The sequence below is a fragment of the Pseudophryne corroboree genome, chromosome 3, assembly GCF_028390025.1.
Source record: "Pseudophryne corroboree isolate aPseCor3 chromosome 3, aPseCor3.hap2, whole genome shotgun sequence".
NCBI lineage: Eukaryota > Metazoa > Chordata > Amphibia > Anura > Myobatrachidae > Pseudophryne > Pseudophryne corroboree.
Genome location: NC_086446.1, coordinates 166,963,668 through 167,252,025, shown reverse-complemented (window position 1 = coordinate 167,252,025; position 288,358 = coordinate 166,963,668). Strand labels below are relative to the sequence as shown.

The window sequence follows — 288,358 nt, the reverse complement described above, 5'->3', positions numbered from 1 at the left end:
AAAATTCAAGTTCAAGATGGAATCGCTCGGGGCGGTTATTGCAAGCCTGGACGAGGGGGATTACATGGTATCCCTGGACATCAAGGATGCTTACCTACATTTCCCCATTTACTATCCTCACCAGGAGTACCTCAGATTTGTGGTACAGGATTGCCATTACCAATTCCAGACGCTGCCGTTCGGACTCTCCACGGCACCGAGGGTGTTTACCAAAGTAATGGCGGAAATGATGATACTCCTTCGAAGAAAGGGAGTTTTAATTATCCCGTACTTGGACGATCTCCTAATAAAGGCGAGGTCCAAGGAGTAGTTGTTGGTGGGAGTAGCACTATCTCAGGAGGTGCTGCACCAGCACGGTTGGATTCTGAATATTCCAAAATCACAGCTGGTTCCGACGACACGTCTACTGTTCCTGGGTATGATCCTGGACACAGTCCAGAAAAAAGTGTTTCTCTCGGAGGAGAAAGCCAAGGAGCTGTCATCTCTAGTCAGAGACTTCCTGAAACCGAAACAGGTATCGGTGCATCACTGCACGCGGGTCCTGGGAAAGATGGTGGCTTCTTACGAAGCAATTCCTTTCGGCAGGTTCCATGCCAGAATCTTTCAGTGGGACCTGTTGGACCAGTGGTCCGGATCGCATCTTCAGATGCATCGCCTGATAACCCTGTCTCCAAGAACCAGGGTGTCTCTGCTGTGGTGGCTGCAGAGGGCCCATCTTCTAGAGGGTCGCAGATTCGGCATACAGGACTGGGTCCTGGTGACCACGGATGCCAGCCTTCGGGGCTGGATGGCAGTCACACAGGGAAGAAACTTCCAAGGACTATGGTCGAGTCAGGAGACTTCCCTACACATAAATATTCTGGAACTAAGGGCCATTTACAACGCCCTAAGTCAGGCAAGGCCTCTGCTTCAAAACCAGCCGGTACTGATCCAGTCAGACAACATCACGGCAGTCGCCCATGTAAATCGACAGGGCGGCACGAGAAGCAGGATGGCAATGGCAGAAGCCACAAGGATTCTCCGATGGGCGGAAAATCACGTACTAGCACTGTCAGCAGTGTTCATTCCGGGAGTGGACAACTGGGAAGCAGACTTTCTCAGCAGGCACGACCTCCACCCGGGAGAGTGGGGACTTCATCCAGAAGTCTTCACGCTAATTGTAAATCGATGGGAACGTCCACAAGTGGACATGATGGCGTCCCGCCTAAACAAAAAACTAGAGAGATATTGCGCCAGGTCAAGGGACCCTCAGGCGATAGCTGTGGACGCTCTGGTGACACCGTGGGTGTACCAGTCAGTTTATGTGTTCCCTCCTCTGCCTCTCATACCAAAGGTACTGAGAATAATAAGAAAACGAGTAAGAACAATACTCGTGGTTCCGGACTGGCCAAGGCGAGCGTGGTACCCAGAACTTCAAGAGATGATCTCAGAGGACCCATGGCCTCTGCCGCTCAGACAGGACCTGCTGCAGCAGGGGCCCTGTCTGTTCCAAGACTTACCGCGGCTGCGTTTGACGGCATGGCGGTTGAACGCCGGATCCTGAAGGAAAAGAGCATTCCGGAGGAAGTCATTCCTACGCTGATTAAAGCCAGGAAAGATATAACTGCAAAGCATTATCACCGCATATGGCGGAAATATGTTGCTTGGTGTGAGGCCGAAAAGGCCCCAACAGAGGAATTTCAACTAGGTCGATTTCTGCATTTCCTACAAACAGGAGTGACTATGGGCCTGAAATTAGGCTCCATTAAGGTACAGATCTCGGCTCTGTTGATTTTCTTCCAGAAAGAACTGGCTTCATTGCCTGAAGTTCAGACGTTTGTGAAGGGAGTGCTGCATATTCAGCCCCCGTTTGTGCCTCCAGTGGCACCTTGGGATCTCAACGTGGTGTTGAGTTTCTTAAAATCACAGTGGTTTGAGCCACTTAAGACCGTGGATCTAAAATATCTCACGTGGAAAGTGGTCATGTTATTGGCCTTGGCTTCGGCCAGGCGTGTGTCAGAATTGGCGGCTTTGTCATGTAAAAGCCCTTATCTGATTTTCCATATGGATAGGGCAGAATTGAGGACTCGTCCCCAGTTTCTTCCTAAGGTGGTATCAGCTTTTCACTTGAACCAACCTATCGTGGTGCCCAGTGCCAGATTAAGGTCTACATAGGCCTGGAGCTGAGATTTAGAAAGGGCCTATTATGTGCTGTCGCAGGTAGTGTGATCAGCGCCGTAGAGAAGTTTTCCCACGTGGATATGGGAGTGTGATGATATACTGTATCACTGCAATACCTCCCCACATTACATTACTGTGCTACTTCCCTACACTACATCCCCGCACTGCACTACATCCCCACACTATAGGGGTCATTCCGAGTTGTTCGCTCGCTAGCTGCATTTAGCAGCCGTGCAAATGCTAAGCCGCCGCCCACTGGGAGTGTATCTTAGCTTAGCAGAAGTGCGAACGAAAGGATCGCAGAGCGGCTACAAAATAATTTTGTGCAGTTTCAGAGTAGCTCCAGACCTACTCAGCGCTTGCGATCACTTCAGACTATTCAGTTCCTGTTTTGACGTCACAAACACGCCCTGCGTTCGCCCAGCCACGCCTCCGTTTCCCCAGCCACACCTGCGTTTTTCCTGGCACGCCTGCGTTTTTCCGCACACTCCCTGAAAACGGTCAGTTGACACCCAGAAACGCCCCCTTCCTGTCAATCACTCTGCGGCCAGCAGTGCGACTGAAAAGCTTCGCTAGTCCTTGTGTGATACTACATCGTTCGTTGTAATAGTGCGACGCGCGTGCGCATTGCGCCGCATACGCATGCGCAGATGTGCTGATTTTTTGCCTGATCGCTGTGCTGCGACCGAAATCTGCTAGCGATCAACTCGGAATGACCCCCTATTTCACTATGATGGGTTGGAATTGGGAGACCTCTCCTTTACCTTCTAACACCACATTACTGCGCAACCTTCCCACCATTACTGTGCTACCTTCCCTCACCAGATTACTGCACTACTTTCCCACACCACATTACTGCGCAACCTTCCCACCATTACTGTGCTACCTTCCCTCACCAGATTACTGCACTACTTTCCCACACCACATTACTGCGCTACCTTCCCACCATTACTGTGCTACCTTCCCTCAGCAGTTACTGCACTACTTTCCCACACCACATTACTGCGCTACCTTCCCTCACCAGATTACTGCACCACTTTCCCACACCACATTACTGCGCAACCTTCCCACCATTACTGTGCTACCTTCCCTCACCAGATTACTGCACTACTTTCCCACACCACATTACTGCGCTACCTTCCCACCATTACTGTGCTACCTTCCCTCAGCAGTTACTGCACTACTTTCCCATACCACATTACTGCGCTACCTTCCCACCATTACTGTGCTACCTTCCCTCAGCAGTTACCGCACTACTTTCCCACACCACATTACTGCGCTACATTCCCACCATTACTGTGCTACCTTCCCTCACCAGATTACTGCACTACTTTCCCACACCACATTACTGCGCTACCTTCCCACCATTACTGTGCTACCTTCCCTCAGCAGTTACTGCACTACTTTCCCACACCACATTACTGCGCTACATTCCCACCATTACTGTGCTACCTTCCCTCACCAGATTACTGCACTACTTTCCCACACCACCATACTGCGCTACCTTCCTAAACCACCGTACTGCGCTACAATTGTAAAGCGCAACGGAATTTGCTGCACTATTTAAGAATCTTCCCAAACCACCGTATTGCACTACCTCCCCACTCCAGATTACTGCGCAACCTTACCATCCCACCGTACTGCGCTATCTTCCTACACCACCGTACTACTCTACCTTACCACCAAACCTGCGCTACCTTCCCACACCACCGTACTGCTCTACCTTCCCACACCACATTACTGCACTACCTTCCCACACCACCACACTGCGCTACCTTCCCACACCACCACACTGCGCTACCTTCCCACACCACCACACTGCATTACCTTCCCACACCACCACACTGCATTACCTTCCCACACCACCACACTGCACTACCTTCCCACACCACCACACTGCATTACCTTCCCACACCACCACACTGCACTACCTTCCCACACCACATTACTGCGCTACATTCCCACCATTACTGTGCTACCTTCCCTCATCAGATTACTGCACTACTTTCCCACACCACCATACTGCGCTACCTTCCTAAACCACCGTACTGCGCTACAATTGTAAAGCGCAACGGAATTTGCTGCACTATTTAAGAATCTTCCCACACCACCGTATTGCACTACCTCCCCACTCCAGATTACTGCGCAACCTTACCATCCCACCGTACTGCGCTATCTTCCTACACCACCGTACTACTCTACCTTACCACCAAACCTGCGCTACCTTCCCACACCACCGTACTGCTCTACCTTCCCACACCACATTACTGCACTACCTTCCCACACCACCACACTGCGCTACCTTCCCTCACCACCACACTGTGCTACCTTCCCACACCACCACACTGTATTACCTTCCCACACCACCACACTGCATTACCTTCCCTCACCACCACACTGCACTACCTTCCCACACCACCACACTGCGTTATCTTCCCACACCACCACACTGCATTACCTTCCCACACCACCACACTGCACTACCTTCCCACACCACCACACTGCGTTATCTTCCCACATCACATTACTGCGCTACCTTCCCACACCACATTACTGCGCTACATTCCCACACCACCACACTGCGTTATCTTCCCACATCACATTACTGCGCTACCTTCCCACACCACCACTTTGCGCTACCTTCCCACACCACCACACTGCGCTACCTTCCCACACCACCACACTGCGCTACCTTCCCACACCACCACACTGCGTTATCTTCCCACACCACATTACTGCGCTACCTTCCCACACCATATTACTGCGCTACCTTCCCACACCACCACACTGCGTTATCTTCCCACATCACATTACTGCACTACCTTCCCACACCACCACACTGCACTACCTTTCCACACCACATTACTGCACTACCTTCCCATACAACATTACTGCGCTACCTTCCCACATCACATTACTGCGCTACCTTCCCACACCACCACACTGCGCTACCTTCCCACACCACCACACTGCGCTACCTTCCTGCACCACCGTGCTGCTCTACCTTCCTGCACCACCGTACTGCACTACCTTCCTGCACCACCGTACTGCGCTACCTTCCTGCACCACCGTACTGCGCTACCTTCCTGCACTACCGTACTGCGCTACCTTCCTGCACCACCGTACTGCGCTACCTTCCTGCACCACGTACTGCGCTACCTTCCTGCACCAAAGTACTGCGCTACCTTCCTGCACCAAAGTACTGCGCTACCTTCCTGCACCAAAGTACTGCGCTACCTTCCTGCACCACCGTGCTGCTCTATCTTCCTGCACCAAAGTACTGCGCTACCTTCCTGCACCACCGTACTGCGCTACCTTCCTGCACCACCGTACTGCCCTACCTTCCTGCACCACCGTACTGCGCTACCTTCCTGCACCACCGTACTGCGCTACCTTCCTGCACCAAAGTACTGCGCTACCTTCCTGCACCACCGTGCTGCTCTACCTTCCTGCACCAAAGTACTGCGCTACCTTCCTGCACCACCGTGCTGCTCTACCTTCCTGCACCAAAGTACTGCGCTACCTTCCTGCACCACCGTACTGCGCGGGTGGTCTTCAGGTTGCCGACTGTTGGGATCCCGGCGCACAGTATACCGGCGCCGGAATCCCGACAGCTGGCATACTGACACTTTTTCTCCCTCGTGGGGGTCCACGAGCCCCCTGGAGGGAGAATAGATAGCCACCGTGCTCGCAGCGTGGCGAGCGCAGCGAGCCCGCAAGGGGCTCATTTGCGCTTGCCACGCTGTCGGTATGCCGGCGGTCGGGCTTCCGGCGCCGGTATGCTGGTCGCCGGGAGCCCGGCCGCTGGCACTGCACTACCTTCCTGCACGACCGTACTGCGCTACCTTCCTGCACCACTGTACTGTGCAAGTATGGAGCGTATGTCAAGCCACTACCCATTAAGCCCCAATCTGGCACCAGCCCACGTCCACTATGCAGACACTAGTATGCAACTTCCCTGGTGTCTGAGTGCCCACCCAATACGCTGTCTCCGAAGTTCCGCTACTTGAATTCAGCCCCACCTGGCTTCTACTGGCCGGGAGGGGGCTACATCCTGCCTCCTTATGGAAAGCCCTACTCCCATTAGTTCAGTGGCATCTATCCATACCCCACAGGCAACCCCGGATGCTCGTGAGCACTGGGTGGCGGAGTACACACAGTAATACATTATGTAAACAAACAGCCTGCAGCATTCCACTCCGCCATATATACACTGCTCTGGCCGGCGGTGCTGCCCTCCCTCTGCTGAGTCTGTCACGGGCCCTGCTCGCCCTGCCCTTGTTATGCCTCTGCCTCTAACCATGCCTCTATAGTGCCCAGTACTAAATATTGTAATTAGGTACCTCGCTCTGTAGCCAGTGACAGATAACAGCTGCAGAATACTTCTCCAAGTCCACACAACTGTATGCAGCAACAGAGAAGTAGAAGGACCAGGACTGACAAAAGCTGAAGGAGCAGCACTAAGTTGTAGTTCTAATATACTCAAGGGGACACATTGCTAACTTCCAGGGGGCGGAGCTAATCAGGCAATGGGCGGGGCTTCTGGCTTCCCAGGGGAAGGCAGGGGTGGCTCCAGCCTCAATGTAAAAGGAGTGGAGCAGCCGAGGGCAGAGTGTTTAGATAGCATGGGGGCAGAGCTTCAGGCAATGTGAGAAAACACAGCTGCAGGCTACCCAGGAGGCGGAGCTTATTGCGGTTGTGGGCGGAGCTTATCACGTCGCGGGGTCTGACTCTGATCTGCCTTGCTTTCAGTGCAGGGCTTCAGGCAAGTTTGTTAGGCAACCCAGGGGAGGGGACTGGCTGTGCACAGCTGCGGGGCGTGGGAGGTTCGGAGGTGATAGGGGGAGCTTTGGCCGGGATGAAGGCATTTTCCTGTTGCTGAGTGATCAGTGATGACAGGAGAAAAGTATTTTCTCCTGTCAGCACTGGCTGGCTGCATTGAAGAGACCCTGTGGGCCTATTTTCAATGGGGGGCCTGGAGCTGCAGCTCCATCCGCCCCATTGTTAATCCGGCCCTGGTGGTGCCTGCGGCTACTAGGGACTTGGAGGACTCCAAGTTACTGGACGTAGTCAGGGCCTTGAAAATTTATGTTTCCAGGACGGCTGGAGTCAGGAAAACTGACTCGCTATTTATCCTGTATGCACCCAACAAGCTGGGTGCTCCTGCTTCTAAGCAGACTATTGCTCGCTGGATTTGTAGCACAATTCAGCAGGCGCATTCTGCGGCTGGACTGCCGCATCCTAAATCAGTAAAAGCCCATTCCACAAGGAAGGTGGGCTCATCTTGGGCGGCTGCCCGAGGGGTCTCGGCTTTACAACTTTGCCGAGCTGCTACTTGGTCAGGGGCAAACACGTTTGCAAAATTCTACAAATTTGATACCCTGGCTGAGGAGGACCTGGAGTTCTCTCATTCGGTGCTGCAGAGTCATCCGCACTCTCCCGCCCGTTTGGGAGCTTTGGTATAATCCCCATGGTCCTTACGGAGTTCCCAGCATCCACTAGGACGTCAGAGAAAATAAGATTTTACTCACCGGTAAATCTAATTCTCGTAGTCCGTAGTGGATGCTGGGCGCCCGTCCCAAGTGCGGATTGTCTGCAATACTTGTACATAGTTACTGTTAACTAAAGGGTTATTGTTGAGCCATCTGTTGAGAGGCTCAGTTGTTTTCATACTGTTAAACTGGGTATTGTATCACGAGTTGTACAGTGTGATTGGTGTGGCTGGTAAGAGTCTTACCCGGGATTCAAAATCCTTCCTTATTATGTCAGCTCGTCCGGGCACAGTGTCCTAACTGAGGCTTGGAGGAGGGTCATAGTGGGAGGAGCCAGTGCACACCAGGTGACCTAAAGCTTTCTTTAATTGTGCCCAGTCTCCTGCGGAGCCGCTATTCCCCATGGTCCTTACGGAGTTCCCAGCATCCACTACGGACTACGAGAAATAGATTTACCGGTGAGAAAAATCTTATTTTCTCATACGTCCTAGAGGATGCTGGGGACAACATCAAGACCATGGGGTATAGACGGGATCCGCAGGAGACATGGGCACTCTAAAGACTTTTCATTGGGTGTGAACTGGCTCCTCCCTCTATGCCCCTCCTCCAGGCCTCAGTTTTAGAAATGTGCCCAGGCAGACTGGATGCACTCTGAGGAGCTCTACTGAGTTTCTCTGAAAAGACTTATGTTAGGTTTTTTATTTTCAGGGAGATCTGCTGGCATCAAACTCACTGCTTCGTGGGACTGAGGGGGCAGAAGCAGAACCAACTTCCTAAAGAGTTTCATGGCTCTATTTCTGGCTGCTGAAGGGACACCATTAGCTCCTGAAGGGAACTGAACGCTAGCCGTGTATAGATGCTCACTCCCACAGCATGCTGTCATCCCCCTCGAAGAACCAGAAGACAGGTGAGTATGAGAAGAATGATCTTCAATCAAGTAAGTGATGGCTGAGGTGAGGCGCGGCTGGTGGGAGCGCAGCGCGCCATTGCTGCCCACACACACAGGCACTGCAGGGTGCAGGGCGTGGGGGGGGGGGGGGGGCGCCCTGGGCAGCAAGAAAACTACCTCAAACTGGCTAAAAGGGAGCATAAGATGCCGCTGGCACAGCCCTACCCCCGCCAGTATAAATATTAATTAGTATACTGAGTGTAAGGACGCGCCATTGGGGGGGCGGAGCTTCTTCCTCAGGCAGCCAGCACACTGCTCAGCGCCATTTTCTCTCTCTCCTCAGGCTGCAGAGAACATGCTGGTCCTCTCCTCCACTTCTGACAAGTACAGGGTGCTTTTAAGGGGGGGCACAAAGCGATGGTGGTGCATTTAATAGTGTGTATTACTATTTAAAAGCGCTGTTGGGCTGTGGGCATACTGTGTTCACAGGCAATACTGGCGCTGGGTTTGTGAACTGGCTGCTCCTATCCTCTGTCCCTGTGACAGATTTTACTGTGGATCTGTCCCCAAAATAAGTCCCAGTGTGTCTGTGAGTGTGCTGTACACGTGTGAGGCATGTCTGAGGCAGGGAGTTACTCCCCGGAGGAAGCCATTTTAGGGACACAGAGTTGTAATTTGGTGGCGCTACCGGCACACCAAGAGCCTGCATGGGTGAAAGAGATACGTGACAGTATGCATCTGATTAACTGAAGATTAGATAAGTCTGAATCTAAGGCTGCATGCTGGAGAAAATCTGTGGAAGATGTGATTTTTCAGGATGCTGTTATTCCTTATGCGGGCGTCCCCTCTGGGTCACATAAGAGACAATTTGCAAATGTTGTAAACACTGAAACCGACACGGACTCTGATTCTTGTGTCGACGATAGTGAATCCAGAGAGATAGATCATAAATTGGCAAAAAGTATACAATATATGATTGTGGCTATAAGGGACGTGTTGAAGGTTACAGAAACCACTCCTGTACCTCAGGAGAAGGGTTATTTATGTAAGGAAAAGAAATCCAAAGTCACGTTCCCTCCTTCACACGAACTAAATGCTCTGTTTGAAGGGATGTGGGTGAATCCTGATAAAAAATATCGTATTCCCAAAAGGATTCACATAGCTTACCCTTTCCTGGCTGAGGACAGGAAAAAATGGGAGTCACCCCCTATGTTAGACAGTGCACTTTCCAGGTTGACAAAGAAGGTGATTCTCCCTGCTACTGGCACGGCTTCTCTTAAAGAGCCGGCAGACCGCAAAATGGAAACAACATTGAAATCCATTTATGTTACCAATGGTACACCTCTCAGGCCCACTATTGCCTGCGCATGGGTGAGTCGCGCTATTGAAAAATGGTCAGAAAGCGTGTCATCAGAAATTGACACGATTGATAAAGATGAGATACTCCTTAAGTTAGGAAATATCAACTATGCTGCCGCCTACATGCTGGAAGCAATGAAGGATATTGGACTCTTGAGTTCACAAGCCGCTACCATGGCAGTATCGGCTAGGCGGGCATTGTGGATTCGCCAGTGGAACGCGGATGCAGATTCCAAAAGAAACATGGAGGCGCTCCCATATAAAGGTGAGGCCTTATTTGGCGATGGCCTGGATGCGTTAGTCTCGGCGGCTACCGCAGGTAAGTCGACATTTTTCCTCTCTGCGCCTGCAACGGGCAAAAAAAGACCTATCACCCGCAAATGCAATCCTTTCGGCCCAATAAATACAAAAAGACGAGAGGTTCCCCCTTCTTTGCAGGTAGGGAAAGGGGAAAAAAGCCCACAGCGGCTCCAGGTTCCCAAGAGCAGAAGTCTACCCCTACTTCTGCCAAATCCTCAGCATGACGCTGGAACTCCCTTGCGGGAGGCCGCTCGGGTGGGGGCACGTCTCAAACTCTTCAGCCAGGGTTGGATTCTGTCTGGCCTGGATCCCTGGGTGTTGCAAATACTTATCCCAGGGATACAAACTGGAGTTTCAAGACGTTCCCCCATACCGATTTTTCAAATTGACCTTGCCAGTTTCTCCGCCAGAAAGAGAAACAGTAACAGCAGTAATCCAAAAATTATGTCAAGACCAGATCATAGTCCTGGTACCGTTGTCACAGCAAGGGCGGGGTTTTTATTCAAGCCACTTTGTTGTTCCAAAGCCGGACGGCTCGGTCAGACCGATCCTAAATCTAAAAGATCTGAATTGCTACCTGAGAAGGTTCAAGTTCAAGATTGAATCACTTCGGGCGGTGATTGCCAGTCTGGAGGAGGGGGACTACTTGGTGTCAGTGGACATAAAGGATGCTTACCTGCATGTTCCCATTTTTCCTCCTCACCAGGCTTATCTGAGATTCGCGGTTCAGGATTGCCATTACCAATTCCAGACGTTAGCTTTCGGTCTCTCCACGGCGCCGAGGGTATTCACCAAGGTGATGGCGGAGATGATGGTCCTCCTTCGTCAGAAAGGAGTCAATATAATTCCTTATGTGGACGATCTCCTGATAAAGGCGAGATCCAGGGAGCAGTTGTTACAAAACATATCACTCTCTCTGTCAATACTCTAACAACACGGTTGGATCATGAATTACCCAAAGTCACAATTGGAACCAACGACAATGTTGTCTTTCCTCGGGATGATTCTGGACACAGAAGTTCAGAGAGTATTTCTTCCGCTGGAAAACCGAGTGTGTCGATCCATCAGTGCATTCGGTTGTTGGGGAAGATGGTGGCGGACTACGAGGCCATACAGTTTGGCAGGTTCCATGCCAGAGTATTCCAGTGGGACCTGTTGGACAAGTGGTCGGGGTCACACCTACACATGCACAGAAAGATAATCCTGTCGTCAAAAACCAGGATTTCGCTCCTGTGGTGGTTGCACAGCTCTTACCTGCTAGAGGGACGCAGGTTCGGGATTCAGGACTGGGTCCTGGTAACCACAGATGCAAGTCTCCGAGGCTGGGGAGCAGTATTGCAGGGAGAAAACTTCCAGGGACGTTGGTCACGTCAGGAAGCCTGCCTTCACATAAATGTGCTGGAGCTAAGAGCCATTTACAACGGTCTTCAACAAGCGGTACATCTTCTTCAAGACCGTCCCGTGCAGATCCAGGCGGACAATGTAACAGCAGTCGCATACATAAACAGGCAGGGCGGAACGAAAAGCAGAGTGGCAATGGCAGAGGAGACAAAAATCCTCCGCTGGGCAGAAAAACATCTACAAGCTCTGTCGGCAATATTCATTCTGGGAGTAGACAACTGGGAAGCAGACTTCCTCAGCAGACACGATCTCCATCCAGGAGAGTGGGGCCTCCACCAAGAAGTCTTCGCAGAGGTGACAAGTCTTTGGGGAGTTCCTCAAATATACATGATGGCGTCTCGTCTCAACAAGAAGCTTTAGAGATACTGTTCCAGGTCGAGAGACCCTCAAGCAGTAGCAGTGGATGCACTGGTGACCCAGTGGGTTTTTCCATCAGTGTATGTCTTCCCTCCACTTCCGCTGATCCCAAAAGTACTCAGGATCATAAGGAAAACAAAGGTTCGAGCAATCTTCATTGCCCCAGACTGGCCAAGGAGGGCTTGGTACCCAGATCTTCAGGAGTTGCTCATAGAAGATCCTCGGCCTCTTCCTCCTCGAGAGGACCTGCTGCAGCAGGGGCCGTGTGTGTACCAAGACTTACCGCGGCTACGTTTGATGGCATGGCTATTGAGCGCCGTATCCTAGCCAGGAAGGGTATTCCCAAGGAAGTCATCCCCGCCCTTATTCAGGCCAGAAAGGGAGTTACGTCGAAACATTACCACCGTATTTGGAGAAAATATGTGTCTTGGTGTGAATCCAAGAAAGCTCCTATGGAAGAGTTTCACTTAGGGCGTTTTCTCCATTTTTTGCAGGATGGTGTGGAGGTGGGCCTCTGATTGGGATCAATCAAGGTCCAGATTTCGGCCTTGTCCGTGTTCTTCCAAAAACAATTGGCCTCTCTTCCAGAGGTTCAGACCTTCGTGAAAGGGGTTGTGCACATCCAGCCTCCATTTGTGCCTCCAGTGGCACCATGGGACCTTAACGTGGTATTGCAGTTCCTTCAATCGGATTGGTTTGAGCCTCTACAAAAGATAGAGTTGAAGTTTCTCACTTGGAAAGTGATGATGGTTTTAGCTTTGGCATCTGCTCTTGTGAGAGTTGGGGGCCTTGTCTCACAAGAGCCTTACCTGATCTTCCATGAAGATAGGGCAGAATTGAGGACTCGACAACATTTTCTTCCGAAGGTGGTTTCATCCTTCCACATAAACCAACCTATTGTTGTGTCAGTAGTTACTGACACATTCCCTGATTCAAAATCTCTAGATGTGGTTAGAGCTTTGAAAATCTATGATGCTAGAACGGCTCATATACGGAAAACAGAGGCTCTGTTTGTCCTGTATGCTCACAACAAGATTGGATGTCCTGCTTCCAAGCAGACTATTGTACGTTGGATCAGAAATACGATTCAGCAAGCTCATACTACGGCTGGATTGCCGTTACCAACGTCGGTAAAGGCCCACTCCACTAGGAAGGTGGGCTCATCCTGGGCGGCTGCCCGGGGGGTCTCGGCTTTACAACTCTGCCGAGCAGCTACTTGGTCAGGGTCAAACACATTTGCTAAGTTCTACAAGTTTGACACCTTGGCCGAGGAGGACCTAAAGTTTGGTCAATCGGTGCTGCAGGGTCATACGCACTCTCCCGCCCGTACTGGAGCTTTGGTATAAACCCCATGGTCTTGATGTCCTCCCCAGCATCCTCTAGAACGTATGAGAAAATAGGATTTTGATACCTACCAGTAAATCCTTTTCTCCTAGTCCGTAGAGGATGCTGGGCACCTGTCCCAGTGCGTACTTTACCTGCAGTTTAGTTATTACAGTTACACAAGTTGTGTTATCTTAGTTTTCAGCATGTTGCTGCTATTGGTTCATGCCTGTTGGCGTGTGTTATGTTGAATGCCATGTGTGAGGCATGGTTGAGGGTGTGAGTTGGTAGATATCTCACCACTAGTTTAAAGTAAATCCTTTCCTCGAAATGTCAGTCTCCCTGGGCACAGTTCCTACAACTGAGGTCTGGAGGAGAGGCATAGAGGGAGGAGCCAGTTCACACCCAATGAAAAGTCTTTAGAGTGCCCATGTCTCCTGCGGATCCCGTCTATGCCCCATGGTCTTGATGTCATCCCCAGCATCCTCTACGGGTAGGAGAAAAGTATCTACCGGTAGGTTATCAAAATCCTATTTTTGATGTAAAGTGCTGAAAACGTGCTATTATTATATGTTGATACATATTGCACATACCGGAATTTGAGTAATAACTAGTGATGTGCACCGGACATTTTTCGGGTTTTGTGTTTTGGTTTTGGATTCGGTTCCGCGGCCGTGTTTTGGATTCGGACGCGTATTTGGCAAAACCACACCGAAATTTTTTTGGCGGATTCGGGTGTGTTTTGGATTTGGGTGTTTTTTCAAAAAAACCCTAAAAAATAGCTTAAATCATAGAATTTGGGGGTCATTTTGATCCCATAGTATTATTAACCTCAATTACCATAATTTCCACTCATTTCCAGTCTATTCTGAACACCTCACACCTCACAATATTATTTTTAGTCCTACAATTTGCACCGAGGCCGCTGGATGGCTAAGCTAAGCGACACAAGTGGCCGACACAAACACCTGGCCCATCTAGGAGTGGCACTGCAGTGTCAGGCAGGATGGCACTTCAAAAAAATTGTCCCCAAACAGCACATGATGCAAAGAAAAAAAGAGGCGCACCAAGGTCGCTGTGTGACTAAGCTAAGCGACACAAGTGGCCGACACAAACACCTGGCCCATCTAGGAGTGGCACTGCAGTGTCAGGCAGGATGGCACTTCAAAAAAATTGTCCCCAAACAGCACATGATGCAAAGAAAAAAAGAGGCGCACCAAGGTCGCTGTATGGCTAAGCTAAGCAACACAAGTGGCCGACACAAACACCTGGCCCATCTAGGAGTGGCACTGCAGTGTCAGGCAGGATGGCACTTCAAAAAAATTGTCCCCAAACAGCACATGATGCAAAGAAAAAAAGAGGCGCACCAAGGTCGCTGTGTGACTAAGCTAAGCGACACAAGTGGCCGACACAAACACCTGGCCCATCTAGGAGTGGCACTGCAGTGTCAGGCAGGATGGCACTTCAAAAAAATTGTCCCCAAACAGCACATGATGCAAAGAAAAATGAAAGAAAAAAGAGGTGCAAGATGGAATTGTCCTTGAGCCCTCCCACCCATCCTTATGTTGTATAAACAGGACATGCACACTTTAACGAACCCATCATTTCAGCGACAGGGTCTGCCACACGACTGTGACTGAAATGACTGGTTGGTTTGGGCCCCCACCAAAAAAGAAGCAATCAATCTCTCCTTGCACAAACTGGCTCTACAGAGGCAAGATGTCCACCTCATCATCATCCTCCGATTCCTCACCCCTTTCACTGTGTACATCCCCCTCCTCACAGATTATTAATTCGTCCCCACTGGAATCCACCATCTCAGGTCCCCGTGTACTTTCTGGAGGCAATTGCTGCTGGTGAATGTCTCCACGGAGGAATTGATTATAATTCATTTTGATGAACATCATCTTCTCCACATTTTCTGGAAGTAACCTCGTACGCCGATTGCTGACAAGGTGAGCGGCTGCACTAAACACACTTTCGGAGTACACACTGGAGGGAGGGCAACTTAGGTAGAATAAAGCCAGTTTGTGCAAGGTCCTCCAAATTGCCTCTTTTTCCTGCCAGTATACGTACGGACTGTCTGACGTGCCTACTTGGATGCGGTCACTCATATAATCCTCCACCATTCTTTCAATGGTGAGAGAATCATATGCAGTGACAGTAGACGACATGTCAGTAATCGTTGGCAGGTCCTTCAGTCCGGACCAGATGTCAGCACTCGCTCCAGACTGCCCTGCATCACCGCCAGCGGGTGGGCTCGGAATTCTTAGCCTTTTCCTCGCACCCCCAGTTGCGGGAGAATGTGAAGGAGGAGCTGTTGACGGGTCACGTTCCGCTTGACTTGACAATTTTCTCACCAGCAGGTCTTTGAACCTCTGCAGACTTATGTCTGCCGGAAAGAGAGATACAACGTAGGTTTTAAATCTAGGATCGAGCACGGTGGCCAAAATGTAGTGCTCTGATTTCAACAGATTGACAACCCGTGAATCCTGGTTAAGCGAATTAAGGGCTCCATCCACAAGTCCCACATGCCTAGCGGAATCGCTCTGTTTTAGCTCCTCCTTCAATGTCTCCAGCTTCTTCTGCAAAAGCCTGATGAGGGGAATGACCTGACTCAGGCTGGCAGTGTCTGAACTGACTTCACGTGTGGCAAGTTCAAAGGGTTGCAGAACCTTGCACAACGTTGAAATCATTCTCCACTGCGCTTGAGTCAGGTGCATTCCCCCTCCTTTGCCTATATCGTGGGCAGATGTATAGGCTTGAATGGCCTTTTGCTGCTCCTCCATCCTCTGAAGCATATAGAGGGTTGAATTCCACCTCGTTACCACCTCTTGCTTCAGATGATGGCAGGGCAGGTTCAGGAATGTTTGGTGGTGCTCCAGTCTTCTGTACGCGGTGCCTGAATGCCGAAAGTGGCCCGCAATTCTTCGGGCCACCGACAGCATCTCATGCACGCCCCTGTCGTTTTTTAAATAATTCTGCACCACCAAATTCAATGTATGTGCAAAACATGGGACGTGCTGGAATTTGCCCAGATGTAATGCACGCACAATATTGCTGGCGTTGTCCGATGTCACAAATCCCCAGGAGAGTCCAATTGGGGTAAGCCATTCTGCGATGATCTTCCTCAGTTCCCGTAAGAGGTTGTCAGCTGTGTGCCTCTTATGGAAAGCGGTGATACAAAGCGTAGCCTGCCTAGGAACGAGTTGGCGTTTGCGAGATGCTGCTACTGGTGCCGCCGCTGCTGTTCTTGCTGCGGGAGGCAATACATCTACCCAGTGGGCTGTCACAGTCATATAGTCCCGAGTCTGCCCTGCTCCACTTGTCCACATGTCCGTGGTTAAGTGGACATTGGGTACAACTGCATTTTTTAGGACACTGGTGAGTCTTTTTCTGAGGTCTGTGTACATTTTCGGTATCGCCTGCCTAGAGAAATGGAACCTAGATGGTATTTGGTACCGGGGACACAGTACCTCAATCAAGTCTATAGTTGCCTCTGAATTAACGATGGATACCGGAACCCTGTTTCTCACCGCCCAGGCTGCCAAGGCCTGAGTTATCTGCTTTGCAGCAGGATGACTGCTGTGATATTTCATCTTCCTCGCAAAGGACTGTTGGACAGTCAATTGCTTACTGGAAGTAGTACAAGTGGTCTTCCGACTTCCCCTCTGGGATGACGATCGACTCCCAGCAGCAACAACAGCGGCGCCAGCAGCAGTAGGCGTTACACTCAAGGATGCATCGGAGGAATCCCAGGCAGGAGAGGACTCATCAGACTTGACAGTGACATGGCCTGCAGGACTATTGGCTTTCCTGGGTAAGGAGGAAATTGACACTGAGGGAGTTGGTGGTGTGGTTTGCAGGAGCTTGGTTACAAGAGGAAGGGATTTAGTGGTCAGTGGACTGCTTCCGCTGTCACCCAAAGTTTTTGAACTTGTCACTGACTTATGATGAATGGGCTGCAGGTGACGTATAAGGGAGGATGTGCCGAGGTGGTTAACGTCCTTACCCCTACTTATTACAGCTTGACAAAGGCAACACACGGCTTGACACCTGTTGTCCGCACTTGTGTTGAAATAATTCCACACTGAAGAGGTGATTTTTTTTTGTATTTTGACCAGGCATGTCAATGGCCATATTCGTCCCACGGACAACAGGTGTCTCCCCGGGTGCCTGACTTAAACAAACCACCTCACCATCAGAATCCTCCTTGTCAATTTCCTCCCCAGCGCCAGCAACACCCATATCCTCATCCTGGTGTACTTCAACAGTGACATCTTCAATTTGACTATCAGGAACTGGACTGCGGGTGCTCCTTCCAGCACTTGCAGGGGGCGTGCAAATGGTGGAAGACGCAAGCTCTTCCCGTCCAGTGTTGGGAAGGTCAGGCATCGCAACCGACACAATTGGACTCTCCTTGGGTATTTGTGATTTAGAAGAACGCACAGTTCTTTGCTGTGCTTTTGCCAGCTTAAGTCTTTTCATTTTTCTAGCGAGAGGATGAGTACTTCCATCCTCATGTGAAGCTGAACCACTAGCGATGAACATAGGCCAGGGCCTCAGCCGTTCCTTGCCACTCCGTGTCGTAAATGGCATATTGTCAAGTTTACGCTTCTCCTCAGACGATTTTAATTTTGATTTTTGGGTCATTTTACTGAACTTTTGTTTTTTGGATTTTACATGCTGTCTACTATGACATTGGGCATCGGCCTTGGCAGACGACGTTGATGGCATTTCATCGTCTCGGCCATGACTAGTGGCAGCAGCTTCAGCACGAGGTGGAAGTGGATCTTGATCTTTCCCTATTTTAACCTCCACATTTTTGTTCTCCATTTTTTAATGTGTGGAATTATATGCCAGTATCAATAGCAATGGCCTACTACTATATTTACTGCGCACAACTGAAATGCACCACAGGTATGGATGGATAGTATACTTGACGACACAGAGGTAGGTACAGCAGTGGCCTTCCGTACTGCTATATATAGTATACTGGTGGTCACTGTGTCAGCAAACTGCAAAACTAAAATGCACCACAGGTATAGAATGTAGATGGATAGTATACTTAATGAATGACGACACAGAGGTAGGTACAGCAGTGGCCTACCGTACTGCTATATATAGTATACTGGTGGTCACTGTGTCAGCAAACTGCAAAACTAAAATGCACCACAGGTATAGAATGTAGATGGATAGTATACTTAATGAATGACGACACAGAGGTAGGTACAGCAGTGGCCTACCGTACTGCTATATATAGTATACTGGTGGTCACTGTGTCAGCAAACTGCAAAACTAAAATGCACCACAGGTATAGAATGTAGATGGATAGTATACTTAATGAATGACGACACAGAGGTAGGTACAGCAGTGGCCTACCGTACTGCTATATATAGTATACTGGTGGTCACTGTGTCAGCAAACTGCAAAACTAAAATGCACCACAGGTATAGAATGTAGATGGATAGTATACTTAATGAATGACGACACAGAGGTAGGTACAGCAGTGGCCTACCGTACTGCTATATATAGTATACTGGTGGTCACTGTGTCAGCAAACTGCAAAACTAAAATGCACCACAGGTATAGAATGTAGATGGATAGTATACTTAATGAATGACGACACAGAGGTAGGTACAGCAGTGGCCTACCGTACTGCTATATATAGTATACTGGTGGTCACTGTGTCAGCAAACTGCAAAACTAAAATTCACCACAGGTATAGAATGTAGATGGATAGTATACTTAATGAATGACGACACAGAGGTAGGTACAGCAGTGGCCTACCGTACTGCTATATATAGTATACTGGCGGTCACTGTGTCAACAAACTGCAAAACTAAAATGCACCACAGGTATAGAATGTAGATGGATAGTATACTTAATGAAATACGACACAGATGTAGGTACAGCAGTGGCCTACCGTACTGCTATATATAGTATACTGGTGGTCACTGTGTCAGCAAACTGCAAAACTAAAATGCACCACAGGTATAGAATGTAGATGGATAGTATACTTAATGAATGACGACACAGAGGTAGGTACAGCAGTGGCCTACCGTACTGCTATATATAGTATACTGGTGGTCACTGTGTCAGCAAACTGCAAAACTAAAATGCACCACAGGTATAGAATGTAGATGGATAGTATACTTAATGAATGACGACACAGAGGTAGGTACAGCAGTGGCCTACCGTACTGCTATATATAGTATACTGGTGGTCACTGTGTCAGCAAACTGCAAAACTAAAATGCACCACAGGTATAGAATGTAGATGGATAGTATACTTAATGAATGACGACACAGAGGTAGGTACAGCAGTGGCCTACCGTACTGCTATATATAGTATACTGGTGGTCACTGTGTCAGCAAACTGCAAAACTAAAATGCACCACAGGTATAGAATGTAGATGGATAGTATACTTAATGAATGACGACACAGAGGTAGGTACAGCAGTGGCCTACCGTACTGCTATATATAGTATACTGGTGGTCACTGTGTCAGCAAACTGCAAAACTAAAATGCACCACAGGTATAGAATGTAGATGGATAGTATACTTAATGAATGACGACACAGAGGTAGGTACAGCAGTGGCCTACCGTACTGCTATATATAGTATACTGGTGGTCACTGTGTCAGCAAACTGCAAAACTAAAATGCACCACAGGTATAGAATGTAGATGGATAGTATACTTAATGAATGACGACACAGAGGTAGGTACAGCAGTGGCCTACCGTACTGCTATATATAGTATACTGGTGGTCACTGTGTCAGCAAACTGCAAAACTAAAATGCACCACAGGTATAGAATGTAGATGGATAGTATACTTAATGAATGACGACACAGAGGTAGGTACAGCAGCAGCCTACCGTACTGCTATATATAGTATACTGGTGGTCACTGTGTCAGCAAACTGCAAAACTAAAATGCACCACAGGTATAGAATGTAGATGGATAGTATACTTAATGAATGACGACACAGAGGTAGGTACAGCAGTGGCCTACCGTACTGCTATATATAGTATACTGGTGGTCACTGTGTCAGCAAACTGCAAAACTAAAATGCACCACAGGTATAGAATGTAGATGGATAGTATACTTAATGAATGACGACACAGAGGTAGGTACAGCAGTGGCCTACCGTACTGCTATATATAGTATACTGGTGGTCACTGTGTCAGCAAACTGCAAAACTAAAATGCACCACAGGTATAGAATGTAGATGGATAGTATACTTAATGAATGACGACACAGAGGTAGGTACAGCAGTGGCCTACCGTACTGCTATATATAGTATACTGGTGGTCACTGTGTCAGCAAACTGCAAAACTAAAATGCACCACAGGTATAGAATGTAGATGGATAGTATACTTAATGAATGACGACACAGAGGTAGGTACAGCAGTGGCCTACCGTACTGCTATATATAGTATACTGGTGGTCACTGTGTCAGCAAACTGCAAAACTAAAATGCACCACAGGTATAGAATGTAGATGGATAGTATACTTAATGAATGACGACACAGAGGTAGGTACAGCAGTGGCCTACCGTACTGCTATATATAGTATACTGGTGGTCACTGTGTCAGCAAACTGCAAAACTAAAATGTACCACAGGTATAGAATGTAGATGGATAGTATACTTAATGAATGACGACACAGAGGTAGGTACAGCAGTGGCCTACCGTACTGCTATATATAGTATACTGGTGGTCACTTGGTCAGCAAACTGCAAAACTAAAATGCACCACAGGTATAGAATGTAGATGGATAGTATACTTAATGAATGACGACACAGAGGTAGGTACAGCAGTGGCCTACCGTACTGCTATATATAGTATACTGGTGGTCACTGTGTCAGCAAACTGCAAAACTAAAATGCACCACAGGTATAGAATGTAGATGGATAGTATACTTAATGAATGACGACACAGAGGTAGGTACAGCAGTGGCCTACCGTACTGCTATATATAGTATACTGGTGGTCAGTGTGTCAGCAAACTGCAAAACTAAAATGCACCACAGGTATAGAATGTAGATGGATAGTATACTTAATGAATGACGACACAGAGGTAGGTACAGCAGCGGCCTACCGTACTGCTATATATAGTATACTGGTGGTCACTGTGTCAGCAAACTGCAAAACTAAAATGCACCACAGGTATAGAATGTAGATGGATAGTATACTTAATGAATGACGACACAGAGGTAGGTACAGCAGTGGCCTACCGTACTGCTATATATAGTATACTGGTGGTCACTGTGTCAGCAAACTGCAAAACTAAAATGTACCACAGGTATAGAATGTAGATGGATAGTATACTTAATGAATGACGACACAGAGGTAGGTACAGCAGTGGCCTACCGTACTGCTATATATAGTATACTGGTGGTCACTGTGTCAGCAAACTGCAAAACTAAAATGCACCACAGGTATAGAATGTAGATGGATAGTATACTTAATGAATGACGACACAGAGGTAGGTACAGCAGTGGCCTACCGTACTGCTATATATAGTATACTGGTGGTCACTGTGTCAGCAAACTGCAAAACTAAAATGCACCACAGGTATAGAATGTAGATGGATAGTATACTTAATGAATGACGACACAGAGGTAGGTACAGCAGTGGCCTACCGTACTGCTATATATAGTATACTGGTGGTCACTGTGTCAGCAAACTGCAAAACTAAAATGCACCACAGGTATAGAATGTAGATGGATAGTATACTTAATGAATGACGACACAGCAGTGGCCTACCGTACTGCTATATATAGTATATTGGTGGTCACTGTGTCAGCAAACTGCAAAACTAAAATGCACCACAGTTATAGAATGTAGATGGATAGTATACTTAATGAATGACGACACAGAGGTAGGTACAGCAGTGGCCTACCGTACTGCTATATATAGTATACTGGTGGTCACTGTGTCAGCAAACTGCAAAACTAAAATGCACCACAGGTATAGAATGTAGATGGATAGTATACTTAATGAATGACGACACAGAGGTAGGTACAGCAGTGGCCTTCCGTACTGCTATATATAGTATACTGGTGGTCACTGTGTCAGCAAACTGCAAAACTAAAATGCACCACAGGTATAGAATGTAGATGGATAGTAATCTTAATGAATGACGACACAGAGGTAGGTACAGCAGTGGCCTTCCGTACCGTACTGCTATATATAGTATACTGGTGGTCACTGGTCAGCAAAACTCTGCACTGTACTCCTCCTATATAATATTAATTATACTGGTGGTCCCCAGTCCCCACAATAAAGCAGCACACTGAGCACAGATATGGAGTGTTTTTCAGGCAGACAACGTATACTGGTGGTCACTGTCAGCAAAACTCTGCACTGTACTCCTGCTATATAATACAGCTGCTCCCCAGTCCCCACAATTAAGCAGTGTGAGCACAGATATATGCAGCACACTGAGCACAGATATGGTATGGAGCGTTTTTTTCAGGCAGAGAACGGATAAAACTGGTGGTCACTTATCAGCAAAACTCTGCACTGTACTCCTCCTAACAGCTGCTCCCCAGTCCTCCCCACAATTAAGCAATAAAGCAATCAAGTTCAACAATAAACGGAGAGGACGCCAGCCACGTCCTCTCCCTATCATCTCCAATGCACAAGTGAAAATGGCGGCGACGCGCGGCTGCTTATATAGAATCCGAATCTCGCGAGAATCCGACAGCGGGATGATGACGTTCGGGCGCGCTCGGGTTAGTCGAGCAAGGCGGGAAGGTTCGAACATGCCTCGTACACGTGTAAAATGGGTGAAGTTCGGGGGGGTTCGGTTTCCAAGAAACAGAACCCGCTCATCACTAGTAATAAGTGTATGTTAAGTGTTTCAGAATGTATACATTGTTGATTTTATTGTTTCCCTTACACCTTTGTTCTTTATTACCATGGAATCACCCTACAGGTAGTGTCTCTTCCCTTTGCTTCCTCATTTAAATAAAACAACCCTCCGTTGAGGCCTTAACTCTCATTATCGTCGCCTGGGCTTGTACTACTGTTACACTTCTCCGAAAGCAGCGAATGAACCTGTTGTGGAGACCGTAGTCTGACTACCTGGCGGAAGAAGAGATACAACCGGACCAGGTTAGTACGCTACATCCACACTCATCTAACCGTACCTAGCAGGGTATCACACATTCTTCTAGTAACTGGAGTTTTTTTCAAGGAAAGTTGCAAATTATATATTAGATTAAGGCCTCATTCTTTGCAGTCAAAATCTCAGAGAGTGGGTATTATTATTTCCTTATTACAGGGGGTCACTAAGACGTGGGCTTTTGGATTAAAACCCAGAACATGATGCTGCTTTGTAGTCGAAGGTCTTCACTGAGGCATTGGGTCTCCTTTATGATGATCCCGACTTGTTCACCTCTGCAGAGGCTAATTTCTGTAAACTTAAGTAAGGCCGCAGCGCTGCCGAAGATTACTGCACAGAATTAAGATGTTGGTCCATCGACAGGATAGAATGACCTGGATTTGCGCAGTCAATTTCGAATAGGCCTGAATGAGCAAATGAAGGATTCCTTGACTCGCTATCCTGTACCAGATTCCTTGGAGATGCACATGCAGTTATAGTGCATACACACTGAGCTATTTTTCCAAAGAGCAAGAGATTTTCAGGAGGGGAAAGACTTTGCTGAAAATCTTTCATTAGAAAGGCAATTTATATAATGGCCTGGGCCAGCAATGTATACGTTACCAGCTTATTCATATACATTGGTGGGCAGTGGCGCTGGTAACGTATACATTGCTGGCCTGTGCCAGCAATGTATATATTACTGGCTTTTAAATAAATAAGCATTGGTGGACAGTAGTATATACATTGCTGGTCTGTGCCAGCAATGTATATAACCCAGGGACACAACATTGGTTGCAGCGACTCACTTCACAGAGAAAGCTGCCGCAGATGATTTTGCCGATGCCGCTACTTGCTGCTCCTCAGCGTGCATCTCCGTGTGGTCACAAGTGAGCTGGAGGGAGCAGGATGGGACCGCTTCGCCAGTGGGGCTTGCGGAGGGAGCAGGGGGGGTTCGCCGGGCTAAAAGTCGTTAATCTTTCAGTCATCATCGCTCACGGCCGTACACACTGAGCGATGATGGCTGAAAAATGAACCATCATAGCCAAACATGCTGGTAAAACCAGCTGACGGACCACCTCGCTGGCAATATACAGGAGCGCACATCATCGCCTGTCGTCCGTCGCTGGGCCATACACACTAAGCGACTTTGACCTCAGTACCGCTGAAAACGGCCAAAATGAGCGATTTTGAGGCCAAAGTCAACTAGTGTGTATGGGCCTTTAGCCATTAAGATTGATAGGCATCTTAAGGAAAGGAAGTTGAAGAAGGGATCACCCTTGTATACTCCTCATGACTCATACTCATCATTGATGGGGGATACTGCTAAAATAATGCAGCTTGGGGTGTTTAGACTACCCTCTGAAGAAATATCCTTAGGACTCTGTCGTTACTGCGCATGTAAGGGATATGTGGCTCACAACTGTCCTACTAGGTCGGGAAAAGTCAAAATCCTAGTGGGCGAGGAGGAGGTCCATCTAGTTTCCTCCAGCAATTCTATTTTGATTCTGGACCATATTTCCTTCAAGCAGCAGGTTACTAACGTGTCTGCTTTCTTGTATAGTGGTGCTGCCAGCAACCCCCTGGATAATAGATTTTGCTAAATCTCTTTATATTCCCAGTGTTGAGATGGTTACAACAGTTACAGTTTGCAGTCTCTATGGAAATCCTTTATTGGATGGCAAAATCTAGTATCAGACTCCTCCAGTTCAGTTGACAGCTGGTTCTGTGCACTCAGAAAGTCTGGTCTTCTACTTAGTTCATTGTCCCATGATGTTACTCATTCTCAGCCATCCCTGGCTGAAACACCATAACCACCCGATTGATTGGGACAGTGGAGAGAGAGTTTGCTGGGGTCAAACTGTGCTGCCAGCTGTTTGACTCTGCCAGTTCAGGTTTTTCAACAGGTTTCCGAAGGTCATCATGGATACTTTGCCTCCTCATCGTGAATATGATTGTGCTATTGAATAAATTCCTGGATCCAGACTGGCAACAGGACGACTATATGCCTTATTTATTCCAGAATCTAAAGCTATGTGGGCACATGGTTTTTCCTACATGACTTTAGAAGCCTGAATAAAATCAAGGTTAAAAACACCTATCCATTACCTCACATCTATGCTGTTCGATCACCTAAGAGAGTCCACCATAATTTCTAAAATTGATTTGCGTGCGGCTTACAATTAAATCTGCATCAAAGAGAGGGATGAATGGAAGACAGCAGTTAATACTTTAGTTCTCCTCCATCCATTCCATGTGCTTATTGTAAGTCCAGCCTACAGGATACCCATGTCATTGGAGCCATCGCTACACCATTAATGAGGGTTACCAGGACCAGAGAGACACCTTTGAAAGAGCTGCAAATAGACAGCGAAATGCATTTGGTGACCACCCTCTGGTCAGTAGGCCATGCTATACGGAATTCTGGCACTTTATATGTACACCATATGCTAATTGGGACCTCCAGTAAATTGACTGTGGAATAAGTTACTCCATAAATTGTGCATTGGACCCCATTTCTATGATTTGGACCATTGCTAATTGGAAACCCTTAGCATCACCACAGGACCAGTAACTATTTACTTAAAGCTGGACATTTAACCCCAAAGGGCACCCCTTAATTTGAATGTACATCACTCTCCCAGGCCTGTCATCGACATGCATTTGCCCAGAGACTGAGCCTGTATGAATTGACTAAGAGACCACCATTTACAAGGCCTTATTGTATATATTGTATAATAAATATATATATATATATATATATATATATATATATATAATTTCCCCGATCTGTCACTCTGTGACTGTGTGGCTAACGCTGGGCGTGGCTAGGAGCTCTCATTGGGTTAGCAGCAGGTCTATCACACCCAGCCCAGGGCCGTCTGAACAGCAGTGTGGGCGCCTGGGCACAGCAATACACTGGGGCCCCTACCCATCCTCCATGGGTGGGGGTGCTATCAACGGAAGCTTTGATGTCCTGCGGGCGGTAGGGGGTATTCTATCTTTCGCTCAGCATGTAGGACCTGGAGCAGTAATTTCTGCTAATTACTTCTTTACTGCACAGATGGGGTGGGAGGGAGAACACTAAACTGTAAAAGAGGGCATTGGGCTGAATGAAGGGGCCCTGGTACATGACTACCAGTGGGGTATAAGGTGTTTACTACGTAAGGGAGGGGTCAATAGTGGAGTGGGCTTAATTTTCATCATTTTTTTTGGGTGAGAGAGCAGCTTGCTTGACTGCAGATATCTCAAGTTCCTGGAAAAAGATTTCTTAGTTTTGCATGGGATAAAAAATTAGAGTGTCTCACCTGTCAGGAGGTACTGGGGACTTGGGGATCAGAGTTCAGGAGCCAGAGCAATCCATCAACAAACATATAAAGAGGCGTGGCTTGGCTGGCAACTGGAGAAGAAGTGCAGCATCTCAGCTCTCCCCAAACGACACACATAAAGCCTCCTAACTCCCTATTCCCACATCCCTAACTAGCTAAAAGACACTCCAGAGGCCTGCCTGACCCTGCTGCCGGCACCTGGGGATCCCGCGGAGTTGGGGAGCGCTTTTAAGCGCTCCTGCGGACTGCGGCCTACCTCCCCAAACGGAAGCCGGGGCCTGGAGTAGAGCAGAAACTGGTCGGAACCCGCCCGGCGCACACGGGCATCCTGCTGACACCGGGCTTCCCTCCCCGCATCCATCGGGACCTGCTCACGGGATCAGGAGACAGACCTTCTCGCAGCGGTGAGTTTGCTCCATAGCCGGAGCCCGCCCCGCGATCGTCACGCCGGCTGCCTACACTGAGTCGCTGGGACTCCCGCGTGCTGGCTGCCTCCCGCTTGCAGCACCGAGACGTGACGGCTTCACCCACCCGGACCGCCTGACTGCCTGATTGCCTCGGAGGGGAGACGCGCCGTCCTCTCATACCACACGCCGCGCAGACCTCGGGGCCCGCTGCGCTCCTGGACACCTGTCCTTGGGGGGTCCTGGCCGGGGATCACTGACCCGTCGGGCATATGAGAGCACGCTCTCTCCCTAACACCATACTCCCACATAGCTGTTAAAGGGGTCTAATTATCCCTCTGCTTCTGGGGCCGGAATCTCAGAGCTGGAGGAGATCCCCACCACCTTCTTGCAGGCTACGGCCTAGTCCCCATCCAGAATCCGGGGACTCCCTTTTAACGCAATACCCGGCAGACATCAGGGCTCATCAAACCACAGGCTCCACAGTATAGCCTAAGCCAAGGGCTCCCCCTAGTGGCTAACCTGGGGTAAATTACTGGTGAAATATATCTCTGCTTATCCAAAAGATATTAAATGATCTTACCTCAATATCTCAGAGCCTATGACGCTATAAGATATGCACCTGAACTGGCTACCGTGGCCATTGATGCCGTAATGTGCTGCTGAAGCCAACCCACGGGGAGCCATACCGCTGAAGGCACTCTCATGCTAAACATGTAATCATATCTCACCTCGTCAACTTGATACAGGGAAATTAAGCTACTTGAGTGATGCCCAAGAATAAGAAATCTTCTCAGAAGACAGGCAAACCGACTCTTCGGGGGAACATGTCGCAATCTGCAATGAGGCCCTTCTTACAACCTACTTCTCCCGCACCAACTGACAACCCTCCTGCAGCAACCTCCCCCACTCTCTCACCAGCCCCTCACCCATCTCCCCCAAGCGCGAATACACCGCAAGCTCTCTCATCGGGTGGCAAGGATCTGCAAGACATATTGGCTTATATGAAGACCCTACCCACTAAACAAGATCTACAAGATACAGTGAGACGTGAGCTGGCTGCCATGAGACAGGACATTTCACACATATCTGACCGAGTATCGAGCCTAGAAGATCACCAAACCTCCTCTGATACAATTCTAAAATCATTGACGACTGTCATCGAAACCTAATCATCGGAGATCCGCTCCCTACAGCTGCGGCTGACAGATTTGGACAACAGAGGGAGACGAAACAATATCCGCGTGCGAGGCCTACCGGAAGAAGTCCCTCCAACAGGGCTGATCGACGCCCTTACGAAGATCTTCAACGAGATCCTGGGTAACGACCCCAATGATATCATCACCTTCGACAGGGCCCACCGCGCCCTGAAACCAAGAGGCCTCTCCGCGGATAGACCACGTGATGTCATATGCAGGTTGCATTATTTCTCCCAAAAAGAGGATATCATGCGCAAAGTTCGCCAACTTGATGGAGTAGACTTCAACGGTTCCGTGATACAAATCTACCAAGACTTGTCCTGGCACACATTACAACAACGAAAAGCCCTCAAACCCCTGACGGAAGAATTCCGCAAACGTCAGTTGAAATATCGGTGGGGCTTCCCCTTCAGCCTCCAGGTCTCCTCATCTGGAAAAACCCACACCCTCAACTCCTACTTGGACCTCCCAGAGTTCTGCACGGGACTTGGCATACCAAAACCTGACTTACGCGATTGGGACTTCCCTATTCCAGAGCTACCATCTTTCCAGCCCCTGAACCTAGGACCACCTTGGCAGGTGGTGCGGAAGGGTGGAGGGAAAGGCACTAAAAGTCCTCCCCCCAACAAGGAATCACTTGTCACCTGACCGATCATTCTGGACACTTTGCCTGTCCAAGTTCTACTTTAGATGTCTCTACAGGTTACAAAGTGTCACTGTTCTTAGATTACAGCGCAATATCATTACACGCTACTGAAGAACTACCATGTGAACTCCCGCTGTAACAGAGGCTCCGGCCTCACCTCCCCCACACGTTTTGGGTCGCTGATTATTATTACTATTCCTTGTTCAATTAATACGAGATTTCTTACATTTTTCACTATTCGAAGATTTCGTCTTGTTGATGAGGTATAAGGTTTACAGTTTATTATGTACACTCAGTTCAGCTTATATAAGTATATTGCTTAATATGATGTCCTCTCTCATTTTCATTATGCCTTTGGCGGTGGCTCCCTTACCCGCCCCACACCCGCCCCTGGCTGTTTAGCCTCTTGGATACCCAACCCTTAGACGGAATGGTTATCCCAACGCGGGTTTTTTTTTTATGTTTTTTGAATGTTCTTACTGATCTTTTTTTCTCCATGCCCTGTCCCTCTTTGTTTCCTTCCTGTCCGCCTTTCTTCCCTTTCACTGACCATTCTGGACTCAACGCATTCCACCATAACACTTATCCCCCATGACGTCCGCGGGCACAATTAAAGTCGCTTCGATCAACGCAAAGGGTCTCAATGTACCGGAGAAAAGATCATCCCTTTTGAGGTCCCTATGGGCTGATAGAGTGGATGTTGCAATGGTCCAGGAGACGCATTTTAAAATCTCAGCTAAGAACCCTCCTTTGACCAACTACCGCTACCCCCAGGCTTTTTACAATAACAACCCAGACTCTAAATCGAAGGGCGTGGCGATAGTGTTCTCCAGGACCCTCCAGCTGTCAGATATGTCAGTCCATAAATTGGTCCCGGGCCGTCTTCTGATGGTGCGTTGTAAAATGGGTTCCTGTCCATACACATTTATTGCACTTTACGCCCCAAACAAGGATCAGGTCCCATTCTTCCGCACCGCACTCTCCCAAATAGAACCACTCCTTTCAGGTGTGACTGTTCTTGGAGGTGACCTGAACTGGATAATGGATCCATCATTGGATTCGTCTTCCAACGCCCCCCGGACCTCTCAACGTCAGTACCGACAGGTTAGACGATTGTTTCATGACCTCCAACTGGCTGACTCCTGGCGGGTTCTTCACCCCTCAACTAGAGACTACTCCTTCTACTCCCCTCCACACAAAGCATATTCCCGCCTCGATTATTTATTTCTGAGTCACAGGCATCTCCCCTTATTGATAGATTCCTCCATCGGTCCGATAACCTGGTCCGACCATGCTCCTGTACACATGACACTCTCGACTCCGCAGACTACCCCAGGTCAATGGACCTGGCGTCTCAATGAGTCATTGTTGCAAGACCAGTACTGCAGGGGCGAAATATAAAAAGCTCTGACTGAATTCTTCTCCATAAATGACACTGAAGACGTCTCAAAAATCACCCTATGGGAAGCGCATAAATGCACCATACGAGGTAAACTCATACAGTTGGGGACATTTGTGAAGAAACAGAAGTCAGCACTAATCACTAAATTATTAGACCAACTACACCGCCTCGAGTCCCTACACAAATCGACCCTTTCGGAGACTGACTACCTTGCTCTACTAGATACACGGGCCCAACTAAAGAAAACCCTTACTGATAGTATCCAACTATCTGTCCGAAAATGTAATTCTAAATACTACCAGTGGGGTAATAAACCTGGTCGCCTTCTGGCCCAGGCCCTCAAAGCCCAACGTTCCTCCCTGTATATTAACAATATAAAAGATCTTGGGAATATCCCCCGATTCAAAACCCCAGAAATTGCGGCAAGCTTCAAACAGTACTACTCCCTTTTATATAATCTAGAAAATCGACCGGATAATACCGCTTCTCCATGCGACTTATCACGGGCGAAGGCGTACCTAGAAAAAGTGTACTACCCCGTCCTGTCACCTTTGGACAGGGAGGCTTTGGAACTACCCTTCACCCAACAAGAACTGGAGAATGCCGTGGCCATGACCCCGTCTGGTAAGAGCCCAGGACCAGATGGCTTCACCCTCACCTATTATAAACAATTCAAGGACCTCACATCCCCTTATCTCCTCCAGGCCTTTAATTCAATATCCGCAAACACCCATTTCTCCAACCAATCCTTAGAGGCGCATATCTCCGTGTTGCCTAAGCCCGGCAAGGACCCCTCGGTGTGCTCCAGCTATAGACCCATATCTCTCCTAAACGTCGATGTCAAGCTCTTTGCAAAATTAATGGCAAGCAGACTGAACGCATTCCTGCCTTCCCTGATCCACAGCGATCAGGTGGGGTTTGTCCCGGGCCGCGAGGCCAAAGATAATACCACTAAGGTACTGAGCTTGATTCATATCGCGTCCCGGGGCGGCCCACCCACAGTGTTATTATCCACTGATGCCGAAAAGGCTTTTGACCGGGTCGGTTGGGGCTTTATGAGGTCCGTGCTGGAGCATATTGGATTGGGTCCTCGGATGCTTAACAGGATAATGGGCCTTTATAGATCTCCCACAGCACGGGTCCGAGTAAACGGATCCTTATCCGATTCCTTCCCCATAGGCAATGGGACACGACAAGGCTGCCCACTATCCCCTCTACTATTTGTCCTCTGTATCGAAGCTTTCGCTAGAGCCATTAGGGCCAATGACGGCATTACGGGCTTGACGATTGGCGATACGGAACACAAACTTTCCCTGTTCGCGGATGACCTGCTAGCCACAATAACGCACCCGATCTCCTCCCTCCACCACTTTATGCGAGAGCTATCCCACTTCGGTTCACTCTCCAACTTTAAAATCAACATGTCCAAATCATGCGCCTTGAACATCTCCTCTCCCCCCGACACCGTAGCTAAACTTAAACGATCCTTCCCCTTTAATTGGAACACTTCTCATCTGTCTTACCTAGGAATACAGTTGCCAAATGACCTATCTCATCTATACACTTTAAACTTTACCCCCCTCCTTCGAACACTCAGGGCTGACTATAGCAGATGGTACCTTAAACCACTCTCTTGGCTGGGAAGGGTGAACGTCGTAAAGATGAATACCCTCCCCAAACTACTCTACAAACTACAGACCCTCCCCATACAGATTCCGGACTCCTGGTTCAGATCCATCCAACTGTTAATACAACAATTTATCTGGTCTCGGAGACGGCCAAGAATAAGCCGATCCATTATGATCCGCTCTACCCGAAATGGTGGTTTCCAATTGCCTGACATCAGAGGCTACTATTGGGCAATAATGCTCAATAGGGTTCTGGATTGGACGAGGAGTCGGGAAACAAAGCAATGGGTGGATATAGAGGGGCTATATATGCAACAATTCCCAGAGATCTTTCCCTGGCTCCCCTCCCTACCTAAACCCCCATCCCCCCACCCAACTATTACGGCGACCCTATCGTTTTGGAAAAAGGCGCGCCGCTGGCCCTTTCTCTCTTCCGATTTTGGCCCATTGACCTCTTTTTTAGCAAACCCCGACTTCCAGCCCGGTTTGACCCCCTCCCACTTTCGTGACTGGGCCCTCGAAGGCCTCTTTAGAGTAGGCCAGATGACAACCTACACAGGAGTTAAACAATTCTCAGAAATACGGTTAAAATGGGAAGTTCCGCAACGTGACTTTTGGAAGTACCTACAGCTTAGACACTTTTTGCACTCAGAGCGTAGGTATCTCCGAGCCTCACGCGAGTTAACACAGTTTGAGAGGATGTGTGTCGCCACATGCCCCCCCCCAGCACACTATCTCCTCACTTTATAAACTACTACAGACCCCAAACACCCAGACGCCCATACCCTTTAAGCTGGCCTGGGAAAGAGATCTCGGGATCTCCCTGACAGACAAAGACTGGCAGACGATATTTCTCAAATCCCACAAAAGCTCAGTCTGCATACAAGTTAGGGAAACCCAATATAAGCTCTTAATGAGATGGTACAGGCATCCCTCTCTCCTCCACCTCATGTATCCTGGAGTGACTGACAGATGCTGGAGATGTCTCAGCGCTACAGGCTCCCTGATGCATATCTGGTGGGATTGTCCCCTACTAAAACCATTCTGGAAGGATGTTATATCCACTTCTCAAGACATACTTCACACACCCGTCCCCACAGACCCAGCATTCTGGTTACTTTCCCACTCCTCAATCTCACTGGCTCAACATAACACGTCGTTACTTCGACACCTGTCTAATGCAGCGAGGGCGATCATCCCCACACTATGGAGATCACAACTCCCACCCACTAGGAAACTATGGTTTAACAGAATTAATCATTATATGAATATGGAAAACATTCTCCTGGTCTCCAGAGATAAACTCTCGGAGCTCATGACCATGTGGATGCCCTGGATGGAGTATATGTCCTCTAAAGATTACAAGGACTATGTCTATGCTGCCAAATGATCTCAACGCACAATCGATCGAATAGATAGATTGTACCACATTCCCTCCCCAATTCAACAATTCCCCCCTAGTTTGGTTACACTATGTTTTCTCTCTACTATTCCTCTCATTCCTTTCCTCTCTTCTCTCTACAGCTTCTATACAATGCCATTTAAGATTGCAATTACATTATAGTATGGATAGATGGCGAAAGGATACCAGAAGAATGTTATAGAAACACCTACTTACGCTAATGCCTATATTAACCCCCCAGCAATGGGGATGATGCGCCACCCTACTCTTTAAGGCTATGATGTATTAGACCTTCATTTGTGTCCTGACGATTTTCTTCCTCATCTGTTAAAATGTGATGCAATCTTTATACTGCTATACTGTCCTAAATAAAAACAGATTATACAAAAAAAAAAAAAAAACCATATAAAACTGCATATTAGGCGTGTGGAGCTTGAGCAGGGACCAGCTGCTTGAAGGCTGATATTTCTGGTTCTGGGCATAGTCAGCTGCCAGTGTCCACCGGAAGTGGAGAGTCCCAGCTTTTGAAATGTACCCTCAGAAAAACTCTAAGTCATACAGAGCCCGAGATATCTGGCTGGGAAGAGTAATTAACAGGCTTGGATGGGGACCACTGCTTTCAAGTCAGATATCTCTGGATCCCTAGGGCCGATTTTCAAAAATCTGGTACCTTTGGAAAGAGGGGATCCTCAGCTATCAGCCTAGGGCCCTTATACTCTTGGGGCCCTTGGGCAAGAGCCCATTGAGCACACACGAAAAGACGGCCCTGACCCAGCCCACAGCTGATTGGGCGAGAAAGGCCCTCCCACACAGGTTACATCCAATGGGAGGTTCTGCCCTTTGGCTGATGTGTGTTCACAGAGCAGGATTAACAATGGGGCTGATGGAGCTGCAGTTTCAGGTCCACACCCCGAAATATGCCCACTGCATCTGCAGCAACATACCCTCCAACAATTTACACATAAAAATTGCGACAAATGTGAAAAGGGGCGTGGCCACGGGTACAGTGGTGTGGCCTCGCCCTTTGTCCTATACTTTCAATGGAAGTTTGGAGAGCCAAAAATCGGTACTGACCATGAAAAAAAGGTTCTGTACCTGCCAAAAAGGTACAGCTGGAGGGTATGCCACTGCATCTGCAGCAAGTCTCTGCACTGTAGATAGGGGAAACAAAAAATCCTTTTACTGCAGCGTCCTATGGGGGTCATTCTGACCTGATCGCACGTAGCAACTTTTTGCTGCCAGTGCGATCAACTAGACGCCGCCTATGGGGGAGGGTTTTATTGCATAGCAAGGCTGCGAACCCTTGTGCAGCCGAGCTATGCAAAAACATTTTCTGCAGTTTCTGAGAAGCTCTGGCTTACTTACCCACTGCGATGTCTTCAGCCTGTCAGGTCCCAGAATTTACGTCAGACACCCTCCCTGTAAACGCCTGGACACGCCTGCGTTCGCTGCACCACTCCCAGAAAACGGTCAGTTGACACCCCGGAACACCTACCTCCTGTCAATCTTCTTGCAATCGCTTCCTTCGCTCTTCTTTTCATTGTCCAGCAACGGGCGTCGCTGGGCAACGACGTGTCTGCGCATTGCGTACGCTGCGCATGCGCAGAACCGACCCATTCACACTGATACGAAAAACAGCGTGCGAACGGGTTGGAATGACCCCCTATGTCCTGCTACCAGTCCGCCTGCGCCCTTCGGCATCAACAATCCCCACTCTTTAGCCGTGGCACAGGTGGAACAAAAGCTGCTGCGGCCAAGGGCATAGATGTGTATGAAAGCGGCGCAGCGGAAGGCTTTCATAGCCCTCCCTGCGCCGCATACTCTCTAAGCCCCGGAGCCTCCTCTGCGCGTGATGTCACAGAAGTGCCTTCCCGTCACAGCCGCGCCAAGATCCCCAGAGGCCCTGACTCCGCAACACAGCACCTGGGCTGCCGGCCTGGAAGCCCCGAGATGGCTAATGTAATGGATAGAGTGGATGATATCGCAGAGGGTAATGTCTGGACGTTGAATCAATGTAAAAGGTGACAGCGCTGTGCAGTGCAGTGGGTGTGCAGTGTCACTGACACTGCACAGCACTCTCACCTTTCACATTGATACAGCCAGTCAGTTCTGCCAGCCAGTCACTATTGTTAGCGCCGGTGTCCCAAAGCGTCGCATTACAGGGAAGTAAACGCACTAAATAAACTACACCTCCCAACAGCCCTTAACGCCAAAGCATTCCGGCGCTAAGGCCTGCTGGGAGCTGTAGTTTATTGAGTGCATCTTCTTCCATGTAATGCGGCATGTTGGGACAACGGCACTAACAATAGTGACTGGCTGCTGTGCGAGTCTCCAGGAGAGCCACTGCCAAAGGGAGGACTGCAGCTTAGCTGCTTACAGGAGGAGAAGCATTACCCGCCCCTCCCCTACTCGCAGTACCTCCGGGCCCCATCCCCGGCACCCCCACCACCTCTGGTGGCTCCAGACCCCCACCCACAGCACCCCCGCACCTGCCCCTCCCCCACCCGCGGCGGCTCCGGACCCCAACCCACGGCACCTACACCTCCCCCAGCAACAGCACCACTGCACCAGCCCCTCCCCCGCCCATGGCAACCCCGCAACCACCCCTCCCCCACCCGCGGCACCCCCGGACCCCCTCCCCCATCCACGTCTCCCACGCACCCGCCACTCCCCCAACCGCAACACCTACTAGGTGATTCATCAGGCCCTGCGTGCGCTGTTCACGCCGTTGCAAGGGGCTACGACCCCTTAACCATCGCAGGCCCTTTGTCCGTGCAATATTTAACCACTCACACAATTATGATTGGAGGTAATACTCAATATAATACAAATATTGCACGCCACATGGGCATGCAAAGGTTAAGGGGGTGTAAAGAGCGGCCGTAGGGCGCGGTGAATCACCTAGTGTGTGTGTGTGTGTGTGTATATACGTATATATGTGTGTATATATATATATATATATATTTCTCTGACGTCCTAAGTGGATGCTGGGGACTCCGTCAGGACCATGGGGATTAGCGGCTCCGCAGGAGACAGGGCACAAAAATAAAAGCTTTAGGACTAGGTGGTGTGCACTGGCTCCTCCCCCTATGACCCTCCTCCAAGCCTCAGTTAGGTTTTTGTGCCCGGCCGAGAAGGGTGCAATCTAGGTGGCTCTCCTAAAGAGCTGCTTAGAATAAAAGTTTGTTAGGTTTTTTATTTTCAGTGAGACCTGCTGGCAACAGGCTCACTGCATCGAGGGACTAAGGGGAGAAGAAGTGAACTCACCTGCGTGCAGGATGGATTGGCTTCTTAGGCTACTGGACACTAGCTCCAGAGGGACGATCACAGGTACAGCCTGGATGGGTCACCGGAGCCGCGCCGCCGGCCCCCTTACAGATGCTGAAGAGAGAAGAGGTCCAGAAATCGGCGGCTGAAGACTTCCCAGTCTTCTTAAGGTAGCGCACAGCACTGCAGCTGTGCGCCATTGCTCTCAGCACACTTCACACCGCGGTCACTGAGGGTGCAGGGCGCTGGGGGGGGGCGCCCTGGGCAGCAATGTAATTACCTTTACTGGCTAAAAATACATCACATATAGTCCCTGGGCTATATGGATGTATTTAACCCCTGCCAGGATTACAGAAAAAACCGGGAGAAGAGCCCGCCGTGAAGGGGGCGGGGCCTATCTCCTCAGCACACAGCGCCATTTTTCCCACACAGATCCGCTGGTGGGAAGGCTCCCAGGCTCTCCCCTGCACTGCACTACAGAAACAGGGTTAAAACAGAGAGGGGGGGCATATTAAGCTGCTATAAGGGAAAACACTTACTATAAGGTTGTCCCTGTATAATTATAGCGCCTTGGTGTGTGCTGGCAAACTCTCCCTCTGTCTCCCCAAAGGGCTAGTGGGGTCCTGTCCTCTATCAGAGCATTCCCTGTGTGTGTGCTGTGTGTCGGTACGTGTGTGTCGACAGGTATGAGGACGATGTTAGTGGAGGCGGAGCAATTGCCTGTAATGGGATGTCACCCCCTAGGGAGTCGACACCGGAATGGATGGCTTTATTTATGGAATTACGTGATAGTGTCAACACGCTACAAGGTCGGTTGACGATATGAGACGGCCGGCAAACCAATTAGTACCTGTCCAGGCGTCTCAAACACCATCAGGGGCTTTAAAACGCCCATTACCTCAGTCGGTCGACATAGACACAGACACGGACACTGACTCCAGTGTCGACGGTGAAGAAACAAACGTATTTTCCAGTAGGGCCACACGTTACATAATCACGGCAATGAAGGAGGCGTTACATATTCTGATACTACAAGTACCAAAAAAATGGGTATTATGTGGGGTGTGAAAGAAACTACCTGTAGTTTTTCCTGAATCAGATAAATTGATTGAAGTGTGTGATGAAGCGTGGGTTACCCCCGATAGGAAGTGCTAATTTCAAAGAAGTTATTGGCATTATACCCTTTCCCGCCAGAGGTTAGGGCGCGCTGGGAAACACCCCCTAGGGTAGATAAGGCGCTCACACGCTTATCAAAACAAGTGGCGTTACCGTCTCCTGATACGGCCGCCCTCAAAGATCCAGCTGATAGGAGGCTGGAAAATACTCTAAAAAGTATATACACACATACTGATGTTATACTGCGACCAGCATCGCCCCAGCATGGATGTGCAGTGCTGGGGGGGTTTGGTCGGAATCTCTGACTGAAAATATTGATACCCTTGACAGGGACAGTATTTTATTGACTATAGAGCATTTAAAGGATGCATTTCTATATATGCGTGATGCACAGAGGGATATTTGCACTCTGGCATCAAGAGTAAGTGCGATGTCCATTTCTTCCAGAAGATGTTTATGGACACGACAGTGGTCAGGTGATGCGGATTCCAAACGGCACATGGAAGTATTGCCGTATAAAGGGGAGGAGTTATTTGGGGTCGGTCTATCGGACCTGGTGGCCACGGCAACAGCTGGAAAATCCACCTTTTTTATCCCAAGTCACCTCGCAGCAGAAAAAGACACCGTCTTTTCAGCCTCAGTCCTTTCGTCCCCATAAGGGCAAGCGGGCAAAAGGCCAGTCATATCTGCCCCGGGGTAGAGGAAAGGGAAAAAGACTGCAGCAGGCAGCCCCTTCCCAGGAACAGAAGCCCTCCACCGCTTCTGCCAAGGCCTCAGCATGACGCTGGGGCCTTACAAGCGGACTCAGGTACGGTGGGGGGTCGTCTCAAGAGTTTCAGCGCGCAGTGGGCTCACTCGCAAGTGGACCCCTGGATCCTACAGGTAGTATCCCAGGGGTACAGATTGGAATTCGAGACGTCTCCCCCTCGCAGGTTCCTGAAGTCTGCTTTACCAACGTCTCCCTCCGACAGGGAGGCAGTATTGGAAGCAATTCACAAGCTGTATTCCCAGCAGGTGATAATAAGAGTACCCCTCCTACGACAGGGAAAGGGGTATTATTCCACACTATTTGTGGTACCGAAGCCAGACGGCTCGGTGAGACCTATTTTAAATCTGAAATCTTTGAACACTTACATACAAAGGTTCAAATTCAAGATGGAGTCACTCAGAGCAGTGATAGCGAACCTGGAAGAAGGGGACTATATGGTGTCCCTGGACATTAAGGATGCTTTCCTCCATGTCCAAATTTGCCCTTCTCACCAAGGGTACCTCAGGTTCGTAGTACAGAACTGTCACTATCAGTTTCAGACGCTGCCGTTTGGATTGTCCACGGCACCCCGGGTCTTTACCAAGGTAATGGCCGAAATGATGATTCTTCTTCGAAGAAAAGGCGTCTTAATTATCCCTTACTTGGACGATCTCCTGATAAGGGCAAAGTCCAGGGAACAGTTGGAGGTCGGAGTAGCACTATCTTGGATACTGCTACAACAGCACGGGTGGATTCTAAATATTCCAAAATCGCAGCTGATCCCGACGACACGTCTGCTGTTCCTAGGGATGATTCTGGACACAGTCCAGAAAAAGGTGTTTCTCCCGGAGGAGAAAGCCAGGGAGTTATCCGAGCTAGTCAGGAACCTCCTGAAACCAGGAAAAGTGTCAGTGCATTATTGCACAAGGGTCCTGGGAAAAATGGTGGCTTCCTACGAAGCGATTCCATTCGGCAGATTTCACGCAAGAACTTTTCAGTGGGATCTGCTGGACAAATGGTCCGGATCGCATCTTCAGATGCATCAGCGGATAACCCTGTCTCCAAGGACAAGGGTGTCTCTTCTGTGGTGGCTGCAGAGTGCTCATCTACTAGAGGGCCGCAGATTCGGCATTCAGGACTGGGTCCTGGTGACCACGGATGCCAGCCTGAGGGGCTGGGGAGCAGTCACACAGGGAAAAAAAAAAAAAAATTTCCAGGGAGTGTGGTCAAGTCTGGAGACTTCACTTCACATAAACATACTGGAGTTAAGGGCAATTTACAATGCTCTAAGCCTAGCAAGACCTCTGCTTCAAGGTCAACCGATGCTGATCCAGTCGGACAACATCACGGCAGTCGCCCACGTAAACAGACAGGGCGGCACAAGAAGCAAGAGGGCAATGGCAGAAGCTGCAAGGATTTTCCGCTGGGCGGAAAATCATGTGATAGCACTGTCAGCAGTGTTCACGATCTCCACCCGGGAGAGTGGGCCTTCATCCGGAAGTCTTCCACATGATTGTGAACCGTTGGGAAAGACCAAAAGGTGGATATGATGGCGTCCCGCCTCAACAAAAAACTGGACAGGTATTGCGCCAGGTCAAGGGACCCTCAGGCAATAGCTGTGGACGCTCTGGTAACACCGTGGGTGTACCAGTCAGTGTATGTGTTCCCTCCTCTGCCTCTCATACCCAAGGTACTGAGAATTATAAGACGGAGAGGAGTAAGAACTATACTTGTGGCTCCGGATTGGCCAAGAAGGACTTGGTTCCCGGAACTTCAAGAGATGCTCACAGAGGACCCATGGCCTCTGCCGCTAAGAAGGGACTTGCTTCAGCAAGGACCCTGTCTGTTCCAAGACTTACCGCGGCTGCGTTTGACGGCATGGCGGTTGAACACCGGATTCTAAGGGAAAAAGGCATTCCGGAAGAAGTCATACCTACCCTGGTCAAAGCCAGGAAGGAGGTGACCGCACAACATTATCACCGCATTTGGCGAAAATATGTTGTGTGGTGTGAGGCCAGGAAGGCCCCCACGGAGGAATTTCAACTCGGTCGATTCCTGCATTTCCTGCAAACAGGAGTGTCTATGGGCCTCAAATTGGGGTCCATTAAGGTTCAAATTTCGGCCCTGTCGATTTTCTTCCAGAAAGAATTGGTTTCAGTTCCTGAAGTCCAGACATTCGTCAAGGGAGTACTGCATATATAACCCCCTTTTGTGCCTCCAGTGGCACCGTGGGATCTCAACGTAGTTCTGGGATTCCTCAAATCACATTGGTTTGAACCGCTCAAATCTGTGGATTTGAAATATCTCACATGGAAAGTGACCATGCTGTTGGCCCTGGCCTCGGCCAGGCGAGTGTCAGAATTGGCGGCTTTGTCTCACAAAAGCCCATATCTGATTTTCCATTCGGACAGGGCAGAACTGCGGACTCGTCCCCAGTTTCTCCCTAAGGTGGTGTCAGCGTTTCACCTGAACCAACCTATTGTGGTGCCTGCGGCTACTAGGGACTTGGAGGACTCCAAGTTGCTAGACGTTGTCAGGGCCCTGAAAACATATGTTTCCAGGACGGCTGGAGTCAGGAAAACTGACTCGCTGTTTATCCTGTATGCACCCAACAAGCTGGGTGCTCCTGCTTCTAAGCAGACGATTGCTCGTTGGATTTGTAGTACAATTCAGCTTGCACATTCTGTGGCAGGCCTGCCACAGCCAAAATCTGTAAATGCCCATTCCACAAGGAAGGTGGGCTCATCTTGGGCGGCTGCCCGAGGGGTCTCGGCTTTACAACTTTGCCGAGCTGCTACTTGGTCAGGGGCAAACACGTTTGCAAAATTCTACAAATTTGATACCCTGGCTGAGGAGGACCTGGAGTTCTCTCATTCGGTGCTGCAGAGTCATCCGCACTCTCCCGCCCGTTTGGGAGCTTTGGTATAATCCCCATGGTCCTGACGGAGTCCCCAGCATCCACTTAGGACGTCAGAGAAAATAAGAATTTACTTACCGATAATTCTATTTCTCGTAGTCCGTAGTGGATGCTGGGCGCCCATCCCAAGTGCGGATTGTCTGCAATACTTGTACATAGTTATTGTTACAAAAATCGGGTTATTATTGTTGTGAGCCATCTTTTCAGAGGCTCCTCTGTTATCATGCTGTTAACTGGGTTCAGATCACAAGTTGTACAGTGTGATTGGTGTGGCAGGTATGAGTCTTACCCGGGATTCAAAATCCTTCCTTATTGTGTACGCTCGTCCGGGCACAGTATCCTAACTGAGGCTTGGAGGAGGGTCATAGGGGGAGGAGCCAGTGCACACCACCTAGTCCTAAAGCTTTTATTTTTGTGCCCTGTCTCCTGCGGAGCCGCTAATCCCCATGGTCCTGACGGAGTCCCCAGCATCCACTACGGACTACGAGAAATAGAATTATCGGTAAGTAAATTCTTATTATATATATATTATTTAATAGTACATATGAATTGTTTTGAACTGATTATTACATTGCTATTTTTAACAGCACCTTCAGTATATGTTTTTTACTTATCTGTTTCTAAAGACTTTTCCATGGATCCGAGTCAAGCCATTCGTGATTGGGTTCAGCCCACCAATTTGAAAGTCATACAGAGATTCTTAAGCTCTGCAAATTATTATAGGTGCTTCATTCATTCCTTCTCTGTCTTCGCTTCGTCAGTTACTGCCTTGACTAAAAAGGGAGTAGATATTGCCAACTGCAAGTTTTTGTCTCTGCTCCATTCCTTCTCCATCCTTACCCTGATCTGTCCTTCATTGTTGAGGGTGTTGCCTCTGAAGTGGGGGTTGGAGCTGTTCACCAGGGCAGCCATCAAGGGGGGACGGACGGGACTTCAGTCCCCGCCTCGGACTGAGAAGGGGCCTGGGTGGCAGCAGCTTTGATCGGGACTACCAGCATACAACTGTGGACAGAGACACAGAGATGGCGGCGGCAGTAGATTTGAATTCAGTGCCGGCCGCTAGGCAATTGGAGCTGCTGCTTGACAACTCCTGATTGGCTGCCAGTCCACAAGCTTTGATTGGCTAGCGATCGGCACTGACTGCATTCAAAATACCTCCGCCACTGTGTCTCTGTCCATAATTGTCTGCCGGTGGTCCTGATCAATGCTGCTGCCACTCGGATCCCCTCACAATGTAAGGACTGCTGCAATCCAATGCCCAGAATGGTAAACTGTCAGGGTTGGAGTGCATGGGGTGGTGCTCGTGTTCGTGTGTGTGTGGCTATGGGGCAGTGTATGTGTGTGGCTATGGGGTAGTATGTGTGGCTATGGGGTAGTGTGTGTGTGGCTATGGGGCAGCCTGTGGGTGGTGCCTATTTTGTAGTTTTGTAGTTAATTTGCAGACTAACATCTCTAAAACACTGTGAGTTGTTTTTCTCTATTTCTACAATGCAATTAAGAAGCAAGATTTAAAGACTAAGATTATACGCTACACCTCTCGTGCCGGGCGTCTCACTACATATGGCTTATAGACACTAAGGGTGGGATGTAATAGAGTACAAGTTTGTCGGACGTGCGGGATGCCGGCTAAACTCAGACTTTTTTTTAAGGGGGCAATCATTAACAAGGCATGGTTTTGCCTTGTAAATGACTGACCCTTTACAAAAACGTCTGATTTTGTCTGGCATCCTGCACGTCCGACAAACTTGGACTCTATTACATCCTGCCCTAGGTGTAGGAGGACACATCTATACTAATACCATCTTCAGATGATGTTATCCCTCTGAGCCCTTACTCTTTCCTATGGGATAGAAGGCTAGATTGCACCTCTTCTGGCCCTCGCTGTGTGCACACAAACACTACTCAGCAGTGTAAATGTTCTCCTCTGCTACTTAGCTGTAAAAATATGTCTTTTAGGGATCATGGGGAAGCAGATTTGCAGAGCAATACTGAACTGATCCTGCAGACACAAGTCACGGCTAGTCAGATTCTTGGGTTGCATGGGCCCACTGCATACTACAATGAATAGGCCCTTTAGTATTTCAGTTGTAAATTAAAATGTTCTCCTAAAGATGTATGTCCAAGCACCATAAAGACTTCTCTCATTATTGACATCTACATCAATTTTGTCTAGATTCTGCCGAAAATAGACTCCAAAGGACGGATTGGAACCATAAGAACCATAACAGCAGGAGACTGTAATCAATGAGCACCTCACCTGCACTAAATATATAATTTAAAAAAACAGGGTGCATGCTGGTCTAATCAGGCACTTTGGGTGTCAAATGAGTTTATCCATAAATTAATTCAACAGCCCCAAAAGGATCACAGGAATTTTGACTAAATATATAAAATAATAAAGAATAAGGGCTTTGGGTATTACTAATCTTGAAATTTGTATCGCTGACCTTACTACCAAATGTCAGCACTTCCCCAAAGATAAATATTTCTGTCAATTGTGCTTGTACAGAGGACAGTTTACCCAGCTCCTATCCTCTAAGGCTTCCTGCACCCTTAAATGGTTATAACAATGGTTCTACAAACGTGGCCATAAAGCAGAGACCATTCTGTCATGTAAACTGTGAGCTAAACATACCAAAAATGGCAACTTAGCTATTAAGGACCCCTCGGGGCATGCGCATTTCGGTTCTCAGTCCATATTGAATAGCTTCTGTGACTTTTACTCCTCACTCTACAACCTGAAAAATCGTGGTCTTTCACCTCACTCTCCGTCTGCAGCTACTTGCGACTATCATTTGTCATGTTTTTTGGCACAATTAACAGAATCCTCATCACTGAGAAACTGTAGTTTGCAATCAAATCTCTGAAATCATTCACTGCTCCTGGTCCCGTCGGCTTTTCTGCCACCTTTTACAAACCGATCCTTCCCCCTTGCTCTTGGACCTTTAGAACACCATTCTCACTGGCCAACACCAAGTTAGAGATAGTGGTCATTCATAAGGAGGGGCATGAGTCCATTTTGTGCACAAGCTATAGGCCGATATGCCTTTTAAACGTGGACCTAAAAATCTTTGCTAAGATTTTAGCGATTCATCTCACTCTCATTGTCCCCTCCCTAGTTCATCTAAATCCGGTCGGCTTCATCCCCGGCCACCAAGCTTCTGACAACATGCGCAAACTCATTGTTCTTATTCACATAGCTAACATGGAATCGCTCCCTGCTCTGGTGATGGCCTTGGATGCAGAAAAGACCTTTGACAGAGTGGACTGGTCTTCCATGCGTTTTAATCTACAGGCCTTCAGTTTCCGAGGGTACTTTATGCCTCTCTATATTATAACCGCTCAGCTCTTGTCTTAGTGAATGGCTTTGTCTCCTCCGGGTTCAACATTTCAAATAGCTCTGGACAGGGGGGCCCCCTCTCCTCTTTTCCTTAATTATGAAACCCATTGTGGCTAGACTGCATTGTAATTCTAATGTCTTTGGCAGTCAGTTTGGCCCGACAAACCATAGCCCTATACGCAGACGGTGTTATGCTCACTATAACCCAGCCTATTTCTTCTCTTCCTGTGATCTTCAATTAAATTTGTGTCAACTGTGTCATTTTAAGATTTAACTCAGGTAAAACTGAAGATCTACCTCTGCATATTGAACCCAACACACTCCTACAGTTGCAAAATACCTTTGGCTTCCACTGGTATACTCACTCCTTTAAATTTTTGGGAGTGCAGCTCACTAGCTCCTACAAGTTGTTGAATGCAAACTTTCCCCCCTCTTGGTGAAAGTTTGTTGTGACCTAGGCTCTTGGGAAATTCATTTTATATAGTGGATTGACTGCATCAACGTCATTATAATGAATGTCCTTCTGAAATGTCCATATCTTTTTCAAACACTCTCGGTTAGAGTCCCTTCCCTCTTCATGACTACCCTCCGCCATTTAGTGTCGAGATTTATATGGTCAAGCAGGAGACCTAGAGTAAGGTACAGAGTATTATGCCACCATACTAGAGACGGTGGTCTAGTCTTCCCAAATTTTCATAAATATTACTTAGCAGCCCACCTTACCCAATTGGTTATTGTGCGTGCTAATTTCCAAACCAAAGACTGGTTCGACCTTGAGGCTCAACTTGTCTATTTTCTCTCCCCTTACTCGCTTTACTCGATGCTGCCCAGACACCGCCCCCCCTCATCTAGCCTCTCTTCTACCCTCCACTTCTTCCTGTCGATTAGCGATTATTGTAGCAGAGCTTTTTCATTGGTCCAAAACCATCTTCCCATGACTCCTCTATAGAACAACAAAGAATTCTTATCTGACCTCAAGCCCAAACCTTTTGCTTACTGGACTTATAACAATATAACATTTCTCCAAGATATTGGTTCTCTACAGGTTTTCTAAGTTTTCCACTCTTTAAGATAGACTCAGCCTCCCTGCCAACTGCTTCTACCAATATCTCCAAATCCATCACATCTATACCTTGACTTTGGGCACCCAATCTTGTCTATTAGAAACATTTAGTCTTCACTACTGTGACTCAAAAGGTCTCATTGCTGCTCACTACAGTCTCCTGATTGCCCATAACCAACCTTCCAAAGAACCCCATGAGTTGGAATGGGAGGGGGCTCCTTGGGGAGACTCTGGAGCCTAGGGAGTGGGCTAAAATTTGAGAATGCACTTCTAAATCATCTGTGTCATGATTCAAGAACCCACCTTCAAGCTATAGGGCAGGGGTGGGGAACCTAAGGCCCGAGGGCCGTATAAGGCCCACAGAGCCACTTGATCCGGCCGGGCGCCCGCTGAGATTTTATTACTAGTGGGCGCCTGGCTTCTTACCCTCAGTAACAGCCGGAGGCAGGAGCTCACTCATGAGCTCCGGCTCTGGCAGTGTGTGTGTGCTGCTTTGCGGTGTTATGGGAGAAATGTCATGACTTCTCTCCCATAGTTCTGAGGAGCGAGCGGATAGGCGCAGGGCAACAGTCCGGAAGCAGAAGCGGGGCTGGTGAGTATTGTGTTTTTTTTTCTTTTAATGTGTGTGTGTGTGTAAGCATCGCTACTAGGGGGCATATCTAATGGGGCATAACAACTGACTGGTGGCATATCTAATGGGGCATAACAAGTGATGGGGCATATCTATTGGGGCATAACAAGTGACTGGGGGCATAACTACTGGGGGCATATCTACTGGGGGCAGGCTCATTTGTAAGTTGATAATTTTTGTATGGCCCCTGAAGGATTTTATAAATATCCAAATGGCCCTCAGTAGAAAAAAGGTTCCCCACCCCTGCTATAGGGCCTAATTCAGAGTTGATCGCAGCAGCAAATGTGTTAGCAATTGGGCAAAACCATGTGCACTGCAGGGGGGGGGGGACAGATATAACATGTGCAGAGAGAGTTAGATTTGGGTGGGGTGTGTTCAAACTGAAATCTAAATTGCAGTGTAAAAAAAAAAAGCAGCCAGTATTTACCCTGAACAGAAACAAAATATCCCACCCAAATCTATCTCTCTCTGCAAATGTTATATCTGCCCCACCTGCAGTGCACATGGTTTTGAACAACTGCTAACAAATTTGCTGCTGCGATCAACTCAGAATTACCCCCATAGTTCCCTAGTCGTCAGATAGGGGCTGTGGAGAAGAGGGTACCTTTGCGCACATCTGGTTACACTGCCTTAAAATATGGTGCTTTTGGGCAATGGTACTTCATTTAATCCTCTCCCTCACGGGCATCACACTTCCACCCTGCCTCTCATACTCCCTCCCACTGCGGCATATTTCCAGTTGTGACAGAAATACTTTAGCTTTCATTCGACACATCCTCAATGAGGCTAATTGCTCCTTTGCGGCATGCTGGAAGAAGGTAGACCCACCATCTTCCTCTGCTCTACATGCCTCAATCTGGCACACCTATCACCTCGAACATATCACTAGCTATTTGCACTCTTCCCACACAAATTTATGGGAATCTGGTCTCCATATATTTCCTACCATGAGTCTACTACTTGCGATCTTTAGTGCTTCGTCATGCACAGTATCCACCAACAGTCCCCCCCCCTTTCTCTTACTAACATGACTAACCCCCACTTTTCTTTCTTCCTTTCTGCCTTCCTCTCCATTCCTTGCTTTTCCCTTCAATTCAAATGTATGCTGTTTTCTACATTGTATGCTTATCTGAGAATACTGTTTTTGCATTGCTGTGCATGTCATTGCCTTTCTTTGTATAACCTCAATAAAATTACTTAAGGGCTTTATTTTCTCCCAGAGCAAGAAACATTAAAATTAGCACACAGAAGTATTTTGTTATGTCACCTCCATTTAGTATTGAACAAAATACAGATTGTTCCACATTTGGGCAGTACGGATGGTGTAATGGTTAACATTACTGGCTCACAGCACTGAGGTCATGGGTTCGATTCCCACCATGGCCCTAACTGTGTGGAGTTTGTATATTGTCCCTGTACTTGCGTAGGTTTCCTCCCACAATCCAAAAATATACTGGTAGGTTAATTGGCTCCCAACAAAAATAAATCCTAGCATGAATGTGTGTGCATGTACATGTGATAGGGAATATTGGGGGTAATTCCAAGTTGATCGCAGCAGGATTTTTGATAGCAATTGGGCAAAACCATGTGCACTGCAGGGGAGGCAGATATAACATGTGCAGAGAGAGTTAGATTTGGGTGGGGTGTGTTCAATCTGCAATCTAAATTGCAGTGTAAAAATAAAGCAGCCAGTATTTACCCTGCACAGAAACAAAATAACCCACCCAAATCTAACTCTTTCTGCACATTATATCTGCCTCCCCTGCAGTGCACATGGTTTTGCCCAATTGCTATCAAAAATCCTGCTGCGATCAACTTGGAATTACCCTCATAGGGCCTAATTCTGAGTTGATCGCAACAGCAAGTTTGTTAGCACTTGGGCAAAACCATGTGCACTGCAGGGGGGACTTATATAATGGGGGTAATTCCAAGTTGATCGCAGCAGGAATTTTGTTAGCAGTTGGGCAAAACCATGTGCACTGCAGGGGAGGCAGATATAACATGTGCAGAAAGGGTTAGATTTTGGTGGGGTGTGTTCAATCTGCAATCTAATTTGCAGTGTAAAAATAAAGCAGCCAGTATTTACCCTGCACAGAAACAAAATAAACCACCCAAATCTAACTCTCTCTGCACATGTTATATCTGCCACACCTGCAGTGCACATGGTTTTGCCCAATTGCTAACAAACTTGCTGCTGCGGTCAACTCAGAATTACCCCCATAGATTGTAAGCTCCACCGGCGCAGGGACTGATGTGAATGGCCAAATATTCTCTCTGTAAAGCGCTGTGGAATATGTGTGCGCTATATAAATAACTGGTAATAAATACATTTGCTCTACAATAATCCTAAAATGAAACTAAAAGAAGTGAAATTTAATTTGTGACTAGGGAGGCACTGCTCAGTAGTCAAGTCAATTTACAGGAATTTGGGAGAATATTTAACTCTTTATCTCTATATCGCAGCCAATGAAATTCCATAAATTTAAGCGTGTGTCACTGATTTGGAATGAGATGTATGCTGTTTTTCAGAGAACACAGAACAGATACACAACTATCTTTAAAGGCCAGCGGATGATCACAACACTCGCTTCAGCCTACAATAGCAGAGGTAAAGCTCATGGATACTGTACATTAATATTACATTCAATCTAATGAGTACTGTGCCTCAATGAATATATCTTCTGTTTTCAGATATTTGTTTTTGTAACTTCTAAAAATGAATCTTTTCATCTGTGTGACTGTTCTTCTTGCAACTGCAACCAATGCGCTCAATTCAGCCCGAGCAGAGTCTGAGTTCAGCACAGCACAGACACCAAAGGTCAGAACTATACAATATCTTATACAAATTACATTTTAACTTTAATGTCAGGATCCTAAAGTCTTAATGCTAAAATGTGTATACAAAATAGTGAAATATAGAATTGGTTGTATAGTCTGCTTGCCTCCCTCTTTTTTAACCCCTTTTTATGACTGTTGTCAGAAAAGCAGCTTATGTATCCTAGGCATGTTCAATTACTTTTCTAGCTACATCTGCTTAATGTTTCCTTACGTGTGTGTGTGTGTGTGTGTGTGTGTGTGTGTGTGTGTGTGTGTGTGTATATATATATATATATATGCCTCATATGCATTGTAAAATTATAAACATGGCATAATTTCTGAGGCAGTAGGTGTTGAGGTTTTTTCCATTGTTTTTTACTTTAGTCACTTCCATACTATAGATTGTAAGCTTGCGAGCAGGGCCTTCCTACCTCTATGTCTGTCTGTTTTTACCCAGTTTTGTTCTATTACTGTTGTTCTAATTGTAAAGCACAACGGAATATGCTGCGCTATATAAGAAACTGTTAATAAAATAATAAATAAATAAGAGTCTGTCGTATGCAGGTGGACAGACTAGATGAGACTTTGTCATCTGTCAAACCATCAGCCTCAATGTTTCTTAAAGTTCAGACTTCTGTCCTTGAAACCCCTTACATCAGGGCTGGCTAAACCGGTCCTCGAGATCTACCAACAGTTCATGTTTTCCAGGCCTCCTGGAGATCTGTAGAATTGTCAGTTAGGAATGAATGCAGCACAGCTTAATTAGTAATGACTACACCTGTGCTCTTGCACAGTGGGCTGGAAAATGTGAACCGTTGGTAGATCTCGAGGACTGGTTTGGCCAGCCCTGCCTTACATCATAACTCAATACTTGCAATCAGTTTCCTGGTTCAACATAATACTTATAATCCTGTGAAGAATGATTATCTCCTGTACATTGTTAAAACTAGAGATGTGCGGTGGACACTTTTCGGGTTTTGTGTTTTGGTTTTGGATCTAGATCTCCGTTTGTGTTTTGGATTTGAATTGGTTTTGCCAAAACCACCCTTTCGGGTTTTGGTTTTGAATCTGGATTTCTTAAAAAAAACATAAAAACAGCAAAGACAAAAGCGGCACAAACATGTGGCCCATCTAGGAGTGGCACTGCAGTGGCAGACAGGATGGCAGTTTTAAAAACTAGGCCCCAAAGAGCACATAATGCAAAGAAAAAAAAGAGGTGCAAGATGAAATTGTCCTTGGTCCCAACCACCCTTATGTTGCATGAACAGGACATGCACACTTTAACAAACCAATCATTTCAGCGACAGGGTCTGCCACACGACTGTGGCTGAAATGATTGGTTTGTTTGGGCCCCCACAAAAAAGAAGCAATTAATCCCCCCACCAAAAAAGAAGCAATTAATCTCTCCTTGCAGAAACTGGCTCTACAGAGGCAAGATGTCGTTCTCATCCTCCGATTCTTCACCCCTTTCAGTGTGTACATCCTAATCCTCACAGAGTATTCATTCGTTCCCACTGGAATTCACCATCACAGGTCCCTGTGTACTTTCTGGAGGCAATTGCTGGTAAATGTCTTCCTGGAGGAATGTATAATTCAGTTTGATGAGCATCATCTTCTCCACATTTTGTGTAAGTAACCTCCTACACCGATCACTGACAAGGTTACTGGCTGCACTAATCACTCTTTCGGAGTACACACGGGAGGGGGGGGTAACTTAGGTAAAATAAAGCCCAGTGACGTGCGGTGGGGTGAGGCAGAGCCTTTCCTGTCATGGTAACGTTTGCACCAGAGTTTTGACTGTATCAAGTATATGAAAAATACAAAGAATATGTTTGAAATATCTTCTTTGCATTATTCTAATCATTTTTATAGCCAAAACTCTGGAGTAAAAAGTCTATGGCAGGTGAGGCAGTGCCTCACCTGCCTATCTTTTCCGCACATCTCTGATCAAAACCAAATTTCCAGGCATTTATACTGCTGTACCTGTGTATAATGTGCAGATGTACCCTATGGCTCATATATTGTGTGTAAATCTGGCTCTGGTGCTAGCCATTGCCTCCTGAGCTATTTAGCTCACTGCACGTCCCTGATAAAGCCAGTTTGTGCAAGGGCCTCCAAATTGCCTCTTTTTCCTGCCAGTATACATACGGTCTGTCTGACATGCTTACTTGGATGCTGTCACTGATATGATCCACCACCATTCTTTCAATGGTGACAGCATTATATGCAGTGACAGTAGACATGTCCATAATTGTTGGCGGCTCCTTCGGTCTGGACCAGATGTCAACACTTCCTCCTGACTGCCCTGCATCACCGTCCCAGTAGCGGGAGAAAATTAAGGAAGAGCTGTTGACGGGTCACATTCCACTTGAGTTGACAATTTTCTCACCAGCAGGTCTTTGCACCTCTTTAGACTTGTGTCCACCGGAAAGAGAGATATAACGTAGGCTTTAAACCTAGAATCAAGCATTGTGGCCTAAATGTAGTGCTCTGATTTCAACAGATTGACCACCCTTGAATCCTGGCAAAGCGAATGAAGGGCTCCTTCCACAAGTCCCACATACTTAGCAGAATCGCTCCGTCTTAGCTTCTCCTTCAAATTCTGCAGCTACTTCTGCAAAAGCCTGATGAGGGAAATTACCTGACTCAAGCTGGCAGTGTCTGAACTGACTTCAAGTGTGACAAGTTCGAAGGGTTGGAGAACCTTGCACAACACGGAAATCATTCTCCACTGCACTTGAGTGAGGTGCATTTTCCCTCCTTTGCCTATATAATAGGTGGATGTATAGGCTTGAATGCTTTTTGCTGCTTCTCCATTCTCTAACGCATATAGAGTGTTGAATTCCACCTCGTTATCACCTCTTACTTCAGGTGATGGCAGGGCAGATTCAGAAGTGTTTGCTGGTGCTCCAGTCTTCGGCACACAGTCGCTGAATGTCGAAAGTGGCCCACTAAATTCATTGTATGTGCAAATCATGGGACATGCTGGAATTTGCCCAGATGTAATGCACGCACAATATTGGTGGCATTGTCACATATCACAAATCCCCAGGAGAGTCTAAGTGGAGTAAGCCGTTGTGCAATGATGTCCCTCAGTCTCCGTAAGAGGTCGTCAGCGGTGTGCCCCTTATGGAAACCGGTGATACACAGCGTAGCCTGCCTAGGAACGAGTTGGCGTTTGTGATATGCTGCTGGTGCCGCTGCTGTTGTTGCTGGGCAATACATCTACCCAGTGAGCTGTCACAGTCATGTAGTCCTTCGTTTGCCCTGCTACACTTGTACACATGTCCGTGGTTAAGTGGACAGTGGGTGCAACCGCATTTTTCAGGACACCGAGGACACTTTTCTTAATGTCCCTGTACAGTCCGGGATTCGCTTGCCTAGTGAAGTGGAATCTAGACGGAATTTGGTACCGGGGACACAGTACGTCCATCAGCTGTCTAAATCCCACTGCACTAATTGCGGATACCGAACGCATGTGTAATACCAGCATAGTTGTTATGGCCTCAGTAATCTGCTTTGCAACAGGGCGGCTGCTGTCATATTTCATCTTCCTCGCAAAGGACTGTTGGACAGTCAATTGCCTAGTTGAAGTAGTACAAGTGGTCTTCCGACTTCCTCTCTGGGATGACTCCCAGCAGCAGCAGTAGGCATACCACTCAAGGATCCTCTGGAGGAATTCCGGATAGGAGAGGACTCGTCAGTCATGCCAGTGACATGGCCTGCAGGACTACTGACGTTCCTGACTGAGGAAGAAATTGACATTGAGGGAGTTGGTGGTGTGGATTGCAGGAGCTTGGGTACAGGAGGAAGAATGGATTTAGGTGTCAGTGGACTGCTTACGCTATTACCCAAAGTTTCTGAACTTGAAAATGACATGATGAATGCACTGCAGGTGATGTATAAGGGAGGATATTCCTTGGTGGTTAACGTCCTTACCCCTACTTATTACGTATTGACAAAGGCAACAGATGGCTTGACACCTGTTGTCCAGATTTGTGGAGAAATAATTCCACACTGAAGAGGTGGCTTTTTTGGTATTTTGCCCAGGCATGACAATGGGCTTTTTCATCCCATGGATAAAAACTGTCTCCACTGGTGTGTCAACTTCCTCCTCAGCGCCAGCTACACCAATATCCTCCTCATCCTGGTGTATTTCTACAGTGACATCTTCAATCTCAATATCAGCAAATCGACTGGCGGTGCTCCTCCCAGCACTTGCAGGGGGCGTGCAAATGGTGGTAGGAACCTCCTCTTTCCATACAGTCTTGGGAAGGTCAGGACTAGACATCGCAACTGCGGACACACTTGTACTCTCCTTGGTGATTTGTGATGTCTCTGAACACGCAGTTGTTTTTTTCCTGTGCTTTAACAAGCTTAATTTTAAAAAAAAATTGAGAGGGAGGAGGGCTTCCATCCTCATGTGAAGCTGAACCACCAGTCAAAAACATATATTAGCCTTTTCTTGCCACTTGGTGAATGGCATATTGCCAATTTTACATTTCTCGTCAGATAATTTCTTTTTGTCTGATTTATTAATTTTTGCTGCTTGGATTTTACATGCCCTCTATGACATTGGACAATGGCCTTAGCAGACGACATTGATGGAATTGCATCATCAATGTCATGACTGGTGGCAGCAGCAGCTTCAGCACTCGTACTAGGAACTGGAAGTGGTTCCTGATCTTCCACTATTATTTCCTCCAAATTGTTGTTCTCTTTTTCACAGAACAGCATCCCTTTATTATTACAGCACACAGAACAGTGCCCCTTTATTTTCATAGCACCCCTGTAATTTTACAGCACCCAATACAGGGCCAGTGTACTTTTATTTTTAACAACAGCACCCCTGAATATTTACAGCATACAAGACAGGGCCAGTGTACTTTTATTTTGACAACAGCACCCCTGTATTTTTACAGCATACAAGACAGGGCCAGTGTACTTTTATTTTAACAACAGCACCCCTGTATTTTTAAAGCATACAAGACATGGCCAGTGTACTTTTATTTTAACAACAGCACCCCTGTATTTGGGCCAGTGTACTTTTATTTTAACAACAGCACCCCTGTATTTTTATAGCATATAGGACAGGGCCAGTATACTTTTATTTTAACAACACCACCCCTGAATGTTTACAGCATATAAGACAAGGCCAGTGTACATTTATTTTCACTGCACTCCTGAATTTTTACAGCATAGAAGACAGGGCCAGCACCCCTGTATTATCACAGCATACAGGAGGACAGTGTCTCTGTACAGCACAGTGACAGCCAGGACAGTAACACCCATGTACAGCTGCAGCACCCTTAACAGCACATGAAACACCAGTGACAGTCAGGGCAGCATCCCTAACATCACAGGGACACCACCGTGACAGGACAGCACCCCTAGAGAGCACACACTGACCCCACCCAACGCCACCACCCACAAAAAGAGACAGAGGTATGTCTCCCTCACTCTCCAAGTCCAGAGTAAAATGGCGGCGACGTGCGGCTCCCCTTATATGGAATCCAAAACCCACAAGAATCTAACAGCGGGATGATGATGTTTTGCCTCGTTCTGGGATCCGAGTCTGGTGGGAAATCCCACTTTCAGTTACAGCTGACAGAGAGAGAGAGCACCCCTTTTAAATACTGCAGACAGAGCACCCCTTTTTCAGATACAGCATTCACGGAACCCCGCCCATGCCACACAGTACTGAGACGGACATGTCCACTACACTCTCCAATGCCGGAGTGAAGATGGCGCCTTTGCACGGGGACTTAATATAGAATCCAAAACCTGCGAGAATCTGACAGTGGGATGATGACATTTTGTCTCAGTGACATAATCCAGCCGAGCTCGGATCCCAGATCAGATCGCAAAGTTTGGGGAGGTTCGGTTTTGACAATAACCTGTAGTTGCCACATTCTTGCCCATTCCTCTAGTATACCTAGATCCTCAATAATTTGTTTTACCCCTCCTGGTGTGTCTACCCTGTTACATACTGTGGTGTTGCCGTGGGTTATGGTGGATCCTCAGTCTCTTTACATAAGATTTTGGATGTGACTTTTAAATGCAGAAAGATTTATCAGAAATTGTATTTCATGTACCGTGTATGGAACCACATGGCTACTAAGCTGTGTCCGTTATTTGACTTACATTCTCCTTCCATTTTACTGGATAAGTTTTATGTTCAGGGAACAGATAAAGATCTCCTATATCGTATCAGCATAAAAGTTTGGGGGTGGAAAACTACATCCTTTACTTTCAGAAACCAGGGGCCTAATACAGACCTGATTGCTCACTAGCATTTTTCGTACGTCTGCGATCATATCCGAACTGCACATGCGTATGCACCGCAATGCATCACACGGGTACAAAGCGGATCGCCGCTTAGCGATGGGTTTGCGCAAAGAATCCATTCGCACTGCCTTTCGCAAGGAGATTGACAGGGAGAAGGCGTTTGTGGGTGGCAACTGACCGTTTCCAGGGAGTGGTTGGAAAAACGCAGGCGTTTCCAAGCGTTTGCAGGGCGGGTGTCTGACGTCAATTCCAGGCCTGGACAAGCTGAAGTGATCGCAGCGGCTGAGTAAGTCCTGGCTACTCAGAAACTGCACAAATTCTTTTTGTACCATTCAGCTGCACATGCGGTCGCACACTTGCAAAGCGAAAGTACACTCCCCTGTGGGCGGCGACTATGCGAACGCTGGACTGCAAAAAAACCCTAGTGAGCGATCAGGTCTGAATTAGGCCCCAGGTCCCCTACATGAGAGATATATGAGTAGCGGTCCCAGAGACCAACCTAATTTACATCTAAGCAAGCCTTGTGTGAACAAAGAACAAAGAATTACTTGCCCAGTCTGGAGGGTGGGGGCTTCTGGAGGAGTGTGTTGTAGGACCAGCGTCGGACTGGGGCATGTGGGGCCCACTGGGGGGAATGCAGTGGTTGGGGCCCATGTTTAGGGGTGTGGCTATTCTGCAGCGGGGGGGTGACCTGCCACATCATTAGTTTGACTAACCATTAGAGAGTGCAATGTCTCGGCCCCTTCATAAATATACACCTGCATGGATGATAATGTAACAGATTAATAACAGCAATGCACTGTAGAAAATACACCATAGTCCAGTATAAGGCAGTGCCGTATCTAGGTGTGCGCAGATGGTGCTTTGCCCACAGCGCATTTAAGCTGTGGGCGCATCTTCCACACACACCCAGATTGGCCGCCCCGCCACTTATTGCCCCCGTGTGCACCGCTCAGAGCCGATCATCTTCTGAAATGTGTCACCGGCCGCAAGCCAATTGGAGCTTGCGGACCGGCAGCCAGTCAGAAGCAACCGCAGTGGCTACTCCTGATTGGCTCCCGTACCGCAAGTTCAGTCGCCAAATTTGAAATGCCGTCAGCGCTGTCAGGCTGACTTGCACGGCGGGTTTCAGCAGTTGAATGACTGTACCCTGAGACCTCTGAGACACGATCAGTGATACACGGTGTGGCCCGGAAGGATGCCACATGACCTCTGCAGATTATGAGGCTGGGCTGAATTACAGATGTAGCCACCTTTATCTTGACTGGCTGAGGCGTTTGTCCCGACCGAGCACACGCAGCATACCAGGGCGTAGGGAGGCGCGCCTTGTCACAGAGAGGCGTACCTAATCGCACGGAGGCAGACAGAGCGTTTGGCGTTACCTTTACGTGTAATACCTGCGATCATCCACCAGATGTCACTTTTTACAATCACCACTGCGCATGTGTGTGGTCTCCCGTAAAATACAATACTGAAATATATAATTAGGACTACTTTACGAAGCATCTCATTACGCTGCATACAGTAAATACTCATTACGCTGCATTATTTAATACAGTAAATACTCATTATGCTGCATTATTTAATACAGTATATACGGTACAGATGCAAATAGTACAGCATACAGTATATGATCCATCTACAGTACTTTATGAATATGTGAGCGTCCAAGTCCCGCAGACAAAACAACATAAAACCAGTAGTGTACACTGTCGCAAGTGGACGTGTTAGAAGTTCACTATTGCATGTTGAGATTAGGAATTTTGTACAGTATGTTAGCGTCCTAATCCCATAGCCATTACAGCATAATCAAAACCAATGGATTTATTCATCTGTCTGCGGCAAAGTGGTGAAGTGTTCCGCTTCCTATACTCAGAGTCCCGAGTTCGATTTCTAAAGTACGAATGCATGTTAGTATTTTTTTATTCACATAAACCAGGGCAAAGCTGCAGGAGCGGTTCTACTGTTAAGGTTCTATACACCGTACAGTACACATACAATTCTGTAGCAGGGCAGACTCAATAGAAATGATTACCACCTATGACTCCTTGCCCCACGGAGGCCCTAGGCTACGGAGCAAGTAACAGTCCAGATTTTGCAGGCTATGGGGCAATGCTGAAGGAGCATCACAATCCCCTAGCTAAAATACACAGGGGCGATAGGAATAAGCGAGGTCTATGCACATTACGGAACACCGGACTCAATCGCACAGCACACTGGCAAAATGTCCGCCGCCTCTGAACCCCCACCACGTGGCAGGCAGCGCTCGGATATGGAGTGATGGCATAAGTTTTGCAGGCTACGGGGCAATGCTGAAGGAGCGTCACAATCCCCTAGCCAAAATACACAGGGGCGATAGGGATAAGCAAGGTCTATGCATATTACGGTACATCGGACTCGATCGCATAGCAAACTGACAAAACACAAGTTTTACATAAAGCAGGGCAAAGCTGCAGGAGAGTTTCTACTGTCAAGGTTCTATGCACCGTACGGTACACATACAATTCTATAGCAGGGCAGACTCAATTGAAATGGCTACCGCCTGTGACTCCTAGCTACATGGAGGCACTTGGCTATGGAGCAAGTAACAGCACAGATTTTGCAGGCTACGGGGCAATGCTGAAGATGCGTCAGAATCCCCTAGCTAAAATACACAGGGGCGATAGGGATAAGCGAGGTATATGCACATAACGATACACCGGACCCCATTGCATCGCAAAGTGACAAAATGTCCGAGGCACGTGAACCCCTGCCTTATGTACTAGTGTACTAATTAGCACGAACAGCTTGTAACGTACAGTGGCAAGTTTAATCTTTCTATGTATAATGGAGAGATAAAAGCTCCTCCCTAAGTTCCTAGATGCCAATTCCCCATCCTTAGTATCTCTGTACAGTATGTTCTACTAGTGTACTAATTAGCACGAACAGCTTTTAACTGGATGCCAAGCACCGTACTTAGTATCTCTGTACAGTATGTTCTATTAGGGTACTAATTAGCATGAACAGCTTGTAACATACAGCGGCAAGTTTAATCTTTCTAAGTATAATGGAGAGAGATAAAAGCTCCTCAGTAAGTTCCTGGATGCCAAATCACCGTACTTAGTATCTCTGTACAGTATGTTCTATTAGGGTACTAATTAGCTGTTCGTGCTAATTAGTACCCTAATAGAAAATACTATACAGAGATACTAAGGATGGTGATTTGGCAACCAGGAACTTAGGGAGGAGCTTTTATCTCTCTACATTATACATAGAAAGATCAAACCTGCCACTGTACATTACAAGCTGCTCGTGCTAATTAGTACACTAGTAGAACATACTGTACAGAGATACTACGGACAGTGATTTGGCATCCAGGAACTTAGGAAGGAGCTTTTATCTCTCTCCATTATACTTAGAAAGATTACAATGGAGAGAGATAAAAGCTCCTTCCTAAGTTCCTGGATGCCAAATCACTGTACTTAGTATCTCTGTAAGAGACACTGCTGGGTGTTCACTCTTGAAGAGAGTAGCTTTGTGCTAAGAGTGGGACCAATTCTGCTTCATGGGGTCATCCCACAGATCCCCAAAGCCTCAGAGTAAGTTAACTTAGAGTTCTGATTTTATTATTTTTATTTATTGGCAAGTCAACCTGTATGCATATCATAATTGTGTGTCTTGCTTATTAACCGTTTTATTTCTGCAGCAGGGTACACAGGTTTCCACAGGGAAACATCATGTTGTAGAGTGGATCTGGATCCAGAGGCACCAACAGGCAAAGCTTTAGCTGTCCCAGAATGCATAGGGGCCTCCTCTATAACCCCGCCTCCAGGCACTGTGAGCTCAGTTTTGAAGTTGGTGCCTGCAGGTCACTAAACAGGAAGGCTGCGCTGGCAGACCTGAAAGCTTTAACTTTTTGACAGAAATCTGGCTTTTTTTTCTCTGAGATGCCAGCACTGTAAAGGCCTATATAGACGGGCCGATGCGGGAGAGATGTGTGCTGAGCGAACCGCTCAGCACACATCTCTCCCGCCGCTCAGCACAGCGCGATCTGTGAAGTGAGCGACCCGCTAGATTGGCCTGCATGCAGGCCAATCTAGCACCAGCGATAGCGATGCGCGGGGTTGCGCATCGCTATCGCTGAGGGGGCTACACACAGAGCGATAATGAGCGATAATGCTCAAATTCTAAGCAATCTAGTCAGATTGCTTAGAATATCGCTCCGTGAGTACCCTCCTTAAGTCAGATTGACTTCTGTGCTGCAGCTCCATCACCTCCCCAGCAGCGACGCATACTCCGGCTGGCCTGGTTCCCGGGTACTTGTGGCGGAGAAGCCCACAGATGTAGACACAGTCCCAGACCGTTCTCCAGGATCGTGTGGCTGCTACCAGGAGGCAGGTAAGAGGGTCTCCTAGCGGGACCCGCGATTAAATTGCATTCCGTCCGTGGACTAGGGAGACGAGTCGCGGTGCTGGCGTGGACATTGTCATTAGGCAGGTACCCCACTAGACCACCAGGGCAATAGGAACACAGGTCAGGTGTACACCTCATTTAATAAGGCTCCATAGTACCTGGGGGTATGGGTCATAGGGTCGACAGTCATTAGGTCGACCACTATTGGTCTACAGTGACTAGGTCAACACAGTCATTAGGTCAACATGGAAAAAGGTCGACATGAGTTTTTTTTACTTTTTTTGGTGGAGTTTTCAGCGGAAAGTGACGTCGAACCCCAATTAGTGCACCGTGTCCCCGCGCATGGCTCTCTTCGCTCGCCATGCTTCAGGTTACTATTCTCAATCGTAGTCCGTGTGGATCATAAAGTATGAAAAAGTTGAAAAATTAAAAAAAAATGTTGATAAATGCATGTGGACCATTTTCCATATCGACTGAGTACATGTCGACCTAATGCATGTCAACCAATAGTGGTCGACCTAATGACTGTCGACCTAAGTGTGGTCGACCGTATCCCGTACCTGGGGTGGAAGACCAGCATAGTGGAGGTGTGACGCTTGACCTGTAGTCGTCCCCCAGCCCAGGGCGCCGCTTTCCCTCATTCCGTCACAGAGACACTGAGCGCCATCTTGCAAGCACAGCAGCAGCAGCAGGTCTCCGGGATTGCTGTGCAAGGTCTCCCATGTAAAGGCGCCTGTATACAGCGCTGTGCCTTTATATTACACTTAAGTATCCTACCTGTCTCTGAGACAGTGTCAGTTGAGAAATCGTGTACATATTGCAGATTATATTGTACGAGTAGTCTGCTACATCCTCCAGTCTTTGGACCGTGCTGTGATATACTAGTCCAGTGCAGCTTTATTATGATATAAATTCTGCATTGCGTGTGACTGTGTGTGCCTGTACTGCTGTGTGGTTTCACTTTCAGTGTTTCCCAGCTATAACTATCACTATATTCTATACCCTTGGCTAGGTGGGCCTGGGTCAAGTAACATAGTTGTATACCGTGTTTATCCATATATAAGTATACAGGTTGAGTATCCCATATCCAAATATTCCGAAATACGGAATATTCCGAAATACGGACTTTTTTTGAGTGAGACTGAGATGGTGAAACCTTTGTTTTTTGATGGCTCAATGTACACAAACTTTGTTTAATACTCAAAGTTATTAAAAATATTGTATTAAATGACCTTCAGGCTGTGTGCAAAAGGTGTATATGAAACATAAATGAATTGTGTTTATTTACACACACTTTGTTTAATGCACAAAGTTATAAAAAATATTGGCTAAAATTACCTTCAGGCTGGGTATATAAGGTGTATCTGTAACATAAATGCATTCTGTGCTTAGATTTAGGTCCCATCACCATAATATCTCATTATGGTATGCAATTATTCCAAAATACGGAAAAATCCGTTATCCAAAATTCCTCTGGTCCCAAGCATTTTGGATAAGGGATACTCAACCTGTATTACATCTGTGTCACAGTCACGCTATACCTTATCTGTTTATTCCACAGATTATTGTTATTTGTCTGGCAATATATCGTACTGTGTAAGTCCAATTGTTTACATTGTGCAATGTCTAACAAAAAGGGCAGCAAATCAGGGGAAGCTCCTGCAACATGCAAAGCATGCTCTGCGGATTTATCAGAGGAGGAATTATTACATGATGGTCTCTGTACTGCGTGTCATGCGTCTCCCAGTAAGTCCGCGGCTCCTGCACCTAGTCAGAAGCCACCATGGGTAGCATTTACTGCCCTGCTGGGCACTCTGGTGGAATGCCTTGCGCCCCCTATGGGGCCACCTGTAGCATTACCCCCACAAATTGTCCCCATGGTAAACCCGCCTTGGGCGGAAAATGTATCTAAACAGATGCAACAACTAATTCAGTCTCTGGTTAGACAGAAAACTGTCTCGGGTCACACACATGTCCCTGGTTCATCTAAGCAGGCTGCTTCCTCCTCTCAATCTACAAACCTCTCTGAGGTCTCCTTTGACAAGGAGGGGGAGCATATGGTCCTGTCTGACACAGACTCCTGTGTTGCAGACGAGGATGCTCCCTTAATGGTAGATGTCCCTGCTCTGATAATTGCTATTAAGCATGTTCTCCAAATCACTGATAAGGAGGATTCCACTACAGTGGCAAAGAAAACTGACACGTTTAAAGAGCAGAAAGTGGTTAAAACTGTTTTCTCATACGTCCTAGAGGATGCTGGGGACTCCAAAAGGTCCATGGGATATAGACGGATCCGCAGGAGCTTGGGCACACTATAAAGACTTAAACTGGGTGTGAACTGGCTCCTCCCTCTATGCCCCTCCTCCAGACCTCAGTTAGACTTTGTGCCCAGGAGTGATGGGACACACACTAGGGGAGCTCTCCTGAGTTTCTCTAAAAGACTATGTTAGGTTTTTTATTTTCAGGTAGACCTGCTGGCTACAGGCTCCCTGCATCGTGGGAGTGAGGGGAGAGAAGCAGGACTTACTTCTTCTTAGTTTAAAGGCTCTGCTTCTCGGCTACTGGACACCATTAGCTCCAGAGGGTTCGATCACTTGGTGCCCCTAGCTGCTTGTTCCCGGTGCCACGCCATCAATCCCCTCACAGCAGCCTTAAGAAAGCCGGGTGAGTATGTGAAGAACAGAAGACATCAGTGACGGCAGAAGACTTCTGTAATGGAGGTAACAGATCGTGCTACGCTCCATGCTCCCACACACCAACGGCACTCACAGGGTGCAGGGCGCTGGGGGGGGGGAAGCGCCCTGGGCAGCAGGTTACTGTTTTCTTCTTAAGGCTGGCATGAAAGCATATCGGTGCCTGGGCACTTGTTTCATACCCCCGCCAGCATATAACAGCGCTGCGCGCCATTCCTCCCCGCAGCCAGCTCCCACGGGTGCAGGGCGCTGGGGGGAGAGGGGGCGCCCTGGGCAGCATATTAGAGTTTTATAGTAAGATGGATCAGTCTGGTGGTGCCGGGGCTCTGTGTCCCGGACCCCCATCAGCAAATTGTAGCGCAATACGCACCATTCCTCCCCGCAGCCAGCTCCCACGGGTGCAGGGCGCTGGGGGGGGGGAGCGCCCAGGGCAGCATATTACACGCAGTAAGAGGTTTAAACTGGCGGTGCCGGGGCTCCGTACCCCAGACCCCGCCAGCATGTTCCAGCGCGCTACGCGCCATTTCTCTCCCGACGCCAGCTCCATGGGTGCAGGGCGCCGGGAGGGAGGGGGGGCGCCCTGGGCTGCATAGATTGTTCCCCAGCACCGCACGCGATACTGCAGGCATAAAGGCGGTCGCGCGCCGCGCCGGTGCTCCCACACACCAATGTGCTTTGTGTATATGTATATAGTGGATTTACACTATATAGGTGTCCAGACTGTATATTTCGCTTAAGGAGCAACAAATTTCTCAGCACGTAATCAATGCTAATGGCAACAAGCGAGTAGATATGCAAAATACACAAATAAAATACAGGTGTGTGCGTGTGTTACGTGTGTTGTTACGTGTGTTGCGTGCGCAGTTGGCACCAAACAGAAATTTAACAGATTTAAAAAAACAATAGCTTTACGTTCTTACCTTTCGGATCCCACCAGCATCCCTACAAACCATGCGGAGCAGACGCTTATCTAATCAGCACCAGTGTATCCACCTGACCATGAGAAGGCTAACAGGGGATACCTTTATACCTTCCCGCCCTTTGCTGATAGATAAAGTCTGCCTTGTCCTGCTAGGCTGCGGATATGAGGAGGACCGGACGAGCTCCCCAATTGATAATGTCAAATATTACCTTAAAACATAAAGCTATACACTATTACCGTGGAGCCGCTATGGCCGCTAGACTTATTACACACGCTACGGACTAAGTACACTATTTGCGTACTGAGTACTGTATGGATACGCACTTAGTGTATCAGACGCCGTGCCGTGGGTACAACGTACACGCGGCGCGGACGCACACAGAGTGATATACAGTAAACCTTAAGTAATGAAACAGTGCAAGGATGTGCTTATACTTTAAACCTTAGCAGCCTAGTACTGCAGCAATGTAATACCTTAAAACCTTAACAATGCTTATACACCTTGTAGCGATTGAGACGCTAAGAAAGCCCTTTGCAGGAAAGTGAAAACACAACACCGGTTTGTGGTAAACCACTGGGCTCTAACACCGCAGTGGATTATTCAGAGAAAAGGGGTAAACAGATACAAGTTATACACTACAGGCTAACAAGGAAATCTAAACAGAATAACAGAGAATAATGGCTACAGAGAATATACATACGTGGGGAATCGTTCGCAAGCGCGTCCTGGACCATTCCTCAGCTATCAGGTAGAAAGCCTTCAGAGTCTTTGATAGTGACCTGGCCTGCTGCTCGCTCTTTATTCAGTAGCTCAAGACATAATACAATAGACACTGTGTGCTCTTCTTCCATTGGTTAGGGGGTGGGACATGTCCTGCACCGGGGACCATTGGTTAGTTCAAGAAGTGGGCGATGGCTAGGACTTGGGATGTGGAGTTCCCGCCCCCTAATCAGTTTAAATCCATCACATTAAACATAAATCCGGTATTATTAATATTTTAATGAGGTAAGTTTTAACAATGTTCTTATTCCCACCAGATTAATGTTCACGTGACTCTGAACAATATGAACCCACACATGATATTACTATCTATCTTAATCTTCAAGATATTCATATATCCACATATTCATATATATATATATATATATATATATCCTTGCAGCAACAGTCGGCACTCACAAGCTCTCCACAACAACGTGCTCCGTGCCAGTTCCAAAAGTAACATGCAGCTCCAAAGGATGAACGGCACTGGAGACAGATATTTGCAATAAAAATTGTATTCAGTGGCTACCACAGTTTCTGGGCAACAGCCCTTTCCTCAGGCCAAATATGTATGTTTGTATTTGGCCTGAGGAAAGGGCTGTTGCCCAGAAACAGCTGTAGCCACTGAATACAATTTTTATTGCAAATATCTGTCTACAGTGCCGTTCATTCTTTGGAGATATATATATATATATATATATATATATATACACATATATATATATATATATATATATATATATACACACACACACACACACACTCCTGCTATTACAATTTGTTAGGAATTATATATTTATTCACACACACATATATATATATATATATATATATATAATAAGAATTTACTTACCGATAATTCTATTTCTCGGAGTCCGTAGTGGATGCTGGGGTTCCTGAAAGGACCATGGGGAATAGCGGCTCCGCAGGAGACAGGGCACAAAAAGTAAAGCTTTAGGATCAGGTGGTGTGCACTGGCTCCTCCCCCTATGACCCTCCTCCAAGCCTCAGTTAGGTACTGTGCCCGGACGAGCGTACACAATAAGGAAGGATTTATGAATCCCGGGTAAGACTCATACCAGCCACACCAATCACACTGTACAACCTGTGATCTGAACCCAGTTAACAGTATGATAACAGCGGAGCCTCTGAAAAGATGGCTCACAACAATAATAACCCGATTTTTGTAACTATGTACAAGTAATGCAGATAATCCGCACTTGGGATGGGCGCCCAGCATCCACTACGGACTCCGAGAAATAGAATTATCGGTAAGTAAATTCTTATTTTCTCTATCGTCCTAGTGGATGCTGGGGTTCCTGAAAGGACCATGGGGATTATACCAAAGCTCCCAAACGGGCGGGAGAGTGCGGATGACTCTGCAGCACCGAATGAGAGAACTCCAGGTCCTCCTTAGCCAGGGTATCAAATTTGTAGGATTTTACAAACGTGTTTGCCCCTGACTAAATAGCCGCTCGGCAAAGTTGTAAAGCCGAGACCCCTCGGGCAGCCGCCCAAGATGAGCCCACCTTCCTTGTGGAATGGGCATTTACATATTTTGGCTGTGGCAGGCCTGCCACAGAATGTGCAAGCTGAATTGTATTACACATCCAACTAGCAAAAGTCTGCTTAAAAGCAAGAGCACCCAGTTTGTTGGGTGCATACAGGATAACAGCAAGTCAGTTTTCCTGACTCCAGCCGTCCTGGAACCTATATTTTCAGGGCCCTGACCACATCTAGCAACTTGGAGTCCTCCAAGTCCCTAGTAGGCGCAAGACACCACAATAAGCTGGTTCAGGTGAAACACTGACACCACCTTAGGGAGAGAACTGGGGACGAGTCCGCAGCTCTGCCCTGTCCGAATGGACAAACGGATATGGGCTTTTTTGAGAAAAAAACCACCAATTTGACACTCGCCTGGTCCAGGCCAGGTCCAAGAGCATGTTCACTTTTCATGTGAGATGCTTCAAATCCACAGATTTGACTGGTTTTAAACCAATGTGTTTTGAGGAATCCCAGAACTACGTTGAGATCCCACAGTGCCACTGGAGGCACAAAAGGGGGTTGTATATGCAATATTCCCTTGACAAACTTCTGGACTTCAGGAACTGAAGCCAATTCTTTCTGGAAGAAAAATCGACAGGGCCGAAATTTGAACCTTAATGGACCCCAATTTGAGGCCCATAGACACTCCTGTTTGCAAGAAATGCAGGAATCGACCGAGTTGAAATTTCTTCGTGGGGCCTTCCTGGCCTCACACCCCGCAACATATTTTCGCCACATGTGGTGATAATGTCGTGCGGTCACCTCCTTTCTGGCTTTGACCAGGGTAGGAATGACCTCTTCCTGAATGCCTTTTCCCTTAGGATCCGGCGTTCCACCGCCATGCCGTCAAACGCAGCTGCGGTAAGTCTTGGAACAGACATGGTACTTGCTGAAACAAGTCCCTTCTTAGCGGCAGAGGCCATAAGTCCTCTGTGAGCATCTCTTGAAGTTCCGGGTACCAAGTCCTTCTTGGCCAATCCGGAGCCATGAGTATAGTTCTTACTCCTCTACGTCTTATAATTCTCAGTACCTTAGGTATGAAAAGCAGAGGATGGAACACATACACCGACTGGTACACCCACAGTGTTACCAGAACGTCCACAGCTATTGCCTGAGGGTCTCTTAACCTGGCGCAATACCTGTCCCGTTTTTTGTTCAGACGGGACGCCATCATGTCCACCTTTGGTAATTCCCAACGGTTTACAATTATGTGGAAAACTTCCCCATGAAGTTCCCACTCTGCCGGGTGGAGGTCGTGCCTACTGAGGAAGTCTGCTTCCCAGTTTCCATTCCCGGAATGAAACACTGCTGACAGTGCTATCACATGATTTTCCGCCCAGCGAAAAGTCCTTGCAGTTTTTGCCACTGCCCTCCTGCTTCTTGTGCCGCCCTGTCTATTTACGTGGGCGACTGCCGTGATGTTTTATCCCACTGGATCAATACCGGCTGACCTTGAAGCAGAGGTCTTGCTAAGCTTAGAGCATTATAAATTTACCCTTAGCTATATTTATGTGGAGAAAAATCTCCAGACTTGATCACACTCCCTGGAAATTTTTTCCTTGTGTGACTGCTCCCCAGCCTCTCGGGCTGGCCTCCGTGGTCACCAACATCCAAAACTGAATGCCGAATCTGCGGCCCTCTAGAAGATGAGCACTCTGTAACCACCACAGGAGAGACACCCTTGTCCTTGGATATAGGGTTATCCGCTGATGCATCTGAAGATGCGATCCGGACCATTTGTCCAGCAGATCCCACTGAAAAGTTCTTGCATGAAATCTGCCGACTGGAATTGCTTCGAAGGAAGTCACCATTTTTTTTACCATGGCCCTTGTGCAATGATGCACTGATTTTAGGAGGTTCCTGACTAGCTCGGATAACTCCCTGGCTTTCTCTTCCGGGAGAAACACCTTTTTCTGGACTGTGTCCAGAATCATCCCTAAGCACAGGAGACTTGTTGTCGGGATCAGCTGCGATTTTGGAATCTTTAGAATCCACCCCTGCTGTTGTAACAGTATCCGAGATAGTGCTACTCCGACCTCCAACTGTTCCCTGGACTTTGCCCTTATCAGGAGATCGTCCAAGTAAGGGATAATTAAGACACTTTTCTTCGAAGAAGAACCATCATTTCGGCCATTACCTTGGTAAAGACCCGGGGTGCCGTAGACAATCCAAACGGCAGCGTCTGAAACTGATAGTGACAGTTCTGTACCACGAACCTGAGGTACCCTTAGTGATAAGGGCAAATTTGGGACATGGAGGTAAGCATCCCTGATGTCTCGGGACACCAGATAGTCCCCTTCTTCCCGGTTCGTTATCACTGCTCTGAGTGACTCCATCTTGATTTGAACCTTTGTAAGTGTTCAAATTTTTTTTTAGATTTAGAATAGGTCTCACCTAGCCTTCTGGCTTCAGTACCACAATATAGTGTGGAATAATACCCCTTTTCTTGTTGTAGGAGGGGTAATTTAATTATCACCTGCTGGGAATACAGCTCGTGAGTTTTTTCCCATACTGCCTCCTTGTCGGAGGGAGACCTTGGTAAAGCAGCCTACAGGAGCCTGCGCAGGGGAAACGTCTCGACATTCCAAACTGTACCCCTGGGATACTACTTGTAGGATCCAGGGGTCCTGTACGGTCTCAGCGTCATGCTGAGAGCTTGTCAGAAGCGGTGGAACGCTTCTGTTCCTGGGAATGGGCTGCCTGCTGCAGTCTTCTTCCCCTTCCTCTATCCCTGGGCAGATATGACTCTTATAGGGACGAAAGGACTGAAGCTGAAAAGACGGTGTCTTTTTCTGCAGAGATGTGACTTAGGGTAAAAACGGTGGATTTTCCAGCAGTTGCCGTGGCCACCAGGTCCGATGGACCGACCCCAAATAACTCCTCTTCCTTTATACGGCAATACACCTTTGTGCCGTTTGGAATCTGCATCACCTGACCACTGTCGTGTCCATAAACATCTTCTGGCAGATATGGACATCGCACTTACTCTTGATGCCAGAGTGGAAATATCCCTCTGTGCATCTCGCATATATAGAAATACATCCTTTAAATGCTCTATAGTCAATAAAATACTGTCCCTGTCAAGGGTATCAATATTTTTAGTCAGGGAATCCGACCAAGCCACCCCAGCTCTGCACATCCAGGCTGAGGCGATCGCTGGTCGCAGTATAACACCAGTATGTGTGTATATACTTTTTATGATATTTTTCCAGCCTCCTGTCAGCTGGCTCCTTGAGGACGGCCCTATCTATAGACGGTACCGCCACTTGTTCTGATAAGCGTGTGAGCGCCTTATCCACCCTAAGGGGTGTTTCCCAACGCGCCCTAACTTCTGGCGGGAAAGGGTATACCGCCCATATTTTCTATCGGGGGGAACCCACGCATCATCACACACTTCATTTAATTTATCTGATTCAGGAAAAACTACGGTAGTTTTTTCACATCCCACATAATACCCTCTTTTGTGGTACTTGTAGTATCAGAAATATGTAACACCTCCTTCATTGCCCTTAACGTGTGGCCCTAATAAGGAATACGTTTGTTTATTCACCGTCGACACTGGATTCAGTGTCCCTGTCTGTGTCTGTGTCGACCGACTAAAGTAAACGGGCGTTTTAAAACCCCTGACGGTGTTTTTGAGACGTCTGGACCGGTACTAATTGTTTGTCGGCCGTCTCATGTCGTCAACCGACCTTGGCGCGTGTTGACATTATCACGTAATTCCCTAAATAAGCCATCCATTCCGGTGTCGACTCCCTAGAGAGTGACCTCACCATTACAGGCAATTGCTCCGCCTCCTCACCAACATCGTCCTCATACATGTCGACACACACGTACCGACACACAGCACACACACAGGGAATGCTCTGATAGAGGACAGGACCCACTAGCCCTTTGGAGAGACAGAGGGAGAGTTTGCCAGCACACACCAAAAACGCTATAATTATATAGGGACAACCTTATATAAGTGTTTTCCCTTATAGCATCTTTTTTATATATTTCTAACGCCAAATTAGTGCCCCCCCTCTCTGTTTTAACCCTGTTTCTGTAGTGCAGTGCAGGGGAGAGCCTGGGGGCCTTCCCTCCAGCCTTTCTGTGAGGGAAAATGGCGCTGTGTGCTGAGGAGATAGGCCCCGCCCCTTTTTCGGCGGCCTCGTCTCCCGCTCTTAACGGATTCTGGCAGGGGTTAAATATCTCCATATAGCCCCCGGAGGCTATATGTGAGGTATTTTTAGCCAAAAAAGGTTTTCATTTGCCTCCCAGGGCGCCCCCCTCCCAGCGCCCTGCACCCTCAGTGACTGCCGTGTAAAGTGTGCTGAGAGGAAAATGGCGCACAGCTGCAGTGCTGTGCGCTACCTTAAGAAGACTGAGGAGTCTTCTGCCGCCGATTCTGGACCTCTTCTCGTTTCAGCATCTGCAAGGGGGCCGGCGGCGAGGCTCCGGTGACCATCCAGGCTGTACCTGTGATCGTCCCTCTGGAGCTAATGTCCAGTAGCCAAGAAGCCAATCCATCCTGCACGCAGGTGAGTTCACTTCTTCTCCCCTAAGTCCCTCGTTGCAGTGATCCTGTTGCCAGCAGGACTCACTGTAAAATAAAAAACCTAAGCTAAACTTTTCTAAGCAGCTCTTTAGGAGAGCCACCTAGATTGCACCCTTCTCGGCCGGGCACAAAAATCTAACTGAGGCTTGGAGGAGGGTCATAGGGGGAGGAGCCAGTGCACACCACCTGATCCTAAAGCTTTACTTTTTGTGCCCTGTCTCCTGCGGAGCCGCTATTCCCCATGGTCCTTTCAGGAACCCCAGCATCCACTAGGACGATAGAGAAATATAGATTAAAATTACCGGCACTCCTCTTTGTAGCTGGAATAATTGCTTTGCTGGTTGCCCTCCCAGGATAAGATAGATGCATTCGTAAGGTGCGGCACTCCAGTCAGGAAGAATTTCACATACAAACAGGTGGTTTTGCAACGTTTCAATGCCTTTATTGTGGCATTTTCATCAGGCTTAATACATACAGAAAACACAAACTCTTACCTTATATCCCCACCCATCAGTGAATGGCGCCACTCCGTTAACGGGACCACGCACCCGACCCGGCGGCTCCCAATGATGACGTCATCACGTCGTGCGCACACCACGGCGCACCCGTTGACTCACCACTCTGTTGGCATAGCAACTAAAAAACAAATACATTCAAACGGTATAGTGTAGTAACGAGATAATATACAAAGCTAAAACACCCTTTGAGGTAATAAAATCTGACCTATGCAACAATTAATGATCAATTAACGACTCAGGGCCACACATCCCCACTATATATATCTCGACATACGGATGATCAAGTGATATAGTGGCTGCTCATCGCATCTATATTATACATTAAATGCTGCATTAGGATGTATCTTGTCAATTGCTGCAAGATAGACTAAATAGGTGACTGCCTATAGTATAGATAATGGCGTCAGGCCTTATACTATTGCACACTCACAATATAATCAATGGGGAGTAAAACTTCTCTTCACCAGTAAACATACTTAAATAAATATAAACTCCCTAATCTAAAGCATTGATCCCGCACAAAACAGCATTATGCCTGCCATTACATGAAATTATTCAGGCCTAAGTGTTCGTTAAGACCCCTAGGGGTAATTGTGCCCAATCGATGGATCCATCGGGATTCCATTTGCAATAGTTTTAAACCTCTGTTACCCCCCCGTATATTAGGGGGTACATGGTCTATCATCCTATAGCGGATGGATGTCAAATTGTGTCTAGCTGCTATAAAGTGTCTTGCCACAGGTTGTTCGCTATTGCCTGTAGCGAGTGCTTTTCTAATGGCAGACCTGTGCGCAGTCATCCTTTCTTTGAAGCTGCGCTCCGTTTTCCCGATATAGGACTTCCCACATGGGCAAATAATTTGGTAAACCGTAAATTTCGTGTTACACGTAAATTGGTAACGAATGTGGTACTTTTTACCAGATAGCGGGTGGTTAAATATCTCACCTACCAACATAAATTGGCAGGTGGTGCAAGTGCAGCGAATGCAACCTAGTTTCTGTCGTACCCCACTGGGCCCATCTGGTCCCTGTATCCTTGTGATATCAGCTTTAACTAATATATCACGGATATAATCAAGCCAGCCCTATCATTACCAAAAAAGTAAAAAAACTATGGCCAATTGAACAGACTGACCCTGAATTGCCATTGGCAAACACTAGAATTATGCCTTGCCATACTAGGGGTAGAAACCTCCGTGATACGTGCCGTACATGTTCTAGATAAGTTTCGAGGTATTGCGAAGTATACATTAAATCCTTCTTATCCCGTATTAAGGGTCTGTAAGTGGGCCAACAAACACTACCGAGCTCTTTTCGGCTTCTTGTTCCAACAAATGGGGTGCACATTTTAGTTGATGATACATGGAAGGGGAAAACATGTGAATGCTAATATATGTACCTATGTCACCTGTCATTATGACAACTCCCAGGATACAAAGGAGAAACTTTCCTACATTCACGATAACATTTTGAGCCCATTCTCCTAAACCTGAGAACCAATTGCGTGGGTTCAACCATGAAACCCAGCCGGTCTGTTTATTACTCACAGCAGTCAGGGTAAGGTTGTGTCTCCTTCGGAACTCCCACTTCAACTGCAAGATATCGTCCATCTTTTGATCTATGACCTCGGTGGGGTCATCAGTGTTGTTTGTAATATACGTACAGGATTTCACACCATACTGAGTTGCTAGGGTGACACAATACCCGCCTGTCACCGCTGTGATGTAATTGAGAACCATCCTGTGCTGGATCAGTTCCGTTTTGTAAGCTTGCAACTCCCTCCCAGTATACCTGAAGGTGTCATCATACATCTCGGTGATATTATCTATCAGGTTCGCTAGCGCATGAATATACCTAAAATTTATAATTCCTCTGGCGGTATGGGTGATATCTAACGCGAGTAGGAATTGAATCCCGGTGGATTCGTGGATCAAATCAGAGGCTGCGTGCTCTGTCCTATCTATAAGGTGTCTCTTAACAATGTGTTCGTAGTGAGTATGAGTGTAAGGAGCTTGAGCATTGCAGTGAACGTCTTTCATCTTATTATGGGTAATGGTCATTACTTCTGGCAACACTCTTCCAATGTAACACAATCCCTCTAAGTTTGGGGCAAGCCACTTATAAGCCTTCCTCCCACATATGAAATAAGCATCATCGGGGAGAACATATGGGACAGAATATGACATTACCATATTGCAAACCTTCCAGGTGAAAAATCCTATCCCTAACTCTCTCATCTGTTCAGTACACGTATCAGGCTGTATAATATGCGCACAGTACCCTGGAGATACTTCTCCAACCCGCATGGTCCTACTTCCTAGAGTATACCTGTGCCGAAAATACCTCCCACCGTCGGCTATTTGGCGTATAAGTTCTGGGTCTACGGGCATTCTATCGGCTCTGTGTGAAAATGCCATGGTTTGGTTGTTCCATGTCACTTCCCAATTTCCCGGCTTTCGGGGATTGGAAATGTTGAAACATATTAAGGACCTATCCACATGATATTGGTGGAGCTTCAAACTAGGAGGCCTAGAAATATTAAATTTCTTGTCCACCGGTCTCCCACCCCTTAATTCAAGTACCTCATATAGTGTTAAAGGGTACAGTACTAATCCTGACTTGCTCTGACCTTGAGGTACTTGTGAGCACACCCAGCATTCCGTTTGGTTTAAAACCTTACCCACTAATGAGTGATAGTCACTCAATGGATGACGGTCCATGTTGATATTAAAGCTGGACTGACATCTCTGGATGCACCCGTCCTCAACTATGTTTTCACAATTCCTACAGATACAATTCTCCTCAGCTAACAATCCTTCACAGTGTCTCCTAGTGTCATGACTACTAGATCGTTTTCTGATACTCGCCTTTGCTCGGTGACTGTGTTGCTCTTGGAATTCTACTAATCCGTCCTTGTCATCAGAACCCATTCCAGATCCTTTCTCGACCTCTCTGGTACTCTCACCGAAATAGACTGTTCTGGTCAACAACAGTGTCAACAGGAAAACCCGGAACGCAGTCTCTTGGGCAAAGTCCATCTTGCAGGAGGAGAAAGAAAGAGTGGTAATGGGAGGTAAAGAAAATAATAGAAGGGAAAGAAAACTGGTGCGACAACCGCCTCTGGTCTTGTAGTTCTCTGTGCTCAGGTGCCGTGACAACAGTCCTGCCTCTCAACCTTCCCGGAACAGGCACTCCAGTGATACGATTTCCTCTACACTCTGCTCTTTGTCACGGGCTTTCTCTGGGTCAGCGACCTTCTTACAGTGGGACGAGTGGACCCAAGTCTCTCTTTCGGCAACCTTCAATGCTGTCGTGCTGGTCAGTAAGACTTGGTACGGTCCTTCCCACCGGTCAATCAGGCAACCTGAGCGTAGAAAATTTAGAATCATTACATAATCCCCAGGTTCAATGTCATGACAATTACTGTCTGGCAGATCAGGAATCACCAGCTTTAGATTGCTGTTTTGATTCCTCAACTGCTTGCTCATCTTAACCAAATACTTTACAGTCACTTCATTATTGCATTTCAAATCATCCTGGGGGTCAATCATTACATGGGGTTGTCGACCAAAAAGAATCTCGAAGGGTGATAGGTTAAGAGGGGACCTGGGAGGGGTTCTGATGCTGTACAATACAAGTGGCAAAGCTTCTGGCCACAACAATCCAGTTTCAGCCATCACTTTGCTCAGCTTGTTCTTAATAGTGCTGTTTACTCTTTCCACTTTCGCACTCGCCTGTGGGCGGTACGGAGTATGCAGCTTACTATTAATTCCCATTAATTTGCACATTATCTGAAAGACTTCACCTATAAAATGGGTACCCCTATCACTTTCAATTATCCTAGGGATACCATATCTGCACACAAATTCCTGCACAATTTTCTTTGCAGTAAACACAGCAGTATTTGTGGCAGCGGGGAACACTTCTACCCAATTTGAAAACACATCAATACAAACCAACACATACTTCAAATTTCTACAGGGTGGCAATTGTATGAAATCAATCTGTATTACCTGAAAAGGGCCGTCTGTTGGCGGGATATGGGATGGTTCTGTTGGTATTGACTTTCCAATATTCTTCCTCAAGCAGGTAAGGCATGTCATTGCTCTTTTACCCGCATGAGAAGAGAATCCTGGCGCGCACCAGTAGGCTCTTACCAACTTGCACATACCCTCTTTGCCCAGATGAGTCAGACCATGTGCCGCCTCAGCTAAACTTGGAAGGTATGCTCTGGGAGCCACTGGCTTACCCTGTCCATCTGTCCAGAGTCCTGAGGACTCCTGGCCATATCCTTTTGACCTCCAGACTGCCTTTTCCTGTGGGGAACACAAATTTTGCATTTCACTCAATTTTTGTGTGTTGACGGTATTGAATACCATCAGTTGTGTGATGTCTGTCTGTATGGGGGTGCTGGCTGCTGATTTAGCAGCTTCGTCTGCCTGGCTGTTACCAAGTGACACTGGGTCTTGGCTGTACGTGTGGGCTTTACACTTGATAACAGCCACTCTGTCAGGTTCCTGTATCGCTGCTAGAAGTCTTTTGATGTGGGTCGCATGCGCCACGGGCGTGCCAGCTGCCGTCATGAAATTTATGAGGCGCCATAGGGCCCCGAAATCATGCACTACTCCAAAGGCATACCTAGAATCCGTGTAGATATTGGCTGACTTACCCTTAGCCAATTCACACGCTCTGGTTAGGGCGACCAGCTCAGCAACTTGTGCTGAGTGTGGTGGGCCCAGGGGTTCCGCTTCTATGGTACCTTTGTCATCTACGACTGCGTATCCAGTGCACAAGTCTCCCGAGTCCGTCTGTCTGTGGCAACTACCGTCAGTGTAAAAAGTAAAATCTACGCCTTCCAGTGGGTTGTCACTAATGTCGGGCCTTGCAGTGAAAGTTTGGTTCAAATATTCCATACAATCACGTGTGTCAGTGTCTGTACTAAATCCTCCTTCACCATCAGTCTCATCCCCCACCCTTTGTGCCTGTCCAGGCACACCTGGGAGATACGTTGCAGGATTTAGTGCGCTGCATCTCCTTATGGTGATGTTTACAGGGCCATTAGTGCTAATTCCCATCTTGTAAACCGTGCTGATGAGACGTGTCTGGTTTGGGCAGAATTCAGTAAGGCTGACACTGCATGAGGTGTATGGATAGTCAGGTTGTGTCCTAACACTACATCTTCGCTTTTACTCACTAGCAATGCTATCGCTGCAACACTTCGCAAGCATGTGGGGAGAGACCGTGCTACGGTGTCCAATTGTGCACTGTAGTAAGCTACCGGCCTGCTGGCATCACCATGTCTCTGGGTTAAAACACCTGCCGCACACCCAGCACTCTCCGTACCGTATAATTCAAAGGGTTTCCCATAATCTGGCATACCTAATGCTGGTGCCTGTGATAGGCACTGTTTGAGTCTCTCAAATGCCAGTTCGGACTCATCTGTGTGCAAAATCCGATCTGGTTTGTTTGACGAGACCATCTCTTGCAAAAGGTAAGGCTAGTATTGAAAACCCTGGAATCCAGTTTCGGCAGTACCCACAGATTCCAAGGAAAGTGCGGATCTGTTGCTGGGTTTGTGGCAGGGTCATGTCGCGAATCGCCTGTATTCTATCAGCGGTGAGGTGTCTCAGTCCTTGTGTCGAGCAATGTCCCAAATATTTTACCTTGGTCTGGCATAACTGCAACTTGTCCTTTGAAACCTTGTGTCCCGTATCAGAAAGATGAAACAACAGCTGTTTCGTGTCTCTCAAGGACGATTCCAGTGAATCAGAACACAGCAGTAAGTCATCTACATACTGTATTAATACTGATCCGCTCTCAGGTTGAAAGGATTGTAAACAGTCATGCAAAGCCTGTGAGAAAATACTTCGGCTGTCAATGAAACCTTGTGGTAAGCGAGTCCAGGTATACTGTACTCCTCTGTATGTGAATGCAAACAAGTATTGGCTGTCAGGGTGCAGAGGGACCGAGAAGAAGGCGGAGCAGAGATCAATAACAGTGAAAAATTTCGCAGTGGGAGGGATTTGCATAAGGATGACAGCTGGATTTGGCACTACGGGTAATTGGCTCTCAACTATTTTGTTTATCCCCCTTAGATCCTGCACTAGCCTGTAACCCCTCCCCCACTCTTTTTCACAGGGAAGATGGGAGTATTGGCAGTGCTGGACGTCCTAACTAGGATGCCCTGTTGCAGCAAGCGCTCTATGATTGGGTACACTCCTAACTCCACCTCTGGCTTCAGAGGATACTGTGGGATTTTTGGAGCTATCCTACCATCTTTTACTTGAACTACTACAGGAGCTACTTTTGCCATCAATCCAGTGTCTTGTCCATCTTTGGTCCAGAGGGACTCCGGTATCTGGGAGATCATTTCCTCTACCTTGGATGGACACCTGTATGTAACAGCAGTGTGTGACATTAACATTTGTGGGGAGTCTAACATATCCTGCACTTCCTGAGCGTGATTCTCGGGTATATCTAAGAAAACACCTTCAGGAGTACAATATATGACACACCCCATCTTACACAGTAAATCTCTCCCAAGTAGATTAGTCAGAGCCGATGCAGCTAGCAAAAAGGAGTGCTTGGTCTGCAAAGGCCCTATCGTAATCTCTGCTGGTTTACTTAAAGGGTAGTGTTGTACTACTCCTGTTACTCCCATTGCTGGAATTGTTTTTCCCGTGATTTTCATACCCACCGTTGAATTTAACACTGACTTGGCCGCCCCCGTATCTACAAGGAAAGGTAGTGATCTACCAGCTACATCAATTGTGACCTCAGGTTCACTTCCAAGGCTCGCAATTAATTTCACTGGCTGCAGACTACAGGTGTGGCCCCACCCCTATGGTGCGTGGTGACCCCCCGCAGTGCGCTGGCAGCTACAATATGTGAGGGGGGTAACTGAGAATTTTCAGAGACCTGCCAGTCTCTCCTTGGTGGGTACCTCTTTGTTTCCCCTGCATGCGGTTCATAACTTCTCCTCTGCGGTCCCTGATCCCAATTACGTGCGTCATACTGAGTGTCGTGTTCTGGTCTAGGGGGTCGATATACCTTATGTGGGTCTTTAAAATTACAGTTTCGTGCGTAATGTCCTTCTCTCTGATAGTTAAAACATTTTACCATATACGACTTACCAACAGGGGTCTGGGGTTTAGGCTGATGTGGCTTCGTTGTCAGGGCTTTGATACTTACTGTCATCAGCTTATCCCCCTGTGACTCCCTGTGCCTAATGATGTTCGATCATGCTCAATAGCGGTCTCTCTTAACGCAGCCACCGAGATACCTCTCCAACTTGGTTGAGTGGTTTGTACCCTGGTTCTCAACACTTCCTTTAATCCGTCCATTAATACGGACACCGCTACCTCCCTATGGTGCACATTATCCTTAATGTCTTCGATCCCAGTAAATCTAGCCATTTCCTGCAGTGCTCGATGGAAATAGTCAGAGGCAGTTTCACCTTCCTTTTGTCTAATGGAGAAAATTTTATTCCACTTGACAACAGTTGGGAAATATACTCCTAACTGCAGATTGATCTGTTTTACGTTCTCCTGATTGTACTCATCAGTGAGAGGTACTTCTGCATCTAATTTACAGTCCGCAATGAATTTCACGGGGTCAATATTGGAGGGCAAACATGCCCGTAGCACTGTCCGCCAATCTTTGTTATTGGGTTCGGTGGCGTTACCTAGTTCTCTAATAAACCTCTGACATGCGGCTAGATCTTTCCTGGGATCGGGAAATTCAGACATAATTGTCCTCAATTCTGTCGGGGACCAGGGGCAATGCATAGCAATGTTCCTGACAGGAGTGATTCCCAAAGCGTCAGTCTTCCCATTGGGGACTGCGATCACCCTGACAGGATTCAGTTCAATTACATCACTCTGTGTTGACTCTACAATGTGAGGTGCAATGGTTTCTGCATAATGTACAGTACCGTACTTACCTGTGGACACGACCTCACCTGTCCCTCCACTAGGGGCCTTTGCTACTGCTCTTACTGGTTGGGCCGTGCCCACTTGAGTATCTTGTATGGTGGCTGCTAGAGAGAGTGCCGATATCGTGCTGGGCTCATCCTCTTGGTCGCAGTCCTGAGGGAAGTTTAAGATGGGATACAACTTGCACGGGTTAGCATTAGCATTAATACATTTATCTACTTTACTCTTATCGTCATTAATACATTTATTAAGTGCACTCTTATCATAAACCAGTATGCCATTCTCTGTAGCCATTTTCTCCCCTGTAATGTACGGTGGGGGTGGTGCAGTTGCTATCAGTTTCCTGCTAGGGTTGGGACCAGCTGCTTGAGCTAATCCCCGTTGTATCTCACCCTCCTGTTGCCATAACTGTAAACAATCATAATGTCTAATCCTTTGTTTTCCGTATTTTATCAGACATATCCTTCTCCTTAAATTTTGCAACACCTCAGGATTAAAACTGCCTACCTTAGGGAACGGTTCCCTATCTTCCACAGTCATACGTTCCCATTCATTGCATAAAACCTCTGTGTGTGATCCATATTTCTCACACATTACGTACCTCGCCGACCCTTTGGGCCGCGGATTATCAACCTGAACCCTGGTTGATCGTCCCTTACTTGAGCAACTGGCCCCCATTCTTTTGCAGGTATTGCCTTCTCAGCTAATTCCTACAAAAACCAAATTACTCAGTGGTAAGGCGACGGTGAAAGTTCTCCGAGCGCTCTCACTCACTCACGCCCACGTTGGCCAATAGACCCACACACTGTTCCTAGTGCTGGTCGTACCCAACCTAGGGCCCTGCGTAACCGTTATTTACTGAGAGCGTGTGGGAGTATGCTACCCCTCCCAGTAAATATCAGTTGTTGGAGATTTCCTGAGTGAACAGCGAAACTTTCTTTAAAAAAAAAACAACCTGTTACACAAATCACGTCTGCGTGTACAATTAGCGTCTATGATCCCGCGATTTTACGCAAATGGCGTAATGGGTATCAAGTTGAACCAACTATTGCACACACTAACGCGCGGTACAGTCGCACTGCGTATAAGTAACTATTACTTATCCGCCGGACGACCAACGGAAACGATTGTTTAGGCTGCGAAACCTCAGCCGGAGCGTATTCTCTAAACGGGTCTATATGGGTACTACGCAACCCCCCGGGGCTGCGCTCTCACCGCTGACCTTTCTCAGGCCACGGTTTTCAGAGCTTCGCTTGACTTAGTCAGCGGATTTCTGACTTCGCTGACCTCTTGGTCTGCTGTTATACTTGCTACCTTGCTCCTTTATACCTTATACAATGTTAACGTGAGAAAGCCAATCTCACGCCACCAAGTGTTCACTCCACTGGTGTACTCCTGACTTCTGGGTGCACAAAACCTTTATTTGCACACTCACGCCAGTTCACTCATATACACTTTGATTTTTCTGTACAGAAAATTAACTTTCATTCAGGTGAAACAGCCTAATCCCAGAGGTGATGCAATAAGAGAAGGTTCTTTTAAACTAACTTTTGGAAACTGAACAAATTTGTGCTATTATCGCGTGGCTACCGTATCGCCTAAACTAAAACAATGCTATCGTGTGATTTGTTTTAAGTGGGCGTATCTGTACGCACGTTGCGTAAAATACGCCACGTGTGTAGGCCTTTGCGTTGCGTACGCAGTCTCGCACGCTGTCCAAGACATGTGTACAATGGCCGTATACGTCCGCAGTAATACAAATAACACACTTCTATAAATGTAAACGATATTTAACTATAATCGCTTACCAACACCACACAGTATCTCCTGTATAAACCTTTATAACTAGGTCAGACTGTGTGTGTGTTTTACACGTACTCCCTTAAATATTACTCTATATTTTTAACTAAATAGCAACAAATTTCCCAGCACGTAATCAATGCTAATGGCAACAAGCGAGTAGATATGCAAAATACACAAATAAAATACAGGTGTGTGCGTGTGTTACATGTGTTGCGTGCGCAGTTGGCACCAAACAGAAATTTAACAGATTTAAAAAAACAATAGCTTTACGTTCTTACCTTTCGGATCCCACCAGCATCCCTACAAACCATGCGGAGCAGACGCTTATCTAATCAGCAGCAGTGTATCCACCTGACCGTGAGAAGGCTAACAGGGGATACCTTTATACCTTCCCGCCCTTTGCTGATAGATAAAGTCTGCCTTGTCCTGCTAGGCTGCGGATTCGAGGAGGACCGGACGAGCTCTCCAATTGATAATGTCAAATATTACCTTAAAACATAAAGCTATACACTATTACCGTGGAGCCGCTATGGCCGCTAGACTTATTACACACGCTACGGACTAAGTACGCTATTTGCGTACTGAGTACCGTATGGATACGCACTTAGCGTATTAGACGCCGTGCCGTGGGTACAACGTACACGCGGCGTGGACGCACACAGAGTGATATACAGTAAACTTTAAGTAATGAAACAGGGTAAGGATGTGCTTATACTTTAAACCTTAGCAGCCTAGTACTGCAACAATGTAATACCTTAAAACCTTAACAATGCTTATACACCTTGTAGCAAATGAGACGCTAAGAAAGCCCTTTGCAGGAAAGTGAAAACACAACACCGGTTTGTGGTAAACCACTGGGCTCTAACACCGCAGTGGATTATTCAGAGAAAAGGGGTAAACAGATACAAGTTATACACTACAGGCTAACAAGGAAAATAAGAATTTACTTACCGATAATTCTATTTCTCGTAGTCCGTAGTGGATGCTGGGGACTCCGTCAGGACCATGGGGAATAGCGGCTCCGCAGGAGACAGGGCACAAAAATAAAGCTTTAGGATTAGGTGGTGTGTACTGGCTCCTCCCCCTATGACCCTCCTCCAAGCCTCAGTTAGGATACTGTGCCCGGACGAGCGTACACAATAAGGAAGGATATTGAATCCCGGGTAAGACTCATACCAGCCACACCAATCACACCGTATAACTTGTGATCTGAACCCAGTTAACAGTATGACAAACGTAGGAGCCTCTGAACAGACGGCTCACAACAATAACAACCCGAATAACAATAACTATTTACAAGTATTGCAGACAATCCGCACTTGGGATGGGCGCCCAGCATCCACTACGGACTACGAGAAATAGAATTATCGGTAAGTAAATTCTTATTTTCTCTAACGTCCTAAGTGGATGCTGGGGACTCCGTCAGGACCATGGGGATTATACCAAAGCTCCCAAACGGGCGGGAGAGTGCGGATGACTCTGCAGCACCGAATGAGAGAACTCAAGGTCCTCCTCAGCCAGGGTATCAAATTTGTAGAATTTTGCAAACGTGTTTGCCCCTGACCAAGTAGCAGCTCGGCAGAGTTGTAATGCCGAGACCCCCCGGGCAGCCGCCCAGGATGAGCCCACTTTCCTTGTGGAATGGGCCTTGACAGATTTAGGTTGTGGCAAGCCTGCCACAGAATGTGCGAGTTGAATTGTGCTACAAATCCAACGAGCAATCGTCTGCTTAGAAGCAGGAGCACCCATCTTGTTGGGTGCATACAATATAAACAGTGAGTCAGACTTTCTGACTCCCGCCGTTCTTGAAATATATATTTTCAATGCCCGGACCACGTCCAACAACTTGGAATCCTCCAAATCGTTAGTAGCCGCAGGCACCACAATAGGCTGGTTCAGGTGAAATGCTGACACCACCTTAGGCAGAAAATGAGGACGCGTCCGCAGTTCTGCCCTGTCCGTATGGAAAATCAGATATGGGCTCTTATATGATAAAGCCGCCAATTCTGATACTCTCCTGGCTGAAGCCAGGGCCAGTAGCATGGTTACTTTCCATGTAAGATACTTCAACTCCACTGATTTGAGCGGCTCAAACCAATGGGATTTGAGAAAATCCAAGACTACATTAAGATCCCACGGTGCCACTGGGGGCACAACCGGGGGCTGTATATGTAGTACTCCTTTTACAAAAGTCTGGACTTCAGGAACTGAAGCCAATTCTTTCTGGAAGAAAATCGACAGGGCCGAAATTTGAACCTTAATGGACCCCAATTTGAGGCCCATAGACAATCCTGTTTGCAGGAAATGTAGGAATCGACCCAGTTGAAATTCCTCCGTGGGGGCCTTCCTGGCCTCACACCACGCAACATATTTTCTCCAAATGCGGTGATAATGTTGTGCAGTCACCTCCTTCCTGGCTTTTACCAGTGTAGGAATGACCTCTTCCGGAATGCCTTTTTCCCTTAGAATTCGGCGTTCAACCGCCATGCCGTCAAACGCAGCCGCGGTAAGTCTTGGAATAGACACGGTCCCTGCTGAAGCAGGTCCGGTCTTAGAGGTAGAGGCCACGGATCCTCCGTGAGCATCTCTTGAAGTTCCGGGTACCAAGTTCTTCTTGGCCAATCCGGAGCCACTAGTATCGTTCTTACTCCCTTTTGCCGTATAATTCTCAGTACTTTTGGTATGAGAGGCAGAGGAGGAAACACATACACTGACTGGAACACCCACGGTGTTACCAGAGCGTCCACAGCTATTGCCTGAGGGTCTCTTGACCTGGCGCAATACCTGTCCAGTTTTTTGTTGAGGCGGGACGCCATCATATCCACCATTGGTTTTTCCCAACGGTTCACAATCATGTGGAAGACTTCTGGATGAAGTCCCCACTCTCCCGGGTGTAGATCGTGTCTGCTGAGGAAGTCTGCTTCCCAGTTGTCCACTCCCGGAATGAATACTGCTGACAGTGCTATCACATGATCTTCCGCCCAGCGAAGAATCCTTGCAGCTTCTGCCATTGCTGTCCTGCTTCTTGTGCCGCCCTGTCTGTTTACGTGGGCGACTGCCGTGATGTTGTCCGACTGGATCAACACCGGCTGACCCTGAAGCAGGGGTTTTGCCAGACTTAGAGCATTGTAAATCGCTCTTAGCTCCAGTATATTTATGTGAAGAAACATCTCCAGGCTTGACCATACTCCCTGGAAGTTTCTTCCCTGTGTGACCGCTCCCCAGCCTCTCAGACTGGCATCCGTGGTCACCAGGACCCAGTCCTGTATGCCGAATCTGCGGCCCTCTAACAGATGAGCACTCTGCAACCACCACAGAAGAGACACCCTTGTCCGTGGCGATAAGGTTATCCGCTGATGCATCTGCAGATGTGATCCGGACCATTTGTCCAGCAGATCCCACTGAAAAGTTCGTGCGTGGAATCTGCCGAATGGAATCGCTTCGTAAGAAGCCACCATCTTTCCCAGGACTCTTGTGCATTGATGCACAGACACTTTCCCTGGTTTTAGGAGGTTCCTGACAAGTTCAGATAACTCCCTGGCTTTCTCCTCCGGAAGAAACACCTTTTTCTGAACCGTGTCCAGAATCATTCCCAGGAACAGCAGACGTGTCGTCGGGGTCAACTGAGATTTTGGAAAATTCAGAATCCACCCGTGTTGTTGCAGCACTACTTGGGTTAGTGCTACTCCGTCCTCCAGCTGTTCTCTGGACCTTGCCCTTATCAGGAGATCGTCCAAGTAAGGGATAATTAATACGCCTCTTCTTCGCAGAAGAATCATCATTTCGGCCATTACCTTGGTAAAGACCCGAGGTGCCGTGGACAATCCAAACGGCAGCGTCTGAAACTGATAATGACAGTTTTGCACCACGAACCTGAGGTACCCTTGATGTGAAGGGCAAATTGGGACATGCAGGTAAGCATCCTTTATGTCCAGGGACACCATAAAGTCCCCTTCTTCCAGATTCGCTATCACTGCTCTGAGTGACTCCATCTTGAACTTGAATTTTTGTATGTACAGGTTCAAAGATTTCAGATTTAGAATAGGTCTTACCGAGCCGTCCGGCTTCGGTACCACAAATAGCGTGGAGTAATACCCCTTTCCCTGTTGTAGGAGGGGTACCTTGACTATCACCTGCTGAGAAAACAGCTTGTGAATGGCTTCCAATACCGTCGCCCTGTCTGAGGGAGACGTTGGCAAAGCAGACTTTAGGAACCGGCGAGGGGGAGACTTCTCGAATTCCAACCTGTAACCCTGAGATACTACCTGCAGAATCCAGGGGTCCACCTGTGAGCAAGCCCACTGTGCGCTGAAATTCTTGAGTCGACCCCCCACCGCTCCTGAGTCCGCTTGTAAGGCCCCAGCGTCATGCTGAGGGCTTTGCAGAACCCTGGGAGGGCTTCTGTTCCTGGGCAGGGGCTGCTTGCTGCCCTCTCTTACCCCTTCCTCTGCCCCGAGGCAGATATGACTGTCCTTTTGTCCGCTTGTTCTTATAGGACCGAAAGGACTGCGGCTGAAAAGACGGTGTCTTTTTCTGTTGAAAGGGGGTCTGAGGTAAAAAGGTGGATTTTCCGGCAGTTGCCGTGGCCACCAGATCCGATAGACCGACGCCAAATAATTCCTCCCCTTTATACGGCAATACTTCCATATGTCGTTTGGAATCCGCATCACCTGACCACTGTCGCGTCCATAAACTCCTTCTGGCAGATATGGACATCGCATTTACTCTCGATGCCAGAGTGCAAATATCTCTCTGAGCATCTCGCATATAAAGGAAGGCATCCTTTAATTGCTCTATAGTCAATAAAATACTGTCCCTATCCAGGGTATCAATATTTTCAGTCAGGGAATCCAACCAGACGACCCCAGCACTGCACATCCAGGCTGAGGCGATGGCTGGTCGCAGTATAACACCAGTATGTGTGTATATACTTTTTAGGGTAGTTTCCAGTCTCCTATCAGCTGGATCCCTGAGGGCGGCCGTATCAGGAGACGGTAACGCCACTTGTTTTGATAAGCGTGTGAGCGCCTTATCCACCCTAGGGGGTGTTTCCCAGCGCGCCCTAACCTCTAGCGGGAAAGGGTATAATGCTAATAACTTTTTTGAAATTAGCATTTTTCTATCTGGGTTAACCCACGCTTCATCACATACATCATTTAATTCCTCTGATTCAGGAAAAACTACAGGTAGTTTTTTCACCCCCCACATAATACCCCTTTTTGTGGTACTTGCAGTATCAGAGATATGCAAAGCCTCCTTCATTGCCGTGATCATATAACGTGTGGCCCTACTTGAAAATACGTTTGTTTCATCACCGTCGACACTAGATTCAGTGTCTGTGTCTGGGTCTGTGTCGACCGACTGAGGTAAAGGGCGCTTTACAGCCCCTGACGGTGTCTGAGACGCCTGGGCAGGTACTAACTGGTTTGCCGGCCGTCTCATGTCGTCAACTGATTTTTGTAATGTGCTGACATTATCACGTAATTCCATAAACAAAGCCATCCATTCCGGTGTCGACTCCCTGGGGGGTGACTTCACTATTATCGGCAATTGCTCTGCCTCCACACCAACATCGTCCTCATACATGTCGACACACACGTACCGACACACAGCAGACACACAGGGAATGCTCTTATCGAAGACAGGACCCCACTAGCCCTTTGGGGAGACAGAGGGAGAGTTTGCCAGCACACACCCAAGCGCTATAATATATATGGGAACAACCTTATATAAGTGTTGTTCCTTATAGCAGCTTAAATATATCAAAATATCGCCAAAAAATGCCCCCCCTCTCTGTTTTACCCTGTTTCTGTAGTGCAGTGCAGGGGAGAGTCCTGGGAGCCTTCCTCACAGCGGAGCTGAGCAGGAAAATGGCGCTGTGTGCTGAGGAGAATAAGCCCCGCCCCCTATTTCGGCGGGCTTTCCTCCCGTAGTTTTAGATATCTGGCATGGGTTAAATACATACATATAGCCTCAATGGCTATATGTGATGTATTCTTTTGCCAGAAAGGTATTAAATATTGCTGCCCAGGGCGCCCCCAGCAGCGCCCTGCACCCTCCGTGACCGCTTGGTGTGAAGTGTGTGACAACAATGGCGCACAGCTGCAGTGCTGTGCGCTACCTTCATGAAGACTGAAGAGCCTTCTGCCGCCTGTTTCCGGACCTTCAATCTTCAGCATCTGTAAGGGGGGTCGGCGGCGCGGCTCCGGGACGAACCCCAGGGTGAGACCTGTGTTCCGACTCCCTCTGGAGCTAATGGTGTCCAGTAGCCTAAGAATCCAATCCATCCTGCATGCAGGTGAGTTGAAATTCTCTCCCCTAAGTCCCTCGATGCAGTGAGCCTGTTGCCAGCAGGACTCACTGAAAATAAAAAACCTAAAAACTTTTTCTAAGCAGCTCTTTAGGAGAGCCACCTAGATTGCACCCTGCTCGGACGGGCACAAAAACCTAACTGAGGCTTGGAGGAGGGTCATAGGGGGAGGAGCCAGTACACACCACCTAATCCTAAAGCTTTATTTTTGTGCCCTGTCTCCTGCGGAGCCGCTATTCCCCATGGTCCTGACGGAGTCCCCAGCATCCACTTAGGACGTTAGAGAAATCTAAACAGAATAACAGAGAATAATGGCTACAGAGAATATACATACATGGGGAATCGTTCGCAAGCGCGTCCTGGACCAGTCCTCAGCTATCAGGTAGAAAGCCTTCAGAGTCTTTGATAGTGACCTGGCCTACTGCTCGCTCTTTATTCAGTAGCTCAAGACATAATACAATAGACACTGTGTGCTCTTCTTCCATTGGTTAGGGGGTGGGACATGTCCTGCACCGGGGACCATTGGTTAGTTCAAGAAGTGGGCGATGGCTAGGACTTGGGATGTGGAGTTCCCGCCCCCTAATCAGTTTAAACCCATCACATTAAACATAAATCCGGTATTATTAATATCTTAATGAGGTAAATTTTAACAATGTTCTTATTCCCTCCAGATTAATGTTCACGTGACTCTGAACAATATGAACCCACACATGATATTACTATCTATCTCAATCTTCAAGATATTCATATATCCACATATTCATATATATATATATATATATACACACACACACACACACACACACACACACACACACACACATATATATATATATATATATATATATATATACACACACACTCCTGCTATTACAATTTGTTAGGAATTATATATTTATTCACTTACTTGCAGTTGCACTTGGGAGAGCACATAGGAACTACTGCTGTATCTGTGGCCTATTTCTCTCACACATCATTATTTTGAGGCTCACCCAAAGTGGGATATTTACCCATATACCATATGGACCAGCGTGTTTTTTGGAAAGAGGTCCATTGCTAATTTAGTCTAAAGTGTTCAACACTATTGAGCATTAGAGTGTTTCAACCCATTGAATTCATATATGGATGCTTCATGGACTGACCATTTGCTGTGTTGACATCCCTCTGAAGAAGTCCACGAAGGACGAAACGCGTCAGGGTTGAAGACAGAGAGAAAAGAAACCCTACACTATTGTACATTTGACATATATTGTGATCTGTAATTGTGAAAAAGGGTTACCTCTGTCTAGATTGGGCAATACTTTGCTTTTAATAAATTGTGCAAAGCCATAATCATTTGGTCAATTTTTTGTTGGTAACCAGTTTAAGTGATTGAGAGCGCCCTCTGATTCAATTTGCTGGAGGTGTTGTTTTGTATGGTCCTCACTAACAGGAGGATCGAATTAGAGGGCTGCCGCACCAGCGCAGTAATTAGGTATAATTGCGTTTTGATATATATATATATATATATACAATATATATAAATGAATACCTCTATCTCCATGGATTTTGGACTAGGAAAGTTAGTATTCTAAATTCCTATCTGTCTGGTTTTGTTGTGGTTAGCTATTGTTTCTGATCTTCCAAACATACTCTGCTCCTGGGCATTGTTCACCCTTGTTTGTCCCTTTCTTTCAGTTGAGACAATGGCAACTCAGCACTCATTATTCTGGAGAGAAACCTGGCCCTATTCATAAACAAAGGTGTATGCCCTCTTCATAGAATCTCAAAGCTTAGTGTAAACAAGGCCATTGTATCTCAGTCTGTGGGAAATTTATGTGTGACTGGGTTCCATTCTCGTCCCCTCCCCATTCGTAATATATTTTAAATACAATTTTATATCTATATTCTACTTCTGCACATAACTATACACAGGAGCAAGCGATCTTTTCCTAACACCGAAATGTTACCCTAAAAATACCCTACAGCTGGATACCAGACCAGACATCACCTACCAACCTTTGTCTGACCCTTCCTATCATGCAAAGACAAATCCCTCTCTCCAGGAACTGTTTAAACTAACATTACTCGCTGACATTATCTAAGGGAACTATATCTACAAAATGCACTATTTGGGTTAAATATGCTACGTTCGAGTCGCACGCTACACGCTCACAAACTCCGCCGTAAATACACATATCATGTGCACGAGTCGCCGGAGCGTCTCTTACGCAACTTGCGGGTATGTGTACGCACGGGGGACCGGGTGCACGAGCAGCGTGCATGTGCATGAGGGGTTAGTACAATGGATATGTATAACAATATTTTTCGACTTTGACAATATATATATATATATATATATATATATATACATACATATATACATATATATAGGTCCATAGAAACGGCACTGGAGACTTTCATCTGACAAAAAGACTTGTATTAAAGGTAGACGTTTCGGAGCTCACGCCCCGTCCTCAGTACCAAACACAAACATATTACAAAACACAAACAGACATTTAAATACCTGCACATGTATTTAAATGTCTGTTTGTGTTTTGTAATATGTTTGTGTTTGGTACTGAGGTCGGGGCGTGTGCTTCAAAACGTCTACCTTTAATACAAGTCTTTTTGTCACATGAAAGTCTCCAGTGCCGTTTCTGTGGACCCTTATGTTTGAAAATGTACTCAGGCACGGAGCGGAGCTGTTTATTTTCATAGGAGTGCCGGCTGCTATGGATTATATACAGCTGTGCTCATAAGTTTACATACCCTAGCAGAATTTGTGATTTTCTGGCCATTTGTCAGAGAATATGAATGATAACTCACAAACTTTTCTTTCACTCATGGTTAGTGGTTGGGTGAAGCCATTTATTGTCAAACAACTGTGTTTACTCTTTTTAAATCATAATGACAACAGAAACTACCCAAATGACCCTGATCAAAAGTTTACATACCCCAGTTCTTAATACAGTGTATTGCCCCCTTTAACATCAATGACAGCTTGAAGTCTTTTGTGGTAGTTGTGGAAGAGCACTTTATTTACTCAGATGGTAAAGCTGCCCATTCTTCTTGGCAAAAAGCCTCCAGTTCCTGTAAATTCTTGGGCTGTCTTGCATGAACTGCACGTTTGAGATCTCCCCAGAGTGGCTCAACGTTATTGAGGTCAGGAGACTGAGATGGCCACTCCAGAGCCTTCACTTTATTCTGCTGTAGCCAATGACAGGTCAACTTGGCCTTGTGTTTTGGATCATTGTCATGTTGGAACGTCCAAGTACGTCCCATGTGCAGCTTCCGGGCTGATGAGTGCAAATTTTCCTCCAGTATTTTCTGATAACATGCTGCATTCATCTTGCCATCAATTTGGACCAAGTTTCCAGTGCCTTTTTAGCTCAAACATCCCCACATCCCCATTGGAGTCAATGTCTGGCCACGCAGGCTGCAGAGACAGGCTGCTTCATTCATACATTATTGGACAGCTGAGCCGTACCCCACGCCGCCCCCCCCCCCCTTAATCCAGCTCTGATCCAAGCCCATGGTGAAACAGTACTGGGCAGCCCGTCAGCCTGCTGCAAAACATGACAAGCCTGCTGCATGATGGGGTGGGCCTCCTCCTGGGGGACCTCAGAGTGGGAGGCCGACTTTTACAGTTCACCCAGGTCTGGCTCACGACCACTTCAGATGCCTGGGTACTGGAAGTTGTCTCTCATGGGTACGCTTCTCATTTAAGAGACATCCTCCTCACCAGTTCTGCTCAATGACGCTCCTGTCGGACCCATTGAAGGTGCAATCTCTACAAATGGTTGTATGCTCCCTCCTGAGTACTGGAGTGGTTGTGCCGGTTCCTCAGCTCCAGAGGGTTAGATGTTATTACTCTGGTCCCGAAACCCAATGGGTCCTACAGGCCTATACTCAATCTCAAATCTTTGAACAAGTTTGTGAAAGTATTCAAGTTTTGTATGGAAACATTGTGCTCAATAGTTCTGGCTATGGAACCTGGAGACTATATGGTATCCCTGGATATACAGGATTCATAGCTGTATTTCCTATTGCCACCTCGCATCAGCAGTTCCTGCTGTTTGCTATTGGCGACCTTCACTACCAATTCCAGGCTCTACCATTTTGACTAGCTACGGCTCCTTGGATCTCCATCAAGGTCATAACTGTTATGACGGCGCACCTCCTTCACCAAGGAATCAGAATCCTACCATACCTGAATGATCTCCTGATACTGGCAAGTTTAAGGGAAGTTCTCCTCAGTCATCTCTGGCTGACGGTGACTTTCTTTCAAGCCCACGGGTGGCTTATAAATTTGAAAAAGTACTCCCTGGTCCCAGCTCAGAGCATGGTGCACCTCTGGGCACACATAGTCAAAGACTGTTCCTGTCTCAAGACAAGGTCCTGAAACTTCAGGACAGAATAAGACACTTCATTCGTTGCCCCAGAGTGTTGATACACTAGACGATGCAAGTCTTCGGCCTGATGGTGTCGTCCTTCAACATGATAGAGTACGCTCAATTTAATTCCCGCCCTCTACAACGGTTGATCCTTTGCAAGTGTGGCGGCTTACCACATCGGATCAGATCGCAAATGATCTCTTTGACTCCGGAGGTTCGTCTGTCGCTGACCTGGTGGCTCCAGGACCAGCAATTGAGCAGGTGCCGCCCCTTCTGGATCCCAGACTGGATCCTACTGACAACAGCCGCCAGTCTTCGGGGTTAGGGAGCGGTGTTGGAGCAACACTTGTTTCAGGGTCGTTGGAGCAAGTAAGAATCTCTTTTTCTGATCAATATTCTGGAGTTGAGGACTGTATTCAATGCACTGACTCTCGCCCTGCCTCTGGTAGGGAACAGGCCTGTTAAAGTACAATCAGACAATGCCACAACAGTGGCTTACATTAACCATCAAGGTGGCACTCGAAACTGCAGGGCAGTGTTGGCAGTGTCCAAGATCCTATGTTGGGCAGAACACCATCTACCAGCCATATCGGCTGTGTTCATTCCAGGCATCCTAAACTGGAAAGCAGAATTCCTCGGTCACCATGACATTCATCCTGAAGTCTTCCAACTACTGGTGGACAGATGGGGTTTGCCGGACTTGGACCTCATGGCGTCTCGACACAACCACAAGGTTCCAGTCTTTGGATCACGAGCCAGGGATTCTCAGGCAGCATTCGTGGATGCATTGGAACTTTCAGCTGCCTTACATATTCCCTCCGGTGTCACTCCTGCCCAGGGTACGTTGAACGTTCAACCAAGAATGAGGAATACTGATTCTCATCGCTCCAGCGTAGCTCAAACGGCACTGGTTCTCCGACCTGCAGAGTCTCTCGGACAAGCGTCCCCTTCTACTTCCTCAGCGTCAAGACCTCCTCCAGCAGGGCACTTGTCTCAACCCGGACCTGGCCAGACTGGCTGTGATAGCGTAACTCTTGAAGCATCACTCCTGAGGTCCAAAGGGTTCTCTGAGGCCATTATTCAGACTATGCTGAAGGCATTCTTACTTCACCTGGTGTGCTAATATGAACATCACGCCTACTTACAACTACTTGTACCGCCTGGCAGTTATCTCGCTCCAATATGGGACTTTCCTCATATAATACTTTTTTTCTGCCGCTTTGCCATGATATTACTACAAGCAGCTCATTAACACATTACTCCCCATTGTCCATAGCCTGGACCAGGGATGGGCTTCGTTTACTTTTTCATGTTTTAGACAAAACTGGTCGGAACATATTATCTTTCCAACAATTACAAGAAAAATACCCAAACTCACTCATACCTTATTTGTGTATTATCAAGTAAGAAGCCATGTTTCTAGTATTCTTACCACATTTTCTGACAAAGACACCTTGAATGAATTAGACACATTGATTAGTCAAACTGATGGCAGGATATACAATACTTCATTATTATATACATATATCAAAAGACAAATTACTCTGGATGGTTTACAGGGAGGGATGGCGAAATGGGCCACAGATTACCCAATAACCCCCTTGAGACCATACTTTCTGCATGCTTACGATTAAATAAAACTTTAATTTCAGCTTCTTATATAGAAATGCAATTTAAATTGCTGCATTATGCATATTATACCCCGAAACGACGCCTACTAATGGGTGCCTCCACAGACTCGAAGTACTTTAAATGTGCAGTTCCAGATGCGGACTTGATTCACTGCATGTGGAGCCATTGGCGGATTCAGGGAGGGGGCACCAAGGCACGTGCCCCCCCCCCCCCCCTGTCATTTTCAGGCTTTTTTTTTTATTGTACTTGCTGCCGGCATCAATAGTATCTGCAGCAGCAGCTTGGTCAAAGGCTCAGCAGCAGCTCCGCGGCTTCCGCCTCCTTGAGTTCTGCTCTTGCAAGTTTCCCGGACCCAGCTGCCTGTCAGTCATCAGCAAAATTCCCCTGCCAGGATGGCATACCCTGTGAGGTCACATCAGTATGGGTGCCTCTTTAACGGGTGCGAGTGCAAGCACGCACTCACCCTGCCACCCAATCTCACAAAACGCAGTCGTGGATCCAGGGAGCTGCATGGGCGCACACACTGACTGCAAGCACACCAGCAAGCAAAAGTACTAGCATTACTAATGTGGGGCATATGTGTCAGGTGCATCACTGTGTGGAATTATGTGTATTATGGGCATTACTAATGTGGGGCATATGTGTAAGGTGCATTACTGTGTGGAATTATGTGTATTATGGGCATTACTAATGTGCGGCATATGTGTAAGGTGCATTACTGTGTGGCATTATGTGTATTATGGACATTACTAATGTGGGGCATATGTGTAAGGTGCATTACTGTGTGGAATTATGTGTATTATGGGCATTACTAATGTTGGGCATATGTGTAAGGTGCATTACTGTGTGGAATTATGTGTATTATGGGCATTACTAATGTGGGGTTATATGTGTCAGGTGCATCACTGTGTGGAATTATGTGTATTATGGGCATTACTAATGTGGGGTTATATGTGTCAGGTGCATCACTGTGTGGAATTATGTGTATTATGGGCATCACTGTGTGCCATTATGCAGGGTTGAACTGGCCAACAGGGTACCCCCCCCCCCCCCCCCACCCCCACACTCAGTGGTCCCCGCTGCCTAAGTGTTTCAGGGTCAGATGCAGAACTAGCGGCAGTGCTAGGGGGCACCAGACAAAATTTTGCCTAGGGCATCAAATTGGCTAGGGCCGGCTCTGGTCAAAAGAATGCTCCAATTTACGGCAGAGGGAGACAAGGAGATTCCAACATATGCTTTTCAGCCTCCTCTCCCCTCTGCTCCACACAGTCACACACAGACGGGATCCCACCAGCCAATATGTAGGGCGGGCTGCTGCAGAAACTGCCAGTAATACATAAACATGCATTGACTTATTGCCCACACACGGCAGCTACAGTAAGTTCAACTATAAGTGTGTCTGCTGCTCTGAGTATATGCATTTACTAGTCTGCTTCAATGAGTTTTGTAGGTGCAGGCTAAAATCCTAAACTATGCCGCATTCCTGACCTGACCCAGACAATAAAGTGCAACAGGTCAACATAAAACAAACTGGAGACAGCCAGGAATACAGAAGGACAGCATAAAAATAATTAATCTTATTGTTTTCTGATATAGTAGGTACATAAAAGCCTGGTAGCCATATATTAAAATATTGTAAATATATAACATCACACATTTTAAAAAACTTCCAGGGACCCATTTTATATTCTAAAGAATGTGCTTTATTATTTGGCTTACTTTTCAGTTATTAGCTTTACATCATCACCGTTAATGACAGATCTTTGTGAATTTTAAATACAGGTAAATGTTTATTAAATAAATCCATGTGCTCTGCATTTATATTTAGAATTGAGAATACTTGTGGTGATATACAGTACTGTAGCATGTGGAAAATGTATGTGTTTTAAAATAAAATATAGATTTACTTTACTGCTAGTAGTGGTTTCATACAGCACTTACTCGCACTCTATGGGGCCTATGTATCAAGCTTTTTACCATAAAATTATGTAGAAACTGAATTTTCTGCATAATTTTATGGCTTGTGGCTATAAACTAATAGCATAATGCAGGAGATTTCACAAAATCTCTTGCTGAATGCTAATTAGCACTACAGATCGCAGTCCTCATTATTATCAGCAAAGCTTTTCAGAGTTTGTTCACGTTAGTTTACCCCATCTTCTGATGGTTTAAACTCCTTTTAGCCTAAAGAGGCATAGTAGCAGGTGAGAGATCTTTCGCTCGCCCTACTGCAGCCTCCGTCCAGCAGAAACGTGCGTTGAGGCAACTGGCCGAGGACGCACTGGCTACTACCAGAGCCTGATTTACACACAATATATGAGCCAAAGGGTTCACGTGGGCATTATACACAGGTGCAGCAGTATATACATGTGGGCATTATACACAGGTGCAGCAGTATATACATGTGGGCATTATACGCAGGTGCAGCAGTATATACATGTGGGCATTATATACAGGTGCAGCAGTATATACATGTGGGCATTATACGCAGGTGCAGCAGTATATACATGTGGGCATTATACACAGGTGCAGCAGTATATACATGTGGGCATTATACACAGGTGATACTGCTGGAAATTTGGTGAGCTTTGATCAGAGATGTGCGGAAAAGGTAGGCAGGGGTAGGGATGGACATTGCATCACGATGGTTTGCAACCATTGATGTTTTGTTGCGATGGTAGTGGTTTTTCCCTCCAATGTTTGCCGCCATCTAATGGTAAACATTTGATGGTGTAGTGATGTGCCCAGGGCCGGTGCAAGGGTGTTCGGCGCCCTCCTGCAAACTATAAATTTGCGCCCTCTCTCCCATACTTAATAAAGAGACAATGCAGTATGAAGTCTCACGCCGCAAAAAAACAGGTGGGGCGTGGTCACACAATAGTACCAATTCAAATTACTCCATACAGTAGTACAATCTTGTTCACATTTACACCGCGCAAAGTGCACAGAGGGAACTCGATTCACCGCTGTCGGTACTCTGACTGTCATTTTACACTTTACGGCAGGTAAGAGTCCCCATTTTACACATTACGGCATGCAAGAGTCCCCACTTTACACATTACGGCAGGCGAGAGTCCCCATTTTACACATTACGGCAGGCAAGAGTCCCCATTTTACACATTACGGCAGGCAAGAGTCCCCACTTTACATATTACGGCATGCAGGAGTCCCCACTTTACACATTACGGCAGGCAAGAGTCCCCACTTTACACATTACGGCAGGCAAGTGTCCCCATTTTACACATTACGGCAGGCACGAGTCCCCATTTTACACATTACGGCAGGCACGAGTCCCCATTTTACACATTACGGCAGGCACGTGTCCCCATTTTATACATTACGGCAGGCAAGAGTCCCCATTTTACACATTATAGCAGGCAGGTGTCCCCATTTTATACATTACGGCAGGCAGGTGTCCCCATTTTACGCATTACGGCAGTCAGAGTCCCCATTTTACACATTACGGCAGGCAGGTGTCCCCATATTACGCATTACGGCAGGCAGGTGTCCCCATTTTACACATTACGGCAGACAGGTGTCCCCATTTTACACATAACGACAAGCAGGTGTCCCCATTTTACACATAACGACAGGCAGGTGTCCCCATATTACGCATTACGGCAGGCAGGTGTCCCCATATTACGCATTACGGCAGGCAGGTGTCCCCATATTACGCATTACGGCAGGCAGGTGTCCACATATTACGCATTACGGCAGGCAGGTGTCCCCATTTTACACATTACGGTAGGCAAGAGTCCCCATTTTACACATTATAGCAGGCAGGTGTCCCCATTTTACACATTATAGCAGGCAGAGACCCCTTCAACAAAGAGAGACAGAGTGAAAAAATCCAGACAGACACATAGATAGATAGATAGATAGATAGATAGATAGATAGATAGATAGACAGACAGACAGACAGACAGACAGACAGACAGACAGATAGATAGATAGACAGACAGATAGATCAAACATACAAAATACTCACTTAGTTCCTCTGATAGACACAACCTCCCGGGCAGTCTCTCTATGGTAGATGCTAGAATCAAGTGGGCTAAGGGACCTTTTCCGTAAGGGGGAGGAGTTACGACGCAAGGGGGAGGAGCTAGGCCAGCGGGATAGTTCCTCTACTATCCACGCCACCAACTATTACCTTTAGTAATTAGGTGGTGAACGAAGCGGAGCGGAGCGAGCCACCGTGCCCGAAGCGTGGCGAGCGAAGCGAGCCCGCGAGGGTACTTTTCGGGTACCCTGTTCGCCCGTAGCTCCTTCCCCTGGTGACATAGCTCCTCCCCTCAAAACGTCACAAGGTCCCTTCAGCCCCTCCGATATAGAACCAACCGTCTCTCTATTGTTCCTCAGTCCTGGTAGGTGATGAGATGGCTCCATGGATATGGGGGCATCTAGTGGCTCCTGGCAGTACTGCAGTCAAGTACAGTAGTCACTGCAGCTCTCTGCTCCCCAAGTCGTCCTTTGTCATCAGTCCCGCCCACACACCTCCCACTGCTAGCGCCAAGGCAGGAGGAGATTACATCAGCGCCGTGGGAGGAGATTACATCAGCGCCGTGGGAAGAGATTACATCAGGACGGGAGGAGATTATATCAGTGCCGTGGGAGGAGATTATATCAGCGCCGTGGGAGGAGATTACATCAGAGGCGTGGGAGTGGGAACTTGAAGAGCCGGCAGCAACTGCACACATCAAAGGAATGCAGAGCAGTGAGAGCGCCTCTCCAGGCATGCGCCTCCCTGCACTGCATCCCTTTGCTGAGCGGGTTCCGCCGGCTCTGGATGTGCCCGCCCCAAGTCCGATCCCCGGCCACCATACTGCAGAGGGTTGCACATGCGCAAACAGGACTTTTTTTGCGCATGCGCTAATCGTATGATTTTTTTTCTTCTATCTAATTATTTTTTCGCATCCAAAGATCATTTGATGGTGGGCTTGCGATGTCTATCCATAGGCACCTGCCATAGACTTTTTACTCCAAAGATTTGACTATATAAATGATTAGTTACAAAGAAAGAAGATATTTATAATATATTCTTTGTATTTTCCATATACATTAGTATGACAGGAAAGGCTCTGACTCACCTGCCTCACCTCACCGCACGTCACTGCCACACCCCACAACTATGCTTTCCCAATCACAGTGCCCCCCCTGTCATTTTTTTCTGGATCCGCCCCTGTGTGGAGCTGCCCTGAGGTCCACAAATTTTGGATGATGATAAGTCGATACATAAAGGTTACCTACTGTACAATATCTCCATTACCCCCACTCCTGAATGGGATTTATGGGATAGATACCTGGGTCCCCTTGGGAATAGGCCATCACCGGGGCTAAGATTACTCTTAGCTAAACTAGCTGCAGCGGGACGGAAGACTATTTTATCACAATGAATTATGTCAGATACATTAATGTTATCATTGTTTATACCTAGGGTTTCATACTTATTTTCGATGGATTGGCTTGACATGTCACTTAATAAAGAGATACGAGCCAATAAGTTTTTTAGTATATGGCTGCCTCATGTGAAATCTCTTCCCATTCACTAAAAACCACATTACGTACAGCAATATAGTTAACTTCATGGTACAATCTTGAGGTGGTCAAGACTGGCGCCCAGCCTTTCTAACTAAGCTTAGTTTGGAGGATTTGTACCTGTTAAAATTTCTACTACTAATACCGATACCTTGTATATTGTATTTTTTCCTTTGATCCATACTATATTACCCAAACTCACCAATTTTATTGTTCATACTAGTGTGTTCATGTTACATGCTGTAATTTACATGGATTTACGTGTAAAAATTGTGTTAATAACTGTATTTTGTATACATGTGCAGTTCTTCAATAAAATATTGTTTTTAAAAAAAAAAGAAATATCACGCATATAAATTCAGAACTTCTCAAATTTTGGCTTTTCTGCAAAGAGGCTTAGACTTAGGTCTGCAGTTGGCCTCCCTCAAGGTTCCCATATCTGCCTTGTCGGTGTGGTTTCAGTGCAAGATTGCCTCTATACAGGGGCGTCTCTAGAGAGGAGGGGACCCGTGTGCAGACTCCGTGTGTGGGCCCCCTCCTCTCCCGTAGCCGTTGCGCCGCTGTAGCGCTCTGAGCGCTGTAGACTCTGGCACATGCACAGGACTCAATAGCTGCCGCGCCATTTTTCCGGAGTCCTGCGCATGCGCTGTAGACTCTGGCACTGTGCCAGAGTCTCCAGTGGTCAGTGCGCTAGCAGCGGGGCGACGGCTACAGGACAGGAGGGGGCCCACACACAGTCACCGATGGACGCTGGAAAGGTAAGTATAGGAGAAATGGGTGGAGTGTGTGCGGTGTGGTCCCCCCCGGGACTCAGGGGCCCATGTGCACTGCACACACTGCACCCATTATAGAAACGCCAATGCCTCTATACCAGATGTTCATTCAGGGTGTTCTATGTATTCAGCCTCCCTATGCCCCCCTGTGGCTCCATGGGACCTGTCTCTTGTATTGAAAGCACTTCAAGAGTCTCCATTTGAACTTCTTGAATCTGTGGACCTTAAATGGCTTATGGCCAAGGTCCTCTTCTTGCTGGCTATTGCATCTGCAAGACGGGTTTCGGACTTAATAGCTTTCCCGTCTCCCTAGGCCGCAGACGGAATGCAATTTAATCACGGGTCCCGCTAGGCCCTCTTACCTACCTCCTGGTAGCAGCCACGCAATCCTGGAGAACGGTCCGGGACTGTGTCTACATCTGTGGGCTTCTCCACCACAAGTACCCGGGAACCAGGCCAGCCGGAGTATGCGGCGCAGCTGGGGAGGTGATGGAGCTGCAGCACAGAAGTCAATCTGACAATGCTGGTAGCTCAGAGAAAAAAGTCAGATTTCTGTCAAAAACTTAAAGCTTTCAGGTCTGCCAGCGCAGCCCTCCTGTTTAGTGACCTGCTACTGCAGGCACCAACTTCAAAACTGAGCTCACAGTGCCTGGAGGCAGGGTTATAGAGGAGGCCCCTATGCATCCTGGGACAGCTAAAGCTTTGCCTGTTGGTGCCTCTGGATCCAGATCCACTCTACACCCCGATGTTTCCCTGTGTACCCTGTGTACTTCGCAGTGTTAACAATGGTAAGTCTACAATAACACAACTTTTTTGAATATTTTGACCCTGGAGATATTTCTCAATATATCCTAAAAATTTATCAGAGTACCTCTGTGTTCTTAAGAATTCATGTGCCTGATAAAGGGCCCATGCTACATGCAAGTAATAACTGTGTGTGATTTACAGATCTGACAATAGCCGTAGTGCCATTCAGTACTAGGCGTGGTGGCAGTTGCAAGTAAAACTCATGTCACGACCGCCCATCTGTGTAAGGTTGACGTAGCTGAGTGCATGCTTGGGCAGGGTGCTGTGACATATACCTTTGTGTGCCATTTGTAATATTACCAACAATGATATTAAAAAGCACTGGCCCCAGTACAGATCCCTCAGGTACTCCACCTTTCCCTCCTGTAAATGCACTCCATTTACTACAACCCTCTGTTTCCCATCCTGCAACCAAAATCTTATCCATTCAACCATCTTAGAATCCAATCCCAAGCTTTCCAGTCAATCTAGCGGTCTGTGATGCGGGACTGTCTCGAAAGCCTTACTAAAGTCTATGTAGCATCTGTGGCCTCTTGATCTACTAATTTAGTCACCAAGTCAAAAAAGTTAATAAGATTTGTTTGGCTTTATTCCCACCAGTAAATACATGCTGTTTGGGATCCTGAAAAAAAGTTTTGCCCCCTTTACCTACCAACTGGGCCATTTTCTGTTCAGATTGTGCCTTTGCATGTCTGATTACCTGCTTAGCCTCCTTCCTTCTGGTAAGATACACCACTTTATCCTCATTATTTATTTTGTGTATGCTTTTCCTAAGCCCCATCTTTTTTGCTTTTACGCTACTTGCTACCTTTTCTTTTGTAAATCATACTGGCTTCCTTTTTCAAACCCTTCGGTATTGCTCTTTTATTTTAATCAGATTTTTATTAAGGATTTTCAATGTATAAACAGAAAAATGGAAAACACCCATATATATACAGGTAGAAAAACATCAATATCAACAGTGTGCAGTAATAAATACAAGTCTAGTTATACAGATGTCTAAGGGAGAATGTACAACTCCATAGAGACAAATGGGTGCAATAGGGGTAGAATATACCAAGTGATGTAGAAAATGGAGTTGTTCTGCATTAGGTAAAAGTGTCTTCACATGTAATGCTTATCGGTATTGCTCTTTTAATGTTCTCCCACATCTTCTGCATTCCTACCAAGTTCCTCCATTCTGTCAATGACTCATTAAAATATCTCCCCATCTCTGCAAATTCAGCCTTCCCAAAACCTTTGTTTATGTATGACATGACCCTGTCTTTATACTAAACCATGCAGCTTGATGGTCACTGAAACCTAGGTTCTCACCAGAGGCAGAACTCTGGGAGGCAACGGAGTCATCTGCCGCCGGGCTCCTGCTCTGAAGGGGGCACCTCTTCTCACATTCTGTGACACCATTGAATTAAGTTAATTGACAGCTGCCGCTGTCTTTTCAGTGTCCGACTTCCTCACTGGTCCCTGCACCTTACAAATTACACCCTCTTTATTATACTGAATATACACATTTTACAAGTGTCACACCCAGGATTAGAAACCACAACCTATTACACTGGAAGCAGACACCTTACTGATGAAGCTGTTTGCTCCTGTATAGGAAATATGAGAATTTTAACTATATGAAGTTACTTCTCTGAAAATTACACGTAACTTCTACTTCATATAGTTAGAATTCTCATAACTCCATCAGTAAAGTGTCTGCTGTTAGTGTAACAGGTCATGGGTTCTAATCCTGGGTATGACTGCTAAGAAATGTGTGATTTAAAATAAAAGACAATTAAATGTATAAATACAGTGTATACATTTTTTTCAGAACATGCGCACACATACATACATATATTTATCTTAATATAGGAAATAGGGGGGCACCAATATTTATCTTGCCTCCGGGCAACTGGGACAAACTTACGCCACTGGTTCTCACCCACATTTACTTCTGATATTCTGTCACAATTTGTGAGTATCAAGTCTAAAATAGTGTATCTCTCCAATTGCTTGAGGGATGTTCCCTGCAAGGAATTTAGAAAGTCGCCACTTTTAGTAGAATTTGCAACAGACACCTCCTAGTTTACATTGGGTAAATTAAAGTCTCCCATGATTATGGCCTTTCCTTTTAAAGCTATTTTAGTGATGTTCTAGGTACCTGGCCATTTCCGCTCTCTGGCCTGGTGGCACCCCAGTGCGAATTATGTCCTTGTCCCCCATTTCTCTGGTCACCCAAAGACTCCAGTTTTTCATCAATGTTTTGTTTTAAAGTAGTTTTTATGCTGTTTTTCACATACATTGCAATTTTCCCACGATTTTTCCCATTCTGTCCTTTCTAAACTAAGTATAGCCTGAAATAGCTATGTCCCAGTCATAATTCTCACTGCGGAGACCAGAGCAGGCGACCGATCTCTGCTCCTGACAGCCCAGAACACTATCAGCGTGGCGGCGGTGCAGGATGCGGAGGCATCCAGCACTGTCCACTGCGGCTGCAGGATGTGGTGCTGGTGGCGGAGGGCATGGTCGAGATGGCAAGATGCAGCGTGGTCACGGCGGGAGGCAGCTTGGGCATGGCAGCGGCCGGCGTGGGCATGGCTGCGGGCTTTACCTTCAAAGCAGAGTTTGGCAGCGGGCGAGGCTTCACATTTAAAAATGGCGCCATAGCGCCGTTTTTGAAATTCAAGATGCCTGCGGCTAGCCAATCATGGATCGCTGCATCATCGCCCCGCCCTCTTGTGCCAGGTGTCAGTCTGACAGCAGAGGAGGAGGGAGGAAGAGCTCAAGAAGATAGAAGACGTCGGGGAAATCCTGGAAGGGCGGCGGCCATGCAAAAGAGCATAAAGGCCACCGCCCTCCAGGTGAAGTCGCTGGGGAAGTTCTGGATTGGCGGTGGCCAAGCAATATTTATTTTACAGGGGGCCTATAGGTGCCAGCGGGCGCTTAATGCCCCGCATGCTGGTACCTGTGGTTCTTCAAGTACCAGTGTGCAAAGGAGGCTGGCTGGGACCTGTAGTCCTTCTGTAAAAGACAATATTGTATTTTTAACAAATGGACTATCAACTCGGCACCCACAGCCCAGAGGTGCCGGGAATAACCCTAGGCTTCAGCCCTCCCCTTGGTTGCTCAGGGGAGGTGGTACCCCTTTATTGGGGCGGTCCCCACTTCCCCAGGAATCCCTGGCCTGGGCTGACTAGTTAGGGGTGATGGATGCTTTGGCCATGGGACCCCATCAAGTGTGTTTCCTGACTGTGACATTACTCCCCTGCTAGTGGAGCCCGGTGCTGGTTCTGAAAATATGGGGGACCCCTACTCATTTTGTTCCCCATATTTTTAGAACCAGGGCCAGCTCCAAGAACCCAGTGCTGGTTCATTAAATACGGGGGTCCCCTACATGTTTTGTTCCCCATATTTTTTGGACCAGTGCTGGGTCAAAGAGCCCGGGCTGGTTATGCCTTTTTTTTTTTTTTTTTTTTTTGGGGGGGGGGGGGGGGGGGGGAGTAATATTATTTTCTTAAAGGAACATTAAAATGCACTCCCCACCCCAGTTGACCAGTAGAATTAATGACTTTCCTCAATAATATACCCTCCTTCTCCCACAGCTGAATTCATTTTTTAGCGGAATTGATCACAGATTGGTCTGCTGAAGAATTGGACAAGTGTGTAGCAAGAATTTGATGTAGAATCTATAAGCAGTTCTGCAGAAGGATTGTATAAACAGTCTGATCTGCTGTCTGATCTCCCAGGGATCGGACAAGTGTGTACCCAGCTTAAGAGTTACAGTAATTTTTTATTTTTCAAAAAAGGTTCCTTCAAGTCTAAGGGGCTGCATAAGTATCAAATAATATTTGCAGCATACCCCCAAATGTATGCAGGGAGAACTGTAGCAGATATCTCCATATCTGACAACAGCCCCTATAGGTTTTTATGGTCGCTTCGAAGCTGTCAGATTTACCAAGTTTGGCATTAACCATCGTAGCCTATGAGCTACATTCTACAAACATTACTGGGAGAGGGTTCCTGTGGCAATTGCCGCCATAAATGCATAAATGTTATATCTTCTGTGCAGGCTAAATACTGCCTGCTTTTGCATGTAGTCCACAAATACTGGATAGCTTTATTTTTACACTGCAATTTAGATTTCAGTTTTAACTAGAGATGAGCGGTACGGATTGCTTGGAATCCAATCCGCTTCAAACATTGGTAATCCGAGTCCACCTGAGCTGCAGTAATCCGAGTCTACCCGACTTGTTCCCGCCAGACTCGGATTCCCATTTGAGACCGAAGGTCACCTTCCCGGCGTTGGAATCTCGTAGGACTTGGATTCTATATAAGACACCGCGGACAAGACTCCACCATTTCACTGGAATGCACGCTGCCGTTTGCTGCTTTATACTCTGCTGTAGTGTCTGTACTGTATAGTGGGCCATCAGAGCCGGCCATAGGCAAACTAGGCAATTGCCTACGGCATTTGATATGCCTAGGGGCATCAGTAGCTTCTGCTGATTAAAATGATATGCGGCATGCCTATATTCTGTGTGTAGCATTTCATATGCAGATACATCCACAGTCTCACATAGTATATAGGCATGCTGCATATCATTTTAATCAGTAAAAGCTGCTTGTGCATCCTAGCCACATAGCAATGCAAATAAGATGCATTTTCATAAAAGAAGGTGCCCGACGTTAGCATTGAGGCAAGATTTATGAGGACACATCTGTATCCAAGCAGAAGCAGAGGTCGCAGTGTTAGTGGCAGTGTGAGTGCTGTGTACATGTGAGTGAGTTGGTTGTGCAGTAGTGTTCGGAATATGTGTAAGGAGCATTATATGTGTCATGTAAAAATGCATTAATAATGTGCAACATATGTGTAAGGGGCACTATGCGTGTCATTATGTGTATAAGGGCATTAATGTGCGGCATATGTGTAAAAGGGTACTACTGTATGTGTGTCATTATGTGTATAGGGGCACTAGCACTAATGTGCAGCAAATCTGTAGGGGGCACTATGTGTGTCATTATGTGTATAAGGGCATTAATAATGTGTGGCTTATGTGTAAGGGACATTATGTGTAAAAGGGCATTAATAAAGGTTGTCATAATGTGTAAGGCGCATTATGTTTATAAGGACATTAATAATGTGTCTCATATGTGTAAGGGGCATTACTGTGTGGAATTATGTGTATAAATGCATTACTTATGTGTGGCATTATGTGTATAAGGTGCTCTACTATGTGGCGTTGCATATAGAAATGGCACTACTGTGTCATCTAATGTGAATAAAGAGCAATATGGTGTGGTGTGATGTAATATGAATAAGGGGCTCTACTGTGAGGAGTAACGTTTATAAGGTAAAGTGATACTTCTGTGGGATGTAATATGAATTATGGACACTATCGCATGATGAGATGTGAATAAAGTTGCAGTACTGTGTGGCGTAATTGGAATTGGGGTTACTATTGTGTGGCCATGCCCCTTGCCAGCAAAAACACACCCCTTTTTGGGCTGTGCGCCAAATGTGCAAACTGTCCCTATTTAAAATATAGGGAGTACAAACACCAAAATAAGAACTGCTATGGGTGAGGGGTGATGGTGCTGGGAAAGAGGTGCAAGGTCAGAGGCGGAACCAGCGGTGGTGCTAGGGGGCACCAGCCAAAATCTTGCCTAGGGCATCATATTGGTTAGGGCCGGCTCTGTGGGCCATGGCTGTGGTGGATAGTGACTGTATATAGGAGGCACACTGCAAGCTGATGCATGCTGCCTTATACTCTGCTATACTGGATGTACTGTGTCCCGACTCACAAGTGGCTGTGCTGTAAAGTGAGTGACTGTATAAGTTGCATGCTGTACACAGTCAGTATAGATGCACTATACTCTGCTATACTGGCTGTGCTGTGTCCAGACTCCAGAGTCTCACAAGTGGCTGTGCTTGTTTAATGACTGTGTTTAGGTTACATGCTTTAAGCTTGTATACTCTGCTAAACTGGCTGTGCTGTGTCCAGACTCACATGTGGCTGTGCTGTATAGTGACTGTGTATAGGGGGTATGCTGCAATCTGCTGTGTGCTGTGTTCTACTCTGCTATACTGACTGTGCTGTATAGTAACTGTGTATAGGTGGCATGCTGCTGCGCAAAACTCTGCTATACTCGCGGTGCTGTATCCAGACTCACAAGTGGCTGTGCTGTATAGTGACTGTGTATAAAAGGCACACTGCTGTGTGCTGCGCTATACTCTTCTGTAAATGTTACTGTTTGATGCTCTTTGTTCACATGCATCTATAAGCCCTGTGATCCATGCCGTTTGAACCAAGCTGCAAGTTAAAAAACAGAAAAATAAAATATATATTTGGATTATTGGTACGGTTTGCTGTGCTTTGTTTACGTGCATCTATAAGCCCTGTGATCCATGCAGCTGGAACCGAGCTGCAAGTGTAAAAACCGAAAAATACAATATACATCTTTTGTTTTTGTACTGGTTGGTTGGTGCGCTTTACTCAAGTGCATTTTGTTCATGTGCATCTATAAGCCCTGGGGGGGCACACAGGTGGACAGTTGAAACCGTGCTGTAGGTTGAAAAATAGAAATTTAGTGACACCTCTATCGTAACTCCATCTGATACAGTCACCATCCAAAGAATTGTGGAGGATTATTTTCATGACACCGTACAACTAGGCATGTCACAGAGTCCCTTAGAGTACTGGAAGGAAAAACTCCATCTTGCACCACCTTTAATTTCTGCCAGTGCTGTGTGGCAAAGTTTCATAGATGTGCTATAAATTGCCGTGTGTTTGTGCCGCTTCTCTGTCGCTTAGTAACCAGCCTGCTCACTGCAGCCTTTGGTCAATAATGGTGAAAACAATATTGCGAGCTGTGAGGTGGTCAAACTTGACTGGAAATTATTGTTATTGAGATTAATAATATTCTAGGAACAAAATAAAACCAAATTACGTGATTTTAGCTTTTTTGGTCATCCAAAGCCGGATGATGGCCCTCATTCCGAGTTGTTCGCTCGCTAGCTACTTTTAGCAGAAATGCAAACACAAAGCCGCCGCCCTCTGGGAGTGTATTTTAGCATAGCAGAATTGCTAACAAAAGATTAGCAATTGCTAACGAAAGATTAGCAATTCTGCTATTATTAGCAGAATTGCTAACGAAAGCAATTTCCTTGCAGTTTCTGAGTAGCTCCAGACCTACTCCTAGATTGCGATCACCTCAGTCCGTTTAGTTCCTGGTTTGACGTCACAAGCACGCACTGCGTTCGGCCAGCCACTCCTCCGTTTCTCCAGCCACTCCTGCGTTTTTACCAGGCACGCCTGCATTTTTAAGCACACTCCCTGAATACGGCCAGTTTCCGCCCAGGAACACCCGCTTCCTGTCAATCACACTGCGATCAGCAGAACGATTGAAAAGCTTTGTTCGCCCGTGAGTAAAATAGCACGGTTTTGTTTAAAATTGCTTAGCGCGTGTGCCCTGCTCTGCATACGCATGCGCAGAACTGCCGGATTTTACCCTTTTAGCAATTCTGCTAAAATTAGCAGCGAGCGAACAACTGGGAATGAGGGCCGATGAATAAGAGCCAAATCCAAATCCAAATCCAGCAAAAATGGTCCGGTGTACAAAATCTTGGAGCCCGCTACTCAGACGTCTGTGCATCCCCCTCCCACACGCACACACACATACACACACACACACACACACACACACACACCCTCAACCTGCACACCGATAGATGCCTCCTGAGTGTGCATATAAATGTAGCACCTCAATTAATAATAATTAATAATAATTTTATTTATATAGCGCTCTTTCTCCAAATAGGACTCAAGGCGCTTAACAGATACATAGCATAATATAGTACAGAAAATAATGAAGTACATTTTCATAAAATACAGAAACATGAAGATACTAAAGGGACATTATGGAAATGCTTGAGTAAACAGGAAAGTCTTGAGTCTACTTTTGAAGGATTCTATAGTTGGGGCCTCTCGCACTGTGCAGGGAAGTGAGTTCCATAGAGTCGGAGCCGCATGACTAAAAGCTCGACCCCCAGATGAATTACGGGAGATTCTAGGTACTGCTAAAAGTCCTTCATCTACAGATCGCAGTAATCGAGTGGGGCAGTATGGGGTCAGAAGCTGCTTCAGGTACCTTGGGCCCTGGTCATGTAATGCTTTGAAACTCAGTAAGCCAATCTTGAAGATGATTCGCCATCTTACAGGCAGCCAGTGAAGGGAGTAGAGGAAGCATGTTATGTGGCTAGAACGGTGCTGGTTGGTTAACAGCCTGGCAGCTGTGTTTTGCACCAGCTGTAAGCGGTGCAATTCTTTTGCTGGGAGACCAAGGTAGAGGGCATTACAGTAGTCTAATCGAGATGATACAAATGCATGTATGACTTTTGGCAGATCATCTGAGGGAAGTAAGTGCTTGATTCTGGCTATGTTCCTCAAGTGAAAGAATGAGGATTTGACTGTGGCTGATATCTGATGTTTAAGTGTCAAGCCACTATCCAGGACAACACCAAGATTCCGCACACGATCACTGGTCTGTAATTCTGAATCCCCGAGTGTAAGTCCAGTTGGTTGGCTATGCTGCGGTCTTGTCCTTTGATGTTGCGGTCGTAACATAAGGACCTCTGTATTATCCGGGTTCAGTCACAGCCAACTGGCACTCATCCACTCCTGTAGCTCAGATAGACAGCCATTTAGGGTTGCTATTGGGTTATCAGTGCCCGGAGCAAAGGACAAGTACAGTTGTGTATCATCTGCATAGCAGTGGTAGACCAGACCATGGCGCCTGATTATTTCGCCCAATGGGAGCATGTATACTGCAAAAAGCATGGGGGATAGTATAGAACCTTGTGGGACACCACATCGCAAAGGCACTGGGGGTGATGAGTATAATCCAGACGATACTCTGTGACCTGCCTGTGAGAAATGATTTGAACCAGCTTAGGACTGTGCCATCCAGACCACAGAAATGTATCAGTCGCTCAATCAGAAGCCCATGGTCCACGATATCAAATGCTGCCGAGAGATCCAGAAGGATTAATATTGAACAGTCACCTCTGTCTCTTGCCATCAGAAGATCATTTAACACACACACCAGGGCTGTTTCAGTGCTATGTCTTCTCCTGAATCCAGATTGGAATGGATCATAAATATCATGGGTTGTCAGGCGGGTTTCCAGTTGTTTTGCAACCACTTTCTCAATAACCTTTCCTAGGAAAGGAAGGTTTGATACCGTTCTGTAGTTGGTCATGCAGTCGGGATCTAAATTAGGTTTTTTAAGAAGCGGTCTAACAATTGCTTCCTTTAGGGGTCCAGGAAAGATGCCTGTCTGCAAAGAGCAGTGAACAATTTTTGCAAAGACAGGACCAATTATATCCAAACAACCTATTAGAAGCTTGGTTGAGGCCGGGTCCAGATCACAGGTGGTGGGACGCAAAATCCGAGCAATTTCAGCTATGTCCTTTACATCCACTGGGTCAAAGCTGGTCCATGAAGGCAGGTAGCTTATATTGGCAGGCTTTGTAGTTTGGCACTCCTTTGATGGCACTGTGGAGATTCCAGCCCGGATGGTGGATATTTTATCTGCAAAGAAGTTTGCAAACTCATTGCATCTTGTCTGGGAGAGGGTTTCATCAGTCTGCAGGCATGCTGGCTTGCAAAGCATCTCCACTGTGCGGAAAAGTTGAGCTGGCCTATTGTTTGCTGCTGTGATCTCATTTGACAGGAACTGTGATTTCTTACGAGTGATTGTCGATTGATATTCTTCGTTATGCTTTACTAGTTTTATTTTGTCATCCACTAGGTTAGTCTTCCTCCATCGTCTTTCCAGTCTACGCCCCCTTTTCTTGAGCTCACTAACACTGTTGTCGAACCATGGAGCTTGTGGTTTACGAGGTCTTATACGCACAGGGGCGATGATATCAATTGCAGCCATAACATCCCTATTATAACAACGGACTAGGGAACAGGGATCTTCACAGGCACCCAGTATAGCAGAGAGATCCAGATTTGCTGCAAGAGCCTGGGGAGTCATACCCCTCCTTGGACGATAACTGGTCAACTCCACGGGCAGAGATTTTATTTGAGGGGTTGCAACTGAGAACCAAATGGAGTAGTGGTCTGACCAGATGACTGGGTTTATTTTTAGGTCAGTGACTTCTAATCCAATCTGAAAGACAAGATCGAGAGTGTGACCACTTTTATGTGTGGCAGAGGGAATGACCTGTGTGAAGCCCAGACCATTCATTGTGCACAGGAGGTCTTGGCCAAGGCGTGAGAGCTCATCATCCACCCATGCATTGAAATCCCCAAGGATGAGCCATCTTTGATGTTCCAGAACCAGGCCAGCAACAATGTCTGCAATTTCTTGTAGAAATATCTTTCCATCTCCAAGGGGCCGGTAAATGAGAAGTACTCTGAAACCTAATCCTGTCGAACTCCGGCCAGCAATGCACTCGAATGAGCGAGTAATTTCAATAGGGTGGACCCCAAGTCTAAGTTCTTTTTTGAAGCAGATAGCCACCCCGCCACCCCTGCGGTCCAGTCTTGGGTTGTGGATGACAGAGTAGTTTGTTGGGATCACAGCCTCCAATATAGGTGCTGCATTTTCATCTAGCCAGGTCTCTGTAATACAGGCTAGATCTGCAGATTCAATAAGGTCAGCAATTGTTGCAGTCTTGTTTCTTATAGATCTGGCATTACAAAGGACTAACCTGATTGGGCATACCAGAGGGCCTTCAGTTTTCTTTATGTTAAGTGCAGGAGCTCTGGGTATGGGGGTCACAAAGCGAGAGTTGACAGCTCTGTTCTTCCAAACACAGGGCCGTCTTTTGGGTATCACTTCTATTTGATTGTCCTTTGAATAGGGGGTGAGCAGATGGGCAAAGGACTTAGGTGGTTACCGGGGGAAATAGATTTCCGTCCTGCTCGCTTCCCACGAATGCGCCTGTGTTTTCTTTTTAAAATGCCAAGGGATTGGAGAACAGAAGCCTGTGATGGTGTGATAGGAACTGCGGAACGTGGTGGGCGGAGTGAAAGAATGCAGCTGGAGGAATACGTATACAATGACAGATTACTATAAGTATGAGCTGCATATGATGAGAGAGGGAGAGAAAGCAGTGGTATTTTTTTTTTTTTTTGGTGTTTTGCTTTCCCCCAATTCTGTATGTGATCCAAAATTATAATGGGTTTATGAACAAAGTTATTGCTATAACCTATTGGGTATATTTGAAGCAAGTGATAAATAACATAACTGCTGATTTAGTCAATTATCCTAGGATAGGCAGTCTTGCCTGGGAGAGGGTTTCATCAGTCTGCAGGCATGCTGGCTTGCTCAGACACTAATACTTAAAATAAAAAAACAGGCTTCTAATGGAAATAAAAATTGATTCAATTAAATAAGCTAAACATAAAAGTACAGTACACTGTGTCACTGATGCTGTTGCTGTGCTGCCTCAAGGGTGAGGAGGTGCCTGCAGCAGTGCTGTGCAGGTTACACAGAGCAGGGAAGTGTTGCTTGAAGCTTTGACTGTTTAGTTATGTCACATGCTTGCTCCCATCATGAGGGTCATTCCGAGTTGTTCGCTCTGTATTTTTCTTCGCATCGCTGCGATTTTCCGCTAACTGCGCATGCGCAATGTTCGCACTGCGACTGCGCTAAATAAATTTGCTATGCAGTTAGGTATTTTACTCACGGCATTACGAGGTTTTTTCTTCGTTCTGGTGATCGTAGTGTGATTGACAGGAAGTGGGTGTTTTTGGGCGGAAACAGGCCGTTTTATGGGAGTGTGTGAAAAAACGCTACCGTTTCTGGGAAAAACGCGGGAGTGGCTGGAGAAACGGAGGAGTGTCTGGGCGAACGCTGGGTGTGTTTATGACGTCAAACCAGGAACGACAAGCACTGAACTGATCGCAGATGCCGAGTAAGTTTGAAGCTACTCAGAAACTGCTAAGAAGTGTCTTTTCACAATTTTGCTAATCTTTCGTTCGCAATTTTGATAAGCTAAGATTCACTCCCAGTAGGCGGCGGCTTAGCGTGTGCAAAGCTGCTAAAAGCAGCTTGCGAGCGAACAACTTGGAATGACCACCCATGTTCCTGTGTCTTCTAGGTGGCTGCAGGAATGGAATAGGGCCAGTGTGGCAACATTAATTACTATGGCACATGTGCAGCAACACAGTACACCATACTTGCCTACTTTTGAAAACTAGTTTCAGGGAGATTCCAAGTGGGAGCAGATTGTGACATTGAGGGGTGTGTCATTCTCCGCCCAAAAGGTGTGTCTAGCTCTACCTATGGGCATATTTATTGCCACTCAGGGGAGTGTCCTGCAATAGCAAATGAAAATTATACAGTAGTACTAAAAGCAGCAAAAAAAAAGAAAAAAAGAGCACTAACATAGGTACACTATATACCGTGTACATTTGTGAGAAGAGACGAGAAATAGAAAATCTATATACACTGGTACAGGATTGTAGTGCCGTAACTAGGCATTTTAGCGCTGTGTGCCAGAAATGGCATTGGCGCCCCCCCTTCCACATGCAAGATAGGGGCAGTGTGCGCCGTAGGCGCGCCGAAAATATATAGGGGTGTGGCTTCATGGGGAAGGGGCATGGCCACAAAATAATACCAATTCAAATTACGCTGCACAGTAGTGCCACTACACCAGGTAGAGCCCCTTTTACACATTACAGCAGACAGTCCCCCTTTTTACACATTACGGCAGATAGCGTCCCCTTTTTACACATTACAGCAGACAGCGTCCCCTTTTTTACACATTACGGCAGATAGCGTCCCCTTTTTACACATTACAGCAGACAGCGTTCCCTTTTTTACACATTACGGCAGACAGCATCCCCTTTTTACACATTACGGCAGATAGCGTCCCCTTTTTACACATTACAGCAGACAGCGTCCCCTTTTTTACACATTACGGCAGACAGCGTCCCTTTTTTTACACATTACGGCAACCAGCGTCCCCTTTTTTACACATTACGGCAGACAGCGTCCCCCTTTTTACACATTACGGCAAATAGCGTCCCCTTTTTTACACATTACGGCAAACAGCATCCCCTTTTGTACACATTATGGCAAACAGCGTCTCCCTTTTTACACATTACGGCAAATAGCGTCCCCTTTTTTTTTTACACATTGCGGCAAACAGCATCCCCTTTTTTACACATTGCGGCAAACAGCGTCCCCTTTTTTACACATTGCGGCAAACAGCGTCCCCCTTTTTACACATTACGGCAAACAGCGTCCACTTTTTACACATTACGGCAAACAGCGTCCACTTTTTTACACAATACGGCAGACAGGATAGATAGATAGATAGATAGATAGATAGATAGATAGATAGATAGAATTACTGTTACTGCTGGCTCAGGATCCTCGTGCAGCTTCTGGCAGGGGGGAAGGAGGAGGGAGGGGGACTCAGGAGCCGCAGCAGCGCTATGTAATTGGTAATTGGTGGAGGTGCTGCTGCTGCGTTCCCTCTGCTTTACCATAGGCTGCCCTCCGCCGCAGTGAATGTTGGGAAGCGCATCCCAGCACTCACAACGGCGGAAGACAGCCTATGGTAAAGGAGCGGGAACGCAGCAGCAGCACCTCCACCAATTACCAATTACATAGCGCTGCTGCGGCTCCCTCCTCCTCCACTGGCATACAGTACGCAGCCCCCCACCCCCATATTACACCCAGTACATTACATTAAACACAGCAGACACGGATACCCTCCCCCATATCACATTATTTATAGTATACAGCACATAGACACCCCCCCCCCCCCCCCCCTCATATTACAGCCAGTACCACACTAATGTGAATTACACACAGGTCTCCCTCCTCTCCTCCCCCCAATTGGACCCATTACTAGATTACGGAGTACATCAGATAATATTACACACAGCCTACATTCCCCCAGGATAACCCCAGCACCCACCTGGTTACCTTGATTCTTCCTGTAAAGGCTGAGTCTGACCCGGGACAGTGTGGGAGGCAGCACAGTGCAGAGCCCCCCAGTGAGAGACGAGGAGCAGGAAGAGGAAGCTACTGCTGCTGCTGGGCTGATCCTCATACGGTAGACATCCTCATACAGACGCTGCAGCCCTGAGAGTGGTGGGAGGGGCAGGCCACAGAGAAGCAGAGGCCTGCTGCAGTGTTCATGACGGCCGCTGCTACACACAACCCTGCGGTGGCCAACTAGGTATGAAGTCTCCTGTGCTGGCCCCGCCCCCCGACTGCTCCGGACTCGCGCATGCGCAATCCACATCTTTATTCAGAGCCTTTAAAAACCGGGAGGGCTGTCCAAGGATTCCGGGGGAACAGCGGGAGGCTCACCTAAAAATCGTGAGCCTCCTGCTGAATGCGGGAGGGTAGGCAAGCCTGCAGTACACTACATGATTTTCCTGGCCCAAGGGAGATGGGGTTAACCAAGGGAATGGGGGTTTCTGCGATTTTATTCTTTTGCCTTATTTCAGATTGATTGTGATCTAGCGTTAGCTCGCTGAGATCCCACCGATATATCATGTCCAATTTAAACAAGCACACTGTAATAATGAGGTGTCCTCAGTGTTCCCAGTTGTGCAGTGAGTTGTGACATCATGATGTTACCCGCAATATAAGTAACCTGTAATGCCTGCTGGGTCCAGTTTGATCCAGTCAGCGGTGGCAGGAAGCAGGCAGTGAGATCCCTGACACCATGACAACGGGAGCCCTGAAGGTGCCCGCAGACCAAATCATCTCTGTAAGATTTATACTGCAGACTGTCTCATTTGTGTTTGTGTGATTTATAAATTTGCTCCTGTTTATACATTTACTCCTGTGGAGGCATTGGGGTATATTTACTAAGATTCGTAATTTCCGAAAATAGGTCAAAGTTCAATCACGAATGACATCGACAGTGTAAAACTGCAACTTTTTGAATTGATTACGATGGATTTACTAAGCTGTCGTATTCGTATTTTTCTTGGCTTCCGATGTCGATGTCATTCGTTTTTTTTTTACCTATTTTTACGGCAGTGATTAGCAAAACACTGCCGTTTTTTTTTACAATCAATCTCGGCCGGATCTGTGTGATCCGTGCTGGGGTTCTTATTTTTTTTTTTTTTAATTAAACAATGTAAAATCCCCAAAAAAAATGCGTGGGGTCCCCCCTCCTAAGCATAACCAGCCTCGGGCTCTTTGAGCCGTTCCTGGTTGCAGAAATATGGGGAAAAAATTGACAGGGGTTCCCCCATATTTAAGCAACCAGCATCGGGCTCTGCGCCTGGTCCTGGTTCCAAAAATACGGGGGACAAAAAGAGTAGGGGTCCCCCGTATTTCTAAAACCAGCACCGGGCTCCACTAGCTGGACAGATAATGCCACAGCCGGGGGTCACTTTTATACAGTGCCCTGCGGCCGTGGCATCAAAAATCCAACTAGTCACCCCTGGCCGGGGTACCCTGGGGGAGTGGGGACCCCTTCAATCAAGGGGTCCCCCCCCCCAGCTACCCAAGGGCCAGGGGTGAAGCCCGAGGCTGCCCCCCCCCCATCCAATGGGCTGCGGATGGGGAGGCTGATAGCCATTTGTGATAATGAAAAGATATTGTTTTTAGTAGCAGTACTACAAGTCCCAGCAAGCCTCCCCCGCATGCTGGTACTTGGAGAACCACAAGTACCAGCATGCGGCGGAAAAACGGGCCCGCTGGTACCTGTAGTACTACCACTAAAAAAATACCCCAAAAAACACAAGACACACACACCGTGAAAGTATAATTTTATTACATACATACACACATACATACATACTTACCTTATGTTCTCACGCAGGTCGGTCCTCTTCTCCAGTAGAATCCAAGGGCTACCTGTTGAAGAAATTCTACTCACCAGATCCATGGGTCCAGGCTCCTCGGCAAATCCAGGGTTAATCCACGTACTTGAATAAATAAAACAAAACGGTGTCCCGACCACGAACTGAAAGGGGACCCATGTTTGCACATGGGTCACCTTCCCACGAATGCCAGAAACCCACTTTGACTTCTGTCTAAGTGGGTTTCTTCAGCCAATCAGGGAGTGCCACGTTGTAGCACTCTCCTGATCAGCTGTGTGCTGCTGTCCTTACTGACAGGCAGCACGCGGCAGTGTTACAATGTAGCGCCTATGCGCTACATTGTAACCAATGATGGGAACTTTCTGCCCTGCGGTTGACCTAAAGTGACGTCACCGCTGAGCTGAAAGTTCCCATCATTGGTTACAATGTAGCGCATAGGCGCTACATTGTAACACTGCCGTGTGCTGCCTGTCAGTGAGGACAGGAGCACACAGCTGATCAGGAGAGTGCTACAACGTGGCACTCCCTGATTGGCTGAAGAAACCCACTTAGACAGAAGTCAAAGTGGGTTTCTGGCATTCGTGGGAAGGTGACCCATGTGCAAACATGGGTCCCCTTTCAGTTCGTGGTCGGGACACCGTTTTTTTTTTTTATTCAAGTACGTGGATTAACCCTGGATTTGCCGAGGAGCCTGGACCCATGGATCTGGTGAGTAGAATTTCTTCAACAGGTAGCCCTTGGATTCTACTGGAGAAGAGGACCGACCTGCGTGAGAACATAAGGTAAGTATGTATGTATGTGTGTATGTATGTAATAAAATTATACTTTCACGGTGTGTGTGTCTTGTGTTTTTTTTGGGTATTTTTTTAGTGGTAGTACTACAGGTACCAGCGGGCCCGTTTTTCCGCCGCATGCTGGTACTTGTGGTTCTCCAAGTACCAGCATGCGGGGGAGGCTTGCTGGGACTTGTAGTACTGCTACTAAAAACAATATCTTTTATTTTACAACAAAGGCTATCAGCCCTCCCATCCGCAGCCCATTGGATGGGGGGGGACAGCCTCGGGCTTCACCCCTGGCCCTTGGGTGGCTGGGGGGGGGGGGGACCCCTTGATTGAAGGGGTTCCCACTCCCCCAGGGTACCCCGGCCAGGGGTGACTAGTTGGATTTTTGATGCCACGGCCGCAGGGCGCTGTATAAAAGTGACCCCGGCTGTGGCATTATCTGTCCAGCTAGTGGAGCCCGGTGCTGGTTTTAAAAATACGGGGGACCCCTACTCTTTTTGTCCCCCGTATTTTTGGGACCAGGACCAGGCGCAGAGCCCGATGCTGGTTGCTTAAATATGGGGGAACCCCTGTCATTTTTTTCCCCATATTTCTGCAACCAGGATCGGCTCAAAGAGCCCGAGGCTGGTTATGCTTAGGAGGGGGGACCCCACGCAATTTTTTTGGCAAAAATAAGCACTTTCCCACCCCTTCCCACTGATATACATGCACGGATCTCATGGATCCCTGCATGCATCTCAAATCACGGAAAAAAAAAGCAGGTCTGTTTTTTTTTAGGACTTTTTTACGAGTTGTAATTTTTCACGGCAGTGTTTTGTGTTTTTTTGCTTTGCACTTCTTAGTAAATGACCGAGATTCATATCTAAACAGGCGTAATTTGACCGATGGTGTATTCATTCGTAATTTTTTACCTGAACTAGCAAAAAATTACGAATGCCCTCATCACTGCCGTGATTAGTGTTTAGTAAATGACCGAGATTAACCGAGATGACACTTTGAAGAAAAAACGGCATCTCGGTCAAAATCGGGAGCTTAGTAAATATACCCCATTGTGTTCTACTCCTGTGTGGGGGCAATGTGTTTTATCTCCTGTATGGGGGCAATGTGTTTTACTCCTGTGTGGAAGCAATGTGTTTTTCTCATACATCCTAGAGGATGCTGGGGTCACCATAATAGCCATGGGGTATAGACAGGATCCACAGGAGACATGGGCACTTTAAGACTTTGAAAGGGGTGTGAACTGGCTCCTCCCTCTATGCCCCTCCTCCAGACTCCAGTTTAGAATTGTGCCCGGTGAGACTGGATGCACTCTGAGAGCTCTACTGAGTTTCTCGGAAAAGACTTATGTTAGGTTTTTTATTTTCAAGGAGAACTGCTGGCAACAGTCTCCCTGCTTTGTGGGACTTAGGGGAGAGAAGCATGACCTACTTCTAGTGAGTTTAAAGGCTCTGCTTCTTGGCTACAGGACACCATTAGCTCCTGAGGGTTTGATTGCTGGGTACGCCTAGATGCTCGCTCCCAGAGCCGGCCGTCACCCCCCTTACAGAGCCAGAAGTCAGAAGACAGGTGAGTAGAAGAAGCAAAGAAGACTTCAGTGACGGCATTCTGGGGTACCGCATAGCGATCGCACGCTGTGCGCCATGCTTCCACACACAGCAGCACTACAGGGTGCAGGGCGCGGGGAAGGGGCGCCCTGGGCAGCATATAAACCTCTAAATAGACTGGCAAGAGGGGACATAGGTGCAGAGGCACTGTCCTAACCCCCGCCAGTATAAACATTTAGTTAAAAAAAAGCGGGACTGAAGCGCGCCATTGCGGGGGCGGAGCTAAGTCCTCTCAGCTCACACAGCTCAGCGCCATTTTCTCTACACAGGCTGCAGAGACGCTGGTCCTTCCTCTCACTGCTGCATAAGTATCAGGGTGAAAAACAAACGGGGGGGTTGGGGGGGCACAGTAATTTTGGTGCAATATGTAGTTATTATAAAAGCGCTGCAAGTCTGGGGCATTATTTAGTGTTTCAGAACCGTTGGTGAAATGCTGGGTTGTGAGCTGGCAAACTCCCTCTGTGTCTCTCTGACAGACTTTACTGTGGGTCTGTCCCCTATTTGCCCAGTGTGTCTGTGACTATTGGGTACACGTGTGTCGGCATGTCTGAGGCAGAATGCTCTTCCCAGGAGGAGACTGTGTTAGGGACACAAACGGCTGTGGGAGTGACCTTGTCGGCACCGCCGACTCCTGATTGGGTAAATGTGTTGAATGCTTTGAATGCTAATGTGGCTTTTATTAATAAGAGATTGGATAAATCTGAGTCTCAGAACCAGGCATGGAAGAAATTTGTGGAGGATGTGTTGTTGCAAGTCCAGCTCCCTTCGGGGTCACAAAAAAGATTGTTTGCCCAGTTGGCAGACACGGATACCGACACGGACTCTGACTCCAGTGTCGACTATAGTGATGCCAGATTAGATCCGAAATTGGCAAAGAGCATTCGGTACATGATTGTGGCGATAAAAGATGTATTACATATATCGGAGGACCCTACTGTTCCTGACAAAAGGGTCTGTATGTATAAGGGAAAGAAGCCTGAGGTAATGTTTCCTCCCTCTCATGAACTGAAAGCACTTTTTGAAAAGGTTTGGGAAAGGATTCCGGTGGAGTACCCGTTTCCCTCTGGGGATAGGGAAAAGTGGGAGTCACCCCCCATTGTGGACAAGGCTCTATCATGGCTGTCCAAAAAGGTGGCTCTTCCATCCCCTGACACGGCAGCCCTTAAGGATCCTGCGGATCGTAGGCAGGAAAATACATTGAAATCCATTTATGTCACCACAGGTACGCTGCTCAGCCAGCCATTGCATCTGCGTGGGTGAGTAGTGCTATTGAGAAGTGGGCAGATAACTTGTCATCTGATATAGATACCCTAGATAGGGATAACGTTCTCTTGACACTAGGTCATATCAGGGACGCTGCAGCATACCTAAAGGAAGCTGCGAGGGATATTGGCCTTTTGGGATCAAAGGCCAATGCCATGGCGGTCTCAGCTAGGAGAGCATTGCGGATTCATCAATGGAATGCTGATGCTGACTCTAAGAAAAATATGGAGTCTCTGCCATATAAAGGTGGTGTCTTGTTTGGTGACGGCCTCGCTGATTTGGTGTTTACGGCTACCACGGGTAAGTCATAATTTTTACCTTATGTTCCTGCACAACAAAAGAAAACACACCACTATCAGATGCAGTCCTTTCGGCCCAATAAATACAGGAAAGGCTGAGGTTCTTCCTTCCTTGCTACTAGAAGAAGGGGAAAGGGTAAAAGATCTCCGGCCGTGGCAGGTTCCTAGGAACAGAAGTCCTCATCGGCTTCTGCCAAATCCACCGCATGACGCTGGGACTCCTCTGCGGGAGTCCACACCGGTGGGGGCAAGTCTCAAACTCTTCAGTCAGTTCTGGGTTCGTTTGGACCTGGACCCATGGGTTGTAGAAATAGTGTCCCAGGGGTACAAACTAGAGTTTCAAGACGTTCCCCCTCGCCGATTTTTCAAATCGGCCTTACCAGCTTCTCTTCCGGAAAGGGAGGTTGTACGCGACGCAATACAAAAGTTGTGTCAAAATCAGGTCATTATCAGGGTTTCCCCGTCACAACAGGGAGAAGGCTTTTATTCGAGCCTGTTCGTGGTCCCGAAGCTTGACGGCTCGGTCAGACCAATCCTGAACCTGAAATCCCTCAATTTCTACCTAAGAAAATTCAAATTCAAGATGGTATCTCTCCGAGCAGTGATCTCCAGTCTGGAGGAAGGGGATTTTATGGTGTCGGTAGACATAAAGAATGCCTATTTACATGTTCCCATTTATCCTCCGCATCAGGCTTACCTGAGGTTTGCAGTTCAGGATTGTCATTACCAATTTCAGACATTGCCGTTTGGTCTGTCCATGGCTCCGAGGGTTTTCACCAAAGTAATGGCAGAAATGATGGCTCTCCTGCGCAAGCAAGGAATCACAATTATCCCGTACTTGGACGATCTCCTGATAAAGGCCTGATCCAGGGACCAGCTACTACAGAACGTTACGCTCTCCCTGACGGTTCTGCAACAACATGGTTGGCTCCTAAACTTGCCGAAATCACAGTTGGTGCCGACGACGCGGCTGTCATTTCTGGGAATAATTCTGGACACAGAATTACAGAGAGTTTTTCTTCCAGTGGAAAAGGCTCTGGAAATTCAGAACCTGGTCAAACAAATTCTGAAACCAGCGAGAGTGTCAATCCATCAATGCACTCGGTTGCTGGGTAAAATGGTGGCGGCCTATGAGGCCATTCAGTTTGGCAGATTCCATGCAAGAGTGTTTCAGTGGGACCTGTTGGACAAGTGGTCTGGATCCCACCTGCACTTGCACCAAAGAATAATCCTGTCTTCCAAGACCAGAATTTCCTGTGGTGGCTACACAGCTCTCACCTCCTGGAGGGGCGCAGGTTCGGGATCCAGGACTGGATCCTAGTAACCACGGATGCGAGTCTCCGAGGCTGGGGGGCAGTCACACAGGGGGGAAACTTCCAGGGAAGATGGTCAAGCCAGGAAACTTGTCTACACATAAACGTTCTGGAGTTAAGGGCCATTTACAACGGCCTTCTTCAAACGGAACGTCTGCTTCGCATCTGCCCGTACTGATTCAGTCGGACAATATAACAGCAGTAGCGTACATAAACCGTCAAGGCGGAACAAAAAGCAGAGCGGCAATGGCAGAGGCCGCGAAGGTTCTCTGCTGGGCGGAAAGACATACAAGCGCCCTGTCAGCGGTCTTCATTCCAGGAGTGGACAACTGGGAAGCAGACTTCCTCAGCAGACACGACCTCCATCCAGGAGAGTGAAATCTTCATCAAGAGGTCTTCACAGAAGTAACAATTCCTCAAATAGACATGATGGCGTCTCGTCTCAACGAGAAACTTCAGAGATATTGTTCCAGGTCGAGGGACCCTCAAGCAATAGCAGTGGACACCCTAGTGACACCGTGGGTGTTTCAGTCGGTGTATGTATTCCCGCCGCTTCCTCTCATTCCAAAAGTGCAAAAGATCATAAGAAGAACAAAAGTTCAGGCGATCCTCATTGTTCCGGACTGGCCAAGGAGGGCTTGGTATCCATATCTTCAGGAATTACTCATAGGAGATCCCTGGCCTCTGCCTCGAGAGGATCTGTTACAGCAGGGGCCGTGCGTGTATCAAGACTTACCGCGGCTGTATTTGACGGCTTGGCGGTTGAACGCCAGATCCTAGCTCGAAATGGTATTCCCAGTGAAGTCATTCCCACGCTTCTTCAGGCTAGGAAAGGGGTAACGTCTAAACATTACCACCGTATTTGGAGAAAATATGTGTCTTGGTGTGAATCCAAGAAGGCTCCTACGGAAGAATTTCAGTTAGGACGTCCACAGGATTATCCACAGGATAACATTGGGATATTGTCGAGCGACAGCGAAAATGGCACTAACATGGTCACAAGCTTTCTGGCCTCCCAGGATGCATTGGGGCCTTCACCATATAGTCCCGCCCACTGACTCAGTCAAATCAGTTTTTTGCTTGGTGCGGCAGGAAGCCGCATGGTCGCAGGGCTGCTGATATAGCAGCCTCAAGCTTTTTGTTTTTTTATTTTTATAGACTTACTATATTGTTTTTTTGAGCGACTTCTCTTAAACAGCGTCTTAAACGCATACTAGAAGGAGTCGCTCCAACAACTCCCCACCGGGTCGCAACAACGCTTACCTTCGGGTATTAGTGCTGTCTCGACGGGCGTCTGTCTCGGATGTTCTAGCAGGTCCAGCAGACGTAACCAGGCTGTGGCCAGAGCATGGGGAGACTGTGAGTCTATGGACTTCCTCTTACTAGAGGGGTCAGGACACAGCTACACTGATTTGGTGGAGACTACAAACAGTGTGTTGATGCGCCGAACATCTCGAGTGCGACAGCGCTATGCTCCGGGGATCATAGGCGCCAGGACTAGGTAGAGGCCGCGATCCTGGGAGTTTAAGTCAACAGGGGGATTCAGACGCTCTCCTGGCCACCCCTCCTCCGAGTTCATGGCCAGTTTCCACGCGTCTCTCGTTTCATGAACTGAATGACCTCACTTCCGGCTCAGACGCTACCACGAGGGTACTCGGTCGCAGCTTATACGCTGCGGTTGTGTACACTATAAATCCCGCCCAGACCGAGTCGCAGGCCTTAGCGTCTGCATACACGTGGAAGCCGCTCAGCATCCGTGTCCGCCAGTGAGCGACTGTGCCCGTAATCAGTTATCAAGTGCGGTAGTGTACATCAGTAGTGTCTGAATCCACTCTGCGTCTTACGAGCGTATTTGCTTGGATATGGAAGTGTGGTGAGTCTCCCTGTATCCCGCTCTCCGGAGGCAGGGTATACAGTACTAAAAATTCTCTCTACTTCTTAGTATGAATAGTTAATTTTTAGTACCTATAGGAGACCTGTATATTACTGTGTTTTCTGCATGTTACGTTGAATAAAGAACCAGTTAAAAAACAGAAGTACAATTTTCCTACTTATGTATAAGTTGTTATGGAGGTTGTATTCTCATATGACAATGTCTAATGCTTTAACATGTGACTGACTGCTAGTATGTGTGCTGACTTTTCTGTGTAATGTCAGTCCTGTTCTGACCCTCAAATCAGGTGCACTGTGGTCAGATTGATCTCACCTCTATATATTGACATATAGGGTGATTTTCAGTCACAAATTGTGTAGTCAATAACAGGTTAATAACATGTCTGTGAGCGGCAAAAACGATGAGGAGAATTTATCAAGCACTCCTACAGCCCTAACATGCTTATCTTGTAAGTCAGGGGTAATTGATATGAATCAATTGGTCACTTATGAGGGGTAGCACCACCTCAAGGGTTAGGTTACACTATGAACCCATACATGCAGCTCCCTTCCTATGGTTTGGTTCCAGTAGCCTCTACAAGCAACCAAGGGGCAGGTAAGACTAAAGCAGATACGTCTGTGTGGCAGACTACACAAGATGATACATCGGATGATGATACAATAGATTCGAATACTCCGTATGATGGGGGTAATTCCAAGTTGATCGCAGCAGGAATTCTGTTAGCAATTGGGCAAAACCATGTGCACTGCAGGGGAGGCAGATATAACATGTGCAGAGAGAGTTAGATTTGGGTGTGGTGTGTTCAATCTGCAATCTAATTTGCAGTGTAAAAATAAAGCAGCCAGTATTTACCCTGTACAGAAATAAAATAACCCAACCAAATCTAACTCTCTCTGCAAATGTTATATCTGCCACACCTGCAGTGCACATGGTTTTGCCCAACTGCTAAAAAATGTCCTGCTGCGATCAACTTGGAATTACCCCCGATGATCAGTCGCAGAGCTTTAGTTCAGAAGATGTGGCTGAATTTATTAATGCTGTGCTTCTCTCGTTGGAAGAGCCAGCCAAGACAGTGTTAAAAGCTAAAGCACCTGTATTTAAATGAACAAAATCAGTGAAAGCTGAATTCCCAGCGTCAGATGAGCTGACGGAAATTATGGATGAGTCTTGGGCAGCGCCCAGTAAAAAGTATAAGATTCCTAAAAGATGGGATTCTTATTATCCATTTCCAGCTGTGGATTGTTCGAAAAGAGAAGTTCCTCCTAAAGTAGATGCACATGTTCTGCGACTCGTGCATAAATCTGCTTTACCACTGTCATCTACCTCACTAAATGATGTCACAGACAGAAGGGTAGAGAGCCTTTTGAAAAATATATTTTCTCTAGTAGGAGCAGTGGTAAGACCTGCTATGGCTTCGGCCTGGGTAGCAAAGGCAATGGGCGAATGGATAGAGGAACTAGAGAATGACATCCTTTCTCCTACTAGGGAGCAAGAGGATCGTTTTTGCCGTTTAAGACAATCTGCCCAGTATTTGGAAGAAGCAGCAATTGATGTAGGTACAGTTGCTTCTAAAGCTTCAGCCTTGACAGTAGTCGCTCGCAGAGCAATTTGGCTACGTACCTGGAAGGCAGATGCGGAATCCAAGAAAGAATTGGAAGCATTGCCTTTTGTCGATAATATATTATTTGGAAAACCTTTATCGGATATCCTAGAATCAGAGGCTGAATCGAAAAAGGTCAGATTTCTGGCTGCTTATAATCCTAAATCCAAGGGTTTAAAATTTCGCTCATTTAGTTGGCAAAGCAAAGCGAAAGCTAAAGAGGAGCCTAAGCAACCCCAGTTTAAATCCAGGGGTAGGAAGCAGTGGGCTAGCAAAAAGCCAGCTTCCAAACCTGAACAGAAACCGTCAGCCTGAAGAGACGGCCTCCGCCTGGAGGTTTCCAGGGTTGAGCCGCCGACTCCTTCATTTTGCACATATATGGCAACAGTCAACAGTAGATGCTTGGGTACAGAAGGTAGTATCTCAGGAGGTGGTCTTCAGTATGCCGGCTGTCGGGATCCCGGCGCACAGTATACCGGCGCCGGAATCCCGACAGCCGGCATACCGACACTTATTCTCCCTCGTGGGGGTCCACGCCCCCCCTGGAGGGAGAATAAAATACCGTGCCCGCAGTGTGGCGAGAGAAGCGAGCCTGCAAGGGGCTCATTTGCGCTCGCCACACTGTCGGTAAGCCGGCGGTCGGGCTCCCGGCGCCGGTATGCTGGTCGCCAGGAGCCAGACCGCCGGCATACCATACCACAGCCATCTTAGGGGTATGGGTTCCCATTCAGGAGGCAGCCTCCTCAAAGATTTTTTTGCACCAGCCCATCTCGTATAGAGTCGAAAGCCAATGCCCTGCAAGAAGCAGTCCAAAAATTACTGCAGTCAGGTGTGATTGTCCCAGTACCTCCATCACAAAGGGGACCGGGGTTTTACTCCAATCTATTTCTAATCCAGAAACCAAATGGGTCATATCGACCAATTCTCAATCTGAAAATGTTGAACAAATACATTTGGATCCCAAAGTTCCACATGGAGACGTTACGCTCCATAATGTTGGCTATGGAACCGGGAGATTACATGGTATCTCTGGATGTACGGGATGCTTACCTACATGTGCCTATAGCACTGTCGCATCAGTGTTACCTCAGGTTTACTATCCTCCAGGAACATTTTCAGTTCCAAGCTCTGCCCTTCGGGCTAGCTACAGCACCCACGGTGTTTACCAAGATCATGGTGGTTATGGCAGCTTGTCTGCGCAAACCGGGGATACGAATATTCCAAAACCTAGATGACCTGTTAATCTTAGCACAGTCGCAAGATTTACTGCTGAGCCATCTTCAACAGACGATAGTTCGTTTACAGAGACACGGGTGGCTCATAAATTGGGAAAAGTCGTCCCTGAATCCGTCACAGCGGATGGTTCATTTGGGGGCCATATTGGATTCAGACCTACAGAAAGTTCTCCTACCGGAGAAAAAGATAGTCAAGGTGCAGGTCATGGCTCAGGAAGCGTTGCACGCCCAGACAGTGTCAGTCCATGCAGCAATGCGACTGTTGGGTCTGATGGTATCAACCTTCGACATGGTGGAATATGCGCAATTCCTTTCCAGACCATTGCAGCACCTTATTCTGACCAAATGGAACGGAAATCATCAGACGATAAAAAAGCAGATGACAGAGTTTCCAGTAAGCGTAAAGAGGTCTCTAGCTTGGTGGCTACAGACAGACCATTTAAACAAGGGGAGACCCTTTTTGATAAAAGAGTAGCAAGTCCTGACAACAGATGCCAGCCTGCAGGGCTGGGGGGCGGTACTCGGAAGCCTATGGTTCCAGGGAAAATGGACCGCAAGGGAAAGTCGCCTGCCAATAAATCTGTTAGAAATAAGGGCCATTTACTTGGCTCTAGTTCAGGCAAAGGACAGTCTGCAGGGAAGACCAGTCCAGATTCGCTCAGACAATGCGACGGCAGTAGCATACCTCAATCATCAGGGAGGAACTCACAGCAGGAGACTGATGGAGGAAGTAACTCCCATTCTAAAATGGGCGGAACTCCATCTCCCAGCATTGTCAGCAGTATTTGTCCCGGGTGTACTAAACTGGGTAGCGAATTTTCTCAGTCGGCACACCATTCAGGAAACCGAATGGGCACTACACCCAGAAGTGTTTCAGACACTGGTGAACAGATGGGGTCTACCAGAGATAGACCTTATGGCGTCTCGTCTAAACAACAAAGTTCCAAGGTACGGATCGAGAACAAGGGACCCAGGAGCGGTCCTTGTAGACGCACTGTCAGTAGAATGGAGGTTTCAGCTGGCATATCTGCTCCCTCCAATATCTCTGTTACCCAGAGTAGTGAGAAAGATAAAACAAGCAAAAGGAGCAATGATTCTAATAGCTCCAGCTTGGCCAAGAAGGCATTGGTACACAGATCTGTTGGGAATGTCCGTGGAAGCACCGATACTGCTCCATCAACGTCCAGATCTACTAATGCAGGGTCCTTGTTGTCACAGTCATCTGGATCGCCTGTCTTTGACGGCGTGGCTGTTGAAACCTCTATCTTAGAGGCTAAAGGATTTTCGAAACAAGTAATCCAAACTATGCTTAGAGCAAGAAAGCCTTCTTCGGCCCGTGTGTATCATAGAATATGGCAAGCCTATATTCATTGGTGTACTCAAAAAAATTTCAATCCGAGATCTTTTAAAGTGTCCAGGATTTTGGATTTCCTTCAAGCAGGATTGGAAAAGGGTTTGAAAGTTGCTTCCTTGAGGGTTCAAGTATCAGCGTTAACTGTATGGTTTCAGAAAAAGATTGCTGATTTACAGGATGTACGTACGTCTTTCCAAGGAGTAGTACATATTCAACCTCCATTTGTTCCTCCTGCAGCTCCCTGGGATTTGAATTTAGTTCTTAGATTTCTCCAGGGTCCTCTGTTTGAACCACTTAAGAGAGCAGATCTTAAGTGGTTAACGGCTAAAGTTCTTTTTTTACTGGCAATGGCGTCAGCCAGAAGAGTGTCAGATTTAGGAGCATTATCATGTAAGTCTCCTTTCCTAAGTTTTTTTCCAGACAGAGATCTAGTTATCTTCCAAAGGTGGTATCAAAGTTTCACCTGAATGAAGAGATTGTAGTCCCAGCTTTTCAGGTATCAGGACTTTCTGCGGGAGAAGCGTCGCTAGACGTGGTCCGGGCTTTAAGAATCTACATAGATCGTACTAGTGCCATCAGAAAAGCAGATTCTCTCTTCATCCTCTACGGATTCCATAGAAGAGGATGACCTGCTAGTAAACAGACGCTGGCGAGATGGCTCCGAATGGTAATATCAGAAGCTTATTCTCATGCAGATCTCCCTATTCCGGCTAATGTCTCTGCACACTCTACACCAGGGGTGGGGAACCTTTTTTCTACCAAGGGCCATTTGGATATTTATAATATCCTTTGGGGGCCATACAAAAATTATCAATTTAAAAATGAGCCTGCCCCCCCAGTAGATATGCCCCAGTAGATATGCCCCCAGTCAGTAGTTATGCCCCCAGTAGATATGCCCCCAGTCAGTTGTTATGCCCCAGTAGATATGCCCCCAGTAAGTATGCCACCAGTCACTTGTTATGCCCCATTAGATATGCCCCCTAGTATCGACGCTTACACACATTAAAAGAAAAAAAAACCACAATACTCCCCAGCCCCGCTCCTGCTTCCGGACCGTTGCCCTCCGCCTGGCCGCTCACTCTTCAGAACTATGGGAGAGACGTCATGACATCTCTCCCATAACACCGTTCAGCAGCACACGTACACTGCCAGAGCCGGAGCTCAGGAGTGAGCTCCTGCCTCCGGCTGCTACTGAGGGTAAGAAGCCAGACGCCCATTAGTAACAAAATCTCAGCGGGCGCCCGGCTAGGTGAGCCTGGCCAGGCCGCATCAAGTGGCTCTGCGGGCCTTATACGGCCCTCGGGCCTGAGGTTCCCCACCCCTGCTCTACACGTAAGGTAGGTCCTTCTTGGGCAGCACAACAGGGTGCTTCAGCAGAACAGATATGTAGGGCAGCCACATGGTCTTCCATAAACACATTCAGCAGACATTATGCCTTGGATACTTTTGCCTCTCATGACGCAGACTTCGGGCGAAAGGTCCTCCTGTGCAATCAGGAGCGTCCCCACCACTAAAATTGCTTTGGGAATCCCAATGTTATCCTGTGGATAATCCTGTGGACCCAGCCAGAGAAATATACGTTATGGTAAGAACTTACCGTTGATAACGTGATTTCTCTTATGTCCACAGGTATCCACATGGATCCCACCCTGACGCATCTGATTTGAGGATCTAGACAATCACTAAAACCTCTTCTTTCTTGTATGGAAGGGTGTGCATGTGTGTTCTTATCGCCTAAACAGGTCTCTACCTGATGTTCCTGCCTAAAATCGCTGTGGAAAGAACTGATTTTACTGAGTCAGTGGGCGGGACTATATGGTGAAGGCCCCAATGCATCCTCGGAGGCCAGAAAGCTCGTGACCGTGTTGGTGCCATTTTCGCTGTCGCTCGATCCCAATGTTATCCTGTGGATGCCTGTGGACATAAGAGAAATCACATTATCAACGGTAAGTTCTTACCATAACGTATATTTCTCCATTTCCTAGAAGCAGGTGTGGATGTGGGCTTAAAGTTGGGCTCAATTAAAGTACAAATTTCAGCCTTATCGGTTTTCTTTCAAAAACAATTGGCCTCCCTTCCAGAAGTTCAGACTTTCGTGAAAGACGTGTTGCACATCCAACCTCCATTTGTGCCCCCAGTGGCACCATGGGATCTTAACGTGGTGTTGCAGTTCCTTCAATCACATTGGTTTGAACCTTTACAGAAGGTGGAGTTGAAATTCGTCACTTGGAAAGTGGTCATGCTGTTGGCCTTGGCATCCGCAAGGCGGGTATCGGAGTTAGCGGCTTTGTCTCACAAGAGCCCTTATTTGATCTTCCATGAAGATAGAGCAGAGTTGAGGACTCGTCAACAATTTCTGCTGAAGGTGGTTTCATCGTTCCACATGAACCAACCTATTGTGGTGCCAGTGGCTACTGATGCCTTAGTGGAGTCGAAGTTTCTCGATGTGGTCAGAGCTTTAAAAATCTATGTCGCCAGGACGGCTCAGATTAGGAAAACGGATGCTCTGTTTGTCCTGTATGATCCCTACAAAATTGGGGCTCCTGCTTCCAAGCAGACTATCGCACGCTGGATCTGTGCTACGATTCAGCAGGCTCATTCTACGGCTGGATTTCCGTTACCGAAATTGGTGAAGGCCCATTCTACCAGAAAGATGGGCGCGTCCTGGGCGGCTGCCCGGGGGGGTCTTGGCGTTACAACTTTGCCTAGCAACTACTTGGTCGGGTTCAAACACTTTTGCAAAGTTTTACAAGTTTGATAGCCTGGCCGATGATGACCTCAAGTTTGGTCAATCGGTGCTGCAGAGTCATCCGCACTCTCCCGCCCGTTCTAGAGCTTTGGTATAATCCCCATTGTTCTAGGAAGTATGAGAAAATAGGATTTTAATACCTACCGGTAAATCCTTTTCTCTTAGTCCGTAGAGGATGCTGGGCGCCCGTCCCAGTGCGTACTGTATCTGCAGTTATTAGTTCTGGTTACACACAGGTTGTGTTTTGTTTATAATCAGCCGGTTGCTGACATTGTTCATGCTGTTGACTAGAGGTCTGTTGAATGCCATGTTGTACGGCATGTTTGAGGTGTGAGCTGGTATGTATCTCACCTTAGTTTAACAATAATTCCTTTCCTCGAAATGTCCGTCTCCCTGGGCACAGTTCCTATAACTGGAGTCTGGAGGAGGGGCATAGAGGGAGGAGCCAGTTCACACCCCTTTCAAAGTCTTAAAGTGCCCATGTCTCCTGCGGATCCCGTCTATACCCCATGGTTCTTATGGTGACCCCAGCATCCTCTACGAAGGATTTACCGGTAGGTATTAAAATCCTATTTTCTTCTGTGTTGGGGCAATGTGTTTTACTTCTTTGTGGGGAAATGTTACTCCTGTGTGGGGCAATGTTTTTGAGGTTTTCCTGTGGGGGCCAATGTGATTTTGGGCAAGACAGTCCTTTGCAGCAAGGTCATGCCCCCTTTTGGTCACGCCCATGACCCCAGTTTTGAGTGCGTGCCTGCGGTGTGCTCTAGTGTCCTTTCTAGATACACCATGAAAGCTTTTCAGCTTTCAAAGTAGATTGCCAACTCAAAAAGACTGACCACCCCTGTTTTAATTAGTATGGCGTCGGCTAATATAGTCCCTATATATATAAATATAGATGGCCCCTAAGTGTTTTGACCCCTTCGAGAGTCGAGGACCATCAGAACCTCAAGACAGGTACCCCTTTGTGCCTCCTTTTCGTTGGGTCTATATTTGTTTGTTGTGTGTATTTTGTGTCTGAAGTTGGTTAGTTCACCTTATGGCGAACAGTTGATGCCAAATTAAATGTGTTATTTATGTATTATTACCTGGGCTTTTAGCTGTGTGTGAGCATACACAGCAATGCTTAGCTCTTTTAGGGGCATATTCATTACTCGGGTTGCACATGCGCAGTTGGACAGATTGGCAGTGGTTAGTATCACTGCTACATCTTCTCCAAACTTTTCACATACTGTAATAGAAAAAGCAAAGAAGCTATTATTGTACAATTGTACAATAATATAACAATATATTCATCACCTCCCTTACATCTCTTCTGACTTTGTTCCACTGACATCTTTCCTGGCAAACCCAGGATGTGGGTGGAGACAGGGACCCCTACCCTAACAGTAATACCCTAACCAAACTGCTTAATCCAACTCCCTTATCCTAATAACGACACCATAAAAGGGCAGACTAGATGGGCCAAATGGTTCTTATCTGCCATCAATTTCTATGTTTCTGTGACTCTTCAGGCCCTGGCCAGTTGGTGTTCTCATTGAAAATCCACCAGTTCTCAGAGATCTGGGAGAAATAGGCTGTTCCTTAAGGTTGGTACACATTTGCCGATAAAGTAAACAGCGTCACTCTTTTTTCCCTTCCTGTATCGTTTGCATATCGCTCAGTGTATACACACTGCCAACGACCGCTCCGGCAGGGAAGGGAACATACTAGAGCACATCGCCTAGTGTGTACCCACCCTTATTCTGATGTTTAGAATTATCAACAGATTAGACATTATCTTTCTACCTCTAAAAGGCTATCTATTGCAGGGCGAGATCTTATCCCTTTTGAGAAGCTTTATAGCTCCCCCTCAAGCTCACACATATGTATTTTCCACCAGGCATGTCTTCACTGAGGCTTGGGAGAAGGACCGCCACCTACTGTATCATTGTCAGTATAGGTGTTGGAATGTGGGGGGGGGGGGTCAAGCAGGCAACTAGCCTTTCCCCGCCAGTATGTGATAGGTTCCAGTCAATGTACTGGGTCGTGGGCCATCATCTAGGGTTACCATAGCTAGTGTCAGGACAGATATAATCCCCTTTCCAGCTGTTCCACCTCCTCCCTCCCCACAGCCCTTCTCTGCCGACCTCCAGGGTCCTCCTACCCAAGTGTGTGGCTAGTTACTGTGGGCTCCTGTTGGACCAGCCCTGCACTCTTTTCACCTCATACCTTATATGTTTATCCTTTTAGCTCCCCCTTTGTTACATACCAACCCTTTTCCTTCTCACAGCACCCTCAGTGCTTCCACCTCCTAATTTCACACCTGGTTCAACTGAAAATGTACAGTAACCTGTAAAGTTTCCTTGCCCTCCATGCACAGCCTCAGCCAGGGTGTGAGCTATGAGTGGATCCTGTCTCTGAGGGGGAGATGTACTAAGCAGTAATAAAAGTGGAGAAGTGAGCCAGTGGAGAAGTTGCCCATGGCAACCAATCAGCATTGACGTAACATTTATAATTTGCATACTTTAAATGCATACAGAGCAGCTGATTGGTTGTAATGGGCAACTTCTCCACTGGCTCACTTCTCCAATTTTATCACTGCTTAATACTGTACATGTCTCCCTTAGTCTTCTACTTGAAGGTAAGTCACTCACATGTTACAGTTATATTTTAGGGGCATATTTATTATAAAGATTTTTTTGGAAACTCCGCAAAAACTGACATTTTCAGGGGATACGCTTAAAATGCAGGTATCATCTGAAAGTATTACAGGGGCCCTGCAGCACATTTCAAATATATCTGCTGCACTTTCCCTGTTTCTGATCGCAATAGCGATGGTGTTAGCTACATCTAGCATAATTTACCGGGGAAGGGAATATCTTTAGTTATTAGTCTGCTAGATAGATAGATAGATTAGATAGATAGATAGATAGATAGATAGATAGATAGATAGATAGATAGATAGATAGATAGATAGATAGACAGATATAGTTTCTCTCATCAGGTAGCTATTGTGGTGGGTAAGTCCAGCTGCCCCTAAGGGGGCTGAATTCAGTGATTTAGGGGCCCCAAAATGAAATTACATCTTGGGGCCCCACCAACCTAAAAACATTCTCCAAATTACATTGTGGTCATTTGTGTCAGAGGGATTGGCAGAATTTTGGTAGTATAGGCCTCCCTCCTTATTCCACAAAACTGACACCTACACCTGCTATATGTTGGAGATGCCATGGCTCTATAGGAAGTCTCCTACTTACATATTTGGTGGGACTGGCCTCCCATCAAATCTTTTTGAAAGAATGTTATCTCTACCTCCAGGCAGATACTGGGTAGTGACGTCCTTGTAGACCAAGGCTTCTGGCTCCTCTCTCATTCAAAGATCCCTCTGGCCATATATTAAAAAAATGGCTCTTATGCAGGGCCAGCCCGAGCCTAATTTTTTTGGTAAGCGAATATATATTTTGGTTCCACTTAGTGGAATATATAGGGGCGTGGCTTCATGGGGAGGTACGTGGCCACAGAATAGTACCAATTCACATTACACCATAGAGTGGTGTCCGCTATTCACATTACACCATGCAGTAGTGTCCGTTATTCACATTACACCACAGAGTAGTGTCCGCTATTCACATTAGACAGCACAGTAGTGTCCGCTATTCACATTACACCACACTGTACTATCTGCTATTCACATTACACCACACATTAGTACCCCTTATACATGTTACACCGCATACCCCACATATGCGTGGGGCTGGCCCTGTGTAAGCGATATGTCGTTCCAAAATGGCATTATGGAACAGCATTGCTCCAGTATGTGCCCAGCTTCAATTATTATAAGCACTACTTAATTTTTCTCTTACATCCTAGAGGATGCTGGGGTCCATATTAGTACCATGCGGTATAAACGGGTCCACCAGGAGCCATTGGCACTTTAAGAGTTTGAGAGTGTGGGCTGGCTCCTCCCTCTATGCCTCTCCTACCAGACTCAGTTTAGAAAATGTGCCTGGAGGAGCCGATCACAGCTAGGGGTGCTCTCCAGAGTTTTTCTAGTAAAATGTTTCATTTTACAGGGAGGCTGCTGGCAACAGCCTCCCTGCAGCGTGGGACTAAGGGGGAAGTAGTGTCCGCCCTGCATGGTCTGAGCCACTTACTCCGCTGACAGGACTCTGAGTTCCTGAGGGGTCAGATCGTTCCCCGCCGCAGGGGATCGCTTGCCCCAGCAGCATGCCACCACCACCTTACAGAGCTGAAGAATCGGTGGCGAGTGAGGCACCGACCCCCCTAGCAGGCGTGGGGTCATTGTGAAGATGGCGGCAGCAGGGTGGGAGCATAGTATTAACTGCGCTCCGGAAGGCTCAGCGGTACATGGTGGAGCACTGTGAGGGGTGCCCTGAGCCAGCGCTACACCCTACACTGGTCCAAAAGCCTGTCGGGGTCCCCGGATCTCAGCCAGCACTCAATCCTCAGGCCAGTATAAAGAGCGGGAAGACAGCGCCATTTTGGGGGTGGAGCTTCTCCTCAGAGCGGATCCAGCAGCGTTCAGCGCCATTTTCCTGCCTGCACAGCGCTGATCAGGAGGAACAGGTCCCTCCACAGCAACTCCAGCTATCTGTAAACGGTATCGGGGGTTGTAGAAGGAGGGGGGAGGCTGCAATACGACTGTGTATCCTATTAAGGTGCACAGTCAGCGCTGAAAAGGGGTCTCCCTTTGGTTAGAAGTGCTGTGTGTGGGTTGGCTCCAATCTCTCCAGTCTCTTGCCATTCTTGGGGGAGAAACTCTGTCTGCCCTCCCCTGTGTGTGTTTGTGGAGTGTTTGGTGGTCTCCTTTAGCTATGTCCAGGGACACTGTGTCATATGCTGTGGAGGATATGTCCTCCCAGGATGATTCCATTCCATGTAATCAGGATAGCACTGGTTTAGCACAGATTCCAGCAAGGGAACCTGAGTAGTTTTCCTCTATCAAATCTTGGATTTCTCAGATTTCAGACAGGGTTGCAAGTAATGACTCTGCACCCAGGTATTACAGAACTCTATGGCAGTATGGCCCGATTCTGGTACCTCAGGACGCTCCGCTATATACCCCCACAAACGTGCGCTTGTTCATGTCACGCAAGATGACACGGATACCGATTCTGGCACCACAGACGGTAATGGGTATGTGTTGCGGGGGTCTGCCTCTCTTGCAAAGGGGGTGCAATTGATGATAGAGGCTATCATGGATGTGTTGAATATTAATGATACCACACTTGAGCAGGTTGAGGAGGTTTTTTTCACTGAAAATGAGAAAGCCTCGCTAACCTTCCCTGCGTCAAAGGAATTAAATGCTATATTTGAGAAAGCATGGGAAAACCCTGAGAAAAAATTCCAGGTCCCTAAAAGGGTCCAGGTGGCGTTCCCTTTCCATGAGGAGGATAGAAAAAAATGGGAAAACTCGCCAATTGTTGACGCATCTGTGTCCAGACTCTCAAAAAAGGTGGTTTTGCCTGTTCTGGGATCTACCGCCTTAAAGGAGCCGGCTGATCGCAAAATTGATAATACACTTAAATCAATGTACACCGCTTCGGGGACCATATTACGTCCCACTATTGCTAGTGCATGGATTGCAAAGGCTATAGTAAAGTGATCAGGCACCTTACTTGAGGATTTGGATACGATGGATAAGGGTGATGTTGAATTGTTTTTGTGTAACATTCACGATTCAGCAGGTTTTATGGTAGAATCAATGAAAGACCTGGTTTCCATGGCTGCAGGAATCTCTTCCATGTCTGTTTCAACTCGTCGGGGACTGTGGCTGCGCCAGTGGTCGGCTGACGTGGAATGCAGGAAAAGCGTGGAGTCCCTACCCTACACAGGTCAGGCTCTCTTTGGGGAAGCTTTGGATGCGTGGATATCCACGGTTACAGCGGGTAAGTCTCCGTTTCTTCCATCAGCTGCACCTTCTCCGAAGAAATCCTTTTCTTCATCAGCATCACAGTCCTTTCGGCCTAACAAGCCTAGAAAGGCCACACCGTCCAATACCTTCTTTAGGAGAGGTCGAGTTAAATCCAGGAAACCTGCTGCCACAAGTTCCCAGGAACAAAAGCCTGTTTCAGGTACGCCAAAGTCCTCCGCATGACGGTGGACCGCGTGGCCTGGAGGTGGGGCCAGTGGGAGCGAGACTCAGACAGTTCAGTCACGTCTGGGTATCGTCCGGCCTGGATCCCTGGGTGATAGATATGGTGTCCCAGGGACACAGGCTGGAATTTCAAAATCTCCCTCCTCACCGATTTTTCAAGTCAGGCTTGCCAGTTCTACTGGCAGACAGAACTGTCCTACAAGAGGCTGTCCAGAAGTTGTTGGAGGCACAGGTCATTGTGCCAGTTCCTCCTCATCTGCAAACCACAGGTTACTATTTGAGCCTTTCCGTGGTACCGAAACCGGATGGTTCGGTCAGGTCCATTCTGAACCTAAAATCACTGAACCCCTTTCTAAAGGAGTTCAAGTTCAAAATGGAGTCTCTCTGGGCTGTAATATCAGGTTTGGAAATAGGGGAATTCCTGGTATCCCTGGATATCAAGGATGCATACCTCCACATTCTGATTTGGCTGCCGCATCAGGCTTATCTCCGTTTTGCATTACTGGACTGTCATTTCCAATTCCAGGCCCTGCCATTCGGCCTCTCAACAGCACCAAGGGTGTTCACCAAGGTGATGGCAGATATGATGGTTCTCCTCCGCAAACAAGGGGTGAAAATTGTTCCATATATGGACGATCTGCTAATAAAGGCATCGTCCAAGGAGAGGCTGTTGCAGTCCATTGTTCTCACAACCACACTACTCAGACTCCACGGTTGGATTCTGAACCTTCCAAAATCACATTTGGAACCAACCCAAAGGTTGTCTTTTCTGGGGATGATCCTCGACACAGAAGTGCAGAGGGTGTTTCTCCAGCAGGAAAAGGCGTTGGTGATACAAACAATGATCCGGGATGTCCTGAAGCCAGCCCGGGTGTCAGTTCATCAATGCATTCGCCTTTTGGGAAAGATGGTGGCCTCTTATGAGGCTCTCCAGTACGGGAGGTTTCATGCTCGGGCCTTCCAGCTGGATCTCCTGGACAAATGGTCAGGATCTCATCTCCACATGCACCAACGGATTCGTCTGTCGCCAAAGGCCAGGATTTCACTCCTCTGGTGGCTTACCTTCTGGAGGTCCGCAGGTTCGGGTTTCAGGACTGGGTCCTTCTAACCACGGATGCGAGCCTCCGGGGCTGGGGCGCAGTCACACAGGGGGAAACCTTCCAAGGAAGGTGGTCAAGTCTGGAGGCTGGCCTGCCGATCAACCTCCTGGAACTAAGAGCCGTCTACAACGGTCTTCTTCAGGCGGCCCATCTTCTAAAAAATCGGGCCATTCAAGTACAGTCGGACAATGTAACGACGGTGGCTTACATAAACCGACAGGGCTGAACGAAGAGCAGAGCTGCAATGGCAGAGATAACAAGAATCATCCTCTGGGCAGAAAGACACGCTTTGGCGCTCTCAGCAATCTTCATTCCGGGAGTGGACAACTGGAAAGCAGACTTCCTCAGCAGACACAATCTCCATGCAGGGGAGTGAGGTCTCCATCCGGAGGTGTTCAAGGAAATAACAGACCTTAGGGGGTTACCCCAAATAGACATGATGGCCTCTCATCTCAACAAGAAGCTTCAACGCTACTGTTCCAGGTCAAGGGACCCACAAGCTGTGGCAGTGGATGCCCTGGTGTCTCCGTGGGTGTTCCAGTCGGTGTACGTGTTTCCACCACTTCCACTCATTCCAAGAGTTCTAAAGCTCGTAAGGAGAACAAGAGTTCAAGCGATCTTCATTGCTCCAGACTGGCCAAGGCGGGCTTGGTATGCGGACCTTCTGAATCTCTAGCCTCTTCCTCTTCGGGAGGACCTGCTACAGCAGGGGCCATTCGCCTATCAAGACTTACCGCGGCTACGTTTGACGGCATGGAAGTTGAGCGCCTGATACTTGCTTGGAAGGGCATTCAGAAGAAGGTCATTCCAACCCTACTACAGGCTAGGAAAGGGGTAATGTCTAAACATTACCATCGTATTTGGAAGAAATATGTCTCTTGGTGTGAATCCAAGAAATTTCCTGCGGTGGAGTTTCAACTGGGATGTTTTCTCCTCTTCCTGCAAGCAGGTGTGAATATGGGCCTGCGGTTGGGATCTGTGAAGGTCCAGATTTCGGCCCTATCCATTTTCTTCCAGAAACAATTGGCTGCCCTCCCTGAGGTTCAGACCATTTTGAAGGGAGTTCTGCACATCCAACCTCCCTTTGTACCGCCTTGGGACCTTAACGTGGTGTTGCAGTTTCTCCAGTCGGACTGGTTTGAGCCTGTACAGGAGGTTGAGGTCAAATTTCTAACATGGAAGGCTGTCACGTTGTTGGCCTTAGCTTCTGCTAGACGTGTGTCAGAATTGGGTGCTTTGTCCTGTAAAAGCCCTTACTTGATTTTCCACGAAGATGGAGCTGAGCTCAGAACACGTCAGCAGTTTCTTCCGAAGGTTGTGTCGGCATTTCATATCAACCAACCTATTGTGGTGCCAGTGGCTACTGACTCCTCAATTTCATAAAAGTCCTTGGATGTTGTGAGGGCTTTGAAAATCTATGTGAAGAGGACTGCTCGTCACAGGAAATCAGACTCTCTGTTTGTCCTGTATGATCCCAAGAAAATTGGGTTTCCTGCTTCAAAGCAGACGATATCTCGCTGGATTAGATTCACTATCCAGCATGCGTATTTTACGGCAGGATTGCCGTGTCCAAAATCTGTTAAGGCCCACTCTACTCGTAAGGTGGGGTCTTCCTGGGCGGCTGCCCGGGGTGTCTCGGCATCACAACTTTGCTGAGCAGCAACTTGGTCTGGGTCGAACACGTTTGCTAAATTCTACAAGTTCGATACTTTGGCCTCTGATGATCTGAAGTCAGTCAGTTCTGCAGGATCCTCCGCGCTCTCCCTCCCGTTCTGGGAGCTTTGGTACATCCCCATGGTACTAATGTGGACCCCAGCATCCTCTAGGACGTAAGCGAAAATAGGATTTTGGTAACCCACCGGTAAATCCTTTTCTCGTAGTCCGTAGAGGATGCTGGGCCCCCGCCCAGCGCTTCGTTTTCCTGCAACCGTTATCTGGTTCAGTGCATCTTTGTTTAGTTATATATTGCATTGTTATTTGGTAAGTAATGTTTCAGCATTTGCTGAGTTTTTCAAGCTAGTTAGCTTGATGTGCCTTGTATGTGTGAGCTGGTATGAATCTCGCCACTATCTGTGTTAAATCCTTCTCTCGAAGATGTCCGTCTCCTCGGGCACAGTTTCTAGACTGGTAGGAAGGGCATAGAGGGAGGAGCCAGCCCACACTCGCAATCTCTTAAAGTGGCAATGGCTCCTGGTGGACCAGGCTATACCCCATGGTACTAATGTGAACCCCAGCATCCTCTACGGACTACGAGAAAAGGATTTACCGGTAGGTAACCAAAATCCTATTTTTAGCGCAGTCTTTAGAACTGAACTCCATTCTCCACTCACATCTACTTTGTAGGAGTGTAAGTTGGAGGTTGGAGTTCTGTTCTAAAGGCTGTGAGTCACCAAGCTAGCGATACCGCATAGTGACGTCATGCTGTGACCGGCTGGAGCATGCAGCTTTGGGCGATGAGTCCAAATTGAGCTGCATGAACGGCCGAGACCAAGGGTCGTTAACGACCCCTGGGGCCACGCATTGATCGACCTTTACAGACATCATTTACTTTATTGACTATTGTGTACGGGCCCTTAGCCTTAGAGAGAGATAAAGTGGAAGGAGGTAAAGTGCCAACCAATCAGCTCCTAACTGTCATTTTTTAAACACAGCATGTAACATGGCAGTTAGAAGCTGATTGGCTGGTACTATTTGATTAAAATTGCAAACGGCCGTGTATCGGCCATCTGCGCACGTGCAGCTCTCACATAGTGCATGTGCAGACTTTCACTATGCGAACGCATTTCAGAAGGATGCGATTGCATAGTGATTGACAAGTGGTGGTCGGTCTGAGGCGGCATTGTAGAATTGGTGTGTCATCGTCATTTTTTGGGCGGCCGGATGACATTGCCTGCAATAGGAAACATGGCAGCAGTGTGCCTGCATACACAGCCTGGCTGCGTATACAGGTGTCTACCACATTTTGCCGCATTCTGTGATGCAATTGAAATTGGATTGCGATCGCATCGCTGGGTGGTGCTACACATGCTGGGCTGCCTTGCCCTGTGCACGGTGGGCCCTAGCATGCGATTTTATCCTAAGCAGTTTTCCTATCATAGCAAAGACCGCTACGGACTCTGAATAACCCCCTATATTTCTCCAAGATTTGATACAGCCGGGATATTGAATGTATCCCCATGCAGGGGCACAGAGATGGGGTGAAGGAACAAAGTGCCCAGGCCTAGGGGTGTCTGGGGTCCCAAACCTGCCATGAGGGCATTTCCACAATCCCAAATTGGGAAGGCCACTACCACTTCACTTGTTCGGTCATGCGCCCTAGTATATGGGGGAATGGCATGCCTTACAGACACCAGGCATGATGTAACAGAGTCCGAGTTCGCCCAACGTGTGGGATGCCAGACAAACGTAGACATTTTTTGTAAAGTGGCAGTCACTGATGAGGCATAAAACATCCGAGTTCAACTGGCATCCCGCACATCAGGCGTACTCAACTGGCATCCCGCACATCAGGCGAACTCAACTGGCATCCCGCACATCAGGAGTAATCAACTGGCATCCCGCACATCAGGCGAACTCAACTGGCATCCCACACATCAGGCGAACTCAACTGGCATCCCGCACATCAGGCGAACTCAACTGGCATCCCGCACATCAGGCGAACTCAGACTCTATGACATCCTGACCCATGTTGTTATTAAGTTTGCCTAAATATTCATAAAAACAAAAAAAATTACTAAAATCTGCATAAAAACCATACATTTTGATATCTATGTCGATGTATTCTACCGTATTAAATATAAAATACAGATGGAGTCGTGCGCCTATCGCCAAGAGGTTCCCCGTCCCCTGGGCGCGCATGCTCGTGACAGAGACATGCCCCATTCACTGCTCTGAATGGAGAGCGTCTCTGTCCGTGCGCCCGGACAGAGACGCTCTGAATGAGAGCGTCTCTGTGCACTCTCGGCGTGACTAGATGGACGGATCGCCTGGTCATGCCGGGAGTGCTCGTTTGCGATGGAGCCGCCTCAGATGAGCGCGGCTCCATCTGTTCTTATACTTACATACAAGGCTATTAACCAAACGACACCAACATACTGTACATCTCTTCACTCATCTCAAATAATCTCCCTACCCGACCTCTCCGCTCTGCACAAGATCTGCGTCTCTCATCCACACGTATTACTTGTTCCCACTCAAAATTACAGGACTTTATATGGGCTTCACCCACTCTGTGGAATGCCCTCCCACGCACAATAAGACTCACTCTAGTCTCCAAACCTTTAAACGTTCCCTGAAAACTCATCTCTTCAGACAAGCCTACCAAAATTGCCTCCCTATCCAATTACATCCTCTCTGTACAGTCCACATAACCTCACATATCTGGTCTTTCTTTTCTCTCACACCCTCCTGACCCTTGACCAATATTGCGGTGTGATCATATCATACAACCCATTAAGAACCTAGAAATCTGGTGGACCATTATGCAATAGGTAGCATCTATCCTTGTGTATCAATGGCTATTTCCCTATAGATTGTAAGCTTGCGAGCAGGGCCTTCCTACCTCTATGTCTGTCTGTTTTTACCCAGTTTTGTTCTATTACTGTTGTTCTAATTGTAAAGAGCAACGGAAAATGCTGCACTATATAAGAAACTGTTAATAAATAAATTAATTAATTGTCCTATTAAAATATGACAAAATAAAACAAACTTCCAGAAGACTCACAAATCAAGGGTCAAGTCTCCCGAAGGTTGTCTGCAGTCGCCCACTGCCATCCTCTTCCAGAGTGTAGCGGGCAGTCTGTTAATGGCATCCTTATGGCCACACCCCCTATTTTACAAAGTCTGCCCAATTGCCTGTGTCTTGATTCCTGCATCACTCACTGCTCTGGGTAGCCGAAAATTCACAACTATACCTTTAGCCCTCCTTACCCTTTACTGCACGAGTATAGTTCTGGCAGCCGTGTATTGTCTGTCTCTGGGGTAGATGTCCAAACCCTCTAGAGGGAACAAGTGCAGAAGTTGCCCATAGCAGCCATTCAGATTCGTGTTATCTAGTACATTCTATAAAAATGATAGGTAGGAGCTGATAGGTTGCTGTAAGCAACATCTCTACCTGTTTACTTAAGAAAGTGTCGTAAACTTCCCCGCATGTCTTACCACATGTTCCGTTTTTTTTTTTATCTGTGTTGTTTTTTTGTTATCTAAATATAGGGTTCTTTATCTTTTCTGGAACCAGAGCCAAGTGTAGCTCAAAAAAATGAAATACCTGAACCTGAAGTAAATGGCAAAGAAGGTCATGTGGGAGAGGAGCAGATCAATGGTGTCACAAACGATCATTCAGAGGTAAGAACAGAGTACAATAATAAAGTTTGATTGAATTACACACATAAATTAAACAGGCATCATAAAAGCAGTTAGAAGGACATATAGGGATCTGATTGTTTCTAACAAATTAATTTTCACTTTGCTTATAATATGCTTATAATAGAATTAACCTTTAACCAGGGGGGAGGCAATGTACCACTATATAAGGGACCCTCTATGCAACTCTAGCCCCCCAGGAGCTAAATGTTATAGGGTCAGAGTTTCTAAAATGTGCGAGTTTAGGGCTAAACTTGCACATTTTCTAAACTCAAGCAATGTAATAGGGTCTGAGAACATGCAAACGTGCATGTTTTTGGTCTCCCACAACTAGAGTTTTAAACCATCCTAAAATATGAACAAAAACTTGCCTATAAAAAGACCAGCTTTTTATAGGCGCTATTGACAGAACTATGCACAGATCGGTGAGACCTGTACATGCTTCTGTTAGTAAAAGCTTAGATAAAAATGACTTGGTGACCCACCCGCTTCAAAGCATAACCAGCACCAGGCTCTTGGACTGATCCTGGTTCCAAAAATACAGGGGAAAAATGACATGTTTTTAGTGTCAAAAATAGAATTAATAATTTTTTTAGAGGAGGGACTACAGGTTCTGGCAAGCCTCCCCACATGCTGGTACTTGGAGAACAGGACATTAAAGGGCCTGCTGGGACTTGTAGTCCCAACTAAAAAGACATATTAAAAAAAAAAGTAAATACTCACCTCTTCCTAGTATAGATCAGTCCTCTTCAGACCAAAGTAGGCATACAGGGCAGGGCCGAAACTAGGATTTTCATTACCCGGGGCAAGGCAGTAATGTGGTGCCCCAGCGCCCAACCCCAAAAAAAAAAAACTAAAATAATTAGATTATCATTTTTTTTTTAAAGAGGGGATACTACTGGACAATATTCCCCTATGTGCCTCAAATGTCCTATGCGTCACATGCCCCACCAGCGTTTTCAACTATATGCTCCTCTGTGTGTCCTCTTACATTGCACTATATCATAACACTTCATCACTGCACTACATACTACCCACTGCACTACATAATTACACTAAATGCGCCTATGCATTGCATTACATACCATATATGCTACACTAAATCACTACGCTACATTCCCTTATATGCTACACCACATCAGTGCATTACATGCCCCTATATACTGCAATACATTACTACACTACATACCCTATATGGTACACTACATCACTGCAGTACACCCCCCCTATAAGCTACACCAAATCCCCCCATCTGGGAGGAGAAGCTGAGGTTTTTACTGCTAACTGGGAGCACAGTGAGCTTCTAAAGCTTGTACGGTACACTGCACGCTAGTCGCAGCACTGCATGGCAAAGAAGAGAGTTTAATACAGAAGCCGACATAGGAGAGATCCCAGGTACTGGAACTCACCCGCACAGCCAGCTTGGGACTTGAAAGTAGTCAGATAAGATGTACTCATTGGGGGGAATTCAAATCTTATCGCACCCCCCTTTCTCTAACGTCCTAGTGGATGCTGGGGACTCCGTCAGGACCATGGGGAATAGCGGCTCCGCAGGAGACAGGGCACATCTAAAGAAAGCTTTTAGGATCACATGGTGTGTACTGGCTCCTCCCCCTATGACCCTCCTCCAAGCCTCAGTTAGGTTTTTGTGCCCGTCCGAGCAGGGTGCAATCTAGGTGGCTCTCCTAAAGAGCTGCTTAGAAAAAGTTTTTTTAGGTTTTAAATCTCAGTGAGTCCTGCTGGCAACAGGCTCACTGCATCGAGGGACTTAGGGGAGAGATTTTCAACTCACCTGCGTGCAGGATGGATTGGAGTCTTAGGCTACTGGACATAGCTTCAGAGGGAGTCGGACCACAGGTCATCCTGGGGTTCGTCCCGGAGCCGCGCCGCCGACCCCCCTTACAGATGCTGAAGATCGGAGGTCCGGAAACAGGCGGCAGAAGACTCTTCAGTCTTCATGAAGGTAGCGCACAGCACGGCAGCTGTGCGCCATTGTTGCTACACACTTCTCACTGACCAGTCACGGAGGGTGCAGGGCGCTGCTGGGGGCGCCCTGGGCAGCAATATTAAATACCATTAGTGGCAAAGAATACATCACATATAGCCATTAAGGCTATATGTATGTATTTAACCCAGGCCAGATTTCTCAAAACCCGTGAGAAAATCCCGCCGAAAAGGGGGCGGAGCTTATTCTCCTCAGCACTCAGCGCCATTTTCCTGCTCAGCTCCGCTGTGAGGAAGGCTCCCAGGACTCTCCCCTGCACTGCACTACAGAAACAGGGTAACAAAGAGAAGGGGGGCATAAATTGGCGATATTTATATATTAAAAGCGCTTATAACAAAAACAACACCTTTTAGGGTTGTTTATATACATTTATAGCGCTTTTGGTGTGTGCTGGCAAACTCTCCCTCTGTCTCCCCAAAGGGCTAAGGGGGTCCTGTCTTCGATTAGAGCATTCCCTGTGTGGCTGCTGTGTGTCGGTACGTGTGTGTCGACATGTATGAGGACGATGTTGGTGTGGAGGCAGAGCAATTGCCGGTAATGGTGATGTCACCCCCTAGGGAGTCGACACCGGAATGGATGGCTTTAGTTATGGAATTACGTGATAATGTTAGTACATTACAAAAGTCAGTAGACGAAATGAGACGGCCGGAAAACCAGTCAGTACCGGCTCAGGCGTCTCAGACACCGTCAGGGGCTGTAAAACGTCCCTTACCTCAGTCAGTCGACACGGGTACCGACACAGATGAATCTAGTGTCGACGGTGAAGAAACAAACGTATTTTCCAACAGGGCCACACGTTATATGATCACGGCAATGAAGGAGGCTTTGCAGATCTCTGATACTGCTGGTACCTCAAAAAGGGGTATTATGTGGGGGGTGAAAAAACTACCTGTAGCTTTTCCAGAATCAGAGGAATTGAATGACGTGTGTGATGAAGCGTGGGTTAACCCAGATAGAAAACTGCTAATTTCTAAGAAGTTATTGGCATTATACCCTTTCCCACCAGAGGTTAGGACGCGCTGGGAAACACCCCCTAGGGTGGATAAGGCGCTCACACGTTTATCAAAGCAAGTGGCGTTGCCGTCTCCTGATACGGCCGCCCTCAAGGATCCAGCGGATAGGAGGCTGGAAACTACCCTGAAAAGTATATACACTCATACTGGTGTTATACTGCGACCGGCAATAGCCTCAGCCTGGATGTGCAGTGCTGGGGTAGTGTGGTTGGATTCCCTGACTGAAAATATTGATACCCTGGATAGGGACAGTATTTTATTGACTCTAGAGCAATTAAAGGATGCGTTTCTTTATATGCGAGATGCTCAGAGGGATATTTGTACTCTAGCATCAAGAGTAAGTGCGATGTCCATATCTGCCAGAAGAAGTTTATGGACGCGACAGTGGTCAGGTGATGCGGATTCCAAAAGGCATATGGAAGTATTGCCATATAAAGGAGAGGAATTATTTGGGGTCGGTCTATCGGATCTGGTGGCCACGGCAACTGCCGGCAAATCCACTTTTTTACCTCAGACCCCCTCCCAACAGAAAAAGACACCGTCTTTTCAGCCGCAGTCCTTTCGCTCCTATAAAAACAAGCGAGCAAAAGGACAGTCTTATCTGCCGCGAGGCAGAGGAAAGGGTAAGAGAGGGCAGCAAGCAGCCCCTGCCCAGGACCAGAAGCCCGCCCCGGGTTCTACAAAGCCATCAGCATGACGCTGGGGCTTTACAAGCGGACTCAGGAGCGGTGGGGGGTCGACTAAAGATTTTCAGCAATCAGTGGGCTCGCTCACAGGTGGACCCGTGGATCCTGCAGATAGTATCTCAGGGTTACATGTTGGAGTTCGAAAGGTCTCCCCCTCGCCGGTTCCTAAAGTCTGCTTTACCAACGTCTCCCTCAGAAAGGACGACGGTATTGGAAGCCATTCACAAGCTGTATTCTCAGCAGGTGATAGTCAAGGTACCCCTCCTACAACAGGGAAAGGGGTATTATTCCACACTATTTGTGGTACCGAAGCCGGACGGTTCGGTAAGACCTATTCTAAATCTGAAATCCTTGAACCTGTACATACAGAAATTCAAGTTCAAGATGGAGTCACTCAGAGCAGTGATAGTGAATCTGGAAGAAGGGGACTTCATGGTGTCCCTGGACATAAAAGATGCTTATCTGCATGTCCCAATTTACCCCTCACACCAAGGGTATCTCAGGTTCGTGATACAAGACTGTCATTATCAGTTTCAAACGCTGCCGTTTGGTTTGTCCACGGCCCCTCGGGTCTTTACCAAGGTAATGACCGAAATGATGGTTCTTCTACGAAGAAAAGGCGTATTAATTATCCCTTACTTGGACGATCTCCTGATAAGGGCAAAGTCCAGAGAACAGCTGGAAGTCGGTGTAGCACTAACCCAAGTAGTGCTTCAGCAACACGGGTGGATTCTGAATCTTCCAAAATCTCAATTGACCCCGACAACACGTCTGCTGTTCCTGGGAATGATTCTGGACACGGTTCAGAAAAAGGTGTTTCTCCCGGAGGAGAAAGCAAGGGAGTTATCCGAACTGGTCAGGAACCTCCTAAAACCAGGAACTGTGTCAGTACAACAATGCACAAGAGTCCTGGGAAAGATGGTGGCTTCTTACGAAGCAATTCCATTCGGCAGATTCCATGCACGAACATTTCAGTGGGATCTGCTGGACAAATGGTCCGGATCGCATCTGCACATGCATCAGCGGATAACACTGTCACCAAGAACAAGGTTGTCTCTCCTGTGGTGGTTGCAGAGTGCCCATCTGTTAGAGGGCCGCAGGTTCGGCATACAGGACTGGGTCCTGGTGACTACGGATGCCAGCCTACGGGGCTGGGGAGCAGTCACACAGGGAAGAAACTTCCAGGGTGTATGGTCAGACCTGGAGACGTCTCTTCACATAAATATACTGGAGCTAAGAGCGATATACAATGCTCTAAGCTTGGCAAAACCGCTGCTTCAGGGTCAGCCGGTGTTGATCCAGTCGGACAACATCACGGCAGTCGCCCACGTAAACAGACAAGGCGGCACGAGAAGCAGAAGAGCAATGACAGAAGCTGCAAGGATTCTTCGCTGGGCGGAAAATCATGTCATAGCACTGTCAGCAGTGTTCATCCCGGGAGTGGACAACTGGGAAGCAGACTTCCTCAGCAGACACGACCTTCACCCGGGAGAGTGGGGACTTCATCCGGAAGTTTTCCACATGATTGTGAACCGTTGGGAAAAACCAAAGGTGGATATGATGGCGTCTCGCCTCAACAAAAAACTGGACAGATATTGCGCCAGGTCAAGAGACCCTCAGGCAATAGCTGTGGACGCTCTGGTAACACCATGGGTGTACCAGTCAGTGTATGTGTTTCCTCCTCTGCCTCTCATACCAAAGGTACTGAGAATTATTCGGAAAAGGGGAGTAAGAACAATAATAGTGGCTCCGGATTGGCCAAGAAGAACTTGGTATCCGGAACTTCAAGAGATGCTCACGGAGGATCCGTGGCCTCTACCTCTAAGAAGGGATCTGCTTCAGCAGGGACCTTGTATGTTCCAAGACTTACTGCGACTGTGTTTGACGGCATGGCGGTTGAACGCCGGATTCTAAAAGAAAAGGGCATTCCAGAGGAAGTTATTCCTACCTTGATTAAGGCTAGGAAGGAAGTGACCGCACAACATTATCACCGCATTTGGAGAAAATATGTTGCGTGGTGTGAAGCCAAGAAGGCCCCAACGGAAGAATTTCAATTGGGTCGATTCTTACATTTCCTGCAGGCAGGATTGTCTATGGGCCTCAAATTGGGGTCTATTAAAGTTCAAATTTCGGCCTTATCAATCTTCTTCCAGAAGGAATTGGCTTCAGTGCCTGAAGTACAAACTTTTGTCAAGGGTGTACTACATATACAGCCCCCGATTGTGCCCCCAGTGGCACCGTGGGATCTAAACGTAGTTTTGGATTTTCTCAAATCTCATTGGTTTGAGCCTCTCAAATCTGTAGATTTGAAGTATCTTACATGGAAAGTAACCATGCTACTGGCCCTGGCTTCAGCCAGGAGAGTTTCAGAGTTGGCGGCTTTATCGTACAAAAGCCCATATCTGATTTTCCATTCGGACAGGGCAGAACTGCGGACACGTCCTCATTTTCTCCCTAAGGTGGTTTCGGCTTTTCACTTGAACCAGCCTATTGTGGTGCCTGCGGCTACTAGCGACTTGGAGGACTCCAAGTTACTGGACGTTGTCAGAGCATTAAAAATATATATTTCAAGGACAGCTGGAGTCAGAAAATCTGACTCGTTGTTTATATTGTATGCACCCAACAAGATGGGTGCTCCTGCGTCTAAGCAGACGATTGCGCGTTGGATCTGTAGCACGATCCAACTTGCACATTCTGTGGCAGGCCTGCCACAGCCTAAATCTGTAAAGGCCCACTCCACAAGGAAGGTGGGCTCATCTTGGGCGGCTGCCCGAGGGGTCTCGGCATTACAACTTTGCCGAGCAGCTACGTGGTCAGGGGAGAACACGTTTGTAAAATTTTACAAATTTGATACTCTGGCTAAGGAGGACCTGGAGTTCTCTCATTCGGTGCTGCAGAGTCATCCGCACTCTCCCGCCCGTTTGGGAGCTTTGGTATAATCCCCATGGTCCTGACGGAGTCCCCAGCATCCACTAGGACGTTAGAGAAAATAAGAATTTACTTACCGATAATTCTATTTCTCATAGTCCGTAGTGGATGCTGGGCGCCCATCCCAAGTGCGGATTGTCTGCAATACTTGTACATAGTTATTGTTACAAAAATCGGGTTATTATTATTGTTGTGAGCCATCTTTTCAGAGGCTACTTCGTTTGTTATCATACTGTTAACTGGGTTCAGATCACAAGTTGTATGGTGTGATTGGTGTGGCTGGTATGAGTCTTACCCGGGATTCAAGATCCTTCCTTATTGTGTACGCTCGTCCGGGCACAGTACCTAACTGAGGCTTGGAGGAGGGTCATAGGGGGAGGAGCCAGTACACACCATGTGATCCTAAAAGCTTTCTTTAGATGTGCCCTGTCTCCTGCGGAGCCGCTATTCCCCATGGTCCTGACGGAGTCCCCAGCATCCACTACGGACTATGAGAAATAGAATTATCGGTAAGTAAATTCTTATTATCTCCCATCTAAACTGATGGGAGATAGAGTGGCGATATTCAAATGCTCCCCATTATCCCATCTAAACTGATGGGAGATAGAGTGGCGATATTCAAATGCTCCCCTTTATCACGCTGATCGCTCCCGTTACAGTCGGGTTTAGGCACACCAAGCACTTGTCGCGCCCATCTGCAGTAACATTAGAATACTGCCGGCGGCCGAGATCGCGGGCACTCGGGGAGATGGAATATTTGAATCTGGCCTATTGAGTTATAAGTCTTTGACACTATTTCACCCTGTGAAATGGAGGTTGTTTCTCCAGAGCCTGTTATCCAAGTCAAATATCTTGGCTTGCAAACCCTGAATGGAACCTGTTTGGGTATTAACAAAGTGCTGAAAGAAATGAATATCGTCCATGGAATCATTGACTCTTTGCTCTATTAAGCTAATTCTAGAGGTGTTAAAGTCTATTTTCGTGAAAAGTGTATCCAATATAATCGGTCCCTAAGAGAGAAAGAGCTATTGGGTTATAATCATATACCCTAATACCTGGAATATGTTACATTATTACTATGACTTTCCTGTAACCATTCCGAATGTATGATACTATTATTTTTCTCATATTATATCACTTCAGTAGAATAGGATAATAAAGTTACTATAGTAAATCCTCTACTGAATGTTATTTTACTGTTTTCCAGGACCCTTTATCTTTTTATGATCCTGAATCCCATTTATTAATACTTGATGAAATAACTTCACCTCAAAGGAAAGGCCAAGGTGATGAATGGATAGGGGAGCACACAGATGATGTCACCAGCAAACTCTCAGAGGAAAACAACAAAGTGTCTGACAAGACAAATGACATTAGAGCCACAGAAGACAATCAGGCACCTGAAAGGCAGTTAGAAGGGCAAATGGTAAATGAGAAAACACAGTCTTTGTGTACAGCCAGCCAGATAGAAGACGTATGTGTGACACCAACTGAAATTTCAGAATTAAATGAAGTTCCAAGGCAAAATAACAATGACATGCCTGCTGCAAACCAAAACACCAGTGATATATCAGAAACGAGAGACGTTATAAAGGAGAATGACAGTATGCCATTGTTTTTTGGTGAGGAAGAACAGACAAAAGACAGAGAACAAACTACAGAGCAGAGTATTACAGAAACAAATCTGCCCCAGGTGGAGACAACCCCAACTGCACCTCCATGTCCTCTTATGTGGCCAGAATGCGCCAAGCAAGACTTGGATAATGTCACTGCTGATGTAGCAAGAGACCTATCCGCATTTGCACTGGAGCTGTTCAAAGCAGTAAAAAGAACCAGACCCAATGTTGTGGTGTCTCCAATTAGCATTGCTCTGGCGCTGTCACAGCTGATGTTAGGTGAGATACACTCTATTGTATATGTATATAAAATCTCTTTAATTCTGCTTCTTTATAGTTTTCAGACATAGCTGATAAATGCACTTGGTTGCATATCTCACTTTATAATTAGAGATGTGAGCTAACCCACATGTTTTTGGTTAGAATCCGGATTTGCCTTCATGTTTTGATTTTGGATTTGATTTTGCAAAACCACGCTCACGGGTTTTGGTTTTGGATCCAGATTGAACAAAAATTGCTAAAAACAGCTAAAATCATGTTATTTTTGCAATCCAAACCGAATCCAAAACCCAAAATTCAGAATTAAAATCTGAATTCCGAACGACACAAAGATCCGAACTGGGACTTGGTTCGATTCCGATCTTTTCAGGAGATCTGGACTGCATTTTGGTTCTGTTTGGATTCACAAAATTGGTGTGGATTCCATTTCTGGAGAACTGAACCACACATCTCTATAATATGTAGAAAATGTTTTCACAGATAGTTGACAATATATATGCTTAATGACATGCATAAATGGCCTCTGTAAAACAATCCAAATACAGTCACATCTGGCTAGTCTTGGCAAACTGCACATGCGCTGCGGCCAGGGCTGGATTATAGGAGGGGTAACAGGGGCGGTCATCTTGAGGGCCCCCACACACTAAGGGCCCACACACTCTGCCCCCAGACTCTCAACTGCTACTCACATAAAACTGGAGTACAGCATTTAGCTGTCTTCAGCTTATTACTCTTTGGCGGCTGAGCTGTTCTCTAACAGCAGCCTCTGAGGAGCTTCAGTGAAGACAGTCTCATGACTCATGAGATAATGAAGAGACGGTGAGTGCTGGCATGCTGGGCGGTGTCATCGGGGTCCAGTGAGTCCTGTCAATGTATTTCACACTGATGTCTCTCCTGCGGGATCTGGTCCTGATGCCATCCGCCTCCCACCTACCCCTTCGCGGCCATCTAAAGCTCTGCCGCTGAGATGCGGAAAGCCTGCAGAAGCCACTGCAGTTCCCAGAAAGACAACATGGTGGCCCTCCCACAGGCCTCCAGATAACTGCGAACGCTTGTGCAGCCCTGCTAAGCTAAAAAAGTTTTGTGTAAAAGAAGACTAGCCCTAGACCTACTTAGCCTGTGTGACGGCTCCAGCGATGCAGGTCCCGGCTTTGACGTCAGACATCCGCCCTCCGTTCTTCTGTACACGCCTGCGTTTTCTCCACCACTCCCCGAAAATGGCCGCCAACGGTCTGGTGACGCCCAGGAACGCCTTCTTTCTGTCAATCTTCTTGCGGCCACTGCTGCGACTACTTTCTTCGTAATCCGCATCGTAAACCGGCGACCCCTGTCGCCGGGTAACGACACGCGTGCGCACGCTGCGCATGCGCATTCTGGACCCTTTCGCACCGCAGCGACAAAACGCTGCGTGCGAAAGGGTCAGAATGACCCCTCAAATACAGTGCAGGTTGGATACAGTGCAGGATACAGTGTGGGTTGGATACAGTGCGGATTGGATACAGTGCAGTGCAGTGATATTACTGGTTGGATACAGTGTGGGTTAAATACAGTGCAGGTTGGTAACAGAGCAGGTTGGATACAGTGTAGGTTGGTAACAGAGCAGGTTGGATACAGTGTGGGTTGACTACAGTGAGGGATACACTGCAGGTCGCATACAGTGTGAAATACACTGCTGGTCGGATACATCAGATGGCAGATGGGGGGCATGGTGCAATGAACTGTGTAATTGAAGCACTGCGAGCAGACCTGATCGTAGATGTGCTAAACATAGCACATCTACGATCAGCTTCCCTGACAGGCGGGGTGACTCCCAGCACAGAGCTAGTTCACCCCGCATGTAAGGCCCTGCCCCATTGCACAAGTACAAAAGTATCGCACAGCGGTGATGCTTTTGTACTGGTAGAGTAGCTCCCTACCAGTGCAGCTCCTGCACGCTGGCAGGGAGCTACTCGTCGCTGCTCGGGTTGCAGAGGCTGAGTGTGACGTCACGCAGCCGCCGGGGGCCGCACCCCAATGGTCCGGGCACGCCTGCGTTGCCTGGACAGCGCACCCTAAACAGCGGGCAAATGCCGCCGGGCCGCCCCCTCCTACATAGCGACCGCCTCTGCCTGTCAACCAGGCCGGAGGCGATCGCAGGGCTAAGACAGCCGTCGCTGTCTGACATGCTCCGGCGCACTGCGGCACCGGCGCATGCGCAGTTCACACCTGATCGCTGCTGTGCAAACACGCACAGCAGCGATCAGGTCTGAATTAGCCCCATGTACGAGAACACCATCCATGACACTATAATTTTTCTAAAAGGTATGCAGCAGTTTGACAATCATGTTGACACTCAGGACAGGCACAGTATGAGGTTGAACTATAATGCCAACCTGTTAGGAATACAGATTACAGCATTTTAACTGTGTCGGGTTTACCACTATAAGCATGTTGCTTTACCATGTTGGAAGATGCTTTAAGTCACATTAGTAACATGTCGGCATTATGGGTTCGACCTCAAACCGTCTCCATTTCTCTTACGTCCTGGAGGATGCTGGGGTCCACATTAGTATCATGGAGTATAGACGGGTCCACCAGGAGCCATTGGCACTTTAAGAGTTTGAGAGTGTGGGCTGGCTCCTCCCTCTATGCCCCTCCTACCAGACTCAGTTTGGAAAATGTGCCCGGAAGAGCCGGTCACAGCTAGGGGAGCTCTACAGAGCTTCTTTAATAACGTTTTTTGTAGAGTTTATTATTTTACAGGGAGGCTGCTGGCAACAGCCTCCCTGTTTCGTGGGACTAAGGGGGGGGAGTAGTGTCCGCCCTGCGGGGTCTGAGCCACTATCTCCGCTGACAGGACACTGAGCTCCTGAGGGGATAGATCGTTCCCCGCCACAGGGGATCGCTCACCCCAGCAGCATGCCGCCACCCCCTTACAGCACCGAAGATCAGTGGCGAGTGAGTCACCGACCCCCCTAGCAAGCAGGGGGCCGGTGTGAAGATGGCGGCAACAGGGTAGGAGCGCAGTACTAACTGCGCTTTGGAGGCTCACCGGTACTTAGTGCGACACTGTGAGGGGCGCCCTGAGCCAGCGCCTGAACCCTGCACTGGCCAGCAAGCCTGTCGGGGTCCGTGGATCTCAACCAGCATTTTACCTCAGGCCAGTATTATCCTTGTGAAGAGCGGGAAGAGCGCCATTTTGGGGGCGGAGCTTCTCCTCAGAGCAGACCCAGCAGTGTTCAGTGTCATTTTCCTGCCTGCACAGCGCTGTCCAGGAAGAGCAAGTCCCTCCACAGCAACTCCAGCTATCTCTCACGGTACCAGGGGGTTGTAGAACGGGGGGGGGGAGGCTGCATTAAGACTATGTAACCTATTATGGTGCACAGTCAGCGCTAGTAGGGGTCTCCTTTTACATTAAAAGCGCTGTGTGTGGGTTTGCTCCAATCTCTGTGTCTCCCTTGCCATTCTTGGGGGTGAAACTCTGTCTGTCCTCCCCTGTGTGTGTGTGTGGAGTGTCTGTGGTCTCCATTAAGCTATGTCAAGGGACGCTGTGTCATATGCTGCAGAGGATATGTCCTCTGAGGATGATCCCATTCCATGTAATCAGGATTGCACTGGTTTAGCACAGATACCAGCAAGGGAACCTGAGTGGTTATCCTCTATCAAATCTATGATTTCTCAGATTTCAAATAGTGTTGCATAAAATGAATATGCAACTCAGGCTTTACAGAACTCTATGGCAGTCTGGCCCAGTTCTGGAACCTCAGGGCTCCCCGCTGTATATTTACATAAACGTGCTCTTGCGCAGATCATGCAGGATGATACGGATACCGATTCTGACACTGCAGACGGAGACGTGGATGTGTTGCGGGGGCAGCATCTCTTGCTAAAGGGGTGCAGTTGATGATAGAGGCTATTAGAGATGTGTTGAATATTGCTGATACAACACCCGAGCAGGTTGAGGAGGCTTACTTCACTGAAAATAAGAAAGCCTCGCTAACCTTCCCTGCGTCAAAGGAATTAACTTCTATTTTTGAATAGGCTTGGGAAAACCCGGATAAAAAATTCCAGATACCTAAAAGGGTTCTGGTGGCATTTCCTTTCCCGGTAGAGGATAGGAAAAAATTTGAAAACCCGCCTATTGTTGACGCGTCTGTATCCAGACTCTCAAAAAAAGTGGTTTTACCTGTTCCAGAATATACCGCCTTGAAAGAGCCGGCTGATCGCAAAATTGATAATACGCTCAAATCCATGTACACGGCTTCTGGGGCAATACTAAGTCCCACTATTGCCAGTGCTTGGATTGCCAAAGCTATAGTAAAGTGGTCAGGCACGTTACTTGAAGACTTACTATGGAGAAATGTGATGTTGAATTGTTTTTACGTAACATTCACGATTCAGCAGGATTTCTGGTAGAATCCATAAAAGACCTGGGTTCCATGGCTGCGGGAATTTCTTCCATGTCTGTATTAGCTCTCCGAGGACTGTGGTTGTGCCAGTGGTCTGCTGACGCGGAATCCAGGAGAAGCGTGGAGACCCTACCCTACACAGGTCAGGCTCTCTTTGGGGAAGCATTAGATGCGTGGATCTCCACGGCTATGGCTGGTAAGTCACCTTTTCTTCCCTCAGCGACACCTGCTGCGAAGAAACCCTTTTCTTCAGCTACATCACAGCCCTTTCTGCCTACCAAGCCCAGAAAGGCCAAGCCGTCCAACACCTACTTTCGGGGAGGTAGGCCCAAGGCCAAGAAACCTGCGGCTGCAGGTTCCCAGGAACAGAAACCTGCTTCATGTACACCAAAGTCCTCCGCATGATGGTGGACTGAACGCCCCGGAGGTGGGGCCGGTGGGAGCGAGACTGAGGCATTTCAGTCACTTCTGGGTGTCATCCAGCCTGGACCCCTGGGTGCAAGATATTGTGTCACAGGGGTACAGGCTGGAATTTCAAAATCTTCCTCCTCACCGTTTTTTTCAAATCAGGCTTGCCAGCTCTGCTGGCAGACAGGACTGTCCTGCAAGAAGCCGTCCAGAAGTTGGTGGAGGCACAGGTCATTGTGCTAGTACCACCTCATATGCAAAACAAAGGTTACTATTCGAACCTTTTCGTGGTACCGAAACCGGATGGTTTGGTCAGGCCCATTCTGAACTTAAAATCACTAAACCCCTTTCTGAGGGAGTTTAAGTTCAAAATGGAGTCTCTAAGGGCAGTGATATCAGGTCTGGAGGAGGGGGAATTCCTGGTATCCCTGGATATCAAGGATGCGTACCTCCACATTCCGATTTGGCTGCCGCATCAAGCTTATCTTCGATTCGCACTGTTGGACTGTCATTTTCAGTTCCAGGCCCTACCATTCGGCCTCTCCATAGCACCAAGGGTATTCACCAAGGTGATGGCAGAAATTATGATTCTCCTCCGCAGACAGGGAGTGAACATAATTCCGTATCTGGACGATCTGTTGATAAAGGCATCGTCCAAGGAGAAGCTGTTATGGTCCATAGCTCTCATGATCCAGCTTCTCAGGGAACATGGTTGGATCCTGAATCTTCCAAAATCAAATTTGGAACCAACCAGGAGGTTGTTCTTTCTGGGAATGATCCTCGACACAGAAGTGCAGAGGGTGTTTCTTCAAGAGGAAAAAGCATTGGTGCTTCAAATGATGGTCCGGCATGTCCTGAAGCCAACCCGGGTGTTGGTTCATCAGTGCATTCGCCTTCTGGGAAAGATGGTGGCCTCTTACGAGGCTCTGCAGTACGGGAGGTTTCACGCTCGGTCCTTCCAACTGGATCTCCTGGACAAGTGGTCGGGATCCCATCTACACATGCACCAGAGAATACGTATGTCACCAAAGGCCAGGATTTCACTCCTCTGGTGGCTGCAATTACCTAACCTTCTGGAGGGCTGCAGGTTCGGGATTCAGGACTGGATCCTTCTAACCACAGATGCAAGTCTCCGGGGCTGGGGTGCAGTCACTCAAGGGGAAACCTTCCAAGGAAGGTGGTCAAGTCTGGAAGCCGGCCTGCCGATAAACATTCTGGAACTAAGAGCCGTCTACAACGGTTTTCTCCAAGCGGCCCATCTTCTAAGAAATCGGGCCATTCAAGTGCAGTCAGACAATGTGACAACAGTGGCTTACATAAACCGACAGGGCAGAGCTGCAATGTAAGGGGTAACAAGAATCATCCTCTGGGCAGAAAAACACGCTTTGGCGCTGTCAGCAGTCTTCATTCCGGGAGTGGACAACTGGGAAGCGGACTTCCTCAGCAAACACGATCTCCATCCAGGGGAGTGGGGTCTCCATCCGGAGGTGTTCAAGGAGGTAGCAGATCTTTGGGGCGTACCCCAGATCGACATGATGGCCTCTTGTCTCCACAAGAAGCTTTGGCAGTATTGTTCCAGGTCGAGGGACCCGCAAGCAGTGGCGGTGGATGCCCTAGTGACTCCGTGGGTGTTCCAGTCAGTGTACGTGTTTCCTCCACTTCCACTCATCCCAAGAGTGCTAAAGCTCATAAGGAGAACAAGGGTTCAAGCGATCCTCATTGCTCCAGATTGGCCAAGAAGGGCTTAGTTAGCGGATCTTCTGGATCTACTGCAAGAAGAGCCGAGGCCTCTTCCTCTTCGGGAGGACCTGCTGCAGCAGGGGCCGTTCGCCTGTCAAGACTTACCGCGGCTACGTTTGACGGCATGGAGGTTGAATGCCTGATACTAGCTCGAAAGGGCATTCCGAACAAGGTTATTCCTACCCTGATACAGGCTAGGAAAGGAGTAACGTCTAAATATTACCATCGAATTTGGAAAAAATATGTATCGTGGTGTGAGTCCAAGAAATTACCTGCGGTGGAGTTTCAACTGGGACGGTTTCTCCTCTTTGTGGATTTGGGCCTGAGGTTGGGATCTGTGAAGGTCCAGATTTCGGTCCTATTCATTTTCTTCCAGAAACAATTGGCTGCCCTCCCTGAGGTTCAGACCTTTTTGAAGGAAGTTCCGCACATCCAACCTCCCTTTGTACCGCCTACGGTGCCCTGGGACCTTAACGTGGTGTTGCAGTTCCTCCAATCGGACTGGTTCGAGCATCTACAGGAGGTTGAGGTCAAATTTCTTACATGGAAGGCTGTCACGTTGTTGGCCTTAGCTTCTGCTAGACGTGTGTCGGAGTTGGGGGCTTTGTCCTGTAAAAGCCCATACTTGATCTTCCACGAAGATAAAGCTGAGCTCCGGTCACGTCAGCAGTTTCTTCTGAAGGTTGTGTCGGCATTTTATATCAACAAACATGTTGTGGTGCCAGTGGCTACTGACTCCTCAATTTCATCAAAGTCCTTAGATGTTGTAAGGACTCTGAAAATCTATGTGAAGAGGACTGCTCGTCACCGAAAATCGGACTCTCTGTTTGTCCTGTATGAGCCCAAGAAAGTTGGGTGTCCTGCTTCTAAGCAGATGATCTCTCGCTGGATCAGGTTCACTATCCAGCATGCGTATTCTATGGCAGGATTGCCGTGTCCTACGACTGTCAAGGCCCACTCTACTCGTAAGGTGGGGTCTTCCTGGGCGGCTGCCCGGGGTGTCTCGGCGTTACAACTTTGCCGAGCGCCCAGGGCCGTAACTACGTGTGTGCCAAGGGGGCTTGGCACACAGCGCAGTTGCCCTGAGGGCGCACGGCCAGCGGCATGTAATGAGTCAAATTGACTCACTACATGCCGCCGAAGTCTGCGCCGTGCGCCGCGCTGGAGGGAGAGGAGAAACCAGCGCCGGGCAGCAGAGAGAAGGAGTAGGAGGGAGGGGGAGCAGGGAGCCGCAGCAGCGCTATTTGATTGGTAGTAAGCGCCGCTGCAGCATCCCCCTCTCCTCCTGTATTGGCTGCCCGGCGCTGCTGTGGATGCTGGGGAACCGCATCCCAGCATCCATAGCAGCGCCGGGCAGCCAATACAGGAGGAGAGGGGGATGCTGCAGCGGCGCTTACTACCAATCAAATAGCGCTGCTGCGGCTCTCTGTTCCCCCTCCCTCCTCCTCCTTCTCACCTCACAGCCTGCACCAGGAGACTCGAGGAGCCTGTCAGCGGGGAGAAGGTAAGTATATCCCCTCTCTCTCTCTCTCTCTCTCTCTCTCACACACCGTCTGCCGCAATGTGTAAAATGGGGTCCCGGCTGCCGCAATGTGTAAAATGGGGTCCCGGCTGTGTAAAATGGGGTCCCGGCTGCCGCAATGTGTAAAATGGGGTCCCGGCTGCCGCAATGTGTAAAATGGGGTCCCGGATGCCGCAATGTGTAAAATGGGGTCCCGGCTGCCGCAATGTGTAAAATGGGGTCCCGGCTGCCGCAATGTGTAAAATGGGGTCCCGGCTGCCGCAATGTGTAAAATGGGGTCCCGGCTGCCGCAATGTGTAAAAAGGGGTCCCGGCTGCCGCAATGTGTAAAATGGGGTCCCGGCTGCCGCAATGTATAAAAAGGGGTCCCGACTGCCGCAATGTGTAAAATGGGGTCCCGGCTGCCGCAATGTGTAAAATGGGGTCCCGGCTGCCGCAATGTGTAAAAAGGGGTCCCGGCTGCCGCAATGTGTAAAATGGGGTCCCGGCTGCCGCAATGTGTAAAATGGGGTCCCGGCTGCCGCAATGTGTAAAAAGGGGGACTGTCTGCCGCAATGTGTAAAAAGGGGGACTGTCTGCTGTAATGTGTAAAAAGGGGGACTGTCTGCTGTAATGTGTAAAAAGGGGGACGCTGTCTGCTGTAATGTATAAAAGGGGCTCTACCTGGTGTAGTGGCGCTACTGTGCAGCGTAATTTGAATAATGTAGACTACTGTGCACCGTAGTATGAATTGCTATTAATTTGTGGCCACGCCCCTTCCCCGTGAAGCCACGCCCCTATAAAAATTTGGCGCGCCTACGGCGCGCACTGCCCCTATCTTGCATGGGGGGGCGCCACTATCGTTTCTTGCACACAGCGCTAAAATGCCTAGTTACGGCACTGCGAGCGGCAACTTGGTCTGGGTCGAACACGTTTGCAAAGTTCTACAGGTTCGATACTTTGGCCTCTGATGATCTGAAGTTCAGTCAGTCAGTTCTGCAGGAGCCTCCGTGCTCTCCCTCCCATTCTGGGAGCTTTGGTACATCCTCTAGGACGTAAGAGAAAATAGGATTTTGGTTACCTACCAGTAAATCCTTTTCTCGTAGTCCGTAGAGGATGCTGGGCGGCCGCCCAGCGCTTCGTTTTCCTGCAGTTGTTATCTGGTTCAGTACAACTTTGTTTTTAGTTAAGCACTGCATTGTTACTTGGTAAGTACTGTTTCAGCAGTTGCTGAGTTTTCAAGCTAAGTTAGCTTGATGTGCCTTGTATGTGTGAGCTGGTATGAATCTTGCCACTATCTGTGTTAAATCCTTTTCTCGAAGATGTCCGTCTCCTCCGGCACAGTTTTTAGACTGAGTCTGGTAGGAGGGGCATAGAGGGAGGAGCCAGCCCACACTCTCAAACTCTTAAAGTGCCAATGGCTCCTGGTGGACCCGTCTATACCCCATGGTACTAATGTGGACCCCAGCATCCTCTGCGGACTACGAGTAAAGGATTTACCGGTAGGTAACCAAAATCCTATTTTCTGAGGGTCAACGATTATCAAACAATCATCCCAAACCCCTTTTGAATTATATTGGCTGAATTGCATTTATAATTGTATGTTTTCTGGTTACTGGTTCTACTTGTTGCAGAGTCCTGGAATGGCAAGTAACCTGGAGTTGCAGCATAGTATATGAAGGAGGGGGATGCCGCCGGTCAGAATCCTGACCAAAACCCTGAATTCCTACTGAGGTGGTGGTCCATGCCACCACCCAAGGGGGAATATAATAGTATGGCGAGCAAAGCTCATCACCACGTCCAAAGTGCGGCAAGTGCAGCGAGCCCGCAAGGGGACTCGATGCGCTGAACGCTGGGATTCCGGCATCAGCCTCCTGACTGCCGGGATCCCAACCGCTGGGATTCCGGCATCAGTGCAGTGTGTATATAGGGGCAGTATATGGTGTGGGTGCAGAATATGGAAGAGGATGGGGTGCAGTGTATATAGGGGCAATATATGGTGAGGGGTGCATTGTACATACGGAGTGTGTGTGTCCATTTCCCGAATCGGGTGTGAAACAGGTAATATTAGCAGCAGCAGGTTATGAGGCTGTAACATCTCCCTGCAGTGTCACTTTCACTTTTAGCTGTGAGTCATATGGTCCATGTGGCAGCCTCTAGCGGCCAGAGGTGCACATAACAGAGGTGAGGACTATCCTATATAATAAAAGGGTTCACTACGGGTGGCCGGCGGTCGGGCTCCCGGCGACCAGCATCCCGGCGCCGGGAGCCCGACCGCCGGCTTACCGACAGCTTGGCGAGCGCAAATGAGCCCCTTGCGGGCTCGCTGCGCTCGCCACGCTACGGGCACGGTGGCGCGCTACGCGCGCCACACTATTTTATTCTCCCTCTATGGGGGTCGTGGACCCCCACGAGGGAAAATAATTGTCGGTATGCCGGCTGTCGGGCTCCCGGCGCCGGTATACTGAGCGCCGGGAGCCCGACCGCCGGCAAACAGAAGACCACCCATAATAAAAGGCTTAGCCTTTTATTACATATGATAGTCCAATGCAGCAGATATCACAGCTATCCCTTGTAAGAGACTAATTAGTGCTAATGACTGCTATTCCAATTATTCTCATTATTGCACATTATGTGCCCTATGTCCTATGTTCTAAAATGCTACTGCCATTTTGGGATCCCTGTCTTGCAGCTTCTATCCTTCGTACATTGGGCCCGATTCAGGTTGGATCACTGACTACAAAAATTACCTCTACCTGTCAATCAGGCAGAGGCGTTCGCGGGGCGGGGGGCACCCTCCGTTTCATAGGTGGCGTGTTGCGGGGGCGTGGCTACAAAACGGGCGTGACGGGACATGATCGGGGCGGCACGCAGCTACCGCGATCAAAAAGATAGCGGCAGGTCTCCTGCAAGTGCAGCCAGGCTGCGCCGGCAGGAGACAATCTTAATGTCAGCAATCAAGCAGAAATTGGGGTGTAATTGCAATTTCTGCTTGATGTAGGGGTCGGGGGAGCGACAGTCAGCATGCTGGGCGGCCTTGCCTTTCGATGGGCGGCCCCCAGCATGCGATCACATGGATTGCAAATTCTGCTACTTAGCAGAATTTGCAATCCAACCTGAATCAGGCCCAATTTTTGTGAAATGACAATTCTGTGCATGTGCAGTTGGAAATGTCAGTGAAGCTCTATCGTTAGTGCCTACTGCATAAATACGTCCACTTATATAGGGGGTCATTCAGAGTTGTTCGCTCGTTGCCGATTTTCGCAACAGAGCGATTAAGGCAAAAATGCGCATGGTACGCAGTGCGCATGCGCTAAGTAATTTAGCACAAAACTTAGTAGATTTACTCACATCCGAATGAAGAATTTTCATCGTTGAAGTGATCGGAGTGTGATTGACAGGAAGTGGGTGTTTCTGGGCGGAAACTGACCGTTTTCTGGGAGTGTGTGGAAAAACGCAGGCGTGCCAGGATAAAACGCAGGAGTGGTTGGAGAAACGGGGGAGTGGCTGGCCAAACGCAGGGCGTGTTTGTGACGTCAAACCAGGAACGAAACGGGCTGAGCTGATCGCAGTGTAGGAGTAGGTCTGGAGCTACTCAGAAACTGCTAAGAATTATTTATTCGCAATTCTGCTAATCTTTTGTTCGCAATTCCGAAGATACACTCCCAAAGGGCGGCGGCCTACCGTGTGCAATGCTGCTAAAAGCAGCTAGCGAGTGAACAACTAGGAATGAGGGCCATAGACTGCAGCAGCTTTATAAATTACAGTTTCTTACATTATGGACAAAAACAAACAAATGTGTCCTTATACACCTAACCTCAAAACCTCGATACATCATATGGCACAAGGGTATGAAGAGGTGATAAGATTTGGCCATTGCTCAACCCCAAGACACCTGGGGCTAAATTTACTAAGATGGGAGTTGTATTTAAGATGGGATGTTGCCCATAGCAACCAATCAGATTCTATTTCTTCTTTATCTAGCACCTTCTAGAAGATAATACCTGGAATCTGATTGGTTGCTATGGGCAACATCCATTCTTAAATACAACTCCCATTTTAGTAAATTTACCCCCCGGTGTGACTGAAGTGCTCTGAGAAGTGAATCTTACCATATTTTCTTTCAATTTTGCATCTTATTCACATGGCAGGCACAGGGAAACACCATTCAAATTGGAGTAAAGGTGCTGGGCTGTGGCTTAAACCAAAAGGCAATTACTTTTAAACACATAAAAAGTTGCAGATGAAACACAACGTAACTTGGCTTTGCTGCATTGTAGCAATTCGTATACAGATTTAGACTCATTTGCACACAAATGTACACATGTAGCACATCAAAGTCATAAGTGTAATCTAGCAACATAGTTTACTTACTTCAACTTGTTTTATTTGTGCAAATAAAATGCACATTTTGAGAGAAAAAAGAACATGCAGACTAGTCATCTAGGACCTGGTGCGCCAAAAGGATTTGTTTGGCGAGACTGAAGCCATATTTGTATGCACAGTACTGTGTATTGTTTGTCTATATTGCATCAGCCAACCATTTTAATTGACAGTACTGTTTAGCTAATAAAAAATTACTTTTAAATGTATAAATATTTATTTATTTATTAATGTTGCTTCATGCAGGAGCTGGTGGGAAAACAAAGGAAGAACTACTGAAAACATTGTACAGGAGTGTAAACAACCCAGAGTGTGTACACGATGCTATACGGAAGTTGACCAATTTTGATTCATTACTAACTGCAAATGAAATTTTCTACAGTAAAGGTGAGAGAGGCAGGAGCAAAGCTGAACTTTCCTTCATCTGCAAAAACTCAGCTACCACCCACCTAACTCACACACATCTAATTAAGGGGGTAATTCAGATCTGATTGCTGGGCTGCTACTTTTGCTGTCCTGCGATCAGATAGTCACCATCTCCAAGGGGAGTGTAAATTCGCTGTGCAAGTGTGCAATGCTATGTGTACGCCGAGCTGCGAAAATCCAGTGTTCACTGTCTGTGCCCAGCCCAGGACATACTCCTCCAGTGCGATGAGAACAGGCTGATCGGGGCCAGATCTGATGTCAGACACCCTCCCTGACGACGCTTGGTAATGCCTGCGTTTTCCCTGACACTCCCTGTAAATGATCAGTTGCCACCAACAAACGGCACCATCGCGGCGCTGACCGGCGCTGCCCATTGTTGTTGTCCGACGCGCGTGCGCATTGCGGTGCATACGTATGCGCACTTAGGACCTGATTGCCCACTGTGTGAAAACGCACAGCAGTGATCAGATCTGAATCACCCCCTAAGTTGTAAGTTCAAGAGCAGAGCATTTTGTACCTGGTGGAATGGATCATGTTGAAGAATCTATGGGGGTCATTCCGAGTTGTTCGCTTAGTAAATTTCTTCGCATCGCAGCGATTTTCCGCTTAGTGCGCATGCGCAATGTTCGCACTGCGACTGCGCCAAGTAAATTTGCTATACAGTTAGGTTTTTTACTCACGGCTTTTTCTTCGTTCAGGCGATCGGAGTGTGATTGACAGGAAGTGGGTGTTTCTGGGCGGAAACAGGCCGTTTTAAGGGCGTGTGGGAAAAAACGCTACCGTTTCTGGGAAAAACGCGGGAGTGGCTGGAGAAACGGAGGAGTGTCTGGACGAACGCTGGGTGTGTTTGTGACGCCAAACCAGGAACGACAAGCACTGAACTGATCGCAGATGCCGAGTAAGTTTGAAGCTACTCAGAAACTGCTAAGAGGTGTGTAATCGCAATTTTGAGAACCTTTCGTTCGCAATTTTAAGAAGCTAAGATTCACTCCCAGTAGGCGGCGGCTTAGCGTGTGTAAAGCTGCTAAAAGCAGCTTGCGAGCGATCAACTCGGAATGAGGGCCTAGGTGTGTTACTTAAGATGCTGTGGAACTGTAGATCCCAGCATGTGATGCCACATGTTTAGCATGTCCTAATAGCAAAACTATGGCAGGGCATGTTGGGTCATGTAGCTCCACAGCAGTTCCACATGTTGCCTATCCTTGATATTTGTGTTAACTTCTTAAATGCTACCAGGTGAATCATTGTCTTATTGTACAGGTGCAGTATGGATCTGATACAGAGGCGGAGCTACCGGCAGTGCGTTGCACTGGGGCCCGCCTCTGTCCAGGGGCCCAAGCATGTAATGAGTCAAACTGACTCATTACATGCCGCTGTGCTCTGCGGGCAACCGCTGCCCGCAGCGCACAGTCGCCCAGAGAGGAGAGGAGCAGCGGCACGGACCGGGGAAGGAGGAGGACGGAGGTGAAGGAGGGAGCCGCAGCAGCGCTTTGTTACTGGTGGAGGCGCTGCTGCTGCTGCCCCTCTGCTTCACTATAGGCTGTCTTCCGAGAACAGCCTATAGTGAAGCAGAGGGGCAGCAGCAGCAGCGCCTCCACCAGTAACAAAGCGCTGCTGCGGCTCCCTCCTTCACCTCCCTCCTTCTCCTTCTCTACTGCCCGGGAATCGTGACCAGAAGCTGCACCGAGGAGCCTGAGCCAGCGGAGAGGGTAAGTATAATTCTTCTTTCTTTCTCTTTCTTTCTTTCTTTCTTTCTTTCTTTCTTTCTTTCTTTCTTTCTTTCTTTCTTTCTTTCTTTCTTTCTTTCTTTCTTTCTTTCTTTCTTTCTCTTTCTTTCTTTGTTGGGACTGCCTGCCGCAATGTGTAAAAAGGGGGGACTGCCTGCCGCTATGTGTAAAAATGGGGAATCTGCCTGCCGCTATGTGTAAAAAGGGGGACTCTGCCTGCCGCAATGTGTAAAAAGGGGGGACTGCCTGCCGCCATGTGTAAAAATGGGGAATCTGCCTGCCGCTATGTGTAAAAAGGGGGAATCTGCCTGCCGCTATGTGTAAAAAGGGGGAATCTGCCTGCCGTAATGTTTAAAAAGGGGGACACTGTCTGCCGTAATGTGTAACAAGGGCACGCTGTCTGCCGTTATGTGTAAAAAGTGTACGCTGTCTGCCGTTATGTGTAAAAAGTGTACGCTGTCTGCCGTAATGTGTAAAAAGGGGACGCTGTCTGCCGCTATGTTTAACAAGGGCACGCTGTCTGCCGTTATGTGTAAAAAGGGGACGCTGTCTGCCGTTATGTGTAAAAAGTGCACGCTGTCTGCCGTTATGTGTAAAAAGAGGAATCTGTCCGTTGTAAGGTGTAAAAGGGTCTCTACCTGGTGTAGTGGTGCTACTGTGCGGCGTAATTTGAAGAATGGAGACTACTGTGCACCGTTTAATGAATTGGTATTATTTTGTGGCCACACCCCTTCTCCACGAAGCCACGCCACTATGTATTTTTGCGCGCGCCTACGGCGCGCACTGCCCCTGTTTTGCATGCAGGGGTGGGGCTCCGATGCCGTTTCTTGCACACAGTTCTAAAATGTCTAGTTACGGCACTGTTGCTAAGTATCCATTTCTCTGGCCCTGAGCAGGTCCCCCTCACCAGATCCTCTCTAGGGGTGAGGGGGTGGACTTGGATGGGATGTGTGTGTGTGTGTGTGTGTGTGTGTGGGGGGGGGGGGGGGGGGCCTTTGCGACTTGCTCTTACTCCATAATGGGTAAACATTAGAGATGTGCGGCGGGCACTTTTTGTGTTTTGTGTTTTGGTTGTAATTCCACTTTTGTGTTTTGGTTTTGGCTTGGTTTGGTTTTGCCAAAACCACCCTTTCATGTTTTGGTTTTGGTTTTGGATGATTTTTTTAAAAACATAAAAACAGCTAAAATCACAGACTTTGGGGGTAATTTTGCTCCTACGGTATTATTAACTTCAATAACATTCATTTCCACTCATTTCCAGTCTATTCTGAACACCTCACAATATTGTTTTTAGGCCAAAAGGTTGCACCGAGGTGGCTGGGTGACTAATCTAAGCGACACAAGTGAACAACACAAACACCTGGCCCATCTAGGAGTGGCACTGCTGTGTCAGACAGGAGGGCAGATATAAAAAATAGGCCCCAAACAGCACATCATGCAAAGAAGAAAAAGAATTGCAATGAGGTAGTTGTATGACTAAGCCAAGCGACACAAACAATTGGCCCATCTAGGCGTGGCACTGCAGTGGCAGACAGGAGGGCAGATATAAAAAAAAAGGCCCCAAGCAGCACATCATGCAAAGAAGAAAACGAATTGCATTGAGGTAGTTGTATGACTAAGCCAAGCGACACAAACAATTGGCCCATCTAGGCGTGGCACTGCAGTGGCAGACAGGAGGGCAGATATAAAAAAAAAAGGCCCCAAACAGCACATCATGCAAAGAAGAAAAAGTATTGCAATGAGGTAGTTGTATGACTAAGCCAAGCGACACAAACAATTGGCCCATCTAGGCGTGGCACTGCAGTGGCAAACAGGAGGGCAGATATATTTAAAAAAAAAAGGCCCCAAACAGCACATCATGCAAAGAAGAAAAAGATTTGCAATGAGGTAGTTGTATGACTAAGCCAAGCGACACAAACAATTGGCCCATCTAGGCGTGGCACTGCAGTGGCAGACAGGAGGGCAGATATAAAAAAAAAAGGCCCCAAACAGCACATCATGCAAAGAAGAAAACGAATTGCAATGAGGTAGTTGTATGACTAAGCCAAGCGACACAAACAATTGGCCCATCTAGGCGTGGCACTGCAGTGGCAAACAGGAGGGCAGATATTTAAAAAAAAAGGCCCCAAACAGCACATCATGCAAAGAAGAAAAAGATTTGCAATGAGGTAGTTGTATGACTAAGCCAAGCGACACACAATTGGCCCATCTAGGCATGGCACAGCAGTGGCAGACAGGAGGGCAGATATAAAAAAAAGGCCCCTAAAAGCACATGATGCAAAGAAGAAAAAAAGGTGCATCGACTAAGCTAAGCGACACAACCACCTGGCCCATCTAGTAGTGTCACAGAGTGGCTGAATGTCGACAGTGGGCCGCAATTGTTCGGTCCACTGACAGCATCTCCAGCACGTTCCAGTCACTTTTAAAAAAATCTGCAATTGGTGGACTTATACGGCAGTACCCCAGGACTAATACAGCAGTACCCGTGGACTCATACGGCTGTGTCACACAGGATGGCACTTTTCAAAAACTAGGCCCCAAACAGCACCTCATGCAAAGATGTCGAAGAGGTGCAATGAGGTAGCTGTATGACTAAGCCAAGCAACACAAACAATTGTAAATGGAATTATACGTCCAAATCACTGGAATTAAATGGCAAGATCATTGTAATTAATAATTATAAATCACTGACATTAATTGGCAAAATCACTGCAATTATACATCCAAACCACTGGAATTAAATGGCAAAATCTCGCTATCGCCTGCCTAGTGAAGTGGAATCTAGATGGGATTTGGTACCGAGGACACAATACCTCCATCAATTTTCTAAATCCCACTGCACTAATGGCGGATACCGGGTGCACGTCTAACACCAACATAAGTGTCAAGGCCTCAGTTATGAGGGCTTCCATCGTCATGTCATGTGAAGCTGAACCACTGTCGTAAATGGCATATTGGCAAGTTTACGTTTCTCCTCAGACCATTTCAATTTCTTTTTTTGGGTCTTTTTACTGAACTGTGGCTTTTTGGATCTTACATGCCCTCTACTATCACATTGGGCATCGGCCTTGGCAGACGATGTTGATGGCATTTCATTGTATATGTCATGGCTAGTGGCAGCAGCTTCAGCACTAGGAGGAGTGGTTCTTGATCTTTCCCTATTTTATCCTCCAAATTTTTGTTCTCCATTATTTTTTGGGAGTTATATATGACAATATGCAGCACAGGAATGACTGGAATGACTGATGGACAGGACACTACCACTGGTCTGATGCAGCACAACACAACAACACTGTAAGGGACTTGTGGTTGTTGTTATAACTATTATACGGCAGCAGTGGACATATAGCAGCATCGTATATCGTCACTGGAATGATTGATGGACAGGACACTAGCACTGGTCTGATGCAGCACAACACAACAACACTATAAGGGACTTGTGGTTGTTGTTGTTATTATTATTATACGGCAGCAGTGGACATATAGCAGCAGCGTATATCGTCACTGGAATGACTGATGAACAGGACACTACCACTGGTCTGATGCAGCACAACACAACAACCAGGGCCGGTGCAAGGTCTCTCGACACCCTAGGCAAAACTTCTGCCTACTGCCCCTTCCCCTTACCTGCCCTTCAGGAGAAAGGCATACTGCTGCTGACCCCCACCCCGTCTGTTGCATGGCTGCTCCCTTCTCCCCATCTCCGCAGTCCGTGTGGTCTCCTGCTGCCCCCCCAACCACCACTCCACTATTTTAAATATCTTCTGTTCTATTCCCACCACCATCTGTGTGCATGCAGCTGCTCATCTCCGCCCCCACCCCCCAATTCCCCCCTCCCCCCAGACTGCTGCTCTCCCCCTCTTTTCTTATTAAAAGCAGAAAGTGCACTGTGCAGCCACCTTACCTGCAGGCTGCGATGCATAGTTGGGACTGAGTAGTCTGTGAAAGAGCCTGGAATGAAGAGCAGCGCCGCATGTCACCCCCAACCAGGATTCCAGGAGCTGTCAAAGTTACTGCCTGTGCTATGAGATGTAGGACCACACTAACTTTTTCATTCGGATATAGCAAGCCGCCCCTTCACATCCCGGCGCCCCTAGGCAGCTGCCTAAAGCTGCCTAGTGGAAGCTCCGGCCATGACAACAACACTATAAGGGACTTGTGGTTGTTGTTGTTATAATTATTATACGGCAGCAGTGGACATATAGCAGCAGCGTATATCGTCACTGGAATGACTGATGAACAGGACACTACCACTGGTCTGATGCAGCACAATACAACAACACTGTAAGGGGCGGTACACCAATTCTCTTTCTTGCACAGGGCACCAAAAAGTCTAGTTATGGCTCTGCTTTGTATCGTCCCTTTTGTCTTGCCTAGGCAATCTGTGAACCTTGAGATACTGCCACTCATTGAGTTACGGCTCTAACTTCCCAGTATCTCAAAGTAATAACATGAGTTAGCAGCTACATTGTTCACTACTACACTCACTATCATCTCATCGGGTCCAATGAACATCGTGCAGCACTCCTGATGTTAGGAGCAGATTAGCTTGGTTTGTGAATGACCATCGACCAAGGATTCTGTGTACATACTGTGCAATAATCATAATGACCAACTGAGAACTGGATATTCAGCCTGATCATTGCTCAGTGTGTACCTAGCTTTACAAGAGCATACCTACTTTCGGTTTCAATATAGGCTGGACAGTGCCAATTTCAGGTAGACGTATGGAGTACATCAAAGTGGGATGATTTTGCTACAGGTTGGGGTTGGGTATGAAATTCCAGCTGTTGTGATGCCGATGGTCACATGACAGACTGGGGCGGCCCAACAATAAGGATCCTGACACCGAACAGGGGTATTTTACGCCTCTCCTGCCCCCTACCCAACCCTTGGAGGGGGGTGGCAGCTAGGGCTAATTTATGGGGGGTGGAGTCTAGGACCATCAGGGGGGGGGTGGCTATGGCTAACCACCCACCTAGTGCCTAACCCTAACCCCGATACTCACCTTAGGCATCCCGGCGGTCGGTTTTCCAGCATCGGTGGATTCCGGTGCTGGTCACATGACCGCTGGCATACAGACCGCTGGGATGCCGAATGCTTCCCAATTAGATTTGTATTGTTCACAGGAATGCATTAAGATGGGTACTATGCAATGTAAATTAAATGTGTACTAACTTTTAAAACCAAGAACAAAATAGTGTACACGTTTATCCAGACCAACATCAATAATAATAAAGAAATAACACTAGTTTTATCAAATAGAAAATATCCCTGTAAGACTATCGCTGAATATTTGGGAGTTATCTACTGTACAACATTTTCATTGTTTTTTGCTTTTGCAGGCATTCATAACCTCATAGTCCCATCAAGTGTTATTTTTATAGAAAAATAGGTTCAGGAACTCCCGGGGGTGGGCAGCGGGGGGTGGGACGGAGCTTTGGATAATGTGGGAGGAGTTACAGTGGGCAGGGCACCTTTTTAAGAATTAAGAATTTTCCTTGGTAAGAATGAATAATTTGTGCATGCAAAAAAGGGTGTAACCTCGCTGCAAGGGTCACGGCCTTGTTGAAAAGGGTGTGGCATTGCAGGAAAAGACTATCTTATACTACTGTTTTGCAACCTGCACACCCTAATTCTTGCCCCTTACATTATTTGCCATTTTCCTCCTTATAGTAATGCCTCTTACACAATATGACACACACCATAATGCCTGTACACATTTTGCCACATACCGTAATGCCCATTACACAATGACATACACTGTAATGCCCATTTCACATTATGCCACACACCGTAATGCCCATTACACAATATGCCACACACCGTAATGCCCATTACACATTATGCCACACACCGTAATGCCCATTACACATTATGCCACACACAGTTATGCCCCTGACACCATTTTATGCCTTACACACAATAATGGCCCTTACAAACTATGTCCCACAGTAAGGATTCTAATTACTTTTACATTACATGTTCATTTTCTGTGGGCTCATGCTCATTGTCAGGGGCTTCAAGCTCGTTGCCAAGGGTTTCATGTTTGTTTCCAGGGGTTTCATGTCATGCTTGTTGCCAGGGGTTCCATGCTTATTGACAGGGGTCTTATGCTCATTGCCAGTGGTCTCCTACTCATTGCCAAGGCTTTCATGCTTATTGTCAAGGGTTCCATGCTTGTTGCCTGGGGTCTTATGCTCGTTTCCAGGAGTCTCCTGCTCATTACCAGGGTTCTCCTCATTGCCAAGGGTTTCACGCTCATTATCAGGGGTATCCTGCTTGATGCCAGGGGTCTCCTGCTTGTTGCCAGGGGTCTTCTGCTTGTTGCCAGGGGTCTTCTGCTTGTTGCCAAGGATTTCATGCTCGTAGTCAGGGTTTCATGGGTGAATATGCAATTCTGCATCTTCTGAGAAGATGCATCCAGCATTCCTTGTACTTCCGCGTCTTTCACTGACAGACACCAGAGGTCAAGTATGACCTCCTGCATCTGCCTCCCGCTATGTGTTGGCCATTTTTTGATGGCCTTTTTTACACAGAGGGAAGATGGGAGGTGTTACAAAAGCTTTCCTCATCTGATGATATTGAGGCATTTCTGTGCTCCTTTGAACGCACTGCTTTTTGCTTTAAATGGCCAGAGGAGGAGTGGGCTGCCAGATTAGCTCCCTGTTTTACAGGGGAGCCTCAGAGAGCATATGTTAATTTGACAGTGTCTGAGGCCAGCTCATATCCTAAAACCTGCTGTATTAATGACAGATATTGGACGCAGATCTAACACTAGCATAGCCGTCATGGCCTCAGTGATTCACTGAGCGACTGGGTGACAGCTGTCATACTGTACTTGCCTCCTCTTGCAAAGGATTGTTTAACAGTCAATTGTTTTAAAATACTACTAGTATCCTTCTTGATCCCCTTCTGGGATGAAGATGCACCCCCCGCAGCAGCAGACCTAGCACTGCAGGATTCTTCTGAGTAATCCTGGATAGGGGAGGAGTCACCTAGCCATATCAAATTGGATCCAGGACTGCCTCCGAACAGTGAGGATATTGATGATGAAGGTAATGGCGGTGGAGATTTCAGTTACAGGGATCTAACTAAGAGATGGAATATAGCTGATGCTGAACTACTTGTCGTTATTTTTTAGCATACATTTCTGATTTTGACAAAAACTTTTAATGAATTAGCTGCAAATGACATAACAGGGAGGAGGTTCCTAGATGGTCAGCGTCCCTACCTCTACTTACTGTGGCTTTACAAATTCTGCAGATGGCTTGACAACTTTCGTCAGGATTTGGGTAAAAATAATTCCACACATACGAGCTGGACTTTTTGGTCCTATACCCAGGCTTCACCATGGTCGTCTTCTTATCATGGGAAAGAACTGCTTCCACTGGTGCCTGGCTAACACAAACAACATTCTCATCATCGACATCTTCATGTAGCGCCGGCATCAGCTACACAAATATCCCCCTTGTGTGTCACTGCCCAGTGACTGTTGTTGCCAGTGCCGGAGTCAGCACTAGGTAGTAGAGCACTTCCCGGAGTGCTGCATTCTTAGGATGTTCTGGGCAGTTGTACTGGCTCAAAGCCTCACTCAGGGCACTGCACCCTTAGCAACAGCACCTCTCGCCCACCCTAGTTACAACTATGGTTGTTTCTTCTTTTACAGTGAACATCAATTGTAAAATTATGCTGAACTTAAGTGAAATAAAGCAAGTTATATAGTAAAAGTTACAGGTGGTCATGTATGTACTGTGGAAGGATATTAAAGTTGTCTGAGAGACAAATCCCTTTTTGTGATTCATTCAACTATGAATTCAAGATGTATGAATGTTTAGAGTGAGGTACAGTATAATATTAAAAACAAGTATAAGAGGAGGCTGTCTAATGGGTATATAAGTAAGACAGGAGATATGTAATAGGTTACTAGATTATGTAACAGGCAAAATTTAGAGTGCCAAATAGATATAAGGCTTGATTGCCGTTTTAAATTTAGCAGCAAACTTGCTGAAATCCCACAAGTTCGGCAATCTTACAACCTATTACATAACCCTCTGAAAGCGCCAAAACAATATTTCATATGGTTTTGTTTACTTCCTGTGTTATATAGTAGGTAATAAATAACAGTGTAATTTGATTATGTTTCTTCTTAGACCTTTCCCTATATGGTGAATTCATTAACCAGTCTACAACATTTTACGGAAGTAAAGGGATACCATTACACAAGGATAATGAGAGAAGCCTTAAAAAAATTAATTCCTGGGTCTCTAAAAAAACAAAGACTCTCATCCCACAGTTGCTGCAGGAGCTTTCCTCTGACCTACAACTGATGCTGATCAATGTGCTTTATTACCAAGGTAATATGAAGTAATCATGTGCAATAAGTAGGCAACCAACCTCATGCTTGACTGACAAAATATGATAACATCCATGACAATGAGAAAACACACTGTTTCTGAAAACCGTGGGCCAGATGTAATGGATTGCGAGATGACCGGAGCTCCGAGACTCTGGCCGAACTTGTATGTTTTTTTTAAAGCAGCAAACGTTTACAAGGCAAAACCTGGTTGGTTTTGCCTTGTAAACGTTTGCTGCTTTAAAAAAAACATACAAGCTTTTTGAAATGGTGTATGAGGTTTAATGTGGAAAAATGTAAAGTTATGCACTTTGGGACTAAGAATAAACACGCAACCTACCAATTAAATGGGGGAAAAATAGGGGAATCTGTATTAGAAAAGGATTTGCGGGTGTTCATTGATTGTCGATTTAGCAGCAGTACACAATGTCAAAGTGCAGCAACAAAGGCAAATAAGGTGTTAGCATATATTAATAGGGGAATTAAGACAAGGGATGAGAGTGTAATCCTGCCACTGTATAAATCATTGATATGGCCACAGCTTGAGTATTATGTACAGTTCTGGGCACCACACTTTAAAAGAGACATATAAGAACTTGACAAGGTTCAGAGGTGAGCCACCAAATTGATAAAGAGGTTGGAGACACTGGATTATGATGAGAGGCTTTCTAGGTTAGATATGTTTACACTAGAAATGAGAGGACTAAGAGATTTGATTAATATTTACAAATATATAAAGGGGCAATATGCAGAGCTATCATGTGAGTTGTTTACTAAGAGACCTCTACACAAAACGTGCGGACACCCGCTAAGGCTTGAGAGAGGAAATTTCGTACTCAGGAAGGGATTCTTCACTGTAAGGGCAATTCGATTATGGAATACACTGCCAGAGAAGGTTGTAATGGCGGACTCAGTCATTGCGTTTAAAAATATGTTAGACAAATTCCTAACAGAAAAAGATATACGAGGATATAGCCTTATAACCTAAATAGAATAGGGAATGCTATATAACTCAGGTTGAACTCGATGGACTACTAGTCTTTTTTCAACCTCACCAACTATGTTACTATGTTTTACCAAATACTGCCATGTTTCCCAGTTATCCCAGGTTTGATACCTATTTTCTGCCTTATATTTTCATTGCTATTTTTCTTATAATTCAGATTTCTTGCACCTAGAATAGGTGTATTAAATTATTTTATTATACTTAAAAGTAGAAAAATAAGTAAAGGGTGGTTCATGATGGTCCAAGGAATTTGTGTCACACAGATGTGTCCTGCTTTTCCCCCCCCCCATCAATATTATTTAATGAAACGTTTTCACAAATAGGTGGATGTGGAAAAAAGGGATGGTTAAGGGGACAGAAAGTGGAGAGGGACATGGACAGGAAAATGTAACCAAAACAGTGGGTAAAGTCAGATAGTCAAAAAGGAGGTCACATATACAAAAACAGCAAGAAATATTTCAATCACCTAGAGGGAGCCTAAAGATTTATTGTCAGATCTGGCTGGTTGGAATGAAAACCTGGTAATGGATGAGAGCAAATGACAATTGACCATTTGCTCCCAAACACTGGAAAACAGACAAAAATGGTCAATCAGACAAATTGGTTAGATCCATTTGATTTATCCAATTTGTCTGAACAACTGTTTTTGTCAGTTTTACGGAATTTAGGAGCAAATGGTCAATTGTCTCTTTCATTACCAGGTTTTCATTCCAACCAGCCAGATTTGACAAATCTTTGCATGTATGGGCAGCATAAGACTCCGCATCTGAGATGTGGATGTCATGTGATAAAATTGCACAAGCTCACAATGCAATTATTGTATACATCACATAGATGACTTTTCTGATGTGCATGTACCACCACTACTGCCGCCGTGTACTCTCCTATCGTGACTACCCCCCTCCTCCTCCTTCCCATGCTGAGACCCCCCACAAGTCCTAGGACTGAGATCAGTTCTCCTGGCCATTTTGCAGCATCACTTTGCTGCACCAAGGGCAGGGCCGGCAACAGAAATGTTGGGGCCCCATACAGTGATATCACTGGGGCCCCATCAGATGAGATTAATATATATATATTAAAGCGCAACGGAATTTGCGCTATATAAGAAACTGTTAAAATATATATATTTATTTATTCAAATATATAAATATGTATATCTCTTCTTTCTCCCCCACACACATCACAGTCTGTCTCCTTCTATCCTTCCTCCCACATACACCGCAGTCTGTCTCTCCCCAATGACTCCATGCTGCATTCCCAGCTCCCCCAGCCTATCCCAAAGCCCTGTATCCCCTCACCAATCCACTCTTACCCCGGGGAGCGACTCACGTGTGCTGCACTCCTCAAATCCAAACACCGTACAGCAGACCCTATCAGAAGAGGCCAGTGCAGGGCACGGGAATCCTGGCTAACAGTGCTGCTGCCATGTCCCGTAACTGCCTGCAACAGGGCAGAACCCGGAAGAGCATACGCACACTCACGCTGCTCAGTCACTGTGTGTGAGAGGCTCCTGTCACTCTGAGGCTGTGGTCACACCGCCTACAGCTCGCTGCCCTGATGTAACAAGACGGCTCAATTCCCTGCCGGGTGCTTATCAGCCAGGGGCGTTTAAAGAGAGGAGGAGGCCCGTGTGCAGCCTTCTGCTTCAGGGGCCCCCTCCTCTCTGACTGATGCACAGGTATTTTAATACTTACCTCTCCTGGGTCCCCCGGCGGTGCCATCCCTCTCCGCAGCGCAATAGAGTCTGAGAACAGTCTCTATTGCGCATGCGCAAACCTCCGGGAACACGGCGCGGCGGCCATTTTCCCGAAGATTTTGCTAATGCGCATGCGTGAAACTCCGGAAAAATGGCCGCCGTGCCATCTTTCCGGAGTTTTCAGCAAGCACAATAGAGTTTGTTCCCCCTAGTGTTCAAACTCTATTACGCTGCTGAGAAGGGATGGCTCCGACGGGGGACTCCAGAGAGGTAAGTATTAAACAAATGGGTGCAGTGTGTGCGGGGTGGGCCCCCCTGGACCCTGGGGGCCCGTGTGCCTCGCACACACTGCACCCATTATAGATACGCCAATGTTATCAGCATATACTTGGGGCCCGGTGCAGTTGTCCCTTTGTACCCCCCTGTCGCCGGCCCTGACCAAGGGTCAAAACAGCGCACAGGAGGACCCGATGACCATCAGCCCACACAGGAGCACCGGCCCCTGGCAATTATGAATTTTTATTTTTTACTTTCTTGATTTTTACATTTCTTTATTTTTTCTACTGTGATCAGCTTGTGTGTCCATCAAACACTCATAGCTGATCATCAGAGCCAGGTCACTGCTGTGCAGAAGTAGGGATATCGCAATGATCCCTGTGATTACGCCAGCTGAAGCAGGGTTGTTGTTTTTTCACATTTTGTTTTTAGTAAAATTGCCCAGATTGCATTTCTCATTATAAGTATGGGGAATGCAATCTGATTACTAAAACAAAAAATGTGAATTAAAGGGTTTGGAGCAGTTTTTCACAAAAATCGCTCCAAAAGCCCTTTAGTACATTTGAGTGAAACTAAAATAATGTGAAAAGTGTGTAAAACAACCTTTTTCAATTTTTTTTTGTAATTATTTTTTTTTAATAAATAGGCCCCTAAATGAGTGGGGCAAAGTGATAAGTCTATGAGAATAGACTAGCCTTCACCATCTATAGTGACCTCATGCCAATTGAACTTTAACTATAGGAGCACTAGCAGTCTCCATCTCAAAGTGGAAGTATACTTCAACCATTACTTTATCCATAGGGGGGGCAGTGGATCTTTCTACCATTGAGGTAGAGCAGCACAAACTGCTATAAGGATGTGGCCAAAGACATACCTATAGTATTTAGGGCGTTCAGGGGGATATAGACAAGAGCTATTATGATTATGATTATGCCTCAGAAGGTGCTTTTGGCCTACATCTATCCTTTCATGTTATCTGCTTAATTGATGTTTTTTTAAAGTATTTACTCTTCCCACAATTCATAGCAATGTGTTAAATGGATTTAGAGCTGTGCTATATTTGTATACATTTTTTATATAAATATGTTTTAGTGATATATGCCATATATTAAATTATATTATACACCTAAGGGGAAATTTACTAAGAACTTTTGGGCTGCGATCCATAATCACCGTAGCATTTTGCGCCACAAATCGCACATTTTCTAACAATCATTTTGGCTTGCATATTGTCTTTCAATTGGTGTGTATCTTGTGATTTCTGGCATGTGTGAGATCAGAGTCGAATTGGTAGTTTTTCGCAACTGAAATTGCAAATTGTGAATGTGATGGAACTCATATGACTGATCTCGCACCTGAATTCACAAAGGAAATCTCAGTAAATTGGTGAAAATTGCAAACATATTCCGATTGCTACAGTGACATTGCCATGTTGTTATAAAAATTTCCCCAAACTGCGGAAAACACGTGCATTGGTGGCATTTGCTCTTAGAGTGTGGTGGTGGAGATTGCACAGTGGTTGGAGAGGAGAGTTTGGACAGAGATTTTCTGATTGTTGCCTTGGTCTGTAAGTTGTCGTGTCAATTTCTGTATTCTTGTTAGGTTTTAAAGTCTGTCTTTGTTTGTCTGTCCTGTCATTGTGTGTGTGTGTGTGTGTGTGTGTGTGTGTGTGTGTGTGTGTGTGTGTGTGTGTGGTGGTGTTGGAGGGGTTGTTATTTTCTTATATTTCAAAATGGCCACAGAGCCCTGACACCAGAGGCAGAGTGGTACTCGCTCCACCTTCCACCTGGAGTGGCTGGAATATGAAGAGTCATTGCATGGCATCATCCCAAGAGAAGAGGTTCAGGCTTTCACAGATGCCCTGCCCAAACACGGTGAGTAATATCCTAATGATGACCTTTGTCTTGTTAGTTTAATGTGTACAATGTTACACAATGTTTTTATTTTATTTTAAACTGTTCTTTTATCCAAATATGCATAGTACTTTACAATGTCCTGTGTTTTCTGCGTAACTGGAAATATGAATTAGTAATGTTAGCAAATATATGTGCCCGGCTCCCATTATCTTTTTGTTGGCTATGTTGTATCTGGTTTGGAAAAAACACAATAGATAAACGTGTTGACAAGGAAAAAGATTTATTTGTTTGTGCCATCACGGGTCCTGCGCCCCAATGTGAATCCCAAAGTGTTTGGGAATTGCTCGATAGAGGTGACCTTGACGCGATGGGAAAGCCCATATCATTGGCCACTTATATGCTAACAACCTCTTATTATATATTATATATTGTAATTTACAGTAATGATTGTATAGTGCATCTGCACCCATTCCTTCTCGTGTAGTACCATAAAATCTCAGCAGATAGCACCTCTTATTACAACTAGAGATGTGCACCGGAAATTTTTCGGGTTTTGTGTTTTGGTTTTGGATTCGGTTCCGCGGCCGTGTTTTGGATTCGGACGCGTTTTGGCAAAACCTCCCTGAAACTTTTTGTCGGATTCGGGTGTGTTTTGGATTCGAGTGTTTTTTTAAAAAAAATCCCTCAAAAACTGTTTAAATCATAGAATTTGGGGGTAATTTTGATCCTATAGTATTATTAACCTCAATAACCACAATTTCCACTCATTTCCAGTCTATTCTGAACACCTCACACCTCACAATACTATTTTTAGTCCTAAAATTTGCACAGAGGTCGCTGGATGACTAAGCAAAGCGACACAAGAGGGCAGTACATACACCTGGCCCATCTAGGAGAGGCACTGCAGTGTCAGACAGGATGGCACTTCAAAAAATAGGCCCCAAACAGCACATGATGCAAAGAAAAGAGAAAAAGAGGTGCACCAAGGTCGCTGGACGGCTAAGCTAAGCGACACAAACACCTCAATATCACAGGAATTATTTGTTATAATCAATGGTATTATTGGTCCAAATCACTTTAAGAAAATGACAAAATCACTGGAATTATTCGTTCTAATCAATGGTATTATTGGTCCAAATCACTGGAAGAAAATGACAAAATCACTGGAATTATTCGTAAACATTTGTAGAAAGTCGCTGCTTTCTGATTACAGAAATGCTCAGATATTCCTGCGAATCCACAATCCCTTCCCAGAGGAAAAAGAAATTGAGAAACCGTTGTTTGAGAACGTTTGTTCTCTTTCCCTTACAAAGGAACAAACCACTTTCCAAGAAGACTGACGTTTTTGGGATTATGGAGACATAATGTTTTTGAATATAAATCCTAAAGCAGGTGGTGTATTAGAGCAAAAGAGTGCAAGAGACCAGCCATGCAGTTTCTGAAATATTATGACAAAATGTTACTGTATTTCATAAGCACTCATTCCTAACTCTGCTAAGTACTGTTTGGTATACTGTATCTGGCTTCCATGAGGTAGTTGTCCATTATTTCAGCTTCCATTGACCTTTTTGAAAGCGGTAGAAGTTATCGATTCTTCTTTTTTTTTTCCCCTATTTTTAATTTTCTCCTGCATAGCCCAGTAAAATGTTGCAATGTTAAGTATTGACTTGTGCCTTCTGGGGTTCCACTTCTTCACCAAACCCAGCCAAATCTCATCCTAACCCTCTGTTCCACGTTCTCTATGTACCCCATCTGTGTCACCCATGTCTGTCTACCCCTCCCCTTTAGATTGTAAGCTCTCACGAGCAGGGCCCTCTTCCCTCATGTGCTTATCCTTTGTCTTACTTTAATAATCTTCAACTGTACCACATCCAGCAGTCTTCTGCCACATGATACTTATTCCAGTGTCATCTGCTGATGTAACTATGTATATTTACCCTGTACTTGTCCTATACTGTCATCAACTGTAAGTTGCTGTTTTCCTGTTTGATTATTTATGTACTCTGTAATTGGGCGCTGCAGGACCCTTGTGGCGCCATATAAATAAAGGATAATAATAATAATAATAATAATAATAATATAGGGTGTATAATCCCCACGTGTATCTCACACATCACACAGTACAGTATATAGGGTGTATAATCCCCAGGTGTATCTCACACATCGCTCAGTACAGATTACAGGATGTATAATCACCAGGTGTATAACACATGTCGCACAGTACAGTATAAATACTGGTCACAACAATGCAGCAGATATTGAGCACTGATCAGGATAGTAGAAGTGACACAGAGCTGCAAGATACAGCAATGGCCTACTGTACTGTACTATATATGTATACTGCTGGTCACCAAAGTGCTGCACTGTCCTACTATATACTGCTCACAATAATGCAGCACAGATATGGAATGGATACTTGCAGTGACACAGAGCTGCAAGATACTACAGCAATGGCCTAATGTACTGTGCAACTATATACTGTTGGTCACCAAAATGCTGCACTGTCCTACTAAATACTGCTCACAATAATGCAGCACAGATATGGAATGGAAACTTGCAGTGACACGGAGCTGCAAGATACAGCAATGGCCTACTGTACTGTACAACTATATACTGTTGGTCACCAAAATGCTGCACTGTAATACTATATATACTGCTCACAAAAATGCAGCACAGATATGGAATGGATACTTGCAGTGACACAGAGCTGCAAGATACTACAGCAAAGGCCTAATTTACTGTACAACTAAATACTGTTGGTCACCAAAATGCTGCACTGTCCTACTATATACTGCTCACAATAATGCAGCACAGATATGGAATGGATACTTGCAGTGACACAGAGCTGCAAGATACAGCAATGGCCTACTGTACTGTACAACTATATACTGTTGGTCACCAAAATGCTGCACTGTCCTACTATATACTGCTCACAATAATGCAGCACAGATATGGAATGGATACTTGCAGTGACACAGAGCTGCAAGATACAGCAATGGCCTACTGTACAACTATATACTGTTGGTCACCAAAATGCTGCACTGTCCTACTATATACTGCTCACAATAATGCATCACAGATATGGAATGGATACTTGCAGTGACACAGAGCTGCAAGATACTACAGCAATGGCCTAATGTACTGTACAACTATATACTGTTGGTCACCAAAATGCTGCACTGTCCTACTATATACTGCTCACAATAATGCAGCACAGATATGGAATGGATACTTGCAGTGACACAGAGCTGCAAGATACAGCAATGGCCTACTGTACTGTACAACTATATACTGTTGGTCACCAAAATGCTGCACTGTCCTACTATATACTGCTCACAATAATGCAGCACAGATATGGAATGGATACTTGCAGTGACACAGAGCTGCAAGATACAGCAATGGCCTACTGTACAACTATATACTGTTGGTCACCAAAATGCTGCACTGTAATACTATATATACTGCTCACAATAATGCAGCACAGATATGGAATGGATACTTGCAGGGACACAGAGCTGCAAGATACAGCAATGGCCTACTGTACAACTATATACTGTTGGTCACCAAAATGCTGCACTGTCCTACTATATACTGCTCACAATAATGCAGCACAGATATGGAATAGATACTTGCAGTGACACAGAGCTGCAAGATACTACAGCAATGGCCTAATGTACTGTACAACTATATACTGTTGGTCACCAAAATGCTGCACTGTCCTACTATATACTGCTCACAATAATGCAGCACAGATATGGAATGGATACTTGCAGTGACACAGAGCTGCAAGATACAGCAATGGCCTACTGTACTGTACAACTATATACTGTTGGTCACCAAAATGCTGCACTGTAATACTATATATACTGCTCACAGAAATGCAGCACAGATATGGAATGGATACTTGCAGTGACACAGAGCTGCAAGATACAGCAATGGCCTACTGTACTGTACTATATATGTATACTGCTGGTCACCAAAATGCTGGACTGTCCTACTATATACTGCTCACAATAATGCAGCACAGATATGGAATGTATACTTGCAGTGAAACAGAGCTGCAAGATACTACAGCAATGGCCTAATGTACTGTACAACTATATACTGTTGGTCACCAAAATGCTGCACTGTAATACTATATATACTGCTCACAAAAATGCAGAACAGATATGGAATGGATACTTGCAGTGACACAGAGCTGCAAGATACTACAGCAATGGCCTAATGTACTGTACAACTATATACTGTTGGTCACCAAAATGCTGCACTGTCCTACTATATACTGCTCACAATAATGTAGCACAGATATGGAATGGATACTTGCAGTGACACAGAGCTGCAAGATACAGCAATGGCCTACTGTACAACTATATACTGTTGGTCACCAAAATGCTGCACTGTATTACTATATATACTGCTCACAAAAATGCAGAACAGATATGGAATGGATACTTGCAGTGACACGGAGCTGCAAGATACAGCAATGGCCTACTGTACTGTACTATATATGTATACTGCTGGTCATCAAAATGCTGGACTGTCCTACTATATACTGCTTACAATAATGCAGCACAGATATGGAATGGATACTTGCAGTGACACAGAGCTGCAAGATACTACAGCAATGGCCTAATGTACTGTACAACTATATACTGTTGGTCACCAAAATGCTGCACTGTCCTACTATATACTGCTCACAATAATGCAGCACAGATATGGAATGGATACTTGCAGTGACACAGAGCTGCAAGATACAGCAATGGCCTACTGTACTGTACTACTATTATACTGGTGGTCCCCAGTGCCCACAATAAAGCACACTGAGCACAGATATTTGCAGCACACTGAGCACAGATATGGAGCGTTTTCAGGCAGAGAACGTAGATATTTTCAGCACACTGAGCACAGATATTTGCAGCACACTGAGTACAGATATTTGCAGCACACTGAGCACAGATATTTGCAGCACACTGAGCACAGATTACGGAGATTTTCAGGGAGAGAATGCAGCCACATCCTCTCCGTTCAATCTCCAATACACGAGTGAAAATGGCGGCGATGCGCGGCTCTTTATATAGAATACGAATCTCGCGAGAATCCGACAGCGGGATGATGATGTTCGGGCGCGTTCGGGTTTATCGAGCAAGGCGGGAAGATCCGAGGCTGCCTCGGAACCGTATAAAATAGGTGAATTTCGGGGGGGTTCAGATCTCGGAGAACCGAACCCGCTAATCTCTAATTACAACCACTAGGGTGTGCGGTCTAGACCCATTTCCTCTATATAGGACATCAGTAAATGCATTACAACTGTGTTTCCACCTGGGAAAGGCTAAACATTAGGCCTATACTAAGTATAGTTGCTTGTCTGTTCTACTAATGGTTAGGTCAGTGTACAGTTTCATTGATTTGTAGAACTATCCATGCACGTGTTTGCCAGGCTCATTTTTATGTTTTTGGTTGTTGGGGTTTTTTTTTTTTTTTTCTCATACGTCCTAGAGGATGCTGGGGTCACTTCAAGAACCATGGGGTATAGACGGGATCCGCAGGAGACATGGGCACTTTAAGACTTTCAAAGGGGTGTGAACTGGCTCCTACCTCTATGCCCCTCCTCCAGACTCCAGTTTAGAATCTGTGCCCAGGCAGACTGGATGCACTCTGAGGAGCTCTACTGAGTTTCTCTGAAAAGACTTTATGTTAGGTTTTTTATTTTCAGGGAGAACTGCTGGCAACAGTCTCCCTGCTTCGTGGGACTTAGGGGAGAGAAGTCAGACCTACTTCTTTGAGTTTAAAGGCTCTGCTTCTTTGGCCACAGGACACCATTAGCTCCTGAGGGTCTGATCGCTAGGTACGCCTAGATGCTCGTTCCCAGAGCCCGCCGTCACCCCCCTTGCAGAGCCAGAAGTCAGAAGACAGGTGAGTAGAAGAAGACAGAAGACGTCAGTGACGGCTTCAGAAGTACCGCACTGCGGCCGCGCTGCGCGCCATGCTCCCACACTCAGCGGCACTACAGGGTGCAGGGTGCGGGGGGGGGGGACCCTGGGCAGCATATTAACCTCTAAATAAGGGACTGGCAAAAGAGGACAGGTGCCAAACCTCTGTCCAAAACCCCGCCAGTATAAAGATTTTGGAAAAATAGCGGGGCTGAAGCGCGCCATTCTGTGGGCGGGGCTTAGTCCTCACAGCTCACATCAGCGCCATTTTCTCTTCGCAGAAGAAGCTGCAGAGATGCTGGTCCTTCCTCACACTGCTGTACAAGTAACAGGGTGCAAAACGGGGGGGGGGGGGGCACAGTGAATTTTGGTGCAATATAAGTTATTATAAAAGCGCTGCAGGTCTGGGACATTCTGTAACTGTGTCAGAACCGGGTTTGAGCACTGGGTGTGAGCTGGCAAACTCCCTCTGTGTCTCTCTGACAAGCTTTATTGTGGGTCTGTCCCCTATATGCCCAGTGTGTCTGTGTGTGCTGCGTGCATGTGTGTCGGCATGTCTGAGGCTGAAGGCTCTTCCCAGGAGGAGACGATGTTAGGGACACAAACAGCTGTCGGAGTGACCCTGTCGGCACCGCCGACACCTGATTGGGTGAATGTTTTAAGTGCTCTGAATGCTAATGTGGCTCTGATAAATAAGAGATTGGATAAATCTGAGTCTCAGAACCAGGCTTGGAAGAAATCCGTAGAGGATGTGTTGTTACAAGTCCAGACTCCCTCGGGGTCACAAAAACGTTCATTTACCCAGCTGACAGACACGGATACCAACACAGACACTGACTCAAGTGTCGACTTTAGTGATACCAGATTAGATCCAAAATTGGCAAAGAGCATTCAGTACATGATTGTGGCTATTAAAGACGTATTACATATCACTAAGGACCCTACTGTTGCCGATACTAGGGTCTGTATGTATAAAGGAAAGAAACCTGAGGTAACGTTTCCTCCCTCTCATGAACTGAACACGCTTTGTGAAAAGGTTTGGGAAAATCCTGACAGAAAGTTTCAGATTCCCAAAAGGATTCCAGTGGCGTATCCGTTTCCCTCTGGGGATAGGGAAAAATGGGAGTCACCCCCGATTGTGGACAAAGCTCTATCATGGCTGTCCAAAAAGGTGGCTCTTCCGTCCCCTGACACGGCAGCCCTAAAGGATCCTGCGGATCGTAGGCAGGATAATACATTGAAATCCATTTATATCACCACGGGTACACTACCCAGACCAGCCACTGCATTTGCGTGGGTGAGTAGCGCTATCGAAAGATGGGCAGATAACTTGTCATCTGAAATAGATACCCTGGATAGGGATAGCATTCTTTTGACACTAGGTTATATCAGGGACGCTGCAGTCTACCTAAAGGAAGCTGCGAGGGATATTGGCCTCTTGGGATCAAGTGCCAATGCCATGGCATTCTCAGCTAGGAGAGCATTGTGGATTCATCAATGGAATGCTGTTGCTGACTCTAAGAAAGCTATGGAGTCTCTACCGTATAAAGGTGGTGTATTGTTTGGTGACGGCTGAGTTGGTATCTACGGCTACCGCGGGTAAGTCATCGTTTTTACCTTATGTGCCTGCACCACAAAAGAAAGCATACCACTATCAGATGCAGTCCTTTCGGCCCAATAAATACAGAAAAGGCAGAGGGTCTTCCTTCCTTGCTACTGGAGGAAAGGGAAAAGGTAAACGATCACCAGCCGTGGCCGGTTCCCAGGAGCAGAAGTCCTCCCCGGCTTCTGCCAAATCCACCGCATGACGCTGGGGCTCCTCTGCGGGAGTCCGCACCGGTGGGGGCACGTCTCAGGTTCTTCAGTCAGTTCTGGGCTCATTCGGCCCTGGACCCATGGGTTTTAGAAATAGTGTCCCAGGGGTACAAACTGGAGTTTCAAGACGTTCCCCCTCGGCGATTTTTCAAATCGGCCTTACCAGCTTCTCTTCCAGACAGGGAGGTGGTATGCGCCGCAATACAAAAATTGTGTCTCAATCAAGTCATTGTCAAGGTTCCCCCGTCGCAACAGGGAGAAGGCTTTTATTCAAGCCTGTTCGTGGTCCCGAAGCCAGACGGCTCAGTCAGACCAATCCTGAACCTCAAATCCCTCAATTTCTACCTAAAGATATTCAAATTCAAGATGGAATCTCTCCGGGCAGTGATCTCCAGTCTGGAGGAGGGGGATTTTATGGTGTCGGTAGACATAAAGGATGCCTACTTACATCAGGCTTACCTGAGGTTTGCAGTTCAGGATTGTCATTACCAATTTCAGACTTTGCCGTTTGGTCTGTCCACGACTCCGAGGGTTTTCACCAAGGTAATGGCCGAAATGATGGTTCTCCTGCGCAAGCAAGGAGTCACAATTATCCCGTACTTGGACGATCTCCTGATAAAGGCGAGATCCAGGGAACAATTGCTGCAGAACATTACGCTATCCCTGACAATTCTACAGCAACATGGTTGGCTCCTAAACTTGCCAAATTCACAGTTGGTTCCGACGAGACGGCTGTCGTTTTTGGGAATGATTCTGGACACAGAATTACAGAGAGTTTTTCTTCCAGTGGAAAAGGCTCTGGAAATTCAGAGCCTGGTCAAACAAATCCTGAAACCGCCAAGAGTATCGATACATTAATGCACTCGGTTGCTGGGGAAGATGGTGGCGACCTACGAGGCCACTCAGTTTGGCAGATTCCATGCCAGAGTGTTTCAGTGGGACCTGTTGGACAAGTGGTCCGGGTCCCATCTGCACATGCACCGAAGGATAACCCTGTCTTCCAAGACCAGAATCTACTCCTGTGGTGGCTGCACAGCTCTCACCTCCTAGAGGGATGCAGGTTCAGAATCCAGGACTGGATCTTAGTGACCAAGGATGCGAGTCTCCGAGGCTGGGGAGCAGTCACACAGGGGGAAAGCTTCCAGGTAAGAAGGTCATGGCAGGAAATGTGTCTACACATAAACGTTCTGGATTTAAGGGCCATTCACAACGGCCTTCTGCAAGCGGAACATCTTTGCAATCAGTCCGTCTTGATTCAGTCGGACAACATAACAGCAGTAGCGTACATAAACCGCCAGCGCGGAACAAGGAGCAGAGCGGCTATGGCAGAGGCCACAAAGGTTCTCCGTTGGGCAGAAAGGCATACAAGCGCTCTGTCAGCGATCTTCATTCCAGGAGTGGACAACTGGGAAGCAGACTTCCTCAGCAGACACGATCTCCATCCAGGAGAGTGGGGTCTTCATCAAGAGGTCTTTGCAGAGGTGACAACTCTTTGGGGAATTCCTCAAATAGACACGATGGCGTCTCGCCTCAACAAGAAACTTCAGAGATATTGTTCCAGGTCGAGAGACCCTCAAGCAATAGAAGTGGACGCCCTAGTGACACCGTGGGTGTTTCAGCGGGTGTACGTGTTTTCTCCGCTTCCACTCTGTCAGGAATCGACTTACCACAGCTGCATCTGTCCGTCGGTGCGGTCCCCGTCCGGGGTCTCTACGTCTCGCTGTCACTGGTCGCCTTGTCGCCGGACGTCATCTTGGGCCTAGGAGCACTCCTGTTGCCAGGTTCCCGCCGGGCCGCGGCATGGGCGCCGCCATGACAGTTTCCATCAGACTGCCGCATCGGCCAATCCGGAGCTTGGCCGCACCTCCTCATTCACTTCCCACCAATACCTACAGAACGGGGGGTATATCAGGAGCAGCAGGGTGAGTCAGCCCTTGTCCTGGACTTCGTGTCACTCCTATGACCTGTGTCTCTGGCTCCGTTCTCCAGTTCCTCCGTTTACCTGCTTTGCCTTCCAGTTTGATCCTATACTACCGTGGAACCACAAGCACCAGCAACCCTTGTACTTGAGATTAAGCTTCACACCTTTACCAGCTACAGTGTGCTCCAGCCCTCTGCAGTAGAGACTCTCCTCCAGGTGCATCTCGTCATCTACACCTGTTCATCAGCCTGCAAGCTGCCAGTGTTATTTCTAACTGCACTGAGAACTTTAACACTTGTTTCCTGCAAATGCTACCAGGCTTGCTATTCCCACCATCATCTCTGCTGGCTCCACGGCCTAACAACTATCGGTTCCCATACCGACACATCGATCCCCTGATCGATTGAACTTACCATACAGACTTTGCCATAGACTCTCAGCTTCCACGCTGCATATTCACAATTGCATTTGTTACTGTTATTATCAAGTATTCCTGCTGCCATATTGTTTAAGCCTACTGTTTAATAAACAACATTGCGCACATGCGCAGGAATCCAATCCGGCCTCCTCACTTCTTCCATCCTACCTCCACTGACCCACTAGCGCCACCTCCGGGAACACAAACTAAACAGAACCTGACAGTAAGTCCAGGACCGATGGACTCGGATGGTGGTCAGAATGTGGGGGTCAGGGGCCTTACAAAATCTGGTCTCCCGCTTGGATGGTCAAGAGGCTGCGCAGCAGCAGATGTTCCAGTTCCTGCAAGGAATGTCCTCCCGTCTCGATACACTACAACAATCTCTGCCCAGTGCTCTCGTTTCTTCAGTTCCAGTCATCCCTGCGCCTGCAAGTGCAACGGGTTCTCCTTCACCGGCTGCATCAACTCCAGTGTCACGCTTGCACCTGCCCGTGCCCAGCAAATATGATGGCAGCCCCAAGATATGTCGCGGGTTTCTTAATCAATGTGAAATCCAGTTTGAGTTGTTATCACACAATTTCCCCACGCCAAGATCCAAGGTTGCCTACATTATATCACTGCTCTCTGGATCAGCTTTGAGTTGGGTGTCTCCTCTGTGGGAACGTGCTGACCCTCTTATGAATAACTATACCGAATTTGTGTCAACCTTTAGACGCATTTTTGATGAACCAGGTCGCGCAACATCAGCTTCTGCAGATCTTATCCAACTCCGTCAAGGTACCCGTAGCATGGGTCAATACGTCATCCAGTTCCAGACGTTAGCCGCAGAGATTCAATGGAATAACCAAGCCCTGGTAGCAGCCTTCTGGCATGGACTCTCTGATCGGATTAAAGATGAACTAGCCACCCGTGACATTCCTGAGCAATTATCAGAGTTAATTTCTTTGTGTATCAAGTTGGACTCTCGCATTCGCGAACGCAACAGTGAGCGTGCTCGTAGTGAGCCTCGCAAGCCGAGAATGGTACCTCCGACACAATTTCAGCCTCCACCTTCTGACGAGCCTATGCAAATTAATAGGTCCCGCTTAACCCCTGAGGAGCGGTTAAGAAGACTTCGAGAGAGACTGTGTCTTTATTGTGCGGCTACAGGTCACCAAATTAATTCTTGTACAATGCGTTCGGGAAACGCCATATCCTGACTTGTAAAGGAGGAGTCAAGTTGGGATCTTCTAGACAAGCTCCTTCAAACCAAGACCTTATCCTTCCTGTGACTTTAGAGACTAGGGCTGGACTCCAGTCTGTAACCGCGTTAGTGGACTGTGGAGCTGCTGGAAACTTCATTACTCAAGCTGCAGTTGATAAGTTCCGTCTGCCTGTCTGCGAACTCACATATCCAGCCTATATCACTGCAGTGGATGGTAGCCGAATTTCCAAGGGTTACATCTCTCATCAAACCAAGCCAGTGGTGCTGGGAGTTGGGTTCCTGCATTCTGAATTAATTGAGTTCCTAGTCATCCCTCAGGCAACCCAGGAGATCGTTTTGGGTATGCCCTGGCTCCAGCTACATAATCCGCAGATTGACTGGTCCACGTTACAACTGACTACTTGGGGTTCACACTGCCATCAGTCCTGCCTAGCCCAAGTTCGTCCTGTGAGGTCTTCAGAAGTTAAAATTCAGTCAAGTCTTCCTGTGGCCTACCAAGATTTCTCTGACGTCTTCAGCGAAAAGGCCGCCGATGTTCTGCCGCCCCATAGAGAGTGGGATTGTCCCATCGATCTCATCCCTGGCAAGAAGCCACCTAGAGGACGTACTTATCCGTTATCTGTACCTGAAACCGAGGCAATGAGTGAATACATCAGGGAGAATCTACAGAAAGGATTCATCCGCCCTTCATCTTTGCCCGCCGGAGCGGGTTTTTTCTTTATTAAAAAAAAAGATGGAGGATTACGTCCATGCATCGATTACCAGGGGCTCAACGATATTACCGTCAAAAACAGCTATCCACTACCGCTCATCACTGAATTATTTGACAGAGTCAAGGGAGCCCGCATTTTCACTAAGTTAGATCTCCGCAGTGCCTACAATCTCATCAGGATTCGAAGTGGTGATGAATGGAAAACGGCCTTTAATACTCGGGATGGTCATTACGAGTACCTAGTAATGCCATTCGGGTTGAGTAATGCCCCAGCAGTGTTCCAGCACTTTGTTAACTAAATTTTCCGTGATGTTCTGTATAAATATCTTGTAGTCTATCTGGATGATATCCTCATCTTCTCTCAAGATCTCTCCTCGCATCGCCTACAAGTTCGTGAGGTCCTCCGACGTCTTCGTGAGAACCGTCTCTACGGCAAGTTGTCTAAATGTACCTTCGAAGTTTCCTCCATACCCTTCCTAGGGTATGTAATTTCTGGATCGGATCTCCAGATGGACCCGACAAAATTGGAAGCTATTGCCAATTGGTCTATTCCGAGTACTCTCAAGTCCATTCAGCGATTCCTGGGGTTCGCTAATTATTATAGGAAGTTCATCAGAGGATTCTCAACTCTCATTGCTCCTATTACCAGCTTAACTCGAAAAGGGGCAGATCATTCCAACTGGTCAGAAGATGCCTTGGCTGCGTTTCAGAAAATCAAGCAGGCTTTTATGACCGCCCCAGTTCTGTCACAACCAGATGTTAACAAGCCATTCGAGTTGGAGGTAGATGCTTCTACAGTGGGAGTCGGAGCTGTTCTCTCCCAAGTGGGGGTTGATGGAAAGATTCACCCTTGTGGGTTCTTCTCTCGCAAATTCCTTCCTGCGGAAGCTAATTACTCCATCGGTGACCAAGAATTACTGGCGATCAAGCTGGCTCTTGAGGAGTAGAGGTATCTCCTGGAAGGAGCAAAGTTCCCATTTAACATCTACATGGATCACAAGAACCTCCTCTACCTAAAGGCAGCCCAGTGTCTTAATCCTCGCCAGGCCCGGTGGGCAATGTTCTTCTCTCGTTTCAACTTTAAGCTTAATTTCCGTCCAGGTTCTCAGAATACCAAAGCTGATGCTCTGTCTCGTTCTATGGGATCCGAAGAGGAGATTTCCGATCCAGTTCCGCATTCTATTTTGAATCCAGTTGTGTTTGCCTCGTCTCAAGTTACTCCTGTTCCGCCTCCTGGCAAGATTTTTGTTTCCCCTGAGCTTCGTTCTAAATTGCTGTCTTGGGCTCATCAGTCCAAGTTCACAGGGCATCCTGGTATCCTAAAGACTTTCAAGTTCCTGTCTGAAACTTACTGGTGGCCGAAAATGAAGGTCGACATCAAGGACTTCGTGGCATCCTGCCCCAAGTAGGCCCAGCATAAGACTCCCAGACAGTGTCCGGCAGGTCAGTTACAACCATTATCCGTACCCAGCCGTCCCTGGTCTCACCTGTCCATAGACTTCATCTCCGATCTACCCTCCTCTCAAGGATTCAATATCATCTGGGTAGTTGTCGACAGGTTTACCAAAATGGCCCATTTTGTTCCACTCCAAGGTCTTCCTTCTGCTCCAAAACTTGCTCAAGTCTTCCTACGGGAGATTTTTCGCTTACATGGACTGCCTACTGAAATCATATCTGACCGTGGAGTTCAGTTTGTAGCGAGGTTTTGGAGAGCCCTCTGTTCTGCCCTACAAGTTAAGCTTAAATTTTCGTCAGCCTACCACCCTCAGACAAATGGACAGACGGAAAGGGTGAATCAAGAACTGGAGACCTTCTTGAGACTTTACGTTTCCTCTTCCCAAGATGACTGGGTAGACCTGCTCTCGTGGGCTGAATTTGCTCATAACTTTCGCTATCATACTGCCACGGAGACCACCCCGTTCTTCGCTGTATATGGGCAACATCCTCGTGTCCCAGATTTCCAAGATCTACCAAACATCGATGTTCCTGCAGCCACTTCTGTTCTAAGTCAGTTTTCAGCTACTTGGAGGAAAATTCATGTTTCCCTTAAAAAGGCCTTAAGTCGATACAAGTTCTTTGCCGAACGCAAAAGGCGTGCAGTTCCCAGCCTAAAACCCAATGATAGGGTTTAGCTTTCCACCCGGAACCTTCGTCTCAGAGTGCCATCGATGAAGTTTGCACCACGCTTCATTGGTCCTTTTTCCATTGACAAAGTCATCAGTCCTGTAGCGTACAAGCTCAGATTGCCTCCTTACTTGCGAATACCTAATGCCTTTCATGTCTCTCTCCTTAGACCCTTGATCCTGAATCGGTTCCAAAGAGCTCTCCCAGTTGGCCCCAAAGTACGAACCCAACGGGGCATTGAGTTCGAAATAGAGAAGATTCTGGATTCCCGTTGCCGGTACGGTCGTCTGCAATATCTCATTGACTGGTCCGGTTATGGTCCTGAGGAGAGGAGTTGGGAAAATGCTACAGATGTTCATGCTCCAAGGTTGGTCCATGTTTTCCACAGAACTCATCCTTCCAATCCACGTGGGTGTTCGGTGCCCACCCGTAAAGGAGGGGGTACTGTCAGGAATCGACTTACCACAGCTGCATCTGTCCGTCGGTGCGGTCCCCGTCTGGGGTCTCTACGTCTCGCTGTCACTGGTCGCCTTGTCGCCGGACGTCATCTTGGGCCTAGGAGCACTCCTGTTGTCAGCGGGCGTGCATGCACGCCGCGTTCCCGCCGGGCCGCGCATGGGCGCTGCCATGACAGTTTCCATCAGACTGCCGCATCGGCCAATCCGGAGCTTGGTCGCACCTCCTCATTCACTTCCCACCAATACCTACAGACCGGGGGGTATATCAGGAGCAGCAGGGTGAGTCAGTCCTTGTCCTGGACTTCGTGTCACTCCTATGACCTGTGTCTCTGGCTCCGTTCTCCAGTTCCTCCATTTACCTGCTTTGCCTTCCAGTTTGATCCTATACTACCGTGGAACCACAAGCACCAGCAACCCTTGTACTTGAGATCAAGCTTCACACCTTAACCAGCTACAGTGTGCTCCAGCCCTCTGAAGTAGAGACTCTCCTCCAGGTGCATCTCGTCATCTACACCTGTTCATCAGCCTGCAAGCTGCCAGTGTTATTTCTAACTGCACTGAGAACTTTAACACTTGTCTCCTGCAATTGCTACCAGGCTTGCTATTCCCTAAGGCAGAGGTGGTCGCTGGGCAGGAAAGGGCTGGACGGCGGCGTTAAGCCGCTGTTTAGGGGGACCGTTGGGGGGGCAGGCCGCGGCAGCTGCATGACGTCATACGCAGCCACTGTGGGCCTGGGAGCGACGAGTAGCTTCTGGCCAGCATGCTAAAGCTGCACTGGTCGGGAGCTACTCTTGAAGTGCAAAGGCATCTCCGCTGTGTGATGCCTTTGCACTTCTGCAAGGAAGGGGGGGGGGGGGCGGCACTGACATGTGGGGCGGACTAGCCCTGTGCTGGGAGTCCCTCCGCATGTCAGTGTGAATGATCGTAGCTGTGCTAAATTTAGCACAGTTACGATCAACTCGTAATGACCCCCAATGTCTCAAGAGAGTGGAACTTAGATGTTAATGGCCCAAATGTACATTCTACCACAGTTCTAGTGGACTTATGGGCATCATAACTTGCGCTCAGCAAGTGGCAATGGCGTCAGAAGACAGGAGAAACATCCATACCCCAAATTATCTGAAAGGCAAATCAAGCAATGTATTTAAAGGTTAACATGACCACTTTTTTAGGTGTGAATTTGGCCGCCTCAAACTTGGCACACAGGGATGACTGACTGAGGATAAAGGAATCATGGCATGAGCCAAGATAGCCGACCACAACACTCATTATTTATCGGTTTTCATCACAAACCTCCTGCATATTGGTGGAATGGCTTTGGTGCCTGATTAAATAAACGTGGGCTCATGCCCTAGGTCAGTGATGTAGAACCTTTGGCACTTCAGCTATTGTTGAACTACACATCCCAGCTTGAGTGCGGCAAGGATTTGGCCCAGGTATCAGGAGAAGGTGGCTTGCAAGATGCCTACCAGCCTCCCTGTCTCTGACTGAAACTTCCCAGTAGAAAAGAAGTGCAGAACAGCCAGCAGCTTGTGTACACCTGATAAGGCTTGTGACTGTGTAGTGTCTGGCTCAAGATGAGTTTTGACGAGGTCATACTGGTACATTAAGTTATTGCAATAGAGGCAGAATATCTGTATGACCTCAGCAGACACTGCATTGATGTTCAACAGCCCACTAAAGAACCAATGCCTACATAGGCTCTGCGGCACCCCTATCTGCTGGGTCCTCTGTTCTATGTCTTGCTTCTGGGCCCTTTTAGTCAGCTGGTGCAGAGCACATAAAATAAATGCCTGTAAGCATATCACTCCATATTCAGCCAGGCCATTCTTGAGAGCAAAAGAGGGTGCTGCAGTTGACTGGGTGGGCCTTTATAAGCATCCTAATTGGTTTTGGGCTTATTAACATACAGTACATACTAATAGCAAGTGCATTGATTTGGTGCATTGAGGTACTAATTTTGTGTGAATTCTATCGATTTCAATAAAATGATTCTTAGTAAATTTGCGATTTGCATTGGTACCAGTATTAGTTTGTTCAATGGTAATTTACGAAATTGAGTTTGACATGCAATTTCCATGCAAATTGGTCATTAGTAAATTTGCGATTTGCAAAATCATGCCTTTATCGCTGAAAAACGCAAAATGGACCAAATATTATTCTTAGTAAATTTCCCGCCTATAGTTGATATTTTCTTATTAACAGTGCAGACATTTGTCCGCAAATGAAAAAAATCAGATAGTAACTATTAGTGAGATAAAAACTAAGGGGTAGATGTGATAAGTCTTGGAGCATGATAAAGTGGAGAGATATAATCTACCAACCAATCAGCTTCTAACTGCCATGTTACAGTAGGTGTGTCATGGTTCTGGAATTCTTTAGATCCAGCTCGGGGCCCTGGGTATGAGCTGAAACATACAGAAAACCGTGAGGCTTGATGTTACTTGCACTCATAGGTTTCTACAGGAAATTAAGCACTCTAATGACACACAGGAACCATGGACTGGTGATATGTAAGGATACTGAAGTGGAACCGCAGGTCACCAGGTGACCTCTCACCTGGTGGTTAATAAAAACAAACTAGGCCAGAGACACACTCCAGCAACAAGGGTCCCAGAACACAAAGCAGCATAGTACTGGCAAAATGGAACCAGAATCCCAATCAGGAATGGGAGTCTTATACAACAGGAAAGAGCTTGAGGAAGCTATATCCCTGTTACTACTCTGATGCAGGCCTGGCCTTAGAATCCAACTGTGGAACTCAGAACAGAGTAACAGACCGGGTAAAACAGTACTTGGCACCTGAGTGCACAGACCGCAACCCATAGGTGTGCGCAGGGGGGGTGCTTGGTGCGCACAGGCACCCCCTAATGTCTGGCACCCCGATCTCACATGCCTGATGCAGCGATCGCCGAGCAGGCTGATTACTGTCCCCTCTGCGCTGCACCCTGTCAGGAATGCATTACTGACTGGACGCCTGGGTTAATCAAGGGTGCCACTGACACCGGCTTTCAAATTCCCAGCTCCACCTCCATGTACAAAAACAGTGTGATGTGATTACGTCATGCTGCTCGCATGCCCACCCGTCACACCCGCCACATACACACCTCTCTCCTTCTATGCTATGCCAACGCCAACCACTGATGAGGAGCAGCATGCAGCCAACGTTCCTCTTAGGAGCTTGCAGGGGAAAGAGTGGGGCAGCAAGACCAGGCTGAGGAGGAGCAGTGTAATTGCAGTGAGTGCCATCAGGGGTGTTTGTTTGGTGCACACCACAACATCTGACAATGTATCTGCTTTACTAGGATTGGTACAAAGATGGATATTTTATATGTGTTGACCATCAATAGATGGTACTAAACACGCCCAAAAGGCGGTACTAGACACACCCCTCCGACGGTGCACCCCCTAATAAAATGTGCTGCGCACGCCAGTGCCGCAACCCAACCATGAACTCCAGCCCCGCAACCAGAACCTTACTCTGCCAGCCCAAGACAATATACACAGTACTGGGAAACTAATAACTATCAAAGAGGTATGCCATTTAACCTGAGTGAACCATAGAGCAATGTTTGAGAGCGCAGTCCAAGTAAGAAGTCAGCCTGGACTTAGAATGGATCCACGTAGATGAAATGCAGTGAGTACAGCAGCAGATGGCATGGGCCGCAGTCCGTACAGACGGTGAGGTGACTGAAAGATAATCATTGAGTAAGTCTGCAGGTAGGTTTGGATACAGCAATGACATGTTTTTGATAAATGACAGGAGCTGAGTGGTTGGTACTTTATCTATCTCCATTGTATCACTCTATATGGTATTGTTTAATGTTTTTCTTAATCAAAAACTGTTAACTTATTACAGTATTGCCGTCATAATCTGTATATATAAAAAGATTGCTGGGTACTGTTACTTTTTTTGTTTCGTGTCACTTTAATGACCTGATGAGAAATCATATAGGCACAATGTCCCTTCTAATATTCCATATTTCCCCTGCTTGCCAGGCCTTTTCTGGAATTTTCAGGGATAACAGGAATGGAAGGTGTCCGGAGTACCTTGCATTACTATATGTTACTTGTCTAATAGCACTGATGACATGCAACTAAATCTGAAAACATGTGATATGCTTGCCATTAAATTGTTTTACCATAATATTTTTGAACAGGAAAATGGATATCTCGTTTCGATCCAAAGCAGACAAGGACAGAGAAGTTCCACTCATCACGCTCAAGTCCAGTTATTGTAAAGATGATGAATGCTCACAAGTATCCCCTGCAAAACATTAGAGATTCATATTTGGAAGCCCAAGTATGTAACAATGGCCCTCATTCCGAGTTGTTCGCTCGCTAGCTGCTTTTAGCAGCATTGCACATGCTAAGCCGCCGCCCTCTGGGAGTGTATCTTAGCTTAGCAGAATTGCAAACGAAAGAGTAGCACAATTGCGAATAGAAATTTCTTAGCAGTTTCTGAGTAGCTCCAGACTTACTCAGCCATTGCGATCAGTTCAGTCAGTTTCGTTCCTGGTTTGACGTCACAAACACACCCAGCGTTCGCCCAGACACTCCCCCGATTCTTCAGACACTCCCGCGTTTTTCCCAGAAACGCCAGCGTTTTTTCGCACACGCCCAGAAAACGGCCAGTTTCCGCCCAGAAACACCCACTTCCTGTCAATCACAGTACGATCACCAGAACGATGAAAATTCCTCGTTATGCCGTGAGTAAAATACCTAACTTCTGTGTAAACTAACTAAGCGCATGCGCTCTGCGAACCTTGCACATGCGCAGTAAGCGACTAATCGCAATATAGCGAAAATCGGCAACGAGCGAACAACTCGGAATGACCACTAATGTACTTTTACATCCACCTATAGATCAAACCATGTTTGACCATTTCAAAGATGGTTGGATCTAAAATTAAATGTTTTGTCAAAGATTGTATCTCTTTTATTTAAACAGTTTCTACCATCTTACTGAACATTGGGGGTAATTCCAAGTTGATCGCTGCAGGATTTTTGTTAGCAGTTGGGCAAAACCATGTGCACTGCAGGGGAGGCAGATATAACATGTGCAGAGAGAGAGAGATTTGGGTGTGGTGTGTTCAATCTGCAATCTGATTTGCAGTGTAAAAATAAAGCAGCCAGTATTTACCCTGCACAGAAACAAAATAACCCACCCAAATCTAACTTTCTGCACATGTTATATCTGCCTCCCCTGCAGTGCACATGGTTTTGCCCAACTGCTAACAAAAATCCTGCTGCGATCAACTTGGAATTACCCCCATTGTGAGACAATTTCTGCTGAGTATATACTACTAATAAAGGTAAGAATTAGGATAGTCTTTCCTTTTCTCTACGTGCTGAGATGTATCTGGCATGCAGATTCATGAGTACACACTATTACAATCTATCATTCCACCTGTGATCCCATCTGCTGAACAGGTCATGCCTGCAGGAGCAGCAGCAGAAGTATTGGACAGAATGGTCAGTAGTTGTTCATGGGTTGAACTGGATTCTTTTGAATACACAGAGTTAAAAAAAAAAAAAAGCAGACAAGACAGTACATGTATTTAAATATGCTTATTAGAAATAATGGGTTGGGTATGTGTGACCGACAGTAGGATTCCAGCTGTGAGATGGCCAGCGAGGGGGGAGCCACAAAGCAGGCTTGGTGGCTCACCACAGGTTCTATTCCCCCTCTACGGGTGTTGTGGACACCCACGAGTGGGAATAGTCCCTGTTTATCAGCATGGGATTTTGAGCGAGCGGGATGTAGTCGTCAGTATTGTGAGACCGCCGGTCACATAACTACATCCCGAAATATTAATAATAGTAAGCAGTAGCATGGAATTATGCTTAACAAAGATTTGATGATCAATCAGGTAAATATGTTCAAATACAGCAATCACATCAGCACATACAATACAGGAACCTTTCTTCTATCAGTTAGCTGGGCAGGTCATTCGGCATGGCACTCCCGCAGTTGGTGGTTATCCAGGCAGGGCTGGTACACGCTTCCAGGAGCATTCCGTATATGTCCACGGTAGTGATGAGCGGATTCGGTTTTACTCTGTTTTTCTCGGTTCTCAAAACGGCATCTTATTGGCTATCCAAAACACGTGACATCCGTGAGCCGATAAGATGCCGTTTTGAGAACCGAGTAAAACCGAATCCACTCATCACTAGTCCACGGTGGATCCTGGCAGTAGTACAAAGCCACTCCCCCACCTGTCTGTGATTGGACGCGGACTCCAGTGATGTCATGACGCCTGCCATGTCAAGATGTCACTACAGGGCTGAAATATTCTGATTTTCAGAATATTTTGGTTTTCGGGTATCTGGATAACTGATACCCGACCAGGAGTCCATTGCAACCTCAGGATTATAGCACACAAGCTAGGTTGCTCCCTAGAAGAATTTACAGACTTCAAACTTTAATATTAAGAGAAAAATTGTCCATTCAATCAAGGTTAAGGTGAAGATATATCAGTAGACAGCAGTAACAATGCCACCTGGATTTTAAATGATCCAGAAACTGCATCATAGTATAGAGGGTTCAGTATGGTATACCGGCGCTGGGAGCCCGACCACCGGCTTACCGACAGTGTGGCGAGCGCAAATGAGCCCCTTGCGGGCTCGCTGCGCTCGCCGCGCTATGGACACGGTGGCGCGCCACACTATTTTATTCTCCCTCCAGGGGGGTCGTGGACCCCCACAAGGGAGAATAAGTGTTGGTATGCCGGCTGTCGGGTTTCCGACGCCGGTATACTGTGCGCCGGGATCCCGTCAGTCGGCATACTGAAGACCACCCTAGTATAGAGACACAACAATATGCCTTATTGTACAATAACACGGGCTTGTGTTCCTTGATGCACTCTTGTACATTATCCAATCAGGTGGCCCGATTCCCTTTGTCAGACAACTGCAGCCTCCTCATCTTCATGCCTGTGTCAAATACAGCAGATTCTTTGAAGACAATGGAGGGCAAGCTCAATGGGGAGGTCATGACTCAATTGATGACACTGCTGGAACAGATGGATCCACGAGCAACAACTGTGTACTTCCCACAACTAAAACTTGACTCGGACATTCGCCTTAATGAAGTATTAAGTTTAGTTGGTGAGTAAAGTCTAACGTTACAGTGAAAAAATTGTGTTGAAGCATCTATACAAAAGAATACCAGAGCCACCGATGGATGTGGTATGTTATGTCGGCATTCAGAATGTCAACAACATAATGGCATCATGGTCTGAATGTCTACCTTCAGGATATTGACAGGTTCAGTATATGATCATTTGACCTGTCAACATTTACAATGTCGACATGTCAATCTTGACATTGTGAAAGTCAACGGAATGTCGATAATTGTCTTTTAAACTCCACATAAGCCTAACCCTAGCCCTAATTCAGTCTATCCCTAACCTAATAATTGCAGCCTAAACTTAACCTTAAGTGCAGTCTAACTCTATCTCCTGATAAGGAATGATATACATTGACGACCACCAGTGGTTTTATGCAGATTTATACTGACATATTGTTAGCAGAATAGTTTAAGCATTTGTCCAAGCGTGTTCCAGATAAGAGTGTTGACATGTTCTGAACATCGACAATCTGAATGTTGACATGGTCAGCACATAAATGTATCAAATGTCAACATTGCCAGAATGTCAACAGTCTGCATGCTAACAATGCATTTTTCCAAAGACTTGTAAACTAACCCTAAAGTCAACTGTGAACATTTGGGTCAACATTGAGAATGTCGACATTCAGACCGTGATGATTTCCTGAAAGTATATCATTAATGTACTCTATAGTGAAAACACATTTTCAGAATGTTGACTTTTTGTATCATGTCCCATCTTCTATTGCAGCAAATCACATATCAGCCAATTGTCATTTATAAGTCTATGGTCTTCGGTTCCTTTTATTTTATGGTAATACAGTTCTTACAAAAGACATATAAATAAACCTCATTCTGAACCCCCCTCCCACCCACACACACACTTGGCAATTTCTTATTATGTGTGAGTCCCATCATAGTCCCCAAGTATACCCAACAGCTCATGTGTTGTAGTTTTCTTTACCCATGCACAAGTATGGTACACTCTATATTGCTGGGTTGGTAACTAGAGATGAGTGGTACGGATTTTAGGATAACGTGCCCAAACTTAGGGTTTCCGAGGAGATCCGAGTACCAGCTCTGTTCTTCCTGCCAGGATTGGATCTGAAAACGAGCCAAAACAAGGAGATTGCGGAGTCAGAGTCCAGTGTTTTGGTTTGGAAAGCTGGCTGCTCAGATCCAATCAGCAGCCGCTACCGTGGTAACAGGCCGCTGGTTGGCTGAGAATGGCTGTCTCATTTATAATATAAAATACCTCTTTTATGCTATGAGATACCATTATTATAATATGAATTCCTGATTTATACTAAAACATACCTCCTTCATACTACCCCTTTTATACTATGAGATACCACTTTTATACTATGACATATCTCCTTTATAATATGAAATATCACTTTTGGCCTTATGTCAACAACTTGTCTTTGGTAGCTTATTCTATTATTCCTTCTCTATAGCTAATATATTGGTTTATACATACTTTTGGTTTATAGTATACTCACTTGTTTCATGTTGCTGACTGTATTCCTCACCCCAGCCTTGTGTCATTAGTGCTGATTCTTCCCTGCTTGCACTTTCTGTTTTCCACATACAGTATCAGTGCTAAGGTTCTCCGCAACCCTAAGTAGTTCTACATAAGCTTGTCTGGGACTCGGCATGGTTTTTGTGGGGGTTTTTTGCTAAATGTATTTATTGTTAAGATTTGGGAAAGGGTTTGTCCCACTTGACATTGGACCTAATTCAGATCTGATCGCAGCAGCAAATTTGTTAGCAAATGGGCAAAACCATGTGCACTGCAGGGGGGACAGATATAACATTTGCAGAGAGAGTTAGATTTGGGTGGGTTATATTGTTTCTGTGCAGGGTAAATAATGGCTGCTTTATTTTTATACTGCAATTAAGACTTCAGTTTGAACACACCCCACCCAAATCTAACTCTCTCTGCACATGTTATATCTGCCCCCCCTGCAGTGCACATGGTTTGCCCATGGTGTTGCCCATTGCCCAGATCTGAATTAGGCCCATTGTCCCATGTCATACTCCCGATTGCACTGTCAGTAACTGATAAAGCTGTCCAGTCTAGGCATGGTGAAGTTACAGAAGATGTTATATTACAGAGTAAATCCTATAAAAGCATATATGCATCTTGTTTAATAACACACAACTCCTACAGTATCGCGTTGCTATTCTTTTTATTTATTTTTGTTATCCTTCGTAAAAACTACATTAAACAAGCAGTACAATAGTTGCAATAAATATAGAAATTATTCTTATTACATACAGTATATGATATGGTTGTGAGAAGCTCTGCTGAACTGCATAGTAATAACAAAGTTGCTTTTTTGATCACATAATGCACATTTTGAGTACTGCAAATTGAATAATAAAATTGTGTTATATGATTATTATACTTTGCTGTGATTTAGCTGACCCAGTGTTCTATACATTGTGGGTTCATAAGCATCGTAGCCACTAGTATTGTCTATGCCAAAGAGGGTCGTGGGTTATGCAATAATTCTCCTTAGCAATACCATTATTATGAGCTATTCTCCATCCTAGTATACTAGAAAACGAACTTCTTCTTAATCTGGGAATAAGAGTAAAAATATCAAAATAAACTGCAAAGAGCCAAGTTAACTTTCAATATGTGAGATAAATAGACAGATATGTATACTGTATATACAGAGGTATTCGGACGCCTGACCATTACACCTGTAGGGACAGTAATTTACATTGTATTCAAATACATATACAGTACATTAATATGGAGTTGGTCCCCCTTTTGCGTTTATAACAGCTTCCACTTTTCTTGGAAGGCTTTCCACAAGATTTTGAAGTGTTTCTGTGGGAATTTGTGCCCATTCCTCAGTTATGAGGTCAGGCACAAATGTTGGACGAGAAGGCCTGGCTCACAATCTCCATTCCAGTTCATCCCAAAGCTGCCTGATGGGGTTGTGGTCAGCTCTCTGTGGGCCAGTCAAGTTCTTTCACACCGAACTTATCAAACCATATCTTTTATAGTCCTTGCTTTATGCACTGGGGCACAGTCATGTTGGAATAGAAAAGGGCCTTCACCAAACTATTGCCACAAAGTTGGAAGCATAGCATTAGTAAAATGTCTTGGTATGCTGAAGTATTAAGAATGCCCTTCACTGGACATAAGGGCCTAGCGCAAACCCTGAAAAACAGCCTATACCATTATCCCTCCTCCACCAAACTTCACAGTTGGCACAATGCAGTCAGGCATGTAACATTCTCCCGGCATGCGCCAAACCCAGACTCGCCCATCTGACTGCCAAACAAAGAAGCATGATTCGTCATTCCACAGAACATGTTCCCACTGCTTCACAGACCAGTGTCGGTGTGCTTTACACCACTCCATCCGACATTTGGCATTGGAGTTAGTGATGTGAGACTTGCATGCAGCTGCTCGGCCATGGAAACCCATTCCATTAGGTTCCATTAAGTTCCCGTCACACACATTTTGTACTCACATTCATGCCAGTGGACGTTCGGAACTCTTCAGCTATGGAATCAGCAGAGCGTTGGCGAGATTTATGCACCATGTGCCTTAGCAGTCATTGATCCCGCTCTGTGATTTTACATAGTCTTCCACTTTGTGACTGAATTGCTGCTGTTCCTAAACATTTCACTTTCTAATACAGTTGACGGTGGAAAATCCAGCAGGGATGAAATTTCACAAACTGTCTTATTGCAAAGGTGGCATCCTATCACAGTACCGCGCTTGAAGTCACTGAGCTCTTTAGAACAACAACCCATTTTTATCTTACGTCCTAGAGGATGCTGGGGACTCCGTAAGGACCATTGGGTATAGACTGGCTCCGCAGGAGACATGGGCACTATAAAGAACTTTTAGTATGGGTGTGCACTGGCTCCTCCCTCTATGCCCCTCCTCCAGACCTCAGTTAGATCCTGTGCCCAGAGGAGATTGGGTGCACTACAGGGGAGCTCTCCTGAGTTTCTCTGAAAAAGAATTTTGTTAGGTTTTTTATTTTGAGGGAGCACTGCTGGCAACAGGCTCCCTGCATCGTGGGACTGAGGGGAGAGAAGCAGACCTACTTAAGTGATGAGCTCTACTTCTTAGGCTACCGTACACCATTAGCTCCAGAGGGAGTCGGAACGCAGGTCTCCCCTTGCCGTTCGTCCCAGAGCCGCGTTGCCGTCCTCCTCACAGAGCCGGAAGATAGAAGCCGGGTGAGTATAAGAAGAAAAGAAGACTTCAAGGTGGCAGAAGACTTCAGATCTTCACTGAGGTAAGCGCGCAGCAGTAACGCTGCGCGCCATTGCTTCCACACACTACACACACTGAACAGGCACTGATGGGTGCAGGGTGCAGGGGGGGCGCCCTGGGCAGCAATATAAACCTCTGAATGGCATTATGTGGATATAGGCTGCGGAGGCAGTGTATATATCAATACCGCGCCATTTTTTTATACAATTGAGCGGGACCGGGGGCGGGGGCGGAGCTTGGTCCCTCAGCACTAACCAGCACCATTTTCTCCACAGAGCACTGCAGAGAAGCTGGCTCCCCGGGGGCACTTGTAAGGCGCAGTGAGTGTATTACACGATTATATATAAAAAAGCGCTATATCTGGGAAATTGTTTCCAGTGTCAGTTGGCGCTGGGTGTGTACTAGCATACTCTCTCTCTCTGTCTCTCCAAAGGGCCTTGTTGTGGAACTGTCCCCTTATAGATATATCCCTGTGTGTGTGGGGGTGTCGGTACGTGTGTGTCGGCATGTCTGAAGCGGAAGGCTCATCCAAGGAGGAGGTGGAGCAGATGATTGGTGTGTCTCCGTCGGCAACGCCGACTCATGATTGGGTGGACATGTGGAATAAGTTAAATGCAAATGTAAACTTATTACATAAGAGAATGGACAAAGCAGAGTCCAGGGAAAAAGCAGGGAGTCAATCCATGGATTGGACTGGGTCACATGGCCCTTCAGGGTCTCAAAAACGTCCCCTATCCCAAATGGCAGACACTGATACCGACACGGATTCTGACTCCAGTGTCGACTACGATGATGCAAAGTTACACCCAAGGGTGGCCAAAAGTATTCATTATATGATTATTGCAATAAAAGATGTTTTGCATATCACTGATGACCCCTCTGTCCCTGACACGAGGATGCGCATGTATAAGGAAAAGAAACCTGAGGTAACCTTTCCCCCATCTCATGAGCTGAATGAAGTATTTGAAAAAGCTTGGGAAACTCCAGACAAAAAACTGCAGATTCCCAAGAGGATTATTATGGCGTATCCTTTCCCTGTACGGCTCCCCGTCAGCCGGATAAACCAGCACACGGCATACACTTTACAGTGAATCCACGGCTCCCTCTCCCCTGCGGCATTCGCACAGTGGGCATTGCAGGACACATCGCCGAGGACGCTCGGCTTTGGACCAGCCCACCTAAGGAGAGGTAATTGAACAATAAATAACACTGGATCACTCCCCCAATTTATTATTATGGGATGTCTACTGCACTGATCATTCACTTCCAGTATTAACATTACGGCTATTACCATCTATTGCTTTCCAACAAACAGCTGGACTTTATTTCCTTTTGTGGACTTCCATATAGAGAACCGACACAATTTGGTGTCTGTTTAAACGGATAAACTTAGTCAAGGTGTGCCTTTTTATATCCAACAATTTTATGTCATCTTTTACTGCTATTTTATGCTTTTTCATTAATAAATCAATTTATATACATACATCGGTTCTCCTAAAATTGTACTGTCCTTTCCCTGATACTTTGCGCAGCTGATTTTGTCTGTTTCTATATTCTCCAACCTAACACCCACATAGTGTTTTTCAGCCGCGCATGTATCAGGGTAATTTGATTATTAGCCTCCTGCAATTGAGGCGCTGTAGAAGCAGTCTTCTGTTTTTTATCCCTACTCTGATAAAGGCTAGGAAGGAGGTGACGGCGAAACATTATCACCGTATCTGGAGGAAATATGTATCTTGGAGTGAAGCCAAGAATGCTCCTACGGAAGATTTCCATCTGGGCCGTTTTCTCCACTTTCTACAGACAGGAGTGGATATGGGCCTGAAGTTAGGCTCCATTAAGGTACAGATTTCGGCCCTATCTATATTCTTTCAGAAGGAATTGGCTTCTTTCCCAGAAGTCCAGACATTTGTGAAGGGAGTGCTGCACATCCAGCCTCCTTTTGTGGCACCGTGGGACCTTAACGTGGTGTTAAGTTTCCTAAAATCTCACTGGTTTGAGCCTCTTCAAACGGTGGAATTAAAGTTTCTCACTTGGAAGGTGGTCATGTTATTGGTCTTGGCATCTGCAAGGCGGGTGTCGGAATTGGAGGCCTTGTCTCACAAGAGCCCCTATTTAATTTTCCATGTGGATAGAGCTGAGTTGAGGACTCATCCTCAATTTTTGCCTAAGGTGGTTTCTTCATTTCATATGAACCAACCTATTGTGGTGCCCGTGGCTACAGATGACTTGGAGGACTCCAAGTCCCTGGATATAGTCAGGGCCTTAAAAAATTATGTAGCCAGGACGGTTAGGGTTAGGAAAACAGAGGCTCTGTTTGTCCTGTATGCAGCCAACAAAGTTGGCGCTCCTGCTTCTAAGCAGACCATTGCTCGCTGGATCTGTAACACGATTCAGCAGGCTCATTCTACGGCTGGATTGCCGTTACCAAATTCAGTAAAGGCCCATTCCACTAGGAAGGTGGGCTCTTCTTGGGCGGCTGCCCGAGGTGTCTCAGCATTACAGCTTTGCCGAGCAGCTACTTGGTCGGGTTCAAACACTTTTGCAAAATTCTACAAGTTAGATACCCTGGCTGATGAGGACCTCGCGTTTGCTCAATCGGTGCTGCGGAGTCATCCGCACTCTCCCGCCCGGTTTGGAGCTTTGGTATAAACCCCATGGTCCTTACGGAGTACCCAGCATCCTCTAGGACGTAAGAGAAAATAAGATTTTAAACCTACCGGTAAATCTTTTTCTCCTAGTCCGTAGAGGATGCTGGGCGCCCGTCCCAGTGCAGACTAAATCTGCAAGACTTGTATATAGTTGTTGCTTACATAAGGGTTATGTTACAGTTGGGATCGGTCTCTGACTGATGCTGTGTTTTGTTCATACTGTTAACTGGTTGCGTATATTCCAGGTTATACGGTGTGATTGGTGTGGGCTGGTATGAATCTTGCCCTTAGATTAACAAAATCCTTTCCTCATATTGTCCATCTCTTCTGGGCACAGTTTCTCTAACTGAGGTCTGGAGGAGGGGCATAGAGGGAGGAACCAGTGCACACCCATACTAAAAGTTCTTTATAGTGCCCATGTCTCCTGCGGAGCCCATCTATACCCCATGGTCCTTACGGCGTCCCCAGCATCCTCTACGGACTAGGAGAAAAAGATTTACCGGTAGGTTTAAAATCTTATTTCTCTTACGTCCTAGAGGATGCTGGGGACTCCGTAAGGACCATGGGGATAGACGGGCTCCGCTGGAGACATGGGCACTTTAAGAAAGACTTTAGGTATGGGTGTGCACTGGCTCCTCCCTCTATGCCCCTCCTCCAGACCTCAGTTTACTACTGTGCCCAGAGGAGACTGGGTGCATTACAGGGAGCTCTCCTGAGTTTCCTGTAAGAAAGTATTTTTCAGGGAGCCTGCTGGCAACAGACTCCCTGCATCGTGGGACTGAGGAGAGAGAAGCAGACCTACTTCTGTGAGTTTCAAGGCTCTGCTTCTTAGGCTGCTGGACACCATTAGCTCCAGAGGGATCGGTACGCAGGTCTCACCCTCGCCGTCCGTCCCAGAGCCGCGCCGCCGTCCTCCTCGCAGAGCCGGAAGATAGAAGCCGGGTGAGTATGAGAAGTAAGAAGACTTCAGAGGCGGCAGAAGACTTCAGATCTTCACTGAGGTAACGCACAGCAGTAAAGCTGTGCGCCATTGCTCCCACACAGCACACACAGGCAGACACTGTAAGGGTGCGGGGGGGCGCGCGCGCGCGCCCTGGGCAGCAATAAACCTCGTTTTCTGGCAAAAGTATATATATATACAGCTGGGCACTGTGTATATAAAGAGCCCCAGCCAGGTTTTTTACATATTTGAGCGGGACAGAAGCCTGCCGCTGAGGGGGCGGGGCTTCTTCCTCAGCACTCACCAGCACCATTTTCTCCACAGCACAGCGCTGAGAGGAAGCTCCCCGGACTCTCCCCTGCTTATCCACGGTGAAAGGGGGTTTTAAAGAAGGGGGGGGCACATATTTGGCGCAATATACAGATTACAGCGCTATCTAGGTAAACATATTGTGTTTTTTCCTGGGTCATATAGCGCTGGGTGTGTGCTGGCATACTCTCTCTGTCTCTCCAAAGGGCCTTGTGGGGGAACTGTCTTCAGATAAGAGGATTCCCTGAGTGTGTGGTGTGTCGGTACGCGTGTGTCGACATGTCTGAGGTAGAAGGCTTTCCGGGGGAGGAGGAGGAGAAAATGAATGTGGTGTCTCCGTCGACAACGCCGACACCTGACTGGATAGATATGTGGCATGTTTTAAGTGCTAATGTGAATTTATTGCACAAAAGATTAGACAAAGCGGAAGCTAGGGAACAGCCAGGGAATCAACCCATGTCTGTCTCTATGTCACAGGGATCTTCGGGGTCTCAAAAGCGCCCACTATCCCAAATAGTAGACACAGATACCGACACGGATTCTGACTCCAGTGTCGACTACGATGATACAAAGTTACAGCCAGAATTGGCTAAATGTATTCGATATATGATTATTGCAATAAAAGATGTTTTGCATATCACAGAGGAACCCCCTGTCCCTGACAAGAGGGTACACATGTATAAGGAAAAGAAACCTGAAGTAACCTTTCCTCCCTCACATGAGCTGAACGAGTTATGTGAAAAAGCTTGGGAATCTCCAGACAGAAAACTGCAGATTCCCAAAAGGATTCTTATGGCGTATCTTTTCCCGCCAACGGACAGGATACGGTGGGAATCCTCCCCTAGGGTGGACAAAGCATTGACACGCTTATCCAAGAAGGTAGCGCTGCCATCCCAGGATACGGCTACCCTTAGGGATCCTGCTGATCGCAAGCAGGAGGTTACCTTGAAGTCCATTTACACGCATTCGGGTACCTTACTCAGACCGCCTTTTGCGTCGGCCTGGGTGTGTAGCGCTGTAGCAGCATGGACGGATACCTTATCAGCAGAAATTGAAACCCTGGATAAGGATACCATCTTATTGACCCTAGGACATATAAAAGATGCTGTCTTATATATGAGAGATGCTCAAAGAGACATTGGTGTATTGGGTTCTAGAATCAACGCTATGTAGATTTCTGCTAGACTAGTACTATGGACCCGGCAATGGACAGGTGATGCCTACTCAAAAGGCATATGGAGGTTTTACCTTACAAGGGTGAGGAATTGTTTGGAGAAGGTCTCTCGGACCTGGTCTCCACAGCTACAGCTGGTAAATCCAATTTTTTGCCTTATATTCCTTCACAGCCTAAGAAAGCGCCACATTATCAGATGCAGTCCTTTCGGTCACAGAGAAACAAGAAAGTACGAGGTGCGTCCTTTCTTGCCAGAGGTAAGGGCAGAGGAAAGAAGCTGCACACAACGGAAAAGGCTCAAGAACTCATGACTCTGGCCAGGAACCTATTGAAACCAAAACAGGTGTCAGTGCATCACTGCACTCGAGTCCTGGGAAAGATGGTGGCATCTTATGAGGCCATTCCGTTCGGCAGGTTCCATGCGAGGACCTTCCAATGGAACCTACTGGACAAGTGGTCCGGGTCACATCTACAGATTCATCGGTTGATCACACTGTCCCCCAGGGCCAGGGTATCTCTCCTGTGGTGGCTGCAGAGTGCTCACCTTCTAGAGGGCCGCAGGTCCGGCATTCAGGACTGGGTTCTGGTGACCACAGACGCGAGCCTCCGAGGTTGGGGAGCAGTCACACAAGGAAGAAACTTCCAGGGTCTTGGGTCAAGTCAAAAAACTTGTCTTTACATCAACGTCCTGAAGCTGAGGGCCATATACCACGCCCTTCATCAAGCGGAGACCTTGCTTCGCGACTCACCAGTTCTGATCCAGTCAGACAACATCACCGCAGTGGCTCATGTAAACCGCCAGGGCGGCACAAGGAGCAGAGTGGCAATGGCGGAAGCCACCAGGATTCTTCGCTGGGCGGAAAATCATGTAAGCGCACTGTCAGCAGTGTTCATTCCGGGAGTGGACAACTGGGAAGCAGACTTCCTCAGCAGACACGACCTGTATCCAGGAGAGTGGGGACTTCATCAGGAAGTCTTCGCACAAAATGTAAGTCAGTGGGGACTGCCCCAGATAGACATGATGGCGTCCCGCCTCAACAAAAAGCTGCAGAGGTATTGCGCCAGGTCAAGAGACCCTCAGGCGGTAGCTGTGGACGCCCTAGTGACGCCGTGGGTGTTCCAGTCGGTCCCAAAGGTGTTGAGAATAATAAGAAAAAGAGGAGTACAGACAATTTTCATTGTTCCAGATTGGCCACGAAGGGCCTGGTATCCGGATCTGCAGGAGATGCTCACAGAAGATCCGTGGCCTCTTCCTCTAAGACAGGACCTGTTGCATCAGGGGCCCTGTCAGTTCCAAGACTAACCGCGGCTGCGTTTGACGGCATGTCGGTTGAACGCCGGATCCTAGCGGAAAAGGGCATTCCGGATGAGGTAATTCCTACTCTGATAAAGGCTAGGAAGGACGTGACAGCTAAACATTATCACCGTATATGGCGAAAATATGTTTCTTGGTGTGAGGCCAGGAATGCTCCTACGGAAGAATTCCATCTGGGCCGTTTCCTTCACTTCCTACAGACTGGAGTGAATTTGGGCCTAAAATTAGGCTCCATTAAGGTTCAGATTTCGGCCTTATCCATTTTCTTTCAAAAAGAATTGGCTTCTCTCCCAGAAGTACAGACTTTTGTGAAGGGAGTGCTGCATATTCAGCCTCCTTTTGTACCTCCGGTGGCGCCTTGGGACCTTAACGTGGTGTTGAGTTTCCTTAAGTCGCACTGGTTTGAACCACTTAAAACGGTGGAGTTAAAATATCTCACTTGGAAAGTGGTCATGTTGTTAGCCTTGGCTTCGGCTAGGCGAGTGTCGGAATTGGCGGCTTTGTCTCAAAAGCCCCTATCTAGTTTTCCATATGGAAATTGCGGACCCGTCCTCAATTTTTGCCTAAGGTGGTGTCATCTTTCCATATGAACCAACCTATTGTGGTGCCTGTGGCTACACGAGACTTGGAGGATTCCGAGTCCCTTGATGTGGTCAGGGCTTTGAAAATGTACGTGGCCAGAACGGCTAGAGTCAGAAAAACAGAAGCACTGTTTGTCCTGTATGCAGCCAACAAGGTTGGCGCTTCTGCTTCAAAGCAGACTATTGCTCGCTGGATCTGTAACACGATTCAGCAGGCACATGCGACGGCTGGATTGCCGTTACCAAAATCGGTCAAGGACCATTCCACTAGGAAGGTGGGCTCGTCTTGGGTGGCTGCCCGAGGGGTCTCGGCACTACAGCTGTGCCGAGCTGCTACTTGGTCGGGTTCAAACACCTTTGCAAAGTTCTATAAGTTTGATACCCTGGCTGAGGAGGACCTCCTGTTTGCTCAATCGGTGCTGCAGAGTCATCCGCACTCTCCCGCCCGTTTGGGAGCTTTGGTATAATCCCCATGGTCCTTACGGAGTCTCCAGCATCCTCTAGGACGTAAGAGAAAATAAGATTTTAAACCTACCGGTAAATCTTTTTCTCGTAGTCCGTAGAGGATGCTGGGCGCCCGTCCCAAGTGCGGACTACTTTTGCAAGACTTGTATATAGTTTTGCTTACATAAGGGTTATGTTATAGTTTTCATCGGTCTCCGACTGATGCTATGTTTTTTCATACTGTTAACAGGTTAGTTTATCACAAGTTATACGGTGTGAATGGTGTGGGCTGGTATGAATCTTGCCCTTGGTTTAACAAAAATCCTTTCCTCGTACTGTCCGTCTCCTCTGGGCACAGTTTCTCTAACTGAGGTCTGGAGGAGGGGCATAGAGGGAGGAGCCAGTGCACACCCATACCTAAAGTCTTTCTTAAAGTGCCCATGTCTCCTGCGGAGCCCGTCTATCCCCATGGTCCTTACGGAGTCCCCAGCATCCTCTACGGACTAGGAGAAAAATATTTACTGGTAGGTTTAAAATCTTTTATTTTTTTTATCACAAATGTTTGCAAATGGAGAATGCATGGCTAGGTCTATTTCACATTCATACATTGTGGTAATTGAATGAAGTAGACTTGTATCACTTGGAATAGGCCATCTGTAGGTGGAATGTGGGTTGGCTCTTAGTATTGCTTTTCCTGTGTTCTTCTAACTAATTTGTAAAAACAGCTAAAATTGTGTACATTTGGCCTGTTTTTCTTTCTACTGTATTAACCACAATAACATTAATTTTCAGTAATTTCCAGTCACCTTTGACCACCTCACAGTTAACAAAATTTTTCATCAATATTGTCCAAGGGCTGGCTGGCTAAGCAAAAAGAGCAGGGGGAAAAACAGGGCAGTTTAAAAGACATTAAACATTGCCACACAGCAGTTGCAGACAAGATTTAATAAACTATACGACCTATAGAAACCAATAATGTTTTCAGTAATCAAGAACTAGAATAGAGGCCTCATGGCAGTACAGGGAAATGGAGATAGAGTATGTATGTAGTAGAAGTTTTGATTGAGAAAATTTAAGATGATTGATTAGTTAATTTAGATAAATTTGTCTTCGAAACAGTTAAGATAGAGCACAGGTTCTCAGACTCGGCCCTCAGGACCCCACACAGTCTATGTTTTGAAGGTCACCGGTAGATTTTAAAATTGTGACAGTTGGTGATACACAGTGCAGCTGCTGGGTGGCATGGAAAACGTGAACCGTGTGGGGTCCTGAGGACCAAGTTTGAGAACCACTGAGATAGAGGGATAGGCTGATTTGGAGTTTGCAGCTCTTAGCTTTTCTTTCATTGCAACCCTTGTCAGGAATCCCTGACTATTAACATTGTGTCAATTAATGTAAATGACTGATTAAGAAAATGTAAGATAGTTTATTAGTTAATTTAGATGATTTATTTTTTATTCCGCCAATTTAACATAGAGAGAGGCTGATTTGGCGTTTGCAACTCTGCTGCAACTATTAATTTCCTTGGCTTCTCTTTCATTCCAACCCTCATCAGGAATCCTTGCCTAATAACATTGTATTAATTAATTTAAATGATTGATTAAGACAATATAAGATGACTGATAGCAACTATTCTTTTTCTTGGCTTATTTGTAACCAATTAACTGACGATTTTATTCCCCAAAAACTGTTTAGAAATTGTCAGGTTTCTTTATTAGTGAATTAGGTGAAGAAGGAAGGAAAAAAACGTATCCTTCCACACTAACAATTTCTATTATATCACCATCTTTACTGTCTGATATGTCAGACTCACAAATAGCTAACATGGTCACCCCTAGACTCTCCTCAGGAATTTGTGAACACACTGGGCCTTATTCAGTGCTGCTATTGTAAGCAAATCAGCCAATGTTTTCTTACTGTGCATGCATCTAAATCAGTGCACATGCGCAGCGAGTGAATTGTGATTCCGGCCGCACCGAGAACTTAGTCGCAAAGTGAGTGACAGCATTTGGGGTGGTAATGGGGACTGGTCATCAGGGCCGTCTTTTCGTATGGGCTCAATGGGCTCTTGCCCAAGGGCCCCAAGAGAATAAGGGCCCTAGGCTGATAGCTGAGGGTCCCCTCTTTCCAGGGGTACCAGATTTTTGAAAATCGGCCCTGGGGAACCAGAGATATCTGACTTGAAAGCAGTGGTCCCCATCCAAGCCTGTTAATTGCTCTTCCCAGCCAGATATTTCGGGTTCTGTCTGACTTTGAGTATTTATAAGGGTATAAGCCAAAAGCCGGGACTCTCCACTTTTAGTGGACACTGGCAGCTTGTTTCTACTATGCCCAGAACCAGAGATATCAGCCTTCAAGCAGCTGGTCCCTGCTCCAGTTCCACATGCCTAATATGCAGTTTTAGATTTTCGTTGGTGAATTGCTCTGGCTCCTGAACTCTGATCCCCAAGTCCCCAGAACCTTCTGAAAGGTGGAACTCTCTAGTATTTTATTCCAAAGCTAAGAAATATATTTTCAGGAACTTGAGATATCTGCAGTCAAGCAAGCTGCCCTCCCACCGTAAAATGATATTAAGCCCACTCCACTAGCCACCCCTCCCCTACGTATTAAACACCCCCTACCACCCTAGAAGTCATGTACCAGGGCTTCTTCATTCAGCACAATGACCCCTTCTACAGTTTAGCCCATCTGTGCAGTAAAGGAGTAATTAGCAGAAATCACTGCTTCTGGTCCTACATGCTGAGCAGAAGATAGAACACCCCCTACTGCCCGCGGGACATCAAAGCTGCTGCTGATAGCTCCTCCCACCCCTACCGCTGGAGCATGGGTAGGGGGCCCAATGCATTGCTGTGCCCAGGGGCCCACACTGCTGTTAAGACGGCTCTGCTGGTCATCCAAATGCAGGCATGTCATGGCCATTCAGACTGCATTTTCTAGGCATGTATAAATTATTGTGATCTTGCTTGCATCATGGGAAAGCAGCACAGCCTACGAGTCTTCAGAGGCACTCAGACTCTGCGACATGTTCCAATTTGTTATGATGGTACCGATGTATCATCAATTATATGCTGTTGGACAGAAATGATGTGACTTTAGTGGGCTTCCCTATGCTCAGGTTAGCTTCTGCCAGGGGCGGATTGGCCCACCAGGACACCATGACAGATTCCGTTGGGCCGGTTCCATATCCCCCTCAGCCAGGCTGATTCACACTCAGGCTGGGCTGGCTCACACTGCTTCCAGTACTTGTGATTCATTGGAATGCAATCCGAAAGTTAGGCTAGGAAGGACTTCCAGGTGCCGCGAGCCATGAAAACTGTTCTACCAATGGGGGACCTGGAGAAAGTTAACCATCCCAGCAGCATCCTCTCCCTGACCCCAGCCAAAGGTCTCTTTAACGAGCCCGGCCCAGGAGCAGCAGCAAAGCGATGGTCGGAGCCAGGTTCACTACACCCGCTGCCACCCCAGCTCCCGCACTCTCACTGAACTGGCCAGAGCGGCGACTGAGCACTGAAAGGGACCCAGTAGAGAGGTTATTTTTAATTACATTATTTGCATTATTATGTTGGTGTAAGGGTTAGGGCATCCCCGGTCACAGTGTATGGTTTGGGGACTGGACAGGAGCGGGATGTACTTTGTTCTCAGGATGCCAGCTGATCAGGCTGCACTCACAGCCAGCCCTGGGACAATCTCTAATGCAACGTCCTTCAGCCCTATAGCTGCCCAATGTCTGTCCATGATGATGGGCCTGTTTTTATAATGCGGTGGCTACATATGTAATGCCGTGACTACGTATATGTAATACAGTGGCTACTGGGGCGGATTGGCCCACCAGGACACCATGACAGATTCCGATGGGTTGGTCCCATTCCCCCCTCAGCCAGGCCGATTCACACTCAGGCTGGGCTGGCTCACACTGCTTCCAGTACTTGTGGTTCATTGGAATGTAATCCGGAAGTTAGGCTAGCGGGCACTTCCAGGTGCCGCTAGCCGTGAAAAGTGGTGATGCTGTTCTACCAATGGGAGACCTGGAGAAAGTTAACCAGCCCAGCAGCATCCTCTCCTTGGCCCCGGCCAAAGGTCTCTTCAACTAGCACGGCCCGTTGGAAAAAACGCAGGCGTGTCCAGGCATTTGCAGGGCGGGTATCTGACGTCAATTCCGGGACCTCCGTCGCTAGAATCATCGCACAGGATAAGTAACTACAGGGCTGGTCTTGTTTTGCACAAAATGTGTTTGTGTCGCTCGGCGATCGCACACTTGCAAAGCAAAAATACAATGGCAACAATGCGTTTTCACGGCTGCTAAAATTAGCTAGCGAGCGATCAACTCGGAATGAGGGCCACAGTCACAGGTAAACATTAGCGTAACGTAAAGCAAAGAAGGCCCCAACTGTGTCTATCTCAGAATCAGGACCTCTGAGGAGTGACCCCGTCCTCTTGATAGGCCACTCCCCCTCAACAGACTCCGCCCCATTAGGGCTGCTTCCATAAATTTACCGGGCTGGTGTTCGATCCTAATCCACCCCTGAGTGGCTACGTGTGTAATGTGGTGGCTACTTATGTAATGTGGTGCTATTTGTATAATGCGGTGCTATACGTGTAATGTGGTGCTATTCGTGTTTTGTGGTGCTATTTGTGTAGTGCGGTGCTATACATGTAATGCAGTGCTATACGTGTGATATGGTGGCTATGTATATAATGTGGTGGCTGTGTATGTAATCAGCGGTGGATTGGACAGATTCTGATGCACTGGTCCTCTGTGTCTGTGTTTCACTACTTGTGTGTGCTCCCTTCCTGTACTGTGCTGTATGTAGTGTGTGCTCCCTCCTTGTACTGTTCTGTATGTAGTGTGTGCTTCCTCCCTGTACTGTTCTGTGTGTAGTGTGTGCTCCCTCCCTGTACTGTGCTGTATGTAGTGTGTGCTCCCTCCCTGTACTGTGCTGTATGTAGTGTGTGCTCCCTCCCTGTACTGTGCTGTATGTAGTGTGTGCTCCTCCTCCCTGTACTGTACTGTGCTGTATGTAGTGTGTGCTCCTCCTCCCTGTACTGTGCTGTATGTAGTGTGTGCTCCTCCTTCCTGTACTGTGCTGTATGTAGTGTGTGCTCCTCCTCCCTGTACTGTGCTGTATGTAGTGTGTGCTCCTCCTCCCTGTACTGTACTGTGCTGTATGTAGTGTGTGCTCCTCCTCCCTGTACTGTGCTGTATGTAGTGTGTGCTCCCTCCCTGTACTGTGCTGTATGTAGTGTGTGCTCCTCCTCCCTGTACTGTGCTGTATGTAGTGTGTGCTCCCTCCCTGTACTGTTCTGTATGTAGTGTGTGCTCCCTCCCTGTACTGTAAGTAGTGTGTGCTCCCTCCCTGTACTGTGCTGTATGTAGTGTGTGCTCCCTCCCTGTACTGTGCTGTATGTAGTGTGTGCTCCCTCCCTGTACTGTTCTGTAAGTAGTGTGTGCTCCCTCCCTGTACTGTGCTGTATGTAGTGTGTGCTCCCCCTCCCTGTACTACTGTTCTGTATGTAGTGTGTGCTCCCTCCCTGTACTGTTCTGTAAGTAGTGTGTGCTCCCTCCCTGTACTGTGCTGTATGTAGTGTGTGCTCCCCCTCCCTGTACTGTTCTGTATGTAGTGTGTGCTCCCTCCCTGTACTGTGCTGTATGTAGTGTGTGCTCCCTCCCTGTATTGTGCTGTATGTAGTGTGTGCTCCCTCCCTGTACTGTGCTGTATGTAGTGTGTGCTCCTCCTCCCTGTACTGTGCTGTATGTAGTGTGTGCTCCCCCTCCATGTACTGTGCTGTATGTAGTGTGTGATCCCCCTCCCTGTACTGTGCTGTATGTAGTGTGTGCTCCCCCTCCCTGTACTGTGCTGTATGTAGTGTGTGCTCCCCCCCTGTACTGTGCTGTATGTAGTGTGTGCTCCCTCCCTGTACTGTGCTGTATATAGTGTGTGCTCCCTCCCTGTACTATGCTGTATGTAGTGTGTGCTCCCTCCCTGTACTATGCTGTATGTAGTGTGTGCTCCCTCCCTGTACTGTGCTGTATGTAGTGTGTGCCCCCTCCCTGTACTGTGCTGTATGTAGTGTATGATCCCCCTCCCTGTACTGTGCTGTATGTAGTGTGTGCTCCTCCTCCCTGTACTGTGCTGTATGTAGTGTGTGCTCCCCCCCTGTACTGTGCTGTATGTAGTGTGTGCTCCCCCCCTGTACTGTGCTGTATGTAGTGTGTGCTCCCTCCCTGTACTGTAAGTAGTGTGTGCTCCCTCCCTGTACTGTGCTGTATGTAGTGGGTGCTCCCTCCCTGTACTGTATGTAGTGTGTGCTCCTCCTCCCTGTACTGTACTGTGCTGTATGTAGTGTGTGCTCCTCCTCCCTGTACTGTGCTGTATGTAGTGTGTGCTCCCTCCCTGTACTGTTCTGTATGTAGTGTGTGCTCCCTCCCTGTACTGTAAGTAGTGTGTGCTCCCTCCCTGTACTGTGCTGTATGTAGTGTGTGCTCCCTCCCTGTACTGTGCTGTATGTAGTGTGTGCTCCCTCCCTGTACTGTTCTGTAAGTAGTGTGTGCTCCCTCCCTGTACTGTGCTGTATGTAGTGTGTGCTCCCCCTCCCTGTACTACTGTTCTGTATGTAGTGTGTGCTCCCTCCCTGTACTGTTCTGTAAGTAGTGTGTGCTCCCTCCCTGTACTGTGCTGTATGTAGTGTGTGCTCCCTCCCTGTACTGTGCTGTATGTAGTGTGTGCTCCCTCCCTGTACTGTGCTGTATGTAGTGTGTGCTCCCTCCCTGTACTGTGCTGTATGTAGTGTGTGCTCCCCCTCCCTGTACTGTTCTGTATGTAGTGTGTGCTCCCTCCCTGTACTGTGCTGTATGTAGTGTATGATCCCCCTCCCTGTACTGTGCTGTATGTAGTGTGTGATCCCCCTCCCTGTACTGTGCTGTATGTAGTGTGTGCTCCCCCTCCCTGTACTGTGCTGTATGTAGTGTGTGCTCCCCCCTGTACAGTGCTGTATGTAGTGTGTGCTCCCTCCCTGTACTGTGCTGTATGTAGTGTGTGCTCCCTCCCTGTACTGTGCTGTATGTAGTGTGTGCTCCCTCCCTGTACTGTGCTGTATGTAGTGTGTGCCCCCTCCCTGTACTGTGCTGTATGTAGTGTATGATCCCCCTCCCTGTACTGTGCTGTATGTAGTGTGTGCTCCTCCTCCCTGTACTGTGCTGTATGTAGTGTGTGCTCCCCCCCTGTACTGTGCTGTATGTAGTGTGTGCTCCCCCCCTGTACTGTGCTGTATGTAGTGTGTGCTCCCTCCCTGTACTGTGCTGTATATAGTGTGTGCTCCCTCCCTGTACTGTGCTGTATGTAGTGTGTGCTCCCTCCCTGTACTGTGCTGTATGTAGTGTGTGCTCCCTCCCTGTACTGTGCTGTATGTAGTGTGTGCTCCTCCTCCCTGTACTGTGCTGTATGTAGTGTGTGCTCCTCCTCCCTGTACTGTGCTGTATGTAGTGTGTGCTCCTCCTCCCTGTACTGTGCTGTATGTAGTGTGTGCTCCCCCCCTGTACTGTGCTGTATGTAGTGTGTGCTCCCCCCCTGTACTGTGCTGTATGTAGTGTGTGCTCCCTCCCTGTACTGTGCTGTATATAGTGTGTGCTCCCTCCCTGTACTGTGCTGTATGTAGTGTGTGCTCCCTCCCTGTACTGTGCTGTATGTAGTGTGTGCTCCCTCCCTGTACTGTGCTGTATGTAGTGTGTGCTCCTCCTCCCTGTACTGTACTGTGCTGTATGTAGTGTGTGCACCTCCTCCCTGTACTGTGCTGTATGTAGTGTGTGCTCCTCCTCCCTGTACTGTGCTGTATGTAGTGTGTGCTCCCTCCCTGTACTGTTCTGTATGTAGTGTGTGCTCCCTCCCTGTACTGTAAGTAGTGTGTGCTCCCTCCCTGTACTGTGCTGTATGTAGTGTGTGCTCCCTCCCTGTACTGTGCTGTATGTAGTGTGTGCTCCCTCCCTGTACTGTTCTGTAAGTAGTGTGTGCTCCCTCCCTGTACTGTGCTGTATGTAGTGTGTGCTCCCCCTCCCTGTACTACTGTTCTGTATGTAGTGTGTGCTCCCTCCCTGTACTGTTCTGTAAGTAGTGTGTGCTCCCTCCCTGTACTGTGCTGTATGTAGTGTGTGCTCCCCCTCCCTGTACTGTTCTGTATGTAGTGTGTGCTCCCTCCCTGTACTGTGCTGTATGTAGTGTGTGCTCCCTCCCTGTATTGTGCTGTATGTAGTGTGTGCTCCCTCCCTGTACTGTGCTGTATGTAGTGTGTGCTCCTCCTCCCTGTACTGTGCTGTATGTAGTGTGTGCTCCCCCTCCATGTACTGTGCTGTATGTAGTGTGTGATCCCCCTCCCTGTACTGTGCTGTATGTAGTGTGTGCTCCCCCTCCCTGTACTGTGCTGTATGTAGTGTGTGCTCCCCCCCTGTACTGTGCTGTATGTAGTGTGTGCTCCCTCCCTGTACTGTGCTGTATATAGTGTGTGCTCCCTCCCTGTACTATGCTGTATGTAGTGTGTGCTCCCTCCCTGTACTATGCTGTATGTAGTGTGTGCTCCCTCCCTGTACTGTGCTGTATGTAGTGTGTGCCCCCTCCCTGTACTGTGCTGTATGTAGTGTATGATCCCCCTCCCTGTACTGTGCTGTATGTAGTGTGTGCTCCTCCTCCCTGTACTGTGCTGTATGTAGTGTGTGCTCCCCCCCTGTACTGTGCTGTATGTAGTGTGTGCTCCCCCCCTGTACTGTGCTGTATGTAGTGTGTGCTCCCTCCCTGTACTGTAAGTAGTGTGTGCTCCCTCCCTGTACTGTGCTGTATGTAGTGGGTGCTCCCTCCCTGTACTGTATGTAGTGTGTGCTCCTCCTCCCTGTACTGTACTGTGCTGTATGTAGTGTGTGCTCCTCCTCCCTGTACTGTGCTGTATGTAGTGTGTGCTCCCTCCCTGTACTGTTCTGTATGTAGTGTGTGCTCCCTCCCTGTACTGTAAGTAGTGTGTGCTCCCTCCCTGTACTGTGCTGTATGTAGTGTGTGCTCCCTCCCTGTACTGTGCTGTATGTAGTGTGTGCTCCCTCCCTGTACTGTTCTGTAAGTAGTGTGTGCTCCCTCCCTGTACTGTGCTGTATGTAGTGTGTGCTCCCCCTCCCTGTACTACTGTTCTGTATGTAGTGTGTGCTCCCTGTACTGTTCTGTAAGTAGTGTGTGCTCCCTCCCTGTACTGTGCTGTATGTAGTGTGTGCTCCCTCCCTGTACTGTGCTGTATGTAGTGTGTGCTCCCTCCCTGTACTGTGCTGTATGTAGTGTGTGCTCCCTCCCTGTACTGTGCTGTATGTAGTGTGTGCTCCCCCTCCCTGTACTGTTCTGTATGTAGTGTGTGCTCCCTCCCTGTACTGTGCTGTATGTAGTGTATGATCCCCCTCCCTGTACTGTGCTGTATGTAGTGTGTGATCCCCCTCCCTGTACTGTGCTGTATGTAGTGTGTGCTCCCCCTCCCTGTACTGTGCTGTATGTAGTGTGTGCTCCCCCCTGTACAGTGCTGTATGTAGTGTGTGCTCCCTCCCTGTACTGTGCTGTATGTAGTGTGTGCTCCCTCCCTGTACTGTGCTGTATGTAGTGTGTGCTCCCTCCCTGTACTGTGCTGTATGTAGTGTGTGCCCCCTCCCTGTACTGTGCTGTATGTAGTGTATGATCCCCCTCCCTGTACTGTGCTGTATGTAGTGTGTGCTCCTCCTCCCTGTACTGTGCTGTATGTAGTGTGTGCTCCCCCCCTGTACTGTGCTGTATGTAGTGTGTGCTCCCCCCCTGTACTGTGCTGTATGTAGTGTGTGCTCCCTCCCTGTACTGTGCTGTATATAGTGTGTGCTCCCTCCCTGTACTGTGCTGTATGTAGTGTGTGCTCCCTCCCTGTACTGTGCTGTATGTAGTGTGTGCCCCCTCCCTGTACTGTGCTGTATGTAGTGTGTGCCCCCTCCCTGTACTGTGCTGTATGTAGTGTGTGCTCCTCCTCCCTGTACTGTGCTGTATGTAGTGTGTGCTCCTCCTCCCTGTACTGTGCTGTATGTAGTGTGTGCTCCTCCTCCCTGTACTGTGCTGTATGTAGTGTGTGCTCCTCCTCCCTGTACTGTGCTGTATGTAGTGTATGCTCCCTCCCTGTACTGTTCTGTAAGTAGTGTGTGCTCCCTCCCTGTACTGTTCTGTAAGTAGTGTGTGCTCCCTCCCTGTGCTGTGCTGTATGTAGTGTGTGCTCCCTCTTCCTGTACTGTGCTGTATGTAGTGTGTGATCCCCCTCCCTGTACTGTATGTAGTGTGTGATCCCCCTCCCTGTGCTGTATGTAGTGTGTGCTCCCTTCCTGTACTGTGCTGTATGTAGTGTGTGTGCTCCCTCCCTGTAGTGTGTGTGCTCCCTCCATGTACTGTGCTGTACATAATGTGCGCTCCCTGTACTGTGCTGTATGTAGTGTGCGCTCCCCCCTCCCTGTACTGTGCTGTGTGTAGTGTGTGCTCCCCCCCCCTCCCTGTACTGTGCTGTATGTAGTGTGTGCTCCCTCCCTGTACTGTGCTGTATGTAGTGTGTGCTCCCTCCTTGTACTGTGCTGTATGTAGTGTGTGTGTGCTCCCTCCCCTCCCTGACCTGTGCTGTGTGTAGTGTGCGTTCCCCCTCCCTGTACTGTGCTGTGTGTAGTGTGTGCTCCCTCCCTGTACTGTGCTGTGTGTAGTGTGTGCTCCCCCTCCTTGTACTGTGCTGTACGTAATGTGCGCTCCCCCTCCCTGTACTGTGCTGTACGTAATGTGCGCTCCCCCTCCCTGTACTGTGCTTTGTGTAGTGTGCGCTCCCTGTACTGTGCTGTGTGTAGTGTGCGCTCCCCCTCCCTGTACTGTGCTGTGTGTAGTGTGCGCTCCCTGTACTAGGGGTAATTCTAAGTTGATCGCAGCAGGAAATTTTTTAGCAGTTGGGCAAAACCATGTGCACTGCAGGGGGGGGGGCAGATATAACATGTGCAGAGAGAGTTAGATTTGGGTGGGTTATTTTTCTGTGCAGGGTAAATACTGGCTGCTTTATGTTTACACTGCAATTTAGATTGCAGATTGAACACACCCCACCCAAATCTAACTCTCTCTGCACATGTTATATCTGCCTCCCCTGCAGTGCACATGGTTTTGCCCAACTGCTAACAAAAATCATGCTACGATCAACTTGGAATTACCCCCACTGTGCTGTGTGTAGTGTGCGCTCCCTGTACTGTGCTGTGTGTAGTGTGCGCTCCCCCTCCCTGTACTGTGATGTGTGTAGTGTGCGCTCCCCCTCCCTGTACTGTGTAGTGTGTGCTCCCTCCCTGTACTGTACTGTGTGTAGTGTGTGCTCCCTCCCTGTACTGTGCTGTGTGTAGTGTGTGCCCCCCCCCTGTACTGTACTGTACTGTGCTGTACGTAATGTGCGCTCCCCCTCCCTGTACTGTGCTGTACGTAATGTGCGCTCCCACTCCCTGTACTGTGCTGTGTGTAGTGTGCGCTCCCTGTACTGTACTGTGCTGTGTGTAGTGTGTGCTCCCTGTACTGTGCTGTGTGTAGTGTGCTCCCCCTCCCTTTACTGTGCTGTGTGTAGTGTGTGCTCCCCCTCCCTGTACTGTGCTGTGTGTAGTGTGCGCTCCCCCTCCCTGTACTGTGCTGTGTGTAGTGTGCGCTCCCCTCCCTGTACTGTGCTGTGTGTAGTGTGCGCTCCCCCTCCCTGTACTGTGCTGTGTGTAGTGTGCGCTCCCCCACCCTGTACTGTGCTGTATGTAGTGTGTGCTCCCCCTCCCTGTACTGTTCTGTATGTAGTGTGTGCTCCCTCCCTGTACTGTTCTGTAAGTAGTGTGTGCTCCCTCCCTGTACTGTGCTGTATGTAGTGTGTGCTCCCTCCCTGTGCTGTATGTAGTGTGTGCTCCCTCCCTGTATTGTGCTGTATGTAGTGTGTGCTCCCTCCCTGTACTGTGCTGTATGTAGTGTGTGCGACTCCTCCCTGTACTGTGCTGTATGTAGTGTGTGCTCCCCCTCCCTGTACTGTGCTGTATGTAGTGTGTGATCCCCCTCCCTGTACTGTGCTGTATGTAGTGTGTGCTCCTCCTCCCTGTACTGTGCTGTATGTAGTGTGTGCTCCCCCCTGTACTGTGCTGTATGTAGTGTGTGCTCCCCCCTGTACTGTGCTGTGTGTAGTGTGTGCTCCCTCCCTGTACTGTGCTGTATATAGTGTGTGCTCCCTCCCTGTACTATGCTGTATGTAGTGTGTGCTCCCTCCCTGTACTGTGCTGTATGTAGTGTGTGCCCCCTCCCTGTACTGTGCTGTATGTAGTGTGTGATCCCCCTCCCTGTACTGTGCTGTATGTAGTGTGTGCTCCTCCTCCCTGTACTGTATGTAGTGTGTGCTCCCCCCCCTGTACTGTGCTGTATGTAGTGTGTGCTCCCCCCCTGTACTGTGCTGTATGTAGTGTGTGCTCCCTCCCTGTACTGTGCTGTATGTAGTGTGTGCTCCCTCCCTGTACTATGCTGTATGTAGTGTGTGCCCCCTCCCTGTACTGTGCTGTATGTAGTGTGTGCCCCCTCCCTGTACTGTGCTGTATGTAGTGTGTGCTCCTCCTCCCTGTACTGTGCTGTATGTAGTGTGTGCTCCCCCTCCCTGTACTGTGCTGTATGTAGTGTGCTCCTCCTCCCTGTACTGTGCTGTATGTAGTGTGTGCTCCCTCCCTGTACTGTGTTGTATGTAGTGTGTGCTCCCTCCCTGTACTGTGCTGTATGTAGTGTGTGCTCCTCTTCCGTGTACTGTGCTGTATGTAGTGTGTGATCCCCCTCCCTGTTCTGTGCTGTATGTAGTGTGTGCTCCTCCTCCCTGTACTGTGCTGTGTGTGTGTACTCCTCCTCCCTGTACTGTGCTGTATGTAGTGTGCGCTCCCTCCCTGTACTGTGCTGTATGTAGTGTGTGATCCCCCTCCCTGTACTGTGCTGTGTGTAGTGTGTGCTCCTCCTACCTGTACTGTGCTGTATGTAGTGTGTGCTCCTCCTCCCTGTACTGTGCTGTATGTAGTGTGTGCTCCCTCCCTGTACTGTGCTGTATGTAGTGTGTGCTCCCTCCCTGTACTGTGCTGTATGTAGTGTGTGCCCCCTCCCTGTACTGTGCTGTATGTAGTGTGTGCTCCTCATCCCTGTACTGTGCTGTATGTAGTGTGTGCTCCCTCCCTGTACTGTGCTGTATGTAGTGTGTGCTCCCTCCCTGTACTGTTCTGTAAGTAGTGTGTGCTCCCTCCCTGTACTGTTCTGTAAGTAGTGTGTGCTCCTCCTCCCTATACTGTGCTGTATGTAGTGTGTGCTCCCTCCCTGTACTGTGCTGTATGTAGTGTGTGATCCCTCCCTGTACTGTGCTGTATGTAGTGTGTGCTCCCTCCCTGTACTGTGCTGTAAGTAGTGTGTGCTCCCTCCCTGTACTGTTCTGTAAGTAGTGTGTGCTCCCTCCCTGTACTGTTCTGTAAGTAGTGTGTGCTCCCTCCCTGTACTGTGCTGTGCTGTATGTAGTGTGTGCTCCCTCTTCCTGTACTGTGCTGTATGTAGTGTGTGATCCCCCTCCCTGTGCTGTATGTAGTGTGTGCTCCCTTCCTGTACTGTACTGTGCTGTATGTAGTGTGTGTGCTCCCTCCCTGTAGTGTGTGTGCTCCCTCCATGTACTGTGCTGTACATAATGTGCGCTCCCTGTACTGTGCTGTATGTAGTGTGCGCTCCCCCTCCCTGTACTGTGCTGTGTGTAGTGTGTGCTCCCTCCTTGTACTGTGTAGTGTGTGCTCCCCCCCTCCCTGTACTGTGCTGTATGTAGTGTGTGCTCCCTCCCTGTACTGTGCTGTATGTAGTGTGTGCTCCCTCCTTGTACTGTGCTGTATGTAGTGTGTGTGTGTGTGTGTGTGTGTGTGTGTGTGTGTGTGCTCCCTCCCCTCCCTGACCTGTGCTGTGTGTAGTGTGCGTTCCCCCTCCCTGTACTGTGCTGTGCTGTGTGTAGTGTGTGCTCCCTCCCTGTACTGTGCTGTGTGTAGTGTGTGCTCCCCCTCCTTGTACTGTGCTGTACGTAATGTGCGCTCCCCCTCCCTGTACTGTGCTGTACGTAATGTGCGCTCCCCCTCCCTGTACTGTGCTTTGTGTAGTGTGCGCTCCCTGTACTGTGCTGTGTGTAGTGTGCGCTCCCCCTCCCTGTACTGTGCTGTGTGTAGTGTGCGCTCCCTGTACTGGGGGTAATTCTAAGTTGATCGCAGCAGGAAATTTTTTAGCAGTTGGGCAAAACCATGTGCACTGCAGGGGGGGGCAGATATAACATGTGCAGAGAGAGTTAGATTTGGGTGGGTTATTTTTCTGTGCAGGGTAAATACTGGCTGCTTTATGTTTACACTGCAATTTAGATTGCAGATTGAACACACCCCACCCAAATCTAACTCTCTCTGCACATGTTATATCTGCCTCCCCTGCAGTGCACATGGTTTTGCCCAACTGCTAACAAAAATCATGCTACGATCAACTTGGAATTACCCCCACTGTGCTGTGTGTAGTGTGCGCTCCCTGTACTGTGCTATGTATAGTGTGCGCTCCCTGTACTGTGCTGTGTATAGTGTGCGCTCCCTGTACTGTGCTGTGTATAGTGTGCGCTCCCAGTACTGTGCTGTGTGTAGTGTGCGCTCCCCCTCCCTGTACTGTGATGTGTGTAGTGTGCGCTCCCCCTCCCTGTACTGTGTAGTGTGTGCTCCCTCCCTGTACTGTACTGTGTGTAGTGTGTGCTCCCTCCCTGTACTGTGCTGTGTGTAGTGTGTGCCCCCCCCCCTGTACTGTACTGTGCTGTACGTAATGTGCGCTCCCCCTCCCTGTACTGTGCTGTACGTAATGTGCGCTCCCACTCCCTGTACTGTGCTGTGTGTAGTGTGTGCTCCCTGTACTGTACTGTGCTATGTGTAGTGTGTGCTCCCTGTACTGTGCTGTGTGTAGTGTGCTCCCCCTCCCTTTACTGTGCTGTGTGTAGTGTGTGCTCCCCCTCCCTGTATTGTGCTGTGTGTAGTGTGCGCTCCCCCTCCTTGTACTGTGCTGTGTGTAGTGTGCGCTCCCCTCCCTGTACTGTGCTGTGTGTAGTGTGCGCTCCCCCTCCCTGTACTGTGCTGTGTGTAGTGTGCGCTCCCCCTCCCTGTACTGTGCTGTGTGTAATGTGCACTCCCCCTCCCTGTACTGTGCTATGTGTAGTGTGCGCTCCCCCTCCCTGTACTGTGCTGTGTGTAGTGTGTGCTCCCTCCCTGTACTGTGCTGTATGTAGTGTGCGCTCCCCCTCCCTGTACTGTGCTGTGTATAGTGTGCGCTCCCCCTCCCTGTACTGTGCTGTGTGTAGTGTGCGCTCCCTCCCTGTACTGTGCTGTACGTAATGTGTGCTCCTCCTCCCTGTACTGTGCTGTGTGTAGTGTGCGCTCCCCCTCCCTCTACTGTGCTGTGTGTAGTGTTCGCTCCCCCTCCCTGTACTGTGCTGTGTGTAGTGTGCGCTCCCTCCCTGTACTGTGCTGTGTGTAGTGTGCGCTCCCTCCCTGTACTGTGCTGTGTGTAGTGTGTGCTCCCCCCCTCCCTGTACTGTGCTGTATGTAGTGTGTGCTCCCTCCTTGTACTGTGCTGTATGTAGTGTGTGTGCGCTCCCTCCCTGTACTGTGCTGTGTGTAGTGTGTGCTCCCTCCCTGTACTGTGCTGTGTAGTGTGTGCTCCCCCCCTCCCTGTACTGTGCTGTATGTAGTGTGTGCTCCTCCTCCCTGTACTGTGCTGTGTGTAGTGTGTGCTCCCCCCCCTCCCTGTACTGTGCTGTATGTAGTGTGTGCTCCCTCCTTGTACTGTGCTGTATGTAGTGTGTGTGTGCTCCCTCCCCTCCCTGTACTGTGCTGTGTGTAGTGTGCGCTCCCTCCCTGTACTGTGCTGTGTGTAATGTGTGCTCCCCCTCCCTGTACTGTGCTGTGTAGTGTATGCTCCCCCTTCCTGTACTGTGCTGTATGTAGTGTGTGCTCCTCCTCCCTGTACTGTGCTGTATGTAGTGTGTGCTCCTCCTTCCTGTACTGTGCTGTATGTAGTGTGTGCTCCCCCTTCCTGTACTGTGCTGTATGTAGTGTGTGCTGCTCCTCCCTGTACTGTGCTGTATGTAGTGTGTGATCCCTCCCTGTACTGTGCTGTATGTAGTGTGTGCTCCTCCTCCCTGTACTGTGCTGTGTGTAGTGTGTGCTCCCTGTACTGTACTGTGCTATGTGTAGTGTGTGCTCCCTGTACTGTGCTGTGTGTAGTGTGCTCCCCCTCCCTTTACTGTGCTGTGTGTAGTGTGTGCTCCCCCTCCCTGTACTGTGCTGTGTGTAGTGTGCGCTCCCCCTCCTTGTACTGTGCTGTGTGTAGTGTGCGCTCCCCTCCCTGTACTGTGCTGTATGTAGTGTGTGCTCCTCCTCCCTGTACTGTGCTGTGTGTAGTGTGTACTCCTCCTCCCTGTACTGTGCTGTATGTAGTGTGCGCTCCCTCCCTGTACTGTGCTGTATGTAGTGTGTGATCCCCCTCCCTGTACTGTGCTGTGTGTAGTGTATGCTCCTCCTACCTGTACTGTGCTGTATGTAGTGTGTGCTCCCTCCCTGTACTGTGCTGTGTGTAGTGTGTGCTCCCCCTCCTTGTACTGTGCTGTACGTAATGTGCGCTCCCCTCCCTGTACTGTGCAGTACGTAATGTGCGCTCCCCCTCCCTGTACTGTGCTGTATGTAGTGTGTGCTCCCTCCCTGTACTGTGCTGTGTGTAGTGTGTGCTCCCCCTCCTTGTACTGTGCTGTACGTAATGTGCGCTCCCCTCCCTGTACTGTGCTGTACGTAATGTGCGCTCCCCCTCCCTGTACTGTGCTGTGTGTAGTGTGCGCTCCCTGTACTGTGTAGTGTGTGCTCCCTGTACCATGCTGTATGTAGTGTGTGCTCCCTCCTTGTACTGTGCTGTGTGTAGTGTGTGCTCCTCCTCCCTGTACTGTATGTAGTGTGTGCTCCCTCCCTGTACTATGCTGTATGTAGTGTGTGCTCCCTCCCTGTACTGTGCTGTATGTAGTGTGTGCTCCCTCCCTGTACTGCGTTGTATGTAGTGTGTGCTCCCTCCCTGTACTGTGCTGTATGTAGTGTGTGCTCCTCTTCCCTGTACTGTGCTGTATGTAGTGTGTGATCCCCCTCCCTGTTCTGTGCTGTATGTAGTGTGTGCTCCTCCTCCCTGTACTGTGCTGTGTGTAGTGTGTACTCCTCCTCCCTGTACTGTGCTGTATGTAGTGTGCGCTCCCTCCCTGTACTGTGCTGTATGTAGTGTGTGATCCCCCTCCCTGTACTGTGCTGTGTGTAGTGTGTGCTCCTCCTACCTGTACTGTGCTGTATGTAGTGTGTGCTCCCTCCCTGTACTGTGCTGTGTGTAGTGTGTGCTCCCCCTCCTTGTACTGTGCTGTACGTAATGTGCGCTCCCCTCCCTGTACTGTGCTGTACGTAATGTGCGCTCCCCCTCCCTGTACTGTGCTGTGTGTAGTGTGCGCTCCCTGTACTGTACAGTGTGTAGTGTGTGCTCCCTGTACCGTGCTGTATGTAGTGTGTGCTCCCTCCTTGTACTGTGCTGTGTGTAGTGTGTGCTCCTCCTCCCTGTACTGTGCTGTATGTAGTGTGTGCTCCCTCCCTGTACTATGCTGTATGTAGTGTGTGCTCCCTCCCTGTACTATGCTGTATGTAGTGTGTGCTCCCTCCCTGTACTGTGCTGTATGTAGTGTGTGCTCCCTCCCTGTACTGTGCTGTGTGTAGTGTGTGCTCCTCCTACCTGTACTGTGCTGTATGTAGTGTATGCTCCCTCCCTGTACTGTGCTGTGTGTAGTGTGTGCTCCCCCTCCCTGTACTGTGCTGTACGTAATGTGCGCTCCCCTCCTTGTACTGTGCTGTACGTAATGTGCGCTCCCCCTCCCTGTACTGTGCTGTGTGTAGTGTGTGCTCCCTCCCTGTACTGTGCTGTGTGTAGTGTGTGCTCCCTCCCTGTACTGTGCTGTGTGTAGTGTGTGTTCCCTCCCTGTACTGTGCTGTGTAGTGTGTGCTCCCTCCCTGTACTGTGCTGTATGTAGTGTGTGCTCCCCCTACCTGTACTGTGCTGTACGTAATGTGCGCTCCCCCTCCCTGTACTGTACTGTGTGTAGTGTGCGCTCCCTGTACTGTGCTGTGTGTAGTGTGTGCTCCCTCCCTGTACTGTGCTGTGTGTAGTGTGCTCCCCCTCCCTGTACTGTGCTGTGTGTAGTGTGTGCTCCCCCTCCTTGTACTGTGCTGTGTGTAGTGTGTGCTCCCTCCCTGTACTGTGCTGTATGTAGTGTGTGCTCCTCCTCCCTGTACTGTGCTGTGTGTAGTGTGTGCTCCTCCTCCCTGTACTGTGCTGTACGTAATGTGCGCTCCCCCTCCCTGTACTGTGCTGTGTGTAGTGTGTGCTCCCTCCCTGTACTGTGCTGTGTGTAGTGTGTGCTCCCTCCCTGTACTGTGTGTAGTGTGTGTTCCCTCCCTGTACTGTGCTGTGTGTAGTGTGTGCTCCTCCTCCCTGTACTGTGCTGTATGTAGTGTGTGATCCCCCTCCCTGTACTGTGCTGTATGTAGTGTGTGCTCCCCCTCCTTGTACTGTGCTGTACGTAATGTGCGCTCCCCCTCCCTGTACTGTGCTGTACGTAATGTGCGCTCCCCCTCCCTGTACTGTGTGTAGTGTGCGCTCCCTGTACTGTGCTGTGTAGTGTGTGCTCCCTCCCTGTACTGTGCTGTGTGTAGTGTGCTCCCCCTCCCTGTACTGTGTAGTGTGTGCTCCCCCTCCTTGTACTGTGCTGTGTGTAGTGTGTGCTCCCTCCCTGTACTGTGCTGTATGTAGTGTGTGCTCCTCCTCCCTGTACTGTGCTGTATGTAGTGTGTGCTCCTCCTCCCTGTACTGTGCTGTGTGTAGTGTGTGCTCCCTCCCTGTACTGTGCTGTATGTAGTGTGTGCTCCCTCCCTGTACTGTGCCGTATGTAGTGTGTGCTCCTCCTCCCTGTACTGTGCTGTACGTAATGTGCGCTCCCTGTACTGTGCTGTGTGTAGTGTGTGCTCCCTGTACTGTGCTGTGTGCAGTGTGCGCTCCCTGTACTGTACAGTGTGTAGTGTGGGCTCCCTGTACAGTGCTGTATGTAGTGTGTGCTCCCTCCTTGTACTGTGCTGTGTGTAGTGTGTGCTCCCTCCCTGTACTGTGCTGTGTAGTGTGTGCTCCCCCTCCCTGTACTGTGCTGTACGTAATGTGTGCTCCCCCTCCCTGTACTGTGCTGTACGTAATGTGCGCTCCCTGTACTGTGCTGTATGTAGTGTGTGCTCCCTGTACTGTGCTGTGTGTAGTGTGTGCTCCCTCCCTGTACTGTGCTGTACGTAATGGCCCTCATTCCGAGTCGTTCGCTCGGTAAATTTCATCGCATCGCAGTGATTTTCCGCTTAGTGCGCATGCGTAATGTCCGCACTGCGACTGCGCCAAGTAATTTTGCAATGAAGATAGTTTTTTTACTCACGGCTTTTTCTTCGCTCCGGCGATCGTAATGTGATTGACAGGAAATGGGTGTTACTTGCGGAAACAGGCCGTTTTATGGGCGTGTGGGAAAAAACGCTACCGTTTCCGGAAAAAACGCGGGAGTGGCTGGAGAAACGGAGGAGTGTCTGGGCGAACGCTGGGAGTGTTTGTGACGTCAACCCAGGAACGACAAGCACTGAACTGATCGCAGATGCCGAGTAAGTCTGAAGCTACTCTGAAACTGCTACGAGGTGTGTAATCGCAATATTGCGAATACATCGTTCGCAATTTTAAGAAGCTAAGATTCACTCCCAGTAGGCGGCGGCTTAGCGTGTGCAATACTGCTAAAATCGCCTTGCGAGCGAACAACTCGGAATGACCTCCAATGTGCGCTCCCCCTCCCTGTACTGTGCTGTACGTAATGTGCGCTCCCTGTACTGTGCTGTGTGTAGTGTGTGCTCCCTGTACTGTGCTGTCTGTAGTGTGCGCTCCCTGTACTGTGCAGTGTGTAGTGTGTGCTCCCTGTACTGTGCTGTATGTAGTGTCTGCTCCTCCTCCTTGTACTGTGCTGTATGTAGTGTGTGCTCCTCCTCCCTGTACTGTGCTGTATGTAGTGTGTGCTCCTCCTCCCTGTACTGTGCTGTATGTAGTGTGTGATCCCCCTCCCTGTACTGTGCTGTATGTAGTGTGTGCTCCCCCTCCCTGTACTGTGCTGTATGTAGTGTGTGCTCCCCCCCTGTACTGTGCTGTATGTAGTGTGTGCTCCCTCCCTGTACTGTGCTGTCTGTAGTGTGCGCTCCCTGTACTGTGCAGTGTGTAGTGTGTGCTCCCTGTACTGTGCTGTATGTAGTGTGTGCTCCTCCTCCTTGTACTGTGCTGTATGTAGTGTGTGCTCCTCCTCCCTGTACTGTGCTGTATGTAGTGTGTGCTCCCCCTCCCTGTACTGTGCTGTATGTAGTGTGTGCTCCCCCTCCCTGTACTGTGCTGTATGTAGTGTGTGCTCCTCCTCCCTGTACTGTGCTGTATGTAGTGTGTGCTCCTCCTCCTTGTACTGTGCTGTATGTAGTGTGTACTCCCCCTCCCTGTACTTTGAAACATATAAGGTTAAATAAAGGGGGTTGTAGAATGAAAAATCAATAAAATCAGAAGTTGATTAAAGGCATGACTGCAGTGTCAGTAGACACTGAAAGTAGGCATATCAGTCCTTGTATATTCAGACGTATGGATGTACATCAGGGAGAAGCATTGTGGCAGCATATGCATAAAGTCGTAAAGCAAAGGAGGCCCCAACTGTTTCTGTTTCAGAATCAAGACCTCTGAGGAGTGACCCCGTCCTCTTGACAGGTTCCTCCCCCTCAGACTCTGCCCCTATTAGGGCGGCTTCTATAAATTTCCCGGGCTGGTGTTCGATCCCAATCCGCCCCTGGCTTCTGCCCATATTAGCATACTGTATAATCGCAATTGTGTACGGTAAACGATAGCAACAGCAGTAACAACCAATCTGAATCAGGCCCAGTTTGTTTTTCAGCCTTAGTGTTGTTCTTTTTTTTTGGCACTGATTTGTCTGTCTTAAAGGTGACACCTCTACTAGACACAGAGCAAGAAGGAGTTGCAGCATCATCATCATATGAGGTTACTGAAGAAAATGCCTGACTGCGTTTAGCCCCAGCTTCTGAAATAGCTATTCTTCTAGTGCATAAAATAGCAGTAGCAATGGCAGGACCGCCACTCACAGACAAAGGCCGTGGCCTGAGCCTCTGCTTGCCACTGTGTGTAGTGTATGGCATGTTAACAATTTTAAGTTTTTTTGGCAGTAAATGTTCTCTTTATTATTAGAGATTTGTTTTCTTTAACATTGTGAAATGTTTACATTTTAGGTGTCCTTTATTAAAAACTTTGTGTCCCCTGGACCATTTTTGGTAGATGTTGACTGGCAGCAGCCACAGCACTATTACTGGGATGCTGCTCCTGCTCTTCTATCTACTGATCCACTGCCTGGGGCCCCACTCCTTCCTCTAGGGCAGGGATGGGGAACCTTCGGCCCTCCAGCTGTTGTTGAACTACACATACCAGCATACCTTGCTACATTTTTGCTATTTGGCCATGCTAAAGCTGTTGCAGGGCATGCTGGGATGCGTGGTTCAACAACAGCTGGAGGGCCGAAGGTTCCCCATCCCTGCTCTAGGGGTCAGGTTCCAGGCTGTGTACTTGTATTATACATGGTAGATATGTTGCATTACACTGCACAAGTCTATTGTGTATTTCAAGCCTCTGTGGGGGTTGGCCACACCTCCTTTGTAGGCTGACCACACCCCTAAGTATGGGCCCCTATCACTGCATTCCCCCAGTGGGCCTTTCATGCCCCAGTCCGATTCTGCACAGTGCTATTTGTAATGGTGGAACCTACTGAATGTTATTTTTTAAGTAAGTACAGTACCTGAACAACAACACAAACTTTTTTATTTTTTTTATTTTTTTAAACACTGCAGTAAGTAACGGCAGCACCTACTGAATGTTATTTTTTAAGTACAGTGCCTGTACCTGTCCTGAACACACACCTTGTTTTTTTTATAATGATGATTTTCTTAACACTGACACAGTCACAGTGCTGCAGCCCACAGCCCTTAAATAATGACACTGACACAGTAGCTCCCACAGCCCTTAATCTTCCTTGACAGTCACACTGCAGTCCACAGCACTTCATTGATGACACTGAGGGATAAATTTACTAAGATGGGAGTTCTATTTAAGATGGGATATTGCCCATAGCAACCAATCAGATTGCAGGTATTATCTTCTAGAATGTGCTAGATTAATAAGTAGCATCTGATTGGTTGCTATGGGCAACATGCCATCTTAAATAGATCTTGGTAAATTTACCCCTGACAGTCTGACACAGTCACAGACAGTGCTGCAGCCTACAGCTCTAGTTTACTGATGATGATGCTAATGCTGTAGCTCACAGCCTTTACCCTGTAGCCCACAGCCCTGAACTGATGATGATGGCTGATACTGTCACAGAGGTGAGGCAGAGGCTTTCCTGTCATACTCCAGTATAATCCAGAGTTTTGGCTATAAAAATTATATGAAAAATACAAAGAATACATTATAAATATATTTTTTGCATTATTCTCTGTAGTAAGAAGTCCAGGACATCTCTGATCAAAACTCACCAAATTTCCAGAAGTATATACTGTTGCACCTTTGTATAATGCTAACATGAACCCTAGGGTGTAAATCTGGCTCTGGAGCCAGTCCCTCCTCAGCCATTTATCTCACCGCACGTCACTGAGTCACAGACAGTGTTTGTAGCCCTCACTCCTAGTTCACTGATGACACTGAGTGTGTGTAATGGTGCCCATACACTTATGAGATAATCGGTGCTAGCCTTCGATTTCGACCACATCTGTTAGAGAAATCGAAGGATTGTATGCACATTTTAGGTAGCTTGAGACGCGATGCGCGGGCACGCCGGTCGAATATCGCGTCTCAAGATATTATGTGCCACACTTAATACTTCTCGCATCGCAGTGCGATCACATGTGGTTTTAAGCCCACATGAGATATATCGCACTGTGATGTGCAATGGGTCCCACTTGGCGGTGACGTGCCCATCACGTGATTACCATGCAATCTATCGCATGATCGCATAGTAATCGCTTTGGCAGTTCAGGTGCAATTTCATCACACCTGAACTGTCGATGCGATGTCGCGGGGTATCGCACATGTGTATGGCCAGCATAACTCAGTATCCCAAATCTCTTATCACAATCACAGTAGCCCTTAATCACAGTCAGTTATATTTACACTGCAGCCTACCCCACACCCTCTCTCTATGGCATTCTGTGTGAAATGGCACCCAAACCACGACGTAGGGACTTTTATAAATCCAAAACATGGGAGATCCAACGCGGGGAGGATAGCATGTTGCCTTGTTTTCAGATTAGAGCCTGGCGTGAAATACTCCTTGCTTGGATGTACTTGGAAACGGGAAGTTTGGGTGGTTTTGGTTTCCTCTCAAAATGAAGCAAAACGTCATCATCCTGCTGACTGATTCTCACAGGGTTTTGGATTCTATAAAGGTCCGGTGATCAGGGCCATTTTCACTCTGGCTGAACGGATGTATCCACCTCAGTGCTGGGGACGTGGGCATAGGGCTGCTGGCTGCATCCAGTGACAACAAGGGGCGAGCTTCAATCGTTATCAGTCCAGGAGAGCTGGAGTATCTGACAAGGGTGATTTCATCTGTGCATGCATCCAGGGACTCTGCCCCAGTGTTAAAAAAAAAAAAGCCCAGTATACTGTGTGTACATCCAGGGGCTGGTGTGTCTCCAGGGATGCAGTCATCTGGTGTATGTGACAAGAAGGGGTGATCTCATCTGTCCATATACTGTGTGTAGGAGCTCTGCCTTCCCCGGTGTTAAAAAAAAAAACAACCCAGTATACTGTGTGTGTACATCCAGGGGCTGTTGTGTCCTATATTTCAGTATCAGCTGACGTCTGGTGTATCTGACAATAAGGAGTGATCTCATTTGTACATATACATATCATGCAGGGATTTCCGTATGTGTTTGTGTCTGTGTATATATATATATATATATATATATATGTAATGTGCATACCAGAAAGTGGAATCAATTGCGCATATCATAAAAAGTCTTGTCCTTTAGTGTATGGCCGACCCCAGTCAAAGGAGTTCCTCCAAATTTCAGCAGTATCAATAAGCAATAATTATACTGTCAGTTATATTTAAAAGGGTAACATTTATTCTTAAAACGTGTATACAGTATAATGCAACCATGAATTTGGTACATCAAAAAGCGAACAAATAAAAAAATATAAAAAGTAGCAGCTTAGCTTGTTAGCCAAAGGGCTTAAGATAGTGATGGTCTTATCAGATGGTCCGGGCAAGTCCATAGCAAAAGACTTGCCCCGGACCATCCCTCGTTGAGGGATCGACTAGTGTCGACAATCGATCCCTCAACGAGATCTTTCTCAAGACAGGCTTAATGTCAATGTCCACTTTATGGATGATGGTACAGAGCAAATTAAAAAAGTAGATCCATAATGTAAATATCTATCAAAGAAGAGAAATACATATAAGGTAACTTAGACCATGCCTCCCAGGTCCCTGGGGGCGCAATGGACAACTATTGAATAGACACCCTAATTACAAGTAGGTGTCTCTCCCCTTAATACCAGTGAAAAGACTCAATATAAATATAAAGGTTCACCATATGTGAATAATGCATCCGAAGACAATAGACAGATAACACTCACTGTCACATTAATAGTTGCATCATATGTAAGATAAATAGAACAACAAGGTTATCAGCATCATAGCTACAAGAGACAAAGTAAATATATAAATTGAAATAGCGTAACCAGAAGACGTTCAGATACAATAGCATTAAATGCAATAAGACACTTACTGATACAGAAGTCAAATGTTACTTCTTTCATCATGGTAAAAAATCCAAATAGATAGTGCTACAAACAAAATAGCAACCACTTAGTAAAGCAACCTAAAGAATGTCACCAGCAATAGGGTAAATGAAGAGCATAGTGTACTTACTGAAACGGGTGTCGTACGGTATGCCGGCGCTCGTGCTCCCGGCGCCTAGCATACCGGCGCCGGGAGCCCGACCGCCGGCATACCGACAGCGTGGAGAGCGCAAAGGAGCCCCTTGCGGGCTCGCTGCGCTGCACTCGCCACGCTGCGGGCACGGTGGCGCGCTACGCGCGCCACACTATTTTATTCTCCCTCCAGGGGGGTCATGGACCCCCACGAGGGAGAATAGTTGTCGGTATGCCGGGTGTCGGGATTCCGGCGCCGGTATACTGTGCGCCGGGATCCCGACATTCGGCATACAGAAGACCACCCACTGAAACATCTCTTTGCCACAATGCACCATGCCTGACGAAGCCGTCCTCGGTGAAATGTGCAAGTAGCATGCTATAATGGCTACCTGACCAGTTTTAGTAAGGACTCTAAATTTATGTGCTCATTGACAACTGAGATCCTTTAATTATCCACAACAGTATCATGATACTACTAAGGGAAGTACAGTATAAAAATAAGATCATGTATGATTGGTATAGAACAGGGGTGTCCAACCTTTCACCTTCCCTGGGCCACATTAGAAGATGAAAATTTGGTTTGGGCCACACATAAAATAAAATAACAGTAACGATACCTGATCATCCAAAAAAAAAACATAGAAAACATAGTTGACATATTAAACTTACTTGGAAATGAAGTTAGTGAGATGTTTGACATTGTTTCTCAGCCACCAATGCATCCCCCCCCCACACACGCACACTGTAGTCCTCTTCCTCTCCTCCTCCTCTCCCCCCCCCCCACACGCACACTGTAGTCCTCTTCCTCTCCTCCTCCTCTCCCCCCCCCACACACGCACACTGTAGTCCTCTTCCTCTCCTCCTCTCCCTCCCCCCCCCCCCCTCCACACTGTGCTTCATCAAGGGCCCACAAAGTTCTCCCGCTGGGCTGAGCGCCGTGCTGCTGTCACGTGTGCCACTATGCAGTAGAGGAGGGCTACACTGACTGACAGCGGACCCCAAACCCCCCCCCCCCCCCTCCCGGACACATTGTACTGCAGTGGCACCTGACTTCATCCTCGTTACCCCCTCCCCCCGAACCAATCTGTACTGTGGAGTTTAGACACCGCCGGCCTCATTTTACTGCTGCAGTGCTGGACATCAAGTCCATCCCAGCTCCCAAGAAACCCCCCGGACACTGTATTGTGGCGTGGCGCTGGACTTCAGACCAGACCCTCCCTTCCCCCGACACTGTACAGCGGTTCAGACCTCCTCTCTTCCCCCCCCCCCCCCCCGGGACACTGTACAGCGGTTCAGACCTCCTCTCTTCCCCCCCCCCCCCCCGGGACACTGTACAGCGGTTCAGACCTCCTCTCTTCCCCCCCCCCCCCCGGGACACTGTACAGCGGCGCGGCCACGGACTTCAGACACACACACCCTCCCCCCGGCTCACTTACGAACCAATTTCTCCGCTGGGCTCCTCTACTCTCGTGCTGCTCAGTCACGTGTGCCGCTATGCAGTGGAGGAGGGCTACACTGTGACTGACAGCGGAGAGGGTGTGAGCTGGTGCTGGTCCCAGCGGCAGCAATCCAATCAGGATGTGCTGACAGCCTGCTGGGGCCGGCTCAGCTTCACATGTGGTGTCCGTACTCTGCAAAAAAAAAATATGGATGGGGCGGGTGAAGCGCGCTGGCGTCACCGTTGTGACGTGCCCCGGCCGCAAGCGCCTGCAGTGTAACTTGAAACTTTAGAATTTCTTAAAAAATAAAAAATTGCACTGGGCCGCATTACTAGCCGACCTGGGCCGCATGCGGCCCGCGGCCCGCGGGTTGGACAAGCCTGGTATAGAATGTCTTTTTATACCGCATGTTTATTTTGGATGTAACAATTATGCTTACAGCTTTATTGTATTAATTACTACGTAGTCGCACAAAAAAGTAATACCCTTACCCTCTTTTACACTCTTTGTTACTTTATACACTCGCTCACTGTCCATTTGATGCTTGGAGGGGCAAAATCATATGCACTGCAGGGGGGGGGGGGGGGGGGGGCAGATATAACATTTGCAGCGAGAGTTAGATTTGGGTGGGCTATTTTGTTTCTGTGCAGGGTAAATACTGGCTGCTTTATTTTTATACTGCAATTTAGATTTCAGTTTGAATACACCCCACCCAAATCTAACCCTCTCTGCACATGTTATATCTGCTCCCCCCTGCAGTGCACATGGTTTTGGCCAACTGCTAACAAATTTGCTGCTGCGATCAACTCTTAATTACCCCCTATGATAGGGTGAAGCAGCGGTACATGGTGACCTCCGCTGTGGCTATCTATCCCATTTACATACTTTTCCATCAAGGAGTAAATTTGCCTTAATGTTTCCACATATGCCTTCTTCCTTTTTCTGTGCTCTCTCATCGGCTGCATAAATTACAATAGGACGGTTAACCAGTAGCAACCGACAGCAGAAGCACACCCTTTTCTGTTTATCATTTACACTTGCTCACTGGCCTTCTGATGTTGCCAGATGCACTCGCTCACTGACCACCTGTTGTCTGAAGTGATTCGTAATACGATGGCGAGAAGCAGTGGTGTGTGATATTTCTCTCATATATTTCTGTTTATGAAAAAAAACATTTTGATACCAGATTTTTATGTGGATAAAGAATTATCTGCCTATATGAGTATTGTTGAAATATGTTTTACCAAGGGTAATCTATTACACTGTATTTAAAACTTGTTTCCAAATGTGGCTCAGTATTTGATACAGTGTTTTCACATTTGTAGCATGTTGCAGAGATTATTAATGTTACCATTTGCTTGATCTGTTTTGTTTAATAAAAGTGCTGACATAATTTTCTTTCTCTCTTGCTCATATCTATGGTAATATAGACACAACTGATGCAGTTATAAACTGTGAATGTAATATTGAAATTTGTGATTAAACATTTACAAACGTTGGGGTTTGTCACTGGTAGATATGGGGTCCTTGCAGGATCTTATAAACTGTACACACAGGTATTATAAACGTGTATTATTCCAGTTAGTGACTCTGACTAATATACTGTATAAGAGAATTGATCAGACATAGAAGAAATAAGTGACATTGATGAACAAGCAAATTTTGATGTTAAAATAAGGTGCATATTTTTAATGATTAGTTTGTGATTGGCACTAGCAATATCATTGCGATACATTTATTGAGGAGAGTGCCACTTTGGTATAATTACTTAGTCATTTAATTGCAATAGGATATGGGGGTAATTCCAAGTTGATCGCAGCAGGATTTTTGTTAGCAGTTGGGCAAAACCATGTGCACTGCAGGGGAGGCAGATAAAACATGTGCAGAGAGAGTTAGATTTGGGTGGGTTATTTTATTCTGTGCAGGGTAAATACTGGGCTGCTTATTACACTGCAAATTAGATTGCAGATTGTACACACCACACCCAAATCTTACTCTCTGCACATGTTAAATCTGCCTCCCCTGCAGTGCACATGGGCCCTCATTCCGAGTCGTTCGCTCGGTAATTTTCTTCGCATCGCAGCGTTTTTCTGCTTAGTACGCATGCGCAATGTTCGCACTGCGACTGCGCCAAGTAATTTTGCTATGAAGATAGTTTTTTTACTCACGGCTTTTTCTTCGCTCCGGCGAACGTAATGTGATTGACAGGAAATGGGTGTTACTGGGCGAAACACGGCGTTTTATGGGCGTGTGGATGAAAACGCTACCGTTTCCGGAAAAACGCAGGAGTGGCTGGAGAAACGGAGGAGTGTCTGGGCGAACGCTGGGTGTGTTTTGTGACGTCAAACCAGGAACGACAAGCACTGAACTGATCGCAGATGCCGAGTAAGTCTGAAGCTACTCTGAAACTGCTAAGTAGTTTGTAATCGCAATATTGCGAATACATCGTTCGCAATTTTAAGAAGCTAAGATTCACTCCCAGTAGGCGGCGGCTTAGCGTGTGTAACTCTGCTAAAATCGCCTTGCGAGCGAACAACTCGGAATGAGGGCCATGGTTTTGCCCAACTGCTAACAAAAATCCTGATGCGATCAACTTGGAATTACCCCGATAGTACGGATCTGTACTTTATGTGTTAAGTCTTTGCTTGTTTGTTTGTTTGTTTGTTTGTTTGAAAGTGAGTCCACATAAAAGTTATATTTGAATAGTTTTTTTAGACATTTGTTAAGAGTGCCCCATAAAATAGAGTTTTCTTTCTTCTTTTTGATATATTTGATTCTAACTCCGGGGTGCACCACCGGGTCTCTAATTATGATGTTATGTTTTGTACAAACCACAGTGACAGTTATATTAGTGTATAATACAATTCATCATATTTTTCTGCTGTTATTCCGGTTTATAATTAATTAATATTCACATATTCATTAGGTTACTATACCAGCGCGCCTATCTCTCACCCTCTTGTTTATTCTATTATATGTTTACCAGAAAGGAAGATCCAGGTGAACCGTTTGCTGTACAGGTTGTAAATTCAGCAGTGACAGCCTGCTGATAGCAGAGCTTCCTGTGTCTGCTGTTTCACACTCCTTGCAGAGCTGTGTTAACCCTACTAGGGGCCTAATTCCGACCTGATCATAGCAGCAAATTTGTTAGCAGATGGGTAAAACCATGGGGGTAATTCCAAGTTGATCGCAGCAGGAATTTTTTTTAGCATTGGGCAAAACCATGTGCACTGCAGGGGGGGGCAGATATAACATATGCAGAGAGTTAGATTTGGGTGTGGTGTGTTCAACCTGCAATCTAAATTGCAGTGTAAAAATAAAGCAGCCAGTATTTACCCTGCACAGAAACAAAATAACCCACCCAAATCTAACTCTCTCTGCACATGTTATATCTGCCTCCCCTGCAGTGCACATGGTTTTGCCCAATTGCTAACAAAGATCCTGCTGCGATCAACTTGGAATTACCCCCCATGTACAGTGCAGGTGGGCAGATATAACATGTGCAGAGAGAGTTAGATTTGGGTGGGATGCGTTCAAACTGAAATCTAAATTGCACTGTAAAAATAAAGCAGTATTTACCCTGCACAGAAACAATATAACCCACCCAAATCTCACTCTCTCTGCACATGTTATATCTGCCCCCCCTGCAGTGCACATGGTTTTGCCCATCTGCTAACAAATTTGCTGCTACGATCAACTCTGAATTACCCCCAGTGCAGCAGGGGTCCGTGTACAGGAGTTTAATGCTGTGAGGATGGAAGTGCAAACATGTGCAGGTGTTACATTAATTTTTGCGTTATGTGGATCAATGCTTTACACTTAGAGGCAGGACGGAGTGCAGACGATCAAAGTTCCCTTCCTGATCACACCAGCAGGTGGCCCGGGGCAACTGCAGAGACATAGGTGTTTCCGCCTGTCAAAAAAAATATGTCCCTCAGTGGGGGTTTCTAGGTACTCAGAACCCCCCTCCCCCCTGCGTGCGACCCACTGTGTGTGTACAACCAGGGGCTGGTGTGTCTCTATGTATCAGGGGATCAGGGGTGCCATCATCTGTTGTAAAATTAAAATAGTAGAAGCTAAAAAGCCTAATTAATATATATATATATATATATATATATATATATATATATATATATATTATTGGTTGTGCTGTACCCCGGTGTACTGTATAATTTGTATTTTATTTTATAAGTACTGTAACACTGCCAGTTAGACCACAGTATGTTATTTCATACTCATACACGTATTGTGTGACCCTGTTGGTGAAATTAAACTGCAGTGTTTGATTACCGTTTCTGACTTATACTTGTATTGTGCAACACTAAAGGTGGTAAATTTTTTGTACAAATTGTGGTGTGTGCTGTACCCCATTTCATTTGTGTTTGTGGATAGATATGGAGAACAAACAATTGAGAGGAGAGTAGAAAGCACATACGAGCGGTGCAGGTGCTGCCACCAGTCATGACGATACAAGTCCATCAACGCCATTTATTAAGGCTGATGCCCAGGAGCACAGAGGGCTTAAGTCAGGGCATGTAAAATCATTTAATTTTACAATGGTAAAGGAAAAAAACGCCAAAAGGAAAGTTAGCTGCAGAGGCAGTAGACACACTGTGCATTCAGAATCAGAACCATCAGACATTCTTGAGGAACGTTTAGGGGTGACCACGTCAGCTATGTAAAAGATTATAATGTTAATGAAACCTCATCATTATCATTGTCAGAGTCATTACTGGCCGGAGGCAGTCCTTCTAAAAAGTTATTTTGTGGGGGCCCAAACAAATGAATAATTTCAGCCACAAGTGACAGTCTCTGTCGCTGAAATTATTGGTTTGTTAAACTGTGCATGTCCTGTTTATTATATGCAACATAAGGGTGGGAGGGAGGGCCCAAGGACAATTTTATCTTGCACCTCTTTTCTTTGCATTATGTGCTGTTTGGAGCATTGCTGACTGTGATGACAAACATTTGTATAGTTTATTAAACTGCCACCCTGTCTGACACTGCAGTGCCATTCTGTTTCCTAGATGTGCCATGTTGGAAGTTTAAGTGCCACACGTTTGTGCCACCCACTGCTGTGGCTTAGCTTAGTCATCCAGCTACCTCGGTGCAACCTTTTGACCTAAACTGGATTAAAACAATATTGTGAGCTGTGAGGTGGTCAAAATTGACTGAAAATTAGTGGAAATGAATGGTATTGAGATTAATAATACTGTAGGAACAAAAATATATATAGAGAGCCAAAACAAATACAGATCCAAAACATGAAGGAGATACAGATCCAAAACAAGAACCCAAAACTCGAGATTGGGGCCACCGCTCATATGTTTTTAAAATAGGAAAATGATAGTTTCTGCTGTTTGCACAGGTTCTGCACCTAAAGCTTGCCAGGATAATAATTCCACCTAAAATATTTCAACTGGCATCTACGAAAATCCATTTTATGTTTGTTGTTGAGTGAGAGCAAACCTCTTACAGGCAAATTCCTATTGTAATATCTATCACCAAAGATGCTTGGACTCCTAAGATTTGATTTGGATTTAAAGAGTAGTTATCTGTTGTCCCCTTTCTTTTTGAGTCTGATGCCTAACTGAATGTTTTTTTCGACAAATCACACTTTTATGGGCTTCCCAAGTAGTAGCCTTAGAGGCATCAGGACTATCATACAGTAGATCACAACAAAGGGGAGCATAGAAAGAAACCAACATGGAGTCCTGGTTAAACAATTTACAATAAATCAAAATCCCTCTTCCCTTCTAAAGGGAAATAGAAACCTCTAGGGAATCCTGTGGGAAAATACATCCTTTGTCTTTGCCTCGTGAATGTTGCTGTAATAAACCATAGGGTAATAATAACTACTACAACTAGGGGCAGAAACCTCCTTAAAGTGAGTTTCCATTTTTTTTTTTAATAAATCAAAAGGATCTCAAGGTTTATAGACCATCAAGAATAAATAAGCCCTTAGCATTAACAGAAAACCCCCCGAAGGTATCGCTACATGATGACATAGGAACAACATTGGAAAAGCTCAGCAGGCTGCCCACAGCTAATAGTTCTATATGACAAAGAGGCAGAACCAGTGGCATAACTATAGAGGGTGCAGGGCCGGGGTGGACTGCCCATCTGGCAATTGTGCCATATGTCCGGTCCCACAGAGAGCTGGGGAGGCCACACGCAGCGCAGTCTTCAGCTCTCTAATCCATGCATTTCCATGACTCCTAATGCAATCAATATTAACTAGATGAGCAGGGTTAGATTTCAATAACCGATTTATTTTTATTTGGCATTAAAAATAGGATTTCTCCGGCAGGGTCCACAGGTTATCCATAGGATAACATTGGGAGATGATGGAGCGACAGCGGATTGGCACCAAACAATCACAAGCTTTCAGGCCTCCCAGAATGCACCAGGCTCGTCCATATAATCCCGCCCACTGACTCAGTCAAATCAGTTTTTTGTTTGGTGCGGCAGGAGCCGGACCATGGTCACAGGGCTGCAGTGTTTGGCAGCCCTAAGCTTTATTTGATTTATTTTTATAGTCTTGCTATGTTTTGAGTGATCTTTCCTAACAGCGTCTTACACGCATATTGGAAAGAGTCGCTCCAACAACTCTCCGCCGGGTCGCAACAACGCTTACCCACGGTACAAGTGCTGTCTCGACGGGCGTCTGTGTCGGATGTTACTAGCAGGTCCAGCAGACATTACCAGGCTGTGGCCGGAGCACGCGGAGAAGGTAAGGCATTGGTTCCACTTAGTGGGGGAATATGTACACAGCCGCACTGATTTGGGAGGAGACTACCAAACAGTAGCTGGCATGCCATCACCACGGGTGCTCTAGCGCTAGACTTTAGGGATCAGATGGCGCCAGGATTAGTTGAGGCCGCGATCCCTAGGGTTGATGTCAGCAGTGGGGAGTCAGACGCTCTCCTGGTTGCCCCTCCCCCAGTTCATGACCAGTTACTGTGCGTCTCCCGCCATGAACTGATTGCCTCACTTCTGTCTCAGATGCTACCACGAGGGGACTCGGTCGCAGCATGGCGCTTCATCTGTATACACTAAGGTTTGACCGCTAAGAGACTGAGTCGCAGACAGGAGCGTCTGCATGCACTAACGTTCACTGAGCGTCTGTGTCCATTAAGAATACCGGAGCAGCAGTGTACACTAGTAGCGTCTGGATCCACTCAGTGGTTTGTTAATGTATTGATCGATCCTGGAAGTGGGGTGAGTCTCCCTGTATCCCACGCTACAGAGTAAGGGTTATACAGCACTAAATTTCGACCTACCTTTGTAGTATGAATAGTTAACTTTAGTGCCTATTGCATATGAGTTTTATGTACAATACTGGTTTGCTTCGCAATGCGTCTGAATACTTTAAAGATCTGTATAAGACAGAATTCAGTAATATGTACTCCTACATGCTTTGATATGATGTGCGTGTGTATATATATATAATATATGTATGTATAATATGTGACTGACTGCTAGTGTGATGCTGACCTAATAATAAATGATTGTCGGTTGAGACTTCTGATCCTTAATGCAGGCATGGGAAGGGTCACACATACCACTTTAGAGAAAAGTGATTACAGTCACAAAATTGTGTAGTACACTGTGAAAGTGCTGAGTATTTATCATATCTAAGGGCAGCAAAACACTATATGGTGTGGTTCGGCAAAAACTGTATTATCCTCTATGATTTGGTACAGGATGGTTATGTGTGAAAATGTTTTGCTGTTTAGCATAATACATTTCCTGATTACATCAGGTATAGATAGACCTATTGAGGACAATGTTGCACAGACCTTGTATAGTTTAGCGGAAATGTTAATTCTTACAATATTAACACATGCTGCTCACTGATTGTGGTATATCCTCAACAGCGTCTTCAATAAGACAAGCTGATGAACCGAATGTAAATAAATCATCAACTTCACATGCTACACATGAAATCATCAGACGATGAAAGCTCCATATACTCTACTTCAGCATACGAAGAACAGGTAAAAAGATATCAGCTAAATGAAAACGCTGAATAAATGAGAGCAAAAATAGGCTAGTCTGTCAATAGAGGCAGCAGAGCCTGGGGTAAAAATAAGGCACTTCTGTTTAAACGTCCCAAAAGGGTCTCTGCACGAGAGCAGAATTCTGGAAAAAGGTTTTGGGTCACACCCAATAAAGTAGAATACCCAGTAAATGGGATTCCAATATCTTTTTCAAGATAGGGACTGTTTTAAATAGGGAAGTGCCTCCCAAAATAGATATGCATATCATTGGATAATGCAAAAATCTATAGGGTCTCTGCCATCAAAAGAATAAGACCATATTGTTTTTGTCTGGGGCAGTCATGAGGCCAGCCAGGACTTCACCTTATAGTCTACGGCTACACCACACTGGATATGCTCAATCTCAATAGATTTTGGAAGCTAAGCAGTGTTCGGCCTGGTTAGTTCTTGGACGGGAAACCACCTTGAAATACCAGGTGCTGTAGTACATTGGGCTGAGGTACTGGAAAACAGTTTCAGCGCCTGCAAGGGAGTAAGAATCCCATATAGCTCATATGTACACTAATGTTCTAGGGCATCAGCATAACAATCGCTGTTCAAGAACAGCTTGGTTCACGTACAGATGGGTCCACGGTTATCCTGAATAGTTTCTGTGCCTAGGCACAACAAAAACCCTTCATCTGTATGTAGGAAGCTGATTCAGAATCAAAAAGGTTCCGGAAATTTTGCGTTGGCTGGAAATTTTCTGTTTGAAATAACTGTTATTCCGGAGTCAGAAACAGACTCCAAGAAAGTCACGTTCCCTTCCACATATAACCCTAAATATACGGGTCTGAATTGGCCTTGTCAGTCATAAAGGAACGTAACAGCCTTAATACAATAGGTTTGGTAAGGCAAAGAAGCAAAGGCAACCACAGGTCATCTTCCAAACCAGAGGCCATCAGTATGATGGTGCAGGTCTCCTTCTGGCGGATCCCAGAAGGATGGGGGGCCGACTTCTTCAGTTTGCACAGATTGGATAGCAGTCTACAAATAGATGCCTGGGTGCAAGAAGCGGTATCTCTAGGGTTATACTTTCTTTTCTGGAACCATTTTCTTAAAAGGTATTCGGTTTCAGACCGTCTCAGAGTAGAGACATAGGCGAGGGATTTGCATGAAGCATTTCAGAAAGTGTTTTATCAGGAATTGCCATTCCAGTAACCCATGCACAATGGAGGGTTTATTCCCACCTGGGTCAAAAATCCCTCGCCCCATTATCAATTTCAAAAACGGAGAAATTTTGGTAATACGGTTCACGTGGAGGCAACTCCATAGTTGGGTGAGGAGCCAATATAATACATTGTATTCCTGGATAAGTCAGGAATTTTACCTTCAGGCTCCTATAACACTGTCATTCAGTGTTATCTCAAGGTTACCATCCTTCAGCAAAAATTCAGTTAGGCCTTACCCTTTGGGTTAGCCACAGCCCCAGAGTACCGAAATGATTATGGCAATTTATCTCTGTTAGTAGAGATATGAAAAATTGCCATACCTTGACCACCTTCCTATCCTGACACAAATACAGGAAAAGGTTCTGTGTCATATACAACATACAAATAACTTGTCTGCAGAGGCATGGGTGGTTCGTAAATGGAATCATGTCTGGTACCGTAACATAACTCACAGTGGGGCTATACTGAATTCGAGTTTGCCGAAAGTAGTTACAGGTTGAGTATCCCATATCCAAATATCCGAAATACGGAATATTCCGAAATACGGACTTTTTTGAGTGAGAGTGAGATAGTGAAACCTTTGTTTTCTGATGGCTCAGTGTACACAAACTTTGTTTAATACACAAAGTTATTAAAAATATTGTATTAAATGACCTTCAGGCTGTTTGTATAAGGTGTATATGAAACATAAATGAATTGTGTGAATGTAGACACACTTTGTTTAATGCACAAAGTTATAAAAAATACTGGCTATAATGACCTTCAGGCTGTGTGTATAAGGTGTATATGAAACATAAATGCATTCTGTGCTTAGATTTAGGTCCCATCACCATGATATCTCATTATGGTATGCAATTATTCCAAAATACGGAAAAATCCGATATCCAAAATACCTCTGGTCCCAAGCATTTTGGATAAGGGATACTCAACCTGTACCTCGGAACAAGATATCCAAGGCAAAACTAGGAGAATGATTACAATGTCAAACAATATTGATTCACGCAGCAATGCGAATGATGGGTTTGATGGTGTTAACAATACACGAGATGGAGTGGGCATAATTCCACTCAAGACTTTTTCAGCATCTCCTCCATCTAAGGCCGCATCACACTGGATATGTCCAATCTCAGTGAGGTTGGAAGTTAAACAGTGTTGTACCTGGTAATCTCTGAGCGCAAGACCGTTGGTGAATACCAGGTGGTGTAGACGGGCCAGATGGACAGTGCACAAACAAGTACGTGGTACTGGCAAAAAAATGTAAGAAGTAGCCTGGGGGCTAAAGACATTCCATCTAGATGAGAAGATACCTTTTTCTTTTTGAATATCAGGTGGAGAAATCCTGACAACAAATACAAGTCGTCTCGACTATTGAGGCCATTTTTTTTGGAAAAATATGATTCCGGGGATTATGGACCACAGAAAAAAACGTGCCTACTAATAAATCTGTTAGCACTTCAGGCCATATGCTTGGTCCTGATTCAGGCATGAGACATTCCTAAAGGAAGATCGGTCCACATCCGCGAGGACAAGGAAAGGACAGTAGTGTATCTTAACTTTCAGACAGGAACACGCAGATAAATAGCAAGGAAGGAGGTAAATCACATACTAAAATGTGCAGAACTCCATCTTCCAGCCTTGTCCTCAGGGTTTGTTCCGGGAGTCCTAAACTGATGAGCTGATTTCTCAGTCTACACGCCATTCAGGTAAATGAATGGGCTTGCACCCTTAAGTCATTTCAGACTCGGGTAGACAAATGGGCTTGGCCTGAGATAATTCTCATGAAGTCCCATCTGAACAACAAAAGCCATAATGGGGTCAGGAAAAAAAGAAGTGATCTTTGTGGATATCTTTTTAATGGGAATTTTATTTCTCTTATGTGTTTCTCAAATCATTCTGTTACTCAGGATAGTGAGGTAAACACAATAAACATGGCGGAAGCCTAATAAGCATCGGCTTGGCCCAGAAGGGGTTGGTACACAGATCCGCAGAAAATGTTGAATACCTTTTCTGTTTCCTCTACGTCCAGACTAAGACATGGTCCTTGATTATCACGGATATCTGGATCAACTGTTTTAATGGCGTGGCTTTTGAAATCTATATACTGAGGTCCAGAGGATTCTCACAAAGGCTCAGAGCAAGGAAAAACTTCCTTAACTCGTATTTATCACCAAATATGGGAAGCTTATATGCATTGGTGCAATAAAAGAGGTATGGACCCAAAATCTTGCAGAGTTTTCAGGGTTTTTGCCATTCCTTTAAACAGGAATAAATAAAGGTTTAGCGGTGGCTTCATTGGAAATACAAGTGTCAGCATTGGACTGTGTGGTTCCAAAAAAAAAAATGCCAAATTTGCAGAATGTGTGCATTTTTTCCCAGGAAATGCTGCGCACTCAATCTTCCCTTTTTCCTACTACAGTGTCAGGGAATCTAAATCTAGTCCTTTAAAAGCCTGTCAGGTTGCTCTGTTTAAACCACTAAGTGAAGTGGATTTTAAAGGGTTGACGGCTAAAGTTCTCAATCGGCTGACTATGGCATCAGTTAGAAGAGAGTCAGATTTAGGAGCACTTTCATGCTAACCTCCTTTTCTGATATTATCCAGATAAAGTAGTTCTCAGAACTAGGTCTGGGTATCTTCCTAAGCGGTGATCTATATTCCACCTTAAGGAAGAGATTATAGTCCCGATTTTTCAGGAATTGGGATATTCTGCGGGAGATGCGTCGCTGGACGTAGTCCGGGCATTAAGTACCTACATGGATTGTACCAGTGCCATTAGAAAGTCAAATTCTCTTTTCATCCTCTACAGTTTTCACAAAGAGGAGATGGCCTATTACTAAACAGACGCTAGCAAGATGGCTTCGAATGACTATTTCAGAAGCATATTCTTAAGCTGATCTCCCTGTCCCGGCTAATGTCTCTGCTTACTTTACATGCAAGGAAGGTCTTTCATGGGTAGCACAATATTGTGTTTGAGCAGAACAGATATGTAAGGCAGCCACATGGCTTCCAATAAACACCTTCAATCACACATTATGCCTGGGATATCTTTGCCTCTCATGATGCTCAATTCGGGCGTAAGGTTCTCCAATGAATCAGGAGCGTCCCCACCACTAAAAATTGCTTTTGGAAATCCCAATGTTATCCTGTGGATAACCTGTGGACCCTGCCGGAGAAATATACGTTATGGTAAGAACTTACCATTGATAACGGTATTTCTCCTAAGTCCACAGGTTTCCACAGGGATCCCACCCTGACGCACCTGATTGCATGGAAGAGTGTGCATGTGGGTTTTTCGCCTGAATAGGGTTCTACATAATGCTCCTGCCTATATGCTTTGGAAACAACTGATTTGACTGAGTCAGTGGGCGGGATTATATGGACGAGCCCGGTGCATTCTGGGAGGCCTGAAAGCTTGCGATCATTTGGTGCCAATCCGCTGTCGCTCCATCATATCCCAATGTTATCCTGTGGAAACCTGTGGACTCAGGAGAAATACCATTATCAACGGTAAGTTTTTACCATAACGTATATTTTAATTACCTACCGGTAAATCCTTTTCACGTAGTCCGTAGAGGATACTGGGAATCCATTTAGTACCATGGGGGTATAGATGGGTCCACTAGGAGCCGTGGGCCTTTTAAGAATTTGATAGTCTGCGCTGGCTTCTCCCTCTATGCCCCTCCTACCAGACTCAGTCTAGGAAACTGTGACAGAGGAGACAGATATACTTTGAGAGAAGGATAGATAAGAAAAGTGGTGAGATTACGAACCAGCACACACAGAACAATAGGAAAGCCATGCTAACCAAAATCGAAACATGAACAGCAACAGATGAACAAACCAGAATACATAACCAAGTAACAGTGCAGGAAGGACGAAGCACCGGGCGGGTGCCCAGTATCCTCTACGAACTACGAGAAAAGGATTTAGCGGCAGGTAATTAAAATCCTATTTTCTCTTCAGTCCTAGAGGATACTGGGAATCCATTTAGTACCATGGGGAAGCTCCCAAACTGGGTGGGAGAGTGCTGAGGTTCCTGCAGAACTGATTGACCAAACTGAAGGTCCTCAGAGGCCAAAGTATCGAAATTCTAGAAGTTTGCAAATGTGTTCGAACCTTACCAAGTAGCTGCTCGGCAGAGCTGTAAAGCCTAGACACCCCGGGCAGCCGACCAAGAAGAATCCACTGACCTAGTAGAGTGGGCCTGTACAGATTTTGGAACTAGCAATCCTGCCGTGGAATAAGCATGCTGCATCGTGAGCTTGACCCAGTGTGCAATAGACTGCTTTGAAGCAGGACACCAAAGTTTATTGGGATCATAGAGAACAAACAGCGATTCGGATTTTCTGTGATGCTCTGTTCTCTTTACATACACTTTCAAAGACCTCACAACATCCAAAGACTTTGAAGTAGCAGAGGTGTCCGTCACGGGACCACAATCGGTTGGTTGATGTGAAAAGTGGACACCACCTTAGGAAGAAATTGCTGATGAGTTCTGAGTTTGGCTCTGTCCTCATGGAGAATTTAGTAGGGACTCGTGAGACAACGCCCCTAGTTCCGACACACGTCTTGCTGAGGCAAAGGCCGACAGTTTGATGGTCTACCATGTAAGGTACTTTACGTCAACCTCCTGTAACGGTTCAAACCAGTCCGATTGGAGGAACTGCAGCACCAAATTGAGATCCCAAGGTGCTGTGGGAGGCACAAAGGGAGGCTGGATGTGCACAACACCTTTCAAGAACATCTGGACCTCAGGGGGAGAAGCCAATTGTTTCTGAAAGAAAATGGACAAAGCCGAAATATGGACTTTAATGGAACCTAAGCATAAGCCCACATCCAATCCCGACTGCAGAAAAAGCAGGAGATGAAATTCCTTCGCAGAATATTGTCTGCTCTCACACCAAGAGACATACTTCTTTCATATACGGTGGTAATGTTTAGACATTACCCTTTTCCTGGCTAGGATCATAGTCGGAATGACCTTGTCAGGAATCCCTCTCCTGGCTAGGATCCGCCGTTCAACCTCCATGTCATTAAACGTAGCCGCGGTAAGTCTTGATAGACGAATGGGCCCTTTTGCAGATCCTCGCAAAGAGGCAGAGGCCATGGATCTTCGAGGAGCATCTCTAGAAGGTCCGCGTACCAAGCCCTTCTTGGCCAGTCCAGAGCAATGAGTATTGCTTGAACCTTTTCCCTTCTTATTTTTAGAATTCTTGGGATCAGAGGAAGTGGAGGAAGCACGAACACCAGCTGGTAGACCCACGGAGTTGTCAAAGCGTCTACCGCCACTGCTTGTGGGTCTCTCGACCTGGAACAATACCGCTTGAGCTTCTTGTTGAGTTGAGAAGCCATCATGATGATCTGTGGATATCCCCACCGATGTGTCAACCACCGGAACACCTCCGGGTGGAGGCCCCACTCCCGTGGGTGCAAGTCGTGTCTACTGAGGAAGTCTGCTTCCCAGTTGTTTACTCCCAGAATGAAGACCGCCGACAACGCCACGGCGTGTTTTTCCACCCAGAAGAGAATTTTTGACACCTCTGACATTGCTGCTTTGCTTCTCGTTCCGCTCTGTCGGTTTATGTACATTACCGCCGTTACATTGTCAGACTGGACTTGAATGGCTTGATTCCAAAGTAGAGATGAGGCCTGCAGAAGGACGTTGTAGATAGCCCTGAGTTCTAGGATGTTTATTGGAAGGACGACTTCCTGACTTGACCATCTTCCTTGAAACTGCACCCCCAGGGTGACTGCTCCCCAACCTCTGAGGCTTGCATCCATGGTTAGCAGAATCCAATTCTGAATCCCGAACCTCCGACCCTCGACAAGGTGAGAAGTCTGTAGCCACCACAGAAAGGAGATCCTGGCTCTTGGCAACAGGCAAATCCTCTGGTGCATGTGAAGATGCGATCCAGAGCATTTGTCCAACAGATCCAGCTGGAAGCGCCTCGCATGAAACCGCCCGTACTGAAGTGCCTCGTAAGAGGGCACCATTTTCCCCAGAAGGTGAATGCACAGATGCAATGAGATCCGGGTTAGCTTCAGGACAGCCCGAACCATCAACTGGATTTCCATAGCCGTCTCCAAGGGAAGGAACACTCTGAGATTCCGTGTCCAGTATCATTCCCAGGAAGGAAAGCCTCTGCGTCGGTTCCAGGTGAGATTTTGGTAAGTTCAGAATCCACCCATGATCCAGGAGTTATCTGGTTGAGAGGCGAATACTGTCCATCAACCGCTCCCTGGACGGTGCCTTTATCAGAAGATCGTCCAGGTATGGAATTATGTTCACTCCCTGTTTGCGGAGTAGAAACATAATTTGTGCCATCACCTTGGTGAACACTCTCGGTGCCGTGGAGAGACCATATGGCAGGGCCTGGAACTGGTAGTGGCCAGTTCAGAATGTGAAGGTAAGCATCCTTGATATCCAGAGACACCAGGAACTCCCCCCTCCTCCAGACCTGAGATCACCGCTCTCAGAGACTCCATCTTGAATTTGAATACTCGTAAGTACGGGTTCAATGACTTGAGGTTCAAAATCGGTCTGACCGAACCGTCCGGTTTCGGTACTACAAACAGGTTGGAATAATATCCCTTGTTTTGCAGAGGAGGTGGAACTGGGACAATGACCTGAGTCTGTAGCAGTTTTTGAATGGCGTTCTGTAAGATTATACTTGCTTCCTGTGAAACCGGTAAGCCTGATTTGAAGAATCTGTGAGGTGGGAGCTCCTGAAACTCCAGTCTGTAGCCCTGGGAAATAAGATCTATGACCCAGGGATCCTAGCATGGAGTTGTCCAGATGTGATTAAAAAATTTTGGGCTCCCACCTGCCAGTTTTCTAGGCATCATGGTCCATCATCATGCTGAAGGCTTTGAGGAAGCAGAACTTGAGCTCTGTTCCTGTGAAACTGCAGTTGCTGGTTTTCGTGGTTTACCTCTAGCGCCTCTGGTGGCTGTAGAAGAACCTCTGGTTTTGCCCTTAAACTTGGCAGTCCGAAAGGACTGTAAATTAGGTCCTGAGTAGGCTTTCCTGGCTGGGGGAGCTGCAGAAGGAAGATATGTGGACTTACCCAGTGTAGCTTTGGAGCTCCATTTGTCTAGTTCCTCTCCAAATAAGTCCTCTGCTGTGAAGGGTAGGCCTTCCACGCCTTTCCTGGAGTCCACGTCAGCAGTCCACTGGCGTAGCCATAAGCCTCTGCATGCTGAAACTGCTATTGCAGTGGTGTGTGCATTAAGCAATCCTATTTCTTTTATGGCTTCCACCATAAAATTTGCAGAGTCCTGTATCTGTTGTAGGAGTAAAATAATCTCCCCCTTGGGCAAGGTACCTAACCCCTCAGTTAGGTTACCTGACCATTTTGTTATGGCCTTAGTAATCCACCCACATGCTATAGTGGGTCTCTGTGCCACCCCAGCAGCAGTATACAAAGATTTGACTGTATTCTTAATTCTACGATCAGCCGTGTCTTTTAGGGATGCTGCACCAGGGACAGGCAATACAATTTTCTGTGACAGCCTGGATACTGATGCATCCACTATCGGTGGATTTTCCAATTTTTTACTATCCTCAGGAGGAAAGGGCAAAGATGATATCAAATTAGTGATGTGCACCGGACATTTTTCGGGGTTTTGGTTTTGGATTCGGTTCCGCGGCCGTGTTTTGGATTCGGACGCGTTTTGGCAAAACCTCACCGAAATTTTTTTGTCGGATTCGGGTGTGTTTTGGATTCGGGTGTTTTTTTACAAAAAACCCTAAAAAACAGCTTAAATCATAGAATTTGGGGGTCATTTTGATCCCATAGTTTTATTAACCTCAATAACCATAATTTCCACTCATTTCCAGTCTATTCTGAACACCTCACACCTCACAATATTATTTTTAGTCCTAAAATTTGCACCGAGGTCGCTGGATGGCTAAGCTAAGCGACACAAGTGGCCGACACAAACACCTGGCCCATCTAGGAATGGCACTGCAGTGTCAGGCAGGATGGCACTTCAAAAAAAATTGTCCCCAAATAGCACATGATGCAAAGAAAAACTAAAGAAAAAAGAGGTGCAAGATGGAATTGTCCTTGGGCCCTCCCACCCACCCTTATGTTGTATAAACAGGACATGCACACTTTAACGAACCCATCATTTCAGCGACAGGGTCTGCCACACGACTGTGACTGAAATGACTGGTTGGTTTGGGCCCCCACCAAAAAAAGAAGCAATCAATCTCTCCTTGCACAAACTGGCTCTACAGAGCTACCTCATCATCATCCTCCGATTCCTCACCCCTTTCACTGTGTACATCCCCCTCCTCACAGATTATTAATTCGTCCCCACTGGAATCCACCATCTCAGTTCCTGTGTTCTTTGCAATTACTGCTGGTGAATGTCTCCACGGAGGAATTGATTATAATTCATTTTGATGAACATCATCTTCTCCACATTTTCTGGAAGTAACCTCGTACGCCGATTGCTGACAAGGTGAGCGGCTGCACTAAACACTCTTTCGGAGTACACACTGGAGGGAGGGCAACTTAGGTAGAATAAAGCCAGGTTTATGCAAGGGCCTCCAAATTGCCTCTTTTTCCTGCCAGTATACGTACGGACTGTCTGACGTGCCTACTTGGATGCGGTCACTCATATAATCCTCCACCATTCTTTCAATGGTGAGAGAATCATATGAAGTGACAGTAGACGACATGTCAGTAATCGTTGGCAGGTCCTTCAGTCCGGACCAGATGTCAGCACTCGCTCTAGACTGCCCTGCATCACCGCCAGCGGGTGGGCTCGGAATTCTTAGCCTTATTCTCGCACCCCCAGTTGCGGGAGAATGTGAAGGAGGAGATGTTGACAGGTCACGTTCCGCTTGACTTGACAATTTTCTCACCAGCAGGTCTTTGAACATCTGCAGACTTGTGTCTGCCGGAAAGAGAGATCCAACGTAGGTTTTAAATCTAGGATCGAGCACGGTGGCCAAAAGGTAGTGCTCTGATTTCAACAGATTGACCACCCGTGAATCCTGGTTAAGCGAATTAAGGGCTCCATCCACAAGTCCCACATGCCTAGCGGAATCGCTCTGTTTTAGCTCCTTCAATGTCTCCAGCTTCTTCTGCAAAAGCCTGATGAGGGGAATGACCTGACTCAGGCTGGCAGTGTCTGAACTGACTTCACGTGTGGCAAGTTCAAAGGGTTGCAGAACCTTGCTCAACGTTGAAATCATTCTCCACTGTGCTTGAGTCAGGTGCATTCCCCCTCCTTTGCCTATATTGTGGGCAGATGTATAGGCTTGAATGGCCTTTTGCTGCTCCTCCATCCTCTGAAGCATATAGAGGGTTGAATTCCACCTCGTTACCACCTCTTGCTTCAGATGATGGCAGGGCAGGTTCAGGAATGTTTGGTGGTGCTCCAGTCTTCTGTACGCAGTGGCTGAATGCCGAAAGTGGCCCGCAATTCTTCGGGCCACCGACAGCATCTCTTGCACGCCCCTGTCGTTTTTTAAATAATTCTGCACCACCAAATTCAATGTATGTGCAAAACATGGGACGTGCTGGAATTTGCCCAGATGTAATGCACGCACAATATTGCTGGCATTGTCCGATGTCACAAATCCCCATGAGAGTCCAATTGGGGTAAGCCATTCTGCGATGATCTTCCTCAGTTTCCGTAAGAGGTTGTCAGCTGTGTGCCTCTTCTGGAAAGCGGTGATACAAAGCGTAGCCTGCCTAGGAACGAGTTGGCGTTTGCGAGATGCTGCTACTGGTGCCGCCGCTGTTCTTGCTGCGGGAGGCAATACATCTACCCAGTGGGCTGTCACAGTCATATAGTCCTGAGTCTGCCCTGCTCCACTTGTCCACATGTCCGTGGTTAAGTGGACATTGGGTACAACTGCATTTTTTAGGACACTGGTGACTCTTTTTCTGAGGTCTGTGTACATTTTCGGTATCGCCTGCCTAGAGAAATGGAACCTAGATGGTATTTGGTACCGGGGACACAGTACCTCAATCAAGTCTCTAGTTGCCTCTGAATTAACGGTGGATACCGGAACCACGTTTCTCACCGCCCAGGCTGCCAAGGCCTGAGTTATCTGCTTTGCAGCAGGATGACTGCTGTGATATTTCATCTTCCTCGCAAAGGATTGTTGGACAGTCAATTGCTTACTGGAAGTAGTACAAGTGGTCTTCCAACTTCCCCTCTGGGATGACGATCGACTCCCAGCAGCTACAACAGCAGCGCCAGCAGCAGTAGGCGTTACACTCAAGGATGCATCGGAGGAATCCCAGGCAGGAGAGGACTCGTCAGACTTGCCAGTGACATGGCCTGCAGGACTATTGGCGTTCCTGGGTAAGGAGGAAATTGACACTGAGGCAGTTGGTGGTGTGGTTTGTAGGAGCTTGGTTACAAGAGGAAGGGATTTAGTGGTCAGTGGACTGCTTCCGCTGTCACCCAAAGTTTTTGAACTTGTCACTGACTTATGATGAATGCGCTCCAGGTGACGTATAAGGGAGGATGTTCCGAGGTGGTTAACGTCCTTACCCCTACTTATTACAGCTTGACAAAGACAACACACGGCTTGACACCTGTTGTCCGCATTTGTGTTGAAATAATTCCACACCGAAGAGCTGATTTTTTTTTTGTATTTTGACCAGGCATGTCAATGGCCATATTCGTCCCACGGACGACAGGTGTCTCCCCGGGTGCCTGACTTAAACAAACCACCTCACCATCAGAATCCTCCTTGTCAATTACCTCCCCAGCGCCAGCAACACCCATATCCTCATCCTGGTGTGCTTCAACAGTGACATCTTCAATTTGACTATCAGGAACTGGAACTAGAAGAACGCACAGTTCTTTGCTGTGCTTTTGCCAGCTTAAGTCTTTTCATTTTTCTAGCGAGAGGATGAGTGCTTCCATCCTCATGTGAAGCTGAACCACTAGCCATGAACATAGGCCAGGGCCTCAGCCGTTCCTTGCCACTCCATGTCGTAAATGGCATATTGGCAAGTTTACGCTTCTCCTCAGACGCTTTTAATTTTGATTTATGGGTCATTTTACTGAACTTTTGTTTTTTGGATTATACATGCTCTCTACTATGACATTGGGCATCGGCCTTGGCAGACGACGTTGATGGCATTTCATCATCTCGGCCATGACTAGTGGCAGCAGCTTCAGCACGAGGTGGAAGTGGATCTTGATCTTTCCCTATTTTAACCTCCACATTTTTGTTCTCCATTTTTTAATGTGTAGAATTATATGCCAGTAACTATCAATAGCAATGGCCTACTACTATATATACTGCGCACAACTGAAATGCACCACAGGTATGGATGGATAGTATACTTGACGACACAGAGGTAGGTAGAGCAGTGGCCTTCCGTACTGTACTGCTATATATACTGGTGGTCACTGTCAGCAATCTGCAAAACTAAAATGCACCACAGGTATAGAATGTAGATGGATAGTATACTTAATGACGACACAGAGGTAGGTACAGCAGTGGCCTTCCGTACCGTACTGCTATATATAGTATATTGGTGGTCACTGTGTCAGCAAACTGCAAAACTAAAATGCACCACAGGTATAGAATGTAGATGGATAGTATACTTAATGACAACACAGAGGTAGGTACAGCAGTGGCCTTCCGTACCGTACTGCTATATATACTGGTGGTCACTGTCAGCAAACTGCACAACTGAAATGCACCACAGGTATAGAATCTAGAGGGATAGTATACTTAATGACGACACAGAGGTAGGTACAGCAGTGGCCTACTGTACCGTAATGCTATATATTATATACTGGTGGTCACTGGTCAGCAAAACTCTGCACTGTACTCCTCCTATATAATATTATACTGGTGGTCCCCAGTCCCCACAATAAAGCAGCACACTGAGCACAGATATGGAGTGTTTTTCAGGCAGACAACGTATACTGGTGGTCACTGTCAGCAAAACTCTGCACTGTACTCCTGCTATATAATACAGCTGCTCCCCAGTCTCCACATTTAAGCAGTGTGAGCACAGATATATGCAGCACACTGAGCACAGATATGGAGCGTTTTTTTCAGGCAGAGAACGGATAACTGGTGGTCACTGATCAGCAAAACTCTGCACTGTACTCCTCCTATATTATACAGCTGTTCCCCAGCCCTCCCCACAATTAAGCAATAGTGCACAATCAAGTTCAACAATAACGGAGAGGACGCCAGCCACGTCCTCTCCCTAGCATTTCCAATGCACGAGTGAAAATGGCGGCGACCCGCGGCTGCTTATATAGAATCCGAATCTCGCGAGAATCCAACAGCGGGATGATGACGTTCGGGCTCGCTCGGGTTAACCGAGCCATACGGGAGAATCCGAGTATGGCTCGGACCCATGTAAAAAGGGTTAAGTTCGGGGGGAGGTTCGGTTTCCGAGAAACCGAACCCGCTCATCACTACTATCAATCTTTTAGGGATTTGACATTTCCTATCAGGATTAACCCACGGTTCTTCAAATAGGGTATTTGGTTCCTTTGACACAGGAAAAGTGGCTGAGGATTTCTTTTTTATATTAAAATAAGATTTCTCAGTCTCCTCCGTTACCTTATCAGGGATATGCAGAACCTCTCTGATAGCTTCTAAGAGAGCCTCTATTCCCTGTGACAGAGTAGCCTTGTCCACCTCCCCCTCCTCCAACTCTGACCCCTCATCATCAGAGTCAGACTGCAGGATATGGGCCAAAGGACGTTTTTGTAGACAAATGCTAGGGGACTGAGACGCTGGTTTGGGTACTGAGTCTCTGTTCATAAACTCAGTCATCGATTGTATTAAGTATTGCGTCTCTTTCTCAGAGCGAGACAATTTAGTAGAAATATTGGCGATCATTCCCCTAATGGAATCCAGCCAAGCTGGTTCTGCCCTGCTAGCCTGGGAGGGTGTACTGCACTGAGTTCACTGCAGTAAACCCCCTGGAGAAGAGGAACACTATGCCCTACATGAAACACACTCTTTGGGCAGTATTCAATTCTTTTCACCCCCTTCCACACCTGTTTTGTTTCTACTGATTTCAGCTAGCTAGTGAGGGCGCCAAATCCTTTACGCAGCTAAACCTAATTATTATGGATGCAATATGTGCGATAACGGGGATTTATTTATTTATTTACAGTTTCTTATATAGCGCAGCATATTCCGTTGCGCTTTACAATTAGAACAGTAATAGAACAAAACTGGGTAAAAACAAACATATAGAGGTAGGAAGGCCCTGCTCGCAAGCTTACAATCTATAGGGAAATAGGCATAGATACACAAGGATTGATGCTACCTATTGCATAATGGTCCACCAGATTGCTAGGTTCTTAATGGGTTGTATGAGGATACCCCACAAAATTGGCCAAGTGTCAGGAGGGTGTGAGACTAAAGAAAGACAAGATATGTGATGTTATGAATACTCTACAGAGGATGTAATTAGATAGGGAAGCACTGAAGGTTATGTGGGTGGGTCTGGAATTTGATAGGCTTGTCTGAAGAGGTGAGTTTTCAGGGAACATTTAAAGGTTTGGAGACTAGAGACGAGTCTTACTGTGCGTGGGAGGGCATTCCACAGAGTGGGTGAAGCCCGGATAAAGTCCTGTAATTTTGAGTGTGAACAAGTAATGCGTGTGGATGAGAGACGTAGATCTTGTGCAGAGCGGAGAGGTCAAGTAGGGAGATATTTTGAGATGAGTGAAGAGATGTATGTTGGTGCAGTTTGGTTAATAGCTTTGTATGTGAGTAAAAGTATTTCATATTTAATACGGTAGAATACCGGTAACCAATGGAGGGACTGACAGAGCGGATCTGCAGACGATGAACGTCTGGCAAGGAAGATTAGCCTCGCAGCTGCATTCAAAATGGATTGTAGTGGTGAGAGCCTATGTTTGGGAAGACCGGTCAGGAGACTATTACAATAATCAATGCGGGGGATAATGAGAGCATGGATTAGAGTTTTTGCTGTGTCTTGTGTAAGATATGGTCGTATTTTGGATATGTTTCTTAGATGTATGTAACATGATCTTGAGACAGATTGAATGTGGGTAATAAAGGACAGTTCAGAGTCAAGAATGACACCTAGGCAGCGAGCTTGTGGGGTAGGGATGATTGGCGAGTTCTCAACAGTGATAGAGATATCAGGTTGGAAACTACTATTGGCTGGTGGAAATCTAATTAATTCTGTTTTGGAAATATTAAGATTGAGTTGGCGAGATGTCATCCAAGATGAAATGGCAGAAAGCATTCAGTGACACGGCCCAATACAGATGGTGACAAATCAGGGGAGGATAGGTAGATTTGAGTATCATCCGCATACAGATGGTACTGAAATCCGAAAGAGTTGATTAGTTTGCCAAGAGATGTGGTATAGATAGAGAAAAGCAGAGGACCTAGGACTGAGCCTTGTAGTACTCCAACTGAGAGAGGTAGCGAAGGAGAGGTGGAATCAGAGAAACGAACACTGAAGGAGCGATTAGATAGGTAGGATGAGAACCAAGAAAGGGCTGTGTCCTGAATACCTTGGGATTGTAGTCTTTGTATGAGAAGAGAGTGGTCAACAGTGTCAAAAGCAGCAGAGAGATCAAGGAGAATAAGTAGAGAGTAATGTCCTTTAGATTTAGCAGTGACCAAATCATTCACTACCTTAGTCAGTGCTGTCTCTGTGGAGTGTTGGGCACGAAATCCTGACTGAAGTGGGTCCAGTAGGCTGTGTGAGTTAAGAAAGTGTGTGAGGCGAGTGTAGGCTAGTCTCTCAAGTAGCTTGGAGGGGCATGGGAGCTGAGAGATGGGACGGTAGTTAGAGAGAGAGTTCAGATCAGAGTTTTGTTTTTTTCAGAATGGGAGTAATCACTGCATGCTTGTATAGAGAAGGAAAGATACCAGTAGACAGAGAGATTACAGATTTTAGTTAAGGCTGGGATGAGCACAGTAGACAGAGTTTTATTAATTTGTGAGGGTATAGAGTCAAGGGGAGAGGTATTAGAGTAGGCAGATGAAAAAAATGCAGATACTTCATCTTCATTTGTAGGATCAAAGGAAGAGAAGGTGTTAGAGGGTTCAGGCAGGGAATTGAGCAGGTCACTTGCTGTGGAAGAGCATACCATTTCATTTCGGATCTTGTCAATCTTGTCCTTGAAATAGGAAGCAAGATCTTGCGCACTGACAGTGGCTTGTGGGTTGGGTGAGGGAGGGACAAGAAGTGATTTAAATGTATTAAAAAGTCGCTTGGGGTTAGAGGCTTGAGCAGAGATGAGAGAATGAAAATATGTTTGTTTGGCAGTGTCCAGAGCATTACGATAAGAGTGGTAGGTGGTCTTATATGTGAGAAAGTCACTTGAACTACGAGATTTATGCCACTGGCGTTCAACTTTACGTGAGAGTTTTTGTAAGTGTCTAGTGTATTTAGAGTGCCACGGTTGACATCTAAGTCTACGTGGAGTGTGATGGGTAGCTGGAGCCACTTCATCAAGTGCTGTTTCTAGAGTTTGGTTAAGGTGTGACACAGCAGTCTCTGGAGAGGTGAATGTAAAAATTGGTGAGAGCAGTGGTTGCAGAAAGGTAGATAGTTGTTGAAAATTAATAGCGTTAATATTTCTGCTGGTTAGAGGCGTCCTTGTAGACTTTATGGACATTGAGTTTGAAGTAATTGAGGAGAGCATGCAGGTGATAAGGTTGTGATCTGAGAGAGGGAAAGGAGCGATAGTGAGTTCAGAAACAGAGCATAGTCTGGTGAATACAAGATCAAGGCAGTGGCCCTCCTGATGAGTAGGGGAGTCAGTCCATTGGGAGAGGTCAAGAGAGGAGGTTAGAGAGAGTAGTTTAGAGGCATGGGGAGATTGTGGACTGTCAATAGAGAGATTGAAATCGCCCATAATGATGGTGGAGATGTCAGAGGATAGAAAGTGAGGGAGCCAAGCAGAAAAATCTTCCAGAAACTTCTTGGGTTGCCCAGGTGGGCGATAGATAGCTGCAACACGCAGAGAGAAAGGGGTGAAAATCCTAATAGAGTGCACTTCAAAGGATGTAAATGTGAGTGAGGGAACAGGTGGTAAAACGATATGCGTGTAAGATTTGGACAGTAATATTCCAACACCACCTCCTTTAATGTTACCAGGTCTGGGGGGGGGGTGTGAAGTGGAGGCCACCATGTGACAGTGCTGCAGGGGAGGCAGTGTCTGATTGTGTGAGCCAGGTTTCTGTTATGGCTAGCATATTGAACTTTTTTTGCTATGAAAAGGTCATGAATAGCTGTTAATTTGTTGCAAACAGAGCGTGCATTCCATAAAGCACATTTTAGTGACTTGGAGGTAGATGGGAGACATGTGATGTTGATAAGGTTTGTTGGTTTTATATTCAGTTGTGAATCAGCTGAATGTGAGCGTGGTATGCGGATGGGACCTGGATTTGGGGATATGTCACCAGCTAGTTGAAGCAGAAGAAGAGAGAGATAGGTATAGTTGGGGGAGGTGTGTGATAGTTTTGTATGGTGACAGGTTGAGGATGTGACAGTTAGTGTACATAGATAGGTTAAAAGCTCATGAGTGTTAATAAGAGGGGAGTGGATTAATGAGGCTGCAATGTGTACAGAGCGATACATAACAGGAATAGTGAATGACGATGTCATTTTATAGAGGATACCATGAAGTGCTATGAGGAAAAACAGTTTGTTGAAGATGGTGTTTTAAAGAGAAAAGTATAGATAGGAAAGTGCTTATGGAAAATGTTAGTTAAATGGTATATTTACCTGCTTTCCAATGTTTTTCAATGTTTGTTCAACTGTTGGTTTAACTGTTCTTTTTAAAATGTCCTAACTTTGTAATTTCCAAACTTCGTAAATTTCTAAACTCTGACAACTGCCCCCGCAGACAACTGCCCCATAACTGAATGCTAACATATACTAGTTCTAATTAACAAAGGCTTCAGCTAAAGCCAATTGGACATCTAATCAAAGGGCTTATATTACCCTGTGTTAAGTAAACACCAGTCCATGTATGCTAATAAACTCCACTCCACTGACCAACATCTATACAAGAGATAATATCAGCTATAAGCAAGTACTAATATTATACAAATACAATTACATACACTGCTAAATTATACATTGGTGTAAATACAGATCAAGAGTTATAGTTTGCAGGAATCATCAAGCAGAAATCACTTACATTTGAAAATACAGCTGAAGATGTTTGTGGGTTAATGCATAGTTGCCGACTTCTGGCCTGCTCTCTTCGGGAGAGAGCAGCCGGTCGGCTCAGCAGGGGGGGGGGGGGGGGGGCAGTGAGGTGACGTGACAGGGGGTGGGCCAGAGGAGGAACGGGGCGTGGCTTCTGGTTCACATCATTTAAGCCACGCCCCCACTGTGTAATGCCGCGATTACCGGCATTATACAGCAGGGAGCGTGGTTACGATGACGCGATTCAACAAGAATCGCTTCATCGCCTGCCTGGACCGCCCACTTTACTCGCTAAGTGGGCGGCGGGCAGGGGGTGACCCCCAGAAATCGGGAGACTTGCCTGCTCTGCCGGGGGGCTGGGAGGGTCACCCGTTTTTCGGGAGCCTCCCGGCCATTCCGGGAGGGTAGGCAAGTATGGGTTAATGCAGAGGTGCATGAAACATCAAGCAGAAATCACATACATTTAAAATACAGCTGAAGATGTCTGTGGGTTATTGCAGAGGTGCATGAATCATCAAGCAGAAATCACATACCTGTGAGATGAAAAGATATATAGAAAGCTGATCAGTCCATATTCAGTGAGATATATGTAGACTAACTGTTGGTTTAACTGTTCTTTTTAAAATTTCCTAACTTTGTAATTTCCAAACTTCGTAAATTTCTAAACTTCTGACAACTGCCCCCGCAGACAACTGCCCCATAACTGAATCAGGGATCACTTTAGAAAGGAGATTGGGCGTGATACATTATTTGAATACTGCCCTTTGTCTGACATACACTGACAGCACACACACACACACACACACACACACACACACACACACACACACACACACACACACACACACAGGAAAATGTTAAATGCACAATTAACCCACAAAGAGCCCTTCAAGAGAGACACAGAGATAGTCTGGAGCCAGCACACAGCGTCCTTACTGCTAATTCCAAGCTTAGCTGGGTCGCAGACTAAGTATCCAGGTTGGGGACTTAGTACACTAATAAGCGCTGCCCACCTGCTATGACCCCCTGGTACTGCTTAGGTAATCTGGAGTCTCTCCGGAGGAGCTGCACGTCCCTGTCAGTCAGCGTCTGTGTCCACTGCAGAGGGAAAATGGTGCTGGTGAGCTGCTGGATCCGCTCAAAGTGAAGCCCCGCCCCTTCAATGGCACGCGGTCTTCCTAGTTTTTTATACTGTCTGAGGTGATTTTTAGTGCTTTAAATGGAGTCTGCCGCCTTTTAAGTCTGTAATGCCAGTCTGGGTACTGTGTACACCCGTAGTGTACTTTGACTCAGTTCGCTCCCTCAGAAGCGGTGCGTCCGCACTGTGTACTGAGTCTGGAGACCCAGCCGCCCCATGTAGTAGCCGTGCGTCTCCGTAACCTCATGCCGCCATAATGGCTGGTGACCCGCTAACCGGGACGCTGGCTTAGTACTCACCTCTCTTTTGGCTCTGTTAGAGGTGGCGGCGTGCTGCGGGAATGTATGCTCGCCATGGTAGGGCTTGCGAATAGTTCCCTCAGGAGTTTATTGTCCTGTCAGTGGGTAACGGGACCATTAACCCTTCAAGAGGTTGGGCCGTTCCCCACCCCCCACCCCCAAGTCCCACAAAGCAGGCAGGCAGGTACCAACCAGTCCTGCCTGAAAATAACAAACAGAAAAAATAAATGCAGAAAACTCTTCTGAAGCTTCCAGCGACGTGACCGGCTCCTCCGGGCACATTTTCTAAACTGAGTCTGGTAGGAGGGGCATAGAGGGAGGAGCCAGCGCATACTATCAAATCCTTAAAGTGCCCAAGGCTCCTAGTGGACCTGTCTATACCCTATGGTACTAAATGAATTGCCAGGATCCTCTAGGACGTAAGAAAAAATAAATTTGCCCCTTCTTCCCAAACATTTGATTGTGACAAGACTAAGGTTATTGGCGCACAGGGCAAGATGAAAATCAGTGCGAGAGTTACAGGGGGGGGGGGGGGGGGGTGAGAGTAAGGACATGGAGTGTGAGTTAAAGGGAGGGCGGTGAAGGCAGGGACACTGAGGGTGGGTTGCCGGGAGGGCGAGTTCAGGGACAGTGAATAAGTAACATGCAGTATGAGTTGCAGGAATAGGGGCGAGTGACATGGTGGGTAAGGGTATGGACATGGAGTGTCAGGGAAAGAACATGGCATGAGTTAAAGCAGGGATGGGGAACCTTCGGCTCTCCAGCTGTTGTTGAACTACACATGCCAGCATGCCTTGCTACAGTTTTGCTATTTAGCCATACAAAACCTGTTGCAAGGCATGCTGGGATGTGTAGTTCAACAACAGCTGGAGGGCCGAAGGTTCCCCATCCCTGAGTAAAAGTGTCCACACAGGATTCTGTACTGGGGTTGCGGGGGTGCTGCAGGTCACTTACAAAGTTATTCTGAATAAAGAAAGCGCTGTATTGTCGGTGCACAAAGAGAAAATGTTTAAAAATTTACGTTACATTTTATTCACATTAAAATATTGTGAAGGAAACTTCCGGGGGCGGAGCATCATGCATGGCCGCTTCTTACAACAGCTCTCTCTCGATATCTACAATCCACCTCCATCCAGCCTCCAAACTGATTATTTTTGGAACAATCTCAGCTAAGATTACTCCTGGAGGTACTGGGAATTGGACAAGCTGTCTAAACTGAGAGGAGCACTCCTTATTACCCGGATTTCAGCCTTTGCTGTGAGGCGTCTATGATCACCATACTGGATGGCGTGATCTCAGGCTCTTCCACTGCTCTGACGGAGCCTACATACCAACGGGACCTTACCACGGACTCAGCTGGCTCTCCTGCACACTGGTGAGGAGGATTCGTGACAGCGGGAGCGGCTACCGGGACCTAGCTGGAGTGCCGCGCGCTACCGCTGGAGCCAGGCTCTGATCCTGTGGCCCGGGCTGTGCTGACCGGGCCAGTTCACCCTGCTGACTAATCCCTGCCGGCGCTGTGTGGCTGGAAAGATCGGGAGTCTCACCTGAGCGGCAGTGACCCAGCATTAATAATTTGCTCACGGAGCCAAGACGCACCTTCGCCTGCTGATATCGGGAGGCTTGGGGAACCAGGTGCAGTATTCAAATCTGCTCAGTGCTGCCTTGCACGTCTGTGGTCCTGAAGATACGCAGGGTCTGCCACGTGCTTTAAATAAAATAGCGGGGACGGAACGCACCTTGGTCCGCTATTGATACAGGACGGTCCAGGCACGGTGCTTAGATCTGCCTAACGCCACATTACACACTTGTGCCTCTGAGGATTGCCTGGCGTACCACGCGCTTTTGACAGGTATCATTACCTGGTGTTTGCAGCCGGCTCTGTCCCGCTCTCACTTCTGGACCTGTTGTGGTATTATCCTGCTGCAGTGCTGAACTGTTCCCCTCCTGCTGTATTGCGGCACTGGTACACATGCCACACTCTGGACACATCCCTCATCCTCTGTAAATGATATCTTACAAATTATACAGTTGTCCTTTTTAAGATATACTCACTATTGCAAATTGGAATCTGTGTACTATTACATTGTTTGTTTGCTACACCTGCTATATGTGCATACAGGTTGAGTATCCCTTATCCAAAATGCAGGGCCGTAACTACGTGTGTGCCAAGTGGGCTTGGCACACAGCGCAGTTGCCCCGAGGGCGCACGGCCAGCGGCATGTAATGAGTCAAATTGACTCATTACATGCCGCCTCTGCTGTGTGCGCCGTGCGCCGCGCTGTGGAGGGAGAAGAGGACCAGCGCCAGGCAGCGGAGGAGGAGGGAGGGGGAGCAGGGAGCCGCAGCAGCGCTATGTCATTGGTAGTAAGCGCCGCTGCAGCATCCCCCTCTCCTTCTGTATTGGCTGCCCGGCGCTGCTGTGGATGCTGGGATGCGGTTCCTCCATCCCAGCATCCACAGCAGCGCCGGGCAGCCAATACGGAAGGAGAGGGGGATGCTGCAGCGGCGCTTACTACCAATGACATAGCGCTGCTGCGGCTCCCTCCCCTTCCTCCTCCTCCTTCTCACCTCACTGCCTGCACCGAGGGAGCTGCACGAGGAGCCTGACTGCCAGCAGGGAGATGGTAAGTATCTCTCTCTCTCTCTCTCAGGGGGTCACCGTCTGCCGCAATGTGTAAAAAGGGGGATGGCTGCCGCAATGTGTAAAAAGGGGGATGGCTGCCGCAATGTGTAAAAAGGGGGACTGGCTGTAAAAAGGGGGACTGGCTGCCTCAATGTGTAAAAAGGGGGCCTGGCTGCCGCAATGTGTAAAAAGGGGTCCTGGCTGCCGCAATGTGTAAAAAGGGGGATTGGCTGCCGCAATGTGTAAAAAGGGGGCCTGGCTGCCGCAATGTGTAAAAAGGGGGACTGGCTGTAAAAAGGGGGACTGGCTGCCGCAATGTGTAAAAAGGGGGCATGATTGCCGCAATGTGTAAAAAGGGGTCCTGGCTGCCGCAATGTGTAAAAAGGGGGACTGGCTGCCGCAATGTGTAAAAAGGGGGGACTGTCTGCTGTAATGTGTAAAAAGGGGGGACGCTGTCTGCTGTAATGTATAAAAGGGGCTCTACCTGGTGTTGTGGCGCTACTGTGCAGCGTAATTTGAATAATGTAGACTACTGTGCACCGTAGTATGAATTGCTATTATTTTGTGGCCCCGTCCCTTCCCCGTGAAGCCACGCCCCTATACATTTTTCGCACGCCTACGGCACGCACTGCCCCTATCTTACATGGGGGGGGGGGGGCGCCACTGTCGTTTCTTGCACACAGCGCTAAAATGCCTAGTTACGGCACTGCCAAAATGCTTGGGACCAGAGGTATTTTGGATAACGGATTTTTCCGTATTTTGGAATAATTGCATACCATAATGAAATATCATGGTGATGAGACCTAAATCTAAGCACAGAATGCATTTATGTTACATATACACCTTATACACACAGCCGGAAGGTAATTTTAGCCAATATTTTTAATAACTTTGTGTATTAAACAAAGTGTGTGTACATTCACACAATTCATTTATGTTTCATATACACCTTAAACACACAGCCTGAAGGTCATTTTAGCCAATATTTTTAATAACTTTGTGTATTAAACAAAGTTTGTGTACATTGAGCCATCAAAAAACAAAGGTTTCATTATGTCACTCTCACTCAAAAAAGTCCGTATTTCGGAATATTTGGATATGGGATACTCAACCTGTATAAGTTTTGAGATACTGCATTCTCTTATATCGTAATAGCATAACTATACATTTCTTGGTAATACAATATATATGTTCTTAGGAGTGACTTCTTGCACATATTATTGGTATGTAACGCTATTATTGATGATTGCTACTGTACATATTTTGGTGTTGTAGTCCGTATTCAGTTGTCTGTATCCCTGTTTAGCTATGGATGCCTTGGCTACATTTCCCATTTCTGACATGTCACAACTAACATGTTTAACATCTCAGCTCTATAACAAGTTGAATGTTATTTGGGATTCCCTCCAAGAAGTATTATCACGAGTAAGCTCTATCACACAACTCGTTCCCAACCCCCAGCAGAATCTAGATGGGAATAGTGCCTTGCTTGTATCAAAAAATATTGTTCAATCTCGTCCTCAGACACATGTCTCTCCACCCATGGATCTCGGTGATCATAATGTCTGTTCTACCCTTGGAGTCTTCGATGTGCCTGGGGAAGTAGGGAACTCTATGCTGCCCAATTTGTCTACGGATGATTTAATTCTTCCTCCAGTTTCCATCTCTGGCCCTGAATACGTGCTTCCTGTTGCTGGGGTCTTCTTGGGGCTCCCCAAGTGGCGATCTGATTTTAGATTTTTTTTGGGTTACCCAGGGCTATAATAGCTTACTTACTGACGATGGATTGGTTGCTCCCAAAATGGCTGCAAGCAATCCCGTTCTTTACTTAAATTGCTTCTTTATCTTTTCTAGAAGAGGTATGGGGTGATGCCAAATTTTGTTAGTTTATCATTAGATGATTGATTGTCACACAGGACAGTTACTCGACTCCATGCTGGACACATTTACACTACGATTTATATCTCCTCAAACTCTACTAAATTATCTGTTTATTACGGTTATCTCCTAGCTAATTTCATTATTTGTAATCTGTATCACACAAGATTATAGGCTTGTTCTGTATTATTATTTTATTTGTTGTTATTGTTCCCCTTCTATACTAAGCTTAAGACTGCTTTCCTAACATTGACTTTCCTAATATTCTTACAACTTTTATAATACAGGTTGAGTATCCCATATCCAAATATTCCGAAATACGGAATATTCCGAAATACGGATTTATTTGAGTGAGAGTGAAATAGTGAAACCTTTGTTTTTTGATGGCTCAATGTACACAAACTTTGTTTAATACACAAAGTTATTAAAAATATTGGCTAAAATGACCTTCAGGCTCTGTGTATAAGGTGTATATGAAACATAAATGCATTCTGTGCTTAGATTTAGGTCCCATCACCATGATATCTCATTATGGTATGCAATTATTCCAAAATACGGAAAAATCCGATATCCAAAATACCTCTGGTCCCAAGCATTTTGGATAAGGGAGACTCAACCTGTATGTGATTATCTAGATTTGACTTATAATGTAGTTGCTTAAGAAATTTTTATTGCTTTACTGCTTTATACAGGATGTTCTCCAACTGCAACTAATATTTAATTTCTTAAAGTTCACCACATGTAAAAAATCGAATCTAGTACCTACTGCAACCTATGACAATTTCCATTAAGATTATTTTGTATTATCTCTTCTTTCTATATTCCTCATCCCCATGATCCCCCCCCCTCTTTTTCTTTATCTCTGCTACCTATACTGTTTAGCTTTGTATATTTTGAAAAATGAGAAGTATAACATAGAGGTTAAAATGATAGAGACAAAACCATAACATTGATGTGAAATAAAGAGTAATAATAGGATTTTAATACCTACCGGTAAATCCTTTTCTCATAGTCCATAAGGGATATTGGGGGAATCTAGTATGATGGGTATAGACGGGGTCCAAAGGAGCCAGTGCACTTTAAATTTCTTCAACTGGGTGTGCTGGCTCCTCCCCTCTATGCCCCCTCCCACAGGCAGTTATAGGTAAAACATGCCCGAAGGAGAAAAGACATATATGAGAGAAGGAACATTGGTGGTCATTCCGAGTTGTTCGCTCGCTAGCAGTTTTTAGCAGCCGTGCAAACGCTATGCCGCCGCCCACTGGGAGTGTTTTTTAGCTTAGCAGAAGTGCGAACGGTTGTATCGCAGAGCTGCTACAAAGTTTTTTTTTTGTGCAGTTTCAGAGTAGCTCAAAACCTACTCAGCACTTGCGATCACTTCACATTGTTCAGTTCCTGTTTTGACATCACAAACCGCCCAGCGTTTGCCCAGCCATGCCTGCGTTTTTACTGGCACACTTGCGTTTTTACGAACACTCCCTGAAAACGGTCAGTTGACACCTAGAAACACCCACTTCATGTCAATCACTCTGCGGCCACCAGTGCGACTGAAATGCTTTGCTAGACCCTGTGCAAAACTACATCGTTCGTTGTGGCTGTATGACACGTGTGCACACTGTGATGCATGCGCAGAAGTGCCGTTTTTTAGCCTGATCGCTGTGCTGCGAACAAATGCAGCTAGCGAACAACTCGGAATGACCCCCATGATAACAGAAAAGGTGGTGAGATTTACACACCAGCACACCACTAACATACAACAACCAGCAACAGCTGAACAGGAAACTATAGAACAAGAACCTGCAGAAAAGTCCACGCACTGAGGCGGGCGCCAAATATCCCTTATGGAGCGAAAGGATTTACCAATAGATATTAAAATCCTATTTTCTCTAGCATCCATAAGAGATATTGGGGGAATCTAATATGATGGGGATGTCCCAAAGCTACCAGAATGGGTGGGAACGTGCAGAGACTGCTGCAGCACTGCCTGCTCAAACTGGGTATCCTCTTTGGCCAGGGTACCAAATTTGTAGAACTTCACAAAAGTGTTCTTCCCTGACCAGGTAGCAGCTCGGCATACTTGCAAGGCCGTGACTCCACGGGCAGTCGCCCAGGAAGAGCCCACTGATCTAGTAGAGTGGGCCTTTAGAGACTTAGGAAGAGGTAAGGCTGCTGACACATAGGCCTGTTGGATATTAATCCTGAACCAACAAGCAATGGACTGCTTGGAAGCAGGGCAACCCTTTTTCTGCGCATCATAGAGCACGAACAAGGAATCCGTTTTTCTGACTCGAGCTGTGCGCTTGACATAGATCTTCAAGGCACGCACAGCATCCAATGCCTCCGGAGGAGCTGAAGCGTCAGAACTGGATGGAATCATAATAGGTTGATTCAGATGAAACGCGGAGACAACCTTCGGCAGGAACTGCTGTCTAGTCCGGAGCTCGGGTCTGTCCTTGTAAAAGACCACATACGGACTTTTACACGATAAGGCCCCCAATTCTGAAACACTTCGAGCAGAAACCAGGGTCAGTAACATCACCGTCTTCCACGTGAGGTACTTATCTTTTACCGTCAGAGTTTCAAAGCAGGAGGACAGTAGAAATGCCAACACTACATCCAAATCTCAGGGTGCCGTAGGTGGCGCAAAAGGTGGTTGTATGTGGAGTACCCCTTGCAAGAAGGTCTGAACTTCTGGCAACACTGCCAATTTCTTCTGGAAGAAAATGAAGAGGGCCAAAATCTGGACCTTAATGGAACCCAGACGTAAGCCCTTATCCACACCAGCCTACAGGAAACGTAGGAAACATTCGAAATGAAACACTGCAGGCGGATACATGCGCTCCGCTCACCAAGAGACATATCTCCTCCAGATATGATGATAGTGTTTTGACATCACATGTTTTCTGGCCTGAACCATGGTAGCAATAACCTTCTTGGAAAGGCCTTTGTGAGCTAGGATGTTCTGCTCAACCTCCATGCCGTCAAACGAAGTTGCCGTAAGTCCAGGTAGATGAACGGTCCTTGTTGAAGAAGAGCTTTTCGTAGTGGTAGAGGCCAAGGGTCTTCAAAGGACAGATCAGGAAGATCCGGTTACCATGCCCTCTGAGGCCAATCCGGGACAATCGGATATGCCTGGACACCTTGATTCCTGATTCTCTTTAGCACCTTTTGGGAGCAATGGAATCGGAGGAAACAGGTAGACTAGATGGTGCAGCCAAGGTGACGCCAGTGCATCCACTGCCCGCACCTGAGGGTCCCTGGTCTGTCAGCAATACCAGGGAATATTCTTGTTGAGCTGAGAAGCCATCACGTCTATTTGTGGGCAACCCCACCGGTCAATGATCTGCTGGAACACCAGATGGTGGAGCCCCCACTCCCCCGGGTGGAGATCGTGACAACTCAGGAAGTCCGCCTCCCAGTTGTCCACACCCAGAATGAAGATTGCTGAAATTGCTCTTGCATTTCTTTCCGCCCAGAGGAGTATTTTGGACACCTCTCGCATGCAGGCTCTGCTTTTTGTCCCTCCTTGATGATTGATATACGCCACAGCCATGGCGTTGGCGACTGTACCTGGATCTCGTGATCTCTGAGCAGAGGAGAGGCCTGAAGCAGAGCATTGTAGATCGCCCGAAGTTCCAGAATGTTGATTGGAAGGAGGGCTTCGTGGGCTGACCACCTGCCCTTGAACTGCGCCCCATGGGTGACAGCTCCCCATCCCTGTAGACTTGCATCCGTCATCAGGAGGGACCAAACCTGAATCCTGAAACTTCGACCTTCCAGTAGATTGGAGGACTGTAGCCACCACAGAAGGGAAATCCTGGCCTGAGGTGACAGCCGAATCATCCGGTGCATCTGCAGATGCGATCTGTACCACTTGGTCAGGAGATCCATATAAAACGTTCTGGCATGGAACCTCACATACTGGATCGCCTTGTATGAGGCAACCATTTTTCCCAACAATCTTATGCAAAGATGGATGGACACTCGAGTAGGTCGGAGCACCATGCGGACCATCACCTGAAGTGTTTTCGCCTTGCCCTCTGGAATAAACACCTTCTGTGCCACAGTATCCAGCAACATCCCACGGAACAGGAGCCTCTTAGTTGAATCCAGGTGGGACTTCTGTAAGTTGAGGACCCACCTCGAAATCCCCTCGGGGTGGGTGGGCACCATCATGCTGAGGCCTTAGTGGACGCAGTTGAGCTTCCACCTTGAGAGTGGGTGGGCACCGTCATGCTGAGACCTTAGTGGAAGCAGAACCGGTGGACTGTTCCTGAGAACTGGTGCTTGCAGGTTTTCTGGACTTACCTCTGGTGCCTCTAACTGCATTGGAGGCACCTCTGACCTTAGATCGAAATCTATGAGACTGAAAGGACTGGACAGACGGCCCCGGATAGGAACGTCTCGCCAGTGGAGCCCCAGAGGGGAGAAACGTGGATTTCCCAGCCGTAACTTTGGAAATCCAGGTATCCAATTTGACCTCAAAGCCATTCCCCAGAAAAGGGGAGGGACTCCACACTACATTTGAATTCTGCGTCCGCAATCCACTGATGCAACCACAAGGCCCTGCGCGATGACACTGCCATGGCAGAAGTCCGAGCATTAATGTTCCCCATCTCCTTGAGCAAATCACAGAGGACCTGGGAAGTGTCCTGAATATGCTTCAGGAGGGTCACCATAGTAACTAAGGGCATATCTCCCGAGAGGCCCCCCTGAATTTGAGTGGCCCAAGAATGAATAGCATAAGTCATCCAGCAACCCACAATGACTGGTCTTTGTGATATACCGGCTGCTGTGTATATCGATTTTAGGGTAATCTCTGTCTTCCTATCCCCAGGATCTTTCATGGTAAAGGAGCCCGGGGCGGGCAGCACCACCTTTTTAGACAGGCGAGAGACTGAGACATCCACCCCAGGGGTTCCTCCCAAAATGTTCTACCTTCAGGAGCAAATGGGAAAGTGCGCAAAAACTTTTTGGACACTTGACATTTTTTGTCTGGATTTTTCCAGGACTGTTTGAACAAGTCGTATGTTGCCCATACACTTGTGCGATATGGCATACAATCCTTCGATTTCGACTGCATCTGTGAGATAAATCAAAGGATTGTATGCACATATTGTGCACCTTGCGATGCGCGGGCACGCCGGTCGAATGTTGTGTGGCAAGATATGTGTATATATAGTGCTGCACTTAATATTTATTGTATCGCAGTGCGATTGAATGTGTTTTTAAAAACACATGCGATATATCGCACTGCGATGTGCAATAGGCACCCTCTGGTTGCTCCCACTCGGTGGTGACGTGCCCATCACGTGATTACCATGAGATCTATTGCATGATCGCATGGGAATCACTTTGGCAGTTAAGGTGCGATGCCCCGCGATGCGACAAGTGTATGGGCACCATAACTCTGTAGAATCAGGGAAAGTGACATTAGGCATGTTTTGTACAAAGAAAAACGACTGTTGTGATGCAGTGTCCCCCAGAAGGAGCTTTAAGACATCCCTTATAGCCATAATGAGGGGTTCAAAGCCATGAGCAGCATCGGGATCCCCACTAATGGGATCCAGGTCATCCCCATCATCCTGTATATCATCGTCTGTATCAGATAGAATAGCAGGTAAACCACGCTTCTGTGATCCTGCATGAGAGAGGGGGGCTGTGCATCTGCCCTAGCAGCTAAATCTGCAACAGCTTGTTGTAGTAGCTGAGTTTTCTGCACATTGGCAGTGAGCTGGGATGACATATCAGACATCATAGTCTTAAGAGACCCTAACCAGTGGGGCACTGGACCTGCTCCCCCAGCCCCTTCACTGGTTTGTAAATATTGACTACATTGCTCACAGGAAACAGTCATTAGATAATGGAGAGAATCTAGGGGGTAATTCCAAGTTTATCGCAGCAGGAAATTTTTTAGCAGTTGGGCAAAACGATGTGCACTGCAGGGGAGGCAGATATAACATGTGCAGAGAGAGTTAGGGTGGGTTATTTTGTTTCTGTGCAGGGTAAATACTGGCTGCTTTGTTTTTACACTGCAATTTAGATTGCAGATTGAACACACCACACCCAAATCTAACTCTCTCTGCACATGTTATATCTGCCTCCCCTGCAGTGCACATTGTTTTGCCCAACTGCTAAAAAATTTCCTGCTGCGATCTACTTGGAATTACCCCCCTAGTGTGACATACACCGCACAGCTTGTGTTTACCCATATTTCACAGTAAGCACAATAACATACACATACACACAGTCAGTGCCGTAGCTAGGCATTTTAGCGCTGTGTGCAAGAAATGGTATTGGTGCCCCTCCCACACCTATGCTAGATAAAGGCAGTGCGCGCCGCAGGTGCGTGAAAAATATATAGGGGCGTGGCTTCATGGGGAAGGGGCGTGGCCACAAAATAAAACCAATTCATACTACGGTGCACAGTAGACTCCATTATTCAAATTACGCTGCACAGTAGCGCCACTACACCAGGAAGAGCCCCTCTTTACACATTACGGTGGACAGATTCCCCTTTTTACACATTACAGCAGGCAGCATCCCCCTTTTTACACATTACGGCAGACAGCATCCCCTTTTTACACATTACGGCAGACAACGTCCCCCTTTTTACACATTACTGCAGCCAGCGTCCCCTTTTTACACATTACGGCAGAAAGTGTCCCCCTTTTTACACATTACGACAGACAGCGCCCCCTTTTTACACATTACAGAAGACAGCGTCCCCCTTTTTACACATTACGGCAGACAGCGTCCCCCTTTTTACACATTACGGCAGACAGTGACCCCTTTTTACACATTACGGCAGACAGCATCCCCTTTTTACACATTACGGCAGACAGCCCTTTTTACACATTGTGGCAGACAGAAGAGAGAGAGAGATACTTACCATCTCTCCCCGCTGGCAGTCAGGCTCCTTGTGCAGGCAGATCCATTCCCGAGCAGCGGAGAAGGAGGAGGAGGGAGGGGGACTGGAGCCGCAGCAGTGCTATGTCATTGGTGGAGGCGCCGCTGCAACAGCCCCCTCTCCTTCTGCAGTGGCTGCCCGCCGCTGTGAATGCTGGGATGAGGGAACCGCATCCCAGCATTCATAGCAGCGCCGGGCAGCCAATACGGAAGGAGAGGGGACTGCTGCAGCGGCGCTGCTACCAATGACATAGCGCTGCTGTGGCTCCAGTCCCCATCCCTCCTCCTGCTTCCCTGCCTCCGGCGCTGCTGCTCTCCTCCAGCACGGTGCACGGCACAGAACAGTCGGCTTGGAATGAGTCAATTTGACTCATTACAACCCGCTGGCCGTCAGCGCTCAGGGCAACTGCGCTGTGTGCCGGGCACACCTGGCACACAGTTACGGTGCTGCACACACAGTTATAGTGCAAGCCTGCCCTACTGTATGAGACAGGAGACAGAGAGAGAGAGAGGGGACTCCCAACACACCCTGAACTGCACAGCCCCAGTGAGGCTGTCAGCACCCTATACAGTAGCGGATCTTGCTACGGGCATGCAGGATTTTTGCCCGAGGCACCACCTTCCGGAGGGCTGCGCCGCCGTTGCAAGATCCGTTACTGGTGGTGCCCCCCGGTGCTGTGCGGTGCGCGATGATGGCATCATGCACCGCACGGCATTGTGGGACCGGCACATAGTCGTTAGGGGTCATAATTGACTTCTAGTGTCTATGCTGTGCTATGGGAGAGACGTCATGATGTCTCTCCCATAGTTCCAAGGAGCGGCGCCGATATCCAGAGACGGAGGACAGCACCTGTCGGGAAGCAGGAGCGGGGATTGCGAGTATTTTTTTATTTACTTTCTTTTTTTAAAAATTTTGGGTGATCGGCACTACTGAGGGCACAGTACAGGGGGCACAACTGCTGAGGGCATAACTGACCACGCCCCTTCTCTGAAGCCACGCCCTATTTTGCCCTGGGCACCACAAGGCCTAGATTCGGCCCTGACCTTATAATACAGTAAACACGAACAATTATTGTCCTAAATAGGATCAGGATAGTGTACACAAGCAGCGTGGCTGAGGAGTCAGGAAGCACTGTGTGTGCTGTATATGGCTGCAGTAAGCAGAGGATGGCTCCAAAACATCTCAGGTCCCGCTCTGAGGTAGCGCCACCCCCTCCAATGGCACCGGAGTTACATACATATTTTATACTGGCAAAAGTCTCCTTTTAAGCTTAAAACATCACCCAAGTGGTAGTCAAGCCCTTTTGTGTCAGTTCTACACGGGGGATCTTAGCGGGACCCCCCCGGGAGGGTCCCGTATGCCGCGCCCGTGGTCAGCCGCACTTTGATCCGGAGGCTACTCCTAGCGGGGCCCTGGTTTGTACTCACCACCAATGTCACCTTCAGGCAGCTTTAGGGATGTGCTGTATGCTGCGACTGTGACAGCCAAGGCGTAGTGCCCCCCGCTGAACAACAACTCCTCTGGACGGTGGTCCTGCAGCGAGGAAGCGCCCCCCCCCCCCCCCTTCCCCCCCACTCCCACGGTGCAGGTATGCTGTTGCCCACGACAGCATACCGAGAAAAAAAAAAGTTTCAGAGAAATTAAAAAAATCTGCTGTTGCTGGTTGTTGTATGTTAGTGGTGTGCTGGTGTGTAAATCTCACCACCTTTTCTGTTATCATGTTCCTTCTCTCATATATGTCCTTTTTCCTTCGGGCACGTTTTTACCTATAACTGCCTGTGGGAGTAGGCATAGAGGGGAGGAGCCAGCACACCCAGTTGAAGAAATTTAAAGCGCCCAGTGCTTTGGACCCCGTCTACACCCCATCGTACTAGATTCCCCCAATATCCCTTATGGATGCTAGAGAAAAATTGTGTATTTAAAGATTAATATTTGTGTCCACATGTTACTGTCTGGATGGTTTACAATGCTTACAAAGTTAGTCTGGTCCCGTTGGAGGGCTTCAGCACCCCTGCTGTGTAGTTATGTGGTTGTACATGGGCACATGTCACCTGATCATACACGTGCAGGAGCCTACTAGGCTCCTTGCGTGTCCTGTTTCAGTCTACAGCCCTCACTCTGACAGCAGCCATCCTCCACCATGGAGATGGGACCTTTCGGGTGCCCAAAAAATATACACTACCATGGCCCGCGGTGCCCCCCTCTGCTTGGCCTGCCACCGCCATTCCCTGCTCTCTTGTTTTGACCAAAGATATTTACAGAGAGCTCAAATACTGAGGTACAGCATGCTAACTCCAGGCTCTAGTCAGCATGATTCAAAGTTTACTGTAGTCATTTTGCTTTCTGCAGTACGTTTTGGGAGAATGTTTTTAATGTCAGTCAGTTGTGTAGAATCAATGGTTCCTAATTGCACATCATTTTGCTTACCACCATGGTACTGACAGTCAGACAAGTGGTAGTATTTCTAGGTAACGAATGTGTTACACAGTACAGTATGTCAATGACTAACTCAGAATCTACCGTCTTATTTTTATGCTCTGTAGGTCTCTTTGATCTGTTTGAGTACCCAGATTTATGCGCTCTATCAAACAGCACTGAACTTGTTGTAAGTGATGTCCATCACCGCGCTATTCTGGAAGTCAAAGAAGAAGGTGTGAAGGCAGCGGCAGCTACTTCTATAACCGTGGCCCGCACTGTCTCAGTCTTTGCTGTGCGTAAGCCTTTCCTCTTCATTCTGGTCAGTGATAGAAGCAAAATTCCCATCCTTATTGGACGTGTTACAGACCCCAGTCAGCAATAGAAAGATGTACTGCAGAGGACAACTGATGATTGTGTGCTTAACTAAAAAATAATGTTATCAAACAGAACATAAAAATAATGTGACACACACTTCAGGAATATTTTTTTTTAACATTTAAAATAAACAGGAAAAAGTATCATGCTTGATAAAGATGTATGTAACTAAATGCAGTATATACATTTCTGACAAAATAAACACCTAACAATGTTCCTTGACACTGTGACACAATTTTTTGACTAGAGCGACCCTTGATGCATTATATAAATAAAAGATAATTCCATTTTCAGTGTTGGAAAGGTAACGTTAGAGTCTGACAACATGAATGTGTAATACAAAACAATTTCTTAAAATAACACAATATAATTTTATCTCCGGAGATACTTAGACATATTATAGACTGTATAAAAAATGTAATGCTTCTCTTGTAACCATTTAAATTAGAGATGTGCACCGGAAATTTTTCGGGTTTTGTGTTTTGGTTTTGGATTCGGTTCCGCGGCCGTGTTTTGGATTCGGACGCGTTTTGCCAAAACCTCCATGAAATTTTTTTGTCGGATTCGGGTGTGTTTTGGATTCGGGTGTTTTTTTACAAAAAACCCTCAAAAACAGCTTAAATCATAGAATTTGGGGGTCATTTTGATCCCATCGTATTATTAACCTCAATAACCATAATTTACACTCATTTTCAGTCTATTCTGAACACCTCACATATTATTTTTAGTCCTAAAATTTGCACCGAGGTCGCTGGATGGCTAAGCTAAGTGACACAAGTTGCCGACACAAACACCTAGCCCATCTAGGAGTGGCACTGCATTGTCAGACAGGATGGCACTTAAAAAAATAGTCCCCAAACAGCACATGATGCAAAGAAAAATGAAAGAAAAAAGAGGTGCAAGATGGAATTGTCCTTGGGCCCTCCCACCCACCCTTATGTTGTATAAACAGGACATGCACACTTTAACGAACCCATCATTTCAGCGACAGGGTCTGCCACACGACTGTGACTGAAATGACTGGTTGGTTTGGGCCCCCACCAAAAAAGAAGCAATCAATCTCTCCTTGCACAAACTGGCTCTACAGAGGCAAGATGTCCACCTCATCATCATCCTCCGATTCCTCACCCCTTTCACTGTGTACATCCCCCTCCTCACAGATTATTAATTTGTACCCACTGGAATCCACCATCTCAGATCCCTGTGTACTTTCTGGAGGCAATTGCTGGTGAATGTCTCCACGGAGGAATTGATTATAATTCATTTTGATGAACATCATCTTCTCCACATTTTCTGGAAGTAACCTCGTACGCCAATTGCTGACAAGGTGAGCGGCTGCACTAAACACTCTTTCGGAGTACACACTGGAGGGAGGGCAACTTAGGTAGAATAAAGCCAGTTTGTGCAAGGTCCTCCAAATTACCTCTTTTTCCTGCCAGTATACGTACGGACTGTCTGACGTGCCTACTTGGATGTGGTTACTCATATTCTTTCAATGGTGACAGAATCATATGCAGTGACAGTAGACGACATGTCAGTAATCGTTGGCAGGTCCTTCAGTCCGGACCAGATGTCCGCACTCGCTCCAGACTGCTCTGCATCACCGCCAGCGGGTGGGCTCGGAATTCTTAGCCTTTTCCTCGCACCCCCAGTTGCGGGAGAATGTGAAGGAGGAGCTGTTGACGGGTCACGTTCCTTGACTTGACAATTTTCTCACCAGCAGGTCTTTGAACATCTGCAGACTTGTGTCTGCCGGAAAGAGAGATACAACGTAGGTTTTAAATCTAGGATCGAGCACGGTGGCCAAAATGTAGTGCTCTGATTTCAACAGATTGACCACCCGTGAATACTGGTTAAGCGAATTAAGGGCTCCATCCACAAGTCCCACATGCCTAGCGGAATCGCTCTGTTTTAGCTCCTCCTTCAATGTCTCCAGCTTCTTCTGCAAAAGCCTGATGAGGGGAATGACCTGACTCAGGCTGGCAGTGTCTGAACTGACTTCACGTGTGGCAAGTTCAAAGGGTTGCAGAACCTTGCACAACGTTGAAATCATTCTCCACTGCGCTTGAGTCAGGTGCATTCCCCCTCCTTTGCCTATATCGTGGGCAGATGTATAGGCTTGAATGGCCTTTTGCTGCTCCTCCATCCTCTGAAGCATATAGAGGGTTGAATTCCACCTCGTTACCACCTCTTTCTTCAGATGATGGCAGGGCAGGTTCAGGAATGTTTGGTGGTGCTCCAGTCTTCGGCACGCGGTGGCTGAATGCCGAAAGTGGCCCGCAATTCTTCGGGCCACCGACAGCATCTCTTGCACGCCCCTGTCGTTTTTTAAATAATTCTGCACCACCAAATTCAATGTATGTGCAAAAAATGGGACATGCTGGAATTTGCCCAGATGTAATGCACGCACAATATTGGTGGCATTGTCCGATGTCACAAATCCCCAGGAGAGTCCAATTGGGGTAAGCCATTCTGCAATGATGTTCCGTAAGAGGTTGTCAGCTGTGTGCCTCTTATGGAAAGCGGTGATACAAAGCGTAGCCTGCCTAGGAACGAGTTGGCGTTTGCGAGATGCTGCTACTGGTGCCGCCGCTGCTGTTCTTGCTGCGGGAGGCAATACATCTACCCAGTGGGCTGTCACAGTCATATAGTCCTGAGTCTTCCCTGCTCCACTTGTCCACATGTCCGTGGTTAAGTGGACATTGGGTACAACTGCATTTTTTAGGACACTGGTGACTCTTTTTCTGACGTCTGTGTACATTTTCGGTATCGCCTGCCTAGAGAAATGGAACCTAGATGGTATTTGGTACCGGGGACAGTACCTCAATCAAGTCTCTAGTTGCCTGTGAATTAACGGTGGATACCGGACGCATGTTTCTCACCACCCAGGCTGACAAGACCTGAGTTATCCGCTTTGCAGCAGGATGACTGCTGTGATATTTCATCTTCCTCGCAAAGGACTGTAGGACTGTCAATTGCTTACTGGAAGTAGTACAAGTGGTCTTCCGACTTCCCCTCTGGGATGACGATCGACTCCCAGCAGCAACAACAGCAGCGCCAGCAGCAGTAGGCGTTACACTCAAGGATGCATCGGAGGAATCCCAGGCAGGAGAGGACTCGTCAGACTTGCCAGTGACATGGCCTGCAGGACTATTGGCTTTCCTGTGTAAGGTGGAAATTGACACTGAGGGAGTTGGTGGTGTGGTTTGCAGGAGCTTGGTTACAAGAGGAAGGGATTTAGTGGTCAGTGGACTGCTTCCGCTGTCATCCAAAGTTTTTGAACTTGTCACTGACTTCTGATGAATGCGGTCCAGGTGACATATAAGGGAGGATGTTCCTAGGTGGTTAACGTCCTTACCCCTACTTATTACAGCTTGACAAAGGCAACACACGGCTTGACACCTGTTGTCCGCATTTGTGTTGAAATAATTCCACACCGAAGAGGTGATTTTTTTTGTATTTTGACCAGGCATGTCAATGGCCATATTCGTCCCACGGACAACAGGTGTCTCCCCGGGTGCCTGACTTAAACAAACCACCTCACCATCAGAATCCTCCTTGTCAATTTCCTCCCCAGCGCCAGCAACACCCATATCCTCATCCTGGTGTACTTCAACACTGACATCTTCAATTTGACTATCAGGAACTGGACTGCAGGTGCTCCTTCCAGCACTTGCAGGGGGCGTGCAAATGGTGGAAGGCGCAAACTCTTCCCGTCCAGTGTTGGGAAGGTCAGGCTTCGCAACCGACACAATTGGACTCTCCTTGGGGATTTGTGATTTAGAAGAATGCACAGTTCTTTGCTGTGCTTTTGCCAGCTTAAGTCTTTTCAGTTTTCTAGCGAGAAGATGAGTGCTTCCATCCTCATGTGAATCTGAACCACTAGCTATGAACATAGGCCAGGGCCTCAGCCGTTCCTTGCCACTCCGTGTCGTAAATGGCATATTGGCAAGTTTACGCTTCTCATCAGACGTTTTCAATTTTGATTTTTGGGTCATTTTACTGAACTTTTGTTTTTTGGATTTTACATGCTCTCTACTATGACATTGGGCATCGGCCTTGGCAGACGACGTTGATGGCATTTCATCGTCTCGGCCATGACTAGTGGCAGCAGCTTCAGCACGAGGTGGAAGTGGTTCTTGATCTTTCCCTATTTTAACCTCCACATTTTTGTTCTCCATTTTTAAATGTGTGGAATTATATGCCAGTATCAATAGCAATGGCCTACTACTATATATACTGCGCACAACTGAAATGCACCACAGGTATGGATGGATAGTATACTTGACGACACAGAGGTAGGTAGAGCAGTGGCCTTCCGTACCATACTGCTATATTATATACTGGTGGTCACTGTCAGCAAACTGCAAAACTAAAATGCACCACAGGTATAGAATCTAGATGGATAGTATACTTGACGACACAGAGGTAGGTAGAGCAGTGGCGTTCCGTACCGTACTGCTATATATACCGGTGGTCACTGTCAGCAAAACTCTGCACTGTACTCCTCCTATATAATACTGCTGGTCCCCAGTCCCCACAATAAAGCAGTGTGAGCACAGATATATGCAGCACACTGAGCACAGATATGGAGCGTTTTTCAGGCAGAGAACGGATAAAACTGGTGGTCACTGATCAGCAAAACTCTGCACTGTACTCCCCCTATATAATACAGCTGCTCCCCAGTCCCCACAATTAAGCAATAAGCCCAAATATTTGCAGCAACATTAATAAACGGAGAGGACGCCAGCCACGTCCTCTCCCTAACATTTCCAATGCACGAGTGAAAATGGCGGCGACACGCGGCTCCTTATATAGAATACGAATCTCGCGAGAATCCGACCGCGGGATGATGACGTTCAGGCGCGCTCGGGTTAACCGAGCCATACGGGAGAATCAGAGTATGCCTCGGACCAGTGTAAAATGGGTGAAGTTCGGGGGGGTTCGGTTTCCGAGGAACCGAACCCACTCATCACTAATTTAAATGTTACATTTTTATTAAGTAACATAAAATGTGTCAAAACAAAACACAGTGTTGCCACCATTATCCTCATATATCTTTGTAGGAAACATTGGATATACTGTATAATGTCCACACAATGATGGTATTATACTCATAGCCGTAACTACATGTGGGCCAGTGGTGCGTTGCCCACAGCACATCTGCACTGTAGGCGCATCCGCTGGCCCACACACAGGGCCGCACCGCAAAAGAGAGACCAGCATGCAGCCGACATGCTGCAGCGGCCGGCAACCTTGTCAGCGTGTGATATAGATTGGCTGCCAGGTGCTGTAGCTTGTGGTCTCCCCCGATGGTGCTGGTACAGGAGTACTCCGCCCGTTGTCTCACGGCGCCAGCATCTAGGAGCAGAGAGGTGACTCCCCCCGTGTTGTGGGCTCACAGGAAGAGTGGCGGCTCCTCCGACAGCAGGCAAGTCTCTCCCTCCCTTTCTCCTCCCAGTCCCCCCCCCCCCCATTTGTGTATAAAAAATGGTGGACTGCCTGTCTAATGTGTAAAAGTGGGTGACTCTGCCTGTCTAATGTGGAAAAAAGGGGGACTGTCTGCTTAATCTGTAAAAAGGGGGACTGCCTGTCTAATGTATAAAAAGGGGTATTCTGAATCTCTAATGTGTAAAAATAAGAATTTACTTACCGATAATTCTATTTCTCTTAGTCCGTAGTGGATGCTGGGGACTCCGAAAGGACCATGGGGAATAGCGGCTCCGCAGGAGACTGGGCACAAAAGTAAAAAGCTTTAGGACTACCTGGTGTGCACTGGCTCCTCCCCCTATGACCCTCCTCCAAGCCTCAGTTAGGATACTGTGCCCGGACGAGCGTACACAATAAGGAAGGATTTTGAATCCCGGGTAAGACTCATACCAGCCACACCAATCACACCGTACAACTTGTGATCTGAACCCAGTTAACAGCATGATAACAGAAGGAGCCTCTGAAAAGATGGCTCACAACAACAATAACCCGATTTTTGTAACAATAACTATGTACAAGTAATGCAGACAATCCGCACTTGGGATGGGCGCCCAGCATCCACTACGGACTATGAGAAATAGAATTATCGGTAAGTAAATTCTTATTTTCTCTAACGTCCTAGTGGATGCTGGGGACTCCGAAAGGACCATGGGGATTATACCAAAGCTCCCAAACGGGCGGGAGAGTGCGGATGACTCTGCAGCACCGAATGAGAGAACTCCAGGTCCTCCTCAGCCAGGGTATCAAATTTGTAGAATTTAGCAAACGTGTTTGCCCCTGACCAAGTAGCTGCTCGGCAAAGTTGTAAAGCCGAGACCCCTCGGGCAGCCGCCCAAGATGAGCCCACTTTTCGTGTAGAATGGGCTTTTACAGATTTTGGCTGTGGCAGGCCTGCCACAGAATGTGCAAGCTGAATTGTACTACAAATCCAACGAGCAATCGTCTGCTTAGAAGCAGGAGCACCCAGCTTGTTGGGTGCATACAGGATAAACAGCGAATCAGATTTTCTGACTCCAGCCGTCCTGGAAACATATATTTTCAGGGCCCTGACAACGTCCAGCAACTTGGAATCCTCCAAGTCCCTAGTAGCCGCAGGCACCACAATAGGCTGGTTTAAGTGAAAAGCTGAAACCACCTTAGGGAGAAATTGAGGACGAGTCCTCAATTCTGCCCTGTCCGTATGAAAAATTAGGTAAGGGCTTTTATAGGATAAAGCCGCCAATTCTGAGACACGCCTTGCTGAAGCCAGGGCTAACAGCATTACCACTTTCCATGTGAGATATTTTAAGTCCACAGTGGTGAGTGGTTCAAACCAATGTGATTTTAGGAATCCCAAAACTACATTGAGATCCCAAGGTGCCACTGGAGGCACAAAAGGAGGCTGTATATGCAGTACTCCCTTGACAAACGTCTGAACTTCAGGAACAGAAGCCAGTTCTTTTTGGAAGAATATTGACAGGGCCGAAATTTGAACCTTAATGGACCCCAATTTGAGGCCCATAGACAGTCCTGTTTGCAGGAAATGCAGGAAACGACCCAGTTGAAATTCCTCTGTAGGGGCCTTCCTGGCCTCGCACCACGCAACATATTTACGCCAAATACGGTGATAATGTTGTGCGGTTACATCCTTCCTGGCTTTGATCAGGGTAGGGATGACTTCATCCGGAATGCCTTTTTCCTTCAGGATCCGGCGTTCAACCGCCATGCCGTCAAACGCAGCCGCGGTAAGTCTTGGAACAGACATGGTCCCTGCTGGAGCAGATCCTTTCTTAGAGGTAGAGGCCACGGGTCTTCCGTGAGCATCTCTTGAATTTCCGGGTTCCAAGTCCTTCTTGGCCAATCCGGAGCCACGAGTATAGTCTTTACTCCTCTCCTTCTTATGATTCTCAGTACTTTTGGTATGAGAGGAAGAGGAGGGAACACATACACTGACTGGTACACCCACGGTGTTACCAGAGCGTCCACAGCTATTGCCTGAGGGTCCCTTGACCTGGCGCAATATCTGTCCAGTTTTTTGTTGAGG

The 288,358-nt window shown here is 47.2% G+C and overlaps 1 protein-coding gene across 2 annotated transcripts; it reads left to right on the top strand.

Annotated features, from left to right (window-relative positions):
* The first annotated feature begins 49,008 nt into the window (after positions 1-49,008).
* Positions 49,009-281,067, top strand: SERPING1 (serpin family G member 1). Of its 2 annotated transcripts, none has more exons than XM_063958570.1 (9): positions 49,009-49,093; positions 49,177-49,303; positions 142,437-142,568; positions 150,426-151,113; positions 163,779-163,919; positions 173,839-174,042; positions 197,618-197,694; positions 200,345-200,567; positions 280,596-281,067. In XM_063958570.1, exons 2-9 carry the CDS (start codon positions 49,202-49,204, stop codon positions 280,850-280,852), a joined length of 1,824 nt encoding a protein of 607 aa, XP_063814640.1. In that variant the 5' UTR covers positions 49,009-49,093; positions 49,177-49,201; the 3' UTR covers positions 280,853-281,067. The 2 variants fall into 2 exon arrangements, with proteins under 2 accessions (XP_063814640.1, XP_063814639.1); XM_063958569.1 differs by having other exon boundaries at positions 197,618-197,760.
* The last annotated feature ends 7,291 nt before the right edge of the window (positions 281,068-288,358 follow it).

What these genes read in the sequence shown, in the direction of transcription:
- SERPING1 (XM_063958569.1), top strand. Translation starts at nt 49,202, where the DNA reads ATGAATCTTTTCATCTGTGTGACTGTTCTTCTTGCAACTGCAACCAAT. An exon ending in GCACAGCACAGACACCAAAG is followed by an intron (nt 49,304 to 142,436) that starts GTCAGAACTATA and finishes ATCTAAATATAG; the next exon opens with GGTTCTTTATCTTTTCTGGA. An exon ending in ATTCATATTTGGAAGCCCAA is followed by an intron (nt 197,761 to 200,344) that starts GTATGTAACAAT and finishes TTATCCAATCAG; the next exon opens with GTGGCCCGATTCCCTTTGTC.